Here is a 270759-nt window from a genome sequence, read left to right as displayed (position 1 = left end):
ATCTGCTCTCTGCTGCTTTTACAGATGCCTTCACTAAATACTTCATCATATTGCCATCTCTCAAAATATTTAGAATCCACAGAATAAAAAAATAGAATATTCAGTATAAGATTGTAAGTATTTCTCAGTCTGTCTGAAATTCCTACCACCTGGTTGAGACATATTAGCTTTAAGGCTAGGATTCTTACCAGTCTTCTGTGTCCTCATGCTCTTCATCTACAAATTTAATCTGTAATAAATTTCAAATGTAGTGCCTGCTCTTTGGAGACAGTTAAAAGTTGTTATACGCACCATTAAAAAATTGTAATAATATGTAAATAAATCCAGCAAGTAAAAAAACCCAAACAAACAACAATTGTGCTTATAGTGTGTAACTCCATTGTTAAGTGTTGACAAAACCAAATCCAGCACAGATCCACTGACTACAATTAAATGGCTGGGATAACAAAACAGGGAGTAGATGTGGACACCTCCTGAGAGTGTGGAACCATGTGTTTGTGTGCTGTGTTGAGCTGTAAGGCCAGGCCTGGAGAACAAGTGTCTGCCTGTGAATGCAGTATGCTTTAACCAGCATGGCTGGTGTCGTTTGGGATCTCAAGGTAGAACTGCATGTTGGTGAAGCACACGGCGTGATTACAAGAAGTTGTGGTGGATGACCATCAGCTACTGCCATAGAACTTGCCAGCTGTTCACCAGGGCAGGAGAATGCCGTGATGCTGCAACCACTGCATCACCTCTTCATATGACCAAGAAGTGCAGGGTACGTGGCTTGGAGAGCTGAAGTGTTTCTGGTAAGCAGAACAGTTTGCAGGTGGGCAATGTCAGTAGCTCACCTGAGGCTCTAGATATCTTTTGGCCAGGCCTGAACTGGATATGTAACCTGTGAGGGGTAATGTTTGCCTTAGTAACTCCTGACACACTTCTAGTGTGAGGTGTCTCTGCCCATGGCAGGGGGGTTGGAACTAGATGATCCTTGTGGACCCTGACTGATTCTATGATAGTGTGCTTCTCCCTACAGCAGTCCCTAGCACCGCTCTGTGTGGGCTGTGAGACACAATCTCAGCACAAGAGCAACACAACAGCTTCTGGTGAGCTGCTTGCAGTTAAAAAACTCCAGACTGGCCACCCTGCTTCCCAGGGAGAGGAAACAGAAGCACCCCTGAACATACATGTCTGGTTTTGTGTGCTAATCTCTCTCTTCATTCTTTAGCCATCCCCTCAACAACAAAACTGAAAACCAGGAGGCATTTTGTGGGCTTTCTGGGGTTGATTTTAAGGTGCAGCCTCAGTAGCTAGCCTGGGAGGAAGGAAAATCATCCCAGTATTTGCATGCCTTTTCCCCTTCCTCTTCAGCTCCTTCTGACTTCCTTTACAGTCAGTTTTCCATTGCATGCCTATACTTCATGGCAGGGGGGTTGGAACTAGATGATCTTTAAGGTTCCTTGTAACACAAACCATTCTGATTCCTTCTAAGCAAAAACTTACTGAAACCAGAATATTGTTTATCTTTTTAAAGATCAGTGTTTCATCTACCATTCAGTCAAAAGCAGGAAAAGAAGAGAGGAAAAGAGGGAGAATAAGGGGGAAGTAGGAAAAAAAAAAAAAAGAAGGTACTTTCTCCAGCCCTTTTTTGCACTCTTCCAGTACAAAGAATACTCCAACATCCCTCTCTTGACAGAGCCAACAACATGACAGCCTTCTGTTCCCTTGTGTGCTTTCCAAGTATTTCCCAGGTATCTCTTAATTTGAGGACTAAATTTACTAGGAAGAGACATGCTTGGTAGACATGCAAGAATCAGGAAAGTTCAGAGGGAATGCACTGATGAGAAGCCCAGTCTGCCAGCAACCATCTGTTACAGGGAAGGAAACAAAGCCACAGATTGCTCCTAGGCAGCTCCCCACAGACACTACTTGAGGACTATTTCTAGCCTGTGGCTAGAAGGTGTCCAATAAATTGACAATTTCACTTCTTCCCACAGAGTTTTCTGATTAGCAGTACTGAAGCTGGTGGAGATTACTGTTATTTTCACTTTATTAGTATCATATCCAAGTGTGTGGGTTTGGGTTTCTTTGGGGGGTATTAAAGCCAGATGATTGGATGCTGAGCTCTGCAGGCAAAATTTCTGCTCACATTTATCCCAACAGTTTTAAGCTACTCCTCTACTGCTACACATCAACTTATCTTCTGACTTCTGCCAAACATTTCCATACGTTATTAAATGCTTGTTCCATTTAAAATATAAAATTCTAGATAATATTTGGAAATACAAATAAAATAGATTACTTTCTATTAAAAAACAAAGAATTAACAGAAGACTGTTTCTATGAAAACGGTATAAAATGTACATTACTAATGTTAAATAATAACAAACCAGTTTAAATTCAAACAGCAAAGCCATCACAGCCCAGGCCTGCTGCTGAACGATTGCTAACGCTGGCAGCATCACGACAATTATGTCCAAGGGATCAATTGGAGATAATTTTTGTGCATTTTACCTAATTCCCGGATAAATTCATTTGACAGCAGTGTTGGATGCTGCAGTTTCTCCAGCTGATTGAAGAGGAATACGGCAGTTTGCCGGTGTCATCTCCATCACAAAGTGCCCTCCTGAGGCAGGAGGACACTGCAACCGACTGCAAGACACAGAACGAGAAGCCTCATTATTTTAAGCACATATAAAATATCCACTGATTATTTTTGTCCCCTTCACCTCTTTTCTTCTGCCTGGCCGTCCCTCACCCTCGCTCCTCGGCTGCTGCCGGGGCCCGTCCCGGCCGGTGCCTGTCACCTCCCAGCTGGGACTACCCGAGCCTCTCTCCCGTAGCCGCCTCGCCTCACCTCACCCTCCCACCCCAAAGGACCCTCGGTGCCACCGCTGCCCGCCCTCTCCTCCACCTCCCCGCCGGCCCCTGCCCTGCCCTCACCCCTCAGCCGGCGGCCGCCCACCCTCTCCCGCCTTCCCCTTCCCGCTGTCACTCGCGGCTCCGCCCGCCCCCTCGCTCGGCCCCTCCCCGGCGCCCGGCGGAGGAGCCGCCGTTTCCGGAGTACACAGAGCGGGGCTGGCGGCGCGGCGGGGGCTGTCGCTGGCAGGTGAGTGACCGCCGCCGCCGAGCCCCTGCTCCGGCCGCCCGGCCTTCCCCCGGCGAGGGCTGTCCCGGCCGCTGCCCGCGGTGGCCGCCCGCAGCCCTGCAGCTCCGGCCGGCGGGGCCCTGGCGGTGCGAGCCACTGGGCTGGCATGGACGGCGTTACCGCCGCTCCTCCCTCCCTGGGCGCTGAAGGGACGGGGCGCGGCGGAGGGCACGGGGCGCCCCGCGGCCGCTCGGGGGAGCGCCCTGGGGCGCGGTGGGGGGCAGCGGCAGGGGGCACCGGCAGGGAGCACCGGCAGGGGCCGGGGCTGGGAGGAGCCGCCGGCGGCGCCTGCGAGGAGCCCCGGCCGGGGGGAGGGTAGTGACGGTGCCCCAGGGCGCGGCCCGAGGGTTGTCGCCGCGTTGCCTCGGCACGGCTGGGCCGACCCGGTGGTGGCGGGAGGGAGCCTGGGCGCGGGTGCGCAGCCCGGGGTGGTGGCGACGCTGCGGCCACCCTCCCTCCCCATTCCCGCCGCCGCCGTGACCCGTGTGCGGGCAGCCGGGGGAGCGCGGCTGGGACTGCGCCTGCGGGAATTCCTGCGCACCTTCCTGCTAAATAGTGACCCGCGGCCGCCCGGGGCGCCAGCCCGCCCCGGCCTGGCCCGCCGACGAGACCCCTCCGCCAGGGCCCCGCCTCGGGGCTGCGCGCCGCTGCCCCCAGCCAGGCGCTGCCGGCGGCCCCGCGGGTCCTGGCGGGCCTCCCGGGCCGTGCCGGTGGCACTCGCCCCTCGGGGACACTGCACCGGCGGCCTTCCGAAAGCGTCCCGCGTCACGATGCCCGCCGTGGGTTTTCTTCATCGCCCCCAGCCCGGAGGCCTGCCGGCAGGAGTTGTCTCTGTTTTGGCGGCCACTGCAGTGGGCTGAGCTTCACCTGATGCACTGAGGTGCCGCTTGTTGTTTCCCAGCCTGATGTTCAGAACGCTGCGTGTGTACGGTGACCCCAAGCAGAAGAGGGCAACTCATTGTGGGCCACAGCTTCAGAGATCTGGCCGTTTGGATGGGGAGGAAATGGTGCAGGTGTGTGTTTGTCAGGTGGATGTTTGCTTAGAAATTCAAAGGAAGAGAAGAGATTGTTTGTTTTATGTGAGATGATGGTCCATGTTAGAGGTGCAAACCAGCTGGTACCATGACTGGTTTTATAGAGGAACTAGATGTCTGGGTGTCTTGAGGAGTGGTGATGCCAGTTCTGTGGAGCTGTCATAAACTGCTTGGCCTTCAGAGCCCTCAGCTTCTGGCTGGAGCTACACACAACCTGCAAAAGGCTGAGTCTTGGTCCCCAAAATGGCACCGATCTTATACCCATGGGCTGCTGGAGATGCTCAGATCAGGAAGTTGGGAAAAGGTGGCTGTAGATTTTAGATCTGCTGTTTTTTGGTGTTTCCATTCTCTCATCCCGATGCTGTCTTGGAAGGGGGCAGGGGTGCTCTTGAGGAACTGTTGTTTTCTGTGGGCAACAGGCAGCTGAAGCTTCAGTGGGTATGGTCCCCTTCCTTCATCTCTCTGAGGCATGTGGGGAGTGCATGTAGCTTCCAGCCACAGAAGGGTTTGGGTGTGCAGCTCATGGCATCAGGAGCGTTGTCCCACCTGGGTAATGCTCTCTACAGCTACTTGAAAGGAGGTTGGAGTGAGGTGGGGGTCAGGCTCTTCTCCCTAGCATCAGGTGACAGAAGAGAATTGTGCCAGAAGAGGGTTAGTTTTTGGAGATTAGGAAAAATTTCTTTGCTGCAAGAGTGGTCAGGGGTTGGAACAGGCTGCCCAGGGAGGTGGTGAAGTCCCCATCCCTGGAGGTGTTCCAGAAACGTGGGGACATGGTTTAATGGCCATAGTGGTGTTAGGTTGATGGCTGGACTCGATGACCTTTAGAGATGTTTTCCATCCAAAACAATTCTAGATTCTATTCTGTTTGTGTATCATGGGTATCAGGGTGATTTTGCACTTGGCCTGAGTCTTCTGCTAGGCAACACTTTCTGTAGAAGGTAAGCTGGACCCTTCTGGAAAAAACTACTCTTTTACCAAGGTTAAGGCTTGCAGAAGAGTCTGTTTTCTGTTCTGTACTTTTCCTCTTAAGAGGAAGGACTTCCTAAGTTTTCAATCTGTGGTTGTGAAGACTGCGTTTTGGGTCAGCAAACATTTCTGGTGCTTCTTGGAGCCTTTGGGGTGTGAGGAACAAGGCTGGAAGCATCCTAGAGCCACTGCTTGCCATGCATCTTGTAGTGCTGCTGCCTTGTTCAGTGCAAGGTGAAAGTCCTTCTGTTGGTGATTCTCATTCTGAATCAGGAGTTGCTGAGGGGTGTTAGGAAACTGGAAATCATGCATACAGGGAATACCTTTCTAGTCAAAAGGCTCTTAAAAGGCTCTTCCAAGATGCTGGCATTTGATTAACAGGTAAACAATCCTTCATAGAGAGTAACATGAAAATACCTGCAACAAGTGTTTCAAAGACAATCTGGGTTTCTTTTCCTTCCTAGGCATCCATTTGTGCTTGAATCTTTTTGTACTTGAATATTAGTTTTCTGTGGGTTCTTTTTCCCCCTTTTTTCCTGTTGTCTCCAACCTGAGAGCTTTTCCTCCCTCCCCCCCCCCCCCCCAACTTCTTCCTACTGTTTATTACTTTTCAACACCAGTTCTTCCTGGGCACACAAATAATGTCCAGTTTTTCTTTGCAGCAAAACATCTCTCTTTTTGTTGTTCTGTAAGGAATATGTTAGCTTCCCTTTACACCCTGGACTGACTCCAGTTTTAAGTGCTGCCGCTTGCCTCTTGCTACTCAAAACAGGGCTGTGTCAAGAGAAATTGTGCTGCTGCTGTTGTTTATATAGTAGTGCTGTAATAGGAAAAGGCTTATTCTTGGTACAATGAATGCTGGTACACCAGAAATCCTGCTAATGATAGTGATTAATGGGTGCTGCTCAAAATAGCTATCACTGCTGATATGACTAATTGTGCCATGTGAAAAGAGCTCCTTTATTCCCAGTAATCTCAAGGTGTTTCTACAGTTTCAGAGAAATGTCTGATGTGTGCAGACAGATAAATGCACAGTGAGCTGTGGAACTTGCAGTGAAGTATGGCAGCTCTTTAGGAGCTCGCTGCTGTGCTGCAGAGCCACTGGGGGCTGAAAAATGAAGAATATCTTTTTGTGGTTACTGTAGGTAGATAGAATATTATTGGTGTGATTGGATGCTAGCCAGAGCACCACCCTACATGTTGCAAACAATGCCAGGGTATTGTTAGTAGCTATAGAAGGGGGTTTATATCATACATGAAAGATGACATTTGCAGCAGCATGGGTAACCTCATCACAAAGCACTGTGCTGGGTCAGGCTCAGAGGGCATCTGGCTCTGCTAGGCATGACAAAACCCATGTTCTAATTGCTCTAGTCCTCCTAGAGCATGGTGATATGTCTGGATTAGTGTTTCTGCACCTTCCTTGGCCTTTGGGTAACCACAATTTATTAATGATGTGCTGGAAGCAATCCTGTGCTCTCCAGGCAACGTGCTGTTCCAGGTTCTGTTTGAATATTGTGTGTGGGGGCTGAGGGAGTGCTGGAAGGTTATATGGGGACTGCACAGCTACACCATAGAAGGTGCTGCTTCTTGATAGCTGTAAAATCAGAAGTTGTGCCTGGTAGGATGAAAAAATGTTTTGGAAGTGAAGTAGAATTTGTTATAGTGGAGTTTCAGACTCGCTGAGAAGAAGAAAGTAGTAGCTGTGTTGTGTTGTGCCTCTGGCTTTGCGTGGGCTTCTTCTGCAGGTTTCCTCTTTCTGGCAGGAGGGATTTAGACATTGATCCCTTCTGCCTCCAAAGAAACTGTTAAGCTCTCTGTGTGTGCAGGAAAAAAAGAGGCATTTGTTTCACAAATACTGCTTTGCAGGTTAATTTCTGATTTGGTCTGATCTCATCCCAGTCTCCTAGAATTCTGTGAATAAGCCATTTTGATCCAGTCCTTGAATTTTGCCAAAACAGTAATTAAAGAAAAAAAAATTTTGGTCCTTGACACCTCAAAAAGATGACACTGGTGTTAATGAGGTGTGTTCCACTTTGGAATGCTCTAACGTGACAAGACACATTATTTTGAGACCTGTGGTCCTGAAATACCAATCATGTCTAATTCTGCTGTAATTAATGAAGATTGGTTGTTTCAGAGAAATTTGGGGGTATTGATCTGTGTAGTTCTGTTGAGGTCAAACCTTGCATGAAGCAGACTGACTTCCAGGGAGCTGGACTGGAGTGGTCTTGGAATATGAGTAAAAGAAGGGGGTGTGTGTGGGGAAACAGTGAAACAGAAAGTCCAGAAATGCTGATTAACCTTTGGAGAATGAAAGAAAAGTGGAATGTGAAGTACTCCAGGTGTGGCTAGGGGAATCCTGAGATGTCTGTGAGTCAAGATCAGTGTGTGCCTATCTGAGGTGGGAGTAGCAGAGGCTCTGTGAGGCTGTCAGGCATGTTCCAGGGCCATTGCAGCAAGCAGAGCATTTTCCCAGCTGCAGCATTGCACACCATCAGTGGTACCTTGGCTTCAGACTGCTGGGAATATACAGCAGCTTCTTAGGGCAAGGACCTATTTAACTTTAGTCACACAAGTTGGGTTTGGAATGGGATGTTCTAGGGCTGTCCTCTGAAGAACTGTTTTCATGAAGGAAACAAATGCTCTCTCTTCTAAGGAAAGCCCTCCCATGAGAGCATGGGAGGTTCTTACAGGAGAACATGGTAGCACGGGTAGATAGAATTTTTGCTTTGTTGGTTAAAAATTAAACCAAAAACTTAAAGTTTTTGCTGTAAAGAGCTGTCAAGTTTTTTAAAACAAATTTTTATCCTGTGGGTTTTTTTTTTTTTTTACTGTTAAGGTCACATCAGAGAAAATAATTCGCTAGGAAACATCTTTACCTCCCTAAACTGCAACCAATTCCTGCTTGTGTTTTTAGTAGGATTTGCTGCTTGAAATGGCTTGTGCATATTTTCTGGTTTAGACTTGCTAGTTGTTCATTGTCTTCCAACAGAGCTGTTTTCCTTCTTTGGGGGCTTTTCTTTCTTGCTTTTCTAACAAGTTTTCTCCTTTTCTAAGTGGCTGGTTTTTTTGGTCAATGTGACTTTGTTTTCTCTAGTTACTTCAGTGGGGCACTTGTCAGATGCTGCTACTTTCTGGTGTCTGTGTACAATAGCATTGCAGGGGAGAGATGCTGTGGAAAATGTCAACAGAAAGATCCCTCTGCCACCTTGTGAGCTACCCTTTCTCAGGTTTGCCTATTCTGATTTTGTTGGGTTTTGTGTTTTTTCTTTTTTCCTTACACTACATGTGTTATGAGGGGACTTGTCAGCTGTTTAACTGAACTGTTGTTTAATAACAGTATGTGAGGTGTGATTCTTGTTTAGCTGTGCTCTCGAAGTTGACATTTAAATGGTACTGATTCCTCACAGGCTCTGTGCAACAGATTCTGCAGTCTGGGAGTAGAACAACACTCAGCAACTTGAACAGGTTCTGAATGCAAGGGAAAGTGTTTCCCGTGGTAGAAATAATCTTTAACTTTGGTTCTTTAATGCTTTTTTCTGCCATGCTGTATCTTGGGAACTTTGAAGCAGTGTATAGAATGTGATGAGAGGGTGGGAGAAGAGTAGGAAGAAAAAACCATGATGGATATTTTCTCCTTTTCTCCACAGTGTGATTCATTCATGTGAGAGTTAGGTAGCAATGAAATGTATTACTAATCCTGACAGGAACTGAGTGTTTCTAGTTTCCCAAGCAGATCACCTCTCTGTGATAACTTCCTGGTACGTTTGTGAGTTTCTGGATGGTGTTGGGAATTGCTCTGGATTTACTGGGGTAAACTTAACATCCTTTGAAGCATGTCCAGGTGGTCTGTATGATACCAGGATATTCAGAGCAGTGTTCCTAGATATTTTGTTTTGTTTATGGAAATTGAACTTCCTGCTCTTCTGCATGCATGACAGCATTTGGCTGATGTACCTTAGAAGAGCAGAGAAGAGAGTCCCAGCGCAAGAGCTTCCCCAGGGAAAGATAAAGCACCTGAATGTCTACAGCTCACATTCCAGAAAAGTCTGGAGATCATCTGTGTGTTTCTTCCTAAGAGTCTTAAGTACAAGATAGTATCTTAAAACGTTCCTTAAATATAGTTGAAGCTGACAGGCTCATCCAGAAGAAGCTAGACATTGGTTTATGTGGCCCAGCATAAAACAGAAATGCTGAAACCCAGCAAAAGCTGTAGTGGTTGGAAAGGACAGACACAGAAACACTCTCCTTGTTGTTCAAAGACTTGTGGCTGCACCCTCACAGCTTGAGTTAAAAATTGAGTGTCACAGGGGAAAGATCACTTCTGGTAAAGGTAATGCTATGCCATACTCCAACAAGATTTGAGGAACATAATCTCTTTCCTTTGAGTATTTCAAATTTGTTCTCAGAATGCTGCTTGCAAGTCTTGCACCAGATGGTATTATGTAGAGGGAGGAAGAATGCAAGGAGGAAAAGCCGACCTAAGAATTGCACTCTTCCAGATCTAGATGTACTTTTGCATGCATCTTCCAGTGTCACTTCAGTGTGGCAGGAATTCGTCATCTCCAAATGCTCAGAAGAAACCATGCTTGTCCAGGGAAGGTAAAAATCAATGCCAGCATCCTTTGTTCAAGGCACCTGTGTTTGGTTAAAGATGGAAAGATCCTGAGGTTGTGACGGGATCCACCTTCACTAGTGCATGTTTTATAGCTCCAGAATAAACTTTATTTAGCCTCTTACCAAAGGCATAGTTACAAATTTGTCTTTTTGGCTGAGCAGTGTAGTTTGCAAATATTCAAATAATAAGTTAATAAGTTAATACCCTTTTTTTCCACATGAGATGAATGTTTATAAGCAGATGATGTAATGAAGAACTTTAATGTGGTCTACTGCTAAGTATGCATGTAGCAGCTAGAAAAGCTAAACCCTTTCATTTATTCAATAAAGAGCAAAAGAGAATGAAAAAAAAGTGCAAGTGATTGTGATTTTTGTTTAACTAAGTTCAGTTCTGAGTAGTGGAAATCAGCACTGCCAGGGTACTGGTGTTGGCAGGAAGGGAGGGGCTGAGTGGATGCTTGTACATTCCTCACCTACAGAGAGCAAACTGGGCATGCTTTCTACCTCAGAGTGGAGTACAATTAAGTTGTACAGATGGGGAGTACAAATAAACCATCTTCCTGGGCAGCTACCCATGTAGATGCAGCGGGCTAGAAGGTTGAAGGTTTGGGCAGCATTATAACTTGCACTTCTGTTTTAGCTGGTTTTGAAGAGAAGCTGCTGAAGAGCAGGGTAGGTTAACTAAAAGTTAAACTTCCTAAATTAGTGCAAGTGTGAGTGGACTTCAGTTCTGTGGGTTACTTTTCTTAAGAGAATTCCCTGCTGGTGAAGACTCTGGAGTGCTGGGAGGAAATGCCAATTATTAGAACAAAACACTGAAAAAAATAATAAAAAAAGCACATCTTCTGCTATTTGGAATGTGCTTGGTTCTGTATTAAGCTGTTGGAAGAGTTCTTGCTCAGACAGCTTCCAGTCTGTCTGTCTGTAGTGTGTTGCTTTTAGGAAGGAAATGAAAACATTTTCTCTCAAGCAATCCTATTAGGTCTCATAATAAACTTCTTTGTCTAAACATTGCAGTAATTTCCAGGGCAGCAGATTGTGATCTTGAATTCAGCACTTTGAACTCATTTCAGGTCCAAGGAGGGGAGTGAGTGTTGTAAAGTTTGAGACAACTTAGTACAAAATAACTTTGATAACTGGCAATTTAACCCGAGTGTGTTCACAAGTCCTTAGCAAAAGCATTCTTCACATCTGAGCTGTCCACCCTAATCTAAACCTTCTCTTTTATCTAATATTGCTCTTGAAATAGTAGTTTGGGCCCTGGGACAGCATATGATTGAGTTTGGCAGTCTTTGGCCAAATGGGCTCAGCTGCTCTATCTGTGTGGAGAAGTGGCCCATCCAACCTGTGCTGTTTGGAAGGTAATCTGCTGCTTGCTTTTGTGGTTAGAAAAGATTCTGCTCTGGTTAAGAGAAATCTTTTGCTCTGCAGATGTTGCTGAACATGAAATCTGTTGAAAACCACTAATGATACATTCTTTTGTTTTTACATAGGAATGTTACATTTTTGTGGTGGTGGGTTGGTATGATAGAGTAAATCTGTAGTTGACACACAGCACTTAGGGAAAGTTTTTTTTGGGAAAAGTGTGTTTTCTCCCTTTGAAGATGGAAAGAAAAGTTGATGGTGTGGTGGTGTTAACTTTTTTCCCATTTTAGTGTCTAGAACAGTTTTAGGAGGTTTGATTAGGGTTGTCTAATACAGTCAGACAAATGAATAACAGAACATGATTTGCCTCTTAATGATGTTTCCTCTGAACATGTGTTAAAAGATTGTAGCTGCCTTCCCTTTTCCTCTCTTGGTGACCTTGAGGGCTGCAGAGGTCCCTGGCTTTAGAGCATCAGGAGGTGGTTTTCTCACTGAATCTTTGATGGTATTTAAGTGGTGGCTCTTCAGGTGTCAGAGCTACTACTGCAAACCCTTTGGTAGTGTCTTTGATTCTGGACACTTTTCTGAAGAGTATGCTTTACTCAAACACCTTGTTGGACTGGATGCTGGGGGTGTGAATCGCCATGGCTTGCAGAATCCAGAGCTCATGATTGAATGGCTCCTCTCCCTTTAAAGGTGCAGTGTGTTAAGTTGAATTTGTTCCCAAACAGCTGCACAGGTAGTTGCTGGTGTAGTACGTTGACATGTGGTGGTTTGGTGACAGTTTAGTGTGTTTTTAAACTAAACTTCTTAAGCCAGTTTCTGATGAAATATCTATACAGTAGCATGCTGCTGATCTCTTCAGAATCATCCTTACCCTCTTCTTGTTCATGTTTTCATGTGTGCTCCTTCATCCCTTGCACTTTTGGGGTATGGATGGACTCTGCCTTCTCTTGCTTCACACCTTTTGCCGTGTCTGTTCCACTTGAAAAGGCCTCAAAACTGTGCTGAAATGGAGAAGACTACTGCTAATATGAATGGTAATATTTGACTTGGCATTAAATTGTAGTTTGTTTGTTGCTTTTCCTGAGACACTCACATACTGCTGTGCTTTCCAGCCTCCCAGTGCAGCCAGGGGATGCTTTGATCAGCTTGCTGCAGTCTGGTGTTACTGATACATGAGGGTGCATCCTGAAAGAGGAGAAAATTGTCTTTCAAGCAGTGGCTTTTTGCTGAAAAGTTGTAGCTGTATTTTGTTCTGAGGTTCTTTTAGCACAGATGAGGTAGCTTCTTTTCAAAAATTGCAGTGGTTTCAGGGAAATAATATATTGTGTCTTCCTTGCACATGCTGATTGATGTATTGTGTTCTGGAGTGTGAGTTGCTCTGCCATGTTGGTTGTTTTTCACTGCACATTAAATCATGTATCAAGAAAAAAAGAAGGGTAAGTATAGTTTATGAAATTCTCTGTAATACATAATTATGCTGTCCTTTAACATAAGGTTTTGTGAATGGTACAGTGCTCATAATTACAAGTGCAGATAGGGATGTGTGCTGTATTTTGATCCAGTGGCTCAGTGTGTTGAGGAGTAAATTACAATATGAATGCAGGGCATCTTGTGTGCTATGTCTGTGCTAAATATCTCTCTGCTGAACGAATACTAGAGTGAGCAAAGCTAACCTGGTCTGGTTTGGAACAGTAGCCTTGGAACAAACATTACTCAACTAAGTATGTGAATAGTGATGGCAGTGCTTGGTAGCATGCAAAAAACCTGACCCTGCCTGCAAGCGCTGTCGACTTAGTGGGTTTCTTATCCCTTACTTAGCTGTCTCCAGTGGTGGTTGTTGTGTTTTGTTTTTTTTTTTATCACACCACTGACATAAAGGCAGTGAGCTATGGGTCACACTGGCAACAGGCAGATGGAATTTCAGTGGCAAGGAGGTGTTGTGAGGGACAGTGCACCATCTGAAACAGTCTAAGCCTGCTGGTTTCAGAAGGAATATGTTCTGAAAAAAGCAGGTGTATAATATCCATGAGAGGAGAAGCATCTGATCTTTTTTCTCAACCTGCTACTTACATCCTTCCACATGGAGGTGTAGCCTGGGCTTGGCTTGGTGGGAAGCTGGAGGTTGTGTGGCAGGTACTTGTGGCTTACTCGCACTTAACACAGAATGCCTTTCCTCCCGCTCTCTGCTTTGCTTGTTTGTTTTGTCTGTTCAAAGCATTTGGTTTCTTGTTAAATATCTTCTTATTGAAGACTTTGAGAAATGTAGCTAAGCAGCTACTCATAAACTGAATGAGTAATCACTGAGATTACTCAGTGTAATATTTTAGAATTAGCAAATAATTAGGTAAAAACCTTCCCATTCACTTATGAATAGCGATCTTAAATCTGACACAAATGAAGGTAAAATGCTCAGATCTTTACAGTATTGGCACGTGATAAAAACCTGGATGCCACAAGATTTTTTTCATTGGTGTTTTTGAGTAGTTATATTTTATAGAGACATGCTAGCATAGATGGCTTAATGTAACACTGAAATTGTTTTTATTAAGAGTAAGGATCATTTCTGACCAATAAAAGTCCACTGTATTGTCCAAAATACAAAGAAAGAAATGTCCACATAAATGGAGTCTGTTTCGGCTTTTGAGGCAAAGAACTTGCCAGCATAATTACCTGAAAGATACAAAAAGCAGCCAGGGAAGAATTTTCTGTTCCAAACAGACTGCATTAGCTGAAAGAGAAGATAAGCCTCCATTTTGCAAGTGGCTATACTGTTTAAAATTCTTTGTTGATATGCATACAGCAAACCAAAACGCAGCAGAATGCCTTCCTCGTATCATTTGAGAGCCCTAAGATACAGTTTAATCTCAGTTCTGAATATTATCAGATTGATGCACTATAATGAGAAGCATCAATTTTATTGTCAAGCCCACAGACATCCAGTTTTCCTGTGCTACTGAATCTGGTCACATTCTTTTCTCCCTGGGATAATGTAGGGTTTTTTCCTCCTACTTTTCCTGGTGTTTTTCTCCCTCACCCCCCCCTCCACTTTACACTTTAATTCCCCTTTCAAAGTGTCCTGTTGGTATGTATTGCACAGGGAGGATTGGAATGTCATCTGAAAGGTGGGGAGAGGAATCTGCCTGCTGAAAATGCAAAAGATTTCCTGTTGTTGTAAGCTCAGTTTGGGTTGAGTGGTGGTGCCCAGGCAGCTGGAGCACTGCTTCAATCCTCCTGCTGCACAGCACTACATGAGTGGGAGCCAAGGATAAAAATCCCTTGATGTGGCAAATAATACTCTGATTGTGGTTAGTTCTGAGGGGAGGACACATTGTTCCTAATAATCATAAATGCAAAAAGTGGTCTGGTCTGCTCTAGCTGCAGCCAGAGCCATAGTGGACACTTTGAAGAAAGGTAATTATTTCTAGATGGAAATTTTTGGTAAGTGACTCACTGAAACTCAAATCCCTTAGTAAAGGAGAAGGTACATCAGGTAATCTGCACATAACAGGTGTGCAGGAGATACCTGTTTTGTGTTAAGACATTAATAAATACCTTAGCATCTAATAGGGATGCACTTCTCAGGCTGTGTTCTTTCATCTTGCTGGAGTGAATCTAAGTTTTGTTATTAGCACTGTGCTGACTTCGTCTGATGATGCTGATGGGCTGCAAGTGGAAAGCATGATTTTTCAGAAATCCTTCTCAGATTGCCTTTCAGAAATGTAAAAACAACCAGTCAAACAAAAAAAAAAATCCCTGTTTTCAGTGACCTGCAATGTCCTTTTCAGATTCTCACCAAGTGATTCGAGTGTTTTGTGTAGAGTATTGCATGTTAAAAGGTTTGTTCTGACCTGGTATCATTGCATGCCTTATCCAAAGTTGAGACAAACTGTTGTGCATCTCTAGCCTGCATCAATGATTGTCATGCAGGAGCCCTTTCTCAGTCAAGTAGGGATTTTAAAGCAGTGCCAAGAATGGATTGACTTGGTTTTCATTCTTTATGACTGATGAAAAATACTCTTAACTCCCTGAAGCCACCTGTCCTGCGTTCCCACAAGTTCATGAGAGATGGGAGTAGAAACAGCTTTGAAAAGGTAAAGACCTTCTTAGTACTGTCCTCAGTGAGGGTTTTGGAATTGCTTCTGGAACTTTCATCTAAAAGCAGAGATTATGGAAAACATTTTTCTAAACTATGTTTACATCAGCAAGAAATGTTCTACTAGTTCTTTAATGATGGATTTTATGGAGCAATAAAATGCTTCATGAATGCAGCATTTTGAAAGAGTTGGTTTGTTGGACAGTGGTACTGTGAAACTCTTTTTCCATTTCAACAACAGCATCCCTTTGAAAACAGACTTGTAAATATTTTCCTAGTGCCATGACAGATTTTTGTGGTTGTCATTCATTGACACAAGAGAATCTCAGTGAGGTTTTTTGAGACTGTTCTAGTTGTCATTTTGGGGTGGGTTGGAGAAACTTCCAAGCGTTTACCCTTAAGAGTCAGTGAAGTTACCACTCAAAATAGGGTTTTACAGCATGCTATTTGCAGAGAGAAAGACAGTCCAGATATGTAGTTGTCTTTTAAGTTGATAATGTCATTTTTGTAGAACCAAAGAATCATTAAGGTTAGGAAAGACCTCTTAAGATCATCAGGTCCAGCTGTCAACCCAGCACCAGCATGGCTACTAAACCATGTCCCACCATGACATGTGCTTCTGTCTCCAAGTAAGGAAAGGAAGTGTTGTTACTCACCCCAGTGGCCACCTAGGAATGAACCTCGTGTTGGGCTACTGCTGCTGGTGTCATGCTAACTTCTTGATAGTATAGATTGGTCTGCTAAGTGTGCTGATGAGATGAAGCTTGACTTCACAGTTTCAATACTTGCTGTTTTCCAGTCCACTTCAAAAGCCAGCTCTGCTACCTTAAAAAGTTCTTGCACTTGTTTTTCTCTAGTCTGATTTATGTTCACTTATCTGCTTTTATTCTTAATTGCTAGAGGCTGTCCTCCCACTTGCAGTATTCAATTTCTGTGAAACTACCAATAAATTCAAATTATTCCCTGCTGAGAATAGGCTGGAAGCTGAAGGAGTGGGAGGGAGAAAGTAGAAGAGACCAAGAGTATTTACTAGAACTGCCTGTGCAGGCCTGTGTGGAACCAGCTGTGGTTGTTGTGCAGCAGGGCGATGTTGGATAGGTATGAATCGATCCAAGCACGTGGGAACAGCTCATGTCTTAATGACTTCAAGGATTATTCCTTCTTTCCTAGCCTTGCCTCTCTGGTCAACTTGTCACATAACTGGTTACATCTGAAATACAGAATGAGAGAATCACAGAATTGCTTTGGTTGGAAAAAGCCTCCAAGATCATCGAGCTAAGACCACCACGGTTGCTAAACCATGTTCCACAGTGCTGTGGCCACACATTTCTTGAACAGCTGCAGGGATGGTGACTCCACCACCTCCCTGGGCAGCCTGTTTCAATCCCTGACAGCTCTTGCAGCAAAGAAATTTTTCCTAATCTTCAACCTAGCCCTCCCCTGGCACAATTTCAGGGCATTTCTTCTCATTTTGCCACCTTACACTGGGGAGAAGAGACCAACCCGTAACTCACTCCTACCTCCTCTCAGGGAGTTGTAGAGAGAAAGTAATTTTGTCATTTGGTGAAGTACTGAGGACAGTTTCGTTGCCATGAACATTCTAGACTGACTGATTTTTCTGACCAATCAACAGAAGATCCTACCAATGTAGTTGGCCTTGGTTTGGAAAGCTTGCTGCTAGCTTGGTATAAGTATTATAAGTATTGTGTGTGAGGACATGGAAAATCATATCACCAAGGTGATCAAGGGGCTGGAGCACCTTCCCTATGGGGACATGCTGAGAGATTTGTTCTGTTCAGCCTGGAGAAGAGAAGGCTCTGGGGAGACCCTAGAGCAGTACCTAATGGGGCTACAGGAAAACTGGGAAGGGACTTTTTACAAGGGCTTGTAGTGACAAGATAAGGGGCAATGGCTTTGAGCTGGAAGAGGGGAGATTTAGACTGGAGATGAGGAAGAAATTCTTTCCAGTCAAGGTGGAGAGACACTGGAACAGGTTGCTCAGGGAGGCTGTGGGTGCCTCCTCCCTGGAGGTGTTCAAGACCAGGCTGGATGAGGCCTTGAGCAACCTGGGCTGGTGAAAGGTGTCCCTGGCCATGGCAGGGGGGTTGGAACTGGATGGTCTTTAGGGTCCCTTCCAACCCATTCTATGGCTCTGACTCTCTTTTCCCCTAACTTGCACTGTGTGCAAGTAAAAGTGCTCAGAAGTGCGTAGCGAGCAGAGCAGTTGCTGTCTGCAGGGTGAGTACACAGGCAGCTGAGCAGTGACAGACCTTCCCTCTGCGCTCCGTGGGGACGCTTGCTGGACTGAAATAGCTCATTTGGGTGTGCTTGTAACTCTGGGCAGCTCTGCGGGCATGGTTGTGTCAGACTGCAACCTCAGCCTGGGGAAACATCCTGGAAACTTCTTGTTTTTCAGCACTTTGGAGACAAAAAAATATTTGTTCACTCTTTGGGGAACTGTTCTGTATCAAAGTGCTTTGGTGGGAGAATTGGTGTGTGGAGGAACATTTTTGCTCTAGCAGCTGTACAAGTTTGATAATTGATAAAACTGTGAAAGAGGTTAAGGATGCTGCTAATTAACTAAAAGTATAAATTTTGACTACTGCCACTGTGGCCATGGTGGACATCTGATCCAGCAGGCCGTTTTTGTTTAGTGTAAGAAATCTTACAGAATCCATGGCAAACAAATGACCTACCTCATGGCTCAAAAAAAAAACAAACAAAAAATGTCAGATGAGAAGCCTTCCTTGGTAATAAATCCCTGGAATTGGGAAAACTTTAGCTTCATGTGTACAGATCCTCTCCAGGTACCCAGACATTGCTTTGCAAGCTGCCCTGAAGTGCAGATCCGTTGTGTTTTAAGGGCTTGATCTAAACCTTCTAAAACTGAAGCTGTTTGATTGCAGTGGAATAAGGACAGTGGTATGGGAAACCTTTTTTTTTTTTTTTTTTTTCCAGAGAAGGCTTTTAAACCCTCTATACTGTATGGTTCTAATACTCTGAATGTAAAATTATCCTCAACAAGAAACATGGTTGTCAATTCTGACTCTGTGCTATCCTGGCTATAGGAAGCAGAGTCTGAATCATGGAGGATATTTAATTTAAAAAAAATGGGATAAGGGTCATGAATTGTATGCTAGAAATAGAAAATAAGATTAGAGGTTATGTTTCAGGCATGGAGCTGTCTCTGGGGGGGGAACAGAACAAGGTTACTTCAAGGTTTGAAGCCTGGTTGGGGGATGGGGAGAAGGGAGGAAATCCAACAGTGGCTAAAAATGGTGCCTGGAGTGGTTTGTAATAATAAATAAAGTAGGAATTGCCAGGCATTGCCTCGATGCTTGATGCTGTGTATTGTAGCCTCCTGCTTGCTGTTGCTTGCTGCTGCCAGATTAGTCATGGGCAGTGCTTGGTACCAGTGGGGTGGTCCTGGCTGTCAGCATGCCCTCTGCACAAATAGTCCTGCTGATGAAAAGGTCACTTTTTCTAAATCTAGTACTTAGGAAACACATCTGAATGGGGTCTGGCCAGCTCTGCAAGAGATGCATCAGCTGGTGAGGGAACGTTGCTTAAGTGTGTTTGGCATCTTTGCAGAGTCTCAGGGCTCAGCTGTGTTGCAATTTCTGCAGCAGAGAGCCCTTTGTCAACACAACTTACTGGGAAGGAGCGTCAGCATGGCTTGGCTTCACTCACCTAAGCACCACTTAATGGAAGCCTACTCTTGCATGTTGATAATCGTTTTTAATTGTAATTGACACATAACATTTTAAGTGTTTCTTTCCAGTCTTCGTTTGTGAACAAAATTCAGCTGTGTTAATATCGAGAGCTACCGTGGCATGTGCTTGATGAGATAGGAAGTTAGGATCTTCCACTGATGCCTGTGACATCATTGGCTGTTGGTGCTAGGTGCTTCAGGGGGAACAAACCTGAGTTTTCAGAAAGATCTAACAAATAAGAAAAGTTTAAGCGTAAGTCTTCAGGTTTGCTTATAAATGTTTGCTTTCTACTGAAGAGATCAATCAGGTCGTGTTAGTTTGGTTTGGGGATTAAAACATGACATCTGGTTCTCTTCCAAGATGTATTATACTGGCATCAATATCCCATTGTATCCTCTTGCTCAACTCCACACAGAAATGTTGGCACATAACTTGGTGAGAGATCAGGGCTGTGATTGAGGGCTTGGTTGTTTATACAAAGCTGTCAGTACTTTTGCTTTCAGGTTTCTCAGGTGAGGTGTTCTGGCTGTGCTCTGTGTGCTGGGAAGTAGGAGTGATAATTATTGACCAATTCTTCATTTTATTGTGAAATACTTGGGAAAGTCTTTGGGGGAGAATTGTTAAACTAAGTACAATGCAGTTTTTTTACAGGAAAAGTCCCGTGCCATCAGTCAGGTCACATCAGGATTTGTCTGAACATCAGTTTGACTGTTGTGTGCCTTTCCGTGCCACAGACTTAATGGAGCAGCTTGGGGCTGGAAGCTGTGTGCTGCTGAGACGTGCCGGCAGAATTCCATCTATGCAGTTGTTAGCAAGGGGCTCTCGTGTGCAGTTATTTATACTCCTTGGGAGCATCTGCACTGCTTATGAGAAATGAGATCTCTTTTCCAAACCTGCACATTTAGTTGTGGTTAAAAACATTAAAGTTCATTATTAAGTGTTAACTCTGTTTTTTAAAGAAGCAGGAAAAACAATAGTCTATTAAAATATCAACAGCTTTTGCTTTTCTTAATAGAAGGAAAATCTCTTTCATCAGGCTAGACTTCCTAGGAAGTAAAAAATTGCTTTTTTGAACCCAGAAATTTCTTGCAGTTCAGTCAATGTGCGGAGTGGATGAAGACTTAGGGTTGCTGTAGCATTCCTCAGCCTTCATTCTACAGCTTTTTGGTTGGAAGTTGACCTGTGGCCCATTTTGGCATTTACACTATGTGGATAAAAGGCAACAAATTGTTCTGTGGACTGAAACAGAAGGCAGGATTACTGAAGCAGTTAATAGAAGGCTTTAGCTACTGGGAGTCTCCAAGATGTGACTGTTGGCATTGAGGTGATACTTGCAGGAACACAGGGGCTTGCTGGAGAAGGGCAGGAGAAGAATCCTTTTGGTCTGCAGTGTATGACTTGTGCTTGAACCAATTGCTAGTGACGTTTGTAGAAGACTGAGCAACTCAGGGAAGGATTTTTTAAGTTGTCTGCTGTGTAAAGCAGACAGAAGAATTAGATGAGTGTTAAGCTTTAGGTGTTCTTGAAGGGGGGAAGGCCACCTTTGGTGAGACTTGGCTCTATTTTTCCTTTTTTATTTATATTGGAGGTTTATAAAGTGGAAGAGTGCTGCATTTGATCTTGTAACTAATAATGTGTTGAACCCAGCTCTGCAGGATGAGTTGGTGCTATTTTAAAAATCTCATCTATATTTAATTAAGACTTATGAATTCTGGTCTTAATGAGGGGAAAGCTGTGCCCAGGACACACAAGCAGCTTTTTTGATTAGGAAGAAATGAGGAAAGGTTCTGAAGCATGCATGCTACCATTTGGACTTCTTTAATCTTGATGATCTCAAATTACTTGTTACCACTGTTCCTTCACCAGCTATAGAAAGCCCTTCTACATTAATATATTTAACCCCCTGGACTTGTTAGAAATAAAGCATTTGACAGTTCCAAAAGTCTGTTACAAAGATCTAGTTAAAGAATTATTATTAATTTTTTTTTTTTAGAATTAGGTCAAAACTGCTGCTGTTGCTGAAATTGCTGTTTACAGCTGTATTCTGTGATGCCTTTGGAGTGTTTCATGTACACAGCAGTGTTTGGGTTTGTTATAGGAGGGAGCCTGCTATTCACACTGGATTGCTCTGGTTTATTCATATGCTGTGACAGTGAATCTCAGATAGTGCTGTCTGTACACAGACTGAATTGCCAGCCAACTTTGGGCCCAGATATGGTAAACATAATTATGTTCATTTGCTGTAAAAGTCTTTTCTCCTTAGTTTAACATTTCCATGATTACAGTTTTCTGATAATTCCATAATTTTCAACATGAGAGGGATATGAAAGGCCTAATCATCATGTGCCTCTCTTCAGCAGAGAATATAGTTTGTTTTCCTGGGCAGAACTCCAGCTGTTCAGTGATGAATCTCCTGCTGCTCAGATGCAGTAAGCCCATAGTGTTCTGGGAAAGTCTCTTCTGTGAGTGCAGGAGCTGTGATGTAGAGACAGGAATCTGGATTAGCTACAGGACACAAGAACTGGTGGCTGCAACTGTCATGAGGCAGTAAGTGTGCTGATGTCAGTTTTCCTGCTTCCTATTTTTGAGAATGAAATATCATTTCAGAATGCTTAGTACTTCACAAGTAGCAGACTTTGAATGAATGAGTTGGGGGAGAAGGCAAACACTGAGATAAAGCTTCTCTCGTGCACTGAAGAGAATAGGGATGAGTTAAATATTGGATTTGGCTTTAATTGCAGTCACAGATAAACAGTGTGGTAATATAATCATCAAAAAGTGAATAGTTGACATGTGAAAATGCATAGTAATAGTAACCACTCTCCCTGGAGGTGTTTTCAAGACCGGGATGTTCAAGGCCTCATCCAGCCTGCTCTAGTGGAAGGTGTCCCTAGGCATGGCAGGGAGGTTGGAACGGGATGATCTTCAGGGTCCCTTCCAACCCAACGCATTCTGTGATTCTGTGAGTTCATTATATGAGCGTATTTAATGCAACTTTGCATGTTTGCAGGGCTTCTTCCTTCTTTTCATGTAGTCTGGTATCAAAAGAGTGTTGTAGAAGTATACTGTGGCAGGTGTTGAGAATTCAGAAGCAGCACAGCGATTTTGGAGAGGAAAGATTGTTGCTGTTGAGTTAGACCAAATGTTTTGAAAGCTTTCATCATCCTTGCTGCAAACAGGCAACAAAAAAAGATGAAAAATCACATAAAGGGTTTACAGGATTTTCTGTACATCATCTGTGGCATGTTTCTAGTATTCAGAACTTCCCTCTTCATAGAAGAGCTGTAAGTATGTGGATGATATATAATTTTCACTGCCTTGAAACACTGCTTTTGTCTAGCACCACTAAAACAAATAAAATGCATACTATAGCTACTCTGAGTTGGGTTTTCACAGAATGTTAGGGGTTGGAGAGACCTCAAAAGATCAACCAGTCCAATCTTCCTGCAAGAGGAAGATTGCCTAGGGCAGGTCACACAGGAACACATCCAGGAGGGTTTGGAACATCTCCAGAGAAGGAGACTCCACAACCTCTCGGGGCAGTCTGCTCCAGGGCTCCAGCACACTCACAGTGACAAAGCTTTCCCTTCTGTTTCTGTGGAACTTTCTCTGCTCCAGCTTGGCCCCCCTTGGCCCTTGTTCTGTCTTTGGACATCAGTGAGCAGAGCCTGGCTCTGTCCTCCCAACCTCTTCAATGAGGTTACACAGCATCACGCACTCAGTTAAAGCAGCCTATAAAAATTCAGGTGAGTGTATGGTAATGAGTGTTATGAAATGTAGTATCTGTGCTTACAAGAGCACCACAAGGGCTGGAAGCCTTGTCTAAAGGTTACCAACTGAATTATTGATGAGGAAGTGCTTTTGTTTCCAGAGGAGTTGTAAGCAGTGTGTCATTGATACCTTGCTTTCGGTGAGCTGGAGTGAGCAGGTGAAAGTGACCACGCTGATTCAGATTCAACGCTGATCCAACTCAACTTTCTTTGTCCCACAGAGGTTATAAGTGGACACCTAAGGGAAGGCAAGAACACACAGGATTTGTGGCCTGCACTCATTTCAAACTGTCTTCAGTGATTTGCTCCGAGTAGGAGTTGCTGAGCCCATGGCTGGGCTGTGTAGTAAGGCAGATGAGCCCCTCTGGAAGAAAGGGCAATAGGGAGGCCAGAGCTGCCTGCTCAGTTTGAAGTGTGGGCAAACCATGGGGTTGTGCAGTGGCATAATTGCATTTCTGACTTTTCCAACCTTGCCACTTCCTTCCAAATTCCTTTGTTAATATTTGCTCTTCACAATCTACCACTCAGCTTCAGGCTGACATTTTAGCAAAAGCAGTCAGTTGCAACACCAAGGTCTTCCTGAGAGGAATCATCTGGCCAGAGCCTATCACTTTGTATGTGAGGCTAGGATTGTTTTTCCATGTATGAGCTGATAAATGAATCCATAATGAATCTAATCTCTTAGTTTAGTCCTTCAGTTCTGTAAAGTTAGGCCATTCTTTGTGTATACACACACACACTGAAGTGTGCCATACTGAAACACTCTGGTATTTGACTTGGGCTCTTCCTCGGACTCGTCTTTCTAAGTCTTGTGGAAGGTATGATTTGTTTGGGGCAAGGAAAAGTTCCTCAGAAGAACCTGACTTTCACTGGAAGAGTAGAATGCCTTTCAGAAAGTTATTTCTGTAGGTGTGTTGCCCAAGGGTGGGAATCATTTCTATTGTTCTAAGTGCAGAAGCTTTTTAGGCAGTATTTGGATCCATAGACAAATAATTTCAAGCCAGTGGCAATAAAGCTTTACATAAACCCCTCTGCTTGGTTTCTTGATCTACACTGACTCAGCAGTAACTAAGCTCTTTGTGGTGATTTCTAAGCCTCTAACAAATTTTAGTAGAAATTTTTAGCATGCCTTTTAAAATGTGTGTTGAAAATCCTCTTTTCCCAGGGAATGATACTGAAGAATACATCTGGCATTTGCCTAGGCTGGAAAGCTGTGATTCATGATTTAACTCTCACTGGAGTGTGTGAGAGATGCCCATTACCTTTACTGGAACTAATCATGTGCTTGAGTCCATTGCTGAAGTGAGCACAGAGGTTTCAGATGTGAGATTTTAGGATTGTAAGCTGTTGGGCTTTGATGGGGTTTTGGTGGTGGTTCTGTGCTGTGTTGTGCTCCCTCCCATATGAAAGGTGGTCTTCTGCAGAAGCAGAGGAAATAGGCATTTCTGTAGTTAGCAATAGAACTGAGAAACAATTCTGTTTTCTTGACACTTGCTTTCTCTCCTAAATTTTCATGAGGATTCTTTGTGCTTACTATATTTAGAAGTGAAACTGATCAGGAGTGCCAGGGTATAGAATAGTCTACCATAGGTGGCTTCTGCTGTAGCATAGAAAGGCTTCAGGTGCATATATGATGTGCTAGGTGGGTTTTCAGAAAAGGCTTGGGAAGGGGTTATTGGGGGAAATTACCTGAAATGGCCATGACTGGCCCTAATGCACAAGGCTGACCAAGTAATATTCCTGTTCCACATAGGCTTTAATTGGATATTTCCCTAGTTCAGCTTTTGCTTCCTGCCTTCTTTTCAACAGGAGATGCAATCTGGGGCTGGCAAAGGCCGTGGATAGGAAGAGGTGTTAACTTATGCTCAAGACTTTCTTAGACACTGTTGGCTCACCATCCCTTCCTTGACGGACTGCAGGCCTGATGTGTTTTATCCAGTGGCTGGAGCCTGCCAAAGCACACCTGCAGGTAGCAGCCAGTCAGGCAGTTCTGCAGCTCATCTCTTCTGTGGATTTTCCACAGAAAGTTGATGCTATTCATGCTCACTCTTACTCTGGTCCCTAGGGCCTTTTCTTCATCTTAGCACATTTTACAGCTCTGATGAGAGAGCAAGAGAGAGTGCCTTGTGGCTGATGTGAAGGGCACCCTTCTGGGAGCTGAGTGGTGGAGTCCTGACGCTCCTCTGCTGGGCACATTGCATCTGAACTCCTCACGCTGTGTGCAAATGCTTTGTTAGGCTGCAGCATCAAAAGAATGGACATTATTTGCTCTGCCCTTTTTGCACCCACAGTTCTCTTTCACCAGAGAACTGGTCCTGCTTTGAAAATAGATAACATAAGTACCTATTGCCAAGGGAGGATTGAAACAGTGATCCTGATCTGACACAGGCATCTATTTTTGACAGTCAGGGAGGAAATCAAATCTGAAAGAAGGTCTGGTTTAACACATTCCTTTCACCAGCTTTTCCTTCTGCTGTCATACCTTATAGCTGAGGCTTGACTTAGTGCTATTTGGTGTGTTAGATGTTTTTACCTCTAACAAAATACAAGTCTCCTGAAGCACTGGAGAGTCTGCCATAGAAAAATCCATCTCAGTATACAAAGAACTGTGAATCTGATTCCTAAGATGGACAGGGGAGGTTAGGTGTCTATGGGGAGTGTTTTTATACAGTTCAGGACTAGGGCTTTCGTTCTGGAGGGTTAAGGGCTGGAAGGCAGGTGGTATAGTGCAGAGCAGCCATGGCCATCAGTCCTTACCTAGCTGCAGAAATTCAGTGTTCTTCAGCCTCTTCCAGTTCTCCCTGTTTCTTAGAGGTTTCCACAACAGAGTCTTTGGGAATTTTTTTTTGGGGGGGGCACAGTGTGGGGGTGTTTTTGAGCTTGTCATTTAGGGTCACCTAGCATAGATGTGCCTCTAGATGATTTGTCAGTGCAAGTGCAAAAGATGCACATCAGCATGAGTAAGTTAATAGCTTTGTTTTAAGAAGTGCCATTTGGAAGGGAAAAGAACTCTAGACAAAGGCATAATTAATTCAGAGTCCATCTATTAGATAAATATTTAATCAGTTAAATTGGTCTTTTGAGTTAATGAACCCAAGTTGTTGGAAACTTACACTTAGGTTTATCAAATCTGTGTGCTTCTGTTTGTAACTGCTTGGTTGGAAAGGAGGTCAGTTTCTGCATTGCTGCCTTGTGCTGTTTGGATTTGTATACATTGCCAGGGGATGCTCAAGTCACTGATTCTAGTTAAACTCCTGCTATCTCCACAGCCCCTGCAGAGCATGCCCAGTGAGCTCTGATCCCCAGGCAGTGGAGGGGTTTTAACCCTGTGGCTGTTGACACTGGTCTAGCCCTGGAGCAGACCAGAGTGCCTGGTGTTAGGAAAGGGAGACCCTGGAAGGAGGATGTTTCCAGCAGGAGCTCCATGGCTTCACTACAGATTGGCTTCCCTACTTTTTTTGTTTTGTTTTGATTACTTCCTCCAACTGCTCTGGGCAAGCAGCCAAAAAGGAATCCCAATAAGCAATTCATGAGCTAACAAGAGCTAAAATGATATTGGTAGAATAGATTATTTCTGTCTCTCTTCCCTTTTCTGCCTGTGTCCACCTCTACTGGGAGATTTTTACAGCTTGGGTGACTGAATAGCATCTCCAAAAAAACTACACAGGAGGTGCCCACATTTTCTACTGGCTTCAGCCAACCCTGCTAGGCTCTCAGTGCTGAACAAAGACTGGCTTTCCTTTCTGGCTTTGTAGCCAAAGTTTGGGCACCTGACCAGTGGGAGTTCGGTGAAGTGTGCTGCCTGACAGCAGGCTGAGCCAGCAGGACCTGTGTCCTCTCCTGCTGGCACTGGTGGGCAGCTGGGCTTGGTTGCATGCCTGCATCCTGACAGCTGTGCTGGAGGTCTCTTTGCAGTAGGTTTTGTTTGCTCAGGCTTTTCCCTGGATAGCAAGCTGGCTCTTCTGAGTTATGATCTTTTGGGGGACATCCATCAGATGTAGTTGCTTTCATGTTTGATTGTTTTGCAGGAATGGTGCTTGTGATGTTCAGTTCATCCTGATATTTGGAATCAATCTGATGAAATTCAAACCAACACAGAACGTCTGGAAGTGTTGCTTCCAAAAAATGTAACTCAAGTGTTTTGGGTCCTCTTCCTGATGTGTGTTACCTTGCACATGGTCTGAAAGGACAGCAGAGTTCAGACAGAACACCTTTGTAAGCAGCTTTAAAAATTGAGATCAGAACCTTTTTCAAGCATGAAAAGTAATTTTCGTAAATCCAAGTTGTCACCAGTGTACAGTGCCATAGATGGTAGATGAAGGGAACGTGACAGTCTGGATAACTGTGTCACTCAGCCAACTGGTGATGGACTTGTGCTTTTTACTCACTGCTTCCTCTACTCAGTTTCCTTTGTTTCAGAGGAGGAAGCTGCCTCCTCTTCTAGCAGTGTGATCCCAAAAGGAAAGGATGGGGAATTTATCCCCCTTATTGGTGGTCCAAAACAGAAACTGAGAGGTGCCAGATTCCATTTGTCAGAAAGTCTTCTGTGTTAGTTTGTGTCTTGCTATCAGTGGAGAAAATAGTTGGGATGTTCTGGGAGATACCTGAGCAAAAAATGTTCAGCATTGTGTGTGGAAAAAAAAGTGACCTTAATTTGCACATGCAGTCATTTTCATGCAAGTTCTGCTTCCTCTATGCAAATGTGGCCATTTTTAGAGCAAGTCATGCAGATGTCTGAATCTCTGTGGAAGTTCAAATAGTTCAAACTAGTAGTAGTTCTTAACTATAACTAACTCCTTCAAGTGAGAGCACAAACCACATGGTAAGCTTTGTCAGCAGCATTTTACAGCATTCAACAGGACAGTGTTCAGCGTGGAGCTTGGCTTTATGCTGTGTGTTAGCTCTGTGGTGTTTAATACCAAATTGTTTGGGTCTTCACTACATAAAAGAGGGAAGAAAATATCTTCATTTGTGACATTTGATACTTGTCTGCAGTTGATTTCTGTGAATATTCCTGTTTCTGCAGAGGGAAGTACAAGCTGAAGGTTTATATTTTGGACTGATTCTGGCCACTATCACTTTTGTGATACTTCCAGTATACTTTTATATTCTCATATACTTAAATATTATATATTTATGTATCTCTCACTATCACTAAAGTGATGCTTTCAGTATCCATTCTGTCCCAGTATCACTGGAGTGAAACACTAGTTTTTTTTCTGAAATGGCAAGACTTAGATGAGCATAAAATTCATATAGTTAGAGTATGGAGCCCACGCAGTGAGAGCAGCAGGGGAGCCGTGGTGCTGGGGAAGGGAGGGCAGAGCGTGGGAACATTCCCTGCTTCACTTCTTCAGGAGGAGATGTGAAAGGAAGAATGTTTATTTTGCACGTAGCATGTTGGAGCTCTCATTCTAGGAAGCGTAAGGCACACACCAGTGCCCACGTGCCTAGGGTCGGGAACTGCAGCTTTCCTCTCTCAATAAATGTCTCTTTCAATGCTGAAGATGCCAGCTCTCTTCTTTAAGCTTTTCTGTTGACTTCACTACAAGGGATTGTTGAAACTGAAGAAGGGAGTAAGTACCTGCAAGTTTGACTATGAAATTGTCTGGGGGGAAGACACAACTTCTCCTGTTTGTTTATGGCTGTAGAAAAACACTCATTTGTTCCCTGTTCATTGTATTTATGTTCTTCTAGGTGTAGGAGTTTTATGTATTGACTAAAATCAAACTGTTTCAAATGATGAGATCACTTAGTTTGGTGCCCACAGGCTCCATCAGAACCACCAAACTGCAGAGTATCTCTGATGTGCTTGGCTAATTCAGAGCTGTATAGCTTGGGACCCCCTGCTTCTTAGCTTTTTTTACTCTTGGTGCTAATTAACATGTAGATATTTCATGATGGTTTCTGAAGTTCCTCTGCAATGTGAAATTCCTGTTTACTTGGGGAAAATAGTCACCAATTTGCTTACACAATGCACGTAAATTAGCAGCCTCTTTTGTTTTGTCTGCATTCACATGCAATCAAGAAAACCAGTGTGGTCGTGCTTTCCACTGGAAGGCCCTGGAGCTTGGAAGCAAGGAGACAAACCTTTTCTGCTATGCATATGATGTTGAAACCACCTAGAAAATTCTGATTTGAATGGGTTTATTGCATTTGGATGTTCAGTCTGAGTATTGAGAGACGCATAAAGGAGTTAGGAAAGGAAGTCAGCAGCTTAGAGTACTTTAAGGGCTGCTGAAATGTGTGTGTGTGATTTCTGCTGTGTTATAGCTGTTTGTCATGGTTTAGAAGTGGGAATACAAAAGATTTGTTTCATATCTCAGCCCCCTCTGCAGCACTGACTCCCTGACAAATGGGTATGGCTGTAGTTTGGTGGAAGTGAGACTATCCAGCTCTAGACCTTGTTTTGTCCTGATGAGTCTTACCTGCTGCTTTGTGGGGGGGGGTTTGTATCATAGGTATGTGTCAAAACACATGGTGGGAATGCACTGAGAGCTTCTTTCTTCAGAGAGGTGGAAATAAGGCATTTTTGAAGATAAAAGTCTTTCTTCCCCACTCATTTTGACAATACAGTTTTTGTATCTCAAATTTCCTAGCTAAAGGATCATTTTATTGTTGAATTAAAGGGTTCCTTCCTGTTACATCTGCATTATTCTTTCAAGTGCTCAGGGAAAAATCCTGTTATGAATTACTGTTTGATATTGGCCTTGGACATCACTGCTGCTGCAGTAAGGAAGAGAATGTCCTTATATGATGAAATTAAGTTAGGCAAATGTGTAGGAGAGGGAGAGTGGCCTGAAGTGTGAGTAAGAGCTAGGGCTAGATAAACTGCTTGAACAAATTGTATTTCTCTGTGCAATGCTTTCCTTCTGATGGTGTCTTCACATTGTTTATCAGTGTCCTTTGCATTCTCAGCAAGTAGAGTGTTTCTCTCTCCAAGTGAGGAGCACTGTAGAACATCAGGACACTAGTGTGGGGTTTCCCACCCTAAGATAGCTGGTGGCATCAGAGGTGATTGGGTCAATGCAGTTTTGGCTCCAGCACAGAAGAGAGGAGCATGATTGGGGTGGGATTAATTAACAAGCCATAAAGTCATAGGGCATACAAAAGATCTCTTGTCACACACAGGTGTGTATAAACCTCTGTGAGTGTTTCTATAAAATGTGGAGTTGAAGAGGATAAGTGACCATTGTATGTATGGATATGTGACTCCAACCTGTAAACATGAGCGTGAGATGCCAAGCCCTGTCTGCTTACAAGCTGCCTTTGACTAAGGGTGAGGGCTGAAAAATCTTCATGCCCTTTTCCAGAAGCTCCAGTTCCTCCAGCCTGGCCTTGGGCATCTCCTGCTGCAAACTGACCCTCCCTCACTGCTCAGGCTCTGTTCGCTTTCCTTCAGATACCTTCAAGAAAGTGCTCTTGGCTCTCCCAATGCACCAGAGTGTGCTAGTGGGAGCAGGACTGGGGAGCAGGATGCTGTAGTTGCTCCCTAATTTCATGTCTGGTGAGGGTGTTATTTAGCCCAAGGTGTTTGACAATTCTGCCTCATAATAAGCTTCATATGGTAGATGCTGTCCATCATCCTGATATGGGAGCTGTGTGTGGTGTGTTTCAGCTAATCTCAGTTAGGATACAGACAGATTTGTCTGCTATTGGACTGGGGAAAATTAAGGACCTGTATCTGTTGATTTAGTAAATTCTTACCATGAATAGGAGTCTGAGTCCTGCAATAAATCATGGTGCATGCTAAAAGGTTTCCTTGACTTCAGTCTTACACTCTTTGAAAAGGATGAGGTTAGGAACTGTGATTAACTCCTCCTGAGCCCTGCACGAATAGCCCTCCACTGTTCTTACCTGTGTGAGGGTGGCACTGGCTGTTAGCTGTAATCTTAAAGTTTGCAGTCTGTGTGGGGGAATTAATAGAACCGTGTTCAGCAGTGCTGAGGTTAGGAACAGGTTGATGCTAATTTGCAACTGCCTCTCTTTTTGCAACTCTTCCTCCTTGGTATCCTGCATCTTGTTCCCAAGGTGTGCCTAGAGAAGCAAACCCAAGAGCCTGCAGGAGTTACAATCTCAAACCTTCTCAATGCTCCACAACATTTTAACATTTGTGTTTTGTTGTTTGTTTGTTTTTTTTTCCCCTTCACAGGAAATGACCTAGAGGCCTTACAAATACATTTGTGCATTTTTGTTCTGCACCTACAACTGAGGGCAAATGCAGTCTGGAAGCACCACTTAATGTCACAACAGAAACAACTACCTCAGCAAATAAGGGAAAGGGAAGAAGGCTTGCAATAATAAACACTCCTTTTTAATAGCTTAGACTTGCAAAGTCTTCTCTAACAGAGTCCAGAGTGTTGGGTTTTTTTGGTATTTTTTTTTTCTTTTTTCCCTTCAGTATTAAAAAGAGACACTACAAATAAACTCATTTGGCAGACTGGATCTGTCCAGACATTTGAAGATACTCGATCTGCTGACACGAGGATTTGCTTTTTCAAGGAAGGAGCCTCTGCACTGCTTTTGTAATCGCTGTTGATCAGTGGTTTGCTCCACTTTTCCCAATACTACTGATGGGAAAATTGTGTTAAAGTATTGCTTCTAAAACTATTATTTGCATTGACAAAAAGAACTTTTGTAGACTTAACAGCAAGCGACAATAACATGCTCACGGAGGAATCGTAGGTGGTAGGTTCTCTGCTCCGGCGTGCGGCAGAGAGAACACCAAGCAAGGGACAGAGCATCGTTGGGATACTTGGGCTTGCTTTTTGAGTACAGTTTGTAACTGCAGCAGGGCTGCACCGAACACTGCAAACACAAAGTCAGCAGATCTGCTGCTGCCTTCCTCGCTGCTGGTACAAATGATACAGACGCTTGCCTTTTTGAGATGCCTTTTGTGACACCTATGTACACAGCCCTGCACCGGCACTGTACATAGCTCTGGGCTCGAGGAAGGAGTGTGACAAGTGATTGTTAATTCAAGAACTCTCTGGACAAGCACTCACTTATGTATTGCTGTAGTGCACAAGAAAGCAAAATGGACTATAAGCGGCGCTTCCTGCTTGGCGGGTCCAAGCAGAAGGTGCAGCAACACCAGCAGTATCAAATTCCTGAGCTAGGCAGGACCCTGAGCGCCCCGCTGGCCTCCGCCACCCCAGCACCCCCCTTGGTCTCCTCAGCTGCTGCGGGCAGCTGCAGCCACCCCGTGTCCCACACTACTCCCATCGCAGACATCCAGCAGGGGATCTCCAAGTACCTGGATGCACTCAATGTGTTTTGCCGAACGAGCACCTTCCTCACTGAGCTGTTCAGCAGCGTGTTCAGGAACTCGCACTACTCTAAGGCAGCTATGCAACTGAAGGACGTGCAGGAACATGTCATGGAAGCAGCCAGTCGCCTCACAGCAGCAATAAAACCAGAAATAGCAAAAATGCTGATGGAGCTGAGTGCCGGAGCTGCCAACTTCAAAGACCAGAAAGAGTTCAGCCTACAAGACATTGAGGTAAGGTGCCCTGCGGGATGCCGCGTCGCGAGCGCTCCTCTGTCCTCCCGCTTAATTGGACTCCTCTGCTAAATCACTTCCACACCTGAAGGTCTGCCTTGCTCTGTGTTTGTCGTTAAGGCTGGAAGAGACCTTTAAGATCATTGAGTCCAACTGTAGGCACTTGCTGGTAAAAAGAGAAACTCTCCATTTCTTGCATTCTCTTCCTGAAAGCACTAAGTGATCTGCAGTGCCTCTCGTCCAGCTAGGGATTATTTAGTGACTATTTCTGTGCAAGAGCTTGCACTTTGTTTGAAAGGATGTTAGAAGGACGAGTTGTAATTAACCTGTACTAGCTAGAGAATTCTAAATGGGCACCCTCTAGGTGATTTAAACTTGTCAGATGAGTGGCAATGCATTGAAGTGCTAGGATGAGAGGGAATGGATTGAAGCTTGAGGAGGGCAGGTTTAGACTGAATATTAGGAAGAAATTCTTGACAGTGAGGGTGGGGAGATGCTGGAACAGGTTGCCCAGAGAGGTTGTGGATGCCACCTCCCTGGGGATGTTCAAGGCCAGGTTGGGTGAGACCTCGAGCAACCTGGACTAGTGGGAGGTGTCCCTGCCCATGTCAGGGAGGTGGGAACTGGATGATCTTAAAGGTCCCCTCCAACCCAACCCATTCTATGAATCTATGGAAAAGAAATCCAACAGCCTTTTTGTTTTTCAGAGAAACCATGCTTAAATATTTTTTAAAATAATTTAAAAATAGTACTAATGCTGAATGACAAAAAAAAGCCAACACACTGCCCCTCCACAGCAACTAAAGACAAGTTTTAATCATTTTCTGGTTTATGTTAGCTAATCTAATTATATTGAGCCATCATAAACCAAATGAACCTATACTTTCCTTAGAATTATCTATTCTAAGGATAATTAGAATTATCCACTGAGGGGAAACCTGAACAGGTGGGAGCAGTGTATTGTCATCAGTCTTTGTGTAACCCTGCCCATAAGGCCAGTAATGATCAAAATGTGTGTAAAACAATGCTTTGCCACTCTTCCAAACACAGCTTCTTTTGGAGCTGTTGTGCTTAACAGGGCACCACCGTGCTAACATGAGAGATTGGTGCTGTAGGAGTGTGTCCTGACTTTGTGCTGGCACCCAGTCCCCAGCAGTCAGAATTCAGACTCTCACCCCAACTCTCACCATGCCTGGCTGGGTATTTCTGGGTAAATCTCCCTGTGGTAAATGTCTTAATTATAGAAGAGGCAGTGTTAAGTGATAGTCACACATGAATCCCTGGTGTTTTAAGTAGTTCCTCATGTTTTGACATACTGCTTTCACTTTACAGCAGTCTTTGCAAAGTTATTCCTACAGAATTCTACCCTGAGTGGAAAAAGCAGCTGAGTTCTCTTATTTTTTATTTGGATTCCAGGTAACTTTGTGTAGGGCTGAGTGTTACACACAGATGCTTAGCAAGCATTAGCTGCTTTCTGTAGCTGCACAGCTTGCAGCTCAAGTAAAGCAGAATGCTGGTTGTAGGATATAATTGTAGAGAGCAGTGTGACTGGCAGCTTGCAGTGCTGTGTGCGTGGTATAGAATGAAGTAAGCAGCTAGATATTTGTTCTGGATGTCTTTCTCTTTTTGGAAAACAGTCTAATAACACCAGAATGCACAGCTAAGGCTGTAGGAAAAAACACCTTTTATTTAAATTTAAAGCCCAGTGTGAGTTTATGTAATTAAAGTCCTTGATAAATACCTGGGCTGAAAGACTTTATTTGTTTTTAATGGGGAGGGGGGTGAGGGGAAGGCAGCAACATATGAAGCCTTGTCTGTCTTTTAGGGTTTTTTTCTGGGCTTGCTAAAGGTTGGCATCGCTCTGTGTACTGATTTTTACAACCTAGCCCAGCAGTTCTGGGTGCTAATTCACACCCTGACCTCCTGCACCCTGTGGGGGGAGTGGCTGTTCAGCAGGGAAGGGTTCACAAGCAGAAGCAGAGCATTATGTGCAGACTGTGATTGCATGTCCTGCCAGCTACAAGCAAAGGTGGAGAAACTTGCTTTGGTCCCTGCTTTATCTGCACAGACCTAACCCTTGCTCCTGAGCTCCATGTGCACCTGCAGTGCTCTCTTCAGCAGGCAGCTCTCTGGCAGGAGCAGATGTAAAGAGAATGCAGGCACAGCAGCAGGATTGCTTGGTTTTCTTTTGAGGTGTGTCTTGTGGCACTTGGCAGGCTGTCATTGTACTCTTAACTAGAACTGTACCTTGCACACAGCTTTGAAAAAGTTCACATGCAAGATTTATGAGAACTGCTGCATAATGAGACAAATCCTGCACCCTGCATTTGCTTAAGAGCCAGCAAAACGTAAGAATTTGGATCTGGCTCACATGGCTGGTGCCGAAGTCAGCCAGGGAGCATGGTTTAGATGACTTCAGTATCTAGGCATGCTTGCTGGGTGGTTGTGCCCAGGAAGCAGTTACCTGTTGTTCAAGGTGGACCTTGGCAGAGGTCAGTACAGAGAATATATTGAAGTTAGTAGATGACTTGAAAGTACATGACAGAAATACGCTGGAAGACCTACATGAGAAATAATCTTGACCTGAAGAAATGAGTTTTCCAGTTGGGGTGGAATTTGGAGAGGAAAACAGTGTGAGGATATTTAAATAGACATTCTCAACCTCACAAGTGGAGCTTGCTGGGCAGCAGATCTGAAGAACACTTCTTGGGCTTATGGTAGTCATATGCTGAGTAGGAGTCAGTGTTGTCTGGCTGCAAATAATAAATCCATGTTGTTGCTGTTGTGCAAAGAGGCAGTTGTCATGTACTCAACACTGCTATAACCTTCAAGAGCCATGACATAAGCATTCAGCTCTCTTCACTTTGGGTATTATGGCATTAAAGACAACAGTGCACCCACACAGCACTGCTGCTGCACTTGGAGAAATAGTGAGCAACTGGAGACACACCACAGGAGAGCAGCAGGCTTAATCAGACATCCAGGAAAGAGGACTGCAGGGGACAAACTAAAGAGCCTGACTATACATAAGGGAAGACTAAGAAGGAAGATCAGAGTTGTTCAGATATGCAAGAAGCTGCCGGAAGAAGTGGCAGTGTTCTGTCCTCCATGTCTGCATAAGGTGGGGCAAGAAGTAATGAACTGAAATTTCAGAAGGAAGGATGCCTATGAAGATGTCCTGAGAATGCTCTGTGACGTTAGCACAGAACTGACCTGGGTTGCTACAGAGGGGAGAGAGCCTCTGTCATGAAGAATTTACAGAACAGGTTAAACCTGCATCTAGCAAAACTGACCCAGGTGAAATTGCTCCTTGCCTGGGACTAGGATTAGGATTAGGTTGACCTTTGAGAGCCTTGCCTGCTCTGCTTTTGTAGGATTTGAAGGCTGATCTGAGTGTCAGGAGGATGGGGCCAGGCTTTGTTCAGTGGTGCCCGGTGACAGGACAAGGGTCAGGGGCACGAACTGGAACATCAGAAGTTCTATCTAAACGTGAGGAGGGACTTCCTTAATTTAAGGGTTGATGGTGCTGTAGCAGCACTGGAACAGAGGTGGGAGAGTCTCCATCTCTGAAGCCATTCAAAACTAGACATGACAATGAGGGGTTTTACATGTGTGAGGTTGGCTAAGGAAACAGCATTTGTTGAGAAAGGCTAGGGAGAAGTCTGCTTTGTGGAAGAACAAGAAATGCAAGCATAGCAGGTTGGGCTTTAGAAATCCAGGAGAGAGCTACAGCTCAGACATGAGGTGCCACATGGTTTTATCTGGTGTGGTGGGCTCCAGCCCCCAGGGAAGGCAGTTCCAGGAAAACTTGCAAGCTCTGATAAACGTATGCTGACTTGGATTTGGACTGAAAAAAGGCTGTGCAGCCTGGACTGTAGCAGTAGTGGGTGAGGGTTTTAATTTATTTATTGCTTCTGAGCAGCACAGAGCTTGCTAGCTCAGAGCTGTCTGCCAAGAGTGTATGAAGGTGACTTCTCTTGATCAAAGTGTTGGTGACAGATGGAGTTTCCCAAGGTTTCTTCATTTAAAAAATGCAAATGCTGATTTTTTTTTTTCCCCCCTGCCTCTTCTCTTCCCCTTTGAAAAAACCCTCTGAATTCTCAGGTGTGTTGTGCCTGTGTGGGTGAGGAACAGCATGGAAATCAGGGGCAGGGAGAGTGTTTTATGTTCAGTTTTCCAGATCTTTCCACATCTTTCCAGATGTTGTTAAAGTTTTGTAAGTTGGGAGAATGCAGTAAAACCGAACTCCTGTTAATAAAAGCGTTAAAAGAAATGGGGTAAGGGGGAGGAGCTCAAAAGAGCTAGAAAAAACGTTTGTGTATTTCCTCATCTTCTGTAAGGTTTTGCAGCAGCCTCAGTACTGCCCAGTGCAGAGAATGAATCTTGGTTTCATTGCATGGAGCTTCCTTCATGTGCTGCCTTCAAAATGTTAGCAGCAGTGACAGAGGTGGACAGCCTGCCTCCCTCAGCAGGAGGAGCAGGCACAGGACATTTACCTGGACCCTCTGGTTTGCATTAAATGGAGACATCTTTTGGATGTATTAAATGACCATTTTTGAACAAGAGGATGTTTGTGGGGCAAACCTCTGTAAGTATAAAGTGTAAGCTTTCCTTAACGTTGCACAGCTCAATTTAAGTGCATTATTGTCTTGGCTATTATTTTCAGGTACTGGCTTCAGACTTCTCTGAACTGAGGAAGTGTTAGTAGCAAAAAGCTGCATCAAATCAGTAAAAAATGCCACGGCCTGCTGGAATGCCATTGTGCTCTTGTCTTGTTCTACAGCCTCATGGTCTGCTCTCAGACCTGCTGGCATTGTCTGTAGAAATATTTTGTAGTACACTTTAATGGCTGCTTTTAATTTTCAAAGTATTTAACACTTCAATGCTTTTTTTTCCTAGGTTACAGTGACCATTTTAGTAGCTGTCAGTACCAGATTAGCACTGCTGGGTGTTTAGAGGTTAACTGCTAGCAGAAAGGAGTCAGTGAGGTTGCCTGTGTCCCCTAATCCTGCCTCTTCTCTGGAGCCTAGTTTGAGTTGGAGGTGACTGGTTTGCAATCACCAGGGCCATATCTTCCCTTGGAGGTGCACTGTTCTGAGCTGTAGGGCGCTGCTGCACAGCAAAAATGAGCAATATTCTGTCCACTTTCAGTCGTGTGTGGGAAAGGTGTTAGCTCCTCATCTGGTACACCAGTCAGAGTAACCCCTTGTTGCTAACTTCATTGTGTGGCCATTTTCCTCTGTTCTCTTCATGAGTAGACAGGTGGTGTGCAGGGCTTGTTGTCACCAAAGCCAGTAGGAACTCTGTGATGAGAAAGGGGGGTAGTAGGAAACTACTGAATAAGCTGTGTGGTGGAATGGGGTTTGAGTCCCAGATTGTTTGTTTAGGGAAGTAGCCAAGGGAAAAAAAAAAGAGGGAGGAGGATAAATTCTTGTGGATGAACTGGCCCTTGGAACTGCAAGCCAATGTTTGTGTCCAGTCTGGGAGACTAACACTGCTGGTTTGCTAACTTTCTTACTGGCACTCTTCTGTTCTAAAGAGTCTGCTGTAAGATTTGCTTGCCAGGGAGTTTGCATGGCATCACTGCTTAGCAATGAAATCTCGCACTTTCATGTGGGCCTTGTCCAGCAAAAGATTCTCAGGTTGCCTGTGTGCTGCCCATGCGAGGAGGATAGTATGGGCCAGAGGAAGCTAACACTGCACCTCCACCTGGTACGGCTGTTTGTGTGTAACCAGCCTGATTGAAATCATCACCAGTCAGTGTTCAGAAAGGAGCAGGTTTGAAGTGAGACCTCTCAGAAAATCCCATTGCATCCCACTGCCTAAACTGGGAGAGAGATTCCTTTAAGTAAGGTGCTTCAGCTGCTGAGACAGAAAGCTGTCCTGCCTGGGAGCAGGTTAGGAAAGTCCAGGTGTTAGAGCTGTAGTTCTTGGGACAAAACGTTGGGAAGTTGGGAGACCTCATCGTGTCTGCAGTAGAAATGACTCTCAGAAATGGTTTAGGGGAATACCACCACTACCAGAGCTTACTTAGCTGACATCTGTGATGATTCCAGTTGATAGTCTCTAGGTTTTAGTTTCTTCTGATCATGGCTAAAGCAGAAACCTGTGCTTAGGAAAGCAAGGGCCAAGGGGTGGTTGTCTGTGCGAAAACACCCACCTGCGTTTGCTGATTGTCGTGCAGATTGCCCAGCAGAGATCCAGTCCCTTGCTTTACTCATGGGGTCACTGCTGGCCAGCCCTGCCTCTCTTTGTTAAACTGGTGGTAGCTGTTCCTCCTCCCCACAGTTGGGACAGTTTTAGTGCTTTGGAAGAAGATGCTCAAGAAGTGAACTTCACAGCAAAGCAAGCTTGGCATCTGTGGTGAGTGTGTAACGGTGCAGCTCTCCTCCACTTGGGGTTTATTTAAGCAGTTAAACCTGACCTTACCCCTGTCTGAGAGAGACAGAAATAGATTCTTTCTCAAACCAAGCAGAAGTTGAGTGAAGCAGATGGTACCATTTATCTGTACTGCTTAACAGTGGGAATTACACGAGGAATGTTGTGTGCTGCCGCTTGAAAACGGAGTAATTTGTTTATTTTGAGCATTATTCCCAGGCAGGGGAATCTTCAACCTCTGTACCTTAAATATTCTTTGAAACTTAATCGGCTTGAAATTCCTAATGAGTCCTAGTTTCTCCTTCCCCTGAGAGCTGCATTGTTCCTACACAGAAAGGTTCAATCACCACTTCCCTTTCCCTCTGCTTTTCTTATAAATCTTTCTAACCTTGGAGCCAGGAAAGTTGGAATTTTACTCATTTTATCGTTTACTGACTGCCTCTTTTTTGTTTGTTTGTTTGGGGTTTTTTTGTTTTGTTTTAAAATAAACCAAATTCCCCTTTCAGAGGTCAGTCAAAGTACCAAAAATGTTTAATGTGATGCCTTGTACAAAGAAGGGAAGTGATGGAAGCAGAATGGAATGTCAAAAGGAGTCTGGATGCAGTGGAAAAAAGCATTGCCACCAGTGGTTCTTCTGCAGGAGACAGTTAATGCATAGAGCTGTTTGTGGGGCTGCAGAGCCTTGCCAGCAACATCACTGTGCCTGAATATTTTTATTCCAGAAGAATGTAGCTGAAAATAAGCCAGACAGATTTGCTCCAAGGCACAATGGCTTTGGACATTATCTATTTTATCAATTATTCCTAAAATGGAGTTCAGGCTGAGTCTTTTTTGTCATAACTCAAAGTCAAATACACATTTTTAAACCACTTTGTGTGACAAACTCCCGAAAAGAAACAAACCCTCGGAATAGTTTTCAAATCCTTCCTGCAGTTGTTTGGCAAACACTTGCTCCTCTGCTGCCTTCTGGATACACTTTGGTGTAGGCTTTGGCTTTCCAGGAGAGCGTGGCCCTTTCAGAAGGTGGACAGAGCCCTCCTGCTCCTGCTGCTTTGGTGTCTCCCTGGATGGTTGCCCTCCAGCCTGCTCCTCTGCGTACAGTGGCTGCCCCTAGCACTCCTATTTGTGTGCCCAGTTGTGCTGCTGGCAGGCATGTGTCTGTCCTTGGCCATAATTCTCATTAGTGTTGGTATGACAGGGAAATAGATGGGGGCTGGACACGTGCAGGGGACAGAGGTGCAGAACACAGAGCCCAACTCTGGCTGGAAGAGGTGAGCACAGAACAGTGATGCTGCTGCCCTCAGCCCAGTGAGCCTGAGGGGCACAGACTTTGCTTCCTGCCTCTCCTTGGGTCCTGCATGATCCATTTCAGTGAGATCCTCTGGAGAGAAGGTTTCTGCCAGTGTTAGCACTTCCTGGCAGGCAATGCAAGTGACAGGACTACAACTTCATGCATGCATCCTGCAGTCACTGCTCTGACCTAAAAATGGCACCGTGCTGCCACTCTGTTGTGTGGCAAAGGGGCTTTGGTGCTTCCTGCCAGCCACGGCTCTGCTTGGAGAACACTGCTGGAGGAAACCTGGCTGGTCTGTACAGTCCTAGCTTAAATCATTCAGAGTTTGCTTGCTTGTTCAGTTTGGGTTTCTTAGCACAAACTCAGCTAGATCTGTGTGCAGGGGGCTTTTGCTGTTGAGTGTCTCCTTGTCGTAATTTGCTGCTCCCATTTTGGTGGTGTTCATGTGCTTAATATTGCTAAGTAACTTCACAGGCTTTTCATTCCTCAAAGAACTCTGAGTGCAGCAGTGCAGATGACATCTTCATCTCCCCCGGATTCACAGAAACCAAGGCTCACTTGCTGCTCGCCTCAAGTAAAAGGGCAAATACCATGTGGTACTTGGGACCTCTGAAGTATAATAATAATAATAATAATAATAATAATAATAATAATAATAATAATAATAATAATAATAATAATAATAATACCAGCAATAATAAAAAAATGATAAATTGAGTTTCATTCCCCAAACAGTAAACAAAAGAGGGAAACTTCAGTGGAATCTTCTGTTTGCTTGAAGCTGTTTTCTTCCTTCTCCTGCAGGTACTTGGGAGATGTTTCTTGACAGTGATGCAGGTCCATTTCCAGTTCCTGTCACAAGCTTTGCAGAAGGTCCAACCAGTGGCACACTCTTGCTTTGCTGAAGCTGTAGGTCAGGAGAGAAAGAATGTTACGGGATCTGGAGCCTCGAATTTAAACGCTACAAGTGAGCTAGAAGATGCAATAAGATCATGGAGAGGAGCAGCAGAGGTATGGAGGTCTTGCTGTGGTAACATTGTTTGGTGAAATGAGAGCTGTGTTTAGTGAAACCAAGCTCAGGCTGGATGCTCTACCAAAGGAAGAAAAGCTCTGAATGCATAGCATGCTGCAGGTAGTTTCAGCTGCTACCACTTGTTTTGCCTGTGTGATGATTGTACTCTTTGCCTTGTGTGAAGTTCTCTTTGTGATGTGGCTACCTGAGGAGTGCACAGCAGTGGGAACAGCTTCTTGGTAGTGGTAGTGAACTGACACTGTTCAAATGTGTGCTGGCAGGTGGAGCAGATGAAAACCTCACCAGTGTACAACAAGCCCTTCAAACCCAGCAAAATCTTGCTGAAAAATAATTTAGATAATGGCTATTTCTCTCAAAAATTGAATACTAATTCTATTTCACTGGTAAAAATTCTGAGGGTAACTTCCAACACTTTTGTCTTTGTGCTGCTAAGCTTGATGCTGCCTCATCCAGCAGTTGCTGGAACATTAACTGCAATACTTTAAAGGTGCCACTACTCTCTGGACTTGTATTTCCACAAGCACTTGCCAGCTGTGGAATCATAGAATGGTTTGGATTGGAAGGGACTTCCAAAGGTCATCCAGTCCAACCCTCCTGCAGTCAGCAGGGACATCCTCCACTAGATCAGGTTGCTCAGAGCTCTGTCCAGCCTCACCTTTAATATCTCCAGGGATGGGGCCTCAACCGCCTTCCTGGGCAATCTGTTGCAGTGTTCCAGCACCCTCATGGTGCAGAACTTGTTCCTAACATCCAATCTAAATCTGCTCTGCTCTAATGTCAAACCATTGCCCCAGGTCCTGTCCCTGCAGGCCTTTGCAAACAGTCCCTCTGTAGCCTTCTTGTAGTCCTTTCAGGTCCTGGAAGGTCTCCCCAGAGCCTTCTCTCCCCCAGGCTGAACACCCCCAGCTCCTCAGCCCTTCCCCACAGCAGAGGCACTCCAGCCCCCTGATCATCTTCATGACCATTACTTTTCCTGCTGCAGGAAGTATTTTACAAAGAAAACTACTTCTGTGAGCTTTCCTGCTTTCTTGTGCACTGTGAAGTCTGCAAACTGGCAGAACAGATTCAGACACTGAGTGCATGGTTTCCTTTAATTGAAGTAACTCAGAGCACGTGCTTTTGAAGTGTAATGTGGCAGCCCAAAAGCTTGGAAATCATCTGGACTGGAAATGTTGTCAAAGTTTCCATTTATCAGCTTGCATCTGCTAGGTGTAGGAAGGCAAACAAGTTTCCTTTGGAACTGTGAATGCAGAGGAACTGTTTGTCACTTTTACTGCAGCTTGACTGTACTTTGCTGGACAATAATACAGGGCTCTGGGAGTGCTCTAGGTGTATTGCAGAGATTTCATAACAGCTTTGCTCTCTTTTTTCATAAAAGAAGGGAATTTTATGTTTAATCCACTTAGGTCTTTAAAACTGTCTTAAGTGTCTAGAAATGCCCTGCAATCACCATGAAGTTTGTTTCAATTATGGTTAAAATCAAACTTGGGTTTAACAGATTCTGGGACCTTCACTTTCTTTTTTACCTCCTTACCAGCCCCCTTCAGGTACTTCTGTGAAGGAAACCTGCATTTCAAGTATTACACTAATCCAAGCCTTTATTGAACAATCGTGGGGAGGAGAAGAGAAAAACCTAAGTCCTCCCTAGGTTCAGACTAACAACAGAAGAAACTGCTCAATTTGTATGATTGACTAAAATAACTACTCTGAAGTGTTTGTGTTGGGGTTTTAGGACAGCATAAGGAAAATCTGAGCTCTCTAAATCTTGTTCTCTCTCTCAGTAATTGTAGACAGACTGCTGACTACACAAGTCATCTTGATAGAACGGAGACACGTGGAAATCTTTTACAGTCTCACTTGATGGAATGGAAAGCAGTCCACTGTGCTAGATACTAGGAAGAAATCCTTCACAGTGAGGGTGGGGAGACACTGGAACAGGTTGCACAGGGAGGCTGTGGATGCCTTTTCCCTGGAGGTGTTCAAGGCCAGGCTGGATAGGTCTTGAGCAACCTGGGCTGGTGAGAGGTGTCCCTGCCCATGGCAGGGACTTGGAACTGGATGATCTTGAAAGTCCCTTCCAACCCATTCTGTGGATCAATATAACCCCAGCATCTCTGGCAGGAGAGGACATTGCTCTTTCAGAATGAAGCTTAAGATGAGACTCTGTGGCCATAGCTCAGAACTATTCTTCCTTTTGAAGATCTTTCCCTTGGAAAATGTTGTAGTTTTGTATCAGTTGAGGTGAGTGATGGATCTGTCCACTGACTGCAGTACCAAAGCTCCCAGTGTCGACATCATACTTGGGACTCCTTCCTAGGCTGGAAAATAAGCTGTACCCCAGGCCTTCCATGCAGATTGGAATAGGTTTCTATTTGTTCTACCCTGCTCCGTAGTTTAACGTTGTAGAGTTACAAATAAGATGTTTGGCTTTCCATAGTTGTGATTATTTTTTTTTAAACTTCTATTCTACAAAGCTGTTCCCTTACTGTGCTAAACTGAAAGTGATCTTGTGGAGCTCTTTTCAAATTGCCCCACAGGGAGAACTCTGAATTTTATCAAGTATTTTCCTCCGTCCCCAGCAGTGTTTGTCCACTAAGTGTATTTGCATTTGTGACCAGTAGTAACCTTTTATGCTGAAACTTGAAGTCCCTCTCTGGTGACCACAGTCATCATGTAGCCTGTATAACAGGATCCTTAGTCCTGAGAGGGAGCTGAAATAGCAACAGCAAACAATGTTGAATTAAGTTGCTAACCAACACCTATGTGCCAGACAAATAACCTGAGATTTGCAGAGCTTTAATAACTTCCCATAAATCATCTCCTCCAGAGCCTTACCACCAGCTGCTGCTTCTCATCTCCCTTAGAATATTCTAAACTCTGTGAGATTTTGTGTTGGAGTTTGTCTTTAAAACCAGTGTGATTAAGCTTATCCTGGTTTGATGCTGAACCTCTTCACCCTGGGTTTTGGTTTCCCACTGCAGGCCACATCTCGGCTGCGAGAGCGAGGCTGCGACGGGTGCCTGGCGGGCATCGAAGTGCAGCAGCTCTTCTGCTCCCAGACTGTGGCCATCCCTGAGCATCAGCTCAAGGAGCTGAACATGAAAATTGACAGTGCTTTGCAGGTGAGGGGCTTTAAAGTCTGCTGCTTCAGTGGGCATGTAGCCAGTGGGCCGAGGAATGGAAGAGGGCAGGAGACGGTGCTGCAGAAATCCGTTCTGCAGGCAGCCAGGAACTGTTGGAGGATCTTGCCTGCTGAATGTGTGCCGTAGAGCTGAGCAGGGCAGATCCAGGTGTCTGCAGACACACTGCCTGCTTGCTTGCTGACTTGCCTGTTCTGTCTCAACTTTTTGTTTGGTGTCAGGCTTACAAAGTGGCTTTGGAGAGTCTGGGCCATTGTGAATATGCAATGAAGGCTGGCTTCCACTTGAACCCAAAAGCTATTGAAGCGAGTCTTCAGGTAGGATCTGCTCAACCCTGCCATCCCACCCCCTCCTGCCAAATAGTGAGTGGAGAAAAAGAAATCAGACTCATGTTAGGATCTTCTGATGTCTTCATTCCTTGTACCTGATCTGTTCTTTCCTACTCCAGGGCTGTTGTAGTGAAGCTGAAGCCCAGCAAACAGGAAGGAGGCAGACTCCACCTCAGCCAATTCAGTGTGAGCTGCCCACTGTACCTGTTCAGATAGGATCACATTTTCTGAAAGGAATATCCTTTAATGAGTCTGCAGCAGAGAACCTGAAGCTGAAAACGGTAATAGCCCTGAACTTAACCCAAGGAGTGAAGAACAAAAAGAGCAGAACTCCTTAAAGCTCAGACAAGAACTGCATTAGAGGTTCAGTGCCAAACTTGTATTTAGAAATGTGTATTTTTAGCCTGACTTCCTGTGGAAACAAGATGTTGATAACATTGTGGGTCCACCCCTGCTCCTGATAACGTTTTAACCACCTGGGCAAATTCAGCCCAACCTGAGAGAAGCACAGAGAAGTCTAAGAGGTGGTGAAGCTTCTATGCACTTTTTGAAAATAGGTTGGGTATCCAGAAGTGCAGAGGAAATTGATTCCTTACAGTTGACTCAACTAGGTGACTCACTTCAGAGCTTTTGTTGTCTTAAGTGCCAAAAGAAGTCTGGCCCAGCCTAGAGCTAAGGGAGGTACTTGAAAAAATATTTTGTAACAAAGTTCCTTTGAATGGATTCTTACAAACGTTACTGATTTTTAATTTTTTTTAGTGGTGTAAAACTGTGGAGAAGTTAATTCTGTTTCTCCTAGAAAGGGATGGAGAAGAGCCATTCAGTAGGCATTTGGACAATTTTAATTAACATTTTCACTACTTTTTTTTTAAGCACCTTTTTTTTTTTTTCCCCTTCCTCTGAAAGAGTTGAAACAAACCACAGCTCCAAGTGCTGTAGTGCCTCTTGTAGCTTTGATTAAACACTTGAGGAAGAATATAAGCTAAAATAGTGCTTCTGGGTTTGGGGGAGGACTGCGTGCCAAACAGCAGAGACAATCTCCCACACTTGTGTCCTGCAGCTGAGCTCTTCTACTGCTGAGAGCTTGTTCAGAAGCAGTGGGCAGTCTGGTCTCTGAGCAGTGATGCATAGGTATGGGAAGCCTTTGTGTTGGCATTTCTGAGTGCTGTGTTTAGCATCACAAAGCTTCTCTGACACTTGATCTTTGTGTTTTCCCTTCTCCAGCACACGATGATGCAGCTGATTAAGGAGGCTGGGTGCCACAATGGGCTTACACCCCGGGACGACTCCCCTGTCACTGAGGTGCTCAACCAGGTTTGCCCTTCCACATGGCGCGGAGCCTGCAAAACCGCTGTACAGCTGTTGTTTGGCCAGGCTGGGCTGGTAAGTGACCAGGAACAGGCCTGGCAAACAAAGGGCTGCTCAGCCACCCTGAGCAGAAACTAGAGATTGTGTAGCTTTTGGAAATTAATTTCCATTGTGTTTCTCCATTTTGAATGCTGCAGCTAACCAAGAATCCTTGTAGAATGCAAGTTTGTAGATGGGATCTGTAGCTGCTAGGAACAGGGTGAGGTCCTGAGTACTTTGTAGGGCCTGGTATTAAGGAGAACACAAGAAGTGGAACTTTCAGTTGATAGTGAAATAGAAAGATTTTCAGGTCTCTAGATGACCATGGTAAAAAGAAACATCCCCTCCCCTGCCTGCTCTCAGACCAGCCTTAAAATCTGCTGTTCTTTTAATTTCCTCTCTGCTTTGAATGGAAGCAGAGTTTCCTGCCCAACAGAAACCAGGAAATCCTCTGTACCAAGTGCTGCTGCCTGGCATCTCCAACATAGGACAGAGCAATTAAATACCTTGCTGTTGACATAGATGTCTTTGGATTTTACAGCATCTAAACAGCTGCTAAAACTGGTGCTTGGACACACTGATAAGGAAGTGCATTTGTGCTGCCATCATGAATTACTGCACAGCCTCTTCGTTCATGAAGGCATATTTGTGACACTCAAGGGTTTTGGGACTCTGTGAGTTTTGATTTGACTGAGCAAATAAAATGGGGGCAAGAATGCACCAGGGCAGGAAGAAAATGCAAGCAGAGAGGCACCCTGTAGCCTGGCTTCTGTCCAGTGTTCCTCAGATTAGCCAAATGCTTCTTTCTGGTTTCTAGCTTTACTCAGGGTGATGGCAGACTATCAGGACTTTGTAAGGATCCATATTTCTACATTTCTCAAACAAGTCACACAGCTGATTAAGTGACTTTGCCTTTCCCTCCTAGTTCATTAATCCCTCTTTGTTGGTGCTTTTAATAGGTTCTCCAGTAATGGTGAGTGATGCATGGTAAATAAATGTGTCAGGTATTTCTACTGCAGCATTCCTTAGAGAAGGAGGGTCAGATCACACTTTGTATGTAAAGAGGGCCTCAGATCAAAGGGGCATGCTGTCAGTATCAGCAGGGCACCTGCTGTCAGTCCTGACTTCACTGTGGGACTGGCATTTAAGGGCAGGAGCTGGTGGTGCCTTAACTGCTTTGTATAAGGAAGGTTTCCAGGAGGCCTAAGAAGGGGGTGTCCTTGCAGGAAGAGAAAGCAACTGTGGGAAAGCAGGCTTGGTCAGACTTCCTTGGAAACACCCAAGTAGAAAATACGGATGAAATATCAATCAGTAGAAGAACAACTAGAAAAAAAGGCTGTGGTTAAGTGGTATTGTGCCTTTGCCTGCCACAGCTGGTGCTGGGATGTGGGAGCCAGCAAGAAGTGAGGTCACGACACAAAGTGTTCCTCAGCAGTCCTGTGGAAGTCTGTGCTGTGCACCTCAGGAGTTCTTGGCTCCCAAGAGTCTAGATGAGGAACGCCTTGGAGGATGCTGCACCTCCCACCGTTTCCTTTCCAGGGGCTTTCAGAGCTGTACACACCCAAGTCCTGCCTTGATGAGATCTGGGGAGTGGCCCGGGACACACTCCGGAGTCTGGAAGCCTCCTGGTGTCCCCCAGTCTAGACATAACTAGTTAGACCTGCTGGTAATTGAAGTGCTGATATTCTGCAGGGTTTGCCATAACTTCTGCAGAGCTGTCAGCATAAAACTTGCTTAGACACTCTCTCAGTTGACAGTGCTTATGGAGTGTTGCTGGTGTTAAATCATGAATGTCTCCAAAGGTTTTTATTCTGCGTGGACCTCATGTTCTAAAATAGCAGATTTCTGTCTTCCAAGTCAGTCAAGAGCTACACACATGACAGAATACTTGTGAGGCATCTCCCTTCAGTCATTCTCACTGTGATTCCTTTCAGTTTGGAAGGGTGTGAGGGTTGAAGCTTTTCTTTCTAAACTCTGCTAACATTTTTTTTACAAGATTCAGTTATGGAGTGGTGAGAAATTGTAATTTGCTGCTTTCAAGCATCCTCTGGGTGGAGATGAGAGAGGAAACACCTGTAAAACAAGAACAATAGATGTACAGGAAAGCTCTCCTCTAAGCACCCACCAGGCTGGGAGGCAGACTGTGTTTGTTTTATTTTGTGGAGAACTCAGATAAATGAAGTATGGGGCAGTGTTAAGCAGGCCTGGGGTTGCTGCTGGTAAAAACTAAAGCTGTCTGCTCAGCTCAGAGCTGGCTGTACACTTGTCAGTTAGGAAAGAACATTCTTTGGCATTCTCGTTGTCCTGAGCCTGTCTTGCCATGTGCCTTTAAAGCAGAGTGGAAAGCACAATGAGATGTGACTTTGTGTGGCTATTTTTGGTTTCAGGAAAAAAAATAAAAATGAAAGTGCATTTTTTTCAGTTTTGACCTTAAACATGTGTCTATGAAGAATGGGATTTTCAGATTGGGATCAGCTGAAGGAACCTCCATGTTGGGCATTCAAATAGCTTAATTCAGAAGATGGGTGGAAAGAAAACTTTGACTTGGTCTTGTGCAGAAACATGGAGAGGGTTTAAGTGAGTCTGTGGCCATCCTTTTGTGTGCTAACAGAGCTCTGAGTAGCAACCCCAGCATGCATTGCAGGAGCAGTGAATCTTAGTGATGTTTAAATCCCACGTTGTAAAACTTTTACTAGAAGGGGAGAAAGGAAGATACGTGCAGGGACTTTTTACAAGGCTGGAGTTTAGGAAGAAATTCTTGCCAGTGAAGGTGGGGAGTCATTGGAACAGGTTGCCCAGGGAGGTTCTGGATGCCTCCTCCCTGGAGGTGTTCAAGGCCAGGCTGGATGAGGCCTTCAGCAACCTGGGCTGGTGGGAGGTGTCCCTGCCTAAGGCAGGGGGTTGGAACTGGATAATCTTGAAGGTCTCTTCCAACCCAACCCATTCTGTGAACAGCCCAACAAAGCCCAGACCATGAGCACTACCATTAGCCACTGTCAGAAGCTGATCTAGGCTTGCGCAAATCAGAAATTCTGATTTACAGGTCTGAGAGGCAGGTGGAAGCTTTCTTGGGAGCTGAAAAAAAAAGTTCATCTCTCCTTATCTCAGTTACAACTGCAGCAAAGCTGAATTGCAGATTAGCAAATCCCATGGAATTAAAATGGTGCAAATACAGGGAAAGAGCATTGGAGCTGCCCTGTTCTGAAGTGAGAGGTGTTTTTGTGGGTGGCTTATGGTATGGGGCCTTGGCATTGTGCCCAGGCATGTTTGACAAGTTGGAATAAACTTGGGTGGGAGCTTAGAGTCAGTTGGAGGGAAAACTAAGGCCTTATGCTGAAGTACCTACAAGGTGGGAAATAGTTGTGTTAAAAAGTCATTGGATGATTTTGCTGAAGCAAGAGAGAAAAGAGACTCCCTGAGCATTATTCATATTGCACCTTTCTTCCTAACCAGCAGCAGACAACCAGTTAGAAGTAGAACCAGTGCAGGGTGAGTGCAGAAAAGCCAGGAACATCCTGAGGCTTATTTCTAACAGAGGACTTTTTGCCATTTTGAGGATAAATGGTGCAGCTAATCTGCTAGTCACTGAAACAGGAACTGCTGACTGCTGCCAAAAAGCTGCTGGTTCAGCATGACCAAAATAGGAAATTATGGAAATGATCAAAAAGGCCAACCCATGCAGACTGGACACCAACAGAAAGCACAACCCAAATATGGAACTTACTATCCCTGGGATTAAAGTTTCAACGAAGCTGAAGTGAACCCATTCCTTCTCAGTTCCATAAAAAGAAAAGTTCAGGACAGAAAGTGAATTTTTCAGACTCTCATCTTCCATGTATCTTCAGGAGGCCTTGCAGAATCTTGGAATTCAGCCACTTGAGCAGTCACTTTCACAGGGACTTAGCGGCAGTAGTGGGTCCATTGGGTGGAACAGAGGAGTACCAGTGGCCTGGGGCTGCAGAACCTTGCATGGGGGGTTTGGTGTGTTAAGAACTGTGAGCTGTGTGAAAAGCTCCAGGCTGGATGCTGCTTGTCTGGATCCTGCCATGCACTGCAGTTGAACTGCTTAGCTCTGTGTGGGTGACTGTGTGTTTGTTTGGGAGCTGTGGACTTAGCGCTAGTGCCAAAGCTCTCCAGTAAAAGGGCTGTTCTAAAAGCCATGGTAGTGGCCAGCTGCTGGGTGAAGCAGCTGGTGGCCTTACACTGAGGTGCAACTACAGTGTGTAACTGAGAAGAATGAAACAGAGGTTCCTGTACCAAAGTAAGCACTTGGTGTCCTTGCTTCTTGTTTTTAGACACTGAAGCAGAAATCAGCTTAGAATGATTTTGTCACTTGGTTTGATCTGGTTTTTTTTTTTGGTTTTTTTTTTTCCAGCTATAGCATGGCAGGGAGGTGAGATTACTGCATTTTTACTACAGGGCTGACCAAAGAACTTCAACTAATCCTTAAAGTAATTGCCCTTTTCTTTGCCTTTTGTGTGCTAGGTGGTTGTGGACACAGCACAGATTGAAAATAAAGAAGCCTACGCTCCTCAGATCAGTTTAGAAGGGTCCAGAATCGTGGTGCAAGTTCCATCAACTTGGTAAATAAAACTTCTGTGTTGCAGATGATGCTGATAGCTGTGATTGAAAACCTTGCTGTGCAAATGGAAGGGAGCACTCTGCACTTATGGCAGATCTTCCTGGAGCTCCTTTCTCTGGAGCTGTTCTGACAGTTGTGATTTAGCTGCCTTCTGGGGGCAACAGAAGAGAGGCAGTGCTGGGCCACTAAAATACTCCTGAAAAGGAAAAGATTGGTGATGAAAAAAAGAAAAAAAAATCTTTTTAAAAAAATCATAAATCCAGTAGTGTTCCTGTTCTGCTCCTCCTTGGCAGGTCCTCACAGCTGTTACCTGAGGAAGGCCAGGAACGAGATGATATTAATAAGAGCTTTTAGCTCTTTTTCACTGAGATGTTGTGAGGTGCATGTTCCAGCAGACACTATCCCTACCTAGAAAGAGTGGTTGGTGAAGGTGCAGTGTAGGGCAGGGTTTCTTTTGAGACAATGATTTGCAATTAGAACAGTTCCTTTCTCTCCTGCTTTGCAGGACTCAGTGTTAGGAATCTCATCACAAGACAGCTCATTCATCCGAGCCCTGTGAACCAGGCTGTTACCCATGGTACCAGGGGGCTCAGCCCATGGCCTGTGTGCCCAAGTACATCTCTAGTTCCACTCCAACTGGCACTCCTCTCTTGGTGTAAATTGCTCTATTATGAAAGAACTCAAAGGAGGGGAGTGCTGGGAGCCAGACTTTGTGTGCTCTGGCAGAGCTCCTCCTGCTGACACAGCCAGGGTGCTGCCTTGCTCCTCTGCTGGGGGAGCTCCTCCAGGACTTGGCCAACGTCCTTGTGTCTAGGTTTAGGTTATTCTGATTTTACCTCAGAGGCACTGCTGGTTCCATGCCACTGATGAGAATTCACTAATCCTGCATCTTCACAGCCCAGTAAAACCTTCCCCAGGCTGCTGGGTGTGCTGAATCATTTCCCATAGGGAGGCTGTCGGGCAGGGGCTGGTAGCACTGAACTCCAGAGTGCACCCAGTTTGGGGTCAGCATTGGTGAAGTGCTTTTGCTGTTCTCCAGCAATGGGCTTTGTGATTTTGTTACTTCATACCTCTGTGCCTGAATTGTGTCTGCTCAGCTGAAGAACTGATCCTCAGTCATGATTGTAGAGTAAATGATAGGACTTCGTTACAGTGAGATTAGCTCTGTAATCAACAGCAGAAAGGAACGGGGGCTGCAGGTGCCTTCTTCAGGAATCCCCAGGCATTCTTCCATTACCCTGCCTTTACCAGTTGCACCTCTGTAGGAGCAGTCAGGAGTGCATGGATTGGCTGTTTGTTCCTGACCAGTATGGTAGAATTGTTCAGTGTTAAAAAAAAAACAAAAAAAACGCAGAAGTTGATCTTTAAGTGAAACCTCTTGCTTACAGGTGTCTGAAAGAAGATCCAGCAACCATGTCTCTGCTACAGAGGAGTCTGGATCCAGAGAAGACTTTGGGACTGGTGGATGTGCTCTATACTGCTGTGTTTGACATCCATAGGTGGAAGGAAGGAAGGTACACCTTCTCTTGAGCCTTCTGCTCCACTTGCCTGGTTTGAACAAAACCATCTGTTGAAGGATCTGTGCTGAGGAATTTGGTAGTGGTGGGGGGAAGCAGCAGTTAAACTGAGAGCAAGAAACCGGTAACTGACCCAAATACTTTGTGGGCAGGGATAGAGATAGAGCAGCTTTCTAAGACCAGCAGTTTGTCCAGCTGTACAAATTGTTTGTTTCTTTCTCCCAGAAATACTTGATGTACGTTAATTTAGTCTGCATTGAAGTCTTGGAACACAATTAGCATGCCCTAAGAGCTGGAAAGCAGTTCATGCCCTTGCAGATGCTGGTGCTGTTGCCCTGAGGAGTAGCTGATGAGCTCGGCAGTCTCTGCTTTTCTTTCCTCCACAAGTTCTTCCCCAAGCACACCTCTCCTGCCAGAGTGCCAGCTCAGTGATGCATTGTGTGGTTTGGTCTGTGTGTCTGTGTCGCTGCAGGGAGCAGGCTCTGCCTTGCATTCAGATCCAGCTGCAGCGTGAGCTCTCGGACTTTGGGAACCAGGTGGACATGCCGGCCGGGAACGGCAGCAAGCCTTCGGGTGGCCTGCAGAAGACCTTCTCCAAGCTGACCTCACGGTTTACAAAAAAAACTTCCTGCAGCAATGCAAACAGCACTGGGAGTTACTCCATCCCCAGCACACCTTCCAAGAACGTCTTCGTCGGCTCCAGCTCGGAGGAGAAGGCGAAGCTGCCCGGGGGCGTGGATGCGCGGCTGCAGAGCATCCTGAGCATCGGCAGCTTCCCGCGGGCCGCAGAGACCCTGCCGGCTGCCCAGGGCACGGCCAGCCTCCTGGCCAACGGCCTCCTGGGGGAGCGCAGGGACAGCTTCTTCAAGCCGGATGAGGGCAAGGATGACAAAGGCATGAACTTACCAACCGACCAGGAGATGCAGGACGTGATCGATTTCCTCTCGGGGTTCAACATGGGCAAGTCCCAGCAGACCTCCCCCATGGTGAAGAGGAGGAACTCTGCTGCCTCCTCCACGGTGCCGGAGCAGAAGGCGGTGCAGCAGCAGCAGCCGCAGGCTGTCTCTCACACCCCGCTGCATCCTCCTCAACCAGGCCTGTCACAGCAGCAGCACTCACAGAAGCAGCAGCAGCAGCAGCAGATGCAGTATTACCAACACTTGCTTCAACCTATCGGACCACAGCAACGCATACCTGCCAAGTGGCTGACTAATTCCTCACAGCAGCCAGCCCAGGCTGTTGGAGCTGGTTTGTCTCACATGAACCAGTGGAACAGTCCTGGCTTCTCAGACTTGAGCTCTGATTTGTACAGCTTGGGTCTCGTGAGCAGCTATATGGACAATATGATGTCAGAGATGTTAGGACAGAAACCACAAGGCCCTAGAAACAACACATGGCCAAATCGTGACCAAACTGAAGGAGTGTTTGGGATGCTGGGAGAGATCTTGCCTTTTGACCCTGCAGGTGTGTGTCTTCTCCTTTCTTGGTGGCTTTCACCAGGGTTGCTTTACAAAGAATGCTGTTAAACACTGCTAGCTAGAGCTGCCATTTCCTAGTGCTGCCCACCAGGTGCCAGGGTGCTCACAAAGGCAAGCAGGTACTGATGTGAGCCTGATTAACAGAAACTGAACTAAAGTACAATTGACTTTTGTTAATTAATAAGTGGGAACATTGCTTCCTGCCCCAGGTGTAGGAGTCGTGACCTTTCCTTTATGGACAACATCCAAGTACTGATAAAGACCCTTGCAGGTGATGTTCCCCCTGTTGTTAATTTGTGAAGCTGTTTAAAACCAGCCCCTTCAACTTGCTCATTTTACCTCTCCTCACACTGATCCTTCCTGCCCTTCACCAGTGCTGCAGTCTGGAGGTGAGAGCCAGACTGTATCTTCCCATACCCCTTCACTTCCCCTCCAGTACTGGGCAAGTCTGTGAGAGTCAGACTGGTTCCTGTTCTACAGCTGTTACTGCAGTGACAAGCTTGGGTGGGGGAGGATGTGGTGCCATGTGGTTTGAACCACCAAGAGATTGGAAGTGTGGAGGGGTTATTGTCAAAGATGAAGTGAGATTAAAATTTTACATCCACCTCTTGGTGGCAGGATAGCTGGAAATGGTGTTGGAGTCTGTAATCAGCTGTAGTCACTGGGATGTTCTTGTTCTCTGAGCCTGGCTCAGTGTGCAAGCTTTTATCCCAGCAGTTTCTGCTGATGGGATGTTGGACCATTTCCCTGATGGAGGGCCAGGGGCAGGGGTACTGCCATGTGAGAGTCTCCAGGTGTGGATGGTGAATGTGACCCATCCACGGCTCTTCACTGCTCCACCAGGAGGGGTCGACTGCTGCTGCCACTCGCTGCCTCTGTTCTGTTCTGTGGGCTGAAGGATGGAGTGAGGAGGGGGTAGGTGCAGCAGAGAGAGCTGAACCTCAGCAACTGACGTCTTGGTTCCTGTCCCTCAGTTGGCTCTGATCCCGAGTTCGCTCGCTACGTGGCAGGGGTCAACCAGGCCATGCAGCAGAAGAGGCAAGCCCAGCATGTCCGCCGGCCTGGCGCCGCGCGCGCACACTGGCCCCTGCCCGACGACCCCCACAAAACGTGGCCCTTCCCGGAGTACTTCACAGAGGGGTAAGAGCTGCCACACTGGGGACACCAGTCTGGGTCACACTGCAGCCTAGCAGGACATGGGAGTGCTGGGTGTTTGCTCCAGCTGCTGCTGCCTCTGCTGAGAGCTGCACAAATTGTCAGGAGTGAGGAACCCCTGCACCTCTTGGAGCGCTCATTGGATGCTTGCTTTAGAAGGCAGTGTTTGGGCCCAGGCGGGGGAAGGAGGCGTTTCTAGCACAGGCTCATTAACAGCAGCTTTCCTGCAGTATCTTGAAAGCCCTTGACACCCAATTTTATGCAGAGTGATGCTGTGAAAGATGCAGAGCCTGACTGAATTCAGCTTGCCAGGTCCTAGCTGCTTAGTCTTGCTGCTGTAGGACAGGTAGCTGCCAGAAGGGGCACTGGCAGTGCTTAGTCTCTTCCAAACCACAGTTATTGATGACAGCAGAAGTGTTGCAAGGTCCTCTGTCTGTTTGTCCATAACACAATGGATGTCACTCTCAAGCTAGCTCTCAATCAGTGGGACCAGAATGTGTTCTAGCTCAGTTTGGCAATGAAAGTGATTCCAAACCCAAGAGTCACTTGTTTGTCCTTGCTGACCAAGAGAGGCACTTGTATTGATCTCATTATTTTAGTAAAATAGAGTCTGTAACAGGTGGAGCTGTTGATGTGGTCACTCAGAAGTAAATAAACTGAAGTATTTTTGAATGACTTGGATGTCTTACAAGGTGCTGAGGTTTCTTTGTGCTCTGAGGATCACCTCAGCAGAACTAACTGGGGTGAAGGGTCTGGCCAGGCTTTGTTCAAGGACTAACCCAAGTTTTTGTCTTGCAGTGATGTGACAAATAGCTGGTCTGGTACTCAAGGAGACTCTGCCAGCTCAAGTGATGAGACCTCCTCAGCTAATGGGGACAGCTTGTTCTCCATGTTCTCAGGGCCAGATCTTGTTGCTGCTGTAAAGCAGAGAAGGTGAGCAGAAACACATCAAACTCTTCTGGCTTTGCTGACTTCATGTGATAGCCGCCCCAAGGAAATCCCTGCTCATTAAGAGGAAGCTACACAAAGGGCAATTTGTGTGCTGCACTGCTGCCATGGATTGGTGTAGAGTCTCCAATATTAGGGATTCCCAAACTGGGCTCCATGAGTGGCTGTCTCCTCGTGCAAGTGAGCAGCTGTGCAAACAGCCACTTGTGAGCTAAGCACAGGGTGTCTAGGGAAGATCTGAGACTTTTCTCCTCTACCATGATGCCACTTGTTTCTGAACTGCTGAGGCACTGGTGGCAAATTCATGTGGGCAACTTACTTAAAAAGGAAAAGGAAGGTAACAACTGTTCCTCTCTTTTTGGGCAGAAAACATAGTAGTGGTGAGCAGGAGCCAAGTACACTACCGTCACCGCCTCTGCTTTCTGCAGCAGATGACCGGAATCAGGTAAGCTGAAAATGGCTTTGCTCAGCGGCTTTTCCTGCTGGGACTTTGGGATGCTTTAGCCTAGGAGAAGAGCTGCAATAGCATCTCTGTTTCCTCAGCTAAGGCCCAAACCCTTCGCTTGCAGCTGGGACCAGAGTGTCTGTCCAAGTGACCAAGTTTAGCTGTTACACCTGGAAGTCAGAGTCCTCCTTTGCAGCAGGAATGGACACAAACCCCAACATTTCCAGTGAGACTGAGGGGCAGCACAGTCGGTGCTGATTGTCTCTGCAGGGAGATCCAGAGCATCACCAGTGGCACTTTCTGCCCCAGAGGGGCTGTGTGTCAGGCACTGTGGGGAGGTAAAGAGGAGGTGCTTCAGCAGGCAGCTCTTAGAACTGAGAGTTCTGCACCTGCATGGATTCTGTTGGCAAACAATAACCTGAAAATGCTATAAGGAGGGGTCAGGCACTGGGACAGTCTGCCCAGGGAGGTGGTGGAGTCACCATCCCTAGAGGTATTCAAGAAGCCTGTGGCCATGGCACCTGGGCCATGGGGGTGTTGGGGTGATGCTTGGACTCACTGACCTTAGAGGGCTTTTACAGCCCAAGCAGTTGTGTCATTGTGAGGGCATAAGCTGATGTGCTGAGTATTGTCTCAAGAAAGAAGTATTTTGGTACTAAGCCAAAAGGAGCCCCTGAAAACCAGCCCCACCCCCAAACCGACTTTCTTTGTTTTCTCAGGATAACAAAACCAAAACCTGGCCACCAAAGGCACCCTGGCAGCACACCTCCTCTGTCAGCAGCGTGCTGCCCGGGCAGGGCGCAGCGCTGTACCCGCTAGGCGGCCCTGTGGGGCAGTGGAGCGACACCATGCAGCTCCTGCAGGCCCCCATGTGGGCAGCAGCCAGTGACTGCGCTCCCACAGCAGGCATCTCCTCCAGCTTCGCCTACGCGCAGCAGCCGCAACCGCAGCAGGCTGCCCAGCACAAGCAGATCTCCAAGGGCTTCAAATCCTTCCCGGGCAAGCACGAGCGCAGACCCTCCTACCTGCATCAGTACTGACTGCTGGCCGAGGGGGTGCAGCACAGGGCTGGACAGCGGCTAGGGACGCTGGGCTCCAGTTGTGCGTCGGCTGTTCCTGCTTCTCTCCTTAAATTGGGAGTCGAGGGGGTTGGGGTGAGAGGTGCAAACTCTTGAGTTTTGTTTTACAGTGCTAAGCAAACGTGGCCAATGTCTGATGTACACGAGACAGCCCAAAACTGTGATGTAGAAATGCTTTTAAAATGTGTCTATGGCCTTTACTTTCAAAACTTTTTTTTTTTTAAAGAAACAACTGCTGAAGGATGAGCATCCAAGAAACACTGTATTTTATAGCTATTTTTCATATAGATTTATAGTTAAACATCTTACTGGAACACAGGGAAGATGTTGAAGCAAAACTGTAGTGGTCACTCTGCTCAACACTGTTCAGATTGGACAAGCTGTAGCCTTTGTATTCTCCAGAAGGGGCCTGGGGACAGCTCTGTGAAAGGAAGCCCAGCAGCAGCTTTGGGTGCCACACAAACTGTTGGACAAAGGGTTGTGGAGTTCTGTGGTAGTTTCCTTACTCTAGTAAAGATCAGCAGCACCACTCAGCCTTGTGTCAGACACATGAGCTGCTTGCAGGAGATGGCATCCCTGTAGATAACCTGACCCTGGTTTTGCAGGAAATGCAGCATTCCTTGCTGCTGCTTCTGGCCAAAGGCATTATCCACACAGTGCTCCTCAAAGCAGAGCCTCAGAGCCTCCCTGCAGAGGTTTAAAGTCTTATTTCAGATGCTACGGTGGATTAACAATTGTGAGCTGGCTCAGAAGATACTGAACTGAAAGGTGGGGTAGCAGTTAGTTAGAAGAACATTATTATTATTTTTTTTTTAAGGATAACGTAATTCCTTGCAGTCAATATGTGCCATTAAGTGAACCTGTGGAATTGGGAATCATCTTCCAACCAAAGTGGCTCCATGAGTGACTGGTGCTTAAAGAACCATGGTAAATATGTGTATAGCTATCCCACTGTACAGTGACTGAGATTACAGAAGAGTCTTTATATAGTTAGAGCTTATTTAAATTTTCATATTTCATCTTGGAAAGAGTCTAAAAACCACACTATTTTCTGCTATAAGAGTTTTGACAGTATTAATCTTATTTTTGTATTTTTCTTATGTCATATCATTCTAATATGTTAACTACTAGCGAGATGGGTTCTTGGCTCCAAGGCCGTGGGTTTTTCAACAGAGATAAAGCACACCTGGCTTTGTTTATACAAACTACATCTCTGTCTAAAGATACCAAAAAGAGAACTCCAGCTCTAGAGGAAGTATACACAACACTAAACTATTAAACATTGGGGTTATTTTGGACCCAGCCACCTTCTGTTTGTTTGTTTGGTGAGGGGCTCTCTGCAGGCCCAGATCGTTACCTTTCGTGCTGTTTGAGGATGCCGATGTTGCCTGTATTTATGATCTTGTCACCACCTTTTCTGAGAGTCATCTTTACCATGTTTACAGAGGTTTCTTTGCTGTACATAGTTTTTACAGTACTGTGCTTTGCACAATCAGTGTGGCTTCTGTCTGTAAACTGTCCATGGTCTGTACTACTCTGATCCTCACGACCCTCTGCTGAAGGTGTTAGTGGTTATTTAACTCAATGAATGGGTTTGAGTTTCCTAAGCCTTGTCATTTAGCTCTGATATTAAACCCTCACTTTGGTTGTACTTACTGCTTGTTCCTACTAAGACCAAAAGGGGAGTTGAAGTTTCTCTAACAAGTGCCAAAACTATTCTCTAGTTGTTGCAGTCTGTTTGCAGTCACAGCCGCTGGCGAGGTCCTGGAGCCACGTCAGGCAGTTGCAAAACCCAAGTGTCTGCATTTTGACCACGTAGGTGCTACTCTGTCCTCTGCTTCCAACCTGTTCTCAACACTGGGAATCCTGAGAATTGTTGCACTTGGCAAAGGAGTCTTGCCATTAACTTTCACTTACACTGCCCAGTGCAAGGGTTTGGTGCTTAGTTAACTTACCCTTACTGCAGTGCTTCTTGTGACCAGCTGAGGCTTCTGAACTGGAACTGTACATTTTGTATTTTAAAGCTTCTGTACAAGTCAACAATTTGCTTTATTAAAGACAAACATTTAATAGGTCATACCTGGGTAAAATATGCACCTTGCTGAAAACGAGCAGCACCTTAAACTGTAATTTTGGTTTGTAACAAAGATCTTATTTCATTAACATGGGATTATTTAAGAGTTTGAAAAGTGTCAACTGCCTGCTTACTGACTCATAAACCTGACCTTTATGCACCGTACAGGCTGAAGCATCTTTAAGGCTGCTATTGCAGGTAGACTGCACCAAAGGACCTTGACCCAGAAACTGCTGTAGCAGTGGCTCTGAACTGGTAGTGCAGATGGACATTACCAAATCCAAGTTACTTTAACTTTTGGCCACTGCATGTAGTGATGATGACACTGAGCAAAAGTCAGCTCCCTCCTGCCCCAACAGAACTGGGCCCAAGGCTGTTACTTAGCTTCTGCTCATCCTGGCACCAAAGGGCACTATCCCAGGTGTGCTTTCTGGCTCAGAGCACACAAGCATCCACCTGACAAGTATCTAGGAACCAGAGGAGTCTGTTTTGATTATGCAAGAATTTACTTGTGCACAGAGTCTGCACTACAGAGCATGTCCAGTCAAAAGGAAGAGCTGTGCCACAGCTGGGGCTGACATGCAGCCTTCTCTCCCTTATGCAGCAGTCCCAGCTTTCCTAGACATTTGGTTCTGTAAGTCACTGTTGCACAGCCTCAGAGAACAGCCTTTGCTTCATTCAGACTGCAAGGCTCTGTGGCAGGTACAAGCACCAAGAGCTGAGGCTTGCTAGGAGCTGATAAAGATTAGCTTGATACCCTTAGACATCAGCTGGTGCCTTTGGGCCCAGAAGGTCCTTTGCTTGGAGAACTCAGCCGTCACCAGCAGTACCCAAGGGTATCGGTGGAGTCCTGCTATGGAGAGGGCTCTCTCCACCCAGAAGAAGCCTGGCAGTCAGATCTTCTCCCCTTAGCATGGGACCTGTCTTAAGGAGTCCTCCCAGTCAGCTGGGTGAATGTCTCTGGATATACAAGGTAGGGAGGTTGTCCCTTTCTGAGTGCCCATGTGGGTTTATGTGTCCCTAGCCCCTGTAGCTGGCTGTGCAGCAGGACATTCCCACATGTGATTTCATTGTGGCAGGAGTCCAGATTAACTCCAATAAACCCACAGCTGTCAGGTGGCTGCTGCTGTGTTGTGGGTGCCCCTGTGCCGTGGGTGCCCCTGTGCCAGGCTCCTCTGAGGGCAGCGCTGGCAGTGCTGTCCTGGCAGCCAGGCTACTTCCTGAGAATACTTACATGGAGTGTTTTAGAGGAAAAAAGAGTGAGAAGCACCAGCCTTGAGTTCTGCCTGCAGTGATGGGGAAGAAAGCCAGGCTGCTGTTACAGCAAATACTACGTCCTATGTTTTTTACATAGAAGCATGGATGACTTTTTAGCTGCCTTTCAAGAGTCAAAGTGGGACTGTGCAGCACTCCTGCTCGTGTCCAGGCAGGCACAGTCACTCTGCAGTCTTCTGTGTGCTGGGTGGCGTTGCATCAGCGATTGTAGCTAAATAAATGAGGTTTCTGTGCAGGATGTGCTGGTACCTGTGAGAAGAAACAGAGCTAGGAGATGCGTCCTTCTACAGCAAACTACCCACCCTTCAATAGCTACGTCTGCAATCTGATCAGCATTTGTTGTTAGGGAAAGAAATACAGCAAACCATGAATAACACAAGGCAAACGCCTCCATATCTTGTTCGTGTTCTAAAGCCCTTTGAGCTGCGCTCTCTAGCCAAGTGTGTGCTGACCAACTTTGCTAGCACAGTAAAGAGCTTTGCCTGATCATCACTGAAAAGATGCAGAGCCGCAAGCAAGCAGCCCACAGGCAGGAGATGGCAAAGCTCTGCAGTCACCTGGTCTGAACTTGCAGGCAGCAGGCACCCAGGCTCAGCAGCTGCTGTCAGACTGTCTGCGAGCCAGAGCCTTCGCAAGCTGGACAGCTGAACAGCGGGAGAGCCACACTCTGGCTCCCCTCCCTCCTCTGTAAGCACTGCTCGGTGTTCACACACTGAGGGGGAAAGGAAAGCCCACTCAGGAGAGCTGGATTCATTCTGACACACAAAACTCTTGACAAGGAGCTGCCGTCATATTCATTCCAATGCAGCAGCATTTGTGCTTTGCGGGTTTGTGAAAATAATTTTTGGGAAGCCTCTTAAAGAAACCCGCATTTCCTGAGCGCCAGAAAAGCTCAGAAGAGCTGGAACCGACTTGGCTCGCGTCAGCCCCAGGAGCCTCTGAGGCTCTGGCGGTTCCGGGTAGGGGAGGAGGAGACAGCGCGGGGCCGGGTCTCGGGTCAGACACTGCTCGGACTGGGTAGGGCACGGCCCGGCGCGCCCCGGCGGCTCACTTACTGCACGCAGTCGGCGGCCCGGCCCTTGTTCTGGTACTCCATGATGCACCGGATCAACTGGTCGTTCTCCTCCAGCAACTAGGGCACAGGAGCGCGTCGTCACTGCCCGCCCCATCCCCGCCGCTACCGCCCCAGACCGAAGCGGGGGCGGGCAGGGCCAGCTCCCACTCAGCAGAGCCGGGAGAACCCGCGCCGCAGCCCCTCTCCCCACACTCACCTGCTGCAGCGTCTCCTGGTTGACCTCCGCCTTCCCGCGCAGCCGCTCCGGCACGAACGCCACCGACATGGCTCAACCGCCCCGCGCGAGGGCTGACGGGAACCGGCGGCGCCGCTGTCTGCGACCTCCCATTGGCTCCCGGCGCCGCTCGCGCACACCTCAGCCGCACGAGCTGCCGCTAGCTGGCGCCACGCGCCTCGGCACGTCCGGTCGCGAGGCGGGGCCGCGAGGGGCGAAGGCGGGGCCGCGAGGTGCTGTGAGGGGAGGAGCGATTCCGACTGGGCTGGGCTGTAGCGCCCCCACCAAGGGGGTCCCGTCCCCCGGCACCCCCTCCCTCCCGCCAACACCCGCTTGGAGAATGCGGTTGTTCCCTCGAGGGAGCGCAGCCAGGGCCGGCTCCACGCATGTCGGGTGCGGGCAGCAAGGAGGGCCTGTGCCCACAACAAATAACCTGGCGAAGGCTGATTGTATTGAACAGTTTATTCTGGTTTAAAATAAAAAAAAAAAAAGGAAGTAAGAGAAACCCTTCCTGCCATGGCGCAAGGTAGATGGAAGGTTCGCCACGCCGCTGCTTGCCGAGCACACTGCACCCACCTCTCACCCCGGCGCTGGGAGCGAGCCCGCAATTCATCAATCCCCTCGGGGCCTCCCCCACCGCTAGTTACAGCTCCTCGCGTTTAAACAAGCCTGGGCCCCCGCGCACAGCACACCAAGTTACTGCAACAGGACAGCACTCGCTGCTGTGGCCAAACACCTCCAAGGGCTGCCTCGAGTCACGACTCGTGGAGCCCAAAAGGCGTCGTTGTCAACATGCAGAAAACATGCCTAAACAAGAGCTGCTAACTTCTACTTGGCCTTAATAAGGAAACCAGTTACAAAATACTTCCTTGTAGTGCTATATAAAAGTTATAAAATTAAGATTCTATCAACAACTTTAAACAGCCCAATTTTCCAACAGTGCAGTTTTCCACATCTTTATCACCACTGAACATTTTTAAGTGAAAAAAGAAAAGAAAAAAAAAAATCAGCAAATTAGAGCAAAATTATTATTTTTTTTTTAATCTTTGGATCCCTTTATTCCTGTGGCCTTCATATACATACACAGACACAAATGACCAGGTTTCTAGTTCAGCATATCAAAAAGTGGAAACTAGTCATTGAGAATTGGCAAAAAGTCCATACTCTGTCATTTGTGAGTTCACGGTGTCGGAACCAGAGTCCTCGTGTCTCCCAGCTATGGTCTATCAAAATGCAAACAACTTCAAACACTAAGAATTCTTTAAATTGCTTATGTCTACAGGTATTACAACAAAGTTAACATCTCAAGAATTGACAAATGGAGACGTACTTCTGTCCCAGGCACTCCAGGAGAATCAAACACTCGTGTGCCTGGGCCATTATTAAAAAAAGTTAATATTTATCACTAAGTAAAATTAATCACAAATTTCGACATAGGAAAATTAACTCTGTCCTTATTTGAAAATACCTCCTTAATTTGGTCAAATCCTGTGATATGCCAGAGACTACAAAATCAAAGCCTTGCAAGAGAAGAGTCTATCCAGTTTCACATTGCAGAAGAACAATTTCAAATCTTCATTACAGTCCAAATATAAAAATCAAACATTTAAGCCTAAAGATAAACCAAAAACAAAACCAAAAACAAACCCAAAACCCCAACTAAAACTCAGTGTTCTTCAGCATATCAACTTTTTGCAATAACACAGTATGTTCGCTGACTTAAAAATGTTTATTCTTTAAAAAATTAGTTGCTTTTTATACAGCTATACAAAGTCTGTGGTGTTTCTTTGGCAATGGGGTATAATGGAATTTTACAGCTATATAAAAAGGTTCCTTTGCCTAAGAAACAGTATTTACTGTGTGTACATATTCGACTGACAAAGCAAGTTCTCTACTCTCCAGCACCCTAGCTGATAAAAGTACAACTATCTCAAAAGGGATATTACAGGATTTCCAAAAAACAACCTCCAATGGATCAAAACACTCACAGTATCGACGGCCTTCTGCATACAATTGTCCTTACAACTTGAAGCAATTATCAAATACAGTTTAGTAATAAGAAAAAAAATCCTTTCGGTGATGAAAAAATACTTAAACTCCATCGAAGTACTGCTTTAGAATTAACTATACACAAGAAGTTATTCCTCCTCCTCTCTCAAATATACTTAATGCTCACTCCTCGCAAAGATGGCCATTTTTCAAAAGTAACTGCATTACACCCCTTTGAAATTAAATAGTTAAATCCCAGTGCTGGTGACAAGTGTACAGCAAATTCACTTCATTCTTTGCAGAGATTAAAACTCATTCTTGGATCAAGAAGATCGAGACGTTTCCCCAGGTTCAGCTGTCTTCTAGACTACGCAGCCACTTTGTTGTCTTTCTAGAGGAAACAACAGGACAATGTTAAGAGCAAAGGCAGACATCAGAAAGGAATCTGGAGAAGATGCACAGCTGCCTCCCACCTGCAACTAGAGCAGAGCCTCCCCTGTGACACCAGGCTGGCACCAGGGCACAGCAGCCTCAGCCTGCCACATACTCAACCAGCTCCTCATTTCTGCCTACCCATGCACAAATCCTTGGGCTTTTCACAACCTCCTACCTCTCTGGAAGACTGAAATTCTCTCATTCAGAAATTAAATCCAATCTTCAGCCCCTCAAGCCATGCTCAGCTACAAAGAATTTCTCTACAGCATAGCACTAATTGTTGCAAACTAATGAAGGAGCAACTGAGGGACACTAAGAAATCTGTGATGAAAAGAAGGCTTCCCCACCCCCTTTTTTATCATTGTTAAAAATGTGTATCTTCAAACAGAGAACAAACATTTATGTTGCAGAACTGACTGAACTAACTGCCCATGCAGTCAGCTACGAGAAAAAGTTGTTCTGTCACAGTCAGCACAGTACAAGCCTGTGTTTACTTGCAGCAATCTGGTTAATTACGCTGGTTACGGACACTGAGGCGCATGCCAAGGTTACTTCTGGTCCTACACAAGGTGATGTTTCACTTGAATTTACATGCTTCATATCAAGACAAATGGCTTGCACTGAAATGATTACAAGATTTTGGTTGTGCAGGCAACTGAGCTCTGCTGATTGACAAAACTGCTATAATCAACAAGCTCTGATGGAGAGAAGAATTCACATCACTTCCAAGAAAAAGGGAAAAAAACAGGCACCTAAGTCAGCACTAGCCCAGAATCCCTCACTTTTCCAGCTGAGCCTGCCAACTGTATCCTTCCTCCCAAGGGCTGGTAGGAAGGAGTCACCACCTTCAACAGGAAACAGAAATGGATGTCTTCATGGGGTTGCAAAAGCAACAAATCCTGTAACTCTAGGGCAAAGTGAGAATCTGCTTCCCAGCCAGCACAGCTCTTGCAGCAGGTGTTCCTGCTTCTCTGCTTACAGGATGATGAAAGCATCAGGTAACTTCAGTTAGCAGACTTACATGGTGGCCGTGCATAATGCTTAAAGGAGCTTCAAGCTTCACTCAGTAAAAATAAAGCAGCAGTGCTTCTCATCTCTGGAAAACACCTTCTCGATGGGATGAACAGGAATCTTTTCTTCTGAAGCTTTTATGTCCTGTGTCCCACTGTTCCTTTTTATGGAATGACTGGCTATACAAAACCAACCCTGTCTCAGCCTTCTCAACAGCCAGCAGGGATAATTATGGAAAGTTAGAGTTTAAAAAGCGTTTAATGGGACCTTACAGAACTCAAACATTTTATCTCCCTTTTTGGAAAGGGCCGTTGCTGTGCTTCGGCAGATTCAGTTATGTTAGGGCTTATAAAGGATCTTGTAAGCCCACGGGCTTTGTACCACCTCATTCAGACAGCATTCCAGGAAGCTGCACTCAAGTTAAATGACTCCCTCTCAATCTTCACATTTTACAATACTGCTTAGAAAAATGTTTGCAATTCACATTTCTAAACACTTGTATTTCATCTGCAGACCTTTTGCTTGTTTTTCTCCTTCCACCCACCAACTCCAGCTATAACCTGAGTATTTAGGACAAGTTAAGAAAGGTAGCTTTTAGCTTAGGTTGCTGTTGATAGTAAAATGATGCTCTGTAATTGAAATTTCAGCATTTACAGACTTCCAATTAAGTACCTCAAAGTGCCTGCAAAATACTAGCCAAGAAATTCTAGTTCAACACCAGATCTAAAAGCAGGAGATTTTTTTTTAACCACTTGCTCCCAAGAGCACTGGATCAGGTCACAGTAAGATTAAATGCGTTTTACCCTATACTCAAAGTCAGCAAACTCCCTGCCTCCGCGGCCTCCTCTGAATCCACCACGAAACGCTCCTCGGGGGGCAGTGAAGCCACCTCTCCCACCTCCTCGGCCTCTTCCGCCTCGGAAGCCAATCCCTCCCCTGCCTCTGTAGCCTCCACGGCCGCGGTTGGGACGCAGAGGTATTCCAAAGGTCTCAGCATTTAACCTCCTCTCCTCAGCCCAGGTGGGTCGCCGTTCCCTGCCAGGCAGAAGCAACAAGGACTGTTTTAAAACACACTGCAGAAGGAAGTCTGCCTGCCTCAGCCAGAACTGCGAGAAAGCCCATGAAATAAAATCATACGTTCATTGCATTCTGAATCTCCACATCATCCCTTCCACAGGAATCTAGGTGTCTGCCACATCTCATTTAAATGAAAAGGGAGATGTTCCAGTAGCATTCATTATGTATTAACTATGCTCTAAGAGTTTCCCACAGAGAAGGACACAGCCTGTATCCTCTGCACATAGCACCATATAATAAATAATAAATATTAAAAAAATAGCTGTCTGCAGTTTAAAACAAGAAAGAGAAACCAAGAGCTTGCAGTTATAGATACTGACTTGTTTTTAGTTGTCAGTGTAACAAAACAATTCTTTCCTCCTACCCCCTCAATTCAAAATAGGTCAGTAATCCACATCATCTGGCCTAATAAAAAGGCAACAGCAAAAGATAAGCTTTGCTTTTCCTGACCTGCTGTCTGCCCACTGGAACTCCACTACTGGCCAAGACAGTTACATCATCTACTCAGGAACTGTTCCCAAAACGGTCATCATCAATTTAGCTCAAGTGGCAACTTAGGAGCAAAAACCCTGAACAATAAACCCCTTTTTAGTACATCTGGAAGAGATTCCAGCATATGTACACTCAGTTCTAGTAGTATGGTTCTAATCCAACATTAAAAATGTCTTGCTACTAATGTGTTGCACTTGCCCACAAAGGGCTTCATTTTCCTGTGTTCCGGCAGATGGAATAAGCTTTCCCCACTTTGGATTCAGTGGTGACTGTAATGAGTAGCACTGGCATTACCTTATGGCAGAAACATGCACTAAGTTGACTAACAGCTTCCTCCTGCAGGCCATACCTATTGTCATCACAGGAGATGTTATCAAAGAAGGATTTGGTTTTGTCATAGTAGCAGTTGGGTCCAAGTGGATCCTCTTCATCAGCATTCCCTTCACTGTTTTGGGTATCGACACCTGAGTCACCTTTGTCTTCTCCATTCACAGGCTTCTCTGGCTTCTCAAGTTTATCTTCTGGAAAATAAAAGTCAACAGAAGCTTTCCAGCCCACTGTACTAAACAGCACAGCACTGGTAACTTACCCTCAGGCCAGCAGACAGACACAAACTATGCTGAAGGCTCAGAAATAGAGAAACGTCTCCAAAAATCAGCATGGAAGTCAAATAATCTGACACACAAACTGGGATGTTCTGATGCTATTGTCTTCTGGTTTTGCTGTTATCTCCTTTGAGACCAGGGCTGGCATTCAAGATACTGTGCTGTCAACTGTCTTTATGATCTATTTCTTTCCAAACAGCACCCCAAACTCGCCTTCCCGTTTTGAATGGTACTGGAAAAGAAGCTGATGGTTCAATAGAACAGGCTATTAGGATATTTAAGTCTTCTTCCTAGGCTCTTAAATCTCATGATGCTGTGCATAAACTTCAGATAATCAGCTCAGCCTTACCACCACACTCACAAAAATTACTACTGTCTCAGAAAATAGTTCCATAGCTCTTTAGGGTTAGCTTTCCCTTTCCTCTTTATTACTCTGAAAAAAGAAACAGTATCAGCAGCAAACTGTCTGCTCATTTAAAAGTGATCCAGAAAGAGGCAAGCACCAGAGAAAAAAAAAATCCCATGTGACTGGTGGTTCTTTTCTACACTGAAATCTGACCACGTATTTCTGCCCTTATTTCCCAGCTTCTTAGCCCATCCTTTAGTGAAATGGAGAACTCCTTACTTTAACCTGTAACAATTCTGTCCAAAAATAGTAGCAGCAGTGTAATGAACAGGTGGCTGGTCACAAGAGAATGAGGTAATTAAAACAGAAGCTTGCTGGAAAACAAGACAGAAGTGCTGGCAGTATGGATTACAGGTTCCAAATACTCTTGGAAAAGGGAACAAAGAATTGCTAGGAACTTGGTGAAACTGAAACTCTTGTGCATCCTCCAGCAATGTTCTGATCTCAAGCTCAGATTTTTGATCTATTAAGAATTGAAAACATAAAATACAGGTTTTCTTTTACCACATCTTTTCCAGAGCTCGAAAGCTTGCTCACACTATTGCTCAAGTAAACTGCATTTTTAACTAACAAACTTGTTAGAACATGACGTATATTTGCTAGTTAAATTCCTCCAAAACTCAAACAGCGACCCAAGTATTTAATTAGATGATCCCAGTCTATTCATTGATTCATAGTAGGATAGGCAGTTTAAAACTTGTTCTCCAAGGTAGGATTAAAACAGCAGGATGGTCTTTGAATGCTTGGATCTAAAGCAAAAATTAGTTTACCTTTCAGTTTAAGTTTATTATGAAATTCCCTATCAATTTCCTCCTTGTTGAACTGTGCATTTGCACTTTCAAAGTCGAAGTCCTTCTCAAACTTCATTGGACCATCCCTCCTAATACCAAATCTTCCTCTGCCTCCTCTGTGACCCCCACGGCCTCTCCGCGCTGCAGGTGCACCTGGAACTGAAAAGAAAAATTCTGCTTGGCTTTGTTTTGGGGATTTCTATTTTCCTTTGAGGGTAGTTGTCTTTTTGTATGGGGTGTTTTATTTTTTAGTTCCTGGGGTGACAGGTTGGGACTTCATGCATCCTCTTCCTACACTTCTGTTGTTAAACATCCTGTCGGAGCAGCTTGTGATTTGTAAATTCAGTTACAGTAATTATGGCAGGGCCACAGAGGAGAATAAACAGAACTGATAGTTAGCAGAAGACTTTCTACAAGTCCTTAGAAGCTTTTGGGAGAGGAGATAAAATGTTAGTGGCTTTTCAGTCAGTTGTTTTTGTAGAAAGGTAACAAGCTTCATTTTATGCTACTGTGTTTATAAATCCACAAACACTGCTTACTTATGCATTTATATTTCAACCGCTTAACATAAAGCAACTAGAAGAGATTTTTCTCTTTAATATTTTTTCTGCTTGTGTTATCTGACCCAATGCAAAGCTACTGTTGCCCACTAGAAACAATTATGTAAAGGCATTCTAAATACTTCAACTCTTCATTACCACAAAGTAAGCTGCAGGATTTCTGGATGTCAGAAACAAAGACCTAGCACTTCCCAAACTATACAGTGCTATATTTTAGCAGACTTTTAAAAAACTTCATGAAGTCTGAAAACACTGAGAGCTATTTCTCAAAACAAGATTTACCAATTTGCCGTTTGCTTTCATTTCTGAGTTCATTTTCTGATCTTGAAACCTTGTGTGCTTCAGCTAAAGTTGGGAATAAAAAAATGATTGGTTTATCCAATTAGGTATTTTTGATCATACTTTTGTATATATTTACATAGTTCACATTAAAAAAAAAAAAACAAACAACCAAAAAAACCTAAAAAAAGTAAACCACAAGTTTAACTTGTAAAAGGAAAAAAAAAATTAGAATATATGCTTGACTTTAAAAAGCAATATATATAATCCAGGTCTCTGCTGACCAGTCTACCAGTAATGGAGAGCAGGAGAATTCCTACAGGTAGCCCTTAGAAGAACATTTCCTGTATGGAAGAAGACAAAAGCCATATGAAAATGATCCAAAGATACCTCGCCTATGCTCTTGATTCTCTAATGATTTTTGGCTAACAGACACCAAAGGTCTGGCTGGGACAGGACTCCTCCTCCCAACTGGTGCTGGACCAGGCAAGTGAGCTGAAGCTGTCTGCACTGCTTGTTCCATGGTAGGGCTCCTTCTCAAATGATCAATCTGAGGGCTTGAACGACCTGGGAGAAAGACAACCCAAACCCCAAAGAGTTATTTCTCACCTACATATCTGCATTACGGGTCTCAGCCAGTCTAGACTGACAAGTTTGGCTGCCTTACCAGACAAGACAGCTGTGTCCAAAGAAAAAACAAATATTTCTGCACAGTCAGATCCACTAATCCAGAATAAAGGATATTTAGTAATTTCCCTTCCCCCAGTCTAAAAGAAAAAAATGGGAAGAACAATTAATCCCTAGCAGTCCATTCATGATGAGCATTTAGCTGTGAAATGAAGTTTTTTGATTGACTGGTATCAAAAACACTCCCTCTGCCTCCCTGGAAAGCCAAGTGGAAAGCGACTGCTCCCAAGGGCAGATACAGTTATGATACTGAAATTTCGTTTCACCTAGAACACTCTCTTGTATGGTCACCACAAAATAAATGATAATGCAGATAAAGGAGCTATGAAAGCTTCCCCACAAAGTGCTGTTCACATATTTCAATTTGCAGCATGACCGACTAGGGCCGGAAGCATGTTTACAATGGTGACATTTGATCTGGCCAGGCATGTTTATGAAACCATATAGGTAAATCTACTAAGGAATGAGACTCCAGACACAGTTGTAAAGAAAAAGAAACATAATATCCATTTTTTAAAAAGCTAAACAAAGTAAGACAAGAAAAAATACCCCCTCAAACAACCACAGCCCATCTGCCATCCATAAAGATGACAAATCCTGTTAAAAGCAAGCACACAAGAGAACTTGTTGGTGCCCCCCAGGAAACTTATGGCAGAATGTGTGTCCACCTGGAGCACTCGTCATACGCAAGTGCAACCATCATACAGCTTTTAACTTCACCTGCAGAAAACCACTACTTTTTCAGCAGAGGAACAGTGAAAGTTCATCATCCTTCTACCTGCCACCAATTAATGCAACCGAGTAGGACGTCTTGTTGGTAATCTGCTCAACCACTCCTAGAAAGCAGCCCAAATTGCTACACATCTCAACTACAACTTAGGAACAAACCTGTTTGCTCTGAGTGCTTGCCTTCTAAGGTGACTGCATAAGCTCAGAAATAGCATCAGGAACGTATCTTAGTGCATTCTTTTCCATGCAGCAATCAAGAGTGGAAGAGCAGGAAATGTCTTTTGTATTTTGAGAAGCTATCTTAATACATTTCCATGCAAAGTGAGAGTGAAGGTGCTCAACATTTCGTTGTTTTTTTGCCACTCCTTTTTGCTTCTACTTTTCCCAAACTATCCACGGATTCTATCATTATTAAATTGACTTAACTGTCATGTCACTATCTCTACAGGCAACAGGTCTGCTGTTAATATTATTTATGTAAATATACATTTAAAAATATCATTAGGGATATTAAAAAATTGTAGGCTGAAGGGCCTCACAATTCAGTTGACATGAAGAATCTTCTGAGCTTTGTCATGTTATCAATAAAACTAGCTACTGATTTTCTATAGGCACTTGTTTACTACCAGTACTCATCTGAAGTAGATACTACTCCTCAATATGGAAGCTTTAAGGATAAAATAAACAAATGCTAATAGCTGCCTATGCAGCACACCAAGATGTGCACATTTAGAGAGCAAACACAAAGTCTCTCAGTGCTTGCTGGTTTTAACACCAAGTGTTTTCATGATAGAATTCAGCTGTCTGGTTAGCATTTTTGGTAACCACCTACATCACAGGGACATGACTGGTTAAAATAAGATCAAAGAGTTGTTCAGAAAGATTTACCTTGAGACATCTGTGTTTTCAGTGATCTCCCATCTGTTGTAAATGCAGAACCAACTGCAGTATTTTGGGACATGCTAGCGCTGGCTGAAGAGTCTGTTCCAAAAGACGTTAAAGAACCTCCTGCTTTAAAGAAACAGAGTTGTAAAACCTGATTTTTCTGTATTTTTTTTTAATTAGCACTAAATGATTGGTGAAGTCATATTGGGCAGTTATTCTAGAATACACATGAGCATGTCCTTCCTGTAGACTTAATTTTAATTAGTATAAGTATTTGTAGTAAGTTAGTAAGACTAGTGTCTTGATTCTTTTGATCTAAAAAAAAAAAATTAGAGAAGCACTGCTAATTTTAGTCAAGCAATAACACAGCATAGTCACGACAGCATCTTACAGAGTAAATAAACAAATGAATGTGATTTGGATATACTTAGCATCTTTTAAAGAAAAATGACAGTCACATCTTAACAACTGCTTCCAAGTTCTGACCAATTCTCTAGTCTTCCCTTCACATGGCCAACATTCTCAATACCAGATACCACTGCACTTACAAGAATGCAAGTTTCTATGTGAAAAAAAATAAAAGGGAAAAAAAATCCTAAACTTTAAGGGAGAAATGAAAGTTTGTTGGAGAGTATAAAGCAGCAACTAACCCATACAGCTCACAAATCCCTCAAGCACATACTTCACACCAACCTACCATCTCATGGCTAGCTGGAGAACTGTGCTGGCACATGGAATGCTGAGTAACCCAAACCCTTGGTTAAAGCACACACTACCTGGGCAACCTGGGATACCACATGGCAACAGCACAGCTATAGGGCTTTTGTGGAGGAGCTCCCTCTACCACTTGTGAAACACAATCAATATATGATGGATGTAATGAATTTATCTCTGAAATGGAATGAATTCGTGAACACAGGAAGCCTTCCCCACTCCTCCCCTGCGACGGGGTGGTTAGTTCTCAATCATTTGCTTTGATTTCAGCATCTAAGACTAAGAAACAAGTCTGTGCTTTTGAGCTAAACTGGAGGAGTCACACAGACTCAAGACCTTGGATGAGCTCTGCTGACTGCCTGTGCACACAAATGCAGCTTCCCTTACAGGAAACACCAGACAATACAGTGAACATACCAACTCCAACAGCGCCAAACTGCTGCCCCACCAGTGGGCTCGGACTGAACTGACTGTACGCAGGCATTCTGCCAAAAGGACCATAGGACCCCACAGACTGGAATGAAGATGTAGTAGAAGATCCTAGCGAAGACTAAAGACAAAACATTTTAATTTTTAAACACTCAGAGAGCACTTAAAGCTACCAGGTTGTATCTTCAGCCACAAAAACCTAAATATATGGTTTGACTTACCTGAACGATGGCTGGGTCCTGTGGCAAAGAACACTGAGGCTTTGGTGGCTCACAGACAGTTAGGTCTTTAATGTCACTGCCACGGAATATAATGTACTCAAACACTTCATCACGAGGTGGAATAGGTCTGTCGGTTGGTCTATCTTCTGTACCAAATGAGCGAACTGTAAAATTGGGAAGGGAGGAAAAAAAAAAATAAGGAAATAAAAACATTTCAACAAAAAGGTTTCAGATATACTGCAGAGACCAACAGCTTTAAATAAAAAGAAAGAAAAAAGCCTAATTCAATATAGTTAGCATATTACTGGCAATTATCTACTGCTCAGACATAAAGAAGTAATTCAATCTTTAAAATTTCAGCTAAAGCAGAAGGAGACCTCTTCCTTACTGGGACATCCCTTATGGTGAGTATTTCAACTGATCTTTGAGGACAAGGGGAAGAGGCAGCAAAGTGCTTTTTTGCTAAGTTAATACTTTCTACACATTATAGCAACAGAACACCAGGAAAGGCTGGTAACTCAGTTACGTGAATCAAGGACTACAGGAGTTTCATATTCTGCACTTGCAAATTGTGGGAAAAAACCAAACCCAATCTAATACTACTAGAAACCAGAATATTAAAAATTACCAAAAGCAAAGTATTACTCCATAGATTCAAGGTCTGAATCCAGGCTTAAATAAAAATGAGGAATTTTCACTAAGCAAAATGCATTGTTTTTGCTACTGTTAAGGTTCATATGACTCCTGCCAAACTAAGTCTCACAGGGGCGCAATTATGTTCCTAGGTAGGCCAGCACAGCGTTTAACATAGGAAGACAGTAAATGTACTTGTAGGTACTTAGCTGAATTCCAACAGTTTTCAGATAGCACAATGAAGTTTACCATGCTTTTTCCCTTTGGACTACATATAATCACTACCACTGAATATAGACAGCACCACTTTACTTTCACTACCATCTCAAAGACTTCTCCTCATCTTAAGACTTCCAACCCTAGGTGAAAATAGAGTGAAATACATGAACAAATGTGAAGCAGAGATACACCTCCAAGAACAAAAACTAAAAATGAAAGTAGAGAACAAAAAAATTACAATTATATTCTAACTGAACATCAACTTGCAGCAGCTGTGACAAACCCTTGACTATTGCTGCTCTAACCTTATAAGAAGTTTTAGTCTGCTTTGTAAGGTACTACAGATTACGCTGAGAAAACATCTGTATTTTGCTTTAATTTACCAGAATTCTGTTTTCAGATGCATCAATAATTTGGAGACATCATTAGGCACTTATTTGCAGCCACAAAATCATTAGTCAAGAAAAGTAGTTTCTGGTAGAGTTGTATAAAGTGACACTGAGTTATTTCTCAGGCTGCACCAACCACCTTCCATCACTGTCGCGTCTTCTAGTACTGCATAAACAGATCTTATGAGTCAAGGGTTATAGATCTTTTTGAGAAACATAATTCAAGGGTAAAGAGATCAACTCAACACTACATTGAAAAATAACGTTAAGTGGTTATGATTATTTTGTTTATACTTAAATCATCTACTGAGCTGAATTGAATCAACTTTCTCTGGATCTGAAGGCCTGCTCTGTATGGTACTATGCAACATAGAAGACACATTGTTAACTGAATTTCCATCTGCGTTAAGATAAATCTGTCTTCTGCATCTGCAGAGAAAGAGACCTGAAACTGAAGAATTTTCAGAAATTAACTTGAAATAAAAGAGAATAACTTAACAACAGTATCAATTGGTCACGTGCATTATTGTAGTTCATCCCATTGCTTTTTAGCCATCAGGCTTTTCTATTTCACTGCATTTACTGAGGATCCATCTTCACTTTCTGGCAATCCTATACTCTATTTATCAGAAAACTAATAAATTAACTTGGCCCTTCATTCCAGCATTTGACCTGCTGTCTTGCTGAGTAAAAACCAAGTTGATTTTGCATTGCTTCTCTCTGTCCCACACTGAAATAGTTGCTCTAGTAGCCATTTTGTCTACACAGGTGCACAAAATCAATCAGAGTGTGACCAGTAAGTTATTGAAGCATTTTACTTTTTAGCCAAAGTGAAGGAACTAAGCAGTACAAATACCACAAAAAAGTGGTAAACTACAGGATCACATCTCACCTTTACATAGAAATAAAAATCTGATGAACTACCAAAAACTAGAATTAATCTTTTAGAGGTTCAGCTGCCTTTGCAACTAGATAAAGACACTGATGAGATGATCAATGGTTTTGGTTTTACAGTAAAACATATTAAGAGTTGCCACTAAGAGTCCAGGTTGGTTTTCTCTTTCTCCTTGGCCCCAAACCAAATTGGTTTGAGTACAACTTTCTGCAAAACATAAAAGACGATCTTGTCCAATGCACATTAGCTCTGCTAGAGAGGAGTAAGCAAACTCCTCTGATCTGGGGTACAATCTTCTCTCAGCCCAAAGCAACAGAAAAACCCAAACAAAACAGACCCCAAATTTCCTTCTATTGCAAGGAGCCAGAAATGCATGTGTGGCAGTCTAAGCAAGCAGTTTAGTATAAGGGTTGCTCAACTTTTTCCAGGGTCTAGTCCAAGTAGGTCCTTCAGACAGTAGTGTAAGATAAAGAGTTGAACATTATTTTTAGTATTTTGCAAAGCAACAGCTATCTTCACAATTTCTTCCTTCCTATCTTGGATTAGGATTTAACATAATCTGAGATTATTGAAGTAAAACATCTAATATTACAGGCGGCCAGTACATTAGGGTTTTAGAAAGAAATAGCTTTTACCATAGTTCTGCATAATCAAAAATACTAAGTTGCCAGAGTATCATAAAGACAAGGTATTGGAGCAGCAGAAGCAGTCCTAGAGCTTTATCCAGCTCTGCCTCTTGGGATTACTTCCTCAGACTACATCCTTCCTCCAGAACAAGGTGCAGCGCTTCACACATAGCAAAATACTGAAGAGTGAGAGGAAAGGAAAATAAGCATATTAAAGGTCACGTAACCTTATAACACTTATGAGGACTATGGTAAATCCATTTAATCCTACCTTGTTTTTCCCTTTATTTATTTATTTCATTTTACACAAGCTAAAATGGTCTAGGGACTTGTAAACAAAAAGACAACCATGATATTAAATACAAACTTACTTTTGTCAGTGTCAATACATACATTTAAGTAGCTAGCTAGAAAGAAACTGACACTGTGTAGCCTGACAAAATTGATGTACTTGACTTCATATCCAAGAAGCTCCACTAATTTATTACTACATGCTGCAAGCAAATTTTGGTAGAGATTTCAACTGACTTCAGTGTTACTACTGCACAGTATTTTAATGTATATTACTGTATTATACTATTATAGCAGCCAAAGAAACATTACAACTTTCCCTATCAGTTAACAGAAATGATTACCTGTTGCTTAACATCGAAAAACACCATTAATGAGAAGCCAAGCTATATATTCTACTGGCAAAAGAGGATTCTGTTCCCATATAACATGAACTATTGTAAATATGCAGTTCAGTCCCTGTAGGCAGCACTGACACTATCTTAGCAGCCAAACTTCATTTGTAGCACACATGGAAACCAGTCTGTCCTAATTCCCAAAACATCCACGAGAAGCATGACTAAAATCAGACCACCAAAAGAGGTGATTTGAATTGCTGTGTCTTTTCAAAACATCACAGTCCTGCCCCTGCAAAGATGCCTGAACACCACACTACAGGAAAAGTATTACCGTGAAGTAGAGCTTATGGTGGGTTCACAGCATCAAAACAATTAATTCACTCTCTTGCTCATAGGGCTGGTGAGTTAACAGGGAGACAGATAGGAGGGAGGCAGCCAGCAGTGAGTTCTGACAAGAAGAGTTTTTCTGCTGTGATACACTACACACAGAGTGCATGCCCTAAGCCTCAAGATACGGAGGGAGCATGTCACTTAACTGACTAAAAATTAACTTCCTAAGAACTTTATACAAATTTAACCCTTCCCTTTCCTGCTCCCACTCCTCAATATGAAATGCTGAAATCTTCACAAGAATTTAACTTTCTTCTGCATACATTTCTGAGGTTTTCACCAATTAATATCACGTAAAAGTCTAAAAGAAAGGTAAGTGTTGTCTTTTTGTGCATCATTAGCCTATGGAAAACACTATCACATGCGGTTGAAAATACCAGTAATTTAACTACTTCTTAAAATACTGAAAGCTGTTTCATTAGTATCTATTAATTATAACATTCCAAATGCAATTCTCAATGGTCCAACAGTTGATAAGTGAAAACTGATGCATTATACCAGTATATAATTAGCATACTCACATGGCTCAGGATTCCCTGCTGCTGGCAGTGAACAAAGCCTTTTCTAACCTGATGCGGTCACTCTAACACAGCTTATCTACATTAAAAATCTATCCCTAAATTGATGCCTTGAAATAGAAAGACATTATGTACTACTAGCACAAAAGATCACAGCTACTTCTCAATGCTGCAACATGTAAGTTCAAACATGATCGTTTGTGATTATTCTGTAACTGCCCCAGGAAGGACAGCAACCACTTTACAGCAAAGCCTCACAGCTCTCAAACACTCTATTATTAAACTGATTAGGTGTAATGATTTTTTAAAAATGATGTATCAATTAGAAGTATGAACTAGAAGGCACTGGGTATTGGTTCCAAACAATAGTTCTGAAAAGCTGGCAATGCAAAGAAAATATATGCACCAATAATACATAAACCTCAAATATTCTTATAGCCTGCTTAGTATTTGCAATCTGATATAGAAGGGACTTTTCTCTGTTATTTAAATAACAATGAACTTTGTGAAAGAATGCATTGCTTTCCCTTATCAGACTCCAGCTTAGGATGGAAATGTTCTGCTCAATGTTTAAAGAGTTGCTACCTTCCTCTAAGTTGAAAGACAGAGGGCACAACTTCTGCTAGTGAAAGGGTCACAGCTTTGTAAAGAAAATGCTGATTAGAGAACTACAGAAGATCACTCCTTAGTAACTAAGAATTATGATCAGTATCCTGCCAGCCACCTAAAAAAAAAAAAAAAAACAACAAACTTATTTCTGCCCAAAATTTCAGAAGATTTACAATAAATGAAAGCATTCCATGTGCACAACTTCATGAGATTAATCTCAGACTTCACATTAGCCCACAGAACTCCTACTGTTAAGCAAATCCACAGTTATTTGAGAACAGATTCTATCTCTACTTTTCACTGGCTGTTACAAAACAATTTATTTCAGTTAGGAAACAAAATAATGGTGTAAGTTACCCTGCACTCAACCCAGGTAACAGTTACGTGAAGCCAGCTATACAGCAGAACAACAGAAAACACCAAGTCATCTTTTGGACCTTTTTTGTCTCTTTCTGACAGAAAGTTTCACATTTGTGGTAAAGACCCACTATAAACAGCTGTGGTTTGACTTCTGGACTTACCACAAGAAGAACAGATAACTGTTAGTCACTCAACATATTTACAGACAGTTCCAAAGGAAGCTCTGCTTTCACAAACAGACCTGGCCATAACTAACCACACTTGTCACCTCACATACATGCTGTCATATCACATCCACATGACTTAATCCATCATTTAGTCAGAAACTTGAATATTCTAGAGCTAAGCATTTTGTTCATGAGCACAATGAACTATTTTATGGTCTAATATGGTTATCAGCTCCACATTAGTCTCAAGATTTTAATGATTCCAGGTAGCCTAGAAATACTGGTTAATTCTCTTCTGAATCATAACACTGTATTACAAAACACACATTCTTCAGATAACTCAGCCAAGTTTTCTTAAAGCAAATTTCATGGTTTAGATTTACATTTCTGATGAGAGCTATGGGAATAGAGTAGGTTAGATTTGTAACTGCGGTTTGCTCTATCTTAAGTATGTACACTTTGGCACATTTGCTGTAGCATGAGCTAACCACTCTTGAGAAGTCATGCAAAATTGGCTTGGCCAGCACTAAATCCTTCTAATTTAGGGCAAGACTATTACAAGCTCCTCAAGGATGCGACTGTTCTAAGAGCTTTTGTGCAAACCTCAACAACCACACCATGCAACAGGAATTTCTAAACATTTTTAATCACAGTGCCCAGCTTTTTCTCATATACACAATACTAGCTGTCCTTTTTAAACAAATAATGCAATTCCATCAAGGTAATTTAATCTAAAGGCAACTTTTAAATAAGCAAAGCCCACACCATTAAAATTATATGCCCCAAAAATGAACTATGCAAGCCTAGGACCAAACCTACTTAGAGTAGGGCACTTCAAAGTGCACACCTCCACAGGTCTACTACTCTACATACCAACTATGTAAAAGATAACAGATTGCCATTATGCTAGAATATGAAGCCTATCCCACCAAATAGAACTGAATACTCTCAGTCCCAAACAAGGAGTAATTTTTTTTCCTCTCATAGCTGGATAAACTCTCTGCTTTTATATATGCTTTACAGCGCCAAAAACTGTAAAATGAAGTACCATGAAGTTTTGCAGAATCCATTATAAACAAGTTGATACAAATTCTGACGTAATGTCTTACCTGAATACTACACATTCACTGCGACGGCTAACGTGCGGAGAGTGAACCGCAAGGAGCAAGAAATAGCAAAGTTCTTCGGATGCGCACTCACAAAGACCCTCTTTTTTTACTCCCCCTAGTCTCTTTCTGCTCCGTAAACCTATCTTCTTAACTTTCTCACACATATACGCACACATATTCTGCAACAAATACATTATCACGCCATTGTACTCAATTTCGATTTACAGTACCGTACAGCCGCCTTTGTTGACAAACCGACGGTCACAGGCTCCCCTTTAGAGCCAAGCTGTCTCCTACTCCAGATGCAATTCAGTCGTACGCGGCCTCGGCCCCTGCACGTCTGGAATTCTTAAGCTGTAAAGAAATCCTCTTTCCAGCTTCCTCCTTCTGTTCCCTTTTACGCACTAATTCTGGACCACTTCCACCTCAACGGCCTTCATATTTTCATTCTTTTCAAGACTCCTTTGAGTAGCCCCTAAGTAGGTAACGTTCCTAGTCCCTTTTCGCGACGGTCCCCCCGCGGCTGCTCCGAGCTTTTCACACCCCGTCCCGCAGCCGGGGGTACAGAGGGCGCGGCGGGAGCAGGGGCCTCCGCAGCCCTGTTGCACCGCCGCTATCCCAACCCCTTACTCATTTCCACCTCCGCCGCGTCGCCACAGCCCCGCTGCAGATCCCCCGTCGGCAGGACGCGCCTCCGGCCGAAACTACGGGGGCTCTTCCCAAAGCTCCGACAAGCCCTCTCACAGCCGCTGCTGGGCCTTCATAGGCTGTAGGCCTCCCGCTCGTACCCTAGGCCTCCTCAACGCCACGGATTACGCTACCGCCGTTTCAGGTTCTTGCTCGATCCCCGACGGGCTCCCAACGGTCCCCATGCCACTGCAGACACCACGGATCCCGCTCCCCTCCCACCCTATCCCCAAGGCGCTGCTGGGCCACCAAGGCCCAGTCCTCTACTCAGCCAGATCCTTACCTTTGGCTAGCGCCACGGTAGAGTTCTCGGTGTCGATGGTGTACAAGATCCCTTCATAACGGATCTCGGCCTTGGAGATAAGACTGATCTTGCTCCCGATGTAGGGCGTCCCCCCGCTCATGGTGCTGGCTCCTCGGTCAGGGACACCCCTCTCTCCCCTGCCGAGCGCTCCTGAAGCTGAGCACAAGCAACTAAACAAGCCCGGCTCAGAGTTGTAGTAGGCGCTCTACTCCTCCCGCTTCGAGCCCGACCTCGCGCCGATCCCCCAGCGACGGCTCTCCCTGCGCAGACTCCCTCAGCACACTCCGCACCAAAAGCGCCCTGAACCTCCCAACATGGCCGCCGCCTTCATCTTCCCTCAGAGCCGCCCCCCTAGCCCCAGCCGCGAAATGGGTGCCGGGAGCGGCGGCGTACTCGCGAGACCTGGCGGCCGGGGCGGGGGAGGCTGACGGGCGGGAGCCACCATTTGGGCCGCCCGGGAGATTTAGCGGCGCAGCAGTGTGCCGTGTAATGCCTTTGCACCGTTCCGCGGCAGCGCTGCACCTTGCCCCGCGGGTTGGGTCTGCCTAAGTCTCGTCGCACTTTCTTTGCTTGGCCTAGGGGCGGTGTGCGGGGCGTGTAGCTCCTGCGGTTCCCTCTCCCCGCTGCAGCGCAGCCTGCCGAACTCCGAGGGATGTGAAAGCAGGTTTGATGATCTGGAGTGTTCGGGTGATTTTGAGAGAGGCCCAAGTCACCTACCGTTGAACGAGTGATTCTTCTGAACCTTAGTAAGCAATTTGGAATCCCGTCATGCAGAGAGCGGTAGAGTCTAGACGATGGTAACTACTTAGTTTGTATTTCAAGGGGGATGCTGTTTTGCTTGGTTGGCAGTGTGAAAAGTCTTGTCAAGCTACACTAAACAACACAAGTGGTGATGAAATCTTGACTACAGTATTATTACTAACCTCCCCCTTAGTATGAGCAAGCACAACACAAGTCTGTGATTTTGAGACTGTACTTGTATGCCTTAAGTTAAAATTGCAAATGAGGCTTTGTAAAAAACGTGAAACTGCTTCACGCCTCCCTTTTTATGTTTGCAGCCTAGAAGACTACATGCAGCAAAACCAACTTCTGGAAAAGGTACTTAGTAGCTTTTGTTGCAGCAACTGGACACTGATGCGTTGCAAAGATTCAGCAAGTATTTTGTTCGTTACAGGGCTTGCTCTGAAACACAGCAGCAAGCCATTTTTTTCTGGAAGAGCCCCTATCTTCCTAAATAAGAGACATAACTCTGGAACCTTGATGCCCAACTTCAACTGACTGTAAAGTCATGGAGGACTTGAATGCCCAGGGATATTTACTATGATATGCTTCTAGCGTGTCCCAGACTACCTGAGAGATTTGGAGCAAAGTTCTTCAGTTACTGACTGGAGACACATGGCCATATCAAGTCCATGGAAGGCCACTATCAAAACGCAACATTTGTATCTGATCATTTGAGATGATCACAGTGGCCTCTTAGTTTTATTTTTTTCTATTCTATATATATGTAACTCCTAAAAATTAGAGAGCAACAAGTATGTTCAGAAATGTTTTCTATGATGAAAAGCATGTAAATATTTGAACAATTTTATCATAAAGGAATACAAAAGCTCACAGATACTGTACTTTCATTAAAAAGTCGCATTCTCTATGCAGAAATGCAAGCCCAAAGCCTGTTTTCATCACCAAGTTTATTTTCTTTTGTATGTCATCACTTCTTGAATTGAAAGGAGTCCAATATGAATCAGTATCATGTTTTATTAAATATTCTATTATACTTCCTTATTCTCTGTATATATATATATATATATAAAATGGCTCAATTAAGAAGAGCTGAGTGGGAAGAAATGTTTTACAGATTACTCACCTACAAGTGCACTTTAAAAAATGTAATTAAAAGTAGGTAATTTGTAAAGTTTTGAAGCCTGTCTTATAAATCATAACTTGCCACTTTCTCCTTTTGGTGGGAAAATAACTTTTTTTTTTTTTTTAAGCTAAAGAGCAATAGTTACTCTCCTAGGTCATTTATGGAGACACTCAGTTCAGTGTTCAAAGATTGTGCACTAAAACTTTCTTCATAGTCAGGACTAGTTGCAAAATATTATGTCTAACTTTCCATTCCCATAAAACCTATGGAGACAGTGGTGTGCAAATGATCTAGCAAATATGGGAGCATGGCAACTTCTCTGATAAAGTAATAGTGGATAGATTTTTCCAATCCAAATGAATATTCCTTATACAAGTTCAGTAATGGACTACTATGTTGTAATTAAATTTCCAGGTAGAAACGTTTGATAAAACTCCAATTTTAATTTAGCTGTAGCATTCCATAAAAGTAGTACTTGCTTACTAAGCACATTTTTTTGCTGTCTCTCTCTCATGTACAGTTAATACTGTTTTTAATAAGCACAGCTGTGCTTTCACCTTCACCTGCTGCAGTCTCCCATTTATGCATCCTGACTGTGCCTTTGGGCCGTCAGTAATTTTATTGGCCACGTGAAGAAAATATGTACTGGTTTAATTTCAGGAGGCATTTAAACTTAGCCTAATCAAACTGCTGCAATGTATTTTAAATGCATTTTAAAAGCAGTTTGATTCATCATAAACCTACTCCTAGAGGTATAAACAATCACAAAAAACTACCCTGAATAAAAATGTAACCAACATTGAGGACTGTAATAAACCAAGTTATTACCAGTTTATTCAGTTTCTTCTTCTGACTCAAGCAGCTCGTACAATGTGTGACTTGAGCCTGGGGATGGTGCTGTGTGCACTCTGAGCCCTGCACTCATTTCTATCAGTGCATTGTGCAGTTGAAGGTGGGTTATTCACTGATGCACTTTTCCAGTTTTGTGGAAAATCCCCAAAAATAGCAAGCTGAAGAATGAGTCACTATTGCAGGCCACAGAACAGCAGCTCAAACGCATTCAGGTTTGCAGACATCCATGCTGTTGCATGCCAGCAGAGACAGATAATGGAATCTAAGCTGCTTTCTGCTGGTAGCATCACAGATCCATAGTGGTTATCACCTGTACGCAAGAACAGATGCAGCAAAGTGGGGGAAGCAGGAGGTGGGGTCTTACCAAAGAAACTGCCCTGTCCTTAGTCTGAAAAATGGTTTAGTGGTGTACTCGGCAGACCTAGGCTAATGGTGGGACTTAAAGGTCTTCTCCAGGCTAAACATGCCTGGAATTAGAACCACCATCTTTGTCTTCAGTGGTATTTCTGAAGGGATGAGGCAGTCGTTGCTGAGGAAAGGTCACACAGAGCACCACAGCGTGTTAAAATACCCCAAATTTCCGGTGGAGATGCCAGAGCAGCTGCTATGATGGCGCCAAGAATCCTATTTTCGGTTTCTAATGTCCACATTAGCAAGTAGTGTTGCTGCAATCATCCCTGTCTAGGTGAAGCAGGAACTTTGGCCAGAGTCTGAAACTAGAGCAGACGCAGCAGCGCAAACCTGAGCGCAGGTACTCTGCATGCACTGTGGAGCTCCACACGGCTTCAGCAGCACCCGAAGGCCCCTCCTTTGGCGGAGCTGGTGTGTAAGGCCGCTGAGCCATCACAGCCAAGGGCAGAAATGCTTTCAGTGCTGCCAAAGCGAGAAGAAAGCTGTGCTGCCTACCACTGTCTTCGCAGGGTGGGAAGCGAAGGCAAAGAGCGTAATTACGGCAGCTCGCTACCAAAAGACAACGAGATGGCGTAACATTTCCATTCCCTCACAACTCTCTGTCACAGAACTCTCTGTGCCAAAACCTCCTTGCCAGAAGTCCGTCAGATGATTACCGTCAGGTTCTTCTCAAGCCCTGCATGCCTAAGGCACCTGATGGAACACACTGTCACCCCTCGGCGTCCCAAGTGTCGGCCGGGGCTACCTCCCACTCACCAACGCTCGTGTCCTCGCCCAGGCTATTCCCGGACAGTGTCGCCCAGACTCCGCAGGAGCGCTGCAAAGCTCGTCGAGCCGAGCCGATCAACCCCAGCTCGCCAGCGGAGCGCACTGCCCGGCCCCTCCCCGCCGCGGGGGAGGAGGCAGCGGCCCCTCCCAGCATGCTGTGCGCAGCAGAGGCTGGCGCGCCTGCGCCCTGCGCGGCCGGCTCCCAGCTCAGCGCAAGATGGCGGCGGGCGCCTCGGACCCCCTGGAAGAGATGCTGCTCTTCTCCGAGGAGGTGGACGAGAAGGCGGTCAGCGACCTGGTGGGCTCCTTGGAATCGCAGCTGGCCGGCGGCCGGGGCTCCGCCGAGGCGCACCAGCCCAGGACCTCCGCTCCGTCCCAGCAGCAGCAGCCGCTGCAGCAGCAGCAGCAGGGGAGCCTAGCGGGGGGCAGCAGCCCCGTCCGGCAGCAGCAAGGGCATCCCGTGCCTTCTCCTATTGCCGGGACAGAGGAGGCGGCGGCGTGCCCCGGAGCCGCGGAGAGCCGAGCGCCTGCCCAGGGGCCGCTCCCGTCCCTGTCCCCCCCGGCGGCGGCAGCGGCGGCGGCAGCGGCGGCGGTGGCAGGGAGGGGAGTGAGTGTAAACAGTAGTAGTGTGCAGCAATCACATGGAGCGGCTCTCCTCAGCAGCGGCGGCAGTAGCAGCCCCGGCGCGCCCGCCGCCCTTGCCCCGCCGCAGCCCGCTGCCCCCCCGGCCTCCGCCGCCTCTGCCCAGCCTGTCAACAACCATGTGGGTGCCGGCGCCGCTGCCCGGGACGCGGGGAGCCCCAGCCCCAGTGGCAGCCCGCCCGCTGCCGACAGCACTCCTTCGCAACGCGGAGAGGCCGCGACCGCCGCGGGAGGGAACGGGACCCCGGCGGGAGGCGGCGGGCCGGTGGGAGCGGCGGCGGGCACCGCCGCCGCCACCGCGCCGCTCCCCGGCGAGGCGGCGCCCAACGGGGAGGGCGCCGGGGGCCGGCCGGCGGCAGTCCCACCAGTCAGCAGCCACGGCAGAGTCGACGCCGCCACAGCTCAGCCCAAGCCCGCGCACGGCCCGCTCCCCGCAGTAAACGCACTCAGTAACAACGCCAGCCCAGCTGCCGGCGCGACCGCCCCGCCGGGACAAGGCTCGGTCGTCAACTGTGCCCCGCCGGCCCCCGCTGCCCCTGGCGCCGCGCCCAAGCCTGCGATCGGCGCCCCGGGCGTCGCCAAGGCGGGCGCTACCCTGCCCGTCGCCCCCGCGGCTCCCCAGGCTCTGTCGCCCAGGCCGGCGCTGGGCGCTGCCCCCAGGATCGTGGCCCCGCAGCTGATCGTGAGGCCGCCGCAGCAGACCACCATCCAGCTGCCCCCCGGCTTCACTATCCCGCCTGGTAAGTGAAACGCGGCGGCCGCGGGCTCTTTCTGACCCTTTTCACTTGACCGGGGTGTTTTTTTTGTTTTCTGAAGTTCTCGCCTTCCCGCTGCTCGACGTGCTGGAAACAAAAGAAGAGCCACCTGTCTGAGGGCGACGGCTGACAAACAGGCGGCCGTTAATGAGGGTGTAATTGGCATGGGCCGGGCGGGTGCTAATGCAAAGTGGTGATAATTGTTGGTTGATGAGTTGCTTGTTTGGTCTTGGAGAGGGCGGTAGGCACGGTAAGTTGTTCTGTAATGGTGCAGTGAGCGGTTATGTAGGAGATACGGAGCAGGGCTACTAGCTAAGAGTCGTTTTCTGTATCTTTTGAAGGTCTCTAACTTCTGCTCTACTCCTGATAGCGTGGAAAAGTTTTCCTTCTTCCAAGAGTCTCTTCTGCCATGATGCGGGTGGCAAGATGTGGCAGACTGAGCTGTGGAACTGAATGTAAAATTTTTGGTTTCGGTAAAAGGGATCATGTCAGTCTCTGCTGTGTCTGGACAGTTTTCCATTGCTGGGTTTTAAATCCTGTTTATTCTTATTCTCCTTTATAACTTTCATTAGTGAAAAAGTAAGTTCAGCAGGGCTGACCTAACCCAAACAGCATCCCTTCGTTTAGTGATTGTGTATTGTTTCAGCTGAAATTTTGAAGGCTCCTGTGGCCCCTTACTGAAATTTTCGAGTTGCAAAAAGTTGGTAACTTTGTGCCTTCTTAACGTAGGTGATGATTTACCATTTGAACTCATTTATAATTTTTTTTTCCTGTATCAATGCTATGATGGTACATGGAAATATTGATGCAGTCCAGAACGAGTAACTTACTTCTTCCATCTAATTTCTTAAAATATTTTGATAATTTTTAGTGAAATGGAGCAAAAATGTGATGGTGTAGAAGTTTGCTTTGATGTGAACTTTTATTAGTTGTGTATTTAGTGCAATGCTTCAGACATCCACAGCTCAGTAGTTTCATAAACACCTAACTAACTTGAAACAGATAAGAGGTTGCCTTTCAGACTCTTGTAAATGCCTTTCGCTTTTGGGTCAGACATTATTAAGTGTTTTTAACCCTTGTTAATCTGTTTGATAATTGCTATACAGATCTGGGAATGTGCAGCATAACTTTGTATTGAGTTTCTGAAGTTTCTTGTGCCAACGTTTTGTTCTGCTGCTTAATTTTCAAAGAGAAGTGGGAAAACAGCCATTGAGAGAAATCTGGTCCAAGGGATGCAAAGAATAACAAAAAAGGGCTTCTACAGGTGCATCAGCTGGCAAAGAAAGGTTAAAGTGCACCCCCTCTGAGGAATGTGAAGGGAGAGCTGGTGTCAGCAGATGAGGAGAAGGCCGATAACTTCTCAATAACTTCTTTGCTTCAGTCTTCACTGGCAAGCTTGCTCATCTCTCTCTGGAGTTGATGGACCACTAGGTGAGGACTAATGAGGTAAAGTCCCCAACTGTAAAGGAAGATCATGTTCAGGACCACCTGAGGAACCTCAACCTGCATGAATCTATGGGGCCCGATGAGATGCATCCCAGAGTTCTGAAGCAATTGGCTGATGGAGTTGCAAGGCCACTCTCCATAATATCTGAAAAGTCCTGGCAGTCAGGTGAAGCCCCTGGAGATTGGAAAGGAAGCATCACACCCATCTATACAAATGAGTGAAAAAGAGGTCCCTGGAAACTACTGCCCTGTCAGCCTCCCCTCTGTGCCTGGGAAGATCATGGAACAGATCCTCCTGCAAGCTCTACTGAAACATACGGAGAACAGGGAGGTGATTTGAGACAGCCAGCATGGCTTCACCAAAGGCGAGTCCTGCCTGACCAACTTAGTGGCTTTCTGTGTAACTACATCAGTGCACAAGGGAAGGGCAGCAGATGCCATCTATCTGGATTTTTGTAAAGTCTTTGACACACTCTCCCACAACATCCTTCTCTAAGCTGAAAAGATACAGATTCGATGGGTGGACTGTCCAGTGGATAAGGAATTGGTTGGATGATTGCATCCAAAGGGTAGTGCTCAATGCTTTGATGTCTATATGGAGATGGATGACAAATGGTGTCCCTCCGGGATCTGTACTGGGACCAGTGCTGTTCATCAGTTCTATAGACGGTGAGGCCGAGGCACCCTCAGCAAGTATGCAGATAACACCAAGCTGAGTGGTGCTGTCCATATGCTAGAGGGATGGTATATCATCCAGAAGGACATGGACAAGATGGAGAGGTGGGCCCCGGTGAACCTCATGAGGACTAACAAGACCAAATGTAGAGTCCTGCACCTGGGTCAGAGCAATCCTCCTTATCCACACAGGTTGTGGGGTGATGAGATTGAGAGCAGCCCTGTGGAAAAGGACTTGGGAGTTCTGGGGGATGAGAAGCTGGACAGGAGCCAGCAATGGGCCCTTGCAGCCCAGAAGGCCAATGGCAGCGTGGCCAGCACAGGAGAGAGTAGATTCTTGCTCTGGTGAGGACTCACCTGTAGTGCTGTGTCCAGCTATGGGACCCCCAACACAGAAAGGACATAAACCTGATGAGGTCCAGAGCAGGCCACCAAAATGACCAGGGGGTTGGAGCACCTCCGCTGTGGGGACAGGCTTGAGGAAGCTGGGGGTATTCAGCCTGGAGAAGGCTCCAGGAAGGCCTAACAGCAGCCTGCCAGTACCTGAAGGGGCTACAAGAAGGCTGCAGGGGGACTGTCTGCAAAGGCCTGCAGTGGCAGGACCAAGGGCAATGGTTTGAAATGAGAGCAGAGCAAATTTAGATTGGATGTGAGCAACAAGTTCTGCACCATGAGGGTGGTGAAACACTGGAACAGGTTGCCCAAGGACGTGGCTGGGGCCTCAGCCCTGGAGATAATCAAGGTGAGGTTCAACAAGGCTCTGAGCAACCTGGTCTAGTGGAGGAAGTCCCTGCTGACTGCAGGGGGGTTGGACTGGATGACCTTTAAAGGCCCTTTCCAACCCAAACCATTCTATGATAGGATTTAGACAATGTTGTAGAATTAATATTGTGGAAAGTTGTAATTTGAATATTATTTTACCACTGAATGGTTTGAAATCCACTAACTTTGTGTAAATTTGCAGGTAGAATGTTCTCTAGGTAGTTACTCTGAAAGTACAATGTCACTTTGGAGTTTTTACTCTTTAAATTGGTTTGTCATTTATGGTTAACTTTGAAACTCCCATATTGTAAATTTTTCTAAAGCAGAAATGTAACTTTAAACAGGCTATTTTATCAGATCATACTCCAGAATGGTGTATTTTCTCCTTATGTGGCTAACAGTAAGGACAAATTAATCTCAGCATTTAATCAGATTGTAATTTGTACATATTGCTCAGTAATGTGAGGTCCTCCAAACTGAATCAGAGTACAATTAATGCATGAATGCATCAATATGCACCTATGGTAGTAGTAATTTCTGCAACCTATATTGAAACTCATGTGGCATGTGTTGCAATTAATTTGTCCTTTCCATTAATTTATTTTTGTTTAAATTCATAATAATAAATTAGCAACACATCTGTGAATCTGTTCAATGCAAATGTAACTTGTGGGTTTTGATGCATGGTAGTCATTACCCTGTGAGGATTTTTAGGTAAGATTCACAGCATAATAGGAAAAGTGGTACCTGCTTGAGCAGTTTGCAGTGTGCTGATGTTGGGGTGTGCAGATGGTTTGGGAATGGCATAAACCAAATACATCATCTACTCAAAGAGTTTTGTACACATACAAGCCATGAGGTTTGGTGCTTGCATGGCTAATGGACCTTAAATATTATCTTTTAAAAAGCATTTTTATGGGTTTCTTCCAACTTTTGTTTTGAAAACTTCTCCCTAGTCTTTGCAGGAGAGTTATAGCTTTGGGATGTGCTCCTTGCTGTAGCTCTCTATGCTTTTGTGGTGGTTTGGCCCTGGCTGAGGGTCAGATGCCCACCAAAGCAGTTCTATCACTTAGATGGACAGGGGAGAGGGGAAAGTGTAACCAGAGGCCCATGAGTTAAGACAGAGGCAGTTTAATAGGATGCAAAGCAAAGCCAAGGCTGTGTGTGGAAGCAGAGCAAAGAAAGATCTGTCTCTGCTCCCCATCAGCAGATGATGCTGGGCCACTCCCGGGCAGCAGGGCTCCAATATGCAGAGCATCTGCTCTGGAGGACACACACCATCAACCAGTGTCCCCACACTGCCTTCCTTCACTTAGCTTTTGTGTCTGAGCTCATGTCATAGGGCATGGAGGACCCCTTTGGTCAGTTTGAGCCAGCTGGCCCCTCCCAAGATCTTGCCCATCCCTCAGCTGTTGGAGAGGAAGATGTTGGAAAAGCAGAGCTTTGGTGCTTGGCCCAGTAGCGGTTAGAATCCTGATGTGTTATAAGTGTCCAGCTGCAGCACTACAAAACACAGCACTAGAAAGGTGCTGTGGAGAGAGCTAACTTCAGCTCAGCCAAGCCCAATATACAACCCTTTAACCTTAAAGCTTCATTTGCCCCAATCCTTGCTTTCTGCTGGCAGAAATGGATCTTTGTGCTTTAGGCAGTGAAGGTTGGCCTGGAGCACCTAAGACAACCTGAGTAAGGGCTGCTGTTTGTGCTGCAGGTCACTCATGGAGTCATCCCAGGGTTGGGTTGTGTATTTCTATGTCAGAAATTGAAAGAAAGGCTTTCTTGGTGTAGATTACTTCACAAATTTACTACTTTCTTGCTAGTGTTCAGATTTCTTTATCCTCAGGTTATATTGCAAGCAGTGTCCCTTTTCTGAGGGGCTGTTTCTCTGGGAAAATAATCAGTAGAAGTGGGTGTATGTTTTTACCTTCATTTACACTTGAAAAGTTAAGATATCTGCAGGAAGCAATTTGCACATAGATAAGTTGTCTGTTGCCAACAGAAGTGACTTTCTAGATGCTCATTGTCCTGTTCTCCAGTAGTGGCAGGCAGGAAGTTTTTCTGTTTACAGATCCATCTATCCTGCCTATGGTAAATGATTCAAATCTGTTCTGGAGCTAATTTAGAAGTTTTTTTAGAAGTAATCTGGCTGGGGAGCTGCTGCCTAGCTCTGAGTGAACCAGGGGAAGCACATTACAAGCTCCGCAGTCATCTTGAATAAGTGAGAAGCTCCAGGTGATCCAGGAACTGACTTAGTCACTGACTTCCCTTTTCTGACCTGCTGCTGGTGGAAGACTGAGAGCAAAACTTGATGGCACTGTTGTAGAAAGTCACCATTTGTGAAATGTATTGCTAGAAAATAATCTGAAAATGGTCTCATTTACTTGCAGAAGGTACTAGAAAACACTTGCCAAGTACTCTCTTAGTTTTAAACCAGTTCCTATTTTCCTAAAATAGCTGCACTTGCATCATTGTGTGCTGAGCAGTGACTAGGTTGGTTGTCTGGGTTGGACAATACTTTCTGCTTGATGCCTAAACCACAGGTAGTACCTCCCAACTCAACTGTGTCTGGCCTGATGTTTGCATGTTCACATGCCCTAAAAGTGTGGTTTTAGTGAAGCTCTCACATTATTGTCCCTGCTGTGTTCATACTGAAGGTTGTCCTCATCTACTGGATTGCCATCCCAGTTTACTTTTAATGACTATATCTTTTGCGTGAATCTTTTCCAGTTTTAGTCTGCTGACCCTAGCTAGGCTGCCAAAAGCCTCCATCCTCATACACCAGTGACTGCTGCTTTCATCTCTTTCATCACAACCAGAAACTGCAATTGTTTGAATTCCAAACTGATTTGGGTGTTGGTATTTGTCTATTTTCCTCCTTGGAAATAAAATCTCACGTTATACAAGCATAATGAAAGGTGCAGTGCTGTGCATAACTTCAGTCTATATTCAATAGTTAGTTTTTTATATATTTTGCATGTTTTTCTTTATAGTTACTGGTGCTCTGTTCTCTTTAGGTATGGTCTTGGTGCGCACAGATGCTGGCCAGCTTGTCATGGTGCCTCAGCAGGCTCTAGCCCAGGCTCAAATGCAGGCTCAGGTGCAAACACAGGCCCAGGGTCCTGCCAGCATTTCACCCAGGCTCTCAGTGCCCACCACTGGCCCTGTTTTTCGCCTGTCAACAGCTCAGGTACGTCTGTCTTGGTTTCACTTTGTTTTTGTGTGTCCTGCTCCTTGTTAGCTCGTGTGTTTTTGCAAATATATTTCCCCCCTCGTTCCCCCTTTTTTTTTTTTCTGTGAAAACAGGAAATACTTACTCAAATGCATTTTATTCTGTGAGGCCTAGGAATTTTTCACTTCATAGAGTCTCTCAAGGTTTTGTTCAGGCTGTGTGATCACTAGAGGCTGGAAGGCTCGGTGTCAGCCAGGGTTTGTTTTGTGCTGAATACCACTGCGTTAATTTTGAGATTGCTTGGTTATTTTAATTTTTTTTACTAGTTCGACAAGAAATATCCAGAGAAGCTTAGCTTTCCTTAAAGACAGTGGCTGTAACCTTGCCCGTTGTTGCATTGCTGAATTTCAGAAGTCACAGAATCACAGAACACCAAAGGCTGGAAGGGACCTGTAGAGAGCGTTGGCTCCACCACCCCTGCCAAAGCAGGATCACCAAGGGCAGGCCACACAGGAACACATCCAGGTTAAAGTCTCCAGAGAAGGAGACTTCACAACCTCTCTGGGCAGCCTGTTCAGTGCTCCATCATCCTCACAGTAAAGAGGTTTCTCCTCATGTTGAGATGGAACTTCCTATGTTCTAGCTTATATCCATTATTCCTTGTCCTATTACTGGTGCCACTGAAAAGAGCCTGGCCTCTTCCTCTTGATACCCACCCCTCAGATATTTGTAGACATTAACAAGATCCCCTCTCAGCCTTCTCTTCTCCAGTCAAGTATGTCTACAGTAGTTCTGGATTCTTGTATGAGAAGCAGGTCAGGTAAGTGTGGGTTTGCTTGCATTCATATATTCTTCAGAGGTAATAAGCAAACTCAGAAAGCTTTTAAACCTGATTGTTTAGCTTGCATTACAGTTTTGCCTGCATATCTTGATTTGAAGCTTGCACTTGTGAAATGATGGAAAATAGGTAGGTGCTGCCATCTAGTTCTCCTTTGCTGCACTTGTTTTGTTTATCTGCATTTGTCATTTGTACACTTGCTGGCTTTTCATGCCCTTGTAGATTCTGGTTGCTCATTTTTCACCTTCTCAGTTTCCAGTTGGGTTTACATTCGTCACTATAAAGTTAAAAAAAAAAGTTACCTTTTAAAATTATGTTTAATTAAAATTATTTAACATTAGTTATGAAATTCAAGTGCTGCTGTGCACCAAGAATGTGAGGGAGTGACATACAGGCAAGGCCAATGTTAGCCTGGCCCACAGTATTTTATTATGGAGTGTCTGTTATCAGAATTTACACATCAGATAAAGTTCAGTACATTGGAATTTTCGTGAGATTGACTTTACTCATCTTTTTGTTTCAAGTGTGAGCCAAAATTTGTTTTCCAGTTTAAAGTTGCTTTGTGTATTTTTAGTGATTAGAAAAAAGTAGTATAAAGTTCTGTATGAAGTTTGGTTTAATTTAAATATTTAGTCATAGAGTCATAGAATGGTTTGAATTGGAAGGGACCTTGAAGATACCCAGTTTCTAACCCCCCTGCCATGAGCAGGGACACCTCCCACCAGCCCAGGTTGCTCAAGGCCTCCTCCAACCTAGCCCTGAACACCTTTAGGGAGGGGACATCCACAGCCTCCCAGGGCAACCTGTTCCAGAGTCTCCCCACCCTGACTGAAAAGAATTTCTTCCTGAGCTCCAGTCTCAATCTCCCTCCTCAAGCTTAAAGCCATTAGTCACATAATTTTTTCTAACTTCTGCTCTTTGGAATTTCATATTTCATGATACAAACTTTACTGATTTGTTTTCTGTTTTGCTATTTGGACTGAACGATCTCCAGAGGTCCCTTCCAACTCCTAACATTGTGATTCTCTTAAGCTTCACTTCACTGTGTTTTTTAAAATGGAAATCACCCAACAACTGTAATCTGAACCTGTGCAAAGTGCTGAGTCCCCTACTCTGGAAATGCCTCCTGTGAAATATGTTTGATGAAGGCTTAGTTTTTGCCATCTCATGTGATGTGGAAAGCAGCTCTAAACTTGGCTGCTGTTTCACAGGCTGCTGTCCTTGCTAAAGCAGAGCCTTTCAAATCTGAGATAGTTCTGGTACTATGCTGTGCCTGTGGGGGGTTTATGTTGCCTTTTAGTTTTGGTGACTTTTTTCTCTTTGATTTTTTTTTTTTTCCTTTCCTGTTTTTCACACCTTTTCTACTTTTCTGAAAAATGTTTTGTCTACTTTTTGCAGAAATTTTAAGCAAATTGATAAAACTATGTTGTTGTCTGAGGCACATCACCATTGCTGTCAAATAAGCTGGTCTGTACTAGGCTAAGGGGACTGGGGTTGTTCAGCCTTGAGAAGAGAAGACTCCAGAGGAACCTTAGAGCTGCCTTCCACTACCTGAAGGGATCCTACAGGAAGGCTGCAGAGGGACTTTTCCTGAGGATGTTTAGAGACAGAACAGGGGGGAATGGTTTGAAGCTGAGGGGAGAGTAGGTTTAGACTGGATCTTAGGAAGAAGATCTTCTGTATGAGGGTGGTGAGACACTGGAACAGGCTGCCCAGGGAGGCTGTGGATGTCTCCTCCCTGGGGGTGTTGAAGGCCAGATTGGATGAGACCTTGAGCAGCTGAGTCTAGTTGAGAGGTGTCCCTCCTGCCCATGGCAGGGTGGTTGGCATAGACGATCTCTGGGGTCTCTTCCAACCTAAGGCATTGTAGGATTCTATTTCTTTTGGTCTCATGCAGTAATCTGGAGGAGATGTTTATGTTGGCAGAGCAGGTAGGTTAGGAGGTCAGAGAAAGTGAAAAAGATGTGGTCTGAAGTCTGCTTTAACCACAAAACCATTTTGCTTCCTTTCTTTCAGGGTGAGTGAATCTTCTCTGAATGAGCAGATACTGAGTTCTCACTGCTTCCAAATTCAACTGTTTCCATTTTCATCACATTAACATCTCTTTTAAAAGTGCTTAGAAAACATTCCAGCATTAGTAAGGCTATGAAATGAAACCTGCAGCAATTGGGAAATGCTGTCAAGAAGGTTCCTGTCCAATCTAATAGTGGCTCCCATATGCCTTATGCTGCATACTCACACAATACTCTTATTGTTAATTTCTACAGTGTCTAGGCTGGACACTCTTAATTAAGGAAGAACTATGGAATATTTGTCTCCACCATTCAGTAGGTTGCTTCAGGCTTACTTGCTGCACACTACATAAATCCCCCTCTGAAGTGGGAATTAATAACCAGGCAGGATTTTTTTGTGAAGCTTATGCCTACACCAACTTTCTAAACAGTGCAGTTGAGGGGATTATTAGCCCTCTTTTAGAACTAGGAAATAGAGCCTAATTGTCTCTATTTTAAATATTAAATTAAAAATGCTGGGTGGGTGGGTTGTTTGCTTTTTTGTGCAGTTTGATTTCATTGTCTTCAGTTGCAGCTGTGACCACTGCTGGTCACAAAGCCCACATTGCCTTCTGGAGACTCCCGTGGTATAAGAATATTGATTACAATAGGTCGTCTGCATTTGCATGCAGCACAAGCACTGAGCAGTAGAGGCAGGAGCAGAATCTAATGGTAGCACCTAAAATTCACCTCCTTTTTATCCATCAGATTCTTTGGATGAATCCTGGTGATTAGAGATGGAGCAGCCACTTCTCCAGGGAGTGAGAAAGTGCTTTGATAATGGATTCTGTAGGTATTGGCTTACCCCAACAGAATGCTGAGACCTTAGAAGTAGTGCTTAGGGACTTGGAGCCCCTGGTTTATGAAGGTTTTCTTTGGTGGCCCTGAGCTCTTCTGCCTGCCTTGTCTGATTGCTCCCAGTCCTGTGCCTTCCTCCCCTGTTGTTCTAGTTTATAAACCCCAAAGGGACGTCACAAATAAGGGGAACACAGCAGTGTCTTCCTGCTTTGAGTTCTGATACTTGGCTCCAGTGATTCTGTGGTATACCAGAAGTGTGGTGGCAGTGAAGGCTCTGCCCCTCTTGGCTGACTTCTTGGAGATTGTGCTTGCAGTCATTTTCTGCAGTTGAGTGCACATGTCAGGACTCTAAAGGATTGGTACCTCTGCCCAGCTGGGCAGTGTTTTTACCAAAGAGAGAAAAACTACGTCCTTGGCATACAAATTGCTCTGCACCTGGTGCTGAAGTGCATGTTCCAGATGAACCATAGCCAGGAGAATTGAGAGGCAGGCAGGAGGCAGATGAAAGTTTCTCCATAAACTCTTCAGAATTTTGACAGTATTTGAAGATCAGAAGGCAGAGTTTGGTAGTGAGGAGTGTGTTACATCCTAACAGGAGGTGGTGCTGCTGGTGCCTGACTAGTGTCTATCAGGAGGTGGTGCTGCTGGTGCCTGAGTGCCCATCAGTGGTACCATAGTACAAAAGACAAGTAAAGCACAAAGCAGCTGCCATGGATTTACTGACATGAGTGTGCTGCCCTCTGGCTTGATTTTATAAAGCTGAGAGTGTTCAGTGCAGTTCCTGAAAGTGGTGTGGTCCTGCCTGGGCAGTGACAAGCTGTCCCTCGTTCTTTTGGCCTGTTCTCCCCACATTCAGCTGGCTGCTTTTTCAAATGCAGCCTCGATGTTCCTCCCAGTGCAGAGGCAGCTTCTTTGTGCACAGCAGGTGTCAATGCAGTTCACTCCTGTGCAGGACTCAAGCTTTGCCTCTCTTGTGTCCAGAGCTCTGGGAAGAAGGTCCACAAAAGAAAGTGAAGACGCAGTTATCTGGGGAGTGACTTTGTAGCATCATTTCACACTGACTTCTTCCCTGAAAATTGTTCATGTGCACTGACTAGCTGGAAGTGACTTCTTGCACCCTGAAACTGGAGTCACTTTGAAGTTATCTGCACTTGTGCAGGCAGAATGAACCCTGGGACAGATGTGAGCCGCATCCAGTCTGTTTTGTGGATTTCTGGATGCAGATCTTTCTTGGAACCAAGTAGCTCCTAAAAGTCTTTCACTTAAGGAGAAACTTCGGTACTGTGAGGGTGACAGAGCCCTGGAGCAGGCTGTCTGTAGAGGTGGGTGGTGGAGTCTCCTTCTTGGGAGACATTCAAAACCCACCTGGATGTGTTCCTGTGCCACCTCCTGGAGGTGACCTTGCCTTGGCAGAGGGGTTGGACTGGGTGATATCCAGAGGTCCCTTCCAACCCTTAGCATTCTGTGACTGTAAGTTGGCATGGTTATTCCACTGGCTTTGGAAATCCTCAGCCCTGGAAGCACTGTATACTGTGTTTGTGGTTTGGAAACCCTGACGATAAGCAAATGGAGAAGACAGTCTGAATGTTTTACAATGGCAAGCGTTGATCAGGTAAATATATTTTCATTCAACCAATATTTGAAGGGAATTGAAGGACGTGATTTTTTTTAGAGTGGAGGGAAAAAGGTATAGTATTTAGGAAGAGGCAAAGCTTGTATGACAAGCCAAAGCTCTTGAATGCCTGTTCAGTGGCCAGTCTACGTTCTAAATGGGCTTTTGCCTCTCTAATTTTTTTCCTACAAGACTTAGCAGTGTCCTTAAACTCATCCTGGGATATCTCCCCTTTTTTTCCAAAGGTGATACACCCTCTTTTTTTTCCCTTAATTCCTTTAGAAACTCCTTGCCCATTCAGTCCGGTTGTCTCCCTCGTTGGCTCCTCTTCCATCTTCTCTAGGTGTGGCTTTGAATGCAAAGCTTAATACATCCAAGTTGTAAGAGACCAGTGGGGCCTCCACTTTTGATAATGAATGGTTCTCTTTTTATCATAATTGCCATACTGGGTGATTTATTTCTTCTATGATGGTATTTACATTCCTGTAGAATTAAAAAAAATCAGCTTCCCTGGAGACATTTTGTATCCCTAAATCCCGTTCTTTTTATGATGGTAAGAGATGAAATCTCTTAAATTGCAAATCCAAGTTCCTCTGTTTGCTGCATGTGACACATTTAGAGTGAAAGGCTACAAGCCAGTCATCTTCTTTAGTCTGTACTTAGTGTTTCAGTTGCTGTCTGGTTAGAGGGTATGCAATCTATGAAAAGGATTCTCCAGGTGCTTAGACTTCATTTCTGTGCAAGTTAGTTTCTGTATAATTTAATCTGAAATTACCTTGAAAATGTTTTTCTGCTCTCTGATTTTTTTTTTAATCCAGATTAATTTTCTTAAAAAGAAAAAAAAAAGAAAGGCAGTAGAATGGGCCAGTAAATATTAAAAAGGTTGAATTGGTGTTACTGGCAATTATAAACTCAAATATTTATAGAATCACAGAATGGTTTGGGTTAGAAGGGACCTTGAAGATCATCTAGTTCCAACCCTCCTGCCATGGATAGGGACACCTCCCACCAGACCAGGTTGCTCGAGGTCTCACCCAACCTGGCCTTGAACACCTCTAGGCAGGGGACATCCACAACCTGCCTGGGCAACCTGTTCCATTGTCTCCCCACTTTCACTGTCAAGAATTTCTTCCTAATATCCCTAAGCTTAGTATTGATGAATTCTGACATGTAAATGTTACAGCTGAACTAAGAAATCAATGTACTATCATTTTTTTTGCAGGTCACATCCTATTTTTTTCTAACCTTGTCCACACATCTGTGTGAGAAAAGGCTTGTAGGAGAAATGTTAACGTTGAACACAAAGCTCATGTCTGCATTGCATGCAACTCTGTATTCAAGACCATACTACTCTGTGGACATTTTTCAACATTAATAAAATTATTTGTGTAATCGCTGTCGTTAGAAAGCCTTGGAGGTCAAGTTGCGAAGGAGAAAAGAAATTAAAGTACTTTTTCCTTTCTTAGCAGCCAACTTCTGTAGCCACCTCTACTGTCCGCCTGGGACTCCCTGTGCAAGCCAAAGTTGTGCAGTCAACTCCTGCCCCTGTCAGTGCTACATCTGCTGCCACGCTGCCAGGAGCCTCTATTCTTGCACACACCACAGTGAGTAGTGAGCACACAAAAAGCAAAAGCTAGGTGAAGAGAAGGATGCTTGTTGTAATCACATGCTGGTCAGAAAGGGAATGTTGATGTTCATGTGTTTGCTTTTATTGCAATCCTAGCCCCAGAATTAATAATGTTACGGAAGTGCTGAGTGTTAGCCCAGAGCTGCTTTTCTCCTGTTTCCTAAAGAATAAAAAAAGTGGAGTGTTACAGATAAAGTACAGGACTTCCACTGTTCAGTCCAGGGTGATGAAATTAGGATTATACTAAATAAGCAAAGTCAATGGTTTTATTTTGTCAGTGAGGATCTATTTGAAAGGAAACAAATTCTTCTTGTCAGGCATTCAAGAGCTTTGGCTGAGTAAAAGAATGAAAATGAGATCATTACCTGTTTTTAAATGTAAAATATTAATAGGTATCAGTAGCTACAACGAGTGCTCAAAATGTATTTAAGACAACAGTAGCAACTGGAACATCAGCTTCTCAGCAACCTGCAGTCATTACTGGTGGGCAGACTCAAGCTTCAGCACAAACCCAGGGTCAGCCTCGGCTGCCACTTCCACCTCACACAGCAGCACAAGTACCAGCACAGCCCCAGGTCATACCAAGCTCTCCTGTACCTGGAACTACAGTTGTATCACAGGTAAGCTTTAAAATACCAGATTCTGGCTTTTTTGGGTGCTTTGTGAGCTTCTCAGGTCTGTTCAGAAGCAGAAAGAACTTGCTCTTCACACAAGCACTTTTCCAAATTCTTTACAAGCAGGAAATCCTTCCTCTTGTTTCAATTAGAGATTCTGAGAGGGAAGAACACTTGTGGTTATCTTTCTCCATCCTGCCATGCCATTGTGTCAGGAAAGAACTAGTCTGGTTCTGTAGACAGAGTAATCAAGCCTTCAGACTTGGTCATCATCATGCTGCTGAGCCTCAAAACTGTGGTTACTCTGAAGTGTGATGTTTTTGTCTCTTGGAGTAATCACTCCATAGAAAAATAATGGCTTGGAAAAAAAATAAGCATATGTTTTCCTGCTGATGGAGAGAATATTAGATATGAAGACGCTTGAAGATACTCTTTCCTGATTGGATTTTACTACTGTAGCCACTTTGTACAACCCCAAACTGAATTAATAGTTGAACAAATTAGGATAGCTAGGGGAGCGTTGTGAACGAGGAAGGCAGCTCCAAGAAATGGTTGTTACTTCTCTCATCTAAGGTTATTTTTAGATAGATTGTATAAAGCAGATTGTGAAATAGTAAATAGATTTTTTTGGGGGGGTTAGTATTCTTGAGGTGTGAGGAAGTGTAGCACATGTTAGGTAATTAGCAGCAACAGAGCTGCAGATGCCTTTCAAACCAGAGCAGCTGCAGCATTTTCCCCCTTTATAGCGATGCACTGATCTCGATTGGAAAATGGCATGGATCTGAGATTTGTTCTCTTTGGTTTTTGCAGGAAATGCAAGAGAATGTGAAAAAATGCAAAAACTTTTTAGCTACCCTTATAAAACTTGCTTCTCATAATTCACCATCTCCAGAAACCTCCCGCAATGTGAAAGCTCTGGTTCAAGATTTGTTGGTAAATATTGAGTTACCTTTTCCTTTTGTCAGTTGTCTGTTAAGCTTGGTATTTATGTGTGATGAAAACTTTGATCTCAACAATTCTTTTTTTCTGCTGTAATGAAGAAGAAAGTTGGGCTACATTAAAATGCAAACAGTCCACTTAGTTCTGCAGGTCCTCCTGCATGGAGCCTTAACTGCAAGTGGATTTCAGGAGGCAAAGATTTTTTCAGATAGACAGAGTTCTTGGGCCTGGAAGAAGTCTGCTGTAGCCTGCAGTGCAAGGGATGTTTCAGTGAATGTGTGCTGAGATTATGAGGAATCCCATTTTCTTTACCTGTACTTCTGCTTTGTCTGTTTTTCAAGTAGGACTGCAGCCCCTTCAAGGCTCAGCGCATGGCACTCAACTCCAGTGTTACAATACCAGAAATGCTAAGGAAAAGGAAATCCCCAGCATTTCAGTCTTACTGGGGATTGAGTGTGAAGGGCCCAGCTGGAAGAGAGGGCCATTTTCCAGATTGTCAGTTCATTAGCTTCTCACTTGACCCTTCCTTCTTTCTTCTCAATCTGTGGCTCAAGCCCCAACCTGGGGCTTGACTGAGCCTGCAGCCATCCCTGGACTGAACCACCAAAGGAACATGGCTGCTCTGGGGTAGCCTGACACTGCCATCCGAGGGCCTGGGGCAGGCCTTCCCTGGGGAAGAAGTGAAGCAGGTTGTAGAGGCCAGGCAGGACTGAACTCCAGAAAACTTTGCATCCCTTTGTAGCAGGGATGAATGGCACCACCTTCATGGGAAGACACTTCCAGACACTGCTCCTGCCATAGCAACTGTGGGTTCTATGACACAGAAAGCAAGCAGGCAAGCAAAGCCAAGAAAGAGGAGAGCTTAGCTATTGTTTCCCTGAAAAATGGTAGCAAGAGAATGGAATCCCAAAGAAGACTTGAGTTGGAGGAATCTTGCTGTGTCCAAAATTGTGCATCCCCAAGGGAACTTCCTGACTTGAGTGGCACATGAGGTGTATAAAGCAGCTGTGGACAGAACTCTTCTAAAGATACAGGGGTCTTGAGCTTTTAAAGTTCTTCTTGCTAGGGTGCCTTTTTTTAGCCAGGGATGCATACATGGATATTATCTGGAAAAAAAAAAAAAAAACAACCAACCAGCAGCTGAACTGGATTGTTGATGCTTTCTTTTCCTTACCCCTGAAGGATGCAAAGATTGATCCAGAAGAATTTACAGGCCGCCTTCAGTCAGAACTCAAATCATCTCCTCAGCCATATCTTGTACCTTTCCTTAAGGTAATGTGGATACTGTTTGGATACCTTTATTGCAATGCAAATGTCAATACATGACCTTTCAGAATATGCTTTTTAAATGGAGGTAGCTCCCCCTGCCTAGAGCAGGACTGCTCAATTTTTATATCGAGCTGCTAATTTCTGCCAAAATCTTGGCTGTAGGTCCCATGCAGGCCCCACCCCATCTCCGTCAGGCCAGCCAAGTGCTGCTTACTGCTGTTGGGGCTGGGAGCTGTGGCTGTGTGCTGCAGCTCAGTGCTCCTGACAGGCTGAGAGAATGGAGGAAGACTTTGTGTCTTTGGGGCCTGACTGTAGGTTTTAAAAGAACAACTTAATTGATGTCCAGAGGTGATCTGGAGTGTGCTGCTCGAGTAGCCCTGATCTAGGACATGGCAGTAATTAGATTTGCATGGAAAAGCAGTTACTCTCTAGTTCGGAAAGTCTGTTGGCTATTCTGTAGTGATCAAGATTACTACAGATGTTCAATAACGCTACAGAATTTGTGGTGTTGGTGTTTGCAGATCCCTGGTGTTACAGCTCCTACAGCATGGTAGTGCTGTTCCAGTGCCCAGACCTCTCTGTGATAGGCCATTCTGGGGAGGAAGGACAGTATTCACATTTGGAAGAGCCACAAGTTGTTTCTGTAGACTGCTTCAAGTAACTGAATAAGCTTTTTCCATATTCTTTTTGTGATCTCCATGTAAGTCACTGCTAACTTGCAGTGGGTATGGAAAACTAAACTGGATAATGCTGTTGCAATAATTGGTGAGCTGATCCTGCTTGGAATCTGGAACTAATCTAGAACAGAAATTGTAGTGTAGTGCCAAGCGGATTGATGGTTTGGTCATAAGTCAGTATACATGGAGGTAAATTTAACTTATAATTAGTTCTTTTACATTAGCTACAATAGCTTCCATATGCCAGGCTCTATAGAGCATACAGTGTGTCTTCAATTATGCCCTAACAAAATCTCAGTTGTAACTTTAAAAGCATTTTTGTTCTAATCCAAAACCTCTCAGTTTAGGGCAGATTTCCTCTTCCTTCTCTCACTTTAACTTTTCTGCAGAACTCTTTCCTTCTGCTTCTGTTTTATTCAAGTTATCATTAACCCTTCCTTCTGCCTTTTCCTGCTTTTATACTGCAGTCATTTCTTGAACAGTTTTAACTCGTTTTCTTCTTTGAAGCCTGTACTTGGCATCAGGCTTTAAAGTTTTGGAGTAAATACTAAAAGTTTAGAAAGAACTGTGGCTTGGGCTAATAAACACTTGCACCCTACAGCTGCCTGGGGGCAGCACTTCAAAAGAACCCCGCTGCCATTTTAAAACATAAAAAGTTTATTGGTGAAGGTAGAGTGTAACCTTTCAGAACTATCTGTTTTAGTTGAACTGGTCTGAACACGAGGCATCCAACACTTTTCTAATCCAGTCAGAATACATTAGATCAGTAATAATACAGCAAACAGCTCTTGCTGTAGGGCATCAGCAGTGAAATCATCATGTTCTAGGTACTGGAGGCATGGCAGGGGAAGTAAATTGGTGCAGCTTCCTTCTGGCATGCGATGGAAATAGGATTATTGCAATGGAAATAGGATTATTCCTGCTATTCCGCTGTTTCTGTTGCCATATTTTGCCTTTCCAAAGATCTAAGCTACAAGTTCTAGGTAGTCTCGAGGAGGGGAGTATTACATTTTACTGCTACTGTGGAACTAGGGCACATGAAGATCTTCAGGGTTGCTAAATTCAAATTGTAGGCTTATTAAAAAATTAAACTGAACTTCCCCTCTTACAAAACGCATTCTGATTTCTTTTTGACAAGTAGGCAGATAGCCAAACGAGGAAGAAAGCTGCATTCTTTTAATTGCTTGCTACAAATTGCAAAGTGTTTTTTGTCATCCTGCTAAATCTGATACCTGACAAACTTTGTTTTGTTTTCAGAAAAGCCTCCCTGCATTGAGACAATCTTTACTGAACAGTCAACACTCAGTTTTGCAAGGACAGCCGTCTCAGCAACCGATTCAGCAAACCAAGCTCTCACAAGTTATACCTCAGTCTGCCTCTGGAAGCATTTCCTCTGTTGTCACCACACAGACAATAGGAATAAGGCAACCAAACAACATTTGCACAGTCTCTGTATCAAATACAGTGCAGCCTCCTCAGGTTAAGGTGGTACAGTCAAATCAGAGTTCTCAACTGGTAGGTACTGTAGTATGCAAGAGAACTAACAAAGCAAATAGAAGTTCTCAGTGTTGGTTTTATCACAGCTTGTCTGTTTGTATCCTGTTGTGTGATACCTAGTACCTCATTGCAATTCACATGTATGCTCAACCATTACTTGAGATGACATTAGTAGCAGTTTAGAAAAGCCTCTTGGCCTTTTTATCTGGAGTACAGTGACCGTTAGCTGGGCATAATGGAGATGGAGTTAATTAACAAACGTAGAGCAACAAGTTATCCAAGACTTACAGGCAAGGTGTGCTGTTTTGCTTTGCTTGGTTTAGTCTGCATCAAAATTAGCTCTTCTCTCATTGTAAGCTCTCCTACACATGGCACTGTAGCAGCATGTTCTGTTTGGAAACGGTGCTGCGCTTCGTTAGGCACTGAGATGTGGCCTTGTTCTGGGGGATTCTGGGCTTAGACTCATTCATTTCAAAGGCACTGGGAACAAGACAACTCTGCAGCCACCTACTCACTGAGAGTGTGGTGAACTTACCCCACCGTTCTGTAGGCTCTTGCATGTGTGTTTACAGTTGTAATTAACAGATGTTCAGGGTTTCCACAAGACTTTGAGTTTATCCAGGCATTGTCATCCTTCAGGCCAAGCTGTAAGAGTTTCTGTGTCTGTGTTTTCTGGGTGTGTGTGAGCAAAGTACTTAAGTGAAGGTAGCAGTATCTGAGCCATGTTTCTTGAACCTTACAAATACTTTCTAGCAGGTAAATGCCTGACTTTGAAATGAAATGAATATAATTGTACCATCCTTTAGTGAGCACAGTTTTTCTGTGAGAGAACATCTTATATTGCCAAAGCTTCTGACTGGCTTCTGTAATACAAACCAGACGTGGATGTGCTGCGCCTTAGCTTGGCTGCTTAATGTTCAGCCACTTGCAGTCTTTCATTTCCTGAGATGAGTTCTCCCCTCTCTTCTGGACTGCTGCATTGATTAGAAGAGTCTTCCTCAGACTTTCTGTGATGTCTTCTTGTTTCATTCATGTTTTGACAGACCGAACTGACAGTTGCTTTGGTTCTTCAAGGTAGGGGAGCAGGAGCTGCTTGTAAGTACAGGCAGTAGGTGTAAAAATTCCTCCCTGTCCTGGGCAAAGCAAAGCAAATCTCTGACAGCAGCTGCTGGGCTCCTTACAAGTACAAATGTTTGTTCTTGGCCAGTCTGGTCTTACCTCATGCCATGCTTTTGGGACTAACCCAGTGCTGGGTAATGTGGCTTTTCCCAGCATTTTCAACCCACTTTAAACACTCTGAAGGCTGCACCCCACCTTTGGAGAAACACTGATGCAGACTAAAATGTGTCAGTATGGTCACAGGAATTCCTACTCCTCTGCTTGCAGTTCTGGTGGAATATTTTCTGGATGGCACTAAGCCAAACTGATGAGAGAGACCTTCCATGTGTCTCTCAGATGTCAATGCACGCTCAGAGCAGGCAGTGGTGAGGAGAGATTAAAGATGTGAAGAGTTTTTCCGTCATCTCATTCCACATATCTGTGCAATGTGAGGGAGCTGCTCAAGTAATGTAGTGTGGAGGTTGATCTGGTGGGCAAAAGAAGCTGGTTTTCTGCCTGTAAGGGGTCATAGGTGAAGGCCTGGATTTTCATCTTGGTGGGTACACAAAAATGACTGCTGTGTTTTCAGAAGACAGCAGACTGCACAGAGCCAGACTGTGCTCTACACTGTTCCATTCTGGAAAACAGCCAGGGAGGAGTGAATTCCTCAAAAATCAGCACTGATCAGCTTCACTGCAAAGCTGGATTCTTGTATTTGCTTTCAGTTTGTCATGGATTAGTAACTGGAACCAAACATTACAGACAAAAGCAGCATCACAGAGCAGGATTTAAAAAAAAAAAAATCTACCAACCATCAACTCTGGTGCTGAGCAGGCAACCCAGCAGCATCTCCACATCACACTAGTGCTTGTTCCTGGGTAGTGACTTCTTTGTGGTGACAGTGCTCATACTCTTCACACGTCTTAGTGCTCCCCAAAATCAGAGCACAGCAAATTGCTGCTGGCCAGCTTGCCTAGGACTTGTCCAGAAGAGGAAGCTTACAGCTGGCTGGCCCAAGGGTGCCTAGCACTGATGGAGGAAACTGGCTAAGCTCCAGATTTTCCAAGCCTGAAGCTCACTGGAGAGAATTCCAGCTGGCTTTACAAACTGTCCAGCTGCAGAAGGGCAAGGCTGTGTTGGAATACAGCTCATTTAATAGCAGCTAGTTTGCAGCACTCGAATCTCTGTTGAAATGTGGAGGTTCTGTTAGCTGTGCCTTTCTTTGGCTTTTCTGTTTTACAAAGAGAGCAGCTCCGGGGACAATTCCTGCAGTTACACTGAGGTATCCTGCAGCATGGGAACTCTGTGAACACTGCTCAAGATGTCTCGGAGGGTTATGCAAAGGAAGCTTCAGCACTAACGTGTAGTGTTCATGGAGATGGAGCGGGAGGAGACTGCTTTATTTATCCGCTTTGTAGAGTAGTGGAGTCATCTACCAATGATGTGAAAATGCTGTGCTCCAAAGAGCCAGGCAGTGCTGCTGGTACTGGTGACTCCAGGGAAAAGGGAAATAATCTCAGCTAATGTTTTGTTCATGAGACACTAATGAGATAAGCCTGCAATCAATTTTTCTAATTGTTCTAAGTACAATGTTCAAAACTTGTCTAGTTTGTTATTCTTAGGGTGCAGGAGCTCTACACAGCCCTAACTGTGCAGACATTGCCTCCCTTGTTCTGGATGTTACTGCAGGTAGAATTTCTCTGAGTAAGAGAGACATTCTCTATGAAATGGATCATAATTGTAAGCAGACTGATGAGTAATGGAGATTGATTAGCACTTTATTGTGCCCTGCATTGTAAGGAGAAAGAACTCCTGGAGGTCCAAGCCAGTCATTAAATGTACATCATAAAGAAACTGTAAGAAATTCAAAGTGATCCATCTTAATTAACCCCCTCTCAGGTCCCTTCCAACCTAAGCCATTCTATGATGATGCTAATTTTGTGGGTTGTACCTTACTCTAAGGAGCATATTGGCAGTGAGTCCTGTTTGGAAACCAGAAACAAAAGATAGCAAAGCAGAAAGAATTAAACACACCTCACTTGGTCAAACACTGCTAAAGAGGAGGACAAAAAACATTTACAAGTATTTTGAGGGTTTAAACATCAGGGTATATTGATGTATTATTTAGAGTGATGTGAGAGCATAAATATGAGCAGCAGGAAATAATTAAGCAAAGCAGGATTTAGGCAGGATATAATACAAAATATTCTTGCAGTAAAGCAGACGATTAGATGGTAGATGAGGGTCCCTAAGGCAGTGATGGAAAAGCCATCATTGAAATATTCCAAATTAGACCAGGTGAAGAATTTTAGAATCAGCTGAGGAACAGGTGGGACACAGGGTTCCGTGGCTTTGAGCTTTATTTTTCTTCATTTTATCTTTGAACCCATAACAGTACGACTTTGAACACTCAGTAGTACAATATTGCTGTTACATTAACATGAAAAATGTTGTGCTGAGTCTTTAAAAAGTTAATTTTTTTCACTTTTATTCACTTTTTATTTGGGAGGAAAAATAGTAATTTCTTTTGTAGGTTTTGAATCTCTGTTGGAAAATGGTAGCTGATGGTATTGCAGCGTGGTAAACGAGGAGTATGAATTGGTAGGCCCATAAAAGCATGAACATTGTAAGTTAATGCTGCCAGATTACATGATGGCTGAGGTTTGATATGACGTTTATCTTCAGGAGTGAGTAGACTGATAAATCACAAGTGGCATAGCCACAAGTGAATTAGCAAGTGTTTACTCATGAGTGAAGATAAATGTCATCTCAGACCACAGCCAGTCTGGAGTTGGTACATTTAGAAGTGGCTTGCTTCTTCCTGGCACCATACTTCCTGAAACTTAATTGAGAGGAAAAATGTTTGGTGAAGGAGGTGTTTTCCAAGTTAATTTTTATTTTTTCCATTCTCTTCTTCATCCTCTGCTTTTGTGTTTATTGCCATGTTTGATCTGCTTAAGAATTTAGATCTGATGCTGTTGTTGCAAAGTGTGATTTATGTCAACTGAGTCAGGCTGATTTTGCAGCCCTTGCCGGCGTGTCACCAGGGCTCCATGCATCTGCATTGATGTAGGAGCATCCAGATTGCTCAGGCTTGCAAAATCCTTGTCCCCAAAAACTTTAGCAGTGAGTTCTGATCTAATTGTCTGAAAGGAGTTTACCTTTCAGTGACTTGTAGGTGGTAGCTTCCATTTATGTTTCTTCTTTTGTGTTAGGCAAGAGGACAGAAGTTCCCAATCTGAGATGTTTGCTGTGCTTTGCCTGAATTCTTTCTTGGTCTGTGTTTTTTGGTCATTCGTGGTGGTAATTACTGCTCTGTGTTCTCATCTGTAGTTCGTTCTTTGCCCTTCACTGGCACACATGGTAGAAGATTCACACCTGTCATGATAAAATGTCCTTTAGGCTTGAGATGAGGACCAGAGAGTGCCATTAATTTATTCTCATCTAGTAGTGAACCTAAGCTTTGTGAAGGAGGGCCCCAGCTGTCACCACTGCTGTTATCAGTATTAAATACCCTTTGTTCATCTTCATTGGTCTGCTTGTGTTGTGGAGGCACCTTTGTGTAAACATCCCTGTTACAGCCAGGAAAATCAATTGAAATTTAGAAATTGATATGGCAGTGGTCTGAAGCATTCAGGATGTGAGAGAAGAAGCTTGTCTGGAGGAGAAGATAAATGGTGAATCGAAGCAAATGTGACTAGTGGAGTGGAAAGATGATGGTTAAGGGGAGAATTGGGAAGATGAAATAAAAAAAGGAGGAAGAAAGATATCTAATTTTGCAGGAAAGTGTTGTTTAACAGGAAAAGAATTAGGCAACTTGTCACTCCTTGCACCCAGGGAAGCAATGCCCTGACCTCTCTGCTGCATTGTGTTCCTTGAAGAGCTCCTAACTGCAGCAGCCTAGGAGTTAATTCTTCAACTCTTGACTGACAAATCTGAAGGAGTGAGCTGGGTATACGCCAGCACTTGCTGTCTGCACACTGTCTTGATGAGAATTTTGCTTGGTGCTTTTGCTGTCTTCCAGCCTCATTATCAAATCCAGGCCATGGCTCAGTCACATGAAATCTGCTCTGTTCCCCGTGCCTCTGTTGTGACTGTGGTGCTCTTTTGCTTGCTGTCTTCCTTGGTGGAAATAATGCAAGTTACTCCTTTTCTGGCAGTGGAGATGGAGTGAGAAGCAGTCTCTGTAAACTTTGAAGATATTTTTTTTTTGTTTTAATTCTGTCTTGTCACCTTTTCTGACTCAGGACTTTCATAAGGTGGTTGATACCATGACTATGGATGTAGTGGTTAAGAGGTTGGAAAGGCCTTCTGGAGGCATCTAGTCCAGCCTCCTGCATACTGGTTGGTGTGGTGCCCAGGGCCTTGGCCAGTCCTGTTTTGAGTATCTCCAGGATAAGATTCCGCAGCCTCTATGGGTAACCTCTTTCACTGCTTGCCTGCTCCCCTGGTCATTTTTTCCCCCTTTTACATTAAATTGAAACTTTCCATCTATAACCCCTGCCCATTATGTCACATCCTTCAGCTCTGCACTTCTGGGAGAGCCTGGCTCTAACTTCTCTACATCTTCCTCTTAGGTGGCTGCAGCAAGCAGTAAGATCTCCCCTTCTCTGGAGGCTGAAGTGATGTCTTTGATAACCCCAGTGTACTAAAACATCCACTTCTCTGTCTGGGTTAGTAAACTGGTGCTTAGGAGCTGGTCACTTGGTTTGGCACAGATAACATCAGATGGGGGATACTCACTGTGGGTATTTTTAAGACTGTGAGAAATATGAAATACTTTGGTTCAGTTAATCATATCCCAGACTAGCTTCCTAGTACCTTCTTCACTGTCCATGCTTTTCAGGCCAAGATGAGGACATAATAATAGTGTTTGTGCTGTGGGAAAATAGCAGGATTAGAAGAGTTTGAATGTCTGTAATTGATGGAGGGTGGCTTAGAATGTGTATAAATTTGTATGAAGGGTCAATTACCTCTGATTCATCAGATTTTACTGTTTCTTGTTTGACAGCTAAGAAACAAGTTGCTAATATTCATTCCTTAAATGGCTCCCAGATCTGAAGATTCTATCTGTGGTGAAACAGATCTAAGAGTGTATAGGAAGTGGAGTTTCAGTTGTGTACTGTGCTGCTCTGAGTTCAGGTACAGGTGTTCCCTTCAGGGAGTACCTGTTCACTGCTAGGCTGCTTCTGTGTGGACTTGGAGGTGATGATTTTGATCTCTGATGCTTGGAGAAGTTTATTTTGTCATTTCCTACACTGCTAGCACTTTTGCATACATTGCACAGTGCTTGGGCAAGGATGTTTTTTGATTGTGTATAACAACAACAACCGTTGCCGTTGTTTGTCATCACAAAGGGTTAGATACTGTCCTAGCCTTAATGGTGTTAGTGGATCATGTTTTAGGGCTTTTGCTTGAAAATACTCATCAGGTGACACAGAAGTTGATTCTGAACTGTAGGAGTTGCTTGTTTCACAGAGAAGAAAAATCTAACCTCAGACTATTACTGTGATGCAGGTAGCAATTCTGTCCACAGCTCACACATCTCCTCTGGGGCTAGCTTCTGGCCACTTATGGTATGGCTGCTTTGGGGTTTTTTGGTTTACTTTGTTATTTAACTGTTCTCTGAAAACTCATCCAATAAATTATGGTGAAAGTGGCAACATTCTCCTTTTTGATACCAGTGTAGGCTTTTCTTTTTCCTATGGGCTATTCTGACTTACACACTTGGATGTGTTTCCTGTGCATCAAGAAGTTGCCAAGTTCAGCTTTTCCCCTCATTTTCACTTACCACCTCTCTTTCTTTCCTGGTTTTAAGCATGGTGACTGCTTTATTCTTTTGGTGTCACTGTTTACTCACTGCCTGTCTTGACCACGTAAATCTGCATCCACTCACTCGCTCCCTTTCTGTGCTTGATCCAAGTGCTCCATTTTCCTTCAGTGGCTGTAGCTGAATCCTTTGTTTCCATTTTCTCTCTCTGCAAGGTAGCCATTGCTGATACTTCTACATCCACAGGTTTGTTATGACTTTCAACTTTTCCTGTTTTAGGATGTGCAGAAGGCAATTTCCTCACTTCAAAATGGCCCTGTTTGGTTTTTCTCCAGAGTATCTTGCAGGTCTTGTTCCCTCCTTACTCTCTCCCTGTGGTTTTGCCCTGGTTCCTGCTGATGGAACAGTTTCTGGGTTTTTTGGTAGCCTTTGATGTGTCATTTGAAAATACTGTGCTTTCCTTTTCTCTTGGCCATTTTTATCCAGCTAAACAACATGGATTTAGGTCCCCTTTCTAAGAGCACACTGCATGATGCTGGGCCAAGGTGCAGTGGTCCATGCTTGCCTCTTGCAGTGGTGTGTAGTATGGCATCTTGTCTTCTAGGAAGGCATGCTGGGTTTGTGGGACTGAGAAACAGCAAACATGATGCAGTAGGAGTAAGAGTTGGGACTGTGAAGAGCACCTGGCCTCTGGAGGTGTCAGGCCTGAGTTGTGGCTGTGATCTTGCTCACAACTGCTTTGCCTCTGGTTTGTTTACAAAGTTTCTGTATGGATTTCTGTTTTTTTCCCTGGCTCCACAGCATCTCCATGTCCTTTACAGTCTCTGTTCATGGCATCTGTGCCTGCTTTGTCCTTGGGTTCTAGAACATACATTTTGTTGTTGCTTACACCTGACCCTTGCTGGTTTTTCTTTCTGATTTGATTTATTAATGGGTCAAATTTTAAGTTTCTAACACAGTTTCTGTTTTGGGTAAGAACTTTAGAACTTGGCTGAGTAGTAACTGAAACCTTGAGAATATCTAACTAATGTTTAAAAGATGATTAATATATGATCAACATAAAACATTGCTTTCTGGTTTGTGTATATCTGACTTTGGAACTCACAATGTTTTAGGCTTTCCTTTCAGTATCTATTTTCTTTTAAAAGGGCAGGTGTAGTGAGAGGCCTATTGGTTGTAGGGGGATAACACTAAAACTGCAGCGTTTCCTGTTACAAAAATGCTTTTCTTCCAAGTCAAGTTTCTGAAGACAACTGATATTTACGTGACTGCTTTGAACTCTTATTTTTGGTGAAGACTGTGACATCTAACATGTCAAATATCATGAAATAACCTTTTAAAGCATGATGGCAGCCCAGGCCTATACACACACACATAGCCGCCCGTGTTAGCTGGCCATGGCTTTTGTCACTTGCTGCTTGTGCCTTTAGAGCTCCATGTGCATATGTGAGTGATTACAGGTGTTAGTGTATTTACCTTGTGTGTGTTTGTGTATCAAGAGTATAATATAAGTATACTTTTTTTTAATAATAGCAGATTATCCAGTCCACATCTGCTCAAACTGTGAAACGAAACCCTGCTTGCCAGACTACCCAGATTAGGATGCCAGTGGTAATAACTCAGACCATTAGACCACAAGGTATGGGTTTAAATGTTTCAGCGAGATTGTTACCTTTGTATGACTTTCATTGTAATTCCAAACTAGCAGCATGGCATTGGCAGGCTTGACATTTCTTTTTGACTTCATACTGACTGAGGAATGCATGTTCTCACTGTGCAGTTTCAAGGTATTTCAGACCAACACAGTGCAATGTTTTGAAACACCCTTAGGACTGAGCTCTCACATGCTTGGCTCCTTAGCAGCTTTTCATGCAAAGTTCTGAAAGAAGTCAGGAACTTGACTGAGCTCTAACCCTGGGCCAAGAAAGAAATTCTTCTTCACTTTTTTCCCCCCGAAGTCTAAAGGATGCCTCAATTAAACTCACCCTACTATTAGCTCTTACTCCTGCAGCAGAACATGATAGGCCCTGTCTCTGCAGCTACACAGGTCAAGGTAGGAGTTCTAGAGAAATTTATCACCCCAGGTGCCTCTTTGTTGGTTTTTTTTTTTTTTTTCCCCTAGTATGTTTACTCTTTGGTGAAGCTCAGAGACTGACTGCAGGGACCTAACATGCTCCCATTAGGGGAGCAAGAGGTGGCCTGTACCCAGCTTCCTCACCTAACAGGTTGGTTAGTGTCTGTCTGCCACTTCCTAAGAGGGTTCTTGAGGCCTTCTTACTTTCTAATCAGTATCCATTTGTTTCATGCCACAACCAGACCTGTGAGGCTAGGCTCTTGTTTTCCCTGATTATGTTTGAGAGTATGTGGGCATGGAGATGATTTGGGGGTTTGTAATGGGATACAGAGCTTGTTCATCTCCAGTTACTGCTAGTTCAGTCTGAAATAGCAATCAGACTAGTCTAAATGCATATAAAAGCTGTTGCTGCCTAATTGGCTTTGTTGCTTTTTGGTCCTTTAGTTCTCCTTGGGAAAAGCAAGCACCCAGATCCCCAGTGATCAGGGATCAGAGAGCAGCTGATGCTCTCCTTACTGTACTCTCTTCAGAGGATCCACAGGTTGCTTGGACCCAAGCTCACACTGTAATTCTGTAGGCTCTTTGTCCCAGTTGGGAAAACACACATTTATTGTCACAAAAGGTTTCACTTTGCTAGCACTGACACTCCGGCCTGAGTCTATCATCAGGGAGGGTGTTGTGCATCTCAGAGCATGACCTTTCACTTCTGCCTGACATGAGAGTGAAGGCTGATTTAATTTCTTTGCTTGCTCAGTCTCTAAGTTCTGAACGTCAACAGTGTGCCAAGAATCTGCATGTTACTGGCATCTGTCTTTTAACCAGTGGGTTCAGAACCTGAATTTATTCATGGTAGCCCCTGATCAGCCAATGAAATGCAGCTGAACTGGCACTTTGGCTTAAGGAATACAGTGGTTCATGCAGGCCAGCTGATGCAGAGCCCTGCTTTCAGGTGAGCTTGTTTCTATGGACAAGCTGGGTTAAGCCACCACTGTATTGTTTTGGTGACACAAAGCAACCAGAACTTTGCTAAGCATCCCATTGTAAAACTGCTCACCCTGCAGCCCACTGCTAGAGACAAGCTTGCCTGTGTGCTTGCAGCTCCAGTAAATGCCGCTCTGGAACACTGTCAATACCAGTTTGTTTTGATTTTGATATACTGTTAAAATTTCTCCTGTGAACACCAGGATAATGATAATTTATACTGGCCTAGGTATTCCTGGAGAAGAAGGTAAGATTCTGGAACAGGACATGGTCTATAGAGACATTTCCAGTAGCGTAACTTTGAGGAGTGTGACTTTTTAAGGCTTTTTACACCAGAACTGACTGCCACAGAATGGTGGTTAGGAGTGAATCTCCTGGTGTCATATATCCTTACATTAATATTAATGCCTCCTGTGAACAGACTGTCATGCCTTTCTAAACAGTAGCATAGAGGGAGTTGGCAGGCTTGAAGGAGTTGAATAAAATCGCTTCCACACCAGGGGAAGTAACACTATAGTTATTGCACAAAGAGTTCACACTCCTTTATCAAAGTACTTACCAGTGTAATAATTAGGTGAATTACATCTTTTGGGTGAGGGAATTGAGCCAAAGAATTAAATGATTAGCCAGTGTGTTCATTGCAGCTGTTTAAGCTGTGCTGAAATAAAATGAGACATTAATAAGCCCCTAAGTCTGAGCTGATTTCTCTGCATCATGCTACTGAAACTTTGCAGCAAGGAGCCAGTAGTGAAAGCCTCTGTATGTCATTACCAATCCCATGGAGTGTCTAGCCCACAGGGGATTCTCATTTGCCAATCATGCCCCTGTCTCAGAACAGAGATGGATGTTAGCCATGGTTTGTGTCTGGCTACCTGATCATGCAGGTTGTGGTTGAAAGCAGAAAGGCTGTTTGTAGTCCCCTGCCTCACGCTGCCCTGGCTCCATTGTGTGGAGTGAGGGAAAGGGAGACCTAACTTCAACACATTCAGTGCAGACACACTGCTGTCCTGAGAGCAGAAGTGAACTGCTCTGCTGCTGTCCGTCTCCTGGTTTTTCTGGTGGGGTCTTTTACCATCTGTAGCAAAAAAACCCACCAAGAGCAGCTTGCTCAGGCTCCCTTCATTCTGAAGGAGTGGCCCTGGGAACCGCATTTTGCCACTGCAACAGTTTTCAAGTGGAACATATTTTCATCTCCTGCACCTTCACTGGAGCAGATAGAGGTCTGCTAATTTTTATTATGATATTAATTCTTTCCTTCCACTTCACTTAGTAGAAAACCTTAGAATTAGGTCATTTGAAGGTTGGACTGAATAATCCTAGAGGTCTTTTCCAACCAAACCAATTCGATTCTGTGAAATAGGTAACTGAATTGCCTTGTCCATGAGCTAATGCTTTTTGTGACATCTCATGGACCTTGAATGTTCTGATGACAAAATATTTTTGTTCACCAGGCTTGGAGCATGAAGTGTTAAACATTGTTTTGTGTTTGCTGATGTTGAGAGTCCACAAAACTGTTTCTACAGCTTGAAGAACTGAATGAATGCTGTCAAATTAGCTTTATTTTAAGCTCACATGTTGAAGCTGATGAAGAAATCAAAACAAAACCTGATGTTGGACTCATTCAAAGTTAATACTTCTGTTTTAGCAAGGAAGTGTTCTAAAAAGCACTTGAGGTACTTGTGTTTCAGGTTTTTATAAATCCTGATAAGAAATAAAGTAACTTTCCTAAGGCTCCCACTGTGCCATTTAGATATAATTGAGTCATGTGCAAGAGAACTTTGATGTGCTTCTTAAAGCCTGAAACACTGTTTGTGTATAGCACTTCATAAAATCAAGTAATGTGCAAGCAAGAGGTGAGATCTTTGACTCAAGGAGACACATGAATCGTTCTCAAATGCCCCAGACACGGGGGGAATTAAAGGAACCACCAAACAGAACCCCAGAAAGCCTGGATGAAGCAGGGAAGCAGATCTCCCTCCAACAGCCTCACTTGTCAGCGTCCTTTCAGCTGCACACTGATACAGTGGTGCCAGTAGCACCAGTCTGCTGATTTACTAATTAGCAACATCAAGTTCTGATTATTTTGGTTAGATTTTTCCAAATGCCAGAGAGGAATTAATATCAATTTTAAAATTGCCTGAATGCCCAGCACACTTTGGCTCGTTTTGAAAGCCCAGTTTTGCTTCTCCACCAGGAGCTATAAAGCCTAGAGACAGAAAATTTCCTTTTAAATCAGAAAGGGAAACACCACCTTGAGGAGGGGGCTTATGTTCTGTTTTACAATAGTGATTTCTTTTTGTCCTTTACACATGATTTAAAGCACTTAAAAATCCTGTTCTGAGCTCTGACAATAGGTGTTTTTCACTGCAAAAAATTTTAAAATTACTATATAAAAAAATGTCAATGGCATATAGTGACTGTGGCTTAAAGCATCTGTGCTAAGAACATTTCGGAGTCTGCTTCTTTATTCTTTGCAGATGATCTAGAAAAGAGGTTTACTGGCTGTTGCCAACACACTCAGAGTCATTCTGTGCATCCTAACCAGCCAATGGGTTTCAGTTTGGGCATCTTCAACATTCTGTAAATATTGACCCAAGTGAGATGTTAATATCCATTTTCTGTTGGAAATTGCTCTTCTTCAGCAATGTAATCTTTGCAAATAATAACTTCCTTTGTTTGCAATTTACAGACAGTTAAATTTAGTTCCTGGACAGAAGGTTCTTTGATGTAAATTGTCTAAGACAGCTCATAATAACATTGCTTGGTGTTTTGCAGGCACAGTAGGGAAGGCACCAACAATACAAGCCAGCAAAAGTCCTGGGGGCTTTGGTGTTCAGGTCTCTGCAAATCAGAAAAACAAGCTGAATGACCCTGGAGGTGGTTCTTTCAGGTAAAAAAATAAAAAATAATAATAAAAAAAAAAAAGGCAGGGGGGTGGTGTTTGGGGGGAGCGGTGGAACAGTCTTCGGGATGTGTGTGACACCAGAGGGCAGTGTGTGCCCAGCAGTCTGCCTGCCGCTGCCCTTCCAGGGACAGCTGCTGACTTCTCTTTGTTGAAACAGGAGGGGTCATGACCTGGCTGGAAGATTTTTCTCTAAATGTAGTTTTTAATGCTTATCAAAGCCTTTGATTCTGTGGATTATAGCAAAACTTATGGTAAATGGAATGCTGAAGTCTCTAAGACATAGATGGTTGTGTTTGTGTCTCAGATCCTGATGTTCCTTGCTCTGGAATGTGGCTTGCTGAGAAGATGCTGGCTGTGATGGGGCATCCTGCCCATGGGCTGCTGCAGCCAAACTGCAGCTGTGCCCCCAGCAGCACCGGAAATTATCTGTGGGTTTGGGGTTTTGTGTGTGTGTGATTGTTTGTCTTGGTTTCCTTCCTGTTCTTGCTTAGGTAGCAGAGATTGGGGCGTTCTGGGGTTCCCTGTAGTTCTCAGGTTGCAATTAATGCCACTGAGCTGCTCTACTAGCTCTTTCATCCTTCAAACTTACATTTCATGTGTATTTGGGGTATTTTTACTCTTCAGAGTGAAAAGCTAATCTTATGTTCCCCTGCGTTTTGTTTTTCCCCACTGATCAAAGTAGATTTTATTTGTGTGTAAACATTTTTTTTTTCCTTTGTTAAATGACAAAATATTCCTTGATTCTAATTTTCACCTTCTGGAGTTTTTCTGTTGCTCTGACATCATCAAGCCAGTAATTAATTTTCAGGCCTAAGCTTTTGCAGGTGAAGTGAAAGAGAATTTGTAGCTCTCTGAAATCTCTCTGCTTTGAGGCATGTCAGTATTGCGACTAATAGCAGTAGTACTTAGTATTAATCGAGAAGCAAAATCATTCAATTTTTTATTTTCCAATGCTTTTTGCCTCCTACTGAGTATTTAAATGATTTAAAATGTCTGTTGGGTTCAATTGTAGTGTCTTAATAAGTATTTTTTATGCTTGTAAGCAACACGAGCATTTATTCTTCGTTAGTATAGCTTTCAATTTTACATACACCAAAAGGGACAGTGTGGGGTTGGATTTTTTTTTATTTTTTTTTTTATCCTGGATGTTGTAAACTGTGCCAGGATTGATTCTTGCATTCACTTAGTTTATACATAGAATATATTAGGTTAGCTGGAATTGTTAATTTTCCCTTGGGGAGAAGCAAATGCTCAAGGCACTGATTGATAAATCAATAAATCTTTAGTGATTTTGGTAAATAAGCTGTCAAGGGTGTATGTCATTTTTCCTCTAGAGAACAAATTTTAGTCAGAATGAATGTGTTTGTTTCCTCGCATTGTTCTCTCCTTCAAAATAGTAAGACACAAAGCTGCATTTAAATAAGTCCATAAAATTGCCAGTATTTATTAAACAGCAGCAAAGATCAAGCTTTTTCTTGATACCTTAACAAAGAATTCGGTTGTTTGCATATTTGCATTTCAACCTCTAACCTCTCCCGAGGACAAATAGATGTCTGACTATGAAGCCTGAAGGCAGAGAGCTGGAAATCTGTATTAATCCTCTGAATGCTGACTAGTTTTCCTCAACATTCCCAGCGTGTGTGAAGAATGTGTTTTTAGCCAGGAGGCAAACTGGCATCTAAAGCAAAGCAAGAATTTTGAAAAATAGTTGTGTTATGTATAAATTTATTTTGCCCTCAGTGTTTTTATTATTGCATATTTGTTTCATTATTTTATATTCTGCTTGCTTTAAAATAACTTGAGCTTTGCACTCCTGGTGGTCACTGGAAATGGAGCTCGGTTATCTTCACTTTCTTCTGGATCTGCAGGAGATGCAGGGAGGAATTACATAAAAGATGGAGGAACTGGGAACTTTGGACATTCCAGCTTGGCCTTTAGTGCCGGCATTTCTTAATGAGCTGCAGGAGCTCCCTCACTGTTACAGGAGCAGTTCCATGATGCAGTGTTTTCAACCCAAGACTTCTGCAGTGCAAAGTTGTCATAGTCATGCAATTTTGTGTCATCTTTTTTTGTTTTTAACGTTGATTATTGCTATTTTTTTCCAGGGGGAACTCCAGACAGCTCCCATTTAGTGAATTTGTCAACTATCTTAATAGCTAAGAATAGAAACGGGAATTTTATTTTTTGTGATTTGGGGGAGTTTTTTTTGCAGCAGGGATCCAGACTTAGATCTGTACCATAGCAGTCCAGCTAGAGAGGTTTTTGTAGGTGGGAGAGCTGCAGCAGAAGCCCCCTGAAGTCTGCTAAGGGACTGCGTACCTGCCTATTACACCTCTGTGCATTGTCATCATCCAGCTGGGTAACCTCAGAGCTCCCACTGACGTCATCAACCCCTGATAACAGTGAAAGCCGCAGACTCAAAATAATTACTCCCTATAGTTCAAGTTGTAGCCCAAATAAAGAATTAGTGGAAACAATTGTTGCCCCTGATAGTGAGTCAGAATCCTTTCTGCTGGAAGGGACCCTGGAAGCTCTTCTAGTCCACCTTCTGAACCAGAGCAGGTTTGATTAGGTCAGGGACTCACCCAGCTCTGCATGTTTCTGAGGACAGAGACTCCTTGGCAGTGATTCGTTATCCTACCACTTCCTTGCTATGTGCAGTAAGGCTCAGTGGCATTGTTTGTAACATGAGGCATGAAGTGGGCAGAGCTGTTCCCTTGATGTGGGATGTTTGCTGTAGGGTAGCAGGCCACAGAGTCACAGAAAGGTTTAGTCTGGAAGGGACCTTGAGCAGCCTGGTCCAGTGGAAGGTGTCCTTGCCCATGGCAGGGGGTTGGAACTGGATGATCTTTAAGGGCCCTTCCAACCCAAACCATTCTATGAATATAGGAGAAAGAATTGGACACTCAGACTACTTGAACATGTAGCTTATGTTCGTCAAGAGTTTCAGAACCCATGCTGCCTTCTTACAAGTAGCATGCGTGCTGGAATGTTGGGTTTGTCCCATGACACTGCAGCAGTATAGTGAGGCACAGCCAGGAAACATGACGCTGTTAAATAGTCTTCTGGGCTGAAAAGGGACAGGCAGTGATCAGCAATCTGTACAACCACTGGATGGCATCTTGGTTCCACACAAGGACTTCTCACAATTTGTTCAGCTGGCCTTAAAAGTTGACTTTTAGAGGAAATGGTTTGGCAAGAGTGCCAGTGTTCCTGTATCCAGGAAAAGTGAGAAAGTTCCTCGAAGTCAAAAGGAGAGTGCACTGGTGGAGGTTTTCCCATTAGACTGAAAACCTTGTAGTCCCAGCTCTGATTAAGACATTTTGTATCTCTCTCCCTTGTAATGTTAAACCTGAACACCAATGTCTTCATAGGGAGCAGATTGCCAGTGTGAGATGGCAGGAAAGCATTTTGTCCAGGAGTCACAGTGATGGTCTTTAAGGGCTTTTGCACTGATTTTGATAATTCCATTGGAATCCTGGTTTGTGCCCACATTAATTGTCTGGGTTTCTTTCAGACAGTGTTGGTATATTTATAAAGTGGTCACAGATCTGTACTCTGGAGTAGCTAAAATGCTGAGCAGGAGAAAGGTGGAAGAGTCTGCTCTCTTCAGCTGTTCGGTAGAAGTAGAAGCATCCCGTACACACCATGTGAAGTGTGACAGTGAAAAACCTTTAGACTCAGCACAAACCCCAGCAGTTTGGTGACACTGTTCTTGGGGATTTCATCCAGAGAGAAGAAATCAAGTGCTAAATACTTGTGGACAATAATGAAAGTTCATCTGTGCAGCATTTTCCTGACAATTAGTGTAGGATTTTCCATTTGCTGCCTTGAGTGTTCATTGTCAGGCTTTGCCAGCTTGACTTCTTCCTGCAAAAGGAAACAAAACCAGCATCTAACAACCTACAGCAGTCTTCCCCCAAAATTGGCTGCTCCAGTGCAGATGTCAAGGAGTGCATAGGAGGACAGGGAGGGCCTCAATCATGGATTTCCAGGGATTCTCCCCTTTTGTTCTCAGACCTTCCTTGTAGCTTTTGGGTTTTGCTGGAAGCCTTACCTTGCAACAAGGGGCAGGAGGTGTTCTAGGGGGCACAGGATGACATTTGTGATTTGTAAAAAGTCTTTTCACTTCAGTTTTTATTTGTTTGCTTTCTGTAGTGGTAGCAGCCTGGCCTGGGATGTCTGTGCATCTTTTCCATATTTATCTTCTCAGAGGTTGTGTAATTGCTCCTAGAACGTGCTGCAATCCAGTGCTTGTGTCAGGGACAGCTCCTAACCAGAATGTGCTAAACCCAGATGGTTGCTTCCACAGTTATGAGTCAGAGAGTCATGGAGTTAGGAGTTATGAGTCATGCCTCAGAAAGGGAGGGAGGAGGTAAAAGATGCTCAGGTGATACAGGTAGGGAAACTCTAATCTGTTAGCTGTCCCTCAAAGTGTTTGGAAGGGTGTTAGGAGTCAAGCAGTGACCTGGGAAGTGCTGCTCTCATCTTCTCAAGTGCAGCTCATTTCTTTAAAACCAGCTCAGAGGCCTTGCTGACGTTCTGAGTGTTGCCAGAGGAAATACCAGGGCATGCCCAAATCACAACTGGAACCCAAACCTAAGCAGCCATCGTGGCCAAAAAGTCTTTCTTTTCTATTGTTGAAAATACTTTGGTGCCCATTTTAACAGGACCTTGTGAAACAGTGCAGGGCTCCAGGTTCATGGTTTTGCTTTTAATGTCTGTTTGTTTTGGTTTGGTTTTTTTTATCATTTGCTCCTAGTTTTCAGCAAAAAGAGACTAGTTAAACGCTCTTCTCCTTAGTGGTGATCATTGCCTCTAGGTTCCTGACCATCCTGGTTTCAGTGAGCCCACTGCCTCTCGGTTGAAGACAAGACACCTCTGTCTCACTTGGTTACAGACAGCATCCTGCTTATAAAGTTTTCCTGGTGTGATCAGAGACTTCTTTGCTGATTTCTGCCTCTAGAATATCTTCCATGTAAATAGAGGCCCTCATGGTCACGCCTCCAGCTGGCCCAGCCACCAGGCATGTTGCATGGTGATTGCTTTTGGGGAAGCAGATACTGCACCAAGTGAATGTCTGCCCTGCAGAACTGTTTTGATTTGGTTTGTTTTTCCTTCTAGAGATGATGATGACATCAATGACGTGGCCTCTATGGCTGGTGTTAATCTCAGTGAGGAGAGTGCCCGAATCATGGCTACCAACTCTGACCTGGTTGGAACCCAGATACAGTCCTGTAAAGATGAGCCCTTTCTTGCTGCTGGACCTCTACACAAGCGCATACTTGAAACGGGTGAGAAATGTACCCTTTGCTTTGGGAGGAGCAGAGACTGATGAGCCTTTCAGATGGTGCTTTTCAGTATTTGGTTACATAATCTTCCATCAAACTTTCAAGGTTTTTGTGAGAAGAGTAACTTGGCTCTCATAAGTTGGATTAAAAAAAAAAATCTCCTGCTACTTTTCTACATCGTGCTTCCCCCATGTTTTTCATAGTCAAGGATCTCAAAGCCCTTTGCAAACATGAATTATTTCTCACAGTCTTCCTTCATGTTTTACACATGAGAAGGTTGAAACAGAGAGGTAAAGTAAGTAGTATAGGTCACAGAGGACACCTGTGAATAACATTTAACAGGATGTGAAGTTCTCTTTTACAAACCAGTTATTCAGCTGTCTGTCTCTAAGCTGACAGTTTTGTAGAGCAGTTTTTCAGAAGGGTGTATTTATCCTGGGAAAAAAAGGGGGGGGTGGGAAAAGTGTATTTATTTGTTCTGCCATTTGAAAACAGAAGTTGAAAACTTCAGTAGCAAAAATGGCTCATCAGAATCAGTGAGGTTTTAAGGTCCTGCTCAATGGATTTTCTATGGCATACTTCATTAATGGACTACATGTGTTCCAGTACCCAAATGGATCTCTTTCCACATAAATTTGATACTTTTAGAGCCATCAGTGTCTCAAGGTACTCAACTGCAGAGACCCAAGCCATGTATTTCTTTTAGGACTGTGCTTATGTTAAATTTGCAACATTTTTAGGGCTCTAGTTTTTGTAATTCCAAAGCTAGGAGCCAGGTCCTGTTACACAGCAGTCCAGGTAGGTGTTTTACTGCTGCCATGCCACTCGTGTTTATGTTCATTCAGTGAATGGAAGCCTCTTAACATTGCAGTCACAGGCAAAGCTCTTCACTGACTTGATGTCAAGCTTCACTCCTGTGTTTTAATTAGTGCCCTTTTAAGTGCTCATTCAGAGAAATTAATCCTTTTGCATGCTGTAGTTATGGTGTGGCCATGATGTGATGATAGCATGATGGGATGTGGTCTAGGCAAGCCTGTGTGAGGCAGCTGATCACCACCTGGGACAAGAAGCCAGCAGATTCCAATGAGACCTGAGAACCTGCTCTGAGGGATGCTCACAGGTGTCAGAAAACAAACAGAAAACTGACATCAAACTGTTAAAAAGAATGGGAAATCAGTAATGAATTTGCCATCTAAGCCTTAATGAACTGTCTGGGTGTGACAATTGCTGCACAACATGGAGCCGTAATTACAAGTGCAGGACTTACAGGAATCTGTACATACTTGAAGAACCACAGAACCCAGCACACAATTCATCATTGCCTTTTGGGCTTTGCTCCTCTGAGGAACAAATCCCTCTGGCTGTTTTTGAAGCTTGATTGGCTTTGATAATTGAAATGAAACTTTCAAAGCTTTGTCAAAGCGGCTGCAGGGATTTACTTCTCAAAAGCAGTGAATCCAGAAGAGTGGCCACTCCTAGTGATCTCCTGCAGCCACTTCTAGAGCTTTATTTGGCTTTACATGAAGCCTTTTATAGTTTTGAAAGTGGCTGTGGGGTTCACTAGTGGCTACTATCTGGGATCTATGGCTCTGAGGAGAGAATTGCTTCAGCTGGTTTAGAAGCTTGGTTTTCATTCTGTGTGGCCAGATTTGCCTGCATAGGGACCACACATGAATTTAGTAGCTGGAGCTACTGGGCACTTAAAATACCAACATTGTAAGTTCAGGACAAATTCACTCTGACCATATGGTGCTGTGCCTAGACACACCAGGAGCAGGAAAAGGAGGCTGTGACCTTCTCAATACATCAGGAAAAAGGAAGCATGCTATGAGAGTCCTCATTCTGCTGCTTTTGTTCTGCCTGTTGACACATGAGATGAAGTGCATTGTTTCTTCTCACTTGTACCTGGCCGTGAATTAAGCAGCTTGTTTTCCACCTTTAAATCTATCCATATTTAATGATCACTTTAGTTTTAGGGCACACTTTTAATGTTTTAGTAAAAGAAAGATTTGTGGTATGTACAGTATTAGGAAACTGCTCTTCTCTGCTTTCTCAGAAGTTAGATCTTTCAAGTTTTCTGTAATATTAATCTCTTTCTCTCTCTTCTGAGTAAGAGCTCAGTTGAGCAGCTCAGTAGTGTTCCCCAAAGGCTGTTTCAGAGATTGTGCTTCCATTCACCAGGCAGAATACAAACTGCTAAAGTGAGAGCAGATGCTACTCAGTTTTTGGCAGTAACCACCAGCCAAATGCCTCAAAGTTATAGTGAAATAGGTTCCTTAATATATTGTATGTCCTTATCTCTCCTATAACTTGGCTGTGCTAGCATCCAAAGTTGATTTTAAATCTAAATGACTCATGTTGTTATTGATCCTTTTCAATGGAAGCAGTGACTGGAAGGTAACTCAGGCAAAGGTATTCATCCCCTTCCCACATGTCTCCTTACCCAAAGCTGCTATCTCTGGCCATCTTTGGCTGGTAGTCATTGCCATTTCTTAATGTAGGAAGACAGGGCTGGGACTCCTTTCAGTTCCTCTTTGATGAGGAATCAAGAGTGGGTATTTCTCAGCAGATGATAAATTTCTTTTGCTGTTGCATTCAGGATCATAAAACTTTAAACCCTGATCTTTCTACACAACAGCATAGCACAGTAAAACATGCACAGAGCTGTAAGGCGTTTGTTTCCCTCCATGGGGAGCTGAGAGGCAGAGGTTGATGTGCTTTGTGGGTGCTGCTGATGTGCCTGAAGACTCTTCAAACTTTCTAGGTCTTTGTTAGGGAAATGGGTACTGCTCCTTTAAAGGGCAAGGGAAGCTGAGGAGACTCTCAGAAGCAGATAATGCTGAAAGATCCTAGCTTTTTCCTGTGGTTTACGGGAAAGACACAAGAAAGGTAACCTCAGTTTGTCTTTGTTAGTTGTTCATAAGCCACTTCTTTGGTGGGCAAGCAGGCTCTGGTTAGTGAGGTTTTATTAGCCAGTTTCTGGCATTCTGAACATTTCCACTTTCATGCACAAAGCAATGGGACTTAGCAGATTGTTTCAGGAGTGACAGTTTGCTCTGGTTTGTAAGGGTCTGGTGACCAGAGGAGCTCCTTGACTGAGGAATCTGAGAGCATGCAAGAGTTAGACTGCACTGTATTTTATATTTGATATTAGTGAAGGACAAGATAAAAGGTGACCCTTTTTGTATTACCTGATCATGAAATCCATGGAGAAAGGGAACAAAAGTGTTATGTGATCTCCTGAGAAGTCTCTGACTTAAAGTTGGTGGTCTCTAGACCCTTCACTAGCTGTATGTTTTGTGGTCAATAGAGCCATGATATCCTCACAAGCTCAGAATCTGCAGCAGTTTGTTAATTGCCACAGCTTCTGATTCAAGTCTGACTGAGCTGTTCAAAACCAAATATTGCACTTTTGCTTTTACTTGATTCTCCCTAAAACGTCACAACTTGTGGAAACTCCTGACCATCAATTAATTGTCTTGATGCAACAATAATGAACCTTACATGTGGCATACTGTATGCTATGACTTGGATTGTTTCTTTTCACTTTCAGTGTTCTTCACCCAACTTCCCCACTTCATTTTTCCTTTCATTGCTGCAGCGCACTGGCTGAATAATTATAGTGGGGACGTTCTAGGAAACATGGGATTGCCTTGACATGATTGTATGAAATACTCTGTTATCTAGCATGGCTCTCTTTCCCCTCTGCCCTGCTGAGGGCTTATCTGAGGTGATGTTTCCAGTTCTGGGCTCCCCAGTTCAAGAAGGACAGGAAACTACGGGAAAGAGCCCAATGGAGGGCCACAAGGGTGATGAGCGGACTGGAGCATCTCTCTTATGAGAAGAAGCCAAGAGACCTAAGACTCTCTAACCTGAAAAAGAGCAGACTGAGTAGGTTTTTATGCATATAAATAGCTAAAAGGTGGAGGTCATGAGGATGGGACTGGTTCTTTTCAGTGGTGCCCAGCAATAGGATAAGGGGCAGCAGGTACAAACTAAAACACAGGAGGTTTCACTTGAACTGAAGGAGAAACTTCTTTGAGGGTGATGGAGCATTGGAGGAGGCTGCCCAGAGAGGTTGTGGAGTCTTCTTCTCTGGAGACTTTCGAAACCCTCCTGGATGTGTTCCTGTGCAACCTGTAACAGGTTGCCCAGGGAGGTGGTTGGGGCCCCATCCCTGGAGATATTCAAGGTGAGGCTCAACAGGGCCCTGGGCAACCTGATCTAGGTGAGGATGTCCCTGCTGACTGTAGAGGAGGTTGGACTGGATGACCTTTGGAATCCCTTCCAACCCAGATGGTTCTATGATTCTGTGAACCTAATCTGGGTGAAACCTGTGTTAGCAGTAGGCATGGATGAGATGATCTCCAGAGATCCTATGATGCTACATAGATTTGTAGGCTAGAACACACCTAGTGCTGTAGGTCAGTTATTATGAAGCTTGAAAATGTGTTGATGAATCAAAATTTTCCTAGTCCAGTAGCTGAAAGGTCTAAAACCTGCCTGAAAACATCTTCAGAGAAGCTTGGCTTGGTAGAATGAAGCCACTCTCTATGTCAACATAACAAATGTAGGGTCAGGCTCAACATAATGTGCAGGCTCACCCTTTTGTTGTTTTACATGCAAGTCAGTTTTTAATTCTGTCTGATGAAATATTGATCATGGTTATGCCTTGATCCTTTTCTTTGTGGAGTCACCCTTGGATTGCATGCCTGCTCCAAAAATGCCCGTGAAAACACAGGGAAATAGCTTCTCTGCTTCTGTATGCTGGAGCGTGCTCAATCTACTGTGTGGCACCACGGTGGCAGCCCAGTTGTATGCATAAGTCTATACTTTAAATAAATAATTTCAGTGCTCTAGAGGGCATTTTGTATTGCTAAACCTTCTACAAACTGATTGGAATATCCTTCATGGAAGCAGGCCAGTAGATTTCAGAGCCTCTAAAGCATTTGTTGCTAGTTTAGTAGGAGAGCCATCCTGTTTCATCTGTTTGTTTGTCAACAGTTATGTGCGTGGCTGAATGAGATGAAACTGTGCTATTGATGATTGCTCTTTCATATCCAGAGCACTTTGAACATAAAAGTCTACTTGTTTCTCTGCTTGGTTTACTTTAGAGGGTTTTTATAGCTGCTTAGATTAGAGTTGTGGGTTGTGAAGTCCTGAGCTCTCAGCTTGCCTGTGAACAGAGGATTTTGTTTACACTGCACTTACTGTCAGCATGACTTAGTTAGCTTTCACTGTTGACTCTTCACTTTTTATCCATGACTTGCTTTGTCTTCAGACTGAAATAGTTCTCCTAAAAGCAGCTTTTCCATCAGCATCTTTCTGTCAGGATGACTTCCCTAAGTACCTGTGGATATAGATGTTGATGGTGTTTGGAAATGCTCCTAACACGTCCTTGCTCTTAGGAGTTGTGCATTGTCTTAATGCTGTGCTTTGTCCTCTTGGACTGTACCAGAGTGGCACTTTCTGTGGTGCCAGCTGCTTGCTCTCAGGACAAAAAGGCACATTAGGTTTTGTAGGATCCAAATTGCAGCTCCCTGTGTGTGTCACATGTTGACTTAGAATCATAGAATCAACCAGGTTGGAAGAGACCTCCAAGATCATCCAGTCCAACCGACTTCCTCTAGTTCCTGTAAACTTCATCAAGTCCCCTGCAGAGGTGTGGCAGGTGCAGAGATGTGTCCACACCCTGACCTCTGGAATAGTTCTGTACCTTAGTGCAGCGTTGGGGGCTTTCTTTGTTAGTATAAACCAAGCAATTTGCTCACAGATTTATTTAGATCAGATGGCTTGCAGTGTTCCCAGTCTTATTACTGATGCCTGTAGCTGTGGTAGTTCAGTTTCTTGACTGTGAAGCCTGTGGTACCTGTTCAGCAGAGCATCTGGTGTTCTACTGCACCTTAACAAATTGCTGATGGTACAATATTGCAAGGCAGTTACCTGTTACTCACATTCCTTATTCTCTTCTCCGTCTTAGTATTAGCAGCAGTGTTGCCAAATAAACATAACCAGTGAGTCTTCCAGCAGAATGTTAAACCCTCCTGTTGTTCTTTCTTTAATAGGTCCATGGTTAGACTTACTGTTTTACAAGATGTCCCAACATGTGTTGGAATGGTAACTTCAGTACCGCCTGAGAGCTTGGAGTCTGCCTTTCTGTGAAAGGTAGGGCAGCTTCTGTTCAATATTTTTTGTGTATTTCTAAGGTTTTCTTTTTATTAGTCTTACTGCTTCTGCAACACCATGGAATCTGAGTTACCTTGTTAGCAGTGTCACCTCCAAGTTGTAGACCTGATACTGCTTCACCAAGCAGTAACTTCTCCAAATGAGCTGGAGATGCATTCCAGCTGCCCATTTGGGAAGAACATGGAGCTGTTTCCTCAAGGTTTTACTCCATTTGAGCTGAGAGCATACACATACTATGTGCTCCCAGAAATATCTGGAGAATTCCGGTTTGTTTTCACCAGAACACCTCGCTTCTCTTTCATGACTGTAGGGGAAGAACTTCCTTTCAAAGATCTTACTGTTTCTGGCAGGCAGGTCTGGCCTTCAGGGCCTCCCAAAGCACGGCACCCAGCTTCAGTCTAAGTTTGTCTCTGTGAACTGAACGGCTGAAATTCTTTGGGTCTCTGCAAAGGAGAGTAAAATTCAGGTCATCTTTCTGTGGAGATGCATTCTCCACCAGATGAACTTACAAACTCCATCTCATAAAGAGATTCTGGTCATAAATACTGGATGTAAAATAAGAACAATAAAAAGAAAACCTTAGAGAACCATTCAATATTGCAATAAAGCTGACTTACATTATCCCTGTAGGCAAACTCCATGCTCTAGAGGTGGTACTAATGTCCCAAACTCTCAACACATGTTGGAACATCTTTGTGGAGGAGGAAGTCATTGATCAGTGAGCAGCACCTTCAAGGATCGTTTAAGGGGGAAAAAGTAAAAGGTAATATTTTTCTAAACTCCATTGAAATGCTTGTTCAGTTGTTTATTTGGCAATCCTGCTGCTCATACTAAGGTTGTCATGGTTTAATTTCTTCAAATTATTGAAAAGCTTCATCAGTTTCACCTGAGTCTCTTTCTGCTGTTAGTTTGAGTTGCATTTGTTAGCTTCTTTCAAAGTCCAGGTTCTGCTGTAAGTCATTGACAATCTGACGCTTCTTTTTTCAGTGTCTGTGGTATGGAAAGTGTTAGTCTGTAGTGTAACCAGATTGGCCACATCATAACTCACAGCCAAATGCTGTAAAGTGTTGGACTGGTACAAAGAGGTCCTGTTGGGATTTGTTTTCAAGAAATGGCTGCAAGAGTGGATGTTGTGCCAGATGAGGTACCTCTATCTGCTCTTCCACAGCCTTGTAGAAGTACAGCTTTAACCTCAACTACCATAAGCCACAGCTCTTCTGACAAGATCGAATGCCCGTGTTTGCTCTGGATCAGTCTTGTAGAGGTGGATGATCAGATGATGCAGAGGTTTGGGTGCTGATGACTGTGCACAACATCCTGATCTTGGCAGCTTTTCCCTGGACATATACAGGTGAAGGTGCTGACATTTTGAAATTCAGGTTATGGTCTTTGGTGAACTCTTCTGGGATCCTTTCTATTTCCTGTATTCTATGTGCATATCCTTTCCAGCTGACATGTCCATTCCACCTCCTTCAGATGAGGCTTCATCTGCCTGGCATCCAGCTTGTTGGGACAGCTGTTGGGACATATCACCAACAAGGCTTTTAGAATGTCTGGGGAATGGTTTTTCCAGGAAAAAACCCTGAATTTCCCATATGTCTGCTGTGTTCACAGAAGTTGCTTTAATGAACAGAAGCATACAGCCAAAGTCTTACACTTGGTGTTCCTTTTAATCCTTGTGTGGATGTAATCAAGAGTCCTTGTTACTGCAAGGGCTGCTACAGGACGCTGCCACCTGTGTCCCCACATTTGCCACCTCTGACATTCTCACACCAGTTCTTCCCCATCTCTGGCTCATTGTTGCTGTCACAAGCACATACTTCTTGTTTTCAGGTATGAGGTCCTGTAATGGTTTTCTATCTTCTGATCTTGCCCTTAGCCCAAGGAGCACATTCTTCTAGCCTACATGGAAACAGATGAGGGATCAACTCCCAACTAGCAACTTCTCAGTTTTTTCCTCAAGGACTCATATTGGTGCCATCGCCATACTGGTTCTTTCTCATTTGGTTCCTCTAATGGTGCCTTTGACTCCAGTGAGGAACCCAACACAAAAGTGGATTGAGGCATATACTGTTAAAAGAGAAGGAATTAGACATGAAAATTATGGGTAACATTTCCTTAGCGCATTGAGGGTTTGAGTGCTTCTAAAAAAAATGAGTTAATAGGAAGTTTAGTTCCAGGAAAAAAATAGGAAAAAGAAGGTCTCTTCTCCTAGTGTCAGGTGATAGAAGTGGAGAAAATGGCCTGAAATTGTGCCGGGGGGGTTAGGTTGGATATTAGGAACAATTTCTTTCCTGCAAGAGTGGTCAGGGATTGGAACAGGCTGCCCAGGGAGGTTGTGGATTTACCATTCCTGGAGGTGCTCAAGAAATGTGTGGCCATGGCACATAGGGACATGGTTTGATGGCCATGGTGGTGTTGACATTTGCACTCAATGACCTTTGAGGTCTTTTCCAACCCACCCAGTTGTGTGATGCTATCAATAGTAGCAGTTTCTGTTCCTTCAGGGCTCACATTATTTCTGTCCTCTCTGATCAAGCTGTAAGGCTTCCTTGCCATCAGAAGACCAAGTATTGTCTTCTCCTAGATGCACTCCTTAGGTGTTCATGTTGCCATGGTTTTATGGCAACTCCTTCTGCTTCCCAAGCCTCCACATCCCACTGTGTGATGGTGGCTGGCTTGGCTCAGAGACTGCTAAGGGTAACAAAGAGACTCTTTAGGTGTGACTCAGAGCAACTTTCCAGCTGTTTAAGTACCTAGCTTAGAGGCAGGATGTTGGAAACTGGCTTGGCTGGTTCTGTCTATTGTAGGTCAGACCTCTTCTCAAATTCTTTTTGCCAAAAAAGTGTGATCCTCTGTGGGTTCCCAGACTTGCCCACCTAGTTATGAATTCTTAGAGGAGCACAGGGGGTTGTTCTTTGACATCAGAAACCCACTGATCATGTAAGGAAGGAAGGATTCTTTTTCTACTTGATGAATACTTTTGTCTTGCCCAAATCCCACTGACTTGCAGAAGAACTTTTTATCAGCAAGGAAAATGGGATTGGATGTTTTGGCCTGTGCTAGGCATAGTTTTTTTTGCATGGATACAACTATTTCAGTGGCTCCATCGTGTAAAAACAATTATACCAATATGACCCCTAGAATAGAGCTATTTTTCTGGTTTTCCCTTTACAAGAATTAAGGATATCAAACTAGATTGGAAGGGTAAAGTTCAAAACAAAGCAAAAAGGGCAATTTTTTTGCAGGTGAGTAGTTAAGTTATGGAACTCTCTGTTTTAGGATGTTGCAGGTTTAAAAATTTGCTTGAGAAATTAATGGGGAAAAAATTTCTGGCCTGACCTGCTAGAAAACTAAGATACTCTAACTTAGGATGGTCCTTACCTGCAGTACTATGTCCAGCTCTTGAGTCCTCAGCAAAAGAAGGACATGGACCTGATGGAGCAGGACAGGCTGCTATTAGGACAGTCTGAGAGAACTGGGGCTGTTCAGTGTGGAGAGAAGGCTCCAGGAAGACCTCCAACCTCAACCTTCTTTGAGTCTATGTAAACCTGTGGTGGTTCCACTGGAATCAAAGAGGAAGAGAGCTTGAGCCTAGCCCTGCAGGTGCAATTCAAGACACAGCTTAGTACTGACTGTGGTGTGGGGGTGAGGTAGGTTGGGAAATGTGGCCAGGGGCATCTTTGTGGCATTGTTCTAGATCTGATGCTGTGCAGTGAGGGTAAAGGAAAGTTTAACAAATAATGTCCCAGAGAGGATGGACTTCTGTGGTGTGTTCCCATCTTGCAAGCCAGCTGTAGCAGCAAGAGAGGCCTGGTCCTGAGCTGCATCTTGGGCCAATCTTTCATGCTCAGAATCTGAAGTTTTAAGAGGTTGCTCCCAGTTTCAAGGCGATAGCAGAGAGTGCATTCTGCAGTTGTGGCTGACCTGTGGTTAGAGCAAGCAGAGACTCATTATGTGCTCTCCCAATGTTGTGTTGAAGGACAAGGCAAACCCAACCCCTAATTGCAGGCTGTTTTAACTGCTTAAAACCAGCTCTTCAAGGTTTTTGTGTTTTAAGCCTAAACGTAAAGAGATTTTATACAGACACTCAATAATTTATCACGTCAATAATCAGAGGCAGGCCTAATGTTTTACAAATAATTTCTTTGGTCTTTGATCTCAATCCTGTCAGTCCTCTTAAAGTATAAATTATTAAAGGAACTTTTTGATTCTTTGAAAGCCTATCTGCAAAGATGGTGTTTTTTGTTCTGCTTCTCAGATAGGGCAGTGCTCTTCTTAGGATTGAGTTCAGTTTGTTTGATCAATAAAATATAATTAAACTTTTAAAGTGCAGCAAAGCCAGTACCTTTCGGATAGCTAAGGAGATGCTAGCACTCCTCAGAATTTCCACTTCTTGGGACCTGAAAGTTTTCAATGACAAGGTTTAGGCGCTTTTATGTTTGCAGAGCTGGTGACACACATGGCAATAGCAGAATAATATTGTTGAACATTTTTTCCCCCGAGGTTTTTGGCACTTATAGACAAGTTCTGACTTGATGGAAACTCTGTTGCGGTATCCCAAACTTTTTAAATGGAATATAGTTTGTTTGTAACAGAAACGTTCCAACAGGCTTCCTTTACTTGCTGCATTAGTCTGTATAGCTTTATGAAATGCTGTTAGAGCCATGGCTTGCTCTTAAAGCTTCTGAATGTGTAATTAAGAGCTAATATGTGGGCTGTGCTTGGCAGGTTAGGAAGCTGTTCCCTTGGGGGTTGCTCATTTGTGATCCTCCATGGGTTTCATGCAGGATAGTAGAACTGAACCGACTGCTGTAGTAGCACTTGATGCCTCTGAAGGTGTGTTGAAACTGGTTCTTGCCACAAAAAGTGGCAGCATTCATTCATTCAGTCATCAGTTTGAGATGGTCTTGTACAGAGTTCTTGCAAGAGCACTTGAATGGAGAACGTGACCTTAGTTATGTCTTCAAAGCAGAGAAAGTCCAAATCCAGGTCTTAACCAGGGGTTGGTTAAAATTATAGCTTGGAGCATTGCTTTGCTCCAGCTCCATTTTTGTTGTTATCCTTAATGATGGTTTTATCATAGCTCTAGGAAAAGTCCAGAATTCTATTTCTAAAGTAATGTTAAAAGTTTGGAGCATATACTTGGTATCATAAATGGATTAGTTAAAAACAAGCTACTTCCTCTCCCCTCTCAACCTACACATTTCTTGATGTTTTATTTTTGTGTGGCTCCTTACTGCTTTAAATGCAGATTTTTGGTCACAAAACTACAAGATAGCCAGGTTATTGGAACTGAAAGCACATTAAGAAGATGACTTAAAAGTCAGAAACAAGTTCAGCTTTTTGGTTTTTTACTAAAGAGAAAAACTAGCAGTCAGGTGATAGAAATAAGTTGGGGTTTGTTGTTGTTTAATCTTAGTTATCTCTTGCAGTTCTGTGTGTCTGTCCATAAGGAAGCATATATATGAGGACATTATTGCAGTGATCAGATGATTCAACTAAGGCCAGAGTCCAGAATGCTAGGATCTAAATAATACCTGTGGGTGAAGCCGATGCCCTTGGTGTGACTTGGTTAGAAAGAGGAGTAACCTAGTGAGGCTGTTTGTGTGTCGTGACCCAGTTAAGCGTGTCTGGTGTCACATATGTGTGTGTACACATTTCTCAGAGCTGCCCATTCTGTTTCTTTTCCCACATCATCATCAGTCTAGGGAAGCCTGCAAAGGAATACAAGCATTTCTGTATGAAAACTGGGGGAAGTGATTATGCAGATAAGAATATCATCTCAGGAATTTCTTTTCAGAGCTCAGCATTATTTTCCTTTGATGGCAGACAGAATTTCAGTATGCTTTTTATAAATGAGAGTGGGTGAAACTCAGGAGATGTGGCAGTGAAGAAAAGAATTGCCAAGACTTTAATATAGAAACATGGAAAAGAGAGTTTTCAGCCTTTTGCATAGATTCAGTTTCCACTTGGCAGCTTTCTGAGGAGCAGAAAGCCAGAAAAGACCAACCCCAAACTGTGGCATCAGAACTTTCCTTGGGTCAGCAGGTGAGTGGTGTGCAGGACTGTTGAGGCACACACAGTTAGGCCAAGGCCAGCCTTGACCAGTGGAGATGCGGTGGTTGTTTGAGGAGCACACTGGTGATGTTCCCAGCCTTGCCCCAGGTACAACCCAAGTATTGCAGCACTGTGCCAAGTCTGCATGTACTATATGGTCTTGGAGTGCAGCCTGCTTCCCACATCCCCTGCTAGCAGGATTTTGACTTCTGTAATTTAGAGCAGGGAATACATGGTGATGCCTCCACACATAGGGAATGTTGCATGGGGCAGGCTGACTTCTTAAAAATTTATCTTTTTGTAGTCTGGTTTCTTGGCGTTAATTTATTTGGGGGAATTCCTGTTTTGAATTCTTTCTTCCCTGGCCTGTTTTCCAAAGAAAGCTAGCCGTAAGTGACTGAACAGTCTACTTGCCTTCCTTTTCTCTCCCTTCTGGTAACTGCTGGATCCATCCATAGATCAGCAGCTAGACAGCCCCTCCCTCTGCCCCAGCTGAAGGGGGGAAATCAACTGCTGCTTCCCTTGCTTTGCCCTCCTGGCTGGCTGGCTGCAAGTCAACCCTCTTGTACAGACTGGCCAGGCTGTCCTTAGGGTGAACTGACTGTGCCCAGCTGGCAAGCTGCACAAATATAGAGACATGCCAGAGGGTGATCCTAGATGTGTGAGGCAACTGAGAACATTGTATAAGAATGATAAGAAGTATGGGAGGAAGTTGGAGCTGTGCAGGGGTTATAGAATTGCTCAGATTGGGAAAGAATGTGAATGGTCATCCAGTCCAACCTCTAGCCCAAAGCTGGCTCAGTGTTAAACTTTAAGAGAAGGTTGCTTAGGGCATGTCTGACTAAGTCCTAAGAGTCTGGAAGGTGAGGGAGTGTACAGCTTGATGCCGAGTATTCTGTTAATTATCGTCATAATGAAGAATAGTTCTCTATATCCAGAATCTCTGCTCTTTCAGTTTATGAATTTATTTCTCATTCTTCTTCCAGGCATCCCAAATAAAGAATTTGGCTCCCTCTGCTCAGTAACCTCTCCCCTAAGCCTTCTCCAGGAGAGAGAGCCCTCAGGTTCTCCAATACAGTCATGTGCTCCAACCCCATAACCATCTTGGTGACTTTCCCCTGGCCTCAGGTTTTTCCAAGTCTTTATACCTTGCCTCCAGGTAGTTTTCTGCACCTGAATATTGTGTTGATGGATTTCAGGAGCAAGAAGTTTCTGAGATGTTGCAGAGGTTGATGAAGAGGATGTAGGACAAGAATCTGTATGAAGCAGGCATCTCATACAATGATCCTTGGATTCTGAATTAATTTCTGAAGAGCTGAACAGGCAAAACAAGCCCTAGCATGGTTGAATTTACTTAGGACAGAAGTCCTTAAAATTAGAAAATTCTTCTATCATGAAAAAACTGAGATGGTGATAGTTCTTCATTCTAAAAGGATTGTGTGTGCTCTGGGTAGTAGCTGTTGGTACTCTGTTGAAATCCAGAGAGTTACCATTTTAACAACTATTCTTGTGTGCCTAGAATTCTCAACAGATTTCTGTCTCAGACCTCTTCTCTGGGTACTAGTTGATGAAATTTCCCTTCTTGCGTCTTCTCTTTCAGACTGGAGGTTTTTGGTTGATAGCTGTGCTTGTGTGTGTTTGCATACCAAAATGGTGCATACTCAAATATGTTTTGATGCTACAAGTCTGACCTGCACAAATAGCTGCTACCAATATGAGCAGTCCTCCTGAACCTCAAGGGCACCATTTGCATGAGTAGCAGTTGCAGCACTGGGATCTTCATGCCTGTGTCTGCGTTCCATTGTATGTTCAGTTCCCAGAATTCCATCTCTGTTGCAGAGGACAAGTTGGCCACCAAGATTGATTTAATTTTTCTTATGTGATAAAGGAAAAATGAGTTTAAAAAACATACATACATTCTGCTAAAATCCTCAAGGTAATATGTACAGTGTGAAGTCAGTGATGACTTAAGTTAGCTTAAGAGATAACATTTTCAAAGAATCATTAAAAAACTGTAATACCAGAAATTCATGACATGGATAATGGAGCTCGGAAGTGTGGGAATGGTGCACTGCAGTGATGTCATGAAAGAGACATCGAAATAGATACTGCAGATCAGAAAGTAGGGAAAGGACAGGAGGGCAGGGGAGAGCTGCAGGAAACAGTGTCTGGTATGGCTGAGCACCAGCCCAGCTCTGATAGCTGTACCTGTGAGCGCCCAGAAGCTTCAGAGCTTTGAGCTGGAGCTGGAGCTCTGGGCTCCAGCACCTTACAGTCAGGAGCACTTTTGCACTATGGGTCCTGTCACCTTGCTGTCGGGGATAACTGCCTAGCTTACCAGGGATCAAGAGTGCTTCAAGACCAAGGTCGTTTACAGCCAACAGGTCTTTATGTCTAATGAAGATCTCCCTGCTGCCTGCCGGATGGCTGAAGGAGGGGGTTTTGTGAAGACGACCCTGTTTTCGTTAAAACCAACGAAACAAAGCTAAAACAAGACAAACACAGAACTTCAAAACAGATTTTGAAAACTAGAGTGTACAAGCAAAGACCTTTGACTAACCATAATTTTAATATTAAGTCTCCACCTTTCAGTATGCTACTGAGCCAAACAGAGTGCATGCTAAGCAGATACAAGAATCAAGAAGGTTGGAAGAGACCTCAAGGATCATCGAGTCCAACCTGTCACCCTAAACCTCATGACCATCTAAACCATGGCACCAAGTGCCACATCCAATCCCCTCTTGAACACCTCCAGCGATGGTGACTCCACCACCTCCCTGGGCAGCACATTCCAGTGGCCAACCACTCTCTCTATGAAGAACTTTCTCCTCACCTCCAGCCTAAACCTCCCCTGGCGCAGCTTGAGACTGTGTCCTCTTGTTCTGCTGCTGGTTGCCTGGGAGAAGAGACCAACCCCCTCCTGGCTACAACCTCCCTTCAGGTAGTTGTAGACAGCAATGAGGTCTCCCCTGAGCCTCCTCTTCTCCAGGCTAAACAGTCCCAGCTCCCTCAGCCTCTCCTCACAGGGCTGTGCTCAAGGCCTCTCCCCAGCCTCGTTGCCCTTCTCTGGACATGCTCCAGCAATTCAACATCTTTCCTAAACTGAGGGGCCCAGAACTGGACACAGTACTCAAGGTGTGGCCTAACCAGTGCTGTGTACAGGGGTACAATGACCTCCCTGCTCCTGCTGGCCACACTATGCCTGATGCAGGCCAGGATGCCATTGGCTCTCTTGGCCACCTGGGCACACTGCTGGCTCATGTTCAGGCGGCTGTCAACCAGTACCCCCAGGTCCCTTTCCACCTGGCTGCTCTCCAGCCACTCTGACCCCAGCCTGTAGCTCTGCATGGGGTTGTTGTGGCCGAAGTGCAGCACCCGGCACTTGGACTTGTTGAATGCCATCGTGTTGGACTCTGGCCATCTGTCCAGCCTGTCAAGGTCCCTCTGCAGAGCCCTTCTACCTTCTAACAGATCAACACCTGCTCCCAGCTTGGTGTCATCTGCAAATTTACTGATGATGGATTCAATCCCCTCATCCAGATCATCAATAAAGATATTGAACAGGATGGGGCCCAGCACTGATCCCTGGGGAACACCACTAGTGACAGGCTGCCAGCTGGATGTGGCACCATTCACCACCACTCTCTGGGCTCGGCCCTCCAGCCAGTTCCTAACCCAGCGCAGAGTGCTCCTGTCCAAGCCACAGGCTGACAGCTTGGCCAGGAGTTTGCTGTGGGGGACAGTGTCAAAGGCCTTACTCAGCTCTCCAGCCAAATCATTCTAAATGTCACCTAGAAGGCAGAGCCAGCTGGGGCTAGGCCACAAAACCCATGAGAGGAACATCTCTCTGAGTTGTGGGTTTAGCAGAGGTGGGGACAGGCACTGGGCTGTACTCCTTGTCCTGCTCCCCAGCCCAGGATCCTGCCTGGGTAGCACATGCAGGAACAGTCAGAGCTGCTGCGAAGATTTGTGGCTGTGACTCTGTCAGATGTTACCCAGGATTTATTAACCTGAGCTCAATCACTTGCAGTTAGTGCATTTATCACTGGCAGTCCCAAATCTGCTGTAGCTGTCACTATAATAAATTAAACCTTTTAATTATTTTAACTGGCTGAGCCTGTGTCAGTGTAAGCCCTTAGTGGGGCGCTGGGAAAGAGGCAAAGGTTGATTTTTGTCGAATAGTTCCAATGGACCCCGAGATGGGCAGATGTCAGGAGCTTACTTGTAACACAAGAGCCGTCCGGAGCCCTCTGGGCTGGGGGCTGTGTCGCCTCACCCTCCGGACCCCTCTGGGCTCTGTTCCGTCGCCTGGGACGCTGTCGCCTGGGCGACCCCCAGCCCGCGCAGTGCCCCCTGCCGGCGGCGGCCGCCCGCGCCGTGATTGAGCGGCCCGGGCGCGGCGCTGACAGAAGCCCTGGGTGCTGCTGCGCGCTGCCAGCTCGCCTCAGATCACATCACCCAGCTAACAGGAGCGTACAGCCCCGTAACACCACTGCTCACTTGCGCGCCTTCATTTTTTAGACGTGTGATGGGTTTTTGCTCTCGAATTCGGCCGGGGAGCACTAGGAAGGCTCCACAAAACAAATGCTCTGTCTTAAGGCTCTCAGGTTTGTGTTTGCTCGGGACCCTCCCACAGCTGGAGATGATTTGTAACGAACTGGTCCAGAAACACCTCCCAAAGTATTCCCAAACGCATTTCCTGTAGTGTTTTGTGTACCTCTTAGTGTACCACAAAGGTTTTTAAAGCCTTGTTTTTATTCAGTGGAAACCAATTCAGTGTAATCAGAATATTGACTCTGCTGTGGTGGATCAAACCCAATAATCCATGCATTGGTTGGTATGGAAACCAATTCAGTGTAATCAGAACATTGACTCCGTTGTGGTGGATCAAACCCAATAATCCATGCATTGGTTAACATGTAACAGGTATGGCTCTGTGTGTGCAGACGAGGATTTTTTTACCCCCAGAACTGTCCACCGAGACTCTCTAGAGGAGTATGACTCAGATCAGAATAAATAATCGTAATGCTACACATTTATATCCAATAGTAGTAGTCTTTGATGAATTTAGAATTGTTGAGTGTTACTCCTATTCTTCTTTCTGTAGCTTAGATGTATTTTTAATGCATTGATACATTAGACTTTGCTTTCCCTATGAAATCAGCACAAAGTATCAAATGTCTTTATAAATCTGCTTTTTAGCAATGCTTGGTGTTTTTAAATAGCTGTTGTTAATATGACTTTCTTTCTTCATATTAAAATAATAGGGTTTTGCCTATCAGTAGCATGCCAACAGTATAGACTAAAGCAGGCAGCAGTGTGCTTTGGGCTGCAGCCTCATCTCATTGACACTGAAATTAATCTGTACTAATCCTTCTGAAAATACACAAATTGCCTTTTATTGTATAGGACAACTGAGAACTCAAATTATCTCCTACTTTGTTATGCTTTATTTTAATACATCAGTAAAGTTCTCAAATACTTTGTAGGTGATTAACAAAAAGAAAAATAAAACCCAAAAATCTCTGATTTCTCTTTCAAACTTTAAAGAGGTCATGAATGTGTCACCAAAGCTCCATAAAGACACTGTCACAGGTTTTTCTCTTCAGGAACATGAAGCTATGACATTTCTTTAGAGTTTAAGGTTGGGTTTTTGGTGGGGTGTAAGCTAATTCTGTTTTGTTTTCTGTTTTGCTTTAGCTAAAAAACTAGGAATTACTGATGTGCCAGCTGAAGTGGTTACTTTTATTTCCCATGCAACACAGAACAGATTAAGAACAGTGATAGAAAAAGTAACAGTGATAACACAGCACCGAATGGAATCGTACAAAGTAAGTGTGCAAAGGAAGGTACAGTATGCTACAGATTCAAAGTGAGTGTGCAGAGGAGGGGACAGGATGACACAGAATCAAAGGGAGTGACTGGATCAAAATTGCTTCAGTGTATGGAAACCTGTGGTTACTTCCTGTGTCTTTGGCTGCAAGAAACACTAATATTTTACAAAAGCTACCAATCTGTCTTAAACCAGCAAGTAAAGAATTCAGCTGCAAATCCTTCTCTATAATGAAGCAACAATGTGCTCTTTAAAAAGAACGTTTCAAGATCAAATGATTCTGTTATTAGTGATTATGTTCTTGAGGGAAACTGAAACAATTCAGATTGCATTTCCCTACTGTTTGAAGATAAATAATTTGCAAACCAGTTTGAAATGTAAATAAGCATCTTCATTGATAACTGTGAAATGTTGTTTTTGATAAAAGACCCTACTGGGTGTTCAGGTGCTGTGAAATCAAGGTGGCAATAATCATAGCTGTGTTTTGCTTTTGTGGATATTTACACTGAGGAGCTCTGGTTTGGGCTTTTAACTTTTTTTTTCCCTTGAGTGCCAGTGTGGTCAAACAGCTTTGGACTGTATCTTGGCCCACATATTTCTGAGTCACTGCTGGATGTGGCGTTTGCAAGAAGAATTCTGTTTGGGATCTGTGACTGCAATCAACATTACTGTGCTAGAAATCCAGGCTCCTATGCTCATGTGTTACCCACCCAAAGCTTTCTGTGAAGCTGAGGGATGTATTCTGTTAGATTGGACTAGAAGTAGAATCTTCTTTTTTCTTTCCACTTCAGCAGTGTCAAATCCTTCCTTCCTTCTCCCTAGGATGGTGTCTGAGAAGCAAACACTTTGTTTAAGCTATGTTAAGCCAAAGCTGCATTTAAAATAATATCTTAATGGCTTCTGAGACAAAAAAATGAGTGTTGTCTCCTCTTTAACCATAGTATTTTCATTATCTGCGGTCTCTTTCTTGATGAATGGTTTGCTTTGAGTCCATAGCAAAAGGAAGATATTAAGCAGATAAATGAGATGCAAGTAATATGAATAACTTCTTTTTTTCTGACATTCTGAATGTTACCCATGCAGCTTGTGTCATAAATTCTTATTGTTTGCTGGCTACTAGGAAAGCTTTGCATGCCTTTAGTTGTCATAAAGTTCTTCAAGTTTAATTATAATTAGAGGCTTATTTCCAACCGAATATTTAGCTTTAATGCTCTTATAACTGCTTCATCTTGATCATTCTGGTCCTGGTTCAGGATGAGTACAAATACAGGAATGGCAGCTTACAGCCAGGCTTATATCTTATAGTTAGGATTGCGTAGTAATAAAGTTAAGCATCTCAGGGGTTTTTGGTCAGTAAGTCTGGGGCTTGGGGGCTTTTTAACTCTTTGATGTCTCTGGTGATGATAAATCAATCCTCTTTTTTTTTTTTTTTTTTTTTAATTTAGCTATTTTAAATTTGCTTAGAGATTCTAGCTGCACTGTTAACCATAGAATGCCTTTATTTCCCTGAGCTTAAAAAGAAAAAAAAAGTATTTAAAAAAAATAGGTTTAGTACAACAGAAACATTTGAATATGTAACACCCCCAGTCTTCTTTAAATGTGGGGCCTGATGGCAATGCCTGTTTGAGTAAAACCTTCTTCTTTTGCAGGATGATGAGTGGTATGAACAAGCTACAGACGTCCGGTCACAGTTGAAGTTTTTTGAGCAGTTGGAGCGCTTAGAGAAGCAAAGGAAAGATGAACAGGAAAGGGAAATCTTGCTAAAGGCTGCTAAGGTATTTCTTAAACTACTTAACAGTTCATAGTCTTCCAACATTTATTTAATTCTGTGAAATCCATTTTATAAATGCTTTTTATTGTCTTACCACAAGAAGATGCAGTTGTTGTGAGGTCACAACTTTAGTTCCTGAAGTCATTGCTGTCTCATCTCTGCTGACTGCAGCCCTGCCTGGCTGCAGTGCTTGTCTTTGCAAGATACAGCTCTGAATTGGATGAGTTCTTTGGAATATAGGAAACAGTGTCTAACATTTTGAAAACAGGTTGGTGAAATGATTTTCACAATTGCCTTTGAAATAAGACAGCAATGCCATTTACAGTTTCCTTTTAATTAAAAGCCTGAACATTGAAAACAGGACTGGACTATTGCAGGAGCTAGCACAATCTCCTGGACCTCTGCTGTCTCTGCAGCATGTTCCACAATCATGCAATGGTTTGGGTTGGAAAGGTCCTTTAAAGATCATCCTGTTGAACTTCTCTGTGGTGAGCAGGGATACTTTGAAGCAGCCCAGGTTACTCGGCATGCTCAATGTGTGCAATACTATCTACAATACTATACAGCCCAAAGCATTGTTCTAATTCACTTCCTAGGAAATCTTGTTAGCATGGAAGTGTTTAAAGACATGTTGGTCCCCAAAACTTAGAGATCCACTCACCTCCTGCAGCTGGAACAGCTCCTGTTTCAAACATCCAGATAATGTGTCAAATAGAGAAGCTGTTGAAGGAGAGACTGTGGCTGCTTTGCTTGTCATCACTTGGGGGTTATCTCCCTAAAAGGTGAATAATAGGGTTAGGGTGAGTGAAAATGGCACAAGAGGGGACCCTTTTGTGTAGAAACACATCTATAGAGTGCAGGCTCTTTAAAGGAAAAGTCAGCTCTTCATCCTTGTTTGTTTTCCCAGTAAGAACCCACTGGCTGTTGTTTCCATGTGTGTGCAGGAGCTTTAGAATCTTCTGTCTTTGGTGACTGGTATAGGAAAGAGCAAGAAGAGCTGAGCAGAGTCTTAAGACTGCAGAAAGGTCAAAAGCCAGACCAAAATCACTTGAGGAATTTACCTTTACATTTGACATGGTGCTGCTGTGTGGACTTCCTAAAAAAGAAAACACAACCACCCAAAACAAAACCAAAACAACAACAGCAACAAAAAGGGAGGGGAAAAAGTACAAATAGAAATCCCTGAGTGTAGTAGAAGATGAGTTCTTGTTGCTTTCATAGCCACTTCCAGAAGCTGGAAAAGGCAGGCTGTGTGTCAGCTGGAATGATGTTCTGGGCTAATAACAGAAATAAGCCTGGCAGCAGGGAGAAGAGGATTTTGTAGTTTGTTTTTTTTGTCTTGGTCTGTTTATTTCTGACTTGGTTTTTGCAGAGGGTGATGCTTTCTGCAGTAAAAAGGTAGAGTTTGGGGTTGGTCTCATTTTCAGAAAATCCATGAATGATACCTGTATGGCAATCTGTAATCAAGGGGATCATGTTAAATTATCATGGTGATTCATCTGCTTAAACAGCCTAAATACTTGCTTGTTTTTTAGCTCATTAATTAATTTCCGATACATTCTATTAGTCTAATTATTCTGAGTGTTCTGTATTAGTTACATGAGCCTGTCAGGTGGCCAAGATGTCCTTTGAGGGTCCCTTCCAACCCAAGGCAACCTGTGAATGTGGGGGGTCTCAAATGCAGCTATCCCAGGAGTAAGATCTGTTCTGTGAAGAGAGTAATTGCTGAAGGAAATGGGAAATGATGGTTGGGGTTGTTTGCAGAGTTAATTGATATTGATGGAGGAGAGTGATTTTTATAGGACTGTGGGCTGAAGGGCTTGTTTTTTTTATTGGAGAGAGATCATTGAAATTTGGCAATGCAGATTTCTTTGCACACACATCTGTGATGACTGGAAGGGGCTGCCTCTGTGAGCTCAGCCGTCACACCAATTTAGTCCCTTCCCTCTCTTCTGAGAGCACAGTGGATTTCCCTGAGATGAAGGCTCTCTGAGCAGGAACTTATAGCTCACTTCTGAGGAGAGGAGAGCAAAGAGGGAATTATTGTGTTAAGATAATTTTCTGAAATTTTAAGGAATTTGTTACTTCAATTTGAATGATTTTAAAATAAATTTTTTTCCAGACCCTGTCCTCTTGCATTCCACCTCACTGTGGTCATACCTCTGACTAGGGTTTTACCCTCAGCTATGCTGCTTTTAACTTCACTTTTTATTAACAAAGCTAATGTGAAAGCAAAGTGTTTCATGTTGCCAATTTAATTTCTTTAATTAAAAGTGAAAGTTATAAGCTGGTACAGCCGTGGGGTGAAGTTCTAATGTCATCAATGGGGAAAAATAGGTTTCAAATTGAAACTGTTGGCACAGCAGTGGCTCTCAATAGTACAGCACCTGCAGTTGTGACTCTTCACTTTTATGTAATGAAAAAAGATGGATTTGAAGCATTAAAGGCTCCCAGTGTATGTACTGGGAAGGGGGAGCAGGAGCTGCAAGTGCCTGCACTAGGATCAGATGTTGCTAAATACAGGAGATTTATTTAGGAGGAGATTTGCTAACACAAGTTTAACTAAAACTTCAAAACTGGTGTAAATTTTACATAAAACTTTGTTGGTGGGACAAAATGTAGCAACAGTGCAGCTTTGGCAGTACAAATGACAGCAAAATCCTGAGTAATAATGAAGTCTATTGGAAGGGCTCTTAGTCTGCTCTGCTGCATAGAGAGAATACCCTCCCTTTTTAAATAGAAGTGTTGCATACATTTCAGTATTCTGTGAGTGAGAGGTAGCTTTATTACTTCTAAAATACTGTTGCTTTCAAATTGCAGACAAAATCCTCCTCCCCAAACTGTGCTACAGCATATATTTGATGTCTGTTTTTTTGGCATTCTTCCTTGACACAAGCAAGGAGCAAACCTGAGGTTTGGAACATTAGAGGGTTTGGTAACATGTAAATGAAACCTCCTCTTTTTAATGTGTTTTGAATGCACACATTTACCATGTGCTGCTTTTCATACTTTGGAAGTCTCCTATTTCCATAGAGCCATTGTGAGCTCTGCAGCACTCAGATAAATAAGATAGCAAGTTTTTAACACAAAGCATTTTCCTTCTGAACAATTAAAATATCAGACTGTCTGGGCTAATAAAAGTAGCTTGTGTTTGGGAGAATGGTTACAAACCTGGTTTGCTGAAGAAGTTCTCAGTAGGAGACAGCATTTAATGTATTTAAAAGTATGTTGTCTGGTTAGGATCAGCTCTAGGTTTCTCTAAAATGACTACAGGAAGCTGCCTGCTTCCAAAGATGTTTATTCATCAACATGAAAATATCTTAGGTAAACCCAGCTTGCTTTATTGACAGACCTAGACATGAAGAATGGAGAGGGGAAGGGAAAGGGGAGAGGAAGACAAAGCAAAAAATAGGAGATGACTTAACTGAAAGAATGCACACTGGAATTAAAAAAGCCTAGGAATGATTAGCCAGAAGCTTGATGAAGGGTAAATGTAAAATATGAAAATAATTGGTGAGGGAAAATGGTGACATAGAGACAGCTGCAAAGGCTGAGCAGCAGCAAAATTGTTCCAGCACTTCAGAGGGAGGAAAAGATGCTCACTTGTGGAGTGGAGTGTAAAGAGAAGCCAGTGACATTTTTAAAGCTTATCTAGGCACCTCTGTTCAGCTTGACATTTTCATTTGCTTCTATTGGCTTTAATCTGTAGTGCATTGGCAGTGAGGGAACCTTTTATCATTTACATTAGATCATCAAGTGAAGAATTAACAAACCAGTCAGTGTTTGTGCTTTATCACATTTTAACCCCCACGTGCTGCTGGGTTTATTTCTGAAGCTTGCTGAGTTTTAAGCTGAGATGGTAGGCAGCAAGAAGGAGAATTACTCTTAATCTGTTTTTAAAAAAACCCGAAACAAACAGTTAAAATTTATCTGAATACAAAAAGCAACAGAAAATGAGAGTTTAAAATTCCTTATTATTTTTTAGTGTTACTTGTAGCAGTAGTGACACATCCAGTGTAAAATGTAAATTCTCCTTGTCTGAAAGAAGACCTAGACTGAGATCTTTGCAAAGGCCACACTGAAAAAATGCTGATCTTTGCTATCAGGCAGAAGCTATGTACCTGTGTGCACTTCTGCAGTCATTTTTATTTATTGTGAATGAGTTGGAGATGTACACAGGTAGATCATCTGGTTTTATTGCCTGCTTTTGGGGTCTGCTTTTCAGGTTATCTTGACCTCCAGATCTACTTTTAGTTGGGCAGTTTCTTAAAAAAAAAAGAAAAAAAAGAAGTCCAACCCCCAGCTGTGGTTTTTTTTTTTTTTTAATTTGTAGCACTTGCAGAGTTTTGGTTCACCTGGGGAGTCCAGGAAATTGCAAAGTTACTTTGCCTCTACTGCTTTAATTTTCATTACAGCGTCTCCAAACACAGCACAGAGCTGGACTGTTTTCCAGGAGTCTATCACTTTCTTGTGGAAACTTGGTTCCACTGTTAGAAGTCTCAGCCTGATTCTCCTAGGACACTTTGCATTCTCCTTAAGCTGAAGTGCTTTCAACTTGTGCTTTGCATTTGGCGAACGGTTCAGCTTCATACAGTGGGATACCAACACTTTGTATTTCTGTGCTGCTTTCACTGCAAGGCTCAGAATACAAAAGGAGTTCATTGTACCTTTATAAATTTATCATCAAAACCCAAGAGAGGGCTAAATACAATTTCCCATCCTCATACCGGAGAAACTGAGGCACACAATAATTGAACTGTTAGCACACAGTCACAGAGCAAGGACCTAATTCAGATGGGTTCATAAATGGTTACCTAAGTCCATCTCCTAGGGGAGTAACTCACTGAATGGGGTCTGGGCTTTTGTTTCTATTTTAGCCTAATAGCTGCAGATATCAAGTTCTTAGCAATTGCTCTGCTGAATACAGTCCCAGCTCTCTGCAGATCCACACACTTCCTTAAATGCCTTTTTGTTCTTGGCACGTTCACTGGCCCAGGGTATCTACCTTCTTGTCTGGCCACAGCAGTTAGAAGGAACCTCAGCCTAGGTTAAGTTAGAGTTTTTCTGGGTTGGTACAACTGCAGTGTGAGAGTATAATTTGGTCTTTAGCTATGTAGAGATTTTAATTTCTCATTACTTTACTCCAGACACTATGCTGTCAAACTGCAGCAGGCACAACACCACTAGCAGGTGGTGGTGGAAGATGTAGCTAATGTGCGTAGTGGAAGGAGGAAGAGTCAGGTACATCAATTGGTAGGTTCATAGAATGGGTTGGGTTGGAAGGGACCTTAAAGATTGTCCAGTTCCAACCCCCTGCCATGGGCAGGGACACCTCCCACCAGCCCAGGCTGCTCAAGGCCTCATCCACCCTGGCCTGGAACACCTCCAAGGAGGGGGCATCCACAACGTCCCTGGGCAACCTGTTCCAGAGTCTCACCACCCTCACTGTCAAGAATTTCTTCCTAATCTCCAGTGTAAATCTGCCCTCCCTAAGATTCAATCTGTTCCTTCTTGTCCTATCACACCTTCTAAAAGTCTCATTGTTGTTTAATTGGGCCATGCTTGGTCAGCACTGGTTTTTATGTGTGTGCTGTGTTAGCTGAAAAAAACAACCCCAGTTTAAAAAACCCAAAACAAACCTAGGAAAAAGGGATGGGGGATTCAGTGTGCTGGTGCCCTGTCTACCAAATTCCAGTCAAGGCTCTGTCTGGGTGTATCAGAAGCCCTGCATGGCCCCTTACCCTTAAAACCTCTCTCACTTTGCTTTTCTTCATGGAGTTTTAACTTCTGAACAGACTATGTGATAAAAAAGCCAAACAATGGGGGGAAAAAATTCTGAGCACGTGTAAGTTTGCGAGCTCATTCTTTCAAGTTTCAGGTCTGTTCAGCAGAGAAACACAGCTAGGAGAGGGCATAGATGTTCTTCTTCCTTTAGGACTTGTGTAAATGATGTCACTTGAAGTCTCAAAGAAACACCAAAATAAAACAATGATTCAGGTATCAGGAACAACAGATTTCCATGGATATCTCAAGTTTCATTGCAGCTTCTCACAAGGTTTTATTTGCGCTTTTCTGAATGCTGACCAATCCTGCATCTTAGAAGTGTAATGCCTGTATTAGCTACCCCTCAAGTTCTGAGTTCCATCCCTTGGAACATGCTTAGTGAGCATAAATAAGAATTTAATAGTTTTAACATATGGCTGTAAACCAGTCTGTAGCTGCAGAAATGTACTGTTATGGGTTATTAGTGCAATTAAACAGTTTTTCTCAATGGACTTTTAGAGCTTTTGTTCCTGGTTTTGAAGGGAAAGCCAAAAGCTGCCATTTGGCAATAGTTCTGCACTTTCAAAAATCACAACATTAATATTATTAGTAGTGCATGAATGAGTTTAAATTGTGTGTATTTCTGTGCTGTGCTCCAAGTGAGCACTCTGGATGGCAACATCTTCATTAGGAAGATTTACTGTTGGGAGAGCAACTCTACAACTGTTTTCTCCACATTTGCTACCGACAGCTGAACAAAGTCTTGGTTGCAGATGGTCTTAAAAATCAGTGACTGGCAGGAGTTTAAATGGCAAAGTTGAGATAAGGGAAAGGATGGCACTTCCTCATGCTCATTTTTGCTGCTATTAAATAACTGAAATCTAAACCTGTGTAGAAACTTCAGCATTGACCAAACCATGGTTGGTGGAGGTTTATCATTTAGATCTAGGGTAAATCTTATTTACAGCTGAATATTTAAGTGTCTTTTGGGTGAGACCTGTGGGTTTGAAATTGCACTGCTATGAATTTAAGCAGCCCATCTTTGGCACCTTGTACTCTGTGCCCCTTTCTTTGTTGTGTTATAAGTTATTGCAACAGATGAGGGGTTCTTAAGCCATCTCTTAACTGTTTTTCCCCCTTTTTTTAAACATCTAGAGTCGCTCAAGGCAAGAAGACCCAGAGCAAGCCAGACTGAAACAAAAAGCAAAGGAGGTAAGCAGAGCTAGAGATCATTACACTTGACATTTCAAGGCTTGAACATATTAATTTTTTATGCCTTGCTACTTGTATATCGTTAATAAAAATCTGACTAAAAACTTTTTAGGATGTATTTGTTGCTTTGCCTTTGATCTTTATGTTTGCAAACTAATACATTAATACATGTGAAGCCTAAGGAGGTTTTATAAGAGAATATTTCCATACATTACATTTTCATTTCCATTTTAGGTAGCTGTAGCTTTTGTTGGGTTGTTGATGACAGCAGCACTGGATTTTGGTGCAAAATCTATGCCTTTGTCTCTCTGTAAAATGTCACTCTCTTAGAAACGTGCTGCTTAACAGTTTTGTTCTGGTGACAGTCTTCAAAGCAGTGCCATTGCCAGGCCTTTCTTCCCCAATGTGGTTCAGCAGACTGTTTACTCAGGATGGGAAGTGACAGTAGCCTAAAAAAACTGTCCAATAATTTTCAGATGAACTTTGGATATGTTATTCCAACAGTAACAATTTGGGAGCCACTCACTACCTTAATTTGCTGTAAATGAGTGTAGCTGTCCTTTGCTGAAGGCATCTGGTGGCTTAGGATGGGGTTGTAACTTAAATCAATTAGACTAAAACATCTATCAGCAGAAAGTCATTCCTGGTTTAAGAATTCAGCAGCACCATTTGCAGTAAACTGATGCTGTGGTGGGTTGGGTTTTTTTAGCCAACTGCTTTGGATGTATTAATCAGAAAGTAATAATTGTGCACTAGAAGGTAATCTGCACAGAACAAATTCTGTTGTAAGGAGTTGTGCTGCCTGTGACAGGCTCTGCAGCTCCGTTAGCTGTACAGAACAGCCCAAAACATCCAAGCAGAGGGCTGGGCTTTATTTGGCCTTTTTTTTTTTTCATTGTGTAGTAAGATTTGTTTAAATGAGTTCTTGTAAACATTAGACCGTGCCTTGGTGTTTCCAGAGCTGGGTTTGTCGAACAAGTATTCAAATGGCAATCTTCAGGTTACATGGCAGGAAGAGACACGGGATTTTAATACTGCTTGAGTTCAGTATCTAGCCAGGGTATGCAAAGGAAGAATCAGTTTGGTGAAAGTCATGGGTGGCAGGCAAAGCTTGCCTTGGAGCTGAGAACTAGAACTGCCCTGCTGCTGGAAGTGAAAGCCAGATAGAAAGGAAAGCATCTCTGGCTGCCACAGGATTTGCATTCTGCTTTGGCCACTGGAAAGTTTAGGAAGCACAAGTAAACAAGAGGGCTAGTGAAAACATGCTTTCTAGCAGGCAGGGTGAGAGTGCTTCTCTCTCTGCCTGCGGTGGAAGACTTGCACTCCAGCTAGGCCTGTTGCTTGTGGGGTGTCTGCAGGAGCTCTTCCCTCCCCTGGAAGCTCGGGCTGTCCATAGCAGCTGTCTCTTTCCCACTAGAGGGAGAGCTGTGCTGACATGGGAATGAAAGAAAGGGCAGGAAATGCGTTCCGAGGAATGGGAAGAGTGCTAGTAGCAAAGAAGTAGCAAATGTCTTGGTGGTCACCTAATTTAAAATGCTGATGTCCAGCTGGTGTGTGCTTGTAAAGTAGTGGTGTTGCTGGACAGGATGAGAAGGTGCTGGAGTGAGTGCAGGATGAATGGGAGGCTTTCTGTTGAGTGCTGCACCCTCTTCTCGGTGCATTAGCCCTGCCTTTTTATCCAGCCTGCTAATGAAGGTGTATAATGTGCTGGCACCCTGCCTCTCTCTGAAGTTGAATTTCGTTCTACATATTTGAAACCATAAGAAATTTGAACTTGTCTCTGGTTTTAGTAATTAGGGTTCTAAAGCTCTTTCTTCCACTAGTTTAGAGACTTGCACCTACAATATTCAACCATATTTAATAAAAACACGTTGTTTTGCATTAACTTTTGCATAGGGGACAGGGGAAGTGGGGCTGCCAAGATTTTGATTTAACGTTTATTCATATTTTTTTCTGCCTTGGATACTGGATAAGTGCTAATGTCTCAGACTGAATTGGCACTGGACAAAATAACCAATTCTGTAGTGTAAAAGGCTGATTATTAGATAGTGTCTTGAGCATGGAGTTGTTACTTGATAATAAAAGGTTTGAATCAAGCCTTGCAAAAATGTAAAAAATGTCCAAACCTGACTGTCAGCTGGGCTGCTCTTAAGTGTGTACCTGACCCATAACTGAGAGAGAAATCTGGGTTCTGCCAGGTCGTGTATGAGCTCATGACTGTAATACTGTCAGCTGTGATAAAAAGCTGCGTTTGAAGCTGTTTTTCCATGATTTCTGTCTCTTGCATGTTGTCTGAAGACCTCTGTTGCTCAGATACTCTTCTGGTCAGTAGTGAAGTGGCTATTAGTGTTATAAAAAGCATGGAGAGACCATCCAAGGAACCTGCAAAATTTTCAGCTTGTGTTCCTTGTTCAGTGATGTGGGTTGGGTTTTCCTCTCACAAAGCAGCTGATCATTTCATTAGTCCATTCTGGAAATGGAGATAGTTCCAGACTTTGCAGTGTGCCTGCCTTTGAGCAGTTACACTGCTGCATTCCTTCTGCTGATCAGGAGGCCAGCACCGTGCTCTGGAGTGGACTCTGTGTTCAATTCCAGTCTGGATCCATCCTCTTCAAACCAGTATGATCAGTGCTGCACTCTGCTTCCCTGCCACCCAGAAATGGGTGAATATCTAAACCAAACATAACCAACATATGAAGTCTGTTAAGGGATAAAGCCCAAGATTCTTAGTGAAGATAAAAGTCGGAGAAAGCAAAAGGAAGGCTTCAAGAAAGTCTCTGAAATATTTGACAAACAACTTTTCAAAACATCAGAAGAACTCCACACCATTCAGAAGTCCTCCTCTTGCTCCTTGGTGTCTTCAAGGAAATGTGTCCTAAGGACACATTCAGGCTTGAATGTGGGAAGCTGAAGATTATTTTATGTTCTGTTCTGTAACTCCATTGATCAGCCAGACTTCAAACCACTCTGCAGGTTGTTTAAACCAAAGCTAAATCAAGTTCACATACTTAGCAAGGCAGAGAGCAGGTCCATCTGCAGATGGTCCTGTTGCAGAGCCATACCAGTCAGGTGTCATTCACACACAGGCCAGCACTGTGTTAGTTCAGTCAGGGAATGATTTCAAGGAGAGGCAGGGAAAGTAAGACCCTAGACATCCTTTCTGTCCTGGATATTTTTCCATATATTCAGTGTCAGTTGGCTAAAAACCTGTTTTAATTTAAAAGTCAAGAACCTGAGTTTGATCCTAAAGGATTAACTTGGTTAAAATCTGTGTCATCACCAACCAAGAATACTGCATAATAATGCAAACTGAACCCAGACACCATAAATGTCTGGGCGTGTGTCCAGGACCTAGATCAGTTTAGATAACACTCAGCTGAGTCTATTCTCAGATGTCCTTGTTAACCACACCAGTGAAATCTCTGACCTGTTGATGCTCAGAAGCCTTCCCAAGTTCAGGGAAGACAGAAGTCAGCCTTTGGCTTACCTTTGTCAGCGCAGACAGCCCGTGCTGCCAGGGCTGGCTCAAGGCCTGTAACAGTGATATGTGTTTCAGGAGGTTGCTGTTGTGACTGTGGCACTGGCCAGGAGCTTTGGGAGTACCCAGTGCTTGCATCAGCAGAGCAGGGGCAGGTTTTTTTCCCCATGCTCCCAGGAGGAGTTGTATCCACTGCAGCACTGTGGTAGCCACTCTGCTTGGGGACTGTCATGCCCCACATCTGCAATTTCTTCTGTAGCATTTCTGAGTTGGGTGCAACAAAGTGACTCCTGGCAGGTGGAGTTGTCTGAGAAGCCACAGGATTTGATAAGGAGCTGTAGGATTGAAGCTTGGGGAGGGCAGATTGAGACTGGAGATTAGGAAGAAATTCTTGACAGTGAGGGTGGGGAGATATGGGAACAGGTTGCCCAGGGAGGCTGTGGATGCCCTCTCCCTAGAGGTATTCAAGGCCAGGCTGGATGAGGCCTTGACCAACCTGGGCTGGTGGGAGTGTCCCTGCCCACAGCAGGGGCTTGGAACTGGATGAGCTTTAAGGTCCCTTCCTACTCAACCCATTCTATGAACGCCTCTTCTCCTTAAAGCTGTTAATGAAATATGGACACCATGTGATGTGTATCTTATGTGGCTTCAGCTGATGCCTTAGACATTTTAAATGCCACAGAAAAAGGTGTGTTGTCTCAGAATTACTGAAACTCTAGCACTATTTATTTAACAATTAGATTATGAAGATTTTCTTCTAAATAAGTTGTTGATGCCACATTAATATATATTTATCAACTTAGGAGGAGTGGTGTCTTTTACAATGTTTAAATAGGGGAACTGCAGTAAACTGTTGTTTTCATAAGGCATTAATGACAATGAAATGCAAATGGAAAGGATTTTGGTTTGCTTGCTAAGTTCATTTGGTCACCTTTTTAGCACACTCAAAGTCCTGAAGGATTGTCCTGATACTGTAACATCCGTCCTGATGAGAAGTGTGAGAAGGTTTCTATTTTATAATACCTGACATAAAAGTATTGATTCCAAAGCAACAACCTTCTCTTAGAAAGGCTTCTTATAAACCATTCCACTGAGAAATGGACAGAAGTAAGTTTAAATTAAATTTCCAGTTAGCTTTCTAACCCATCTGAGGGTCAGCAGGTGGAAAGAAGGAAGAGCTAGGAATATGATAGCTGCAGTGCAATGTTTAGGCAGTAATGATCTCTCAGAACTGAGTTGTTTTGTAAGTGGTTGTCAGCATCAGGTTACCAATGCTAGGGCTGTGAAGCAGCATTTCTGTCAATGCGTCTCGAAGTTAGATGAGAATCACTTTATTTACACTCACCCTTTACCCCTGGGCTGTTGTTTGAACCCAGAAAAATGCTTCAGAAAGACTCTTCTGGTACTGCTAAGCCCATGCAGCACTGTCTTCCTAAAGCTGTGCAGTGATTTCGAATGCTAAACTTGCAGCTCAGAGAGAAGCTCTCCTGTCTGCTTCCACTCGTAATACTTGCATGGAAATCTTGTGTTCGGTTAACTGTTTGATTTTTCCCCTTTTGAGTAGATGCTACTTTAGATATACAGAGACATCATGGCAACAGGTAAAAATTCTGGTCACTGGAGTGGATTGTGAGCTCCTGGGAAGGCCAGGAGAGGAATGGTATTATATCTGCACATGCAAACGCTGCTGTGGAAGAAAGGAAAGATCTATAACCAACAATGAATTTATTGCATCTGAACCTCAGTGTGTAGATCTTCCAAATTTTCTCTTATTTCAAATGTAAAGACAGTGCCTTTTGGCAAGAAGGGTAAGGTGTCAGCCTGCCATGTAATCATGGTCTTGCAGAGCTTTTTGGACATTTCTCTGTAAAATGGAAGACTGTGATACTTCCAACCTGTTTTCCTGTGCTTTGGGCAGAAGTGATGTCATTTTGTTGGGCTGAAGCTGCAGTGTGGTGTTACCCTGGCAGAAAACTGGGTAATTGACAGAAAAATGCCAGGAGATTAAAGGAATGGCCATAATATTTTCCAGCTGAGGCAAACTGTTTCCATCCTGCTTAGGTAAAATGTATATTAATTAGAGTTGAGTCAGGGGGTAGATTTTTTTTTTTTTTTTGTCTAACCCAAGCTTGATCCAGGATTACCTCATTAGTCTAGCAGAAATCTAAATGAAATCCAATCCTGCCCAAAAACACCTTTTCCTTCTGCAGAATCATGTTGATGCAGTTGGAAAGTGATGCACAGTTTTAGTGTGCAGACACTGCCTAGCTCCTGTTCATTGAACATGAATCCCTGGGTTAGCATTCTGGGAGCAGATGCTGTTTTGCTGATACAGAAGCTGAACACACCACCTTTCTCAAGACACAGTTCTTGCACTTGGTGCATCTTCATAATATAAAATAAAGCAAACCACTCATTTTATGTTCCTTCAGCCTTGCTGTCTAGAAACCAAAATCTTAGAACTTTGTTCCCTCCCTTATGGGTGTTGCATACAAATTTGAATGCATTGTGTGAGAAGGATCATTGGTATCACAGAACTACCATTGGAAGTTGGAAAAGACCTCTGGAGATCATCCAGTCCAACCTCCCTACAGGAGCAGGGTCACCTAGAGCAGGTCACACAGGAACGCATCCAGCTGGGTCTCGAAAGTCTCCAGAGGAGGCGGCTTCATAACCTCTCTGGGCAGCCTGCTTTAGGGCTCCAGCACATTCACAGTAAAGTGTTGGTTTTTTTTTTTTTTCTCATGCTGGGTGGAACTTCCTGGGTTCCAGTTTGTGTGCATTGCCACTTGTCCTATTACAGGACACTACTGAAAAGAGCCTGGCCCCTTCTTGAAGGAAAGGGGGGGGGGGGGGAGAGGGAAGAAAGGAAAGAAAAGAGCAACTAAAAAAGAAAGGAAGAAAAAAAAGATGAAGGAAAAATAGGAAGTGAAAAGAAGGAAAAATAGTAAAAAAGGACAGAAGGGGGAAAAAGAGGGAAAGAAAAGAGGAGGAAGGAAAAGTGGAAGAAAAAAAAAGGAAGAAGAAGGGGGGGGGGGAAGGAAAAGAGAAAAAAAACAGAAATAATAAAAAAAGCAAAAGCAGGCTATTTTCACCTGAAGCAAGCCGCCGTGACTGTGTCACAATCCCTGGCTGTGTTATCTGAGCACTGCAGCAGCTTTCCTTCCCCCTGCTCCGGCCCAGCAGCAGCTCAGCCTGCAGCCCCCATGGCGGGTTGGGTGAGCAGAGGGCAGCAGCCGCCAGCCGTGCCCTCTGCTGGGGAATACAGAAGGCTGCCCACTCGGCGCTTGCTTGGCCGTTCGGGTGCAGCAGCGCAGCCTGCTCGGCCATAGAGCAGCTTGCAAGGAGAGGTCAAGGTGTACTTAGGCTTCAGCCTGAGGGGCAAGCTTTCCCCCCGCGCTGCCCGCACGCCGTGGCTGGCGCAGCTGCCGGGAGCTCGCTGATTGCGGCGCTGAGCTAACATGTTTGCCAGCCCCGCTCGGCAGCCTGGGAGCGCCTCGGGCAGCGCACAGCTGCCAGCTTTCATCTGCCCCCAGCTCCTGCGGGCGCTCCGCCTCACATGACACAGCCCGCGGGCAGCGGGGCGCACCTACTAAATCTTCTGTTCCTCTGCCCACGCAGTCTGGGCGCTGCACGTTGCACCGGCAGCGGGCAGCTGGCCGCCGGCGATCAGCTGCACACCTCCCGCTGACAGAGCTCCGGCCGCTCCTTTGTGCCAGACCCGCAGACAAAGATCTGCCCCCGGTCCCCGCGCCTCGCCCCGGGTGTTTGCTCCTTGTGTCCTCTCACAACGGCAGAGCCCCCTTTGAAATGCACCTTCTGCGTGTCAGAGGATTGGGGGGCTGCTGCTGGCCTGGTGGTGGGAGATGAAAGGGTTCATGGAGCAGAGTTAAAGCTGAAGCGTAGTAGTAGGAACGTTTTAGAACGATTTCAGACCACCTTGCCAGCACGTTTTTGAGAGCTGCAGTATCTGCCTGCAATACTTCTGTCTATCTCCCAGAAAGATACTTTTCACACATCTCTAGAATATTTTATTTAGCAGATTGCAAAACCAGATAGAAAGAAATACTCTGGCTGTGTAAATCTGCCTTGTAAACGCATGCTACAGTTGTCCTGCAAGGTTCATCACCGGCTGGCTGGCTGGGCTGGGATAGTTTCTGTAGCATGTGAGCAGTGCGAGCACTGCCTTGGTTGTCGTTTTCAGGTGGTTCATTAGGGCAGAGTTTTAAGGAATATTTCATGCAGTTTGTAGTAGGGTAAAAAGTGTCTGTTTTGCCTTAGCCATCCCGAGCATTTCTGCCCATGGCTAAGTTCTGTGCCTGCTCTTCTAAACTGCAAGCCAGGGGACCAGTTAGGCAGTGTCATGGAGCCGATGTGAAAGGGGTGGTAGCATCTGTTTCCTAGTTTTAGCTTATTCTTGTCATGAAGTAGTATCTTTGAGTCAGCCTCTGAGCCTCCCAGGAGTTACATCACCTTAGCTGATTAATGAGGTAGTGCTCAGCAGCCCCTGAAAAAGTGAGTGTCCTGTAATACTAGAGTGGTTTTAAAATGAATACACTGCATTATTGGCAGTCACAAGGTGAACAGGATCCTTGTTTTCTCTCAAGTATGTTTACTACAGATAGATGTGATTAACTCCAACACTTGGAAGCTGTTACTCTGTTTTGAATGCTGTTAGGCAGCTGAGTAATGGTTTGTAAGACATTTGCTTTCATCTAGCTTTGGAGATTGGTGCTGAATTGGTGCCTAACTTCCAGTTTGCCATGGAAATGATCAGGCAGATGTGGATGGGATTCTCTGGAAGGGAATGTTGTGTGTTTGCTTACACGGAGGTGTTGCAGCTTCCTTAAAGGTGCTATCTCCAGATCTGCAGGGCTGGAGCCAGCTGAGACCTAGTGTGATGCAACTGCAGCTCAGGGATTTGTTGACTCTGCACAGCCATGGGAAAAGCTAAATAAGCAATCTGGTGTATGGAGCAGGCTTCCTTCACTTCTGTGTCCCTTCCCTCTGCAGCTAGGCAAGCTATTGATAGTCAGAACAGATGCTTATATTCTTGAGACAGAAACACTACCATGGCCATTTCTGAAGCTTTCTATTCACCTTGTTTTCTGACATCCTATCAGGTTTTGAAAGGGGGTTTGCACCCTGTGTGGCCACATTCACATGCTAAGTGTATGAAAATATATTCATTTCCCCCTGAAAAAGTAAGAAGAATTTAAAAAAAACAAAATCTGCTGTAAGACATGCTTGTGTCTTGCAGATATGTCAGGTAAGTCCAGTCAGTTTTAGGAAGGTCTCAAATATACGAGATGAAATTGAAGTAAACTTAAAAACTGCAGTCAGGTGTTAATGTGGTACAGGGAGAGAGGGAATGTTCACTTCCCTGGAAACGTGATAGAAGTGAGGCTGGTGAGAAGAGAGCATGTTTTTAGAAGTAGGATCCTTCTGTCTCTTTTCAAAGTCTGTGTTTAAATTCATGTTTCCTAAGAAGCCTTTAGCTTTAAGGCAGCAGCCCAGCATTTTGTGGCTCTCATGGCCATCTACCACTTCTGGAGGAGTGAGATAGGCTCCCCAGTAGAGGAGACCTGCAGAATATAGAGGGACGTCTGTTGTGTCTTACTGTGACAGGTAATAGTTAAGGAAGTTACAGACTATTACCTAATTTTATTTACCATTGTTTAATTAAGCAAAACACTTCCAGTTTCCTCTCTTAAGGAAGAGTAAATTCAGTATCGAACAACATTGTTGTCTGTTTCCATAATGGTCTGGCTGCAGCAGTTGCTTGGATTTCTTTCTTAAGCAACGTGTTCAGGGAATCCAATGTTTCCTAGGATGTGTCAGAAAAGATGATTTATTTTTTCCCCTCTAAGAATAGAAATTGCATCTGTTAACTATTTTACCTTGTTAATGATCTAGGTGACCACAAAACAGAATGATACAGAGCTCCAGCTTGCATGGGGAGCATCTAAAGAACATACAGCTATGTTGGAAACTTGCAGCTTATTTTAGGCGTGGAAGTCAAAAAATGCTCTGGGTTATACTTCACTTCTGAGAGGAAAAAGGTGACTTGAGGTCATGAGAGACTGGCAGCTTCCTGAGACCAGTTGTCAAGTTTTAATCTCAGAAATTTACAGAGAGATAAAAATTGAGCTAAGGTTCTGTGTGGGTTGCATGCAGTCCTGGTTTCAGTCCTAGGTGCTAGCATTCTGCTCTGTATCTTTTTCATGGTTTGGCTCTAGAGCAATCACAAACCTGGCCTTCAGCCTGGGGGAGGAGGCATCCACAGCCTCCCTGGGCAGCCTGTTCCAGAGTCTCACCACCATCCTACTGAAGAACTCTTTCCTCAGCTCCAGTCTAACCCTGCTCTCCCTAAGCTCAAACCTTGTCCTGTCTCTAGACACCCTCATGAAAAGTCCCTCTGCAGCCTTCCTGTAGGATCCCTTCAGGTACTGGCAGGCAGCTCTAAAGTCCCCCTGGAGTCTTCTCTTCTCCAGACTGAACACCCCCAGCTCCCTCAGCCGATCCTCATAGCAGAGCAGCCCTTGGATCATCTTTGTGGCTTCCTCTGGACTCTCTCCAGCAGCTCTGTGTCCTTTTTCTGCTGTGGACACCAGAACTGGAGGCAGTATTGGCGGTGAGGTCTCAGCAGAGCAGAGTCAAGGGGCAGAATCCCCTCTCTTGCCCTGCTGCCCACACTCCTCTGGCTTCAGGTTTGTCAGCTGATGCTTCTGTGAGCATTTCAGTACATGATGATTTTTGTGTTCTTATCAGCTGTGCAAAAAAAAAAAAAAAAAAAGGCTAACTGTACATCTCCTAAATATCATCAGATAATTGTAACCGAGGCATTAAAAGTAATTCCTGAGTGAACAGTGTCTGCCTTGGCAGGCACTCAGCATCCAGGAGTGCTGGGAACTTGTGGCAGATGGGAGAACCATCTCTTTGCTGCTTAGTACATTTGTGCTCCTGCCACTTTTTAAATGTGTGCTCCTGGTGTTTAAAATACTGGAAAGTCTTCTCTGGCACATGGTTGTAACTCAACTGACAGCAGCAGCAGTATTCAAAACAAAGAGAATTTGTCCCTCTGATAGAGGTAGGGTCTGATATCAGAGATTTAATATCTGGTATTAGATATAATCTCATCTCAGAGATTTGATATCTGATACTAGGTATAATCTGATATCAGACTTTTGATATCCAATGCTGGATAGAATCTGATATCAGAGATTTAATATCTGATATTAGAGCTAATCTCAGAATATCTCCTGTGGACAACTATGATTTATTGTTATCAGCTGCATTTTTAGTGAAATACAGATGATTTTTGAAATGTTATCTCTAAAATACTCTTTGTATGCTATTTATTTGCAAGCCAACTCCAAACATTGTGATTTTGCATTAATTCCTGGGTTTGCCTATTTAGAACATGTCCCAAATCTCCTCACTTTGGTTTTGTTATTTAAGATGCAAAGAATGTGGAGCTTTGGGCTGGCCTGGCTCTACTCTCTCTTTGCAGTAGTTTCCCATTTAATTCCAGCTGTCTTTGCCAATGAGTGGTGTGCTGGAGTCTGTAACCTGTTTTGCAGAGCAGAGTGCTGTGGTGAGTTGGTTACTGGGACAATAAGCATTTGTGACAGGTTGTTTGCTGAGCACTTCCTCTGTGCATATGGCAGATCAGAGTTCAGTTGTGAGCAGATTATCCATTGTGCCTTGATGTTAAAAGAGCATCCTTCACAGCCTCTGCCAAAAGCTGTTCTGCACTGGCCTAGGAATGGTGATGTGTTGAGTAAGATCTGGGAGAAGTTAGGGGAAGTTCACGTCTGCTAAGGGAAGAGAATGAGCACATCAAATAGCATGAAGTGATTTTCATCTTTCTGCTCACGATCTCTGATGGTATTTAGTGTGAATTTTTCCACTGAATGTAACTGCACTTACTCAGTTCTGTAGTAGAACTTCATTAAATGTTCCTCACATTTCTAGCCCCAAAGACCCTTCAAAGGCATGCAGAACCATTAGTACTTAGGGGCTGGTGTTCTAATCCCATCTTTTTAACACTGAACTCGTCAGAAAGGTGAGGGGCTTTTAGGCATCAGCATTTTGAACATCAATTTTAGAGTGTAAGGCAAGGGTACCTAATTAGAAGAGGAAAATCAGAAAGCCTTGTTTTCGAGAGGAGGAAGAGCAACCTGTAATGAGGGGATAATCTGTGGTGTTCCTCACTTATTACAATGTGCTATGGAATAGGGAGTAAAGAACAGAGCGGCATTTTCCTGTGAAGAATTCTGTTCTGCTGGTGATGACACACATTTTAGACTTCTAATGCATAGGAGGGTTGTTAAGATCTTAAAATCGCAGCTTCAGTCTGCAATACTTTGAAAATGAATTAAACCCCCACATATTGTTTGGGAGATGGGGAAAATATTTTCAGGAAAAGCAGGCTGAGGGGTGAAAGATAAAAAAATCCTGTGTTTGAAAAGCTGAATGTAAGGACATCTCATTTCCTTTTTAAAGCGGATCCACTTCTTGGATTGTTCCCTTTTATTATTTATCTTGACACCAAAGTCAGAAATTATTACATATCGGGAAGGTAGGCATTTATCTGATGCAATAAAAACAGTGCAACTCTTTCACTTCTTTAATCTATTGATGGAAAAAAAAAGATTTTAAAGCAAAAATAATTTTGATTAGAATTAATTAAGGGATTCTTAAAGTCTGGATCTTAATGTAAGTGCAGAAAACCAAGGGGGAAAACAAATAGTGCCCCTTAAGCAGATGCTTGTGCACGTAGGACAGCTGCTCTTTGATTTTGGAGGGGTTGTGTGACTTGCAGTTGGAAACCTTGATTTCTGGTGTCGTTATTTATATCTGCAGTAAATGAGGAATAAGCAGAAAACATGAAAAGCCAAAGAAGGTTTTCCTGCCCCTTCTCTTACTTCTATTTTATTTACAAGAAAAATATTTTTTAATTTTTTTTTTAATGGCGTGTTGCTGTGCCTTTTGTTGACCATATCTGCACGCCAGGTCTGTCTGCTTGTTTCCATTGGCTTGTCATGTTCACTAATTAGGGAACTGCTGCATGATTCACCTTGTTAATTAGAGGGACTTGCACACAAAGGCCCTTCGGGCAGTGCGAAAGAAGAGCCTAGCACTAGTGCCCTGAGAAAGCTCCAGCCTGTGAAGTAATTCTTCTCATCTACCTTCTATTTTTTATTTGAAATGAATAAATCATTGAGATTTTCCTTGTGGAGTGAGAATGCAAGAATTCTCATCTTTGAGAGATGTAAATTACATGTGATCAATAGAAGGGGATGACTACTGCATTGTACTTACAAGATTCCCTAATTTACTACTTGTCAGGCTATGAGAAATTGCTTGAAATATTTTGTCCCCACACTATGGAAAGCTGTTCCCTTGATCTGCAGCAGCAATGAGCAACAGCAGCTTTGCTGTGGTTAAATCTAAAATAGAAATACGTAGATTATTTCAATTTTGAGCTTGTTTTGCATCCCCAGTGGAGCTTCCATTTTGCAAATGAACCCCCACAAATTTTGAGGAGGAGAAGGTGGGTGCCTGGCTGATTTTGTTCCTGATACTGCTCTGCCTGAAACCTCCCTTTGGAAAGGAGCAGCTCACTCACTGTTTTGTGTGCTCTGGAGCTGAACATAGTTCCAGAATAAATTAAAATTCTTTTTGTCCTGTCACTTAGGCTTGATCAAACCAGAACTCAGCCTGCAAAAAAGGATACTGCGTTCAGAGAGCACAACCAGCCTCTACACCACCCATTTCCCATCTGTTTATGATACTTCAGGAATTAACTTCAATGCCATTTTCTCTAACTATTTGATTAAAATTACTTATTACAGCCAAATGATGTTTAGATGATGGCTACATTTGCCTCATCTGCTCAAATGGAGCTGGCAGTTTCAAGATGCAGGATTCCCAAGGGACTGGTACCAAAATCTGGACATTTTCTTTTGGAATAATCTCATTGTAACTACCTCTTAACCAGAATTTCTGATGAGTATTTGAAATGCACTTAAAACTTCTGCTAGTCTGAAGTTTTGGGTAGTGCCATATAGGCAGGTGGTTTCCAGAGGTCCCTTCCTACCTTCTGTGATGCTGTGAAATCTCAGGAGGATAGTAATCCCCCACTTAGATTAGCAGGGGCCTGGGTAAAGACCACAACCAGTCTTGCTCACTAGTGTCCCAAGAGAGGGCATACTTTTCTGCTGCTGGCTCCTGAATCCAGCAGCCTGTGAGTAAGCCCCTGGGCTTTTTGTCTGGTGTCCTTACCAGTCACCTTTGTCCTGGAGGAAGAGATCTCACTTCCTTTCAAGAACAGTTTGAGAAAGTTTGTAATTGTCTGTGTTGCTCTGAAATAAAACAACCAATAACAAAAAATAAAGCAACAGATCCTGAGGGAAGTTTTTTAGTTCCTGGTATCTGAAGAAGAGACCATCTCTGGGGCTGCTCCCCTGCCTGCTGGCTGTGCCTTACAATAAGCAAATCTACCAACCACCGTTACGGGACCTAGCAGATAGCAAGGCTTAAAATAGGGATGTCTCCAGCTTAGTGCAGAAGAACCTGGAACTGGTGCTGCTGGAGATGAGTTGTTTGGGGAATGGTATAACCAACACCAGACAAAGTGGAGTTGGGGCTCCAACGGCAGATTTTGGGTAATGGAGAAATGTAGTGATTAAGGTTATGGGAAGGATCAAATAACCCATGGTTGAAGAGCTCTTTCAGTGGAATTTGAGGGATATCTCTATAAAAAGCATTTCTTACACCTGGTATTCCTGTAGGTAGCACTATGTGGCTTAAGAGAGGGTTGGGCAGTTGCAGAAATAGATGGGTTGAAGTTAAACTGAAACTTCACCCACTTTGGAGCAGTTTCTTATCAGGCAGTGTGCTATCGCTGTAGGAGTGCTGCTGACCTTTAGAGACTTCTGCAATGCAAAAGAGAGGTGGGAGCATTGCATGGGCATTCTGCAGACATTATCTCTGGAGTTCACTGATGTACCCATCCTTCTTGATCTTGTCCTGGACTTGGGGAGGTTGCTGCCAGCATTTTTAATGAGCTTCATTTTTTAATTGCATCCTCTGTTGTGGACATCTCAGGACATGTGTAATGGTTCCACATTTCAGGCTCTCCTCAGCAAAAAACATGGTTTTCCAGGGGGTGTAATCACTGTCTGAGACTGATAGATATATGTTGCAGAACCATCAGTTAAGACAAGATTTTCCCAGCATCCGACCCTGTTGTCAGGAATGAAGCCATCCATCACCAACAGAATTAGGAGGGTTCTCCATTGATGCCTATTGGCCAGAAATTGATGCTTAAATCGTTGGGTAGATGATCTTGTTTTCATCCATCATCTCTGCCATTGAGCACTCTGCTGCCCCTTTGCTGGCTGGTGTTGCTTCCTGGCTGCCTTTAGTCCTGATTGCGGTATTCACAGTTTCTGTTGTGCTGTTAGGTTCTTCACTGTCCTCTTTTCTCCTTCTTAGGAGGCATTTCTGAACTGTGTGGGAAATTGTAAGTAGCCAAAGTCTAGGTTTTTGTGGTCTGAGTTGGCTCTGTGACTATAGAAACTTAAAACTCAGCTTCTATTCCCTTATCAAATCCCATACTGACAGGATTTAAACATTCTTGATTACTTCCTCAAGCTCTTCCTTCTTCTTTATCTTCACAGCCATCCCTGGCTCTTTGTCACCAGGTTATTTTCCTTCCAGGCCAGAAAACATCCCTCATTTCTGCCTGCAGGCAGAGAGACATCTCCTTGACCTTTCTCTCTCTCTCATGAGATGCCATTCCCTCTTGTCCCTCTCGGGTTTGATCTGTAGGCTGGGATTGTTGAGAGTTTCAGTTGGCCTCCTGCTGAAGGAAATTACTCAGTGCCGTCCCCAGCAGCTCCAGCTCAGGTCCACATTTCATCTCCATCTCTGCTTTAAACAAAGCTAGCTTCACTTAGGTTCATTTGGAGCACATTCTGTCTTCCTTTCAAGGTGCTTTCTGCTGATGGTGCTGAGCACCTGCTGCCTTTCTGATGAGCAGTGCAGTGCCTCCTCTGCAGTTTGATACTCCCTTCTCCTGTGGACTCAGTAGGCAGGAGACCTTCCCGGGGCTGTTTGTGGCTGGTGTTAGCAGACTTCATGCTGACTGAAGAGGAAGAATGTTGACAGTACAGATTGCAGCCACTGCTGGACTGGAGAAGGTGTTTGACTTGCGATCTGTAGGTGTTCATACTGAGTATCCAGTGTATCCAGTTGTCTTCCCAGACTGAATTCGTACCTCAAACAAATCCATGGAATTTATTCCTCTAGCCATGACTTCCTTGAATATACTCTTGGTTTAGCTGATCCAGTAGAAAAGTGGAAAATGACCTTCCCTGTTCTCTTTGGTTATTATGATGCTAGTTAGAGGAATGAGTGGAGGATTTAGCTGTTAAAGAAATCTTGAAGCCATACTCCTTTGTAAAACAGGTGGTGCCTGCAAGTTGTGTGGACTGCCACAGCTGCTGATGGAAGCAGAAATCTGGGAAGAAACAAAACTCACTGAGCCTATGTTTATTTATTATTATCTCAGTGACTGTTCTCAAGATGGCTTCTAGTGGAAAAAAAGGCTCTAAGGAAGTGTTTGATTTCTGCTGCAAAATTATTTACAAAGTACCTTCTTTCTTTTTGGAAATTACTAAATCCAGATTTTAAGATCTACTGCTGATACCTTCAGATAGATACATGGCTATAGAGCTTCTTGTGGCATGTGGCTCGTGGCAGTGCTTTGTGAAGTGCCTAAACGTGTCAATAGCAAACCATGATTTAAGGAAAATAAGATTTTAGAACCTCCCTTGTTAGCTTTACTCTGTTCAAGCAGTGAAAAAGTCTCCAGTCTGTAGTTTTTATATTATGCCACCATCACTACTGAGAAAACTTTGTTTTGTGAAGTAATTCTGGTGCTGCATTTTTCTGCTGTACAAGGCAGAAAGGCATCTCTTGCTGTTGCCATGAAGTGCTGAAAGAGCTCTCAGTAAGTGGCTGGCATGGTAAAACTGCATTGGGAGCTCAGTTAGAAGCATTTCTCTTTCCTGTTGTAGTATACCAAGGCATTGCTGTACAGCCAGAATCAGAACCTCTGGCTTGGTTTCTCTGGAGCTTTTGTACCTGGCAGCGTATTGCTTACTTGGATTGAAGTAGGGTCTGATGTGTGCCTCTGGGGCTAGGTTCTGAGTGAGGCAGGTAGCAGGGGGTGATCCATATCACAGTATATCAGAGGCTGGAAGGGACCTTAAGATCATCGGGTCCACCATCTGGGCAGCTTAAAACCTGGATAGATAAGCTGGATGAGGTGGGTTGAGAGATATAGGGAAGGGAAAGATCTTGCTGGTGTTCACCCAGTGCTCCTTTGGCTCTGCTGAGCCAGGTTTCCTGCCCTGTGCTAAATTGGTAGCTGAAAATCTTGTGCCTTTGTTTGGATAGTGGGTGCTAAGCTAACACATTTGTCAGAAGTGAGTATGTGACAGTAAGAGCTATCTTTAGCTCTTCTCACTGAATAGAAAAGGAAGGACAAGGAACCTGAGGACCAAGTGCAAACCCTTCTGCAGACTCCTGAGGCTGTTCCCTGCTTTCTTGGTAGAACAGCATCAGGCAGAGGGCAGGTTTGGAAGCACAGGCAGGATCTCTCTCATGGTGTGGAATTCAGGACACTGGCATGTTGTTTGCAGAGCCAAAAGAATACCAAGTTCTGTAGAGTAACTTTGCAGACGCACTCTGTGCTGGTATTGCAGTTGCAGCAATCTCTCTGCTGCAGTACCAGGTAGCACAGAGAGCCCAGCATCAGCTCACTGTTGGGTTGGAAATGATGACTTTGGATCAGATGCTTATCTAATAACCTTTGCATGCTACCTACCGGGCTACATTTCTGACCTCCCAGGAAATGAATACTTCCTCCAGTGCAAAATTTCTTATTCTGTAAAGCCATCCACTTTACACCTTCGTCTGTGAGCACTCGGAGCCAGTTGGCCCTCGCTTAAATATTCATCAGGCTTCTGATAATTGTGATAACCCTCATAGACTGGCAAGCATGGCAAATTAGCAAAAGGATGATTGATCTTTTTTTATATGCAGTTTTATCTTCAACCTTTCCTGGATATATGTTATACTATAGTAATAATTTCTTCTCTAAGGTATTTGCCAGTATCTGGATTTGCACATCTATTTACAGCTGCCTCGAAGCCTCATAATTACAATACAGCTGAAATGTCCATTTTCTTTCCCTGACTACAAATAGGGATCAATTGAATTTTAAATGACTGCTTACGGGCTAGCTTCCGATCATGACCTTTGTAAATGATTAGAGCTCACCACTGTTGCTATCTACCTTGAAAGGGTAAGCGGGCAGCTCTGTCTAACTGGCATTTAATCTGGAAGAGAGCCAAAGATATTTGAGCTAAAAATCTAATATGAGTTGGCAAAGAGAAGTATCTCTAGACCTTTGCACTATTATTTAGATACTTTTCCATGTTTCTTCTGAGGTATTTAGGGAATTCTTTTATCCTGTAGATAAATGAGCTGTGTATTTGTAGCTGCTCTTAGACTGGAGTCATGACAGACACTGAAGTTGCAAAATACATAGCATAAAAATGTGGGAAATGGGTTTGTGAGCTCTAAACGTGCTCAATTTGCTTTTTCTGTGTGAAAATACACAGATGTGCCAAATGGATAAACCTGGGAAGTGCACTAAACAGGATGTGGTTTTCTGCATCCTAGACAAGGCAGAAGTGAATGGAGAACAGATACCATGCCTTGGCTCTTTGCTGTTTAAACCTCCTTTCCTTTCAGCATTGGCCAAGGTAGTTGAGGCCCTGCTTGTAGATGCAGCTCCCATATAAGTAACGGCTGAGACACTTGTGTCTGCTCTTTGTGCCTGGGTCACACACTGTTTGCACTGCCACTGCTGAATTTCTCCAGGTAGCGTTCTGTGTGCTGCTGTTGAAGTGGGAACAAGTTTGGCATCAGTGGGATCAGAAACCAGACACCTCCTCTGGCTTTATGGAAGGGTTTTGCAAACTCAAAGTTTTGAAATTAACAAGAATGTTTACTAAGAGATATGAGTGATAAGTAATGCTGCTATCTCATTAAACTCAAATGCTGCATTAGCAATCAATTATTCTCGTATAGTGTTGATGGTTGGAATACCTAAAATGGTGTTGTTCATGGGGATCTGGCTCTTACCATTAAGAGTCTAAGAGGAGTATACAGGTTTTAAGGAATAATCCATTTTACCTCTTCACCATCTGGTGGCCAGAGTGTGTTCACTTTATTTTCTGTAACATGCCAGACCTAGCAGGTTGCTTTCTTAGCCTGAAACTGGTCAGATGTGTTGGTACCCCAGAAACCGATGTAGATTCAGTCTGTAGGACTTGTGCGTCAGCATTCACTTCTGTTAACATTTTGATAGAGGTGTTACTAATTTAGATATTTTTTTGTCTCAGCAAATATCAACTATATTTGAAATATTCAAGGAAAGCTGAGATGAAGGAAAACGTTTGAGATATTTTTTGAGGATTTGAGATGGTATTTACACTCTTCATAGCAATATTAATCTGGAGGTGTGTAGCTAGTCTGTAGTACTGACTAAGGCATAAGGATGGAGCTTTTAAAACCAGTTGAGTTATCCGCAAGCAGAAATCTGTGGGCAGTCAAGAGGACTTTGGTGTCTTCATTGTTACTCTACTGCAAGGCTGCTAAAACGGCACTTCAGGAACAACAAAGTACTGTTAGAGATTGCTGCTGTAACTTCGACCTCATGCTTCCAAGTCTGAGAATAACTTTTGAAATTGCAGCTGAATAAAAACTAAAGAAGGCTGTTTGGGTTTTTTTCTCCCACAGATGCAGCAGCAGGAACTTGCACAGATGAGGCAGAGGGATGCCAATCTCACCGCGCTGGCGGCTATCGGTCCCCGCAAGAAACGGAAGCTTGATTCACCTGGGCTGCTGACCATAGGAGGAGAGGTAGATGTCTATAGACTGAATAAAAGCCATTGTTAGTCCAAGACCTAGAGATGGCACCTGCTGGTGTTTGCAGAGAACTCTGGCACTTGGCAGAGGTGATGCTGATTCTGCAGTCAGATGGTCTGCGAGTTCAGGCTTACCTTGGCATGGTGCAAATGACATCTTCTCTTCTTTGTATATTGAAGTGTGAATTTTCAGCAGAAAATTAACCAATATTTTAAAACTAAGTTAAATACGAGATACAAATCTCTCCCTTAAACTGTTCACTGCTTTTATACTCGCTTTTTCTTCTGCATAATCCAAAGGAAAATAAGAAAAAGGGTAGGGCATGAAGAAACACCTGGGAAGTCATAACTAGTCATGCTTACAGCTTGTACTGATCCCAGTAAGTGTGGGTTTGTGCTAAAACCTGTTACAGAAGGGCTGATTGCGCCCCACAGCTGCAAAGATGAGTCTGTAATCATGCTAAATCCTGTGGGGTTTGAACAAGAATACTGTGCTTAGAAGGAGAAGAGGATTTGTTATCGTGATTCTCCTATTATCTTACATGGAGCAGTAGCAAATAGGCGATGGAATGAAACATCAGCAAGGTGTGAGTGCCTTAACCAAGGTGGAGGAGCAGGGTGACATGGCTGCAACACCTTGGGGAGCTCTGTAAGAGTGCAGTGTTGGGTTGTACAGAAACAAGCTGGCTTTTTGTTTCTACTCTCTGTGCCTCCACAACAGGAGTCCAAGGACTTCTCCCTGTTCTGTGTCAGTTCTGAGGAAAATGCAAACATTTTGTTTTGAGTGACTGACTGACAGTTTGGCTCAAACATCTGACTGTCTAAATGCCAGGCATTTCCAAAGGCCTTTTTGTATCCCATTTTGGACAGCTTTTATCTGACTTGCTTCCTCTTTTCATGTGCTAAGATTAGTGCTAAGGAATCGGCTGAGCTGGGAATAGAAGTGTGTCTTGTTTGTATGACTTCAGTTATGTCAGGGGGGCCACCATTTCCTGCTCAAATTAGTTTCAGGCTGAGGGAGCTTCCTGGGTGTTCTGTTGTCCTGTTGCATTGCCTGCCTTCCTGTCTTCCTCCTTGTCTTCCATTTGGCAAAGAATTCTGTCCTCCTCCATGTGCACCTGTGTGAAATCCTGCAGCCACAGGCCAGAAGCAGCTTTCACTAGAAGCTCAAAGGATAGCAGCAGCTTTGCCTTTCACACAAGACTAATTTAAAAATCATTTGCACCTTCTAACAATACATGGATCCCTTCAGATAGTAACAAATGCACCTTCCCCACTTGTCTGAACTAAAGGAGTGTTTCTACCTAATCTAATTTTTATTGTCTGTTGCTCTTTTTGAAAAAAAAAAAAAAAGGATCATTTTTTAAGCTTTTATGCTTCGATGAACCAAATGGTGGTCACCTTTGGTGAAACCCTTTCTTCAGAGCTGCATACCTGAGTGACTTCTAGTGAAGAGCTTCCCTCTCACTCTAGAAGCTCTTCGGTCTCCTCTACAGTGCTTGAAAGAAAGCTAAAGGTCTGTGGCAAATTCCAAATGCCTCTGGAGATTTTTGCTTCTTTTTGTTGCTCCCCTAATCCAGATTTTGCTGGGCTTCTGTGTTACTCAACTGACAAATTATCCTTGAAATTTGTGTTGATACTTGGATTTCCTGGAGTCATGGCTTGTGTGGCTCTTCTGCCAGTTCAGACTGAACTGCTCTGATCTCTCTCCTAGCTTCTGACCATCCTGGCCAACTCACATTGGTGCCTGGCTGCAAGCGGATGTCAAGGACTTGGATGCTGTGTCTGACTTATTCAATTACTTTTCTGGGGATAGGATCTAAAGTGCTGTGAAAGCTGTCATGAAATTTGGCTGGTAGAAACTCCCTCTTGCTGTTACACTTCCAAGCTGCTCATTAGGGCTATGCAGAAATAAACTCAGCTCCTCAAAAATGTTTCACTCTAAAAAAGCACTGGAAATCTGTGTTGTTTGTTTTCAGGCAGTCTGATTTCTCTTCTTTGGATTTCTGGAGAGAATAAACAACATGGAAAATTGTAGTAAGACAGTATTCTGTCTTACAGGTATCCCCTTAGCCCAATTCCACCTTCAGATGTCTGGCTTCCACTGTGCTCTCTGACCCTCTGATTTCTCTAAGCAATTTCTAAGCTTCTTAAGGCCTTGCTACTGATAATCTCTGCTTGTGATGTCTGACTTGGCAAGAGCTTGCTCAGCCTGCTGGTTGTTTGGGCTTTTTTTGTCAAAACATCCTTTTTTTTTTTTCCCATTGAAGTTGCTGGTTTCCTCATTAATCTTTCTTGACATATATGTCTGCTTTTGTTGCAACTGGGCTACTGCAGGTTTGCTGATCCAAAGAGGTATCATTTACAAATCACCCCACCCCTAGGTGTTACAATTTTTCCCATTCTGAACTCACTGGTTTGATGTTTTACTTGACTAGTTTGATGCTTTTACTTAGTTGCATTGTCTTTCCCTTCTCCCCCCTCCCCCGCAATGAGAAGTGTTGGATTTCAGTCCAGCTTCTTGGTTGAACAGAAATCCCAGCTCACACTTTCTCCTTGAGAATTGGACCTTTTTAATACTTTTGACCTGAGGAGGAGAGCAGTTTAGGGAATATCACAGTACATTAGAGGTTGGAAGGGACCTCCAGAGATCATCAAGTCCAACCCCACTACCAAAGCAGGATCCTTTAGGGTAGTCTTGCACAAGAATGCATCCAGGCAGGTTTTGAATGTGTCCGGAGAAGGAGACTCCTCAACCTCTCTGGGCAGCCTGCTCCAGGGCTCTGCCACCCTCACTGTAAAGAAGTTTCTCCTCATGTTGAGGTGAAACAGCTTGTACCTGTTGTTCCTTATCACTGTGCACCACTGAAAAGGGCCTGGCCCCCTCCACTTGACACCCACCCCCACAGATATTGATAGACATTGATCAGATCCCCTCTCAGTCTTCTCTTCTCCTGACTACACAACCTCAGGGCCCTCAGTCTCTCTTTGCAGGGGAGATGTTCAAGTACCCTAATCCTCCTTGTGGCTCTCCATTGGATTCTCTCCATCAGGTCCCTGTCTTTCTTGAAGTGGGGAGCCCAAAACTGGACACAGTATTGCAGGTGTGATGGTTATTTTGCTGAGGAGAAGCAGCTGATGGCAAAGCTCAGTGTTTGTGTGCTGCAGTGCTGTTTGTTGTATCCACAGAAACAGCTCTTGCACAGCTTTTGTAAATGTGAGTTTGTGTTTCTAACTGCAAATATTTTTCCTCCAGCAATTTGTTTGAGTGTTTTCTTTTAAGTTGTTCTCTGTCTCAAGTTGCCAGAGCTCGTCTGGACCTCTTTGCCTGTTTTCAAGCCATAGCTAAAGAGGCTTTTATTTGGATGGCAGGTTTAGTTTAAGTCACCAAGGCCAGACCCGTCATTTGCCTCCCCTGTACTAGTACTGCTCGGGTTTTTGATTGCTTCAAGAGATGGAAAAGCAGCAGTTTGGGAGTGAGGTTATTTTCACATTTTTCCTTTATTTCTCCATGCGGCTGTATAAAAAAAATTCCTTTCTAAAAATGGAAAGAAATAAAAATATTCTATAGAAAAGTGTATGAGCAGGGGCCAGAGGCCCTCAAAGACAGCCACCAAATGTCCAGCTAGTTTCAGACTGTGGGTGCACAGCAGCCTGAGCTAATCCCAGTCCCCAGTAGTGCATTCCTGCCCTTTCCCTTTCATTGGCTCTGGCTCTTGTTGCACCCTATGCTAACCCATTTCCATTTGATAAACTGGCAGAAAACTAAGCTAACAACAAAAAGTGAGTAGTTTCTGCTTAGCTTGCTGAAGTAGTTTGGCCTAGAGCCCAGTGAGCAGTGGGAAAGTAACTTATAACAAGGCAGAGAAAGCAAACTTGAGCTCACCTGCTCTTCACTCACTTTTCTACTTTTTCTTTTTTACCTTTCTTGTCTTCCCATACTTTAGATAATCTGCTCCAAACAGCTTCCTCTGTAGCAGCCAGCAGCTTATCAGCAATTCAGCCTGCTTGTTATTATAATGTGGTTTAGATCAAGAGTGAAAGAGAAGGGGTAAAGAGAGAGGAGATAGCTTTGGAGGAATCCAGCTCCTCTGCATTTGCAGAATTTTATACATTTTTAAATTATTTAATGATACTGGACAAGGAACTTGGGAAATCTGTTGAAATGGTACTGCTTCTTGGACTGTAGTGCCTGCTAGGTGTCTGTTAGGTGTCTGACAATTGTGTTGGTGTTCCTCGGTGGCTCTGCTTTTGGGAATGTGTGCATCGATGTGCCGTACCTTTATTGGCAGCTTGTCCAGATGGGCAGCAATGTCTTGCCACAGGTCTGCGGCCCAGATAGCCTTTCCTTTCCTCTGCCATCCATTCTTCTTCCATTCCTTCAGCCACCCCCATAAGGCATTTGCCACCATCCAGGAGTCAGTATATAGGTAAAGCACCGGCCAGTTCTCCTGTTTCGCTATATGCAGGGCCAGCTGGACAGCTTTTACCTCTGCATACTGACTGGATTCGCCTTCTCCGTCCCTTGCTTCTGCCACTTGCCTTGTTGGGCTCCAGACAGCTGCCTTCCATCTCCACTTGCTCCCTACAAGACAGCAAGATCCATCTGTGAATAGAGCATAGCCCTTTTCATTATCAGGGAGGTCATTATATGGGGGAGCTTCCTCAGCACGGGTCACTGTCTTCTCTGGTGGCATCCCAAAGTCAGCACCCTCTGGCCAGTTGGTGATCACTTCTACTATGCCAGGGCGTTCAAAGTTCCCCATTCGAGCTCGCTGAGTTATCAGGGCCATCCATTGACTCCAGGTGGCATCTGTGGCATGATGTGGGGTTGAGCCCCTCCCTTTAAACATCCAAGTCAGTACTGGAAGCCTTGGAGCTAAAAGGAGTGGTGACTCGGTCCCAATTACCTCAGAAGCAGCTCGGACTCCCTCATAGGCAGCTAGGATCTCCTTTTCTGTTGTAGTGTAGTTGGCCTCAGAACCTTTGTACCCCTTACTCCAGAAACCTAGGGGCCTGCCCCTTGTCTCACCAGGAGCTTTCTGCCACGAACTCCATGTAGGACCACTCTCACCAGCCGCAGTATACAGCACATTCTTGATCTCTGGCCCAGTTCGAACAGGTCCCAGAGCCATAGCATGGACCACTTCTCGTTTTATCTGGTCAAATGCTACCTGTTGCTCAGACCCCCCCACAAAACTATTTTTCTTCCGTATTACATGGAAGAGGGGTTTCACTATTTGACTGTACCCAGGAATGTGCATTTTCCAGAAGCCCACAAGCCCCAAGAAGGATTGTGTCTCTTTCTTACTAGTGGGTTGCACCATAGTGGCTACCTTATTCACCACATCCTGAGGGATGTGGCGACGGCCATCTTGCCATCGAACTCCCAGAAACAGGATCTCTCTGGCAGGCCCTTTTACCTTGCTTCTCTTTATGGCAAAGCCAGCCTCCAACAGGATATCGATTATCCTCTTACCCTTCTCGTAGACCTCCTCTGCTGTCTCACCCCATACAATGATGTCATCAATGAACTGCAGGTGCTCAGGGGCTCCACCCTTCTCCAGTGCAGTTTGGATCACTTCATGGCAGATGGTAGAACTGTGTTTCCACCCCTGGGGGAGACGATTCCATTGATATTGGACACCTCTCCAGGTGAAAGCAAACTGTGGCCTACATTCTTCTGCAATGGGAATGGAGAAGAAAGCCTTAGCAATGTCTATTGTAGCATACCACTTGGCCCGCTTCGATTCCAGTTCGTACTGGAGCTCCAACATGTCTGGCACAGCAGCACTCATCGGAGGAGTCACTTCATTCGGGCCACGGTAGTCCACAGTCAATCTCCACTCCCTATTTGCCTTCTACACTGGCCATATTGGGCTGTTGAAAGGCGAATGAGCTTTGCTGATTACCTTCTGGCTCTCCAGTCTTCGAATCAGTTGATGTATGGGGTGCAGAGAGTCTCGGTTGGTCCTGTATTGCCTGCGATGCACTATGCGAGAAGCAATTGGTAACTTCAAATCCTGCACCTTATGGCTGCCAACTACGGAGGAGTCATCTGACAGCTCAGGCATGGCAGACAGCTGTTCCCTGTCTGCAGTCCCTACAGCTGCTACCCCAAATGCCCACTTGTGCCCCTTAGGGTCCTTAAAACATCCCTCCCACAGAAAGTCAATGCCAAGAATGCAAGGTGCATCTGGACCAGTCACTATGGTGTGTTTTCCCCACTCATTCCCAGTCAGGCTTATCTCAGCCTGCAGTACAGTCAGATCTTGTGAGCCCCCTGTGACCCCTTGAATGGTTATGGGCTCGGTCCCTCTGTAGCTTGATGGTATTAGGGTGCATTGGGCCCCTGTGTCCACCAGAGCTCGGTACTTCAGGGCTTCTGAAGTGCCAGGCCATTTCACAAACACATCCCAGTACACTCTGTTGTCCCTGACCTCCGCCTGGCTGGAGGCAGGGCACCTCTAATGCTGGCGGCGATGCCCACATTTGTCACAGGGCCCTGTGTTACTGGGAGAAGGGTCTCTTGAACGGGAGGAACCACCCTGGGAAACTGGGGCTGCCCTTCTCCTGGGCAAGTTATTCCCATTGGGGCCACCTTGCAGTTCCCATACTCTGGCCCAGAGTGCAGAGATGGGTTGGCCGTCGCAGCGGTTCATGTTTTCCCCATGGTCAGAGAGCTCTCCACAGAGCCACCCTTGACATCACCTGATTAGCTTGGGGTGGTCTCCTAGGGGGAGGAGAATGACGTTTATTCCTGATGGCTGAAACATGGATCCATTCTGATGGATAAGGTGAAGGGGGAGAAAAGGTGTCATCCCCTTCCTTCAGTTCAGGCTTGGAGGCCTTAATCTCTTTGATGATGTCTTTAGTCATAGCCTCTATGGCTGAGATTACGGGCCTGTGACTGACACTGTCCTCATATTCCCTCAGGTCACTAGCAAACTCACCCACAGTTTTAGGGCTTCCATCCTGTCCAGTCAGAAGCATCCCTCCTAGTGTGTGTGCATATCTTTGAGGGGCACCCTGGGTGAGTTTCTTTACTAAGGACCGTTTCATGGACACCTGATCTGGGTCCAAGGGGAGCTGGCCATTTCCATAGATGATCTCCAGCACAGCCATCTGTCTCAGGTACCGAATGCCCTGTTCCATAGCCGTCCATTTAATTGGGGCCCAAGGCAAATCCTCTCTGGTAGGGTACCTGCGCTTTATAGCATTAGTAATCCGGGCCCAGAGAGTGTGTGTTCCATCGAGTTTTGCTAATTCTTTATCCAGACCAGCATCATGAGACAGGGAGCCTAGAAGTTTTGCCTCCCTCTTATCTAGCTCTACAGTTTCTGCACCCTCATCCCAACATTTTAGGGTCCAGTTTAGTATTGTCTCACCCTCTCTCTGTGCGTAGTCCAGACGAGTTTGCCTTAATTCTTTTCTGGGCAGAGATGTGATGGTTATGATCTCCTGATCTGAGTCCTCTCCATCTGCTGGTGGGTTCTGAGATGTGCTGGGTCCTGCTGAGGTGCCTTCTTTACCATCCGTATTTGGAGCTGATTTTTGCATCTTTTTCCTGCGTGTGGTAACTGGTGCTAGGGAAACTACAGGTGGAGGAGCATCAGGGGTTATGTGTGAAGCTGTTGGTGGGGGGTCAAACCCGCGGGGCTGGGCCTCAGGTTTGGCCAGCCTCCATCGGGCTGGACAGCATTCACAGCAGCCAGACCCCTCCCTCCTGTTTTCATAAACATTATCACAGTGCCTGCAGTGCTTACAGCTCTCCGCCTTTGGGCCATTAAGGCTTACAAAAGAATTCCCTAAACCGATTGTCCGTCCACAGATAGCTCTTAATGGGTTGGGGCACCCCCTTCCCCACATGGCCAGAGCGAGTATGATTATCAAGATTACATTTAAGCCTACAGAGCATATTTTTACATAGTCCCATTCTCCTTCAGCAATATTTTTATCCACACGTTTAGTTTCATAATAGGTTTCAGAGAAATTCTTTATGTCAGAAAAGTTTGAGAAGTGCCCACCGCCAGTAAGATTGATGGAATTCAAAAGGTACATGCAAAACTGCATTGGCAGAGTTTTTATCCAGTCAAGCAGCATCTCTATAATTAACCAAAGCACATGGTAAGTCAGTAGTTTATACACATGCGTCCAAAAGATCCAGCCAACAGCCCATCCAAAAACTTGAACCATAAAAGTCTGTAAAATTACCATCTCTACTTCCAAACCCTTCTTTCCCAATCAGGTGTTATTTTCAAGCAAAAAAAAAATTATTTCCCAAGCCTCACATTGGAAGCGCCAAAAGAAATATTGTGGTGGTTTGAGCTCTGAGTTTAGGAGCTCAAATGATAATAAATTCCTCCCCCAGCCCTTCTCCCTTTTTTCTCGGTGGAGAGAGAGAGAAGAAGGAAAAAAAAACAAAACTCGTGAAAGAAATATTCTGAAGTCGGTTTGGAAGTAGGAGGAGTAATTTTTTTTCTTTTTTCACAAAAGGAAAAGGAAAAAAAATAATTTTTTACATATATATATATATCAGTAACAGGGGGGGGTTCACAGAGGTGAGGGATGAGGGTAAGTGGGAAGGAAAAATATACAAAACCAAGCCTGGATGGCCTTGTGTTCCCCTGGATGTCGGTGGATTCAGTTGAGAGAGAGAAAGGGCCCCAGCCACGTGGTCCGGTGCAGGAGACAGCAACAGCAGCAGGAAGTCCTCTCGAGCAGACGAGGCAGGAAAAAGGGAAGAGCAGCAACGTGTCCGCCCTTTTTATAGGCTTGCTGGACAGGAAGGGGAAGTGGAATAGACCACCTCTGAGTCAGGGGACCACCTTCTCCCAGCAGGGGAGGGGCCAAGCCCTCCCCACATTAAATTTCTTTTGTCCAGCTGGGGCTGGGTTCTTCTCAGCCCCATCCAGGATGGGTGTGCCCCAGCACAGAATCCAGACCCAGGTCACACATTCAGCAGCAGCACTGCTTCATTCTGCTTTGCTGTGTGGGTCCTGCTGGTGCAGTGGGCAGTGGGTGACAGGCACAGGCCAGGGGAGACAACAACCATTTCGGCTCTTTAGCTGATATCCTTAGGCACCTCTAGTATCAGGTTAAAAATAATACATTTTGGGTTGCTTTTGTTAACCTTACCGAGTTTGAATCTGTTCAGTTCACATTTTCAAGCTTTTTTTTCTTCTAAAAATTAATATTAAAAATGGGGGAGTTTTAATTAAATAGACATTTTGCTGTCATTGCGAAAGTTACAGCTTTAAGAAAAGCATCAACCTTCACAAGACTAGGGCAGGTAGCTTTACAACTTAAATGTTTGAGCAGTGCTGAGGTGCAATATGTGTATTTCAAAGCCCTTCATTTTTTTTGCTGTGGAATTAAAGTGTAGAGGTTAAATGCAAGTATTTTTCTGTGTTTAAGAATAATAACAATTAAATAATTTGGCTTTTCATCAAGACCTATGGCTACTATCCCAAAATGCATAAATACAGAGTGTGTGTTTGAAATATCTGAGGGTATAATTTGTTTAAATATCAAGTGAAAGCCCTCTCCTGGTACTTGCTGGCACAGATGGTTTTTGAATACTGAGCTTCCAAAGGCAGCTTCAGGGCTAGTTCAGTGAATCACCACTTATTGAAGACAGTCATTTTAGGGATAAGAAAAAAAAACCTCTTTCTCATGTCGTGGAGAAGCAGTTGTCTTAAAAATATTCAGCAAACTACCCCAAATTTGCAGAACCTCATCTTGGGCCAGAGCTCTGATGCTTTGTGTCTTTTCTCATCCAGTCTGTTCCAACCCTTGTGTTAGTCAAGAAAGAGAATGTTCTTGGAGACCTGGAAAGTCCCAAAGCAACCAGAGTTAAAGCAGTGATGTTTTGTGTAGAGAAAACCTAATTACTAAGGTGATTGTGAAATTTATTTTGGGTACTAGGCACCACGTTTCTTTAATTAAATTAATCTTTCAGATGATATAATTGAGCATTTTAAAGCTGTTCTCACGTTAAAGGTTTATATAAAACATGATTAAGATTCTGGTTTGAGACTTGGAGCTCTGTGTTATACCAGAGAACTCCAAATGCAGGCATAGAAAAGTTGCTTAATATTCTTCTCTATCAGATCTTTATACTACTGGAAATTGCTTATTTCTAAATGGAAATGGAAGGAGGAATTCATGATTATTTGGGAGGCATTCGGGTACTGTGGAAAAAAGTACTTTTGACTACAGCCTCTTTTTAGTTATCCAGGACTGCACATGATTAATTACTTGCAAGATCACAGCTGCCATTCTCAATTCTTGCTTGGCTTATCCACAGACATTCCAGCAACCGCTGAAATTACTTCTCAAATCTGTTGTTAATCTTTCAACAACTTGAAGAAGAAATCAGAATCATTTTATCTTTGGAATGGATCAGACACGATAAAAAGGTGTGCAGAGCTGCCCTCTTGGAAAGCCTGGCCTCGTTTCCTTCCTTTCTTGCCCTTTCAAACAGCAAGAGATGCCTGGTGTGTCTTGCAGGAGCCTCTACTGCAGAAGGGCTGTGCATTGGGTTCTCTCCAAAGCATCTACTCAATGAATACCATGCAGATTGTGAACTTCATGAATCAGCCAATGTAACTGCGAGGCATAACTGCTTCTGGCAGATCTGAAAGAATTAGAACCAATGAATAGTCTTTTATTTGGAGGAAAAACACCAGCCAGTGGGATTGCCATGCTCTGAGCATATCTCCAGGCTATTCCCTCACCTTTTTGGAACTGAAGCAGTTTTATGGCATCCACTTTCAAAGGTCCTTGGAATGACTTGTTGTACAGCTCAAGTCTCGGCTTGGTCTTCACAGTGATGTTTGTGACTCTCGATAAATTACTTTTTTGTTTAGGTGGTCAAGATCTGTTTAACAAGTGCTGGAATCTAAAGATCTTTACTGTTGTTAAGCTTGAGTTATAGTAAAGCAGGTACAGCAGACCAGAACACCTTTTGCAAATGTTTATGGTCCAAGAAGTTAAAGCTTGCTTTTTGCGCCTTTAAACCTGTAGACTAACAGCAGAACAGGAGAAATTGTTATGAGTTATTGTATCATTGCCTTTTCAAGCACTCTTTGCTCCATGTATCACCGGCATGATATAATACAGTGGTTATCTCAGACCTCTTTTGGTGTAGGCTGTCACTGCTGCTGCCAGTTACGGCTTCATCTGAGGTATCCCCAAACCATCAGTTAAATATAGAGGCTGGAATTGTCAAAGAGATAGAAGAAAGTTGGGGCATCTGTCGTTAAATTATTTTTAATAGATTTGTACGATTTTACTTTATGATCTTTGAAAATCTCAAGGTTAGCTTCAGCTTCTCTAGCTTCTCTTATTTCCAATTTCCAAAAGTCAGATAAATACTAAAATAATTCACAAAAATGTGTTTGAAAGACTCTGTAGATGTTCTCCTAATTAATAATTGCAGTTATTTTTCTCTTTCTTAAATAAATGAGATTTTCATTTAAAAATAAATTACCCCAGTGATGAATTTCCATGTTTAAAAAATGAATTTCCAGCTGTGTTTTAGCCTGTGACAGACATATTCCATTTTTTTTGTCCTAAATTCTGATTTTTATTTTGTGAATCAGAATTTGTAAACATTAATGCTGCTTACAGCATTAGCAGTAAAAAGCAGGAAGGCATTAAAGATGCTGGATAGCATTGATGATTAATAATCATGATTTGGAGTGAATATATAGAAATACATTGCTGTGCCTGGTGAAAAGCAGAACACAGCCAGTGAGTCAGGAAGCAGTAGGACAATTTTGCATGGATCTCAGTTGACAGGAGGAAAAAGCCAGGCAGCAACGCAAGAAAAGAGAAAGTGGCTCTGTGCCAGCCAAAACATTCTTTCTTCACTAGTAGAACAGGTTTGGATACTGTGTGTATTCTTTTGATCTGTGTAACACAAAATACTCTGACAGAGGTTCGATGATATTAATAATTTTTCCTTATTGGCCAAGACAAATTTGATTTTGACTTCATTTGCAGTTGGAAATGGCAGCTGATCCTGCCTGGCTGCATCATATTGATGTAGCACACAGGCGACCAATAGGGCATTTCCTGCTCTGCTTTTCAAAGGTTTTATACTGGAGTCTTAAACAGTCTTCTGTTGGTTTTTACCTAAAGTCCTCCTTCTTGGTTAAAAAAAAGGGGGGGAGGAGGTAAAGATTGCCTTTAAAAAAATCATTTTCTCAATTTGGTGATATTAAATGCAGTCCTTTTATTCCTGGGCATTTTAAAACTACAGTGTATGCAGCTTCTTAGCATGGCGAAGGAGAACTTGGCAACACGACTCTTGAGTAGTTCATAGTTCATCCGTTACTCAATCCAGAGGCCTGTCAGTGTAACAGTGAAGGAATATTGTTTTTTCTTGCAAGACACAAAAACCTTGAGGATTTGTGGGGACAGAGGGTAATGTGAACTTGTTTTTTGTTTGGGGCTTGGGTTGAGTTTTTTCTGTATTTTCAATCATCTTCTCCATTTGTCTTCCTCATTCTCAGATACTGAAGCATAAAATACATTTTGCAGCCTCTGTTTTTCTGACAGTTATAATTCCAGAATTTTTCTTTCTTCTGGCTAAATAAAAGTGATAAGATTAAGAGAAAGTAAATCTGAAAGGGTCTAGCTGAGGATTTGTCAGAATTTACTTGAATCTCTTCATTGACTTCAGAAGGTAAGGCCCAAGGTGCTGTGACATTTTAGATGTCAGTGAAAATAATTTTTAAAACCTGACTGTAGACCTATATCTTAAGGGGCAATGTTTCTCTTTTAATTGATCCTCCTCCAGAAGAAGGGACACCTCCCACTGGCCCAGGTTGCTCAAGGCTTCATCCAGCCCAGCCCTGAACACCTCCAGGGAGGGAACAGCCACAGCCTCCCTGGGCAACCTGTTCCAGTGTCTCCCTACCCTCACTGTCAAGAATTTTTCTCACCTCCAGCCTAAATCTCCACTCTTTCAGCTTGAATCCATTCCCTCTCATCCTATCACTACAAGCCCTTGTAAAAAGTCCCTCTGGTTTTCTTGTAGGCCCCTTTCAGGTATCAAAGGCTGCATCCATGTTCCTCCTCCTCCAGAATCTGCCCCAAATTTGGCGATGGTAAAATTCAGAGGTGCAGCGCAAATGTTTAATCTTTGGGCTGAAAGTAGCCTCTCAGTCCATGTAAGGGAGATAGTGAAATGGGTCCTGTTGGGCCACATTCAGGAGAATTTAAGCGTTTGAGCTCCAAACCTGCAAGGACATGTGCACATGCTTAACGTTAAGCTCAGTGGTTGGTTTGTTTGAAGTTAGTAACATGCCTGATGTGAGCACTAATTACATGGAATAAGCTTTCGTTGGATCACCGTGTATGTCGGTGTTCTGTCAATCTGCGTGTGCTTCCTGCCGCATGAGCCCCGGGCTTGCTAATCCACAACTGTTTCTGGTGTAGGAAATGCTTTAGTTCACTTTTTTGTTGTTTTTGTTTTCAGTAGTGAAAACAGGGGTTTCTTTCTAGAAATTTGCATATTGCATGCTTTTGCAAAGCCTCCTGTTACTGGACCACAACAGTCTTTGGGCCTGTCGGTGTGTGCTAAATGCAGCTTCATGAAGTTTCCTGACGCGCCTCGAATGGTGCAGGCTGTATTTTACTTTCAAAGAAATAATATAGTAAGAATATCTGAAAGTGGGATCTTCTTCTTGGTGTTCCCTTTGTTCCATACTCTGTTCTAGTGAGTAACTAGGAAAAAAGGGGGTTTTGTTTTTGTTTTGCCTGGAGTCAAACAGGAGCATGCTGGTTAAAGGGATTCTGTGGGGGAGTTGGGCTGGAGAGGGCCTGAGGGAACTCGGAGAGACATCTACCACCAGCAGCTTGTCTGTGCTAGCTAATTATAGCTAGGGTACTGTTTACTTTAGTGGTGTACTCCTTATTTATTAGTTACTTAGTTACTGCTTGCCTTCAAGTTACAGGCTTGCAGCCAGTTGCTGCAGGGGAGGCACACTGGGAAGGGAAGGGCATGGTGCAGCTCTGCAAATCCAGCTCCCCGACCTTGGCATGATTTTCTTACACTGTTGTGGGGTTTTTTTAATAGCAAGAGTGGGAGAGACAGTCAAAAAGAAAAGCAGGCAAGTTAAAAACAAGAGCAACTTAAGGAAATTTTTTCCAGTCTAGAGGGACCGTGGTGATTATCATGAACGTCTCCATGACTTATCAGTCAAACTGGATTCTTTTTCCCTCCCTTTTTTGTTCTGTGTGATTTGAATTAAATTACGATTTTTATACTTTTTTTAACTGGTACCACTTTGGGAGAATCTGGAGTTAGTTTCATGGAGCTGTTTCACTAACTGGTGCGTTAGTTCTGTGTCAGCACTTTGACAAGCACAAGTGAATCCACACACACGTTTAGCTAAAGCTAAATTAATCTGTTATAAAGATTGTGTATGGAAACCCAAGGTCATTTAAGAGGCCAAGTCCTTCAGAGCTGGACTTCTAGGCCATTGAACCACTTTGAAATACCTTACCCTAATTCACCCTCTCACTTCTGTAATGAGCCCTGAGGAGGACCTGTGGGTTAGCTGTCTGAAGGAGGTGGTGCAGCAGACCTATTTCCACTACTAGTTTTGCTGCTGCTTTTGTAACTTTGTTGTAGTAATTTCAGTATAATAATGATCTCAGCAACCGAAAGGACAAATAAGAGTGGTGTTGTCAGGGAGGTGAATGAAGAGAACGGTGGGATTTTCTGCAGCTGTGTCTGAGAATGTAGAAGGTATCACAAATAGTGATTTCCATGCTTGAGCAGCATGGAAATAGTGTTGGCCCATGCTGTAATTATCAATAAAAGAGATATTTCTCCAATCTTTTTGGGCATGACAGGCTCTTGCAAAACCAGGAGCATAACAAGAGCTCAATCTCTGAATGATGGACCAATAATTGAACAATTCAGAAGAAGCTCTCTTGGGAGAATGAGCATATACTGTAAGAGCCCTAAAAAAGCAAGGTTTCTGTCTCCAAAGGAGAAGGCAAGGAATAAAAGGAGCACAACAGGTTAAACAGCCTTGGCCAAAGAAGTGAGTACCCCTAGGCAGACCAGCATCTCTAATCAGTGGTAGTGGTACTAGCTCTGAGGGGAGGGAAATTCAGGCTGGTGCTCTCATGTAACATTAAAAAGGACAAGCAGTCTGTCAGGGGAAACAGTCACTGGCGTGGGATTTCTTCTCTTGATCAAAAAGACAGCAGCACTGCAGTCTGCTTTATCTATAGGGGAGGTGTTGGCAGAGGGCATTTTTATCCCCAGCCATAACACTGGTCTATGATACATTTTTCCCAAGCCATAAAAGAAGCCACCTACATTTCTGTCTCTAGGAAGGTTTTGTTTAGCTTTCTTTTGCTTCATTTGTTTCCATTATGATGCTATTACAATTCAAAAAAAAATAATAATATTAAGAGACATCAACACAAACAGGTGGTGAGCTGAATCTGATGGTCCTGCAAAATATGCTTGGTGCTTGTTTCCACAGCCGAAACCAATTTTCTCATTCCTGTAAGTAATTCTTTGTGGATAATACAATATGCAAGTTCAGTACATTTTTCTCCTCTTCTCTCCTTTAATTGACCTTCAAATTAAAGTCTTTTTTTCCTGGACAACACTGAAAGATGTAAATCTGTTGCTTTTTTGGTAAAACTTATGTTGCCAGAAAATTCTTTTATGAAAAGTTATTATCCTCAGCTGTAGGTACAATGAGATGGTATGGATTTTATGCTGCTGTTGACTTGGCTTTTGTCTCATGAAGCGACAGATAAAAATCTCTAACGAAGAACTTAGGTACTGTTCCTAGCATTGTTGTCAGCTATGCAGGTAGTCAAAGTAATAACAGCTGCCAGTAGTGGTAGAAAAAAAAGTTAAACAGGAGTTTATTTTACAGTATACCTTAAATAACTTAGAACCCATATGGAAGGGCTTCCAGAAGAAGAGAATTAAAATCAAAAGCAGTTTTTTTCTCTGCTTGAAGGAATTGTAAATAAAAATTCCATCTTTGGAACTATTTTACATCCATGAGTCATTTCTTGATTGGGAATCCAGAAGAAGAATCATTTTATTTACTTTGAGAGGTACTTTGACCTTCAGTCAGTTCCTTTCTAGTATTGCAGAATGTTCATCCATTTGATGACTTCCCTCTGATGGGATGCCTTCTGTGGCTTTCCTTGGCTACAGGCAAGAGGAGTTGAAATAGGTGATCTGATTCCATCCCAAATCACCATTTGCAGGTTGGAGCATTTGTCGGTGTCCTACTCACTTAAGCAATAATAAATCATTTTGGAAAACTCTTCATAAAGAGTAGTAAAAGTCTTGAAGTCATAGGCCTGAGTCAGCTCTGCTTAGCTTGGCTCTGGTCTCTGTGCACTCAAATTCAGGGATTGTGTACCTTGTGCATTTCAATGTGGCATCAGCAATTAATGAAAGTTAAAGGTTACTTAGTAACCATTTTAGTGCTTTTTAGCTGGCATTCTTGCTAAGCAATGGAGACTCCAGTGTTGCAAGTGACTTTAGATCTAGTCTGTGGCCCATTAGTAGATGTTATTCACAGTATTTATTTGAGCTGTAGTGATTAATAAGTCAGTTTGACCTGTTGGGGTTTCTTTATACAGTGCCATATATAAAAATGTGATGTAGTCCATAATTCAGCCTGTTCAGCCTATGTTGAGCAGTAAATCCCGGCTGGGATGCAGTCAAATGTGTTTTTTACACCAGCTCTACTGACATACCAGATTTTCTGGACATCAGACAACTTTTAAAAGGTTATATATTGCCTTTTCAGCTATTTATCCTGGTGGTGAACAAGACCAATTAGTTTTTAATGTGATTTTCTCTTATTTCTGCCCTTACTATGTAAGAATTACATACTGCTGTAGTAAACTTAGTAAGCTGTACTAAGTGTGCATAGGTGGGAGACAGCAAAGCTGGGTTTCTCTTTGTGAAAACTACCAAAGCAGGTATTTACTTAAGTGATTCGTTTGATGGAAGTCTTCTAATTTCAAAGTAACTCCTTAAGAAGGCTGTATCAGCTCTCACTTCTGAGTTATTTCATTCAGTTATTGAGAGATTTTTTTTAATTCAACACATGATCATGTAAACCTTAACAAAGATGCTTTTTTTGTTTAGGCTCTCAGAAGTGTATTTTTATCTCCAGCATTCACTTGGTATATCTGAGTAGCTCTTTGCTGAATAATTGTGATTCATACTGAATTTCTGATACAGTTTTCCTCCAGAATAGCCAAACCAACCCAAAAGCAACTCATCAATAGTTTTTTCTACCCTCTCTGCTCTCTCCCTCTCAAGACAAAGCTACCTGACTGGTCTGGTTAGAATGAGCAGCACGTAAAAGAGACAAATCGAGCTGTGTCAGATTAATCCTCCTTAAGCGGCTTACACTCCAGTTGCATAGAGAGACACCATAACATGGAGAAGTTGTTCAGAACTGACACCAAGCTAGAGATTGCATATCACAGAAAATGCTTTACCTACCTGTTCTGAAGTCTACCCTTTAGTGTGAATTGTTCTTCCTGATCTGATAATAGGACACTTCTGGCTGGCTGTGCCCTATCATCTTGACATGTGGAGCACAGATCCCTGAGAAGCACGTCATGTTAGCAGGGCACTGCAAGTCATACTTTGTCTCCATTGATGGGGGAGTTGCAGCATGCAGAGTAATTCGTGTTGACAGGAAGAACTTGCAGATAGGCAGCCTGAAATGGGGAAATCATTACAGAAATGTGTTTAACTGGTTGAATGGCCAGAGCAGGTTGGTCGAGCCAGCCAAATCAAAGAGAGTCTGAAGGAGAAACCCACTGCTGTTGTAAAGGTTCCTTTGTATCTTTGGCATGCATAGATTTTAATCTTTGTCTATAAATACTGATATCAAAGATAATAGTAATTGAACAAATAAGAAGTACTTCTTGTTGTCTCTGTGTTCAGGCACATAAAGTTACTCTTTTCGTGGTAACATTTTGAGGGGAAATATTGCAAAGGAGCGACCATCTAATTGAAAAGAAACCCACTGAATTGGTCTTTCTGTTTTGTTCTCCTTCCGTGCTAGTGTGCTAGCAATTTAATGAATAATATAGTTTGACATCTTGTTTTAATTAATTCACAAAATGTTCCTGATTGCTTCTTATTCTATGGGCTTAAAGCTCTGATCTGTGACAGAAATCAGATTTTTGGCTACAGAAGTTGGATAAAGATGAGAGTTTACAGGAGGAGCTGCCTTAAGTATTTAAACAGTACTGGTTACTAAATACTCTCTAAGGTTTATTTCCTGTTGTGTTTTGGTTTTTTTACCTTTTGCAGGCTGATACTATACTTTTCCGACTTAACACTCTAAGAGTATCAGTTCTTTTGATGTGTATTTGCTGCAGCATTTTTTTCTCTAGCTAAAAGAGGCATGTAGCAACCTGGGTCCAGAAGTCTAATGCAGTGGCAGCCCTGGGTGAAGAATGGTTGGGCTCGATGAGATCTTAGAGGTCTTTTCCAACCCAAACAATTCCATGATTCTATCAAACAAGAGGGATGGTATTTTGTCCTACACCTTGTTTGTAGGTAGAGCCAGCTCCTTGTGCCTAAGTGTGACCGTCTAAGCTGTCTTCCTGCAGTTTTTGTTCATGCAGGGCAGTGGTGGCTCCAGCTGGTGGAGGGAAGCCTGTTGTTCTGGCAGTAATTTTAATGTATTATTATTTTACCTCTGAAGCACCTGATTCCACAGTCAGCCCTTGGGATTTATTGTTAGAGGCAACCGGCTATGAGAGAGGCCTGGGAAGCACCTCCTGTTCTTGACTTGAACCCAGCCTAACCAATCACCTCCATTTATGTATTTTCTTAGAAGTTAATTCCAGCAAGTTTTAGTCATACCCTCTAGGATCTCCATAATACAATTCTGTAGGTACAGCAGATTCTTCAAATCGCCGTTAGCAGCAGAGCACACAGGCATGTTAGAGACTGTAAGCACCAGAGACCTGAGTCTGTAGAGAGAAATATGCTTTGAGTATTATCCATAGGAAAAAAAAGAGAGATCCCAAACTTTGCATTTGAAACTGGAACTCTGAAGTGTCTCTTTGAGTGTAAGTGCTGATGTGCGTTGGCATTGAATGATTGTCTAGAGAAGGCTCTGTGGCCCAGTAGGGTGGGAATTCTTCCACTGGCAGCCTGGCTCTGCTTCTTTCTGTGGCTTACTGTGCTTGACTTTATCTTGTGTACTCTTATCATGTTCATTGCTATTCATAGCCCATGCTTTTGTGAAGCCGGGCCTTTATTCATAAGAAATATTTGCCAAGTTCCTTGTTCCTTTATGTAAAGGAACAATAAATACCATTTGAAGGTATATAGCTTTGATTTGTTTTCATTCTGGGTTTAATTATGCAGTGTGTATTTTAGACACATATGTCTGATGCTTGTCTTGGATTAATTTGCCTTTGCACGTTAACAATCACAAGAAGAAAGTAAGTAAACCTAGTCCTGCTTTCTAGGTAGGGGGGCCATGCCTGCTGTAGAAGAAGGTAATAGCCAGGGATTTCTCAGCTTCTGGATAACTTAAGAAAATAACCTCCAAAGTCTTGGAAGATGAACATTTGGCAAGTCATCAGCTCTGTGAGAAAAGAGGTCTCTAACATTTGGCTCCACTCCTCTCCGGTTTTCTTCAAACTCCTCCTCTATTCGGTGTTTATTTGAGGGAGAAGGAGGTTGATTTCACAGTGGGCTTGGGTTGTGGTCAGCAGGTGGAGACCCTCAGATGGAGGTCTCAGCATCTTCTGCTGTCTTTTACAAATTCTGGTGACTACAGCTGCAGTTTTCCAACCCCCTTCTTTTAGTTATTCACCCAGTTGCAGCTGCACTGCCCTATACAATGGGTAAGGGAGAAGTAATTACTAAGGATTCACCCAGCAACTGAAAGGTGCCTGGCTCTGGGATTGATGTTCTGATACATGGCTGCACAGGTACTGTTTAATGTTACCATGGCTGATTGAAGGCTCTTTCCTCTTTGTATGAAAGCAGCATAATTAAACAAGCTGTAATGAATTCAGGTACTGCCAGTTTGTCACCTCAAGAGAGGAGTTACTAGAGCAGGCTAAAATCCAGTTGAAAAAATGGTTGCAATTAGTATTTAGTATCTAAAGAACTGTTTGATGTGTGACAGTAGATATCTTTTGATAAGGCTGGGCCATGAGTATTGTGTGGCTTCAGATGTACCTCCCAAAAGAAGGTGATCCAGAATTTCTCAGGGAGAAGTACTGGCTTGGAATGCATTTTACAGATTGGAAAGGGACTCCATCATACTGAGTTCAGGATTCTGCAGCTGGAAATGGTAGCTGGTTTGTATATTTAGTTGTGTTTTTGTTAACAAAAAGCTTGTTTTAGTGTGAAGTTAAGCCAGGCTTAATCTCTTCACTCAAAATCAAGATTCACCAAACAAAGCAATGCATTTTGGCTTCTGCTTTTTCTTAGTGAGCTCTGACAAGCACTGTTTGAACAAAGATGGTGTTTGTGGTGCTGTGCACAATTTAAGTTATGGGAGATGTGCATCATTGGTGCTATTTTCAAGTGTCAGTGTTACTCCAAGTCTTATCTGTAGTTCAGTAGGAAAAATCCATGGGTGTTTTTGTTGCAAAACCAAAGAGTAAATTTAGGCTTTGCTTCATTTGCTTGGGTGCTTTTTAAAATGCTTTTTATTCCTATTACTGATGGAGATGGTATTTCAGCAGTGACTGTTTTCTAGGGCTTCAGAAAGATAGTCACAGTGTAAGCAGCTGCACTGGTTGCCATCTCTGTGACTTGTGGAGGTCACCACCCTGAAGTTCTGATGGTGGGGTGGCTCGTGCATGCACCCTCACTTCAGACAACATCAACTGGGTTATTCTAAATAATGTGAATAGGTGCTGTGGATTTCACAGCCCAGTGTTGCCTGGAGTGAATTAGGGAGCACTCAGATGAGCTGCTCTGCTGGCAGATCTGCAGGATAATAACTTCAGCAGGGGGCAGTGAGGAGCAGCTGGGGGGCATAAAGCCTTTGATCAGCACAGCTGGATCCAAAGCTAACATCTGTCTATAGTCTTAGGCTCGACACTTTTGTTAATACTATGAGCTGTATTTGCATTTGTTAGATTATTTTGGGAGCAGCACTTCCCTGTCTCTAGTGTTCCATTGCTTTCCATAATCCCCCCTCACAGCAAAATCAGTATTGGCAATTCAGAAGAAATAGAACAATTATCTTCATGTCACCCTTTAACTTTCCTCTCCTTTGCTAGCAATGTTATATGTGTCAGTCTCAGCAAAGAGCAGCTGGGAAATTAAAAGACAGGAATTTGGGCAAGAGGCTGTTCGCTTGTGCTGCCATTGCCATCAAAGAGCCTGTGTACCTCCTCACTCTTCCTCTCAGAGCTGAGGAGGAGGAGGCTATCTGGCCATACATTTAGGATGTTTCAGGTTCTGCACTGGTGAAGCTCCTCTGTGTCTGTGAGGAGGGGAATAGCTGATGGAAGGACAGGAGGTTTGAATTTACAGGCAAATACACCCTTGCCTATAGCCGAGTTCACGGTGAGCATCCTCAATAGAATTTAATGGCAGCTTAAACAACACAGGGAGCAGCAGCTCAGGTTTTGTAAAAGTGGTGCTGGGGAGCAGCAGTCTTGGTACTTGAGCTGCCCTGCACAGGCTCTCTTCATGCCTTTCCCTTTCTCATACATTCTCTGTATGCTTCAGAGAAACAAATCCTGTAAACATTTGCTTATTTTTGGCATGCAATAATAAAGCAGACGTGTCACATGAATGATTGTGACACTTGTACAAACGTCTGTGAGCTCAAACAGGACAGGCAATTTATGTTTTGAACCATTAACTATAGCTGTCTTAGGTAGGAAAAAAATGCCAATTTATCTAAATAATTCAAGCAAACACTTCAGACTTAAAAATTTGGGTGAATCATACCTTGTAAGATGAATAGCTTGTCTGCACATTAAAAGCACCTTAAGGTGCATCATTCCAACCTCAGTTTACTGAAAAATTACAGCTTCCATTGGGTGACAGGGAGGAAAATCCAGCTGAGTGTTTGGGTTCCCTTTCACGCAGGTAACAGACCAGCCTTTTGCCATTCCTACTGCTTATATCCATTTAACCACAGTGCTGGGGAGCAGAGAATGGGGAAGGATTTGGATGTGTCATTCTTTGCGTTACTTCCTTTCAACTATTTCTTGTTGTGTTAAGATTCTAGGGTGGTAGTAAGAAGTTTTCTACAACATAGTAAATGTGGTTGTCTCTCCATAAATGAATAAGTGGGGCAGCCTGCTTGTGGGGCTTAGATGTGAAGCTGCAAATAAATGGTAACATTTTTTAAAATTATTATTGTTGTTGTTGTTGTTGTGAAGTTTTTGATTTGAAGGAGATTTTTTGTTTAAAGAAACTGGACATTCCCAAATGTCTGTCTTTTTGTTTAAAGGATGCCTGCCATGTCTCACAGATTCTGCCATGTCTCAAAATATTGTCCATTCGTTTCCATTCCAGTGTAGGTGTTTCTGTGCTTACATTACCATGTTCAGCTCTGATGCCATGTGGATTTTCCCAGCTGGCTCCCAGTGACCTTATGCTAAAAGGATGGTTCAGTCTTTGTGCGTTGCAGTGACTCAAGGTCCCCATCTGTTGCCTTTGTTTCCTGCCTTCTCCCTTACATGTTGCTTACCTTAGCTGTCCTTACCTCCCTTGTTCTTCAAATAAGGAAAAAAAAAATCTAGGCAATTATTTTAATGCTGGAAGTTCATTGCCCAAAAATGGGGACCTCAGTTGTGGAACACTTTTTGCTAATTGTATTGATGTTAATGAATTCTCTGCTGCTTGGGTTTGATTATGTAGTTGATAACCGGAAAATAGCACTCAAGAATTTAGGACAAAGAACACAAGTTTGAAATATTCCTGTGCTCTTAATTTGAGCATCCTAATGGGTCCTCCAAATGCACCCTTTTGTTGATGAGAATATTAGGAGCAGGCTGTGGGAAGTAATAAACAGGCTGAAGGTACATTTGTGTAGACCTCTTCTTTAGTGTGAAGAAGGAAATGAGGTTGGATCTGCTTTGCTAGAAGATAAAAAAGCCCATCCCAGTTAAAAGGCATAATAAGAGTAAAAACAAGTGTGAGGCACAGTGTTAGAATGAAATGAGAGTGAAGACTTGGCAGATGAGGGTTGCCTTGAGTCTCTGATAGTTAAAATAACCCCGTTTCAAATTTGGAAGCTGTAATTTACATGTTCCTTTATTACTATTCAGATTAATACTAAAAGGGCAGAAGTCATCCAAGGAACTTAGGCATTCATTTTCTTCCCTTTCCCTGCTCTGCAGATTTATTTCAAAATACTTTTTTCCTTGTACCTCCGATTTTGTTGTTATTTTTTTGTTATGACAAGAGGTAACTTTTCTTTCTGACTGTCTTTTAATGCTGCTGAGAAATAAAGATGCTTTTACAAAATGCTTTCAAGCACAAAAGGAGATGATTTTCAAGAGATTATTTTACATATTTACATATTTTACCTTAAGCATTTTGTAGTCACTGCCTACTGGTGAATGTATCAGATTTTTATACACACTTTCAAAATGAACTAGTTTTGCTTCTAAGCCATTGCAAAGGGAGGAAATGAATTCTAACTTTTTTCACTTCATTTTCACATCCTCACATTTCCTTATTTCACATGGTTTAAAACAAAATGCCTCCAGCATTATTTTTCCTTTCTCAAGAGCAAAGTGAATGTGACTTTTCTAAGGGGGTCACAGGATGCCTCTGAGGCCTGTGGGTGTTACTGGACTGCTGCCTGCTTTCAGCTTAACTGAAGGGCTTGTCATAGTTTTCATCTCCTAAGAAATTAGCCCTAGGTGCTGGCCAGAAGCAGGAGAAGGCAGCATTATGAGTCCCACGCTGGTTATTTCCCACTGACATCAAATCCTGAGGTTTTTAAATTAATCCTACACAAAGACAACCCTTCATTTTGGTGCCGGTTTGAAATTAGACTGCAATAATGACCTTTTAAAGATGTCTAGTTGTTAAGATAACCCCCTGTTGAAACTTGAAGGTAGCCGCTGCACCCCGTGTGGCTCAGACCTTGCCCAGGCTTTGGCAGCCTGAGTCAAGGTGACCGGAAGGCTGGCCAGGGAGGTGACCTGTGCTGCCTCCAGCAGTGACACCCAGAGCCCACCAACCCGCCTCGCCTTCTGCCTCCCCACATCTTGGTTCCAGAGGCAGACAAAGGGCCTTTATGAAGTTCCAGCAGGCAGATTAGTTACAAACTAGTAATAGACAACTTGCACAAAAGGGGACTGACTCGACCATCAGAAGCTGCGAATGCTCTGCTCCCAGGCTGAATTAAAAGCATACCTTTGAATGTTCTACCTTTGGCTGGCAACTGGAAAAGCTTGGAAAACAGAGTATTAGCAGCAAGTGTTAATATAAACGAGGTAAAGAAAGTGATTTAATGTATGCTACCCTCCAGTATTATAGCTGAAGTACAGACTGGCCCAGCAGAAAGTGGGAAGCAGAGAACAGATCTGCACAGTGGAGAGGAGATCTGGGGCTATTGGAAGAAAGAGAAATTTGTATTGGTCCCAGACTGAAATTGCTCACCTAATTGTTCCTGCCTTTTCACCTTGAGGTTTTGCATCATAAACCTGGGTGAATTTACCATGTGCAAAATTGTCTCTCATTACCAGCAATAAATAGGAATGAAGCTGGAGATGGTATCTCTTTGTAGGCAAAACAGGGGTATGTAAACAAAGCCCAGGCACTGCATGGCTGGGAACGGTTTCTTTGGTAGCCACTGCTCCTAGCAGTTGTTTTCCTATGTTTAAATTATGAAGCAATGTTATCATGGTGATGTATTTCTGCTCAAAAACCAAACCTGTGTCATTTTTTCACTTGTAAAAATTGCCTGTGCTCAGTTTTTCAGGGAGTTTAGATTTTTGCGATGCTTAGTGACATTGGTACGGAGTCTAACTTTGATTGCTGAGGCAAATTTGATCATTATTTTAACTCTGTGTAGTGGATGAAAATCTCAGCTGTTCAGCTGGCATCAGTGGCATGTTCTCCTTTAAAAACAGGAGTAAGTCCTGTGGAATGAGCACTTTTCATCTGTTGGAAAACTCCAGCTTTGACTGTTTACAGTTATTTTAGTTCTGTTCATCAAAAAATAGAAAATATGCATTAAACATTTTATTATTTGGTGGTGTACTACACCATCTGCTGCCATCGTGCAGACAACTCCTGCTTGTTTAGAGAAATGTAGTGTGAAATCTTCCTTTGGATCTGTAGGTTCTGGAAATGTGCAATACAGGGAAGCATTAGCATTCCTTTTTTAACCCTTAGCGCTGTTGGAGCTCTCAAGAGCTCCTTTGCAGCATGTCACAAATTAAAGGCTTTGCAAAATGCAGGTGTAAGGAAAATAACCATTTACAGTTTGTGCTTCTGGTTTAGGTATTACAGCAGTGGGTTACTCACTGCATCAGTAGAGAATTGAAGCTCTCATTTTGTGATCATTTCTCCCCTTTAATACATTTCACCTAGTTTAGAAGTATGGATCAGAAACTCACAAGGAAAACTGATGCCCTTTCCTGCAGCTAAATTAACAGGAATCACGTGGAAAACAATCTGAGCCTTGTATGAAAAGGGGAGCCATTAAAATTAGCCCTAAGCTATGGACTGCACCCAATATCACTAGAACTGCACTCACTGCAGATGTGGAGGCTGGCTCTCAGGCAAACTGAGCTGTGTTGTATAGCTACAATTAAAATCAACTCCTCTGCCAAAAAATAAAAGGGAGGAGGGTAGAAGGAGAACATCAAAGACAGATTGAAATGTGTAGTTAGTAATAAGAGTGGTCTCCTCTTGAACCAAGCCCTGCAGCGATTCATGGCCCCCTTGTTAATGAGAAATTTTGACCTCTGGTTTGTAAGTTAAACTTGTAATCCCAGCTAATGAAGTAAATCAATCCCAACTTCAGTCTGTTGTTCCCATTTTTCTTTGCACAGTGTGTCTGGGAGTTAGTATCCAGGTCTACAAACACAATTTAGGGAAAAAAGATTATTCTGCTGCTATGTAGCTTCTCCTGTTTTGCAGATTCACTTACATCTACCCAAAGCAAACCGATTATTTTAACTTGTCTTTGAGCTTGTAAAAGGTCCTATTAGTTTGGGTGTTTTAGAGACATTTAGAGCACAGGCCTAACTTACTATGTTAAAAGGAAAGCTGAATTTGTAACTACCCCAAATACTTGTCTGGTGACCAGATTGGTGCTTTAGGTGCGCAGACCTGTTTGCAATTGTTTGAGGAGCCTTGTTTTAATTGTAGCTGTATATTTAAGGGGATACTGATGATAGCTTCCTGTCAGAAAAAAGATCTCCAATTGCAATCTCAGTTCTGAGACAAAACACATTTGCTAGCAGTGAAATGAATGCAAAGCTGAGATGCACAATGGGTGGATCACCCTTTGAAATACATACTTCTGTGTCTTGTAAGCCACTGAGTGACAGAAGAACCGGCCCCAAACCCAGCCCAAAAGCCCTGCTAAAGCCTCTGAGTCAATTCCATGTCACACCACGTTATTAAAAAATCTGTGAGAGGTGAAGTCTTTGTGGCAAAAAGAAGGAGATGCCAGATTCATAATGTGATCCCTTAAAAGAAAACATAACCAGCTAGAGGAAAAAAAGCAGAGCTTGCTTGTAGCTGCTCCACTTTCCTTCTGAATTCATTATGGATGTTGCTGTGGCCCCTTCTAAATGATGCAGGCCCTTTTTTGTTCTGATCCATTGCTCTCCAAAGAGAGCTTTTACGTTATTTTATGGCTATTTAGTGCTACAGACACTGTTTAGAGGGGCAAAGCTGCCTACCAAAATGTGGTTTGCTAAATGAAGGGGTACACAAGCCCCTATCCCCCCTCACTGCAGTCATCTTGCTGCATCTCCACAGGCTCCTCTGCTCTTCCTGGCGGCTCTGTGGCACAGTTTGGCTCTCAAGTTTTGGGCTCTTAACGTTAGTTTTTCTTTAAAATTCGTTCAGCAAACCTTATAGCACAACTACTGTCTTCTGTAGTCATCTTCTGCTGTGAAGAGGGGAGAAATTACCAAGTGCTGCTGATTTTCAAGCAGTTTTGTTACAGGAAAGAGTAAGTTTTTTGCACCAGTGGAGTAGGAGTCTCCAGGGACTGACCCAGTTCAGCAACTGGTTTTAATATGATGACGCCGGAGGTGCTGCATTTTTGTTACCTTGGGGATTGAGCCGGGGCTGTTCTTTCTGTTGGCAGAAGGCATCTTATTTTTATGTCTTTAAAAGAGGTGGCTCCTGACTGGATTTAATTACTTGCTGCCAGAAAGCTGATGGTGATTTCCTCAGGGCAGGTAGTTGTCAGAGGCCGCTGGTGTACCTAGAGGGGATGCAATCCCCCCGGGTGGAGACACAAAGGCTCCTGCAGAGCTTCAGAGAATGACTTGTCATCAGCGGGTGACACCTAGCCCTTGTTTGCTTGCTGTCTTAACTGATGGAACCTGGGGAGCACTGAGAATGGTCAGATTCAACCCAGCTTGGAGAAAAGGCCTCTTTGTAACCAACTGAAGGCTGCTTTGAAGCTGAGACTTGCAGCAATGGCCCCTGAGTAAGCTTCTTTCAGCCATTCTGAGAAAAGCCAAGCACCTGGCCTGATGGCTCTGCAAAAAGACATTGATGAACATCAGCAGAGGGAGATGTGAGAGACCAAGGAATGGAAGAAGTTTTCTGTAGAGGAGCAAAATATTCATGCAACCCAATCACAGCAGTGTTATCCCCTAATCAGTTATAGCCTGTAGTGTCTGTTTTTCCTAAAGAATCCAATTGTAGTGAAAATTTGTATTACTCAGAGTTCCTCTGTACCTAGAGGGACTCCATTGGTGTATAAGTAGCACAGTCATTGTGGCAGATGATCTTCAAAGTACCCATGAAGGGCTGGATCAAACTGTATACTGGTTTTGCTGATGATAAGGCTGTCTAGTCATTAACTTCACCTGCATTAGTCTTTGAAGATGCTTATGGCCCTCTTAGTGATTTGAAGCTGGGTACTTTCTACTGCAGCAAATCATTAGTACATCACAAGGCAGAGTTTGTAATCAGCTGCTTTTGGGCTCACCAAAGGTGAAGGAAGCTTTGTTAATTTCGACAACAAGTGGAAGAGCGCAGCAGTGAGTCTGTTCTCCAGTGATGTACCTTAGAATATGGAGGATCCTGGTGCGAAGGGCTTGGGCAATAATCCTGCTTTATTAGCTGCACAGGCTTCTCCCCTTTGTTTCTATTCGTTTAATTTAAAGTGAAACAACTCAGCATGCAAAACTGAAACGAGCTGCAGCAAAGGTGTAAGTGAATAAACAGGCAAATCCATTAGAGTCGATGGGTTATTGGATCCCTTGCCATTCCTCAGATGGCGGCCTATTAAAAGTGGTAATGTCTGCCTCCAGCCTGGCCTGCAGGCAAGAAAGAAGGCCAAGACAGGCATATTTCACATGCATCAGACACAAGAATTAAATAGACCAATGTTCCCTAAAAGACTGAAGTACATCTCTTTCTGACGTTCATCTCGGGCAAAAATTCATTGATCTCAGTATGTCCCTTGGCAATTATAAAATATTAAATCCAAGTCACACTTTTCTAGTTGGCTTAATTTTTTCTCTATTCACAGCTTTCTATTTGATCAATTTTAACAAGTTAGGAATAGCATCTAATAATAAAATAAAAACTGCAGAATGAAAAAGTTTGTTCGTTTGCCATGCCTCTATTTTCTGTGTTTAGTCTTCAGAGCTGCCTGTCATTTTATTGTGTTTTAAATACATTTGCACATTAAATAGACAAAAAGAGTCCACATTATAACACACACAAAAATCCCTCCACTGTCTCCTCTGAATTAGTAGTGTTGTTTTAAGGCTGGAGACTTGTATGTGGCCATAATATTGCAGGGAAATCTGTGTTTTAAAGCTCAACCTGTGCAGTTAATCACCCTGGCTTTGCCTAGTGTCAGACTCATTATTTCTGCTTCAAGTTTCTCTTACTGTGCCACTCAGGAAAACGTAATGGTGGTGGAACCTTACTTCCAAATTGCTACTTACATGAGTGTTTTTGGTGGTGTTTTAACTGGAATTTGGGGTGGTTTGTGTCGATAGCAGTCAGGTAGCAAAATGAAAAAGAACCTCTCTGAACCTGGACCTAACTGTGGACATCCTACAGTACAGTACAGCAAAGTGAATGTCCCTGCTGATTGTCTTTGCTGATGAGAGACTAATTTGGGGACATCCTTTTTTTTCCCATACAGGCAGTCTACCTGTTGTTTTAGCTGCTTCTCTTCCTACTCAGCACTCTCATCTGACTGGCACACTTGCAGCCTTCCATTTCTTAAAGAAGTTCATTCAGTGGCCAACAGCTACAGGCAGTCTTGGCTGAAGAGATGTCAAGAAGAACGCTCAGAGTCTGGGTTAGCTTTCAAGAAATTACAATTTTGATCGTTTCCTATCAGCAAAATTAGTGGGGGATGCTTAGCAATGAGGTCTTAATTTTTCAGAAGCTTAAGGTTCTGCTTTACATTTTGAAACAAGAGCTGGTTGCCATGTCACTGGGTGTTTATAAATCACTTAATTTTTTTTTTAAGCAAGAAAAGCTATTGTGTGTATTAATTAGACAGGAGCGTGGTTGCCAGTGTAGCTCCGTTAGCACCAATGCAGCAAAATCAGCTTGCCTTGGGTGGCCAGTTCTAAATCTGGATAGATCAGATGTACATTCCTCTGCTTTCTGGGGTGAATCTTTAAGCTGGAACACATTTACACGAACATTCACCCCAGCATGTGTGAGGTGAGGTTCCCTGTCTGTCTTCCTGGTCCTTGGCACAGGTTTGGATCCACTCATGGTGAGCTGCAGCTTCCTGGGTGGCCCTGAGAGGTGGACTAGCTCACCCTGATGAGATCACTGGGTGTAAGATGAGGCTGTTAGGGCAGCTTATCCAGTCTTCTTTTTTTTTTTTAGTGATTGTTGTTTTGTTGTTGTTAGATTGCTAACTGTGCCTGTCTCTTGCTGTGCCTTTGCACAGTGTGTATTGGAAGAGAGCTCATTTTGAGATGGGGCTTAAAGCTGGGTACAGTTAGTGATTGACCAGCATCCCTCCAGCCTGCCTGTGACTAACAGAGAGGTTTGGGTACAATTCAGGGAGCACAGCAAGACTCTGCTGGTGACCCAGAATCCCGCTAGCTAGAGAGATTCTTTTCCTTTTTCATAGGAATTGTGATCTGGATATTTGAAAGTCGCTTGATGAGCAGTGGTACTCAGAGGCATGTTGAGTGTTGGGAAAAGGCAGGTGCCATTGTCCCCCTTTAAAATGATTTTTTCATTCCTTGGAAGAAAAGCCACAATTTGACAAAGGGCTGGGATGTAACCTAGACTAAAATTCTTGTGTGTCTTTGCACACACACACACATTTCTCTAAGTCTGGATTTGCCGTCTCTGCTTTCCCACCAGCCATTTGCTGTAGCTATATAAACTGTCTCAGACATGGCTGAGACTCGTCCTAATGAGACGGCAGCAGTTGTGTTCTGTGGCTGATGATCCTAACGGGGGAAATTGGAGCTTCCCAAGTTCCAGCATCCTCCTATTAGTGCATTCTCTGTAGTGGTGCTTTTGTTGAGCAGCCAGCACACCTTTATGGCCAGCCAGAACTGGATTCCCATTTCTTACCCAATGGCCTGACACAGGTGTATTGTTTATTAAAGCTGTGGTGCTAAGGGAAGTGTTGTCTAAGGAAGCAGGAGTACTTCAGTTCAAATGCTCCTTTCGTTCAAAGCACTGTTTCCTTCACTGAGTCCCTGCTGCCATACACTCTTAATCTCCTGCTCTTTATCTCATCTCTTTGAACTGATAAATTGCAGAACTGGGTTTGCTTTTGAAATTCACTTTAAACTCTGTATTTCAACACAATGAGACAAAATGAGACGACTTTTAAAATACCTGAAGGTTCCCATGAGTTCACAGGATGCAGACCCCTGCCCTTGTCCAGCTAGCAGTTTTATTTTGTTCTGCAAAAATAAATACGTCCATTCTTACATATTTTTTAATCCTTTGAACATAAATTAATGATAGTTTAATCGGTTTGCTGGCTGTTTACATTTTTCTTTCCTAGTCAGTTCTGCATCATGGTATTCTTGTGTACTGTGTTCTGGTGCTGTGCTACAAAAGTGAAATTAATAACTGTACAAAGTGACAAGATTCTGCTGTGAGGATGTGCAACATTGGTTATTAAAACACTGCTGTTTAAAGAACATTTTACGGAACTTCATTTTTCTTGAACTGCATACTAATTTTAAAGGTCAGTGTGGTTAGTTACCATAGTAGTGACCTAAAAATAACCTTTCTGGTGTACCTGTATATTTCTGATCTGTAGTGTTAGCATTCAGAAATGTTCTTTCCCTTAGAGTTTCAGCAGCTAAATAAGTTGCAACCCCTTCAGCTATACTCATAAAAATTTGCTTCCAGACAACATGGTCTGTTTATTGTGTAATAATCGAAATGGCACTAAATTGCAATGATTGCTGAACACTTAGGAATTGCATTAACCACTTAACTGCTAAACTAGTTTCCATTTCCTTCCTCACTGTGAAGTATCACATTGATTTTCCTCGTAGTTAGAGCTGCTTACTCAACCCCCAAGATGAACAGAATATTTTAGTAGCCTCATACACTGTCATATTTTGAGTCAATCAGCAGTGACCTTGGCTAAGAATTTTCTAGAGGTTTTTAAAAGAGCTATCAAGCAAAATAGCTGGCAATGCATAGCCTTGACTGCACAGAAAGCAGAGGGAAACACAACACATCTTTGCTGAAGAGTTCCAAACATGATATGGGGATTACATTTTCATTTTTCCCCCATCTATGAGATGGGTTATTTCCTGCACCTTTTAATCCACTGCTGCTAAGACAAATTAGTCAATAGTTATGAGGCCTTATCCAGGGACTTAATCGTAGCCTGGAATGTGGTGCTGGGACTGTAATTAAAAATCTAAATGCAGTAATAGATGAAGGATTCCACTAGTGCCACTGCTTGCTATGGGGACAGTGATGATGATTTTTGTTTTCCAACTATTCTTGGTTAACTGAGGTAAACTAGACAAACATTTGAGCAGCACCCAACATCAGAGCTCTGTGACAATTGGGTTTGTTTCCACAAATATTTTAGTTATAAATGGATTTTATTTATAGAGAGAAATTCTGGTCCTGTCTGTTAACCAGAAAATTCTCCAGCAAAAGCAGAGAGGTTCTTGGTTTGTGTATTTGTGGGGGGGCGTTTAAAGCAAAATCTTTTAGAAATGTTGCTGGGGGAAAAAAAAGGAGTGGGGGGTGGGAAGCAAGCTGGTAGAGGTAAGGAAGAGTTAACTAGAAATGGAGCGGGGATGCTGGGGGGCAGCAGTGCTGCAGAACATAGCAGTGTTCGTGCGAAGGCAAGTCATTTCCCGAAACACTGCAGACACATGGCCCCGGGCAGTCTAAAACCTTTGGAGACCAAAATGGCTCGCAGGAGTTAGAAGTAATAAGGTGTTTTTCCCTTCTTTCTCCTTCACTGAAATTCTGTAAGGTTGCTATGCATTACCCAGGAACAATGCCACTATTTTGGTGTTTTATATGGGTATTAAGATCCATTACAATTTGACATTTTTAAGATTGGTTATCCTGTAGTTTGGTGTTAAATTGAAGTTGTTTGTTTTGAATTTAATTCTTTCATTTTTCAAAGGGGGGGGAAAAAGGCAGCGGTGCTGTACTGATAGCTTACTGAAGTATGCTGGGGTTTGATGTTGGAATTGAGTGTTTGCTGTCCCAAAATATATAGGCAAAATTATCTGTAATCTGTATCTTAGTTTCTGTAATTTTTAAAATCAAATTTCAAGCCCCAAAGCTGCTTTCTGGCTAGCTTTTCCCCACCAGTCTGTAGAAGATGTTGCACACAGACTCTATTTAAGGCACGCTGATTATTTTAACAGTATGTTACACACCCAAGATGTGTTGGGTTTAATGCAACCTGCTTATGATTATTATAACCCTGTATGTTTGCAGCAGCTAAATAAACTCCACTTCAAATAAATTACTGCAGCGATGCTATTAGGCCAGCAGCAACATTAAGGACATCTGTTAACTCTTTTGCAAATGCCCTCTCTTTACTCGTTTGTTCTGGACATTTCTGTTGTTAATTACTACCTAAGTACATGAAGCAGTCATTCAGTGAAGACCAGCTGAGGAGGATGAGGCAGGCTTAGGTCTCCTTCTGAGCCTTGCTCTGAATGCCACAGTGAGGAAGGACCTGCAGCTGATTGTTTGAGGATAAACCCAGGTGAATCAGGACAGAGCAGTGGATAATTGCATATCCTTCCTCTGCTGGAGTGGAATCCTTGCTCTGGACAGGGAGATCTAATCCAAATCAGCAGGGCATTATATGAGCAACTTCCCACACTCAGCTCCTAAAAGTCTAACTTCTTGTTGTAGAGGTCTAACTCCTTGTTCTAAAAGTCTGACTCCTTGTTGTAAAAGTCTAGCTTCTTGCTCTAAAAGTCTTAACTTCTTGTTAGTAGAGCTGGTGAAAAAAAACAACGTGCAGCAAAACTTTTTTTGTCAAAATGCATTTTTGTCAAAGAGAAAATGTTTAGCAAAAATACATCTGTTTCAAAAACATATTTGTCAAGAAGGTTTCTCAGCTGCAAGATGACATTTCTAGTGAGAAAGTGAGCCTATTGCAAGTGGCTGCAGCCCAGCTCTGCGGATGAAAGATGAGCAGAGCCTTTGTCACTGGCTTGAGGAGCCTCTGCCACTCACGTCTGTTGTAAGGCAGAATGAAAACACTGCTGAGCACTGAAATGTTTGCCAGCTTAGTCTCTAGTATGTGGTAAAATGCTGCATGTTAGAACCCAATCTGAATATCGTGTGAGACCCTTGGCTGGCACCAAGAGTGGCCCAGGCCTCCTCTTTGTTTGTCGTTGAGTCAGTTGCAGATACTTGGTGATGAAAACCAACAGGATGCTGGGTTTCGAAGGTTAGATGGAACCTGAGAGCAGCTCTGGTAGATTAAACCAAACAAGCCCTAATAAAAGGACCTGCAGACCTCTAGAGACATTGTGTCAGAGAGGTTTGTGCTGGGCAGTGTGCCAGTGGAGTGCATGTGTGTAGCTTTTCATCAGTGTTGGAGGGAAGACAGATGCAAAGTAAGGAATACTTTCCTTTTTGTCTGCTGAGCAGTGTCTGCTTTCCCAATGACACTCCTGGCTGTGGGTGTGACTGAAGCAGGCCTGCAGGACATGCTCAGTGTGGCCAGCTCAAGGGTTTGCCCTTACTCGCTGCTGCTGCAGCTCAGGTAGTCACAGTGCGTGTAGCTCGGTGCGGTGTGTGGGGCTGTGGAGGGTCACAGCTTAGAGAGAACCTCTCCTTAAGTGATTCACCTGCAGGCTGAGCCACCAGAGACAGGACTAGCTGCCTGCAAGTGCTCAAGTCCCAGGCTGCAGGCTGGCATCCTCTCCTCAGCCAGCCCACCCTGCCCAAGCGGGCACTTGCCTGCCTCTGGCTGCTGCCAACCCTGACCAACGTTTCTCTCATAGCAAGGTTCCCACACGTGCTGCCTACAGCTTGTCAGATAAGATCATGGGTTGGCCAACTTTTATTTATGGGCCAGTGAATTATGCAGCTGGAGTAATTAGATGGTTTTGTTTTGTGAATCAGGATTATGCTCCTGGGGTGCCAACCTAGGAAAGTCTGTGAAACTGCATAATAAAAGTCATTTTTATGCAGAGGTGGAAATATTTGAATGCAAAAGAGAATTGGGGGGGAAGCTAATGTCCTCATGTGCTTGGAGAGGAAAAGTGAAGTGCAAACTCTTGTTGTTAGCCATTAAAGTTGGCATGGTATAGGGAGGGAAGAGGCTGGTTTAGCATAAACTCCAGCAGAAAAGCAGCACTTCTCTCTTCCCCCAAGTAGAGCTGTCAAATACAGATGCTTTAATGGAGTTGGAAAGCATGTATGGAATTAGATATGTGTGCATTCAGAGACTTTGCATGTCTGTGGAGTCACTCTGCTGTCTGGGTAACAGGAGCCTGATTACAACTCAATTCAGTGTTCTTTAGTTAAATGAGCTTCCATGATAGCCTTCAGTTGCATCTTTTGAAAGACATCTGAGGTAGCAGACTAGAGTGTGTGGTTTTGACTTCTCTAACCTACATGCCTTATGTTTGTGCCTCAAGATAGCATTGAATAACATATTTAAACTACTCATGTGTGAAAAAGCAAAATTATGTCTCATGAACTGATTTCTTCACACATTCAAAAAATGGAACTCCCCTTTTGTTCAGATCCCAAACAGAATCACAGGGAGGCACTGTCTGTGGAAATGCCAGGGAATTTCAGCATGAGGAAGACAGGAATCCTTCTAATGAGAGGGGATTATGCTAATTGTGAAAGTTCAGTCATTTTACAAAGCTGTTCTTTTGCAAATGTAGCTGTCACTGTGGAGGCATTAGGTCTGCTTCAGCTGGTAATGAGTCGGAGAAGTTTACTGAACTGTTATGATTTCATATTTTTGGGGTTGAATCTAGATACTGTGCAGGAGTCCTTGGTGATAACCATTGCTGAGGCTTTATTGCACTTTTGTTGTCCCTAAGAAGTGGCACTGCCAAGTGCTAATGCTCTGTTTACCTATAGTACCAACTAGAGGTGTGTGTGCTTGTGGCTGTCAGTAGTGTTTATTACATAGATATTTATTGTTTCCACGTGGCTGTGTGTGTGGAGTACTTTTGTTATGGCCATGTATAAACTACACCACAGCCAGGGTCTCTCATGGATTTTAATTACTCTCTAGCTGTTCTCTGAGTTCTGTAAACAAGGCAGACCTTAAATCTGAAAGGGGGCCACCAGATGAGCTGATCTGGCAATCCCTAGAGTTAAAGCTTAGATCTTCAAGCTCCGTCTCTGCAAAGAGCTTGATGACATAGTGTGCACATCTTAAAAAACCACCAAAGCCAACCCAACCCAAACAAAACCCCAACAATGAGGAAGGTTCCAAATGCTCTCTCTTGATTTACAGAGTCTCTCTGGTTTTCCAGGCTTTGCAGAGAACTTAAATTTACTGCCATCAGATTGACCTTTTATTTTTCAATATGATGCTGCTGTTTAGTATTTAGGGGTTGAGCAAGGTAGCAGGATATTAAGGTGCTCCTGTGCAAAACCCAACGTACTCCCAGTCTGCTTCATCATGGGAATTGGTTAGGGACTGAGTAGGAACATTGCTAAAATCCTGGAGTTTGCTTGTGGGAAGTAGGGAGTCTGCTGTAGCTCAGTGAAGGTGGTAAGAGCCTGATAGGAACAAAACACTTTATAAAGGAGCATGTAAAGAATGTGGCAGGATCTTGAGAAGTATTTTTCAGAATAAAGAATGTTCTGGGTCCTGATTTTTCTTATTAACTGGGGAAAACAAACAAACAAAACCCCAAAGAAACAGAAAAGCCTGTAGTTTGGAAGGAATTAATTAAGACCCTGACCAAACTGCATCAGCTGGGGAGCAGTGAAGGCTTCTGAAGAGCAGCACAGGAGCCAGCCATGCTTTTAGCTGCAAGTTCATTTTCAAAGGGTAAGTAGCTGCCAAGATCTGAGAACTGTGTCAGTTAGGAGGAAAAGCTGATACGGGATTAGCAAGGTTAGAGTTCAGCTGGAGCAGATGGTAAAATAGGTACAACCTATTGTACCATATGTTACTGGTACACACGTTCAGGTAGCACTTTGTGGGTACTGTGTGGAGAGCTGAAGGCTTCAGAGAGACCAAAAAAACTGCTGAGAAGTGGATTTCATCACTTTGGGCCAGGTTCGTATGAAAGCCATAACTGCTTTAACTGCAGAACAGAGCTCACCAGTTCAGAAAGGCTACCAAAAATTAGGGATAGTGTGCAAGTGGAGCATTTCTGATTCCTCAGAAGCTAAGAGATGAAGCTTGTATTGCAGGGGGCTGCTTCAGGCTCATTGCAGTGGAAGTTCTGGGGAAAGTCTTTAAAGAACAGAGAAGTTCACAGCACTTGAATTCAGATCATTAAAACCCCATCTGATGTATTCTTTCTGTAACTTTTAATCAGGAGCAGGTTTTCAGAAGAGCATGCTGTCTTATTAAGGTGCCAACGAAGTGAAGCATTTCTCTTTGGAAGCAAGTGGAGCTTCTCTGGGTTACAGCACTTCAGCAAACCTGACTTCTTCTCTGTAACCTCTGCTGATGGTACCCAGGTGCTTTGTAAACAATCTGATGTGATACCATGAAAACAGGAAGATGAAAGAGAAAAAAGGGTTAATCGAGTCAGAAGTACTGGGAGAAGAAGTGGAATGGTAGCAAGGAAGAAAAATGAAGGCAGAGAGTTGTGATTTGGAGTGGTGCTAAAGAGCCTCTGGGCTCGAGATTCATCTCACATTTCCTAATGCTCACGTTGTGTTGTAGCAGAATGCACTTGCTCCTACCAGAGCTCTGCCTCTCCTTGCCAGTGGTGAAAATAGGCCAGCAGCAGCAGCATTCCAGCCTCACAGTCCCACGTTGTTCTTGCCCTCACCTCTCTAATTAATTAGTGATCCCCTGTGTGTGTGTGTGCATGCCGGCCTCGGCTGCTCGGCTGCCCCTCCCTTCCCTCATCTGTTCTGCTTCTCACAGTGCCCAGGACTGCCTGTGCCAGCTCCTGCCCGAGACACCTAGCAGACTGCACTCCACTGCCCAGAGAATTCCCACCACCAGCCTCTGCTTCTGGCTGGCACTTCGGGATAGGCTTTTCTTCTGTGGTGGCAAGCCTCTGTTTTATACAATATTGCTGTTTATTTGGGGAGCAATCAGATATGAGAGGCTTGTCCGTTGGTGCTCTGGTCACTGGCAGCTGTCGGGGCCCCTTAGCCATGGCTGCTCAGTGGCTGTGGGGTGATCTGTGGGGGGAAGGACAGTTTGTGTCTGTCTGAGGCTGACTTCCTGTTATGTATTATCCTATCTGTTTGAGCACTTTGTAATGGGGCCTTTGATCTTTTGCTGTTACTTTCAATCACTGATAACTCTCTATATTGTGGGGAGTTCCCAGCAACAGAAAGGTGGTGATAGTTGTGATATTTTCTTGTTAATTCTTCTTTCCTGGAGGTAGTCTGGGTGGAATCCAGATTTATCAGAATAGTAAAGGTAAGTTAACTAAGAGTAGAGCTTTATCTGCAAAAAACAGGGGTTTACACCTCTGTGTCTCCTCCATGATCATGTGTAGACTGCAGAGATGTTTTCTTAAGCTGTTGCTATGGATTGCAAAATCAGTTTGTTACAGCAAGATACAGCTGACTGAAGGATCTTCTTGAAAGTTTTCGTGATATATTTCTCGCTTTACAGAAAGGTGTGCCTGGGATAATTGTGAGTGTGAAAGGGTTAACTGCACACAAAAGAAGCCAGTTGGGAAGTTTTTAAAGGCATAGCTCAAAATTCAGGGTTTGTTCTCTCTGGTTGGCTGAGTCGAGTGAAAGTGTCTTTAAAAGCTTGTTTGTTTGCTTTGTGGTGAAACGGGTTGGAGGAAGGTCTGGATTTGGGAATTCCTGAAGTAAGGGGATTACAGGGAGTCTAAAATGGCACAGCAAAGTTTAAACTGTCAGGGTGGTGTTTATAAATGACATGGATCTGCTCTTTGCTCAAGGCCTGGCTGTCTCACTTGGTCTGATGATGGAGAGAAAGGAAAAGCCTGGATTGACATGAAGAGGCTAGAGGAGGGTATGAAGCAGAGGTGTGTCTGGGTTGACATGAGGAGGCTAGAGGAGGGTATGAAGCAGAGGTGTTTTGGGGTTGGTTTTGGATTTTGGGGTGTTAGGTTTATTTTGGTTATTTTAAAAGACAATGGGAGTGGGAATGCTGAAGCAGTTTGAAGGTTGGCAGCAGGTTAGATTGCAGACTGGAGGACAGAGAGCAATGAAAAGTGGTGGAGACCACAGGTCAGGAACTGCATCTGCTCTGAGTCCTGGTGTGGGAGAGAGACAGAGGCTTGAGAAAGAGGACAGCATGACAGCAGCATGTGGTGACCACCATGTCCAAGGGACTCTCTTCATAAAGTGGAAGGGGAAATGAAAGAGCATGTGGGATGCAGTGGAATTGAATGTTGCTCGTGTCTGTAGGAAAGAAAATCCACCCTGGCTGCTTTTGGGAGCCATTCTTCTAAGAGTTTTTTGTGTCAATCTGGTTTTAGTTTGTTGAATGTTTCTGAACAGACAAACCCTCAACTTACAAAGATTCAGGAGTGAGACTTTGCTGTTACAATCAGAAATGTTAGAAAAAATCCAGAAATGAGCAGCTAAGCATTTCAGAGACTTCTTCCTGATGATCCTGCTTTGGCAGGACCCGATGATCTCTTGAGGTCCCTTCCAACCTGTGATACACTGTGATACTGTGAGCTCCATCATCTAGCCTTGCTGAGCTCCATCATCTAGCCTTGCTGAGCTCCATCATCTCTCCCTGCTGAGCTCCATCATCTCTCCCTGTTGAGCTCCATCATCTCTCCCTTGTGGCAGCAATGCACCAGCCCTTCACTGTATCCCATGATCCATCATAATTTGGCTTCAGAACTGAAAGTCAGTGTAGATGAATGAGAGCAATTCATGCTCTCAAGAGCCCAGAAAATTCTTTTGTGTTTAGATTCTGCATTTGTAAGGTTTTTAATTTTCTTTTGCTACAGCAGTTAAGATTTAGATACTTTTCTCCCTGTCTCCCAGCCCTCCCAGGGGAGGACTGGCAATATATGAAGCAGCTGGATGATCCCTGAGACAGGTGAGATAGAGCCAGCACAGGAAGTGTAGTGGCATGATGCAGTTCTTGGTGCTGGCTTTTCTTCATCAAAAGCAGCTCTGAGTGAGTCTGGTCCCCCACAGTTCCCCTGTCCCCTCCAGTTGTTCTGCTCAGCATGTCCTCAGTAAGAGGTAGACCAAACCAGCAACCTTTACTGGCTAGCAATTAGGTATGTTTTAATTAGATATTGAAACAATTACATTTTGCAGTTCTCTGTGTCTAGAGATTGATGAGTGTTGAGAACATTTTAATTATTTCAAGTTTCTGATTAAATGAGAGTCACCACCAGACAGGTTAGAAAAGGAAGGGCCACCCACTATGTAAAACTGAGATGGTTTGGAACTAATATCAAGGATTACCACAAGAGAAAATTCAGATGGGAATCAAATATGATTCAAGGACAATGTGAAGCCTGCAAGGTGTGCTGTAGGACTTCTCCCAATGTTGGTTTGCTGTTTCCTGACTGAGAGAGAGCATAGGGATGGTACAGCATGACTGGACTGGAGTAAGATGGGCAGGTCCTTTAGAAAATAAAAATAAGAACAACCCCCCCCTGCAAAAAAATGCTAATTTTGAAAGTTGAGAAGGGAAAAGCACCACAATGCTTGAAAAAAACAATTTAAAACATTGGCAGGATTAGTATTTCAAAGGGAGCAGCACTTGAAACATTTGGAAAGCATGGGAGGAGAAATATTCCAGGCAGAATGAAAATAGATGTTTGTGATGGAAGCAGGATAAATAGACTGCTCCACTTATAATTGCACAGCAAGAATGCAGCCCAAACTCAGAGCTCTTAATCAGGTAAAACTGTCATTGCTTTCAAGTCCAAGTAGGGCAGTGAGTTGTGGTAGGTAGGAGATGTTTGTGGATAAAGGTGTTGGCAAGACCTGTAGCTGCAGTGAAGCAAAGCAAATGAAAGGACCCTGGAGCCTGCAGCACCAAGCAGACTGTGTTGCAAGAAGTTGGAGGACACAAGGCAGCCTTTTTTATCTCCTACCAAGTGAGGAGGGAGGGATACCAAGAGATCTTTGGAAGGGTAAAAGCATTTGCAGAAGGCAGCGCTGCAGGAAAAAATGTGAGTTTGTCTTTCTTCCATTACTGCAGTGATTATACAGAGGTCTGCCTGGATGAATTGATAAGGAAGCTAAAATCAGTTCAGTTGGGTTTCTTCCTGAGAAGGCCCTATTGAGGAGTGGGCAGCTGAACCTCTCACCTCCCTGGAGCAGGTAGATGCCACAGCCCATAGCTGTCTTACGCTTCACCTGCATTATTTGTTGCATTGGAGCAGGCTTCTCTTCTCCCCACACTGTCACTGAAATGCTGTGCAGCCCTTCTGCCCCTGCTCTCCTGGAGCCTGGGAAGGAAGGAAGGAAGGAAGTGGTGATCAGGTTAGTACAAGGTGCTGAGTTCTCTCAGCTGGAAGGTTTTGATGTGATGCTGTTGTTTCAACTGGACTTGTAGCTGCAAAGAGCAGGCACCCAGAAAGCATCCTTCTTGTGGTGGCAGCCCATTCCTTTGGGCTGGAATAGCATCATGTAATTAGGAGCTCAGGGGATCACACCTAAAGAGAAATGTTCACTGTAGCCAAGGCTGGGGATGATTTGCCTTCCTCTGAGTGTTTCTTCATACAGAGATGACTGCATGCTGGCTTGGAAGCGCTGCAGCTGTGCTGGTATTTGCAGTGCCTGTAGATACCTGTGCCAGTCAGGCTGGGTGCTGTTTGTCTGCAGGGCGAGGCGTGTGTCTGTGTGCCCAGGGCACAGGAGCTGCCTCTGCATCCAGCAGGGCACAGCCAGCCCGCGCCTGCCAGCTGCAGGAACCGCTGCACTGAGACAGTGCGGGGCAGGGATGCTTCCAGGGGACACTGCAAAGGGTGCTGCTGGTCTGAGGGCCTGGCTGACAGCTTTTGGTGCTGACCCTTCTGAAGGCTCTTGCAGAGCCCCCACCTTGCATGTGTGAAGATGCACAAGCTGGGTTTGTAGCTGGAATTGCATTTCTCTCGGTATTGTGACTCCGAGGTGCTGGCAAACAGTGCTTACTTTACTTTGGGGAAGTGCTGGTGGAAGGATGCTTCCACTCTCACTGAAACCAGGGAAATCATTACTGTTAGCCTCAGTAGGTGCTGAAGTAAACCCTCAATTACCTGGGACAGCTAATCAGACATCACATTAGACCTGTTTTTCATGTATAGAGTGCCTCTTGGCCAAAGATCTAATAGCACTTTATGCAAGTAAACAGCCTTGCTGCAGAGTATCTCCAGAACACTTCTGATGATCAGAGACCTCTAATTCCTAAGAGCAGACTAATCAACACCTTCTCTTCTCTCTCCCTTTTGCTGCGTGGAGGTTGGAGAGGCAATTCCTGGTCTTTTTTGCCTGCATGGATAGCTTGGCTTTGAATTGTTACTGTGTGATTCCCACTCCCAGACTTTGGCTCGGAGTGCAAGCCTGCCAGAAGGCTGTGCCTGGGAAGAAAACCAGCAGATCTTTTATCTTCCTGCCTTGTCTGTCTGGGTCACAGAGAAGCAATCGCTGCAGTTCAAGGCTGTGTTCAAAGCAATGATGTCAGGGCTGGATTGTTGTCTGGTGGAGGAAGGCCGGATAAAATATTAACAGAATCTTCTGTTTGCTCTTCTCTTTCTGTTTCCTGACAAGAATGCCTCACTGTATTTCAGAGCTGAAGCTGTGCAGGTTTCTGATCAGTAACAGCCAAGCTATTTCATTGTTTAGCAGTAGGAATAAGGATGGTAAAAGTGAAGGCTAGGGGGTTGTATTCCACCCGTGGTGGAAGCACGGAACAGCAGCACACTTGCAGAGGTACTGGCTTTGCTTTTCATACACCTGCTGCTGTAGTGATTGTAAGGTAATGTGCAAAGACACTTTGGCTTCCTGAGCATAGCAGAGTTTGTCCATTAGTGTTCCAGAAGAGGTGTGGCTGTCCCTGACAGTTCTCTTTCCCAGTAGGCTTTGAAACTTTTGGGAAGCGCTAATGAAAGCTGGTGCTGGGGGCCAGCAGAAGTGGCACAGAGGTGGGAAGGAACTCAGGAAGTTCTTCCAACTTCCATGTGAACTGTTGGCTTGGTGCAGGAAGGAGGGAGCTCAGTAAGCTTTGGGGATCACATCTGCTGGATGGCTGCTGAACACCTGCAGCCCCAGGGGGCATCCACCCCTGGGATAGTGCTTGCCTAGCTGGTCAGTAAAGATGGGAGAGGACCCAACTATGCTGTGGTTCTGAGACTGCTATTTAAGAGAGGAAGGTTTGGGAGACAGAGGGTTTGTGATGGGTGGAGAGCACAGCAGACTGAGACTATTTCTGGAGGAGGTGAGAGGTGATGAGTACCCTGTGGTGAGTAGTGCAAGAGAAAGTGACCCAGCTGTCAGAAACTAGGCTGCTTTGGCTTCCGTGAGCACAAGACTGTTGGTTTCCTGTATACCCTGTCACTGTGAGAGCCTCTTTCTTTTCAGGCTCTTGTCTCTTCACCCAGTGAGCTACAAGGTCTTCAGCCTTTACTCTGAACCATTCTTACTCTGAATCATTCTTATTCTGAACCATTCTCACTCTGCCTTTCCAGCAGCACGAAGTTTGTGTCAGAGGACCATCCTGGCAACAGCAGGCAGGCTGAGATGGGTGGCCCAAGCCTTGCCACACCTGACAATTCAGAATTGCTTCAGAATGTGCTTACTGAACCAATAATTAGTCTGAATCTTCCTAAACCATAATTTCAAGCTAGGTGACTTCCAGCAGTCAAATGAAGCTGGACAGCCCCACACTGTTATTTCAGATACTGTCAGCTGCCCATCCATCATGGAACTGCCTCCCATCCCATCCCAGTGCATGAAAGCAGGCAGGCTCTGATCCAGTGCCTCCTGGACCACAGCTCCACAGAGCACAGCACCACAGCATTTCTGCTGCCTAATTCAGAACCTTTGAACCAGCTTCAACCAAAAAATAGATCCTTTACAATAGCTTTAGGAAGTGGTCTCCTGATCCCTGTGGCTGCAGTGTCTGAGTCTTTGTGATTTGCGTTTTTCCATCTTTCAGCCAGGGGTTGGTTGTGACTCGAGCAAGATGGTTCAGGCTCCCCTCACACTGAACTTTGCTCTCCAGTGCACCCAGAGAGAATCCAGGTCCCTGTGGGCCTTGTAGCTGCAGAGGTTTATTTACAGCAGCCACATCCTGGGACAGCACTCACCTTTCTCCAGGCCTAGACCCAGGGTTAGGGAGCTAGGGTGGCTCACACATTCCATGGACTAAAGGTGACTTTATTTGCCACTAACAGCTTTGTCCTTAACAGGCTGCAGAATTAAAGTGGGCAAATCTGTCTGCAGCTGCCAGGATTGGAGCAGGGTAATTAGTCAGACACATTTGTCCCCAGGTGCAAAGGACCTGCTCTGGCCTCACATGTTTCCACTGGAGCTTCTTTATTGAGGTTAACTTTGCAAGGCTCAGAAGAACAGGAAAAAACAAAACAACCCCAAATCAACCCCCGCCATGAGATCCTTCCAGAGCTAGGCTCAGAACAGGGGAGGTGTCTGCAACAGCCAGCAGCTGGCAGCTGGGACCTGAGAGCAGGAGCAAGCTCTTGACTGTTGCAGGACTTGTGACTCTGCTGTGTTTCCTTTGCAGGGCCTGAGCATGTCTGGTGGCAGCCAGGCTGGCCTGGGGACTCCCTCGTCGCGGCAGTATGCACGGCAGAAGATAACGCGCGTAAACCTCAGGGACTTCATCTTCTACATGGAGCAGGAGCCAGAGACCAGCCGCTCTCTGCTGCTCTACAGAGCTCTGCTGAAGTGAAGCCAAGAATTCTTCTTCTTTCTCCACACAGAAGCTCAACTCGCATTGAAAAGCTGTCATTTTAATGTGCCTTCTCTTTTTTTCAGAGGTCAACGTTCAGTACTTTCGTTCGGTAAAATTGTCAGACACATGCAATAAATTCCCTTTATGTTAAAAAAAAAAAAGGTAAAAAACCCAAGAACAAAACCATGCAAAAGGTTTGAAATGTTAAACCCACACCGGCCCCACAACATCCGAGTCTGGCTCCGTTTGGCTGCTTCAGAGAAGGCTGAAGGGGATGGTGCTGCAGTGGCTCACCCAAAGCATCTCCCAGCAGGGGCTGGGAGCTCACCATGGTGTTCACCTCTGCTCCCTGCCGGGGCTGGGTTTGTGTTGTGCGGCCTGCCCAGCCGTGCCCATTGTGATTCCTGGTGGTGTTTTCCTTAGTTAGACTTGCAGGGTTTTGCACAGCTCGAAGAGCAGCCGCTGCACACTCTCACAAATTTGAGAGGTTTAGGATTTTTGCTTTTCCTGCACAGCTCTTTTTCGCTGAGCCATTGGCTGAATCAAATCCTAAGTGTATGAAATCTGTGGCTTTGGGTCCCAGCTGAGCTACCTTGACTGGCTTCCAAATGCTTTCTAAGGCTCTTCAACCTTTTGAACATTTGATGCAAGTGGTAAGTAAGGCGAAGCAAGGCTGGGCTTTATTTTCTTAACATGACCTTATTTATTGCAGAGTATGGTTTGACCATGGTGGTTTTAACAGAGAGTGGTGTTCAGTAAAGATTTTAGAGTATTCCAGATGGAATTTTAAAGTCACTGCAAAGGCAGGTTTGTAGGCAGCTCCACTCTTAGAGAACCAGGAGTGCAGGGGTGAGCCCTGGCAGCGAGGCTGTGCCTCTGCCTTGGCTGACCGGACCTGACTGGCTCATGGCTTTGAGCACAGTGAGCAGTGCTCAGCCCTTCCAGGTGGGAGGAATGCTTCTGAAATGCTTTGCGGAGTTGCAATTCCAGGGTCCCACACCAAAGCCGAGCCAAGCTGTGTGAGCCTTGTTAAATGGGGATGGGAGAGCAGCATGGGGTGGGTGGGCAGAGCTGCGCTCCGGACAGAGCAGTATTAGCAGCAAGCACGGGAGGGAGGGAGGGAGAGAGGGATTCCCTTATTTATCTGTTCCATTTTTACTCTGTTGTGCTTGCCACATTTTTGAGGCAATATTTTTGTTGTTTGTTTTGGATGGGAAACCACAGCAAAAGCACAAATAGAACTTATTTGTTCAATAGTTTTAAAAAACAAAACAAAAAAAAGTTTTAATTATTTTTTAAGGTTTATGAAAAGCAGAAGAAAATTTATACTGCTGCTATTTAGCCAAAAGATTATTCATAAGGTTATTTAAGGCCAGGAAGTGTAAAGTTCTGTTTTAACTGTATTGATAATTTGTACATATTGTTTATAAAGGCCTTGTGTTTCCTAGAAGTGCGTTATTTTGATGATTTCTGTACATACTGGTAAATACCAATCCCCCACCCCACCCCCTTTGTGTGCAAACATAACTCCCTTCTTTGTACTTATTTTGTAAAGAAATAAACCAATTTACTAAAAGTAACACACAGCATTCATTTATCAAACAGCAACTTCACATTGCCTGGCAGTTCTTAAGCACTGTTCAGAGACATTTTTTTTTTTGCATTAAAATATGAACAGAATACCCACAAAGGAATATGCAACCCAAGCCCTGCCCTGTTTGGTGGCGCTGATTCTTATCCCCTGTCAGCCCTCCCATAAAAGTGTCAGCAGACCTCAGTGCTGCTCACACAGTGAATGGATGCACTCAGCAGCCGCTCGCTCTGTCCCACCAGCACAGCTCAACCCCCTCTGTCCCTCTCCTCCCAGCCTTGGGGTGAGGCTTGGGCACAAAGTGCCAGCCAAGCCCTCATGTTCTGCAGGCTTCAGTGCTCACGAAGCAGCACAGCTTTGTTCACTCTGGTGAGGAGGCCACCCTTAGCTTTTGGCCCTCGAAACAGAAACCTTCTGCACTGCAGCTTTGCTGGAGCTTCTCTGGTATCTCAAACTGCTGCAGTGATGCTGGGCAATGCTCTTCATTAAGTTATGTTGCTATGGTTTAAGGCCAGAAGGAAAAAATTCAAATCAGTTTTTGCCAATATTGCTGCCTAAAAATATAGGGAAATAAGTAAAAAATATCTAAATGGAACTGTAATAAACTTTAAATAAGTGACCTAAAGTTGCTAACTCAAAGAACCTGTCCTAGCTTCCCGTTCTGTTGTTTTAAAGGCTTACTTCTCCCTCGCAGGTGGTTGTTTCCACCTCCTGCTTGCCTCAGTGCTGGTTTGTGGTCAGTGTCGTGGTGATATGGCTCCAGCTTTGCATCTCAAGTTCACATTTCACTGGGCTGCTGCAGCCTGGTGCCTTTTATGATGCCACCTTAGCAAAAGCTGCCCTAAGAGTGGAGCTGCTCTACCAAGTAGTGAAAGGAAAATAAACAGCAAACTGCAGGGAAACAAACCAACCAAGCACAAATCCTTCCAAAGCTCTACAGAGATCTAGTGGCAGCCCCTTCCAAGCTTGAGAGAGTTGCCAGGCTGTGCCTTTGGTGGACACCACAGGGGCATGGTGCCCAGCCCTGCTGGCAGGCAGCCCCTGCTGACCTCGGGGGGACCCCCAGGGGAGGCCTGGCCTGAGGATGAGAGGCAGAGCTGGTCCCCGTGTGTAAATGTAAACGTGAGGTGTTGGCCTTCCTGCCCTGGCTTGGGGGCTCACAAGGGGAGAGGCCTCAGCTGCTGTGGTGCCAGCACTGCTGCTGTGGAGGGCAAGGACACACCTGGCTGTAGGAAGGACCCAAGAAGCTGAGTGGATTATTCAAGGGTACTGAACAGTGAACTCAAGTGTGTGAAAGGAATAAATTAAACACTTTTCTTTCTTCTCCCTGTAAGACATGGCTACATCAGGCTGATTGGGACTGTAAGGCTGGAGGAGAACCACCCAGGAGTTCCCAGTTCTGTGGACCCCACAGGAGGAGATGCAGTGAGTGTGGCACCCTGCTTGCTTCTTGTGGATCTTTTACTGTACAGAAATGTTTCTGGCATGAAGTATAAGAAATGTGCATACACAAATACATGACAGTTATACCTTAGGTTCTTTACAATATTAAATGTGTAATATACAATTCTACAGATATCTTACATACAAAGGTGAATGCTCTGCCATGTAGTCAAACACGGCACTGCCTAGCAACTTCAGAATGCCATACAAGTATAAAACCACAAAATAAAATAACTTTACAACTCTTTGAAAGTAGACAGATTCGCTCAGCTGCTCTGCCCAAACTGTGTCGGCTTCGCTTGCCAGAGGAGGTGTCTGGGGAGGGTCACCAAGGTGAGACAACCTGCAGAGGTCCAGTTTGTCCACGGACAGGTATCCAGCCCTTTTCCAAAACACAGACCCCCGCCTGGTTGTACCTTGGGCAGTCAGTACAGCTCGAGTCCTGAACATTGTTCTGTTTGTGTTGCCTGCTGGCAATCGTTGGGCACGGAGGGTCTGTGCCCACTGCACGCTCTGTGCCTTGTTCTGTGCGGCTGTGTTTATGCACCTAGAAAACCTTTCAGTGAGGTTCAGCACCTGCAGGGGTGTGCTATAAATTAACATGGGAGGAACTAACGGTGGCCAACAGGTGAAGTAGTTCTTTAGGACCCAACCAAGCCCAACAGCAGCGAGCAGGACCCAGCAGAATGCCGTAGATCACCTTGCACCTGCAAGCATGGTGCTGTCTCCTGAGTGAAGAAGCCCTGCAAGCCAGAGTTGATACCAGCGCCTGGAAGGAGCACAAACCTCCTGCAGCCAGCAGGCTTCCCAGAGGGCACAGCAAGAGGGCAGCTACAGGGGGGGTTTAAAATCAGAGGAAAACCATTCTGAGCAAATGGCAGCCTGCTCTCACTGTATGATGGCAGAAGGGGACTTGAACTTTTCTTTGCAGAAGTTCCAGCCCCAGGCAGAGCTGGGCTCATCCAGAATCCTTCACCTGCCCTCCACAAGGTGGGGTTGCAACACGGCCAGTATGCGAACAGCAAGGGGCGGCAGAGCTTGCTTGGTAGAACCACTCTGCCTGGGTGATGCAAAACGGAACAGGTTCTGAGTCAAAACAAGACTGGCTTCAAGAGAACTGCAGCTCCAGGTTAGCTTTGCAACCTTTGGGTGATGGTGGATGGCATCTCAGTCTGTGCTTCCAGGTCTCTGCTTTTGCTGTCATCAGCAGCCTTGTCACATTGCTGTGTGGCTGTTGTGTTTGTCTGGGTGGGGTTTCTGTACTGAGCACCAGGTGACTAGAAATGGGTCCCCTCCTGATTCTGGGGGCTGTCCACAGAGGTGGAAATGCTGTTGTATAAAAACAGGCCATCTACTAGCAGGAATGAGTACAATCAGAAGTGGAGTGGGGTGATGTGGCAGGGTGGTGGCAGTCAGGGCAGACAGTCAGTGCAGTTTCCGGGGTCCCACCTTGCTCCTAGGGGCCCCGCTTCCCCGCAGTGCAGTAGCAGGGTGCTGCTGGAAGGGCTGCCGGGACCCCTGCTCTGGCTCCTCTGTCCAGATGGCTTCAGTTGGTCCATCTGCAGAAGTCCAGTTTGGGGCCGGGGGTTGGTGCAGCTTTGTCTTTTCCACTGGCAAAGCTGATGAGCACAGAGGAGGTGTCCAGCAGGCCACATGGGTGCCAGGCTGCAGAGCTGTGCCAGGCTGCAGAGCTGTACCAGGCTACAGAGCTGTACCGGGCTGCAGAGCTGTACCAGGCTGCAGAGCTGTGCCAGGCTGCAGAGCTGTACCAGGCTGTAGAGCACTGCCAGGCTGCAAAGTTGTACCGGGCTGCAGAGCTGTACCAGGCTGCAGAGCTGTGCCAGGCTGCAGAGCTGTACCGGGCTGCAGAACTGTACCGGGCTGCAGAGCTGTACCAGGCTGCAGAGCTGTACCAGGCTGCAGAGCTGTGCCAGGCTGCAGAGCTGTACCGGGCTGCAGAGCTGTACCAGGCTGCAGAGCTGTGCCAGGATGCAGAGCTGTACCAGGCTGCAGAGCTGTGCCAGGCTGCAGAGCTGTACCGGGCTGCAGAACTGTACCGGGCTGCAGAGCTGTACCGGGCTGCAGAGCTGTACTGGGCTGCAGAGCTGTACCAGGCTGCAGAGCTGTGCCAGGATGCAGAGCTGTACCAGGATGCAGAGCTGTGCCAGGCTGCAGTGCTGTACCGGGCTGCAGAGCTGTACTGGGCTGCAGAGCTGTGCCGGGCTGCAGAGCTGTGCCAGGCTGCAGAGCTGTACCGGGCTGCAGAGCTGTGCCAGGATGCAGAGCTGTACCAAGCTGCAGTGCTGTGCTGGGTGGGTGCCGGGGCTGGCTGGGACAGGTAGTTTCAGAGTGCTGCTAACGGCAACGTCACGTCAGAGTCTGTTTGGTAACACTGTTTTGCAGTCCTTAGTGTTCCAGGTGGGGACTATCAAACACTAACAGGGGTAGTACAAAGGAGTGGGGCCAGGCTCTAGTCCAGGGGCTCCTGCTTTATCCTGATAGTGGGGGTGGGCTGCAGCCGCCGGTCCTCGCGGCACAGCACGTACTCGCTGAACTGCGACGAGTCCACCCCGCCGCCGCACGAGGCTGCCACACTGAAGCCCTTCTGGAACAACCTCTCCAGCACCTGCCATGTGGGCACAGAAACCAGGTCAGTATTTAGCAAATTTTGGTGATAAAAGCATCCGGGAGCAGCGGATGGAAGTGATGGATTCAGTGGCTGGAGCCCTTGCTGAATTAATATTATTCAGTTATAATTCCATAACTTATTCTTAAATGACTGCACTGTGATTAAAGTCTCGCTCTCAGCAAACCTCTGCAGAAAACAAAAATTAATCAACCCAATAAGCACTCTGCAGAGCAGCTCAGTGCATTATGGAGTAAAAGACTGGACTGTGGAGATATTGATGCTGTCTCTTACTGGGGACAGGAAGCAGTGTTGGGTTTAAGTCGTAATAAAAAGCGCCCATTTTTCATCCCCAATACGAACAGTCAGACCGAGGAGCTGGAAACATTCCTCAGCTCTGCCTTGGCAGATGGAAATGGATTGGGAGGCCGAGGGACTCTTCCACCAGACCCCAACCCCAGGCAGCCACAGCTGGGGTTTCCCTGGCTGAAGGGAGCACTGCTTTTAGCAGAGCATGGCAGGCATGTGAAGAGGAGCCAAGATGTGGACAACGGGGAAACCTTCTGGCCCAAGAAAGAGGCTCATTTGTACTGCCCAGATGGGGGTTTGCTCTTTCTCCTGCTACAGAAAAGTTGGTGCAGTTCAGATGCATGAATTTAAGGAACCCAGAGGCAGCTTTTGATGTCTGAGGCTGTCACACAGCAGATGACCCTAGGACATCCTGATGCTGGCAGTATGATGGGGCCCTGAGCATGTTGATGGTTTCCAGCTGAGCAGGACAGACAGAGGCTTTTCTCTGTGTCAGGTGAGAGCAGATACAGCTCCAACTCTGGCAGACCTGCAGTGCCAGCCCTGCCAGAGGAGATGCTGTGCTCACTCCCTGCCTCTGGCAGCTCTCCCAAGTGCAGGGCAGCAGCCTGGAGAAATGGTTCTGTGTTTTTCTCTTCTGCTAATGCCATGCAGGGGAGCAGCCTGCACTGCTCTGCAGCAGCCTTGCCCAAGGTGCCACTCTGATTGCTACAGCACCCAGGCTCACTGCTGGGCACAGCAACCAAGATTTACTGAGCCTGATGACTGTGGTAACCCCAACCCCTCCACCTGGCAGCCCTCTGCCACCCACAGCAGCAGGGACTGGAACATTTCCAGACTTGTCCCCTCAGCCTGGGGAAGTGTCTCAGCACCAGCCCCACCTTCAGACACTTCACAGGTTTGTGTTACAGAGAACAAGCTCTTGTTTGGTTTTGCCAGCCCTGGGAGCACTTCAGCAGCCACACTTTCTGCAGGAGTACTGAAGAGACTTCTGTTTCAGGGCCCAAGCTACCAGCTTCAAGATCTGCAGCCCAGACCACAGCCTTCACCCTCACACAGACTGAGGTGAGCCACTTCTTTAGCCTGGACATTGGCCTTGCTTTCTGCAGAGAGATCAGCTTGGGGCTGTTCTTAGGGGTACCTGATTTCAAAAGGAGAAGCATGTCCCAGGTGGCGCAATGCAAACCATGGCAGCAGCAGCAGCTTGCTGGGTTTAATCTGTGGAAACTCTCCTCTGAGGCCACTGTGTTACCCATCTGCATTTTAATCCATGGCTTGGGTTTTTAGTGGCAACTAAAACCTTGTACTTGCTACCCTGGTGCTAAGAAGAGGCAAAGGAAAGGAGCTGCTCTAGCACAGCTTTGCCTAAGCCCTGCCAGATCTGCTGGAAACCACCTTGCCTGAGGAGCTCTGCCTGGCCTCAGGACACAGGGACTTAATGTTCTCATAAAGCTGCATCTGCCAAATCTCAGTGACTTTTGCCCTGATTTTTGTATCCTTTATGCTGTAAGAAACTTGTAGAACTGAAAGATCAAGAAAGCACTTCAGTGTAGGAAAGGGAAATGGAGCTGGAGAGATTAGAAGGCAGGGTGGGAGAAAGGGTTACCAAAGGATCTTTGAGAGGGAGCTCCCAGCTCCTCCTCTGTGCAGGCTGTGGGACAGGATGGATGTAGGCACCAGCAATTTGCTGCTCCAAGGGGAGGGAAGGAGGATAAGAACTCAGGCTTGTTTCACAGGCTGAGCTGCATTGTGGCTGGTTCATGCATCCCTGTCTCTAGAGCTGGCCAGATGAAGACGAGAGGCAACCAGGCACAGGAGAGGAGGCTGCTCCCTTTAGCTGGACCAGAGGATTGCCAGGTAAGGCTCCAGAGCGAGCTGTGACTGACAGCCTTACTCAAAAGGTCTACAAATCAATCTGCCTAAAGGAGCAGGGGGGTGCCCTTGGCTTGCCTCAGTGCAAAGCTATGTAAAGCTGCTTGTGACCACAGGGCTGCCCTTCCCCAGCCAACACCTATCCAGGTAGGCACCACGCCCCGGAGCACTGTGCACAGCAGAGCCAAGGAGCAGCCTGCAGGCTACCAGCCACTGTCAGAAACCTTGGCATCATCAGTTTCCTCAGCAAGGAAAAAACCAGGCCAAATCCTGCAAACAATGGGGAGAAGGCTTAAATATTGGAGAGGTTGAAGTGTAGCTTGGATGAGGTTGAGCTCAGGTCTACAGAGAGAGCTGAGCTCTGGCTGCTGTTTGCTGCGCAAGGCTGTCGGTGTGGTGAACAGGAACAGATCTAAGTTCCATGGAGTGCATTTGACTCTCTGTGCATTACCTTTTCTGAAGGTAAGGTAGAGAGGGAAGCCAGTCAGTGTCTGAATCAAATCAGAACTACCTTCCTGCGATCTCCAGAGAGGGCATGCCAAAAAGTGAGTGCCAGCTGTGATTCTCCCCCATGTAGAGAGCCATACACACAACATTAACCAGGATTTAATAAGCTCCCTCCTTCAGCTTTCCAGGCACATCTGATTCTGTTGGAAGGTTTTCCAAATGGAACTGGATACTTCCGTTCACATTTTGCAGAATACCAGCAAATAGGCTCTTAATGATGAAGACTCTGAGTTCAACACTGACAAGCATCACAGCATTGTCTCTAAGGTGAGCTCCTGCCTCTCCTGTAGGGAGGAGCTGAATCGACACTGTCAGCCGTAAGAAAGCTCTGTGTGTAATTCCAAATGGGCACCCCAGCAACAGCTGCTCTGTTTGCTTTTCTGGCTACCAAATGCTGACATTCTTTGTTTTCTCCACACTAAACCTTTAATTAAAATATCTCCCAAAGATCCAAAGAATTGATAAATATTGCAGTTGTGCTGCCGAATATATTCAGCAGGGCACAGGGGGAGGACAAGTGATGTACCCCAGCCAACAGCTGGCTTTACTGGGTCACCCTTTGAGATTCTTTGGAAATCATTCTGCTTTTCCAAGCACTGCCTCCCAGCCCATCTCCCTTAAGGCTGTGCATTTGCTTCACCCTGCTTCCAGGTTCTGCCTTAACACTGTTTTGTCAAAAAGCCCTGAGAAGGGGAAGAGCAGCGCTGACCAGAGCCCACCTGAGCCAATGCTAATCAGCTGCTGCTTCCATCAGCCTTTGGTCTCAGAAATGCATCCTTCTCCAGAAGATGTTTAAAGCACTTTCTATTAATTATGCAGTAAAATGCTGCACTTTAGTGAGATGCTGCAATTTCATCCCATTCTTTATCCTGTAGATTCTGTGACAGAGTATTTTTTTCACAACATGAACTTGCAAGCGACTCTTTGATTCCATCTGAATTTTGCCTGAATTCCAAACGCATTCAAACACTAACAGCGATCAGCATGCAGCTGCTTCCTCCAGCACCCTTCTCCTTAGCAGCACCCACTCTGGGCAGAGCAGAGCCAAGGGCTAAGCCATGTAAGCACCCAGCACCATGGCTTCTTGCAACGCTGTGCCTGTCAGCAGCTGGCAGGGCCCCTCAGCGCTTCCAGTGCCTTGCATCCAGCTCACTGCAGCACATGGACAGTGTGGCCAAGGCACCAGCACGCTTCCCATCCCCTTGCGTTGCCTAAACTGCAGCTGCTCCCTTCCCTCCCCAGCACAGGGATGAATTCAGCACTGTTCCCACTGATCTGCCTCCCACCCACCTCCAGCCTTCTGTTTTTGGGACAGCCCACTCTAAACCTTGCCAAACGTGAAATTGCTGAACTGGACAAAATTAACCAGAGGCACTGGACTGTTAAAAGTTCAACCAAACAGAGCACTTGGGAATCTTGAACCAAAATTCACCCCAAATAGCTGGTTTAGAATGGGTTCAGGCAGAAGTGTCTGTCAGTGCAGGGTGCACCAGGGAGTGCTGCCCCAAGGAGGGAGGTGGCTGCCAAGTGCAGGTCATTAAAACATCTCCATCCACCTTTACACGTCCTGAGAGCTGCAGGTCTCCTGAAAATGCTGTCAAGTGGCAGCCTGGGAGACGATGGCTGCCTCAGCTCTTGGTGTAATCACCACAGAGGTAAGCAAGGGCTCCAGGTTCTATTACACCTCCCTCCCCAACCTGCCTGGCCAGCCTGTCCCATGGGCCACCCATTCTGTGGGGATCTGCTGCTGGGGAAGCTCATTGAGACCACTAAGGCACCCAGCTAACATCTGGAGCCACAGCCCATCGTGGGGGTGGTCACTTTGGAGACACTCCCCTGTGAGTGGATTTCACTCCCCAGCACACAAGCATCTGCAGCATATTTTCCAGGCATAGAGGCAGACCCCGAGAGCTCTGTTTTGCCCTTGTTAATTAAGGCACAAGCGAGCAGCAGCATCCTCACTGCTGCTGCTTCCCTGCAGGCCCAGGACAGCTCCAGCACACAGCTCTGGCCACAGTGCTCCCTTGTGAAAGGGCACTTCCTGCCCCTACGGCTGCTGCCACACAAGCCACGGATTCCTTTCCACCAGCATCCAACTATCTGTCCAGTGATCTTCTTTTGTTCCCTGTGTTTAATTTTAAGCCCAGTGTCAAAACTCAGAGTATGAAACGAAGCACATTTTGTTTAAAATACTCTGGGCAATTTTTATAGAACATCCTTTTGAAAAAAAAAAAAAAGAAGAAGTGCAGAGATCAATTTTTTTAAGTCCATCCTGCAGGCACCATCATTTAATTATGAGTGAGACATAAATTATGCATTTACACATTGTTGCATTTTCTATAAAATGGTGTGGAGATTTTTTTTCTTTTTTTTTCTGTAGTTTTTGGAACTCTCTCTTTTCTTCCTTGGGGCACTTTGCAGGAGGAAAAAAAAAAAAACACCCTGCTGCAGGCTATACATTGATGAAAAAATTAGCATTTATCAGTCTAAGAGCATTATGAGACCAGCATGGCACCAACACACACCACATCCACAGATCCTCTTTCTGCTTAGGCTTGCGAAAACCTGCAGGACTGAGAGCTCACCAGGCAGAAAATGTCTCCTTGCAGTGTAAGCACTGAAGGTAGCTGGGCAGAAGCAAATAATTTGCACAGAATCGAACAAGAAAATACTAATAAGAACCCACCCCAGCCAAGAGAGGAGGCAGCACCCCGGGGCCATTACCTGCACGGAATTCAAGCGGCAGTAGCCGTTGAGAGGAAACCTAATGACGTGGGTAGGGTCCTGGTTCCAGCCGGCGTTCACAGAGTTGCACATCACATCCCCAGTCTCTGGAAAGATCTCTTCTATGAGAGCTTTCTCCCCACTCAGTGCAATCCGCTCCCCTAGATCTGGAGTCACTCTTACGACCAAGCAGTCACAAGGCTGGAAATGTTTCCTTTGTTCTTTCTCTTGTTTCCACCGCTCCAGTTCCTTAATCATTGGCTGCAGCTGGTAGTACTTTGCTTCTTCATATAAAAGATTGAAGTCCTGGGAACAAAATGAGAGAGAGAGGAGAGGGAGGAACTAGAGGTGCTCATAGGTCTCTGTTAAAAATGAGGGACTGCTCCCTGTTTGGCCTACTTAGGTTTCTGTGCTGCCAGCAGGAGTGCCAAGGCAACAGGTAGCTGTGTTCCGCCTCGGTTCCAGCTGCGGAGAGCACCACACTGCGCTGGTGCTGGCTCTGCCCCAGCTGACCCTGCACCTCCCACTGCACTCAGCTCCTCTACTTATTATCCCACAAACCCAGCGCCACAAGGCTTTGCTCTTGGATAAGGAATCAGAGTAACTGGTTGCAATAAGCAAAACCCTGCTGAGGTAAGGAAGGTGTCTTGTGCCCTGATCTTCAACCCTGGCCTCAGAGCCACTGGCTTCTGATCTTACAGGAGCCGATCCCAGGCTTCACTGCCACCTCTGGCACACGTGGCAGGAGATGGAAATGTCAGTTCAGCTTCACTTCTCACCTGTCACTCCTGAGCCTGCAATCCAGCCACAGCAGCTCAGCTGCTCTCTGCTTTCCATGATTATTCATGGATTTCAAGTGAACTCTGGAGCCTGGGCAATGGCACAGAGGCAGTGAGCATCCTGCTGGCACTGAGCCCAGCTGTGCACTCCAGTAACTCCACAGTTCTGCCCAGCGCTTTGTCCAGCACCTCCCTTGGACTCTGGGCAATTCCAGTCCCCAGGGAGATCCAATTCCCAGCTCACTGATGGAGATATCTTCTACACATCCTCATTAATAACTTTATATCAGATTCCCATCAGATCTTTCCACCTCAGCCTAAGTGCATGAGGGCACTGTTGAGTCAAAGGCTACCAGCAGCCCCCCAGATCTGAGGAGGCAGCAGTGCCCACCAGACCAAGACAAAGAAGAAACAGACAGGGATCCAGCAGACACATTGCTTACACTGGCCCCACTGCCTCCTTCAGCCTTCTGAAGAGGACCAACAAGCACAGCACTGCCTGCTCTGCAAAGAGCTGCCACTTGCTCTCCTGGCTCTTACACCCCTTTACAGATGGCAATGCTGCACTGCAGGTGTGACTTGTGGAGTATGCAAACAGGAGAAGGGCAGCACCTGACATGATGCCAGTTCTCCACCACTACAATGAAATTAAATAGAAATATTACAAAAATTAAGTGGTTGGGATCATTTGGACAGGACAGAGGGGCATGACAAGAAGTGACCCAGATGGGCACCAAAACAGGAAAAGTAGCAGCAGTGCTGTTCCAGGACTCAGGGAACAGAGGGAATCAAAGGCCACTGAACAAGCAGCACAGAAAGGTGCAGCTCTTCATAGCAGCTTGGAATTGACCTGTAAAATCTGCTGCTGCAGGAGATGTCTGAACCAAAGCAGTTAGCTCTGCTCAAATTTGGCAGCACAGACCCACTGCTGGTAGTGGAGAGCTGCTCCTTCACTCCAGAGCTGCCTGCAGCTTGCAGATGTATGACTAAAGAGTGACTGTGACACTGGCAAGGTTATCAGTTCCAACAGGGATGGCCCATCCTTTGCATCTTTTTGATGCCTGGTCAGTGGGGGATGATATGCACACACTCTAAGGGAGGAAAAAGGACCAGAGAAGGCACAGAGAGTGGAAAGAACAAGCGGGAAGAAATGAGAGCAGCAAGCAGAGTCAAGGAAGTAGCTGGCAGATGAAAACCAACAAGGTGACTGATGAAGAGATCCCACAGAAAGCAGGATGTAAAGAAGCAGAGTTGGGAGCAGGCCAGGTGAGACCATCAGCCTGAAGTCAGCACCCTTTGATGAACCATCACTGCTTCTCTCTGTCCCCTGGTGAAGCTCCCTGGTTACTGAGCATGGGATCAGGTTAAACCTGCAGGGATTAGGGGGTAAGTTAAAAACAACTGCCCCGAACTTTCTGAAATCTTCATGCAGGACACTGGAGCAACACAGCCCAGCACCCAACTGTGCTCACTGCAGAGGTGTGTGCAGAGGCCTAGCCAAGACTCACTGGGCATCTGCTGGTCCCATGGAGCTCTTGTTTGAGCAAAGGGAGACTTGCAGTGCTAAGGGAAAATGTATCCCAGTGCTTACTGAAGGCTTACTGAAATTCTCCTGATGTTTTCAGTAGGTTCTGAAAAATTAGTTTCAGACTGTCTGTGTTCATGGTGTCTAAAAAAATAAGAAGATATTAACTTGTAAGGTGCTCCTTGCTGGACTGGAAGGGGAGATGGACAGTCCAGCCTCTGGTTTTGCTGTACAGTACCACAAAAAGTCCTTCATGAGCTACCATCAGCCTTCAGCTCCTTGTGGCTGTTGTAGGCAGTGGTCTCCTGGGAAAGGGAGCAGATAGCCAGGTGGGACACACACAGCCTCTCTCCATCTACCACTTCTAGACAGTGTGCTGTCTAGAAGACAGGAGAGCTCATTGCAAAGGTGAACAGATTTTTCAAAGCTGGCCCTTTTTGACTTCCACAAAATAACCTTCTGCTCATGGTTCAGCAGAAAAGCTTTCCTGCTGGTGACTGGCTAAATCCAGCAGTCACCTCTGAGCAGGGTGACATCTTGCTGGGGAAGAGATGGGAAGTGTGGCTGCCAGGCCAGTGGTGCTGCTGCTGCAGTGAGTGGCAGTGGTCAGTGCAGAGCTGCTATCTGCAGGCACAGCCTGCAGCAGTGGCCCTGCCACGTCTCCCGCAGCCTGCTGCTGTTCTCTCACTGCCAAAAAGTTCCTTTAGTACTGTACCTAATCTTGACTCCTTCAACAGGCTGAAATGGCTCTTCCTGCCCATTTTCTACTTGTTACTCTTTGCTAGATGAACAACAAACTGTCACCCTGACTCAACGTTTCTTTCCTGTTGGAGTGCTGTGAAGCTCTGACGGCTGGCTGTGAGAGGAAGCTGCTCACTTCTGTGCTGACACACGTGCCATGTGCTGGGGTCAGCTGGGGAGCACTCCCAAGGAGATGCAAGCACATTCATTTTCAAACTCTGCTAATGAGGCAGCATGTCAGCCTCCTGCTTCTGGTGCTACAGGTGACCCTTATCATTCCCATGATGCTCAGATGTCCTCTGCCTTTGTGCTCCTCCGCTCTGCAAGGTAAGAGCCCCATGGCCTACGCCCATTGCCGTAGGGTGATCTCCAAGCAGGGAGTGAGGCTTCAGTAAGTAGAGTACAGGTCCTGATTTTGCATGAGGCTGTGTGCTGGCAGTGAAAGGGAGAGCTGCTGCTCATGAATGTCCTGGGGAAGCAGGGGTAGATCAAGGCAGAGATATTTGGGCTGCAGAGGAAGGGCAGCCACCCCCTAACGCAGCAGTGGGGCAGACTGGAGGGCGCTGGCTCCATGCTCTGCTCCAGGACATTTGTTACTCAAGGTGTTGTGATCCCACGCACAGGACTCTGAGCTGGTGCAGGAGAGGGAGCTGTAAGCAGCTCCAGGCTGCTACCATCCTCTTGCTCAGCATGGGCTGGCTGCAAAGGAGCCAAATGACTCAGGGTAATTTCTCAGCACACTTCATGTGGCTTAAAATCCACCAAACCCAGGGAAATTATGTGAACCATGAGTGCTGCTTTCAACAGGGAGACCTCTCAGATGCTACCCACTTTCAAGTTCTGGCTTATTGGTAGTTGGCAGGGTAATTAATATTCACTGTAAACACACCCGTCAGAGCTGCTAATAAAGAATCACTAGCCTAGGAACACATTCCCCACTTTCTCTGCGTTTCAGTGTTAACTCAGTCTGAAAACAACACTTAAAGAGCAAGCACAATAATGCTGGTGCCGTGCTAGCATTCCCAACTTTCCAAAATCACCATCTGAGCAGCAATTCAAGTTGAAAAGCAATTTGGCTAACCCTTCAGGCTAATAAACTGCTTGATTAAATTAAGGGGTAAAACTAATAAATATTCAAAACACTTGATAATTCTTTGTTTGACATAAAGAACATTTAATGCAAGTCTCACTGGAAAACCTGTCAGGTTTTATACCTGAAATAGAGTTTTGCATTCCGAAGCACAGAGTGATTCCATTTGCTGTCTTTGATTATTGTCTTCTGTCACTTTAATCACGCTGGTAAAATTAGACCATTTCTGTGAAGTCAAATCCCTTTACAAGGCACTTTTCAGACAGCTTTGCCGTGCATTCTTCTCTGCATTTTTATTTAGTTACTCCCTACCTAGCAATACTTTGCTTTGTTCTCAAGCCCTCATTAGCCTGGGGTTTGCTCTAAAGCTCTCCCAGGGAGGAACTGAAGCAGGTACAGTTAACCCTATGCAAAGAGCTGGTCTGGAAGAGCGGCCTGAGCCCGGGCACAGTGCCGGCTCTCCCGAGTCTCTGCCAGCCCTGCCAGCGGTTTGCTGTGCAGACAAGTCCTTGGCATCCACCAGCACTCTTACCTCCAGGCTCTCACCCAATCCTGCTGGGTTTGTTTCACTCCACCTCTGAAACCTGGGTGCCAGCTGAGGCCATGAGCAGCTTGAACATATCCCTTTTACCCTCTCTTCTCAGGCCTTCCTCTTCCACTGGACTGTCCAAACCATGGCCGCTAGAGCCTCTGTCTGGCACTGCACCTGTACCTCTCTCCATCCACTCCTCCTGGCACTGCACAGGACCAGGCTGCTCTTTAGCTCCACTCCTTCCTGTGTGTCTTCTCATCTTTCTCTGTCAAGAGCTTTTCTGGCATCCACCCCTCAGTGCTTTGGCTTCCATGGTACTTACTGGCACCCAACCCACAGGGCAGCCTCCCTGACCTCCCCACCACTCCCCAGAAGGGCCAGTGCTCAGGACAGCCGTTCTGGCCTGCAGCTCCCAAACCACCCATGAGTGGCACAACTTCTCCCTGCCTTGGGACTGGGTGTGTGTCCCCATCCCACAGTGCCTCTGCTCAACAGCAGCAGTGCGCACTCCCATGGCAGGCTCAAACACCACGGTACTGTAGCTCAGGTGAATGGCTCAGGAACGGTTTGCAGCCTGAGACCAACTGTACTCTGCAGTTAAAGCCACCACAGCAACCACAACTCTGGGCTGACCCAGGCACGACTGGCCAAGTGATCTTGCCTACCTAGTCCAACATCCAAAGTGAGACCTCACTGCACGGTGCAGGAACTTCCCTCCCCAGCAAGGCTCCACGTCCTCTAACTGAGCAGATCCCCGCTGCCATCCCAAATTATTCATCACTTCATCCTGGAGTTAAAGCCTTTGTTGCATCTTGTCATCTACAGTTTGGACACTTTTGTCTTCTAATTTTCATACATGAGGATGACAATGTTGCAAGTTTCGTAACTGCATTTGGCAGAGCCAAATGGCCAAGGCTAGGAGGAGAGGGTTTAATAATCAGGATTTGCACAGCGACAGCCAGCACCATGATTTCACAGAAAAACAGGGACTGCTCCTCAAAAAGCCCTCAGTCAGTTCCAGCTCCCAAGAGTATTTTGGCATTCATAAATTGTGTAAAAGATTGCTTCCTGAAATCAAAGCATCTGCATCAGTTATCTCTCACCCAAATCCTCAGGGGCTTGTTTAAGGGCGTTCCTTTTTTATACCAACAAGGAGAAGATTTACACAATTTAAGTCCTCTTAGTATCAAATTTAAAACATCTCTTTCAGACTCTGAGCACTAAACCCTGCCTGCTAAGTGCTAGTTGCTGATTTGCTTCTTAATTGTTGTTATACCCTGATAAACAAGCTAAAAACTGTGAGAAAACACAATTAGTTTAGGGAAAGTGATTTAGCCATAAGCTTCATCATTTAACTTTTTATGGTATCCATGGCAACCATTTATTAAATAACAGCATCCCTGGTGTAACACACAAGTGCTAAAAACCCTAAGCACAAACAGCAATGTTTAGTTGTGTGTTTAGGGCAGGCACACCAACCAACCTGCTCCAAAAGAACCTACACACCGGGAGGGAAGAGCAAGACTGCAGCTTTCCTTACCTTGAAGTCATCCGGGAGCAGGAGCTTAGATGTCCTTAGGAAGCTTAATATGTACCTGAAGATTTCCCCATCTCGATCAATGAAATAATGCTGTTTCAAACTGTCCAGGACAATGGGCTCTGTGCCATTAAATAGACGACTTATTCTGGAAAAAAAAAAAAAAACAAAACAAAAGGAAAGCAAAAGGCATGGGCCAAAGAAGACAAAATCTCACTGCAGCCTCGGGGCTTTCCAGCACCCAACCAGCAGGGCTGCATCAGTTCAACCTGCACTGAGTAAGGTAGAGGCTTCATCTGGTGACAAACAAGTGCACAAAGGCAGCTGCCTCGGTGGTGTGCACTCACATGCCTCAGGTCAGAGCAATGTGTGTGCAGGCACAGGGCACACAGCAGCAGCAGAAGCCCCATGGCTGCCCTTGCACCCTGCCCTACGACCCCCCAAAGGAAAACATCCATGAGATGCTCAGCCCATGCTTGGCAGGGTCATTTCCATGAGCACCTGCATCACCAGCTCCATTACACATCCCTGCCCACTACATCCTGCTGACAGAACTGAAATGGTTCCTCAGGAGTTCCTGGCCACCAGCTTTTCCTCCAGGTGGGCTGTCATTTTGCTCAGGTGCCACCGAAGAGCTGCGGCAGAGGCTGCCCCTCCTCTGAGATCAGCTGTGTGGACCTGGCAGTGCTGCTAAGTGGCCATCCAATGCTCAGTGTTTTGGCAAAGCAGCAACCAATGGCCTGTGCAGCACCTGCAGGGCTGCCTGTGGGAGCACAGTCCCACCACCAGTAGTCCTGGGGATCAGTCTGGCAGAAGAAAGCAACCTGGTAGATCTTTTGTGAGCAAAGAAAAGGAGGCGAGACCTGTGAGACCAGGGGACCAAAACTGCTCATCAGCTGCATCACCCCAGCTGCCTTCATGTCCTGAGCAGCATGCTCTGCAGAAAGCAAAGCATCTGCCTGGCTGCTGCTGCTCCCAAGGCCTGGCTGCTCCCAGCATGCTTTGTCTCTCCACGAGAAGTAACCCAACTGAATCTGTTCTTGAAGAACTGCAGGAGACAGCCAGCAAGCACCTAGGGCCTGCCTGAGTCCACCTCTGTGGTACTGCAGCATTGTTCCCAGCTGCAGCTCCTCTTCCAGAGCCCACTCAGAACCCTGCCTGGAGGACTCCTCTGTTTCTCAGAGTCTCTCCACAGCCTGCTGGATCTCACCGTCAAGTTGTCCCTTTGGCTTGGCCATGCCATCCCCATGTCCCTCGCTGGCACCAGGGCAGGGCTTTCCCCTGCCATGGGTAATAGGCTCAGCAGGCTCTGCCAAAGGTCATGGCCAACAGCCTCACTGCCTCCCTTCTTCCACTGTCACCACCCTGCTCCCTGCATTCTGACCTGGCACTGAGGGCAGTGGATGGCAGAGCCCTCAGCCTGGCTGGGGAGGCTATGTGCCCACACTGGTGATGGCAAGGGACAGGTTTGCTGCCCCATTGCTGCCCACCGATGCTTCCAACTGTGCCCCACAGCCCTGGCTTTGGGCTGTGGGTTCATGCAACACACTGAGAGCTGCTCTCCACAGCCTGCACCTCTGTCTGCTCCTCTCCCCTGCTAATTCCCCTGCAGATTTCATTAACATGCCATTCATTTCCAGATCAGCTGTGGAGATTAAGTAAAACTCGACTTAGCAAGTCCCTGCTGAATTCACCTACAAACCTTTTTGCCCTCTCAAGCAAGCTCCAGGTTTTGCTGTCTGCTCTCCTGTCTGTGCCAGCACTCAGCTGGGCTGAGTTACTTGTGAGAGTAACTAAATGCTCCCCTAACCCCTAAACCTAGTAACTTTGCTGATTTTCTTCATCCTCTGCTTTTCATCAGCACCAGAGCACAGAACCCTGGGCATGCTGCAACTGACAGAGGGCTTGATAAGCCTCCAGGAAGTCCTTGTGTGGGGGTGGTTGTTTTTTCAGGGCTATCTGCCTAAGGCTCTTCAACAGTTTGCTTTGTACAGGGTTCCATTTTATTCCAGCAAGCAGACAGTTAATTTATTTCCTTGGCATGCACAAGACACAGTGTGCTGGGCTGGGCTGGACTGGAAGCAGAGGAAGCACCAACAGGGGCTCATTCATTGAGCAAAACTCCATGGCCAGCCCAAGTTTTGAGATCTTGCACCTCAGCAAGCCTGGCTCTGGCTCAAACCTCCTTCCCCTCACCACCCTTGCTCTGTGAAGTCCAAAAGGGAGGTGGTGGCTGCTGCTGGGCTCTGCCACACGTAGGGGGAAGGTGTGCCAACAATGCCAGGGCAGAAGAAAGCCAGGGTACAAAATCTTCCTGGGCTGCTCTTTACTGCAGCAAAGCATTTTGGGGAATGAAAACAGAACATGAACATTGAGGCCTCTGTGAAGTGCCCTGAGCTGTATTTCTTTAGCAGCAAAATTACTGCTGGGGAAAGAAACTTGCAGAGTGTTGAAAGGCTTAACTGCCACCCCAAAAACAGAGTGATGAATAGATTAAGGATTTATTTGACATTTTAGGGGGCTGGGATGTACCAAGAGCCAAGCTCAGTGCAGCATGTTGTAATGCCTCATGCAGAAAGCACTCCTGCTTCTCCCTTCTCACCACTATAAGCCATAACTGCAGAGAGCTCATCAGGAAAAGCAATGCTGAGATGAGAGCACAAAGTGAACTCCCATGGCAGCTTCTGAAGAGAAATTCTCCTGCCAGGGGTACTCACCCCAGCGATCAGGGGCAGCTCCACCAGCCCCACTGTGCTCAGCAGATGGACTGTGGGTGGCCAGAACAAAATGCCACACACAGAAGCATGGAAGCAAAGCGCACCCAGGCTGGCAGAGAGCTGGCAAGCCTGTAAGTGCCAGAGGATGGGAATGGCTTTGCACTGTGCAAACTTGTTGATGCCAATTAGAAATTCAATACCGGTCTGGCCAGCAGCCTCAGGAGCTGCTTCCTCCAGCACCTTGCCATGTGATGGGGGTTAAAGCTGTGGGCAGTGGCTGTAGCTCTCATACTGTGCAGCAGTCACCCCCAAAATGGTTGCTTTTTGAGCAGTCATGGGGCCCAGTGCTGTAGTGGTGGGAAAACTGGGCAATGGTGTTTCCAGGAGGCACTTGCTCACAGAAAAAAGCAGCCCAGGCAGAAAGAGCCACACTGGATCCTACAGTGATGTGTGAGTCTGAGCAATCCATGCTCCTTCAGCATTCTCCTCCTCTGCAAGAGATGCTTTACTTTCTTACTTGAACACACTCTTCACAGTTCTGGCCAGGATCTATTTCCAGGCAGGGAGCAGACTGACCCAGGATCAGTCCAAGCAGCTGCAAACCTGTGGATGGCAGCTTGCCCTTCACTGCCTCCACCTCCCCAGGCAGGTCCCACTCTGCTGACACCACTTTCCCAGTGCACAGCTCTTCCTAGTCATCTCTTCCTCCTCCTCCTCCTCAGTTGCTCCTGCCCTCTCTGCTCTTCCCCACTACACAGCCACCACTCTGCAGTGCTGCCCATGCTGACCCTTGTGGGACCCTGCTCCTGGCCACCACTGCATCACATCCCCACAGCCCAGCTTGGCAGCCCTCACCAGCAGCTCAAGCCTCAGCTGGATGCTCTTTCCCACTTCTCCCAACATCCAGAACACAACCTGTTGATCCTATTTCTACAATTCCTTTGTGCTTCTGTTGTCTCTGCTAAAAGATTTTACACTTCCAATAATGTTCCGCCAGAACGCCACAGGGGGAGTTTCCAGCTTGGTTCTGATTTTACTAGGATATTAATACCTCCTTTTCTTAGATTAAAAAGAAACCACAGCCTGCCCACATGGACAAGAGTGCCAGTAAATTCTCTTCTAGCTTCTTGGGCAGGGGAGGAAGCCACGTGCTGTGTGCGAGGACCTGCAGATGCCTGCTGCTGCCCATGCCCCCCATGATGCTGGAGACCAGCTGGCCACCAGGTGAGCTCCCAGCAGCACTTGTGGAGGTGGGAGCACAGGGCAGGGCCTCCAGCCCCCCAGCACCATAAGCTCACCCAGTTCCAGCTTGGAAGCAGTCAGGGCTTTTTGCACTCCCAGCTGGAGCATCCTTGGTCTTCCCAAGGACAGCCATAGCCCTGCACCTCACACACTGCTGACAGGAGACCTCATGGGGTCAGGGAGGTTGCTTTCTGATTTGGGGCCAGTTTAGCCATTTTCCTGACATCTGTCCTCTTGAACAGAAAACAAAGTTGTAGCTTACTGAATGTGGCTCGTAGAGGAGCACCCAGTATTGTGGGACAACTAGCAACTGAGGCTGTGGCCAGCACAGAACCCCCACTCCCAGGCCCCACTGCTGGGGCGGGCACTGCTGCCCTGTCCGCCCCGCACACCTGCCCAGCCAGCACAGCAACACTCTGTAAGTACAACTCTTTATCACAACATTGCACTGAAAGCATTAATTTAAGTAATTATGTGATTAATATTTAAGTGCTCAGTGATATTTTTGTCATTCATAATTTAGTTGTTTACATGGATTAAAAATTGATTCTGTAGACACTTTTCCTGCCCAATGTCAAATCAGCAGGGACTGCACATTTCAGAAACCTGTCATTAAAATGTGTCTCTTTCTTCACTTTGTGGGAGCAGAAGGGGAGAGGAGGCCTGTGGGCCCTGTGAACACACAGGTCTGTGCCCTGCTCTGTGCCCTCTGCTGTCCCTGCCACCCTTCCATGCACCCTCCTGCTCCACTGGCTGCCAAGGCGCAGTGGAGCCGACGCCAACTCCACAGCTCTCCTCTGTTTGATAGGGTGGCTGGCAGCAGTGCTTGGACCTTGCTGTGGAGCTGAAGGAGGAGGAGAAGGCAGCTGTGGGAAAGACCACAGAGAGGAGGAAGAGGGTTATTTAGAGCCAGGACATTAGGCATGACTTGAAACCGCCCCACAGGACATGTTAGCAAAGCATCCCAGGCATATGTGGAGTCCAGGCACTGCTGCTGAGCACAGAGTGCTGCTTATCTGCTACATACCTGCTGAAGGTAGGTAGGACAGATCCTGTTATCTGCTGGGGAGACAAAAATGCTGTGAATTGGAGCAGAGGTGCTCCAGAGAACACAGTGCCCTCCGCCGTGCCCGGCACTGCTGCCTGCACTGCTCCCTCAGCTACAAGTCTGTCACTTGTCCCAGCACAGGAATCATAGAATCACAGAATGGTTCTGCTTGGAAAAGTCCTCTAAAATCATTGAGTCCAACCTTCAGGAGAGTAACTGCTGGGAAAGAACAGCAGAGAGCTGCTGCACCCCGCCCAGCGCTGCTGTGCCAGGAGCTGGCTCTCTGCTGGCACTGCCACGTCCCAGCCACCGCAGCAGCATGGTGTGGGGCAGGCAGTGGACAGTGCTGCCAGGCCTTCCCTTTGCATATTTGCATGATTTTTACTGTAGAACTGACTAGTCTGTGCACAAGTTCCCAGCAGAGCAAACTGTCATGGAGAAAGCACCTGCAGCTGCCTTCCCCCAGGAGCTATGGGAGAACATTCAACCCTTCCAAAAAGCAGCCAGGGCTGGCCAGAGGAGAACAGGAGTCACCCATCTGAGCAGCCAAGGGATGTCTTCTGCCTTCTGGCCTGATGGTAGTTCTGAGGAGAGCTGTGAGCTGCTGTCTCTGCCAGGACACGCTCCCTCATGCCCTGTACATCAAGGAATGTGGCTAAAGGTTGTGTCTGGCTGCAGCAGGTTTGTCTAACGTGCCTCTATTTAAAACTTTAGTGTGAGTCCACAATCAAAGCTCAGTTGTATGGCTTCACCACACCTTCTGACCCTGCTACCTGACTGGCGTCTTAAGCGCTCCTAACCTGACAAAACCCAGGGCCAAGGAACATGGCAGAGGCTGGAGTCAGGCTTGCACTCAGCCTGCTCATGGCACAGCTCTGAGGGCTAGGCCCTGACAGCTCTGCCATGGCTTCAGTTTCATCAGAGATAGCATCCTGACCACCTCAGAGTGCTTCAAGCATACACCTGGCTCGGAGGGTGTTTGAGCTGGGAGAACTTCGGTCTAAGCATCTTTTACATCTTTGATTTGTACTGTGATGGGAAGTGTCCGAGTCCTAAAGCAGAGGTACAAACTGCAGCTCTGCAGACCATGAGACCTGAGCAGCTGCTTGCTTCAAGTTCCTGTGCCTCAGGACAGAGAGGGGTACCCCAGAGGGGCCTTCTGCCAGAAACACAGTCAGATCAGGTACTAGATTCCAGTCCCAAGCGGAGAGCAGATGTCCAGCTTGTGGTCTTAGGCAGCTCACTGCTCCATGCATGCCTGAGCCACCCTGACCAGCAGCTCCTTGCCCTACCGCTCCTGCAAGACCAGAGTGAGCACCCTCATGTCAGCAGGGCAACCTTAGATGCCAGCACCACAGGCACTGCCTGGCCCCACACAGGCATCACTCAGCCCCCCTGACGGCATAAGTGTGCAAACACAGGGACCTGAGTACAGACCTGACCTGTGACAACTCAACAGCAATGCTCCAGCCTGTGAGCCCACAGCCTACGAGCCCACAGCCTGTGAGCCCACAGCCTGCGAGCCCAAAGCCTGTGAGCCCAAAGCCTGTGAACCCAAAGCCTGTGAGCCCAAAGCCTGTGAGCCCACAGCCTGTGAGCCCAAAGCCTGTGAACCCAAAGCCTGTGAACCCAAAACCTGTGAGCCCAAAGCCTGTGAACCCAAAGCCTGTGAGCCCACAGCCTGTGAACCCAAAGCCTGTGAACCCAAAGCCTGTGAACCCAAAACCTGTGAGCCCAAAACCTGTGAACCCAAAGCCTGTGAGCCCAAAGCCTGTGAGCCCACAGCCTGTGAGCCCAAAGCCTGTGAACCCAAAGCCTGTGAACCCAAAGCCTGTGAGCCCAAAGCCTGTGAGCCCACAGCCTGTGAGCCCAAAGCCTGTGAACCCAAAGCCTGTGAAGCCCACAGCCTGTGAAGCCCACAGCCTGTGAGCCCAAAGCCTGTGAACCCAAAGCCTGTGAGCCCACAGCCTGTGAACCCAAAGCCTGTGAACCCAAAGCCTGTGAACCCAAAGCCTGCGAGCCCAAAGCCTGTGAACCCAAAGCCTGTGAGCCCACAGCCTGTGAACCCAAAGCCTGTGAACCCAAAGCCTGTGAGCCCACAGCCTGTGAACCCAAAGCCTGTGAACCCAAAGCCTGCAAGCCCACAGCCTGTGAGACCACAGCCTGTGAGCCCAAAGCCTGTGAACCCAAAGCCTGCAAGCCCACAGCCTGTGAGCCCACAGCCTGTGAACCCAAAGCCTGTGAGCCCAAAACCTGTGAACCCAAAGCCTGTGAACCCAAAGCCTGTGAACCCAAAGCCTGTGAGCCCAAAGCCTGTGAACCCAAAGCCTGTGAGCCCACAGCCTGTGAACCCAAAGCCTGCGATCCCACAGCCTGTGAACCCAAAGCCTGTGAGCCCACAGCCTGTGAATCCAAAACCTGTGAACCCAAAGCCTGTGAGCCCACAGCCTGTGAACCCAAAGCCTGTGAGCCCAAAGCCTGTGAACCCAAAACCTGTGAGCCCAAAACCTGTGAGCCCAAAACCTGTGAGCCCAAAGCCTGTGAACCCAAAGCCTGTGAGCCCAAAACCTGTGAGCCCAAAGCCTGTGAACCCAAAGCCTGTGAGCCCAAAACCTGTGAGCCCAAAGCCTGTGAACCCAAAGCCTGTGAGCCCAAAACCTGTGAGCCCACAGCCTGCAAGCCCACAGCCTGCGAGCCCAAAGCCTGCGAGCCCACAGCCTGCAAGCCCACAGCCTGAGTGCCCAAATCCTGTTAGCAAACAGCCTGAGAGCCCAAATCCTGTGAGCAAACAGCCTGCAAGCCCACAACCAGCGAGCCCAAAGCCCTGTGCTCAGCTTTGAACAAGAAGCATCAAGCAGCACAGTCCAGCCTCAGCAGTGGGGTGGAGGAGGTCACTCAGAAGGTATCTGTCTCTAGTTCCTATAACCTCCTGTTCCTACCTTCCAACACTGATCCTGGAATGCCACAGGAGTTTTTTGAGCCACGTGCTCCCCTTTGCAGTGCTTTGGAAGAATATTACGCTTATTAACTATTAAGCACCTGAAGGAACTGCAGGATCTATTATCTAGCCTTAGTACTTGGTGTCTTGCTGTCCAGGCTACAATGTCTGGTTTTGCAAAAGACCTGAACTAGCCTGCCCAGTATCAACATCGAGTTTGGAAAATCAACATCCATGAGTAACATTCTCATCCACCATGCAGAATCATTCTTAGGCAGTTCTGGAAGGCGGTTTGTGTTTTTTTTTCTCTTCTTTTTATACTACCAATAAAATGCAAAATTAGCTGTACAGGATTTTGTAGTTAAAACAAAGGCATGAACAATTATGTTTTCTTCTCTCTCTACTCTCAGTTAAAGTCCACTAAAGCAACAGGTGATACAATCCACTCAAGTGGAAACTGCCCATTATTTCTGAAATACCACAAAGCATTCATGGGAAGGATAAGAGATTCTTCAGCTCTTCTTCTGCCTGCTGTTAACAGCTTTTCTGCACACTTCAGACATTTCAGTGGGTGGTTTTGGTACCTAATTTCATGGAACTCTAGATGTATTTTTAGGTTATGATACATAACATATTTTTGATTTGTAAAGACAGTACTGCCTATATATAAATTGACAGCTAAGGAATTGGAAACACTAACCCCAAGTAGAAAAGCCAGAGTCTTCTCCTGCATTAAAAAATTCTCTTGGTAGCCAAGAGCCATGCTGGTGCCTCATCCATGCAGCCAGGCATGCCAACAGGTCATGCGGGATGAAGTGGTCAGACAATGACCATGAGCAGACAAGCAACTAAGGGAATTGAGGCTCCCATGAATTTTCCTCCCTGGCTTTTCTTTCTCACCAGGTTTACAAGGGGATTAACTCTAAGCCCTTCACCTCTCTGGGATACTGAGATGTGGCCAATCAGCACTGGCCACTCATCCCAAATTTATCAGCAGCACATTTGTTCCCCACAGCCCTGCTTCTGCCATCCTGCTCGCCCCGGGTCCACAGCTCAGGAGCAAAGAGCTGCTTAGCCATGTGTGACGGTGGCAGGGGCCAGCTCTCCCAGGCAAATGGGTTTGCTTTGCCTTATTAAAGGAGTGTTTGTATATTTTAGTGTGTTATTTTAACAGCTACAGAAAGACTTCACTGAACAAACAGTTCCTAGCATGCTAATTGCTGTCTACGGATCCCTTCACTGTGCTGGGCAAGCGACCACACTGCTGGGCAGGAACAGGCACGGACAGCATGGCTCTCATGCTACCACACAGCAGCAGCCCTCCACTCTCAGGTCAGCTGTCAGTCACAAAATGCATCTGCTGTGTTTAATGAGAAAAAATAATCTACCTTTGAAATAGACGTGCAGTTGCATTTCTCCAGCAAAAGCTCCCTACTTGGCACTGCCACAGCTTCTGCATGGCACACTGACTAACAGCCTCCTCATCCTCTGCTGCACTGGGCTGGCTGAACTGCTCTGGAGTTACCACAAGGAGACCAGAGGCCTTAACCATGGCAGTGTGCAGCTGGATGGCTGCAAGACTGCAGTGACTGCAGGTCAAGGTAGGCAAGTTGCACCACCCCTACTCCAGAGAGCAGTGACTGCCTGAGGAGAGTCTGGCTGGCCTGAATGTTTTTAGTAGAAGGAACCATATAACATCACAATGTAATATGAGCCCTCAAAACACAGAGCCAAATATTATCCTTCCAGTGAAATATGCTGAAGTTCAGGTTACTTTTGCTATTCCTGTGTATTTTACTTCCCCCTAACTGAACTTTTATCGAAATAGTTGGTGAGGATTAGAAATATTCATACAAATGTGTATTGCAAAAATATCCTGATTTTATTACGCCCTTGTTGCTGCTGCTGCTCTGCTCTGAGCCTTGTGAGGGTTCTTGGCCTTTTGTATTTTCTCAAGAGAGAACTTAAACTAAATTTTTAGCCATGAAAAGCAATGCAGGAACAACAATTCTTTAATTTAAACCAAACTCTTAAACTAGCATCTTGGTTCCCCAAAGGTCCCAGTCCTGCAAGAACTGAGTTTCAGTTCAGATGTAAGAGTTGCAGGCACTCGATGAATTCAGCTGTCAGCACATGAGGACACACAGCTCCAGTGAGACATTCCTGCCTGTACATGCCTCTTCCTGCTCTTCCTCTGAGCATCCCTTCCCCCTGCATCATGGTGCTGAGGGCCCTGCTCAGAACAGGGTTTCACCAAATGGGGGCTCTCTGGCTGCCCATCTGCTTGCTGTAACCTCGAGTGGAAGCTACCTCTGGGTTTTTCACTAGGATTTTCAGATCTGACAGGCTCTGGCCATTCCTTCCATTACCATCCCCCTTGCACACTGGCAATGCTGGGACAAGGTGCAGGTACTGGTTATATCTGAACACAAATGGGATAAATCCTTGCTCACTGAAGTCAAGAACCTCCCTCAGGGACTCAGCGAAGGTAGGGAACCTTTCCAATGTAACTCAGTGACCCTGCAGGGTGGGTCTGGCCCTCCACACCCTGTGCAGGGGTGGGGGCTGCAAAGCCTGGACAGCAGGAGGCAGAGGGATGGGTACCCACGGGCTGCACAACCTTTTGTGAAGTGTCAGTGGTGGCAGCTAGCACTTTGGTACCTACTGCTTGTATGAACAGCTGCAACATTTCACCTGCTTGAGCTACAGCTCTCTGCCTCTGTTTCAGACACACAAAACCTGAGCAGCTTTTTCCTACAACTCTTTATTTCCAGATCCACAGGAAAAGTTCCAAGACACAGGCTGCCAGGGACTCTGCAGCACTGCACTGTCTGGGGTGAGCAGGAACACCAGGCAACTCCGGTGCCCATGCCAGCCTCCGCTGCTCTGGGACAAGCTCCACTGTTGCAGACAGCAATGATACCAGCCTCCCTGGGTAGTGATCAATTACCTCTCTGATGAAGAGAACCTGTCCACACTGCCTGGGCACTTGTTTGGTCTGCCAAAATACCAGCTCACCTTACATTCCTTCTGTTTGGTTTTCCTGCAGCATGTCCTGCTGTCCTCCAGTGAGTAAACTACACAAATTTTGCCCAGTCCCAGAATGCAAAATTGCTGCAAGAACACCACTGTGCACCTCCAGCACTGTTCACATCACTCACCCCTGGTGTGGTGGGCAGTTACAGGCAGACTGCATCTGGCTGTAATTCTCCACAAGCACACGTGTGATTGGGAAGAGTCATCCAGTCCTCTCTACCCTTAGTTCTGCTATCACACTTAAAATGATGAATGAATGATGCTCCTGTTTATTCTTACATTTGATTAAGTGGTACCCAGCATACTCTTCCTGGCTTAAAGAAATTCAGCATATCAAGCAGGATTTTTTAAAAAGCTGCTTGAAGGGAACACAGTTACCAAAGGCCATCTATCCACACCAAGTAGGACAACTCCTGAGCTCTGCTGGTGAGCCCAAACTGCTTGGCAGATGAAAGGCAGAAGTGAAGAGGAATTTCCAGTAAGTGTTTTGCTACTGCAGTCAGGGAGCAGGGCCAGAGAGGCAGTGACCCACCAACATGTGTGCTGGGAAGGGCTCAGCCCCACGGCCACAGCCACAGAAAGAAGGGGAGATCCCGGCTAGGGGCTATGGAGAGGGACCCCACCCCTGGGAGGGAGACAGCAATCCACCTGCTGCACAAAGACACCTGCTCTACAGGATTAAGCTTGGCAAAAACTTTTAAAAAATAAGCAAACTGCCAACTGCTGGATTCTGATGAGGTACTGAAAGCTGAACCTGGCTTTTGTATGTGACTGCAAGAGATTCACTCTTAAACACACGGGCATGGGTTTGATTCTGGTCCCAGTGAAGTCAAGGCCAAAACATCCTTTGATTTAATTGAAAGCATAAGCAGGCCTCTGCTTTAACCCTCCTGTCTGCAAACAGAACACAACTGGATGGAACAGAAGAGGAAATATGTTTGGAGCTGGTTACAAATCCATGTGTGATTGCCCCCCCACCTCCAAGATTAAAAAGCAGCCATTGAATTTTCTTCCTCATTCAACAGCAGTGTTACGTGCTACTGGCCCAAATTCAGCCCTCATCCCCTCCCAGACAGCACTAGCAGAGGACCCAGTTTCTGTATTGTCATCTGCTGGTTTCCATGGAGTTCCAACAGCCCAATTTGCCTGTGGAACTGGATGTCAGTTTTGCAATGGCAGAATTTAGGCAGAGGTCTCCTGGAAGGCACAGCACATTCCCCAGTGCCAAAGCTGCAGCCTGTAGGGGAAACTGTAGTGGCACAACCTGGCACAACACAGCACCACACCAAAGAGGTTAAAAGGAGTCCCTGGTTTTCACTGTCCAGTTTCTCAAGAGAGAGAGATTTGCTGCTGCAGGAGTGACTACCAGTCCTAAAGGGATTACCTGCAGCACTGGCAGCATCTGCACTGCATTAGAGAGGTAGAACGGGAGCCTGCCCTTCGGACTTCAGCCTTTCAGCTTTACTGTGCAAAGCTGTTTCCAGCCCTTGCCAACTGATCCCTGAGTCTGCCCAAGAGTTAACAGTGCAAATGCTGCCTAACAGCTTCCCAGCCTCCACGTGCAGCACTCCCTTCAGGTTTTGCTTTATGTGGTCCTCAGCAGATAAAGAAGCAGCAATTTTAGCCTCTGAACACATCCCATTCTGCAGCAGTGACAGGGACACAGCACAGGTGAACATCAGCACCCCTCTGCTCAGCCTCTCTGCCCTGCTGCCCAGCTCTTGCAGGCTGGCAGCACAGCAGCTGCATCACTACGGGATGCAATGGTGCAGGCATGGAAGAGCTAACAGCCCTCCTGCCTGGCAGAGCTTCAACTGAGGGCCAGTCAGGTAAAAAGGAAATCCCAAAGCCCTTTGAAGCATTCACAGGTGTCATTGCTTTGCACAGCATCAGAAGACTGAAGTGCATGCTGATCACAGCAGAGGAGGTGAAGGGGCAGGCAGCTTGGGAGAGAGCAAAAAGATAGGAGTTGGTAATTCTGAAGTTTAACTGCAGTTCTACAGCTTCTCCCTGCTATCAGACTGGGGTAGGAGAGCCACCAGCCTGCTGTAACTCCACATTGATGGAGTTACACCAGGGCAAGAGTGACTGACAGTCCTTTCAGTCACCAGATTATGCATTTCATGACAGCACAGCACCAGGGAACACGCTGATGGTGCTGCAAGCACCAGGTAACAGAGAAACCTGGCAAAGCCAAGGTGGCTGGCAGCAGCATGGGGCACAACCTGTGTCAGCTACAGCCTGGCATCCTCCACACCATCTCCTTCCTCTGTGCTCAAAGAGTTCCAGCCTCCCTTCTGCTTTCACTAAGAACCCTGTGCTTGCATGCCTCTATATTTCTTCTCTTTAAATACGCACTTTGTTTTCAAAGACTGGATTAACCCATGAAGAGACCGATCCTGACTTCAGTTACACAGGCACAGATCTGGAGTCACTCCTTCCACACCAGCAGAGGCATCTCTTTGGGAAGGCCCTCTGGCCAGGAAGGGTACATGCAGCACTGGTGAACGCATCAGGCTTTGTCTTCAGTTGCCTGCTGTTTTTACACTTCCAGATATTTTTGAGACCAAGGACTGCAGATATCCAAGAGAAACATCTTACTATGGGTTCAGCTTCTGATAAATCCTCTCCACATCAAATCAGGATGCATCCCTGGTATAATTCCAGAGGTCAGCAGGCCACAGTAGGGATTATTCTGGCCAGGTTTGTTATTAAGTCACTTTTCTAGAAGAACAGGGGTTATTCTGTTTGCATTTAAGTTCACAGAAGAACTCTCGTTGACTTCAGTGGAAGAGAGACTTGGCCCAAAGTCCCAACATCCAAACCACCTCCATTTATTGCTGTTAAAGCAGGCAAGGAATTAATAAGGCCCAATGTATTTTTAAATCTTAGATTTCACAAATGATCACCAGCATGTAGGTCACAATATACACACAGAACGACACCTACGACAGCCACCAGTGGGATCATTAAAATAATTAAGTTAGGCCTGGAGACAAATTCATTTCATAACATGTTCCTTACAAAACAGATACCCCCTTGCTTCATAATCCAGGGAGTCTGTTTTATAAACTTCCTAAGCAGTTCATGAAATATCTCCCTGAGCAGCCCAGGTCTGCTTGCCATGGCAGTGGCGTTCTAAACCACAAGTTCACCACACCAGTGACGTGCACTCAAAGACCAAACAGGAAGAGGTAGCCTTGGCTGCTCCACTGGTACAGCTGTGACCTCAGTACACAATTCCCAGTACAGAGCTACCAAATTCACATCTTGACTAACTCCTCTCCAGGTGATGAGGAAGCACATGAAGAAGCCATCAATAAAGGAGAGTTCCCTTTACATCAGGTTTAAAGGTGCTACACCTAGGAGCCTAAGCACAGGTGTAGTGCCTTCACACCATGCTCAGTGGGAGCAAACAGCCTTCAATAGCAGCACATGGAAGGAGGAGAAGGGTCATTTCCATGGCATCCTGTGGGGTCTCAGAATAGGCTGCTGATGTTTTTCATGTTACTGCCCTGAAGATGACTGCTGAAGTATACTTAAACTGTGCTGCTGGCACCAAATTGCCCTGCCAGGTGAGTGGTAAGCGTAAGTAGCAATGAAAGACATTACAAAGTACTTGACTAACTTCAGAAACTGTTACATATAAGTATTTTTCTTTAAATAATACATTTTTTATCTTGTCTGCTGGCTTTTCTTTGTTTTATTAAACCAAGCTAATTTTTAACCTGTTCTAAGCAGTAAGAGTGGGAATTGCTGCTGTGCTGAGTGTAAATAGCTAGAATTGTGTTATTGTTGCAGAAGAAAGGGAAGATAAAAAATGAGACAAGGTCAGCTGGACTTTGCAGCAAGGGTGCTGGAGACACTGCTAAACATTCACCTTCTGGGCTCCTCTCCAGGCTCTACATGCCATCCCTCCACCCCAGCCAGGCTGCATGGAGGTGCCAGCTCTCCCTTTTGCCTACTCAAGCTAAGTGACAGGGTAGGAACATGCAGCTTTCTCACAGCACAGCACCACAGCCATCATTTGATTTCTCTAAGTCAGATGAGTGTTGATTTGCTCTCTCCTCTCCATACCAGCTTGCCCTGCTCCTGTCTAGATGCCCTAACACCCACTCATGCTTAGAACTGCACCCAACCAAGGCAGCAAGCAGCAAAAATCCTCCCCAGGAAAGTGTTCACCAGAGACTACCCAGGCAGAGTCATCTTGTCTGTCTCATCCAATATTCCAAGTAAGCACACAAATCATTCATTCCTCAGTAGGGCCCAGCTTCAGTGCCCAATTACAGCAGGACCTGCACTCCTGAGGGTAAATCCTGCTTTCCTCTCCAGAGCCTGTGGGCAGTCCCCAGGCAGTGGCTCTGCCGGGCAAGGCAGCAGTTGTGCAACCCAGTGAGGAGTAAACACTTTTATCACAGCAGACAGTTCAGCTGCTGTGGCTCCCTGAATGCCAGTTAGGAGATTCTGGAGAGGTGGACACAGGCAGGTCTGAAGAATCAGTTTCCATATAAATTCCTTCCCTCCCATCTCTCCAAGTCACTGGAGTGAAGGGTCAGAGTTACAGGGAGTAGTCTCCTCTACCACCAAAGCTGCTGTTCCAGCTGTGCAACAACAGCCCTGGGTACTGCAGCAAAGCCTGCTGGCCCTGCTGCTTCCATGGGCTCTGCCAGATCCTGAACTCAGGACTTCTCCCCTTAGTGCAAGCCAGAGACAGGGTATTTAACCCCTTTTTTCCCAGCTCTAACTACACCCCTGTTATGGACTCCTTTATTTTCCATAGAGACTGGGTCATGAGCATCATCTCTGGAGCAGGTCATGCCCTGGTGCTCCCAGAGCTGGGACTGCCCTAGTGGCTCTGGCCAGTCTGTAAGAGGGAACTGTGCCTCACCTTCACGCACTCTGCTCTGCCCCACATGCTGCTCGGGAGCTGTGTGGGATGCTGCCTAGCAGCAACCCATCTCCCTATAGTCACACGTGCGTCATACCTTTCCCAGAGCTCATCAGAGCACTGCATGGACTTGTGTGAGCAAAGCCATGCAGCACCTGTGGGAAAGACCCTTTTCAAGATTTTTTTCCTTAAGCATGCTGCTGGTCAAAACTCCCTTGGAAAGCCAGGAGAGATTTGCCTAGTCAAGAAAGAAACACAAACCTCTCAATTGCAGGTGCAGGAAATGAAACTGAAAATGTTCATCCCCATGAAAATTCTTAGGTGAAATCAGAAAGGACACTGCATGTAACCAAAACCTCTGGGTTCTGGTTCCTTTTACTTGTCCTCATCTGCAGCATTCACCCGATTTGCCTTAAAGAGCAGCAGAGGCCTGGGGGGCCCTGGCAGGCTCACCCCTCTGCAGAGCTGCCAGGCTGGCGTGCAGCACGGGTACATGTGCGCAGTGCTCCTGCACCGTGCCTGTAGCCTGCATCTCCAAGTGTTTGTGAGGGGCAAGAGGAGCCTTGCTCCTGCCTCCTCAGGTGCTCTGCTTTAAAACCTGGCTATGGTTTAAGTTCCCAATGCCCATCAGAATCACTGAGCTTTGCACTGCAGCTCACATGCCGCCAAGTTCTGTAGTGCTCTGCCCGAACGCGGGCTGCTGGCTGTGACTCGGAACTCTGCCTTTGGGGTGATGTACAACAGCGCTTGGGTCAGAGCTTGGTGCCAGCCCATGAACAGGGTGCCTCGATGGGAAGAGTGGGACTTCATGAAGGGTGAAGTGTGCCACGGCAGCAGCTTGCCTGTGTACTTCACCGTGCTCGGAACAGTCACTGAGCGGTGTGCGGGGCGAGAGAGGCTGCGGTGGGACAAGGTGCTACAGAGATGCTGAGGGGGTGCGCAGTGTGAGGTGGCAGTGGCATGGGGAGGTTTGGGAGAAACCATGTCAAGCTGAATGCCAACCATCCACAGCAGTGCAGGCTGCTGTGGCACGGGGCTGGGCTGGCCAGGACAGCTGACACCACTTGTGCTCCAAGACCAGGATCCTGCTCTCCTGTGTCCTGCTGTGCTTTTGCAGCCACCAACTATCTGTGGTTAGGAACAGATCTGGTCTCCTCTCCACTTAACCTAGCTAGAGTACTGACACCCTAACTGCCAGTAGGTAACCCACAAAATTTGCTAACTAACACTGCTTGGGCAGTAACATCAACAGCACACAGATGCAATGGGAACATAACAAAGAACTTCCCAGAGTGACACTGGATTGATCCTAGATGAGTGTGATGGTTTGAAACTGTCTTTTTAATTTTTTCCTCGCAAAGTTCAAAACAGAAAAGTGAAAGATTGTAAATAAGTCACTATTGGGTGTAAGAAAGCAAAATAACGATTGTTCTAAACACTTCCACTGGATAGATAGAAATGTTTAAGAACTATTACCCAAAACAAAGTGGGCACTCTGCACATTCTGCGTTCGGCAGTGGGGGCAGTTGCTGGGCTGTCTGGCTGCTGTTTCTTCTTCTCTTCTGGCTGAAGATAACACGTACTGACCTTGGCAGCTAAGTTAACAACTTTCTGATTAACTAACTCTGCTTCTCTGTCCAGGGGGGTCTGGGGGGAAGCTCCTGGGAGAGAGAGAGGCCCCTTTGGGAGGGTCCCCTTGGGGGGAAGCAAAGGGAGATCGGTTGTGCTTTTCTGTTGATTGTATATATTTGTGAATGTTGTCAATTTTGTATATTTGTACATATTCATTGCATTTCATTGTAGATTTTAGACTCTGCTTGTAAATACAGCTTTTCATTTGCTTCCAGACTGAGCTAGCCTGGTTATTGTCGGTGGGGGGGGGAATTTCAGCTCACACCGACACACTTTTTATTTTTGGTGCCCAACATGGGGCTCGATTGCTTGTGATTTATTTCTGCTCAGATTAGGAAGCAAAATGAAGCTGTTTTGGATTCTGAGTCATTCTATTTCATCTATTATCAGTGTGATTGTCTACAAATGGGCTTTTGGAATAGCAACTGTAGAAATTGATGGAAGAAAATTGAAGTTGTCCATTAGACCTGAGCTTTCAGATGAATCTGCAGTTGTGGGACAACATGAGATAGAGGATTTAAAGGTGCCGGTTGCTTCTCAAACTGTGCATCACAGACAATACAGAACCAACCGTGACTCTTTGGTGCCCATTCAAAACTTGATTTGTCAGTTGGAGAGTCAGAAGGTCATCAGCAAAACTCATTCACCTTTCAACAGTCCAATCTGGCCAGTGTGAAAGCAGAATGGAGAGTGGCGTCTGACAGTTGATTTCCGTGCCTTGAATGAAGTAACTCCACCCATGAGTGCAGCTGTACCAGACATGATGGAACTCTAATATGAGCTGGAATCCAAGCAGGCCAAATGGTATGCTACCATAGACATTGCTAATGCTTTCTTCTCTATTCCCATAGCAGAGGAATGCAGGCCTCAGTTTGCTTTCACCTGGAGAGGCATTCAGTACACATTCAATCGTTTGCCCCAGGGGTGGATTCACAGTTCAACCATCTGCCATGCAGTGATCCATGATGCTTTGGAGAAAGGTGGAGCTCCAGAACACATTCAGTTCATCGATGACATCATCATCTGGGGTGAGACTGCTGAAGAAGTCTTCGAGAAAGGTAATAAAATCATTGACATTCTCTTGCAAGCTGGTTTGGCTATCAAGCGAGACAAGGTGAAAGGACCTGCCAGAGAAATCCAGTTTCTGGGAGTGCGGTGGCAAGATGGTCGCCGTCACATCCCAATGGATGTGATAAACAGAGTCTCCACCATGGCAAATCCCATCAACAAGAAAGAAACTCTGCGTTTCTTAGGCATAGTGGGATTTTGGAGACTGCACATTCCTGGATACAGTCAGATTGTGAAACCTCTATATGATGTGACTCGAAAGAGAAACAGTTTCCAATGGGGTCCTGAGCAACAAGCAGCCTTTGACCAGATCAAGCGAGAGGTAGTCCAAGCGATGGGTCTGGGACCTGTCCGAACTGGTCCAGACATTAAGAACATTCTGTACACGGCCGCGAGTGACAATGGTCCAACCTGGTGCTTATGGCAAAGAGCTCCAGGGGAGACACGAGGACGTCCTCTTGGTTTCTGGGGTCGTGGCTACAGAGGCTCAGAGGCAAACTACACTCCAACAGAGAAAGAGATTTTAGCTGCTCCTGAAGGAGTGAAAGCTGCTTCTGAAGTGATCGGAATTGAGTCACAACTTCTTCTAGCTCCTAGATTGCCAGTTCTGAATTGGATGTTCAAAGGCAAAGGTTCTTCACCACATCATGCAACAGATGCTACCTGGTCTAAGTGGATGGCTCTGATAACACAGAGAGCTCGAATGGGAAATCTCGAAAGGCCTGGTTTGGTGGAGGTGATCACAAACTGGCCAGAAGGCACAAGCTGTGCTAAACCTCCAGAGGAGAGAGTAACTCGTGCTGAGGAAGCTCCTCCTTACAGTGATCTGTCTGATGATGAAAAGAGATATGCTTTGTTCACAGACGGTTCCTGTCGTCTGGTTGGGAACAAGCGAAGGTGGAAGTCTGCAGTGTGGAGTCCAACGCGCAGAGTTGCAGAAGCCAGAGATGGAGAAGGAGAATCCAGTCAGTTTGCAGAGCTGAGAGCTGTCCAGCTAGCTCTTAACATAGCTGAACGTGAGAGATGGCCAAAGCTTTATCTCTACACCAACTCGTGGATGGTAGCCAATGCCTTGTGGGGTTGGCTGAAAGACTGGAAGAAGACTGGCTGGCAGAGGAAAGGAAAGCCAATCTGGGCTGCAGATCTGTGGCAAGACATTGCTGCTCGCATTGAGAGAATCCCAGTGAAAGTGAGACACATCGATGCTCACATTCCTCAGAGCAAAGCTACTGAGGAACAACACCACAACCATCAGGCAGATCTAGCTGCAAGAGTTTCCCAGGTGGACACAAACTCTGATCCTGATCCTGATCTTGACTGGAAACACCGAGGTGAGCTGTTCTTAGCTTGGTGGGCCCATGACTCGTCAGGACATCAAGGCAGAGATGCAACCTACCGATGGGCTCGTGACAATGAGCAAGAGATGTGAGATGTTCCCAGGTATGCCAGCTCTGGAGGATTATATCTAAACAAAGAACTTCCCTGCCAAGAAGGGCAGCACAGGACCCAGCACAGAGCCCTCAGTGTGAAGGATGATGTGGAAGATCTGTCTTTGTACATCTCAGAAGCAGGTGTGTTTGAGACCACAGCATCTGGCTGCAAGGGGCCAGCAACCATGTTCTGTCAGGGACAACAAAGGGGTCCTAAAACTGGGAGAAGAGCCCTCCCCAGAGCTCGGTCCAGCTTAATGTGGCTGCAGCAAGGAAGAAGCAGAAGTTCTCAAATGCCAGTGCTCAGCTCAAGCACCCAAAGAGAGAAGCGCCGAAAGAAAAGGCAGGGGAATTAAAATCCACAAGCACCTACAGAGGAGCTAGAATCTGAAAATCAGGCTTGGTAGAAGAGCTTGTCTGAGGATGGGTCTGTACAAGAATGAATTCTTGACAAGAAACATTCAGAGAAGACACATGCTTTAGAAGACTCTTGCAAATCACCAGAGTCTGTGGGCTAAGAGGAAAGCGAGGCAGGGATATGCCTGGAGAAGTCTCCTATGTTGTGTAACAGCTAAAGGCATCAGTTCCGGGTCAGCTCATAAAGCCTAGGCTTGCTTTCTTTGGAGGACAGAGCCTAGAGAGAAGGTGGTGGCAGAACCCAGGCAGCCCAGAAGCTGAGCTCAGGGTGTGTGCTGGGCTGGCACTGGCTCAGCCTGCCTTGGGTAGCAGAGCCAGACAGCTCCTTTCTCCTGCAGAGAAAAGGCTGGGAGCAGAGAGGTCCCAAACATGGTCTGCTACAACCTGTCAGGGGCAGGCTCCCTGGGCTCTATGCCCACACACCACTCCCACCCAGATGTCCCCACTTCAATTGTTCCTGCTCACTCCTGTCAGACAACAAAGGTTTCAGAAACACCTTCTGAACATAAGAACTGACTTCAACCCTTCAACAGAGGCTATACAACAAATCCTGATTAACCAGCAGTCCAAGGAAAGCAGATTCACCTTTTACAGCAGAACAACTCACCAGGAGCTCACAGCAATTCTGAGTTACAAGCACTGCTTGGGCTGCAGAGAGGACAGGCTCCTGATGGAACATCTTGTTCTGCTTTCTAACAGAGATTCCCAGTGAGATCAGAATTTCCATGAAGATTGGGAAGCTGGGGCTTGCTGTGGCATACAGGCATTTGGAACTTCTTTCCCACTGAAGTCAATGAGACATATGCCATGGAGTTCAGTGGGACTGAGACCAGAGAACCTGGCAATATCTTTGGGGCTTCCTGACTGCTCATTAGGAGCTTGGACTTTTGGTTTGGGTTTGTTTTTTTAAATGCAAGAATTGTCTCACGACCCTGGATAAATACAATTTGCAACTCACTTTATGGATGTGCTAGAGATTTGGCAGCCTGTACAATCTGTCAGATAAATCCATGTCCAAGTGTCAATGTGTGAAGGGGCTGCTCCAGAGTGGGTGAAAACATGGATGAAGTCTGTAGAAGACATACTCTCAAAGATGAATAATTTCTCTACTTAGCCAGCTACTCCAGAAATAAGATGTTGATGGTCACTAGACTGAGTTCAACATTTGTTTGCCTTTTATTTCTTTTCCCTTTCTACCTGTAACTCACAGCTACCAGAGCTGGGACCTTCAGTGGGAGAACTTGCTGAACATACACTATTGAAATTGAGCCTCACATCCAGGTAAGACAACATCAGCCTCCTTGTACCTCCAAAGCTTGTTAACTCTAATGATGACTTTGAGAATGCATGAAAGGCAGGCTCAAGAAGCTACAGAAAGAGGGGCTAATATTACTTCTGAGATAATTTCCATGACCACCATCATTATGCTGGTGATCATGATTTTTTTGTGTGTGTTTATCATTCTCACCCCCTGGAAGGCAAGCTTGCTTCTATGGTTTTTCATTCAAAGAGCCAACTGGAAAGGTAAGAGCACGGTGAGTGAGTGGTTTAGAAGCCATCTCTGACAGTGGCTCTGTAACCCTCTTTTCCTTTGTCACACCAGTTGGGCACTGCTTGAGTTTTATCCTTTTTAAATGAAAGAATTTATGTAGCCCATAAAATTTACTGGAAAGAGGGCATCTAGCCCAATACAAACAGCATCAAAGACACGGTGAGAGCTTCTGTGAAACCACTCTGGGATCAGTGAGATGCCAGATTTACCCTCTGACTTCACATCACCAGCCATTCATTCTCTCAGGTGAGTAAGACTTCCAGAACCTGGTCCTTTCTCTCCCCGGTTCAGAGCCAGCCTGGTAATTCAGGAGCAGCCAAGCAGTGCCAGCCAAGTGGGCTGAGCAGAGCCAACCCTGACCAAGCACAGTAAATGTGTCACACTGCTGCTGTCAGCGGTAATTTCTGTCATACCAGAGGGGTGACTGGAGAGCAGGTATAGGTAGGAACTGGTCATACTATGCTTGTTCCTGCTGGGCCTGGTCTGGCAAGCTGCTGCGAGCTCTTCCCTCCCACTGAAGTCAACATGAACAGAGATTGTTCAGGACCTAACAGGACTGGGCCTCCTCAGAATACTACAGAAGGGTAAAGATGATTTGATTTATGTTTTTGTCCTGTTTTCCATTAGCAGGTGATGTCTGTGTATGCATAACCTGACTGTATTTACACACATGCTCACAGTCTGTATGTGTCTTTAAACATACATAGCAAGTATATACTACCAGCTAAAAGCCTACTTAGGCTTTTGGAGCACAGAGAAAGAAAGAAGAGAGTGCAGCACAAATGAGCAGGGAGTTTATTCCACAGCTTTATAAATTTTAGTCAGCACTAACTATTTGATGTGGCTGGAGCTAAGATTTAGCAAAGCATTTCAACAGATATTTACCTTTTCTGCTGAAATACAATCTGCAGATTTCCCTGATTTCTTAGCTCGTGAAGCTTTTTCAAGACAGGCTGAAGCCCAGAGTTTAATGTGCTGTCCAAAACAGCCCAGCAAGCTCTGTCTGTGGATGAGCATGGCTGTGCCGCTCCACGCAGCTCTGCACCTTACCTCTGAGCATAAGCTAACTGCTCTGCCATCATTTCCAGGTGTCTTGCTGAGAAAAGCTATCTGCTTCTTCCTGCACCTGAGAGACCTGAGGGTCCTCTCCCAGCCAGACCACTGCAAAGGTAGGCTGTGCCTTACAGGAGCTACACACCAGGGCAGGCAAGCATCATCAGGAGCTCCAAGCATCCCCACTGAAATAACTAGAGGTGCTTTGTCTTAAACAGGAATACAACCAGGGCAGACTGCTCTCAGTCAGTGCAGGGTAACCAACCAACCCTACCATGCAGCACTGCAGAAAAACAAATTAGAAACTCACAAAAAAAAAAATTAAAAGGGGAAAAAGAAAAATCAAGGTCTACCCTTCACCCAGCTTCTTAATATATGTAGCAATATCCCCTACTTGGGGGACTTATAAAGGTTCTTTTGCTAGAAAAATGTGTAATTTACAGGTCTCATGCTGTAAGCTCTCCCTCCAGTGAGAACTGAAGTTTGAGCAGCTGAAAAAGCATTTGAGCTGTATAAGGTAACAGCAATGCAAACACAAGGCAGCACACAGCAAAACACCAGGCAGCATGTGAGCTCTGGCCAGCCACAGCTTTGCACTTCCAGTTTAAACAAAGTACAAAACCTGGAGAAATATGCTGCTGTTAGTTATCAAACAGGGGGAAAAAGAAAGAGGTTAGATGGGTGCTCCGCTCTTTTCCAATAAAATCCGTGAATTTATGGATATTCTCTCAAAGCTCCCACAATTGAAGCTTTTATTAAGTAAGTCTGATATGGGGTATATTTTTAAAATAATGTCAGCAGAGATATTTCAAAATGTGGAAACAGATGTGCTACTCAATTACAGAGAAGCTTCAGCAGTTGTATGTTTTTATACCATGAAGCATTTGTCTGCTTCTGTTATAAATCTCTGCCCACTGAACAGATTTCTGCTCTCTGATGGTAGTACCATCACACAGACACCATTAAGCAGACCCTGTCCAGAAAAACCACACTCTTTTGGCTTGCCTGTACAACATAGCTATTTTAATAATCGTTTCTCTTCCACAGAGAATTTCAGCAGCTCTCTCTCCTTGGAATGAAATCACAGCCATACGCTTTATGACATCAGAGGCGTTTCAAGGTGTCTCCATAAATGTCATTTATTGCTTGGGAAGCTGCCAAATCAATGCAAAAATCCCCAGCTCTTTTAAAGCAAAAGTCTTCAAATGAAACTAGAGCTTCACACCAAAAAAAGGTATCTGTCCTTTATGGCAATACTGGTCATGCAGGCAGCAAAACCTCTGGCAAGAGACCTGATGACCTGCACTCTGGCTTGCTTTTGAGTCCATGGAGCTGGCTGCTGGGACCCTGACAGTACACCCCCACACCTGCTCTTCTGAAAAACAAGCAGCCTGGGTGATAAAGAGCTGAACTGGTTTAGTAATCAAAACCAGGTTATGCCTTAACCTATTGCTCCAATGAATGTGCTTCAACCCTCCACATAGCAGCCCTTCTGTGCTCCCATCTGAGGCCTGATCCTGGCCAGCATCCCCCAGCCCTCATGGTGCCCAGTACCCTGCAGGACTAGGAGCTGGGGAGGCAAGAGACATACACACAAATATTCTCTCATGCCACATCTCCTCCTTATTTGGCTTATCTGCTGGGATAGTACAGGCCAGATACAACAAATCTTGCCATCCATGTCAGCAACCTGTCCAGCACAAGCCAGCTACCTTTGAGCACACAAAGGTTCAACCCTTTCTGCAGCTGCAGGCAGCCCGAGCAGCTTGGCTGGCCACTGCCCAAAGGAAATGACTGCTGACACTGGGGCACACAGCTACTACTGAGGGAAGGCTTTTGGCTGGCTGACAGAAACAGCCATTGCTCCTGGTGTAAAAGAGCAGTGCTGCTTTCTTAAGGAAGGCAAAAAAAGAACTGATTTTTAATTTTTTTTTTTAACTAACAGTAGAAGAAAAGTTGCTTGGTAGAGTTGGAAATAATCTAGGGCAGCACACCAACAGGTGCTTCAGATGTGCGGGCAGAGCGCAGGAGATGCTGAGAGAGAGAATGAGTAGACTCTAAATAATACATAAATTGTACAGACATGCTCTGCAGAACCCCAGCGAAGGTGCTGTGCACATCAGGACCTGAATTATTCACAAGTGATGAACATCTAACAAATCCTGTTCCTCCCTGAAAGACCCCTCACAGGCACACGCAGGCAGCAGCGAGCCCCGGCGCACCGTGGTCCTTACCTGGAGTCTGGGTACTTGGTGAGGGTAGCCAGGCTGCTGGTGTACATGTGCCCTCCTACATCGATGTGCACGGGAGCGTTGGACTTGGTGAGCTGAGCTGGCAGAGGGATTCCTTGGGCGGCCAGAGGAGAAACCGGGGAGCGTGTTAGAGACAGACGGGACATGCTTCTTCCCTCCTGCACAGGGGAGGCAAAAAGAACAGTTCCTCTGAAACGTGTGCCAGTGTCTTACCTTTCTCTCCAGTGTGATCACAGATCTAATCAGATCGGTTTATGCATCTGCCTGATCACATATTCGGCTAACAAATTATTGCCACCACTGTAATTAAGTGTATTTGCATCATTTTCTTCAAAGTACCAGAGGGGAAGAGAAAGATGCTTATTAGCAATAAGGAATCAAGGGGGAAAAAAATTTTTTTTCAAGGTGTCAGCCTCAAGGGGCATAAAACAAACTGCAAAATTCTAATTAAAGGTCGCAGGCTTCTTCTGTGTGAGATGTGAAATATCCCCTGACAAACGAAGAACCAATTTGTGAACTGGGATTCAGGGGCTTTTGCAAGTTTGTCTCAGTAACGAGACACCTCTAAATTGGTGACTTCCTCAGGACCTAGGGCACTCAGTTTATATATGCAGTAAATTTCATCTCTAACTACGATCAGTTTTCTGGTTTATTTTCAATAATTGTGAAACAAATGGGTAATTTTCAGTTAAGCCTTAATACTAGACATAAAGAAGTAACTAGCTTTCAAACTGGAAGCAATTAGCACCTGGAAGCAGTGGAAAGAGGAAGATTTATAAACTGACCCATGCTGTCATGACAAGACACCTCAGAAACCACTGTAGGACCTGGCACCTGAAAATACAAATTCAACAGCCCACCCAACGCCCCAGAAACATCTGAAAAGCAGTGCCAGTGCTGAATTGAGCCCAAAAACCTTCAGCTGATGGACAAAGCAAAACAGCCTGGAATGGACAGGACAAAAGCAAATGCCTCAGTTCTGTGCTGTAAGCAGCAGGCAGCTTATCTTGCAGAAGCTGTGTATCTCGGAGTGGAGCCCGGTGCCATCGGGGCAGCAGCATCCATCTCAGACAGAAAAAACCCTTTCAGGAAAGAAAGTTTGAGAAAACCCCCATTCATTCTCCCCCTTACGGGTAAAGCAACATATGCAAAACATTATCGCCGAAGCCTTTTCTGAATACAATCTAATTTTCCTGGCATTTTGTTCTGCAAGCATGCTACCGAGAGCCCAGGCTCTTCCTTCCATCTGACAAGCACTTTGCAAAGTGAATGCCCATTTCTCCTACACCTCTTGGCCAATGTTTCTTAGAAATCTAAAGCTGGGCTGGGCTCGCCTCCCTCTCAGCACTCTGTGCAGAAGCAGCCTGGCTACGCCACTCAAGGAGCATGCAATTAGCAACAGTCTTTGTACAAAAATTCATCCCGAGCTATACAGAAAGTCTGAAAAATCCTAACGCATCAAAGAGCTTCACAAAGGCATCACAACATTTCCATTTACTGCATTTCATCTTAGCTAGCTCCTAAGAATTTCCTGTCTACAGGACAGCACAATACATCACCCCATTATGAATCCACATCCTTCTCCCTCCGCAGGCTGGACAGACATCTGCACTGAGCACGGAGAAGACACCAGCTCTGTCCTAGGACTTCTGTGTCAGCCGACACGAAATTGAGCATTAACATTTTCACTACAGCACCACCTTCAAGGAAAGGGACTGAATCCTTTCATGACTGAAGAGGCTGCTTTCTTGTTTCCCACAAGAGCCTGTTGTGGGCAATCTTCAGTAAACATGTCACACAGCATAAAAAAAAAGAACTAACTTCTAAAAACAACTTAGCATGTAAGTACCTACAGGATTTCAGTTAAGGTGTTTACTAATCTGTGGGTGCCTCATCTGCCTGCCAGCACCGACAAAGGTGGGGTTTTTCTTACCAAGGAGCACTGTAAACTCATGTTCATGCTCCACTCCTCACTTCAATGCAAGGGTCAGAAGATCCAGGCTGAATGTCAACGCTGTCTTTGTTCAGATCCTAACTATTATCACAAATGATTAAGGTACAGACCTGGCATGGTATAGAGCTGCCTTAGAAATCAGTCTCACGCAGTTCCACTAAACAGGGCTAATTAGGGCTCATCTGCACCCCTTGTTACAATTTCCAAATGAAATTAAAGGGCTCCCAGTCCTCTGCCAACACATCTTACATTTAACCGTTTGTCTTGAAATACAGACTTCGGTTTTAAAATATGCACAGATAGCTAAAGATCAAGTGATCCAAACCTATTTGTGCATATTTAAGCACTGCTGCTGTCTTAGGCTTGTGTTTAATGTTAGTATACCAGTAAATTCCTTGATCTGTAGAGAGTCTGAGATTCTCAGAGAGGCCATACTCACACAGTAGATATTTAATTTATACTATTCACTGGAGGGACCTTTGAACAATCCTCTGCTTTTGGCATCTCTCAGCTAGAGTATATGTTCAAAAAAAACTTAATTACAGAAAATCATTGAAAAGCTAAAATATTTCTCAAACTTTTATGCCTTTTCATACTTATTGAGGGTGCCACTGGCTTTTAGGGGGAGGGGAGGAGGCAGTGAATTAAAACAGGCTTTCCCCCCCCCCCGTTGGAGAGGATTTGTACAAAAAATGTGAATCCTGTGTTTTTATTCAAGTTGTGGAATTCAATCTCTTTCGTAGGAGCAGATTACCAAGAGGCGTAATTGCTAAACACTACATAAAGGGCACTGAAAACACTCCTGTTCCTTAAAATAAATAAATTCCCCCCTGTTTCTTAAGGTACCATAACCCCATTTCTAATGACTCCTTCCTCTTCTTAATGTAAAATGCAGCTAAAATTCATCACACTGAGTAATGTACTTATTTTATGCACAAAGGAAAACCCTAAATGTATTTATCCAGTGTGAGTCTTTATGCACATATTTTCTAATACCGATGTGAAAATTAAAACCTGAAGGGTAAATATCGCAGAAACACTAACAAACTTCATTTATTAAACCATGTAAAATAATCCTTGCTCTTTAGTCGCCTTCAACAGGATACAGCATCCCAACTAGTGGCACAGGCAATAACCCTGCTCTAATAAGTAACACAGAAACCTGCTGAAGGCAAAATCAATAGAGCCTGATTCTCAAATTATGTGAATATTTAGGTTTTCAAACATTGCACACCAAGATCTTTCAGAGCCAGCTTATCTTTTTCTGCCTTTCTAAGCTAACTGCATAAGTACTGCTTGTAAAAACTATTTGCCCATGCAAAGTGAAATAATCACAATGCCATGCTCATTTACACACAAAATGATTTTGTGTCCCATTGTGCTCACAGTTGTTCAGCTCTCTAGGGGTGATTAAACTAGCTATGCTGCTACAGCTTGAGATGATTTCACTGAATCGTTTCTCCATGAAGTTGCTTCTTTGCTAAGCTGTTATTTTAACCATAAAAGGTAAACAGAAGGCAGTTGTAAGAGCTCCATTCAGCTCCGTGCCCAAGGCTATAACCCTAGGGCAGAGAATGCTGAAAGACTGCAGAATTTTCCAGGGTGTTGCCTTTCTTGCTCTAAAGCCTTCAGGAATACTGTTCATTTAATACACACTCTAGATGATACATTTCAGATCCTACTAAAAGAAAGACTTCAAAAGTGTTAAGAACTTTTGGGCGGATGAAGCTTTCCCACCTCTGCACATAGCTGGGGGCCATGGTAACCAATACTGCTGTTGATGTTGGGAAAATACAGCAGAAATCAACTGAGCAGAGCAGAGCAGACAGATAGGGACAAGGGAGGTGAAAGGTTGCAGCAAAGGAACAGGCAGCAGTCTGCAAGGGATAACGAGAAAAACGGAAAAAAGAATGGAAAAGGAGGCGGCTCTGAAGGAGGGACAAAGTTAAATCAAGGAGCAGGCACTTAAAAGACTACAGATGGGAAGCAAGGCTAATTAAGGATGTAAACGCGCTTTGTTTCTAAAGTTTATTGTTGCCAGGATAAAAATTAATTGAAACTAATGCTGTTATTCACTCGTGCAGTTTAATTCCTTCATGCACATTTCAGATGTGGAATGGGAACGCCAGGTTTAAGGACATGCCGAGGCGCAGCCTGCTCTCCGGGGACCGCGGCCCGGCCGGGAGGGTCCCGCCAGCAGCTGGAGCCGGCCCCGGCCGTGCCCGAGCAGCCCCCGCGGCTGCTCCCGGGCCTGGATTCTCGGGGCAGCTTGTTCGCTCTCCCCTGAGACCTTTAGCTCTTTGCCAGCAACCCCCCGGGAGCATCAGGGGGAAAGTCACCCCATGCAGCCCCTCGAGGCAGTCACCGGCTGCAGGAGTTATCCCGGCGCTCGCTGGCAGCGCCTGCATCTGCCCAGATGGGCACAGCCACGGGCTTGGCAATTACCTTTGTCTCTCTAAGCAGGGAGGGCGACCGCTCGGGTCTGCCTCCAGAGCCACTCCGAGACAACTGCTTACGCCCTGTACCCAGCCTGCAGACAAAGCAGGGGAGGGGGGTAACGCAAACCTTGGGCTCGGGGGCTCCTAAATTCAAAGTCCATCAACACTTGCAGACACCTCCGCGCTGCTTTACTGAGCACCGGGCCGAGTGACAGAGGAGATTGTGCCCAAAACTTTTACAGGGGAGGGGGGAGCTCCCTCTGGAGCTCTGGTTACCGAAAAGGAAGGGGGGCGGGGGTGGGAAAAATGGCTTTTCTTCTTCCTTCCCCCCTCAACCTCCCCGCGCGACCCGCCTGTCTCTGGCAGTCTCCAGTCTATTTAGTGCGAGTTTCACGTCACCCAAAAGCCTTTCCCCGCTGATGGTCAGGGAAATCACCAGCAAGCAACGCACCCGGTCACTCAACTTCTGCCTTTTTCTTCTAAGCACACCGAATGCCCAAAGCTGAAATTCAACCGGAAAAAAAAAAAAAAAAAAGGCACAACATGGCGTCCTTTACTTATTTCCACATAACAAGAAAGGAGATGTCTTAGATGAATGCAAACAGGAAAAAAAACGCAAGCCAAGCCAAGCCCGACTCCCGCTCCTGTGCATGCTCCGGCAGCCAATGGTGACGAGCAGCAGCCAGGCGATGCATTAATTGTGCCGGAGTGTGCCACATCGCATGCGGCACCCGAATGCAAACTATAGCCGCGAGTGGTTTGAAGTCTACCCCAGCCCGAGCCTTCTACTCTCACTGGCGCCAGAGTTTCATTCACAGCCCGCCCGTCTCTTCCGTACGCGTCCCCATTGTCGCCCGCCTTTCCTTTGTGCCGAGCCGCCCCGCCGCCAGCCCCCAGCCCCGGCCGCGCACCCCCGCGCCGCGGCTCCCCGCCCGCTCGCCCGAGCCCCGCGGCTCCGCGCGTACCATGCGAGAGCGCGGGGCGAACCGCACTGCCTCCGCCGCGCTGGGGCTGCGCCGTCTTCAGAGCCGAGGCCGGGCCGGCTGCGGGAGCGCGGGCAGCCCGGGCCGCGGGGCTCCGCCGGCGCTGCCCATGCTGGAGCGGAGCAAAACAAAACATGCACACGGGGAGCGGGGCGGCCGCCAGCGGGTCCTGTCGCTTTAAACAGCACCCGTCCGCCACCTCTCCCCGCAGCCGGAGCTGGAGCCGAGCGAGTTTGAGCGAGAGGCACTTTCCAAAAAAAAAAAAAAAAAAAAAAAGCTTTAAAAAAAAAAAAAAAAAAAAAGGCGGAGGCGCGAGCGCGCCGCGCGATACGATGCTGCTCGGCTCGGCTCGGCACGGCTCGGCTGGGATCGGCTCGGCTCGGCTCGGCGCGCACTGCGCGCTCCGGCGCCAGAAGCCGCGTTGGCCGCCGCGTTCCTTACCTTGAGCACAGAAGCGATCTGTGAGCCCCCCTCTGGCTCCGGGCGCTGCTGGGGCTGTGTGCGGAGGGGCTCAGCTTTGGGCTTTTATGACTATCTTTGCTCCGCAGATCCTGCTGTGATTATTGTTATTATTTTTAAAGCTTCTCTGTCTTCTCTCCCCCTCTCTGATTTTGCTGCCTTTTTTATTTATTTATTTATTTTGTGTGTATGCATGTGTGTGAGGGGGAAAAAAAAGCCTTTAAATGAAACTGCCGAGGCTGTTATGAGAAGAAAGGCAATAATCCCGTCTCTAAATAACAGAGGGAAGGGAGAAGAGGAGGAAAAAAAGCGAATTCTTGCTCAGGGCTTTGCAAACGCCTGCAGGGCAGAGGATTAGGCTACAATTAGCTCAGCCCTTTGCTCTCGCCCTAGCTAATTTTGCGATGAAAATTGGGTATTTTTCCCTCCTTTTGGAGAAAGGCTCCAGATTTATTCCCCCCACCCCACACCCGGAATAAAATAAAATACAATCTCTGAAAATGAAATAGGGCTGAGGAGGCAGCCGGCGCCCCAGCCCGCGCCCCCGGCGCCGCCGCCCGCAGAGCCCCGCTCCGCCAGGCGCGGAGCGGTCGGGGCGGGAGCCCCGCGGAGCTCGACGCGGCGCGGCCCGGCCCGGCCCTGCCGGGGGATAACGGTTCGGTGTTGGGGAGGATCAGGCCACTGTCACGTCCTTCAACAGACTTACTGAAAAGAAGGAGGAAAAGGGGGGCTGGGGGGAGAAGGGGGAAAAAAAGCTGATTTTAATCATTGTCATTTGGTCTGATGTAATATTTCCCCAGGCATTTTCAACTAGGCATAAATTTTCAGCTCCCAAATAAGTAACACAGGGCACGTTTCTCACATCTCTTGACTCCTCTGTTACAATTAGGGTAGCACCCACTCTGCACTTGTTGATAAACTAGATCAAGTTCAAAAATAAATAATAAAAAATAGACCCGAACAGCACCACATCCCCCCCATTCCCGCTTCCCCTTCCCCCTTAGCACCCAGTGCCGCGGGGGCGCGGACAGGGGGGGTCTCCCAGGCGGATGGTAGTGGGGGGCTAGGGGGGCTGCAATTTTTCCCATCCATCCATCCCTCCTGCCTCCCCCTCCCTTTCACCCTTTGCTAATGTCTCGCATTGTAAACGCCAAATTTCCTGTAGGCCATTAAAACCAAATGACGTCTATCGACATGCATTGTGCTATTGCGGAGCGCCCTGGCAGCCCGCCCCCGGCCAAAAGCGCCATTTCAATTAGCGAGCGCGGCGCGATGGCGCGGGGCTCCGCGGGCGGCTCCGCGGGCGCGCACTGCGCCGGGGGAGGCGGGGCAGCAGGGACACCCCCCACCCCCGCATACAAAAAAAAAGGGAGGGAAAAAGAAAAGAAAAAAAAAAAGGCAAACCCCTCCCTCAACTTTCAGCCAAAGATGCGCAGGGTTTCTCGGTGCCTGCGCTTTTAAAAAACCCCGCGAGGGGCTTGGTCCCCCGCGGAAATTCGGCGGAGGGTGTGCGGTCGCAGCCGGCTGGCGGCCCCATGATAAAGCTCCGACGCTTGTCCGTCCGCACTCGGGGAGGGGGGGGGCTCTCGTCGCCCACCGCGGCCGCGCAGGGGCTGGCGGCCGCGGGCACTGGCCGGGCTGCAGCGCCTACTAGCGCCGGGCGCGGCCGCGCAGGGCGGTTATGCAACGAGCACAGCTGCCGGAAAGGTCAGGCCGCCGGCGCGCAGCGGGGACTCGCTCCGCGCCCGCGCTACCCTCCGCGCCGCGGGTTCGGGGACCGAAGCTACCCGGCAGGAATCGGGGAGGGTGGCAGGTGGGACCCGCTGACATCGCAGGCTCTCGGAAAGTTCTTTTTCCGCGGCAGGAATAAACAGAAACTTTTCTCCTAAGGGTAGCTTTCTTTCCCCCCCCCCCGCTTTTTTTTTTTCCTAGAGTACAAACTACAGGAGAAGAGGGAAATTTTCTCATTAAAGTTACATCCCTGCAGTTAGTTCAATTACTTGATATATGCAGAAGATGTTGTAAATTTAAAGATTTAAATAGCTTACAAAGATGCCGGAGGCTCCATCAGTTAATTTCCTTAATTTATGGATTTTTAGCTGAGCTTCTGAAATGAAAAGGAGAATGAGAACTAGGTCAGCAGAGAGATTTGCATCCAGAACAGACTAAAATTTGTTTTCCCTGACCATCCCACCAGCCCAGGTGCGACGCTGCTTGGGGGTCACCATCCCACCTCTGACCTCAGGGTTGGGACTTTCAGTTTGCCTCTGAGAGTGCAGCACTGAGGAGTGGATTTTGTGCTAAAATCACTTCTGAACACAAGTGTGTCCCCAGCCACCTGCTTCACCTGCTCACCGGACATGGCTGCAGCCTAAGTAGTCTCGTTTCCCTGGCACTCTGCCCAACAAGTGGATGCAGAGAGGACAAGCTCCACTGAGGCTGGGTGACCTGTCAGGCAGCCCGAGTGGCATGCAGGTTTTCTGTAGGGGTGCAGGAGGACTTTTTGGGATGACTTGGCATCATCCTTTTCCCTTCCTCTGTTAATTACTAACTGCTAAGAGAAAAATAAATACGGGAATCTCAATCAGCAATCCAAGCAGGGTAAAATCAGGATGCTTCTGCAGTGACGCACAGTTAAAAGAGCAGAAGATCTCACAGTACTGCCCTGAACACAAAGTATAGATGGGTTTTGACTCATCCCAGCACATCAGCACCAGGTACCACTTAGCTGTGCTGCAGGGAAATGGGATACATGGCTAACACAGGCTGGGTTGGTGTGTTTGCAGATGGAAGCACAGGCAGGGTAGCACCTGGGATGAGGAAGGCATGCGCCTGGTCCCCAACTCGTGCAGGACCATCTCTGAGAAAAGGACAATGCACTTGAGAGCTTTGAGTTTGGGCTTGCCTGTGCTGGTGCTGAGGGTAGCAAAGGTAAGTGTGACAGCTCTGCAAGCACTCGTGCCGTCCTTTCTTCTCGCTCAAGTGTGTGAATGCCTTTCTGTTGTTGTGTTTCAGTATGTATGAATATATACATATGAATTAATACTTAAAAGATTGATACAAACTAAACAGTTTGAGGAAGCAACGTTGCAATATGATTAGTATTGGTGTTGGTGATTTAACATTTCTTTTCCCACTAGATGAAGTTTCTAAGATTTGCAAGGTACGTGTCAAGGACGGGTATATAAATGGATTTTTATTTATTCACAACTCCAAGACTAATTGCTTCTCTTTGCCTGAAGGCCAAGAGATTGGTTTTAATATGACACTTCAAAAGTATTCATAGAACTACAGAGATACTAAGTGTCATTGTTTAAGAGAGAAATCTCGCTATGCTACTTGTGACCCTGAAAATAAAATCTTCCACTGCATTTTGAATCCTAATGTTGTTTTTCAGAGTTTCACTTAATGCTGAGCTATTAAGAAGTGTACAAAGGAAAATAATAAATGGGACGTGGTGAACAAAAGAGAAGAAATGCTGTCAGAACTGACTAGAACTTATTTTCTCAACAACTATTATCCTCCCTGTAAAGCAATACAAAATTTATAGCAGGAGATTCCTAAGCTCAGTTTCAGGATATTAAAAGTGCTAAGTTACAAGTTATCAGAGGTGGTTTAAATGTTCTTGGCCAAATGCCCAGCACATGTTTATTAAGATACTAAACACTTCAAAATAAATACTTTGTATTTTTTTCCTTACCAGAAGTTCTTTGTATTCTGTGCAGATGCTTAAAAATTAACCTTTCTATAACTTCTTTGTTTTTTAAACCTAAATTATTCTATAGTTCAATTCCAATTTTTTTCAATAATCAGGTAAAAAAATTATTGACATTCTTAAGACAGTATGAAAGAGAAGCCCATAAGGAACCCCAGCTCATTTTTCTCCTTTTCACGTTTTGTGGTGTTTTCCAAAAATAACAAATGGTGCCTATTTTACAGGACAGAAAATGCCTAGATAATTGTGGAAAGATGCAAACTGGAAGCAATGTAAATTCCCTATCAAAGAGATGTTCCAAACATACTTTGAAATTATCAGATTTGAAATTTTTTGTCTGTGTGAAAGAAAGCAAAACAGCATTGGCCTGGTCTACGCTGTGCTGTGTGAATGGGAGTAACAGCAACTTGCAGTCAGAATTGTTGTTGGGGGCCCTCTATGAATTTATGTCAGTAGGCCTCATCCTGTCTTCATCCTTACTCTTCCCCTCATCTTATGTGTGTGTCTTATCTCTGGGTTTGAGCCTGATTTCAGGGCTTCTTATGTTACATATCTTAACCTGAGTCTTGATCTTGGCTTCCTGGCAATGACATCAATATTCCCACTGGGTGCAAACAGTGCAGGAGGAAATGTGTGACTCCCCTCTCTGAAACACACCATGCTCTACTGGACATCTGAAGGTAAGACAGTAAATAAGAGAGAAAAGGGATCACTTCATAAAATGTTTAAAGTGGGTAAATGAGAAGTAAGGGTTTGTTACTTTAAACCAAAAGAATCAATGTCCATTGTGCTGGTTTGGGGCCAGACAGATCGTCTCTTGGCCTGGAAGGGACAAAAGAATGAGACTCACACAAACGGATTGGAGAGTGATGGAAAGTTTAAATGGAAAAGCGATTGGTGAAGCTGCAGAAAACTACAAACTACACAGCATAGTGAGACTGCCCCCCCCACTCCATTCTCCTCCTGGCATTAGGCCTAGTCAGGCCTAAGAGGCCTTGAGGATACTCCCCCGGCATTACCCGATAAGAGAGGACATCTCCCGCGGGGGCAGAGAGGGAAGAAAGAGGAAGAGGATGGCTCTGCAGATGGCTTTATAGGGCGCAGGACTTATGGGTAGAAATACGCCACTTCCTGTGTCCACCCCTAGTGGGTGGGCACCCAGGACACCAGAGGTATATCTCATGCGGCAGTGGCAAGGGGCACCCAGCCTAAACTGCCACATGCCACCCCTTATTTCATACCCATAATTCCTGCACCCAAAACATATCATCAAATCAGAAACAACTTTCAGATGACATGTCTGGCAAAGTCCAAGTCTCCATCTGGGCGTCCTTCAAAGAGTCTCTCCCTCGGGCTCAGGTAACAGTTCAGTCCAGCTCTTCTCCCTCATATTGTGGAACCTCCCAGTGACGGAGAGTTCATTCTGCTGCACGGTGAACTCTTCATGGATCCGATGGACATCCTGGCCACCTGGAAACAACCTCATAACTTCTCAATCAAACATTTCTCCATCCACTCAAGCGGCATGTTTCCACCCCTCGGGGCAATCGAGTCTGAGCAATCAGGGTCCTCAACTCGACTCCTTCCACTCCTTGCAGGCAACAGCACGCTGAGACTTTCCAAAGCTGCACGGACCTTTCCCAAGCCCAGTGCTGACCGCTTCCAGCCGCGGCCCGAGGCTAATACGGATGCACACCATGCACAGGCACACCGCTCCCCCTGAGTGTACGCATGCCAAGGCATGGAGGCATCCGGCTACACAGCCCTCCCCCGGAGAGGGAGTGGCTGCACCGCAACCCGCCGAGAAGAGAGGCGGAGCCAGGTGCTAGGCGCCATTTTCGGAGCGCGTCTGAAAAAATCAGGGGAGAGATAACAGCGAGAGATGCCGTCACCTCTGCAGCTGCGGTACAGATCAAAACTGCCACCACGCCTCAGGCCACAAGAGCGGCTTCTCCAGCCAAAGCTACACTCACTCCCTGGGCCCTCGGAAGCAGCTTTTGAACTGGAGCCACCGCTTGCCTTCTTGATTACGGGAGCCATCGCTCACCGCCCCGCTGCGGCTAGCCCCCACCACCGCGGGACAAGCCGACCCTGGTCTGCTTCCGACTGTCCCTCCCCCTTCCTCGGCTCCGTGCCACTCTGCTTGCCGCTGGCGCCGCGGGGAACAGAAGGGAAAGGGACAGGCACCGCATTCTTAAGCTTTCCCCAGTGCCTGTAGCTGTAGAGTCACCGCTGCCGCCTTAGAACAGCAGACGGGATTCTACACCACGGCTACACACCAGGGTGTCCCCCCGGAACCCATAAAACGCCCATGCCCCAGCACAAAGCCTTGAGCCCAGCCACCAAAACCAACAACGCCCAGATATCCATTTTAACTTTTCCATCTCTGCACTTCTCCAACCCAATTTGCAGAGCTCCACAGAAACCATCCTCTGCTACCAAAAATCTGTGCTGGTTTGGGGCCAGACAGATCGTCTCTTGCCCCGGAAGGGACAAAAGAATGAGACTCACACAAACGGATTGGAGAGTGATGGAAAGTTTAAATGGAAAAGCGATTGGTGAAGCTACAGAAAACTACAAACTACACAGCATAGTGGCAGAGAACATCCCAAAGCGTACAGAGCCTGTTACATAATTCCCAAAGCTTCCCAATCCTTCCCTTCTTCCCACCTGAGGGTAAACCCAAACCCCTCAGGGCTCTTTCTTCCCCCTCCTGCTGCTAGGCAAGTCTCAGGCTGGCCGGGTCTGAGACTGCCCCCCCCTCCATTCTCCTCCTGGCATTAGGCCTAGTCAGGCCTAAGAGGCCTTGAGGATACTCCCCCGGCATTACCCGATAAGAGAGGACATCTCCCGCGGGGGCAGAGAGGGAAGAAAGAGGAAGAGGATGACTCTGCAGATGGCTTTATAGGGCGCAGGACTTATGGGTAGAAATACGCCACTTCCTGTGTCCACCCCTAGTGGGTGGGCACCCAGGACACCAGAGGTGTATCTCATGCGGCAGTGGCAGGGGGCACCCAGCCTAAACTGCCACATCCATATGTAGATTTCAGGTTTAGTGGCCATGGTGGTCTTGGGTTGAAGGTTGGACTCGATGATCTTAAAGGTCTCTTCCAAGCAAAACAATTCTCTGAGGCTATGATTCCATGATTAATACTCTTCTCAGTCACAATTAAGACACCAGCGTATTGGTGACATTTATTTGGGGAGAGAAGATTTGAGAAAGGAATTGATGCTTCAAAATGTAGTTGTTGACCACCAGTGCACCTACAGCCAGGAAAGCCTCTATGACTTTGTTGCCACCAGTGAGGTTTCATGGCTGTGGCTGTGCCTAGCCCTGTCTCCCAGACCACAGAGCCACCACGGATGCCATCCAGAGGGACCTGGACAGGCTGGAGAGGTGGGCACAAGCCAACCTCATGAGGTTCAACAAGACCAAGTGCAAGGTCCTGCAGCTGGGTCGAGGCAATCCCAAGCACAAATACAGGCTGGGCAGTGACTGGCTAGAAAGCAGCCCTGAGAAGAGGGACTTGGGGGTGCTAGTGGATGAGAAGCTCAACATGAACTGTTAGTGTGCACTTGCAGCCCAGAAAGCCAACCAGATCCTCGGCTGCATCAAGAGAAGTGTGGCCAGCAGGTCAAGGGAGGTGATTCTGCCCCTCTACTCAGCTCTGCTGAGACCCCACCTGGAGTACTGCATCCAGTTCTGGAGCCCCTATTACAAGAGGGATATGGACATGCTGGAAGGTGTCCAGAGAAGGGCCACCAGGATGATCAGAGGGCTGGAGCTGCTCTCCTATGAGGACAGACTGAAAGAGTTGGGGATGTTCAGTCTGGAGAAGAGAAGGCTCCGAGGTGACCTTCTTGTGGCCTTTACCAGTATCTGAAGGGGGCCTACAAGAAAGCTGGGGAGGGACTCTTTAGGATATCAGGTAGTGATAGGACTAGGGGGAATGGAATAAAGCTGGAAGTGGGGAGATTCAGGCTGGACGTGAGGAAGAAATTCTTCAGCATGAGAGTGGTGAGAGCCTGGAATGGGTTGTCCAGGGAGGTGGTTGAGGCCCCATCCCTGGAGGTGTTTAAGGCCAGGCTGGATGAGGCTCTGGCCAGCCTGATGTAGTGTGAGGTGTCCCTGCCCATGGCAGGGGGGTTGGAACTAGATGATCCTTGTGGTCCCTTCCAGCCCTGACTGATTCTATGATTCTAAGAAGCACACCTGACTGCAGAGAGGAGGTGGCTGTGGATACTGTGACTAGCACCATGGCTTCTGCCACCGAACATCAGACAGAAGCAGAAGGTGTGGAAGCTGATGTTACAAACGTGGCGAGCTGCCAGAAAGGCCTGAAAATACCCAGCACCTTGAAATCCCAACACCCACTACCATCAGCTGACATTTAAGGAATAATATGAAAAGGAAGAACTAAGCACATCTCCCAGCCAAAGCAATTTTCCAAGGCAGTTGCAGTGCCAATCATTGTGGAACAGGAACTTGACCCAGGGTTTGCTAATTAAGTCAAAGAATTGTTTGTCATTTGTAGGCAGATAAGGGGTTCCCTGGGAGCAGTAAGCATGACTCCACAAAGAACAAAATCTGGTCATTAGGAAATCACCAAGCCTGGTCACTTTTTTCCCTTGAATGCGTTTCTATTCTTTTGAAGAAACAGCCTGCTGCTGAGTGAGTTTACAAACCATTACTTTATTGACTAAATACAGATGGACTGGTTTTCAAACTATCCATTATCCAGTGCCTAACTCATGACAGCAGCATGATACAAAGAAATCATCTGCACTGGAGTGCCAAGATGGAGGAGTTTCTCAGGAAATACGTTCTAGGAAAGGTCTGCCTGTCTCAGAATTCCGCTCCCAACTGTTGTAAGCCAGAAATAGGCTCCTGACTGAAATTTCCTTAGCCAAGCTGTCCCACCTTAGTGCTCAGCATGGCGGTTCCTGGCTCTGTGCACTGCCATTTGGCCATGTGCTCTCACTCCTCATCCTCAGCTGTTGCAACACTGAGGAGTACTTTTAGCCTAAGTATAACGTTTGACATTAGTTTGTAGTGACTTACTAAATAAAGCTGATCCATACTGTATGTGTCACAGAGTGCAAAAACATTTTTATGTCTGAGTGTAATCCATTCATTGCTTTATTAGAGACACAAAGTACTCTGAAGAATGTCACAAATCCACATGGTGGCCCTGAGAGCTTGATTTTTGCATGTGGATTGCTGACTTAGCTGAACGATGTATAAAATCCTGTGTAGCCAGGCAGCTCCCCAGTGAATACACTTCTGAGGGAGGTTATATGCATTGCTTCTGCCAGCAAAGGTCTGGAATATGTTAAACTGCAGAAATATCACTTAGCACAATACCGAGAATGAAGAAAAGAGCCATAATGGCCTTTTTATATCAAATAATTCGCTGTTTCTAGCATCTTTGGGCACAGGCACATCTAGAATCACAGGTGAATTGCTTATTTACACAGGAGCATTGCAGAGCACTTTTCCTTTGGCAAACAGGCTGAGGGGTTGGGATCATGCTTGGCTGGGACAGAACCTGAGAGAGCAGCAGCTCAATAAAGCATCATGACAACGATATGAAAATGGAAGAAAAAGAAACCAGCACAAATTCTTGCAGACATGGAGGCCCTCTGTGATTCCAGAAAGGGACAGGGTAACCAACAAAAGGCCAGGGAAAGGCTCAAGAGAGGGAGTATTCTCAAGTGCTCCATTTTCAGCTCTAAACGAAAAGCAGTACAAGCTGTTGTGACCCCCAGCCAACAGGCTTACTAGATAGAGAAATTCTCCTGGGAAGCAATGGAATGACTGCTGAAACAGAACCTGCTGAATTTAACAGCACATGAAGATGGAACTAAGCACCCTTTCATGTAGCAAAAT

The 270759-nt window shown here is 45.1% G+C and overlaps 5 protein-coding genes across 13 annotated transcripts; 2 read left to right on the top strand and 3 right to left on the bottom strand.

Moving 5' to 3' along the window:
* Positions 1-31704: 31704 nt before the first annotated feature.
* On the top strand, positions 31705-57107 carry GARRE1 (granule associated Rac and RHOG effector 1). Its single transcript, XM_054389585.1, has 13 exons — positions 31705-32199; positions 40676-40882; positions 43886-44026; positions 44266-44361; positions 44493-44654; positions 45598-45756; positions 50206-50303; positions 51691-51816; positions 52292-53283; positions 54272-54437; positions 55251-55385; positions 55767-55845; positions 56565-57107. Exons 1-13 carry the CDS (start codon positions 31705-31707, stop codon positions 56883-56885), a joined length of 3177 nt encoding a protein of 1058 aa, XP_054245560.1. The 3' UTR covers positions 56886-57107.
* Positions 57108-60214: 3107 nt separating this feature from the next.
* SS18L2 (SS18 like 2) lies at positions 60215-61613 on the bottom strand. The gene is made up of 3 exons (XM_054389780.1): positions 61545-61613; positions 61329-61405; positions 60215-60522 (listed from the first exon to the last, which is right to left on the bottom strand). The coding sequence occupies exons 1-3, from the start codon at positions 61611-61613 to the stop codon at positions 60435-60437; spliced, it is 234 nt and encodes a 77-aa protein (XP_054245755.1). The 3' UTR covers positions 60215-60434.
* A 1003-nt stretch (positions 61614-62616) lies between these two features.
* On the bottom strand, positions 62617-80719 carry LSM14A (LSM14A mRNA processing body assembly factor). Of its 9 annotated transcripts, none has more exons than XM_054389867.1 (10): positions 80387-80719; positions 72873-73036; positions 72640-72772; positions 71512-71634; positions 69598-69774; positions 69211-69273; positions 68348-68527; positions 66916-67087; positions 65801-66032; positions 62617-63942 (listed from the first exon to the last, which is right to left on the bottom strand). In XM_054389867.1, exons 1-10 carry the CDS (start codon positions 80505-80507, stop codon positions 63919-63921), a joined length of 1389 nt encoding a protein of 462 aa, XP_054245842.1. In that variant the 5' UTR covers positions 80508-80719; the 3' UTR covers positions 62617-63918. The 9 variants fall into 9 exon arrangements, with proteins under 9 accessions (XP_054245842.1, XP_054245844.1, XP_054245843.1 ...); XM_054389869.1 differs by having other exon boundaries at positions 68348-68521; XM_054389868.1 differs by having other exon boundaries at positions 71512-71631.
* A 3803-nt stretch (positions 80720-84522) lies between these two features.
* On the top strand, positions 84523-212793 carry LOC128973353 (transcription initiation factor TFIID subunit 4-like). The gene is made up of 15 exons (XM_054389646.1): positions 84523-85687; positions 91597-91769; positions 98517-98654; positions 99070-99297; positions 100102-100224; positions 101413-101502; positions 103434-103691; positions 112075-112180; positions 116372-116486; positions 121626-121795; positions 139739-139869; positions 141521-141646; positions 148561-148617; positions 167981-168103; positions 212601-212793. The coding sequence occupies exons 1-15, from the start codon at positions 84523-84525 to the stop codon at positions 212766-212768; spliced, it is 3171 nt and encodes a 1056-aa protein (XP_054245621.1). The 3' UTR covers positions 212769-212793.
* Positions 212794-218275: 5482 nt separating this feature from the next.
* KCTD15 (potassium channel tetramerization domain containing 15) lies at positions 218276-256897 on the bottom strand. Its single transcript, XM_054389796.1, has 5 exons — positions 256880-256897; positions 255303-255478; positions 230051-230195; positions 223844-224149; positions 218276-218431 (listed from the first exon to the last, which is right to left on the bottom strand). Exons 1-5 carry the CDS (start codon positions 256895-256897, stop codon positions 218276-218278), a joined length of 801 nt encoding a protein of 266 aa, XP_054245771.1.
* Positions 256898-270759: the final 13862 nt, after the last annotated feature.

Source organism: Indicator indicator, chromosome 19, assembly GCF_027791375.1.
Source record: "Indicator indicator isolate 239-I01 chromosome 19, UM_Iind_1.1, whole genome shotgun sequence".
Taxonomy (NCBI): Eukaryota; Metazoa; Chordata; class Aves; order Piciformes; family Indicatoridae; genus Indicator; species Indicator indicator.
This window is presented reverse-complemented; position numbering and strand designations above follow the sequence as displayed.

Coding starts and splice junctions, on each gene's coding strand:
- GARRE1 (XM_054389585.1), top strand. CDS start 31,705: ATGTATTGCTGTAGTGCACAAGAAAGCAAAATGGACTATAAGCGGCGC. Junction 44,362..44,492: donor CTATTGAAGCGAGTCTTCAG/GTAGGATCTGCT, acceptor TTCCTACTCCAG/GGCTGTTGTAGTGAAGCTGA. Junction 54,438..55,250: donor CCGGAGTACTTCACAGAGGG/GTAAGAGCTGCC, acceptor TTTGTCTTGCAG/TGATGTGACAAATAGCTGGT.
- SS18L2 (XM_054389780.1), bottom strand. CDS start 61,613: ATGTCGGTGGCGTTCGTGCCGGAGCGGCTGCGCGGGAAGGCGGAGGTC. Junction 61,406..61,544: donor ACCAGGAGACGCTGCAGCAG/GTGAGTGTGGGG, acceptor CCTGTGCCCTAG/TTGCTGGAGGAGAACGACCA. Junction 60,523..61,328: donor CGGGCCGCCGACTGCGTGCA/GTAAGTGAGCCG, acceptor TTCTTCTCACAG/GTACCAGCACATCCTGCACA.
- KCTD15 (XM_054389796.1), bottom strand. Junction 230,196..255,302: donor ACCAAGTACCCAGACTCCAG/GTAAGGACCACG, acceptor TTTTTTTTCCAG/AATAAGTCGTCTATTTAATG. Junction 218,432..223,843: donor GCCGCTTGAATTCCGTGCAG/GTAATGGCCCCG, acceptor CCCACATGGCAG/GTGCTGGAGAGGTTGTTCCA.
- LSM14A (XM_054389867.1), bottom strand. CDS start 80,507: ATGAGCGGGGGGACGCCCTACATCGGGAGCAAGATCAGTCTTATCTCC. Junction 71,635..72,639: donor GTTTGGCGCTGTTGGAGTTG/GTATGTTCACTG, acceptor GTTTCTTTAAAG/CAGGAGGTTCTTTAACGTCT. Junction 69,274..69,597: donor GAATCAAGAGCATAGGCGAG/GTATCTTTGGAT, acceptor TCCCAACTTTAG/CTGAAGCACACAAGGTTTCA.
- LOC128973353 (XM_054389646.1), top strand. CDS start 84,523: ATGGCGGCGGGCGCCTCGGACCCCCTGGAAGAGATGCTGCTCTTCTCC. Junction 100,225..101,412: donor CTCTGGTTCAAGATTTGTTG/GTAAATATTGAG, acceptor TTACCCCTGAAG/GATGCAAAGATTGATCCAGA. Junction 112,181..116,371: donor TCAGACCATTAGACCACAAG/GTATGGGTTTAA, acceptor GGTGTTTTGCAG/GCACAGTAGGGAAGGCACCA.